Source organism: Rhopilema esculentum, chromosome 7 (assembly GCF_057945365.1).
Source record: "Rhopilema esculentum isolate cy_ngs chromosome 7, ASM5794536v1, whole genome shotgun sequence".
Lineage (NCBI taxonomy): Eukaryota > Metazoa > Cnidaria > Scyphozoa > Rhizostomeae > Rhizostomatidae > Rhopilema > Rhopilema esculentum.
The window spans coordinates 10,057,086-10,345,443 of record NC_142821.1 but is presented as its reverse complement, the minus strand read 5'-3'; the positions used below and the strand labels follow the sequence as shown (position 1 = coordinate 10,345,443).

The 288,358-nt window shown below is 36.7% G+C and overlaps 18 protein-coding genes and 1 pseudogene across 30 annotated transcripts; 12 read left to right on the top strand and 7 right to left on the bottom strand.

The window, feature by feature from the left end:
* The first annotated feature begins 6,724 nt into the window (after positions 1 to 6,724).
* On the top strand, positions 6,725 to 30,253 carry LOC135683024 (serine/threonine-protein kinase TAO1). The gene is made up of 21 exons (XM_065198151.2): positions 6,725 to 7,213; positions 11,906 to 12,070; positions 12,580 to 12,651; positions 13,200 to 13,301; positions 14,608 to 14,653; positions 16,031 to 16,138; positions 17,351 to 17,392; positions 17,791 to 17,851; positions 18,657 to 18,708; positions 19,787 to 19,826; positions 20,694 to 20,787; positions 21,829 to 21,910; positions 22,361 to 22,570; positions 23,034 to 23,201; positions 23,949 to 24,245; positions 24,790 to 24,918; positions 25,390 to 25,587; positions 26,176 to 26,415; positions 26,859 to 27,071; positions 27,764 to 27,946; positions 28,509 to 30,253. Exons 2-21 carry the CDS (start codon positions 11,942 to 11,944, stop codon positions 28,782 to 28,784), a joined length of 2,742 nt encoding a protein of 913 aa, XP_065054223.1. The 5' UTR covers positions 6,725 to 7,213; positions 11,906 to 11,941; the 3' UTR covers positions 28,785 to 30,253.
* An 831-nt stretch (positions 30,254 to 31,084) lies between these two features.
* LOC135683025 (uncharacterized) lies at positions 31,085 to 60,585 on the top strand. Its single transcript, XM_065198152.2, has 5 exons — positions 31,085 to 31,393; positions 32,623 to 32,731; positions 34,030 to 34,353; positions 36,528 to 36,686; positions 46,744 to 60,585. Exons 1-5 carry the CDS (start codon positions 31,262 to 31,264, stop codon positions 47,184 to 47,186), a joined length of 1,167 nt encoding a protein of 388 aa, XP_065054224.2. The 5' UTR covers positions 31,085 to 31,261; the 3' UTR covers positions 47,187 to 60,585.
* A 16,412-nt stretch (positions 60,586 to 76,997) lies between these two features.
* Positions 76,998 to 81,867, top strand: LOC135683617 (uncharacterized). Its single transcript, XM_065198925.2, has 5 exons — positions 76,998 to 77,108; positions 77,782 to 78,389; positions 79,445 to 79,659; positions 80,339 to 80,766; positions 81,602 to 81,867. Exons 2-5 carry the CDS (start codon positions 77,813 to 77,815, stop codon positions 81,690 to 81,692), a joined length of 1,311 nt encoding a protein of 436 aa, XP_065054997.2. The 5' UTR covers positions 76,998 to 77,108; positions 77,782 to 77,812; the 3' UTR covers positions 81,693 to 81,867.
* Positions 81,868 to 82,597: 730 nt separating this feature from the next.
* On the top strand, positions 82,598 to 86,664 carry LOC148959977 (4-galactosyl-N-acetylglucosaminide 3-alpha-L-fucosyltransferase FUT6-like). Its single transcript, XM_089109283.1, has one exon. The coding sequence runs from the start codon at positions 84,658 to 84,660 to the stop codon at positions 85,816 to 85,818; it is 1,161 nt and encodes a 386-aa protein (XP_088965409.1). The 5' UTR covers positions 82,598 to 84,657; the 3' UTR covers positions 85,819 to 86,664.
* A 2,073-nt stretch (positions 86,665 to 88,737) lies between these two features.
* Positions 88,738 to 99,697, bottom strand: LOC135683620 (uncharacterized). 3 transcript variants are annotated; one of them, XM_089109294.1, is made up of 2 exons: positions 99,511 to 99,697; positions 88,738 to 91,498 (listed from the first exon to the last, which is right to left on the bottom strand). In XM_089109294.1, exon 2 carries the CDS (start codon positions 91,405 to 91,407, stop codon positions 91,021 to 91,023), a length of 387 nt encoding a protein of 128 aa, XP_088965420.1. In that variant the 5' UTR covers positions 91,408 to 91,498; positions 99,511 to 99,697; the 3' UTR covers positions 88,738 to 91,020. The 3 variants fall into 3 exon arrangements, with proteins under 3 accessions (XP_088965420.1, XP_088965419.1, XP_088965421.1); XM_089109293.1 differs by having other exon boundaries at positions 88,738 to 91,443; positions 99,511 to 99,689; XM_089109295.1 differs by lacking the exon at positions 99,511 to 99,697 and adding an exon at positions 99,359 to 99,496 and having other exon boundaries at positions 88,738 to 91,443.
* A 4,295-nt stretch (positions 99,698 to 103,992) lies between these two features.
* LOC135683616 (solute carrier family 15 member 4) lies at positions 103,993 to 111,586 on the bottom strand. The gene is made up of 5 exons (XM_065198924.2): positions 110,558 to 111,586; positions 108,961 to 109,144; positions 107,849 to 108,044; positions 106,416 to 106,601; positions 103,993 to 106,156 (listed from the first exon to the last, which is right to left on the bottom strand). The coding sequence occupies exons 1-5, from the start codon at positions 111,340 to 111,342 to the stop codon at positions 105,810 to 105,812; spliced, it is 1,698 nt and encodes a 565-aa protein (XP_065054996.2). The 5' UTR covers positions 111,343 to 111,586; the 3' UTR covers positions 103,993 to 105,809.
* Positions 111,587 to 113,081: 1,495 nt separating this feature from the next.
* On the top strand, positions 113,082 to 147,628 carry LOC135683614 (trafficking protein particle complex subunit 11). The gene is made up of 36 exons (XM_065198921.2): positions 113,082 to 113,305; positions 115,174 to 115,343; positions 116,525 to 116,595; positions 116,925 to 117,039; positions 117,919 to 117,991; positions 118,250 to 118,276; positions 119,089 to 119,162; positions 119,682 to 119,778; positions 121,484 to 121,617; positions 122,244 to 122,304; positions 122,933 to 123,013; positions 123,399 to 123,486; positions 124,348 to 124,427; positions 125,021 to 125,099; positions 125,212 to 125,266; positions 126,006 to 126,086; positions 126,759 to 126,823; positions 127,255 to 127,316; positions 128,086 to 128,209; positions 128,671 to 128,743; positions 129,429 to 129,486; positions 130,924 to 131,070; positions 131,864 to 132,042; positions 133,221 to 133,346; positions 134,097 to 134,140; positions 134,541 to 134,635; positions 135,201 to 135,260; positions 136,351 to 136,416; positions 138,128 to 138,193; positions 138,553 to 138,660; positions 138,938 to 138,989; positions 139,800 to 139,911; positions 141,111 to 141,202; positions 141,793 to 141,926; positions 146,062 to 146,232; positions 147,426 to 147,628. Exons 1-36 carry the CDS (start codon positions 113,090 to 113,092, stop codon positions 147,450 to 147,452), a joined length of 3,363 nt encoding a protein of 1,120 aa, XP_065054993.2. The 5' UTR covers positions 113,082 to 113,089; the 3' UTR covers positions 147,453 to 147,628.
* LOC148959975 (uncharacterized) lies at positions 145,690 to 169,432 on the bottom strand. 7 transcript variants are annotated; one of them, XM_089109287.1, is made up of 4 exons: positions 152,380 to 152,561; positions 151,640 to 151,738; positions 150,066 to 150,641; positions 145,690 to 149,758 (listed from the first exon to the last, which is right to left on the bottom strand). In XM_089109287.1, exons 3-4 carry the CDS (start codon positions 150,069 to 150,071, stop codon positions 148,907 to 148,909), a joined length of 858 nt encoding a protein of 285 aa, XP_088965413.1. In that variant the 5' UTR covers positions 150,072 to 150,641; positions 151,640 to 151,738; positions 152,380 to 152,561; the 3' UTR covers positions 145,690 to 148,906. The 7 variants fall into 7 exon arrangements, with proteins under 7 accessions (XP_088965413.1, XP_088965411.1, XP_088965415.1 ...); XM_089109285.1 differs by having other exon boundaries at positions 145,690 to 149,761; positions 152,380 to 152,560; XM_089109289.1 differs by having other exon boundaries at positions 150,507 to 150,641; positions 152,380 to 152,559.
* On the top strand, positions 152,585 to 180,212 carry LOC135683615 (uncharacterized). Of its 2 annotated transcripts, none has more exons than XM_065198922.2 (2): positions 152,585 to 152,801; positions 176,233 to 180,212. In XM_065198922.2, exons 1-2 carry the CDS (start codon positions 152,723 to 152,725, stop codon positions 178,242 to 178,244), a joined length of 2,091 nt encoding a protein of 696 aa, XP_065054994.2. In that variant the 5' UTR covers positions 152,585 to 152,722; the 3' UTR covers positions 178,245 to 180,212. The 2 variants fall into 2 exon arrangements, with proteins under 2 accessions (XP_065054994.2, XP_088965406.1); XM_089109280.1 differs by lacking the exon at positions 152,585 to 152,801 and adding an exon at positions 165,846 to 165,980.
* On the bottom strand, positions 159,555 to 162,971 carry LOC148959976 (uncharacterized). Its single transcript, XM_089109292.1, has 2 exons — positions 162,855 to 162,971; positions 159,555 to 162,271 (listed from the first exon to the last, which is right to left on the bottom strand). The coding sequence occupies exons 1-2, from the start codon at positions 162,912 to 162,914 to the stop codon at positions 161,894 to 161,896; spliced, it is 438 nt and encodes a 145-aa protein (XP_088965418.1). The 5' UTR covers positions 162,915 to 162,971; the 3' UTR covers positions 159,555 to 161,893.
* Positions 180,213 to 186,769: 6,557 nt separating the features above from the next.
* Positions 186,770 to 219,299, bottom strand: LOC135683619 (uncharacterized; annotated as a pseudogene). Its single transcript, XR_016143875.1, has 3 exons — positions 219,149 to 219,299; positions 195,576 to 200,840; positions 186,770 to 188,018 (listed from the first exon to the last, which is right to left on the bottom strand). The product of XR_016143875.1 is annotated as an uncharacterized LOC135683619 (transcript).
* Positions 204,545 to 207,414, top strand: LOC135694283 (uncharacterized). The gene has a single exon (XM_065212961.2). The coding sequence runs from the start codon at positions 204,565 to 204,567 to the stop codon at positions 207,412 to 207,414; it is 2,850 nt and encodes a 949-aa protein (XP_065069033.2). The 5' UTR covers positions 204,545 to 204,564.
* LOC135694282 (uncharacterized) lies at positions 207,487 to 208,902 on the top strand. The gene has a single exon (XM_065212960.2). It carries the CDS (start codon positions 207,487 to 207,489, stop codon positions 208,900 to 208,902), a length of 1,416 nt encoding a protein of 471 aa, XP_065069032.2.
* Positions 214,563 to 215,414, top strand: LOC135694280 (uncharacterized). Its single transcript, XM_065212957.2, has one exon. It carries the CDS (start codon positions 214,563 to 214,565, stop codon positions 215,412 to 215,414), a length of 852 nt encoding a protein of 283 aa, XP_065069029.2.
* Positions 219,300 to 229,851: 10,552 nt separating the features above from the next.
* Positions 229,852 to 233,530, top strand: LOC148959974 (uncharacterized). Its single transcript, XM_089109291.1, has one exon. The coding sequence runs from the start codon at positions 229,989 to 229,991 to the stop codon at positions 230,865 to 230,867; it is 879 nt and encodes a 292-aa protein (XP_088965417.1). The 5' UTR covers positions 229,852 to 229,988; the 3' UTR covers positions 230,868 to 233,530.
* Positions 233,531 to 233,708: 178 nt separating this feature from the next.
* LOC148959973 (uncharacterized) lies at positions 233,709 to 247,221 on the top strand. Of its 2 annotated transcripts, none has more exons than XM_089109281.1 (2): positions 233,709 to 233,835; positions 244,945 to 247,221. In XM_089109281.1, exon 2 carries the CDS (start codon positions 244,953 to 244,955, stop codon positions 246,192 to 246,194), a length of 1,242 nt encoding a protein of 413 aa, XP_088965407.1. In that variant the 5' UTR covers positions 233,709 to 233,835; positions 244,945 to 244,952; the 3' UTR covers positions 246,195 to 247,221. The 2 variants fall into 2 exon arrangements, with proteins under 2 accessions (XP_088965407.1, XP_088965408.1); XM_089109282.1 differs by having other exon boundaries at positions 233,766 to 235,331.
* On the bottom strand, positions 237,741 to 243,194 carry LOC135687567 (uncharacterized). The gene has a single exon (XM_065204161.2). The coding sequence runs from the start codon at positions 243,192 to 243,194 to the stop codon at positions 237,741 to 237,743; it is 5,454 nt and encodes a 1,817-aa protein (XP_065060233.2).
* Positions 247,222 to 249,018: 1,797 nt separating the features above from the next.
* LOC148959972 (uncharacterized) lies at positions 249,019 to 258,264 on the top strand. 2 transcript variants are annotated; one of them, XM_089109506.1, is made up of 7 exons: positions 249,019 to 252,171; positions 252,983 to 253,051; positions 253,408 to 253,767; positions 254,275 to 254,394; positions 255,421 to 255,597; positions 255,931 to 256,004; positions 256,450 to 258,264. In XM_089109506.1, the coding sequence occupies exons 3-7, from the start codon at positions 253,440 to 253,442 to the stop codon at positions 257,434 to 257,436; spliced, it is 1,686 nt and encodes a 561-aa protein (XP_088965632.1). In that variant the 5' UTR covers positions 249,019 to 252,171; positions 252,983 to 253,051; positions 253,408 to 253,439; the 3' UTR covers positions 257,437 to 258,264. The 2 variants fall into 2 exon arrangements, with proteins under 2 accessions (XP_088965632.1, XP_088965631.1); XM_089109505.1 differs by having other exon boundaries at positions 249,020 to 252,171; positions 252,983 to 253,767.
* A 379-nt stretch (positions 258,265 to 258,643) lies between these two features.
* Positions 258,644 to 265,291, bottom strand: LOC148959971 (uncharacterized). The gene is made up of 11 exons (XM_089109510.1): positions 263,546 to 265,291; positions 262,072 to 262,128; positions 261,350 to 261,524; positions 261,008 to 261,172; positions 260,890 to 260,922; positions 260,678 to 260,707; positions 260,542 to 260,571; positions 259,998 to 260,027; positions 259,726 to 259,755; positions 259,454 to 259,483; positions 258,644 to 258,909 (listed from the first exon to the last, which is right to left on the bottom strand). Exons 1-11 carry the CDS (start codon positions 263,750 to 263,752, stop codon positions 258,848 to 258,850), a joined length of 849 nt encoding a protein of 282 aa, XP_088965636.1. The 5' UTR covers positions 263,753 to 265,291; the 3' UTR covers positions 258,644 to 258,847.
* Between the last annotated feature and the right edge of the window lie 23,067 nt (positions 265,292 to 288,358).

The window sequence follows — 288,358 nt, the reverse complement described above, 5'->3', positions numbered from 1 at the left end:
TCGTGAGGGGAGTGTATTTGCTCTTACTGTGCAAAATAGCAGCAACAACAACTGACAAAGTAGGGACAGAAGTTGGTATAAAATGAAAATAAAATGAAAAATTAATTTCATCAGATTCCATTCTATTGTTTATATTGTTAATATCTATATGCTTCTTTTTATCTGTTTGATCTTCAAGCAATGTGAATTCCTAAGAAAGATGATAAGCTTTTTCTTGTACTTGGGTTTATCGTAGTGAAAAGTTTATTGAGCTTTATAATTAAGAAACCTCATCCTATTCTCGATATTTGAAAGCAAGGAATCTTCAGTTTCGAAAATTCAAATTACCACTAGATACTTGAAAAGACATTCCCATTCTTAATTTCCTAAAACACGCGGTTTTGATAATGCATTGTATGAGTAGACAAATCAAACATTATCAATTTTTTCATCCGATTTTTTTTAGAAAGTAAGCAACTAAACGCAGGCACTGCAGAGTAGAAAGAAATAATTGAACATCTTAGTTGATTTTCGGAAAACATTTTCTGTTGCACATAGTTACTGGTACCAAACAGGGCCCCGGCTGGGCTGGGAGGCCTATAGCCCCCATTACTTTTTTGCTAAGCAAAAAATGACGCAATTAAAAATGAAAAGAGTAATTGTGACGCACCCTACTTAAGCTTTATCTTAAAACATTTATTTATGAATTGAGAAATTGGGTTTATAGAAGAAATACCAGAAATGAAGAATATAACACAAAACACAAATTTGCAGCTGAACACAATACCAATTACTAGCTTGACCACTCAATTCAGTCTAGACAAATGGAATTCTCATAGAATTACTGTATTGAGCAAACAATGAGACGTTACTTTTTATTACTGTGTCTGTGTCAACTTATGAGCATGCAGTAAATCTTCTTCAAGCGAGTTGTGTTACCGTTATAGAAATAGTTTCCATTATCAAAATTCTGGCTGTGCCGTAACACTTCTGGACCATTTTCCTTGTTATTACATTTGAAAGAGAACCAAAATTCTCTTAGACAATTTGCGTTTTTCACAACATTTCACATTTAGTAAAATGGAAATTTCTAGTGAGAATTATTCTCAGAAATCGATTTAGAGGCCATTCTGGAGACTCTGGAAACTTAAATTTTATTCGTCGTCCAACCATGGTGGGCGACAGTCCTAGAAAAGTTATTCTATTTTTAGCCCCCCCCCCAACTTTGAAATCCATGGCGGAGGCCCTGCCAAACCTAATTTCTTTCGATTTAACTGCAGAATTCATTACCAGGTTTTTATCGCTTAGAGCAGCACATTATCAGGGCTGGATAAACCCTTAAGCATCAAAGCACGTGCTTAGGGCATCAGGGTCAAAGGTACAAAGCTGAGAAACGGGTGAAGAATGGAAATTTACGATAAACGATAAAACTAAAACAATTTCTTCCTAAGAGGGAAGCTCTAAAGAAAGGATGAAAGAGCCAGCAATCGAGGACCTCTATCAATTTGCTCTGTTGCTGTATTTCCCTATTCTCGACGTCTTTGTTTTTTGATTAACCCTTGTTTTTGTTGGTAGACTTATTTCTGCTTCTACCTTATCCGGTGAAAACTCTATCAAAGCAGAAGGCTTGAGCTACTCACTACACGTGGTTTCAGGGGCATTTCTCCCATTTTTTTACAAAAATTTTATGCTTTTTTGCAAAATATTTTGTTTTTCATCTTTAATTTGCCCTCCCCAACCCTCCCCCCCACTTCTCAACTTCCCTCTAGATCCTTGCCATATAAAAATTTTATGGTAAATATGTGAGTGATTGAATACATTAGAATCCAGCAAAAATCTATTGGATATTTTTCGAATGGGATTTCGTGTTTTCAATCACATCTGCCAAAATCTGGAAACCAGCCATTTCATTCGCATGTTTTTCATAATTTCAAAAAAACGAAGAAAGCATATTTTACCACATTGAACCAGGGCCTTAAATATGCCTGTATCTGACTCGCTTTGTAGTCTTGTAAATTAATGTTCTGGATCTGTAATTGTAGAAAGTGTGGATTAATACATAGTGCATTTTGTTAAAATTACAGCTTATAACACCAATCGAAGCGTTTAAAATTGAAGCAAAAGAATTAGAAAGCCCTTAGAAAGATTTTTAACGCAAAGGGAATGCCCAATCCCAGCCTTATGTATTGCATTCTTTTTTATAAAAAATTTGCTTTAGGGAGTGATCATAATGTATCTACTATATGGGGCCCAATAGCGAAATCAGGATATATTTCATGACCCCATAAAACACTTTGTTTTGAGAAAACATTACCCGTGAGCATAAGAAACTGATTTTTGAGGCCATTTCAGAGTGGTACCGACAGCTACAACAGAATGTACAACTAGTAGAGTTGTTAAGTATGAAGAATTATATTTTAGAATTTTTTAATTTTGATCATATATCCTAAAAAACGGTATGAAATACTTCTAAACATGAAACTCAGTTAAATATATCAAGAATCTGCTGAGATACAGCCAATGAAAAATTGAAAATTTGCTAACAAATTACTGTTAGTTTGACACTGTTCACTAAGTTTTGAAAAAAAACCAATTACAGAGGTTTGATGGGGAAAAATCCAGAGCTCATCTTACCATATCTTTACCCAGTGGCGGATATTGCTGGGATGTGGGGGGGGGGGGGGGCATTGCCAGGCAAACCCCAGGTTTTGTCAAATTGTCGGTTTCGTCGGCAAAATTATGTCATTTGTCGGCAAATTTGCTTGCTTCTGTGGGCATTGTCCCACTCCCATATGAAAAATGAATTTCAGCCATTGTCTTTGCCAATTCATCTGATTGGTATCCCGCAATCAGAAATGATTCATGGGGCTCTAGAGATTTTTGTCATGTCATGTCATCACTTAAGAACTCTATGGGAGTGGTGGTTGGGCTTTATACCAGGTTCTATCTCTAACGAAGGGGTATTTTGACAAGATCACACTTAGTTTGAAAGGATAGTGAATAAATTCTGAGGGATACATTACTTTTATTATGAATTTGGAGCCACCAATTAAAAGGTTTAAATTCGGAACTTATCTTCATCTGTAAAACTTTTCCTTAATGTTCAAATTAAACTAAATAATACATTTGTCTAAATGAGAGCTTTGTAAATTCCCAGCTCTGAATGTTGCCTGCGAGTCATAATCGTCATAATTTTGCTATTATCTTGATCTCTTAAATTCCTTCGCTTCATCTTTCTTTTCTCTTTTCTATTAAACTTGATTCCAACTTTGGTGTTATAAGAGTACCAATTTTTAGCATCAGTGCGCAGTACTCTTCAATTGCCAGATAACATCATTTTTTATATTCAAATTTAAATGGCCCTACAAATTGGGCACGGCTCATCCCATAGCCCTGGAAAGGTTAGGCAGAAATTTTCATGGCCCATCCAAATATCATCCAGTCCTATGTAACAGATACTCTATGACTGCTCGCTTATAAAAATGAGTAATTGACAGTATGAAGGGACTAAGAAACTTCAGAACTGGAACTGTACACCACGGTGCATGCGGAGGGAAATGAATGGTGCTTAATGTGACTGTCATGCTATTTTGAAGGTAAAATGAACTCCAGACTATATGACTTATTTTTGTGTGCATTTTGAAAGAACGGTTTATAGCATTTGGATTTAATTTTCAATTCAACTACAAAGTTTACTTAAAATTGGCACTGAGCCTAAAGACCCAATTCTTTTTGGAAATCTGCGAGATTGTGATTTCCTGCCCATGATGTTATTTTGGGCTTATGTGACATCTCTGTTCAGTAGATTTCAGAAAAGGTTGCAAGGCGATTTTACACTTAACAGGTTAGAAATTTGCAGTTCTTCTTGCCAGGGGGCCCGTTTTTTATCATTTCGTGGTGTTTCATCTTGTTTAATGATAAGTTGTATTGTATTTCTACAATATTTGAAATCTTCACATAATCGTAGTAATATGGACGGAGATAAGCAAATATTAGGGCGTTTTAAGGGGCGTGGCCTAAAACTATTTTTGGGGTAAGCCCCAGCCCCCGTTTGAGTTTTCCACTTTTGGACTGGTGCACGTTACAAACAAGATGGGGCTAAAGATCGCGCTGTTTCAAACTACGTGAAAAACGAAGAAGAAGAGACCAACCACATTTTGTACATCTGTGAGTGAAGAGATTATTTGTCATCCACAACCAGGCTCTCGCTAATATAAAAACTTTTGGAAGATAAGATTTGATGACAAAATAATTGGTGGGCTGAATGCAATGAAAAACTTCCCATCAGGAAAAGAGACTTAGATTTAACTGATTTAGCATATTTTAATTATTTATGCTTGATCCTCCAAGTTTCGAGCTCCGTTCAGCTGCAAAGATATGGTGCCAGAAGCCAAAAACACCTCAATCGTTCTTCTCCAAAGTCTGGGAAACAAGACTGCTTTGAAGTGTTTTGATGATGGTGCAAGGAAGAAAAAACAGCTTTTGACAGAGATCCGAAAAAACTATGTACTAAGGTTTTCTTCTGATACTATTTTGATTAAAAATCAATACATCGTTGAATGATGCGTATTTTCTTATTAACCCAATCTATTCATATATTTTGCATATAAACTCAGATTTTGGGATAGTTGGAGGGTCATGGTAGCCAACCTTCTGATAGAAGATGGTACCTGATGATGATGATTCATATATTGTAAAAAAATCGGCTTATGTTACTAATACTTCATGTTTAGGATCTTGGCCAATTAGGATATGCTATTGACACTGAGGTGGCGAATATTATCTGTATTTGCCACACCCATTGTATCAATCCCAATAGAAGACCACGCCCAACTTTTATAAGAATACGTGAATCTGCAAAACTTTCTTAGTCTAGGCAGTGCATTGAGCATTATCATACAATGACCGAATACAAACTAGATAGAGCTTGTCCAAATGTTAAAATTGCGGTATATTTTTAACATTAATGGTCACCATCTCATAATAGAAAGGTTTTTCACAGCTGAAACGTATCAAAAGCCCAACAAAATATCAGTTAAGATTCAAGAAAGGCTCTACCCATATTCATCAGTAACGTAGGAAGAATAAAGTGTGGAAAAATGCCTTGTGACTTGAATATTGGAAACATTTAAATGACTTTGATACACTAAGCTTGTATTGTACAAGATGAGATTGTAGTAGATTAGATGCAATTTTGCATTCGTTAATGTTGCCCAAGATTGGCATAGTTTGTACAGTTTATTGCATGGGTGGTGGATAGAATTTGCAATTGGGGGGGGGGGGGCGGTACTGCCATTAAACTTTGTGTTTTATCAATAAAATGAATGTTTATTCAAAAAAGGTTGAGGGTGCTGTAACTTATTCCGCCACCCAACTACTGTGTTTTAGGGTAAAAATACTTTTTGTACTACAGCAACCTACATTGTATATCTGTTTAGCAGGTCAACAACATTAATAGAATGTGTCATTGCTGAAAGGGGGCACCAAGATCGAGATTGGTGAGTGCTTGGGGCACCCAAGACTCTTAATTCGCCCCTGTACACTATTATTGAAGAATATTTCATGTTTTAGCTCAAGAAGTAACATCAACCTTATTCATACAGTAAATGATTTCGTAAGGATTAGTAAACAAATGCATTTATAAATGTACAATTTTTCATGCCAGACTGAACAGACTAGGGGTGCCGTCCTAAAAAGTTAGAAGGGGGGGGGGGGGGCTGTGCTGCAGGCAAATTCAAGAGGCCACGCCCATGACAACACCGTTACCACACCCAATATATTGGCATTTGTGTTGAAGACTCTCTGGTGTGTGTAGGAAACATTCAAACTATTCAATGACATAAAAATCCTGATAAGAAATTGCTCATTCATGAGAAATGTGTAGTAAAATAAAGTATTGCCACTTGCCAACACAGAGGCCGTCTAACCAATTATGAACTCACTTATTACAGAGGGTAGGGGGGTGAGACCCCCCAAAATCTCTCCGAATTTTTGCAAGGATGGCTGAGCCCCCCTGCACGGCACTACTCGAACAGGCTATGTAACGGGCATTGATCGAAATGATGTAATTTTGGTTATTAATGTACTTCCAAGGTTTAAACCATTGTGTGGGTTTTATGTCATTCCAAGGTTTAAACCATTGTTCCATTACGATTCTCATTGAAAGTGACTACAGGTCAAAAGTTGCATATGATCAATGGTGAAGGGCAATTCACTCTTGCAAATAGAGCACGAAATTTCCTCGAAAACACTATAATTTTTACTCATGGTGTATGAGTGACTGGCCCCGTTATAAATGGGTGGGGGGGGGGGGGGTGGGTCATTTCTTGCTTGGTGGTGTGATTGCTTTGAAATACAGATTTGTTCAACTTTTATTGAATTGAAGATAAGGTACTTTCTCAATATACAAGCTTCATCGGTTCTTATTAGAAGGCTTTTTGTGACTCCAAAGTCTCAGCGTATAGGCTCTTGATTAAAATATCAAGTTCTTGTTAGCAGGTGTTAACGGTATGGTGTCTCTTGGGGAGCATCTATGTCACAATAAGCAACAACAATGGACAAACTGAAACAGAGATTTCTAAACTTGTGATTTTTGGTACATTTGCTTTATTGTGTTGAGGTGATATAAATTGTATTACTAAAGGATATACTCAGCTAAAATTTATTTTTCACCAACTTGAAATTACCAGTTATTATTATAATTATGTCGTTGAAAGACCTAAGAATGCAAGCTGTGAGAACGAGACGCATGCGTACTGTCGTTCCAAAGCGCCATCTTTGGGTCGGTTACTTCGAGATCGAATTCACCCAAATTGAAAGGGGTGAAAAAGAAACCTATGCTTATTTCAATTTGCACACTATTGTGATGGAATATTCAAATGATTATTGATTAATGAAGACAGACTGTTTTTTTGGATTAATTCAGCATTTATTGCTTGTTCACAATTGCCAAGCCTACCGTTATAGGCCGTGTTTACATGGTACACGTACATTCCTCACTACCCGGAAAGAAGTGACACATTCGTTTTATGACTTGGATGGAAAGAATGAGTCGGATTTGCATATATAACTGGTTTACTGTGTTTTAAAAGTATTTGTTATTTGAAAGAAATCATCCATTTATTGATTGGAACCCCTGAATTTTGAAAGATAAGTGGATTGCTCTTTGCAGTTATTGCATCGGTGGAGATAGGCCGCGGGTTATTCAAGCAGCCTGATATCATTTCCTCTGCATGTAAGTTCTGGTCTGTCGTTGTATTTTCATTCTGTTCGCGTATTACGATTTGAATCTGGGTAAGTATGTTGATCATTCACTAACGATATTATTTGTTAAAGGCAGATAATAATTGAACTTTACGGGCATAAACTAATACCAGAACTGCAATAAAGCGGCAAGCTTGGAGACACCCTACCCTTGTTTGAAGGGCTTGGTCAGTCTGACAGCTATCCGATAGCCATCTCAACTCGACAGAAGGTTATTTTTCAATTCATTATAATTAAGCGCTTTCAACAGATTCGGTAACTTATGTGGTTTGGCGACGTTTTTTCACACAAAGTTGATATTTTGTTGAAAGCAGCTAAACTGACGGACGTGATCTCTGTCGTGACAGTGGAAAGAGCAAGTCGCTATTCCCTGTTCTTTTCTTTCATCATGCCACGAAAAGTATTAAAGAAGACAATTTTAAGCAAACATTTTTTTGGTTACTGTAAAGTGTCTGCTATTACGTATAGCCTGCCAGAAACTGTGGTCGAAGCAATTTGAATTGCCCTTCGTCCCATCAACCACCCGTTCTTCCTTTCTCTTCTCCTTGTGATTTATGAATGTTTTGCATTCTTTGTTTTTCTTGCTCGCCGATTTTGCTTTATTGTATTAACACTGCCTTTGGTTAGATCCTGCAGTGTTGTGAAAGTATCTTGTTATTTTTTATCAAAATTATTATTTGTGGTAAATATAACTTGATGATTTATGATTGTGTGAAATGGAATGCCTCAATTCGGTATTTGTTTGAAGTTTAATGATGCAGTCAGACAACATAATTAAGCCCATGCTTTATTAAAATACAGCAACATGAGAATCTAGAAGTTAGATATTGAACTGAAACTCCCATTATCAAACTCATTAAAAATAATTCCTGGTTACACCATTTCTAACTGTGTCAGTGTCCTCAGAAGTAATCAATTTTGTTTTGCTTTCATGCAGTGTTATTTGCAGTGCTTTTAAGCATTTTTTTCTGTAAACCTCAGTGGCATTTCTGCACCTTCCACTTCTCATTTCACTTCATCTGAACTCAATTTTTGATAATCTTTAGGCAAAAAACACATAATTTTAATATTTGATAATGCTGTTTTTATTTTGCACTCAAGAGCTATAACCACTTACAGTCTTACTGTCGTTATAAATTACCTGATAGCCTTGTTTTGATCATTTGTTGCAAGAAACCTTCCTGTGCGATCACACACAAGAAGCGTGTACCAACAGAGTAAAAAAACCCATTCAAGAAGAAAAACAACACTTTTGATTTAAGGGAAGCTGTTTCTGTAGCCTGGAACATGCCTGAACACTTTGCAACTGATTGGTTTGACCTATTAAACAGAAGGAAGCCCGAACAAATGTTTAGGCCTAACAAGTATGTCATGTAACTTACCTCTCAGAATCAGACACAGCTTCCCTGCTGGTGTTGTGAATACCATTCTATGTCTTATATTCTGTCAGTTTCTGGCATTCCTTTGACAGACGTGCTTTCGACATTCGCTTTATCTTTGGGCGGGCTCTATCATAATCATTGGCTTGTTGAAAAGCTTCGTCAGAAATGTCTTCAAAAATATCAAGCAAGCGTTTGTAAATTCTCCATTTCTGGCTTGATGGCATCGTGCTCAACAATTAAAATATCACTCTTTCATTTCCTTTGAACAAGCAACATAAGTCTTGCCAAATACGACTCCTCCTTTTTAGGCAGACCAGCCATTACAGTAAAATCGAACTGTTCAGAGATCAAATAACACTGCGCAATTCGAAAACTGGGCGCTTGCGCTTGATTTGTCAAGTGAATTATTGGCAGCCAACAATTCAGTACGGGCGTTATATAGCGACAGTAAGACTTTAATATGCAAAATGGAACTCTCATGTTATTATGATATATATTAAAATTTCTCTTTATATTTCTAAACTCAAATAAATTCAGTTATATGCTTTTAGATATTCTGCATTCATAAAAGCTGCAGCATATTTTATAGAAATGTTTGATAAAAAGTCCTAGAACATGATAAAATAAAAGCGTAAAGAGTTAACCAAATGTTTTTATATACTGTTAAAGCTCTATTAAGCCCCAGGGGGGCTTAGTAATGTTTTTCAGTCCTAGAGGAGGGCTTAAGAGAGAGGGGGGCTTATTAGAGAGAGGAGGCTTATTAAAGATTTGAAGCAAAAAAAGTTTTAAAAATGCCCTTGGCCATTTTTTGTCATGAAAATGCTAAACAAATGTTCTCAAAAAAATTTGCTAGCAGCTTTGAAAGTTTAATCAATCAAATATAATGTCCTCATCTTCTTCATCAACATCATCAGGATAAATTGATAACCCTTGCACATCTTCAAACAAATTTTGACTGACTACTAAGTCACACAAGTTAGTCTTTACATAGGCCGTATTTAATGCACACAATCTTATCATCATCACATCTGTCAAGACACCCACTAAACACTAAATGCGCATGTTTTCTATGTTTGACATCAAAGGCTAAAGAGGCAGGCTTATTAGAGAGGGAGGCTTATTAAAAGTTTGTTCTTAATAAAGGGGGACTTCATAGAGAGGGAGGCTTGATGGAGCTTTTACCGTATATATATAAAATAGACTATTAAATATAAACTCCCAATTCCTCTGCATTACCCTACCCCTAAAACTTTTGAATATCTTGTGATATTTATATTTTAAAATCTAGGGCAAGAAGTAGTCTAAAAAGCTTGAATCGACAATATATATTGATGTACCATAATGTTCCCTTTCTGTATTTCGGTCTTTATATTTATGATAAAATTTGCAAAATTTATATTTTTACCTTTTTAATTAGTATATTTATTGAACTAGTTTTCAACAGTCCTTTTATTCTGCCTACTGCCTTTTTTGTTCCTTTGTTGTAACTTAATAGCATTTTTTAGTTCCAGCATTTGTTTCTATGGATATTTTTGTTGTGTAATTCCAAACAGAAGACACAGATGACTCTTTTTCTTCCTGAAAACATTTCCAGTAGAGACACCTTTCAACAGTCGTCAAAGAATATACATAGTCTTATGAAATAAACCAGTTGGATGTCTTCCTTGTGGATCACAGTTTACCAGCCCTCTTTAAAAAAACCTGCAATATTCTTATTATAAAGGCATTCCTTCATTGAGCTGAAATAAGCAGAGTATGAAAATGGATTTGAAAAAAGCGAACATTTTACAACATACGTTTGCTTTTTTAATACCATGTTCCAGTTCTGTACTGCCAAAAGCTGTTCACCAAGCAGAGTCATAAGCCTTTTATATTTATTTTTTTTGTGTTATGATATTTTATCAAATTTGTAAATGTTTGAATGCAGTTAAAAATTTATATCGGTTTTTTAGTACTGTTAAGTTGGTCAAAATGTTGAAAATTCTCCCTCAATTATAATTGCTTTATTTGCTTCCATCTTGTTTTTCATATTCCAATATTGTTTAAAATTCAATAAATGTATGGATAAAAGAAAGGTTTAACAAAAATTTACAAAGAACAGCATGAAAACAAACAGAATTTATGACCATACAAATTTTATCTGCCACCAAACAAAGAGCATCAAATACAAAGCTTTAAACACAATATCAGTTCACAAGCAGATTCTTTTCAGTTAATTTCTTGTCAAAACTTTTCTTCTTCGATTTAAGATGGCTAGATTAATCCAGTTTAAAAGTATTTCAAGTTAGCCCAATGCAAGATACATTCTTTGCGGTATTCTGAACTGACCTTGCTGTAAAGTAATTTAACAGTGCAAATCAGAGTTGCAAATTATAAGCCTCCTGTTTTATAAACCCTATCATTTTCAATTTACGCATGGACTAAAAATATTCAGTCCAACCTCTAAAATTTCAATCATATCACTTGATTCATTAACAAGGCTTATTTCAGAAATAGAATTTATTGTTTAATACTAGGGTTGCAGTCCTGGTAAGATGAAATTTGTTGGCATGCTTGTAATTGCATACCTTGAAAAGTTAAGATATGTGCTGGCATGCTATCCATACAATAGAGACTAGGAAGAAATTAGCAAATTAGCAAGAAATTATAAGAAACAGAAGAGAAAAACAAACAAGGTCAAAATTTGGTATTTCATGTGGGATAAAAAGCAAATTTTTAGGTTGGTTTTTAGGCATGTGTGATCACCTGGCTTATATTGCCAGGACTAGGGGTTGAAGTTGTCACTGATTTGATATAGAATCACTATTAAATGCTGTAGCTTTTGTGAATGATATAAGCAAGTATCATTAAAGCAGCGATGCTAAATGCCTTTTCATATTTAATTAGAGATTTTTAGCCCTCCATGAACTCTCCTTTTAGTGTATAGCCTTATAGCCTTTTTTATTAACATTTGCATTCTTGTCAGAGTTTTGTATAATTGCTGTATAAGTCAAAACAAAACAATGTTTTGTCTCTGTAATCAAAGATGTATTTAATATGCAAGCCATAAGAATTATTCACAGTTGTTTAGCCAGGTCTAATGAAGCACTCTATAAATAAGTTCTTACATAGAGTCCAATGGTGTTTTGTATTGATTTCCTATTTTGCATATCTGCAAGATCCTTACTTTCATTATCTAATTACTGCTTAATGACGTTTTGTGACTGTTGTTTTATAGTAATATACACTATTTCATACTTATGATCTGTGTCTATGAAATATGAATCTATTTTTCTTGGTAGGTGTGAAATGATACACAAGTCTGCAGAGTGAAAATCATGCCGCCTGTCAAACCAGGATCTTTTAAAAACACAGAATATGCTGGATTATTCTATGATGTCGACCCAGACAAAGTTTTCAATGACCTCAGAGAAATTGGCCATGGAAGTTTTGGGGCTGTCTACTATGTAATTATTGCTTATTTTGGCTTAAAATTTGACAGATATCAAATATATCTTTTGAAGCCTTTGATACAAAACAAACCCTGATTTCAAATCTGATTATAAGCTTTTTTCTTTATCGTTATGCAATTTCAATTGGCAAGTTGCAAAATTTGAGCTATTATTTTGAATGTCATTTTAGATTATTCTCATATTTATATAAAAATTTGAAATTTCAAGCAGTTTATGTACTATTTCACTATCAAATAATGCTCTTATTCATTGGTTGTTAGTATTAAATACACGATTTATCATTCCTGCTTGTATGTTTATAGCATATAATTAAAATTTTTTTAGTTGGTCATGAATCTATGGCTGTGTGCCTAAGGCCTAGTTTCTTTGTCTCTAAGACAAGCAATTTGTCTTCAATGCACTATCAACTTAAAACAATGCAGTAGAATGCAGTGGGATATAATACAATAGAATGCAGTTAACCTCGTTTGCCATTTGCATATCAAAGCTTGTTTTTGTTGTAGGCAAGAAATATTCAAAGCAAGGAAGTTGTTGCTATCAAAAAGATGTCCTTTACTGGCAAGCAATCATCTGAGGTAATATTTAGCTATTAATAGCAGCATGTGATTGTTTATGTGAGATGCTCCAGATGTATGTCTGTTTTTTAAAGTTAATGAAACATGTCTTCTAAGTCACTGGCATGCCATGACAAAAAGTCTTCCTGCCAGTTTACTCATAGGCATGCCCATGAAAGTATGTGGTTCTGTACTGAAAGAATTGAAGAAGCTGTGTATTGATATCCTCTCTCTAAGCAATCAATTTATCATTGGTCTCAATGAAGTTATGTGGTATGATGTCTTCAAAAAAAATAATGGAGGTGTTTTTTAGGAATTTTCTCTATTTTGTTGAAATCAAGATAATGTAATTTTTGATATATCAAAAAGGTATATGGTTGATATAAAAAGACATGTTAAGGTTGCAAATGTTAAGGACACTCATAAGAACAAAGGGTTCTACTTGATCTTGAATGATGTACCTACCTATGTAATTCTCAAGCAGCCTCTTTCATTCTAAATACCAGTTTTCCATGAGGGCTAGATCTATCTGCAGCCCAGTTTTCTAATGTGATGTTATTATTTTGTAGAAATGGCAAGACATTGTCAGAGAAGTTCAATTTCTTCACAAGCTAAGTCATGCCAACTGCATTGCTTACAAAGGATGTTACATCAAAGAGCACACAGCATGGGTATGTGTTTAGATTTTAGTTTTAATGTTAAATTAGTGTGTTTGTTATTCCAACTCCCTATCTACATATTACTCCAATATCACAAAGTTAAATAATTCTTTCTAAGACAAATCCTGAAACATTCTTTCCTCCAGGTCATAGATTTTTGGGTTCAGTGCTTAAAAATCTTGGTATTTGGCCAGCCATTCAAACTTTTGAATTTGTGGATGATAAAGAGATCCTGTGATATGAACACGTTTGTTTTGGGTTTATGGAAGAATGAATTTGCAAAGAATTTAGGCATGAAAAGAATAATGTTCACTACTTATCAGATGACATTGATGATCATCTTCTTGATCTCTAGGCTTATAGTTAATTGCTATTTGTCATGAAGTAATGTCTGTACAGCTTTATGGCTGGCTTGTGGACAGACAGGTTTTCCTAGAAATGGAGCAAAAAGGAACAAAGAATAGACTGACTCCATATACCTGCAGTGTAACAATGATAAATAAATGCTGTGTTTTGAAAATTCGATTAAGTGAATATTTAGGGAAAATACCCTTTCTGTCACTAAACTACATCAGCACATGGCAGTCATTGCTTAAAAATCTAAATCATGCTTGCTAGTTCATCAATTGGCTATAAATTTCACAGTCTATAGAGAATTTAGATACTTTTTTAAAAAATTTAATTCCTGGTTGCTTTGATCTAGGCCACTGACTTTTGGAAAAAAATTGATTTCTATGAGCATTGAGACAAATGTCTTAATATGAAACTTCTACAGGCTCTCTTGTTCCTAGTTCCAGTTTTTGTTTAAATATCCAGAAACAACATGTAAACTTGATACTTGCAATTTGCACAGTCCCTGTATTTGGTCTGTAGGCTCTATATAGATCCTAACCTTAGCATCTTGGTCTTTAAACACACATAATTGGATATTGGAGACATCTTTGAAGGAGATAGGATAAACCATTAGTTCTTGCGGGTATCTGCACAGAATAAAGATAATTTGTTTTGGTACTTTTTTAATTGTATCATTGAATGCTAACTACACTTCCATAGATATTACTTGCCTAATACAGTCATCAAGAAACTGCTCAGTTTGGTTGTCATTGCTGGGTAATGACTGCATAGACTCAAACAACTACAACATAAAATCAACTAATACTTCTAGGCCAGTGAGTAATACTGGTAGTGCCAATATAACAGTCAACACAGTGGTGAATAGAGTTTATAATTAGCTATTATACACTAATAATTAAGTATTACTTCCCTTGTATTGTTTCATGTATGCTGATTTATATGAATAATTTATGTCATTTTTCAGCTTGTTATGGAATACTGTCTTGGCTCGGCTTCAGATATAATAGAAGGTGAGAAATGGTTTATAGATAGATGTTTAGAAGACTTTAAATGTTTTTGGCCAATCAACATTTACAAATCCCACTTGAAGCCATATGTAAGCCAAAATTTACCGTGCTTAAATATCAACCATTTTTTCTATGTTCTATTAAATATCAAACAGCTTTTGTCAAGTGATACTTGTAATCGTGATTTGGTTAAGTTCAAAAACAAAGTAATTTGGTTTAGTATATTGAAATATCAGACTGGAATATTATGAAATATTAGCCATTTATTAAGTTCTTGCTCGTCATTTTAACTGCTTTTGCCTAGGGAGCTGCCCCGTAAATCATTATACTTGAAGAAAACAGAATGCATTTTCGGATGGTAATCCGAATGAAGTCAGATATGACATTGTCATATGTATATATATATGCAAGGAATATTATGCCAATGAGTGAAAGACTTATCTCAGTGAATATTTCGCTCCCGTAGAACATTTTGATTTAGATATAAACATGTGAATTGGCTTTTAAGTTTAGCTATTCAATTATTAACGGCAAGGATTAGTGACTCAAATTTAAATATTCTTTCCGATAAGAGCGTTTAGCTTTGATAGCCAAAGTCAACACATGGCATAATAGACAATATGATTATAGCGTTTTTGTCCTGGTTAAAGTGAATAGTTAATGGTTTTTGCGAATCTCTTGTTTGTCTTTGTAATAACAAAGAAGGTTTTATCGTCTGTTTAATCAAGTATTTTCGTTGAGTCATCATTGTGTCGTCAATGTTGCATATGGCAACTGTTGTTTGGCATTGCTTGTTAATGTTTGATGTTAAAAAGTGTGTTGGCCTCCTGTCTTGTGACATTACGTATGCCGTCTTGTGAGATAAATTGAAGATATTGTGCATACCGACTTTTTATTGAAATTAAACTTCCCGTCGTCAGATATATTAGAAACCTTTAGATATTCAGAAATGCCAGGAAATAAAATGGACGCAAAAGGGGGGCGGGGGGCAATCTTCGGTCTGAAAGTACTCGTATAAAAGCTGTTTTCCCTCAAACCTGTAACATGCAAGTTATAGCAAGTCAACCTTACAAGCGCTGACGGCAGTAATTTCCTTACAAGAATCGATTATTCCATTAAAGCCCATCTATCAGCTCCCTTACAGAAAGGCATGGGTAAATTATCTGATCATCATTAACTGTCATGTATTGTCCAAGCTAACCCTTGTCTGCCAGACGAGTCACCCCCGATCCCCTCAAATATACATTGCTTTGAACAACTTGCTTGCATTGTCTGGGGGGTCGTTTGTATATCAAATATCATTGAATTTTTTGAATGCATTTTATTTCTTATAGTGAACTTTATTCACATTTATGTGATTGTCCTTCCCTTGGTTTGCAGTACACAAAAAGCCTCTTAAAGAAAGCGAGATCGCCGCCATTACCGAGGGTGCGCTAAAAGGCCTCGTTTTCCTTCACTCACACAACCGAATTCACAGGGATATCAAAGGTAAGATTATTGTTGCTACTGTAGGCAGTTGTTGAGGTTTTGTTTGACTGTGGAGAGTGTAAATAATACAGCAATTCTAAGATTGTAATAAATTAAATACGAGACACTTTACTGTGATAGATTTCATCGTCGCTCTTAGCACTTAAGGAAAAGTTAATTTGTTGATCGACAATGAAGCCCCACGACTGAATGCAATAAGGGGTAAAGGGGTAATATAAATAGATAAATCGAGAAAGCTGAGAAAGAGAAGTCGAAAGATCTAAAAAATGTAAAACTGAGGGAAACTATTTTTTGTATTAGCAATAAAATGGGCGAAAATGCTTCTCTTTTATTAGCCCTTTCAGTTGAAATTAAACAGACATCTTCTCCGAAGGTCTTAAAAACAAAACAATGTAAACACTTTACTTAACATTTTTTCGATGCATTGTGAATTAGTTTTGTATATATTTCCTTGATAATGTTATGTATTAACGTTGTTTCTAAAGGCAGTTTGTCCCCTCAATGATTGGCTAATATGAACAATTGGTCTTCACGCCGTAACGAATTACGCTGATCGCTTTGGCTGGCCTAGCTGCGGCAGTTAACGACATTTGACACTGCGAGCCAAAAGCTATCGGAAATGGCAAGAGGATTAAATTACTGGAATTGAATGATGATAATGGAAGCATTTCTTTCGCTGTTGACATATCTGTCGCACAAACCAAACAAGGAAAAAATTTTCTAGCCACAGCTTCACTTCAACGGGAACACATCCATTTGATTCAAAGGCTCTAGAATCAAAATTTTCTCCGATTGGTTAAAATCGTTTAATTATCGATCAAGCTCGACGATACGCTGCAGTGAAAATAAAGTTGAGCACAATAGGGGACAGACTGCCTTTAATCGCTATATTGTAAAAAAATGGAAGGTCTCTTGTAAACCAGCATTCGCTGAAAGGCTACCCTCCTTGAATTATTTGAAAATTAAATGAAAATGAAAAAAGGTATTTTTTTCGCTTGACTTTGAGTTGACTTTTGATAATGATAAATAATTGAAGCGAACTCTACACTTTCATTGCCCAAACCATCCTTAGGGTTTTAGTTGTTTTGAAAACCTTCCTACTAAGCTCGCGTTTTTACGTCATCGTCCTTAATGACGTTGTTGTAACCTGTTGTACTCTTATGCCCCGTTGAAAGGTGTTGCATGTTATGACGTAGTAATTCTTTATCCCAGCTGGAAATATACTACTCACGGAAAATGGAATCGTCAAGTTAGGTAAGACTGGTTTTAATGATTTCATTCTTATTAAGACGCTTCCTTGATATTACCATCCACAAAACCAGTAGCTTTAGTTATTAGATATAAAGTGCCTTATTGTGCTTGGCTGAATTGCATTTCAACCTTTGCATCATTATATAATTTTTGGTTTTGCGGCTTAATGTTATTCAAGGGACTGACCTATTGTGTCTGTTAGCGCTTGTTAGAAGTCTTTTTGAGATATGAAGTTGAACCAAGTACCAGAAAAGCTGAAGATGAATTGAAATAATGAATATTTATTCTCCGAGTGCTATTTTTCTGTTTTATACGCAGCTTTACAGGTGTTTCAAATAGCATATTCTCAATTTTCAAAGTATTCCTTCTTAATTTCATCTTATCACATTCTTTGATTTTAGCGGACTTTGGTTCTGCTTCGATGAAGGCACCTGCCAATTCTTTTGTGGGAACCCCATACTGGTAAAATTTGTCATCATTTTTTGACGTAACTTTGTTGCTCTGAAGATTGCAGGCCCATTCCATACATTCAGTTTATCTATTTAAGTGCCGGATCTCGGGTTTTTACTCTATCTTGCATTCATTTTTGCAAAATATTTGAATTTAATTTTTTGTTGTGCAACGAGGAAAAATCTTTCACTGTTTTGTATAATCGTAAGAGAGCAAGATCATGTTTTGATGTTACAAAGAACAGGAAGGCCGTTTTTTTCTTATTATTAATTTCTTTTTATTAGGGCAAGGGAATTTAACTTGCCTTGTTGAGTATGAATTATGGAAAGTTTGAATTGGTGTGAATTAGAGATTTACGATTTCGTAACAACATTTGCTAGACCGGCTGGAACTCGAACTAAACGAAACAATTTATTTTCCGATTTATTTCAGTTGAAATAAAATATTGTTGAGCACAGTTCTGGGAGTATATAATTAAACATTGTAAAACAGATTGATTTATAGCAATTTTCATTTTGTCAAATATCAAAAGCGCCTTTTTTATATTTCCGATGCTTTTATTTGCACTCGCCGAAGTAATGACATTTTGAATGAAAGATCAATAAACTTGTTATCAATGTGTAAATGTTTTTTTCATATTTAGCAAAATCAGCGTTGAAAAAGAGGGTTGCTAATCTAACCCTCGAGTTTACCTGGCACGGAATCGTTTATCCACCTTTTCATAGCTTACCAAGCACGGAATTCTGAATGATAAGGCTGTATTTAGAATGAATAAGGTTAAAACTGGTTTTGATAACTTGTTCTGTTGTTTCAAAAGGATGGCTCCAGAGGTTATTCTTGCAATGGAAGAAGGCCAATACGATGGAAAGGTTTGTAGATGTTAATGATGACTGTAATGGGCGGTTTGAATTTCCATACATCTTTGTGTCTTATTCGAAAGAAAAATAATTATTACATGTAAAATTGATATAGAATGATTTGATAAAACGATGCCTTACAATCCACACCAGAACAAAATAATGTTTATTTGATTGCACAAAGCAATTTTCTATTAGCCCGGTAAACATTAGGCATTCTTAAATTCCTTTTTGCATCAAGTTTCTTTAAAAAGTCTTTTCCTTGGTATAGCTTAAAAATAAGCAACTAGAGCCGTATTGGCTTTGTTCGGTGTAGTGCTAAAAGCTTTTAGATATGCAAATATTTTCACAATAGTGGAAAAATTCCCTTCTTTCCATGACAACAGTCACGAGTCATTTGACGGGTTTAAAATTTGTAGGGTTTTGTATCAGCTCTTAAATTCAGTGACAAAACTCCGATATCGCCGGCGGACACTTGGGGGGCGAGGGGGGGCGACCGCCCCCCCCCAATACTTTAGAGAACAATGGACTTTTGTTCTAAAACAATGGGAAATGTGACGTCATCTTATTAAAACAATAGGCTTGCCCCCCCAATATTTGACCAAGTGTCCGCCACTGTCCGATATACTTGATAGTTGTGAATGGTAGAACAAGTAACTGACAGCAAATCTTATATTAGTGTAGTAAGACATAATTTGTTTAAGTTTTTTATATTTTTTCTGAGACATGATTTGTTTGTCTCTTCTATACGAATTGTCTCTTCCTTTCATCTCATAATTTATATGGTGCTGGAGAAATTTTCGCTTATCTTTTTTTCGATTCTTTTCGAAACTTGACAGTTTTTAAACTTTTCAAAATTCATAGTCAAAACTTGACGAGTAATGTAACTTAAATTAAGCTGATTTATTTTGACGTTCAATGAATAACAATGAATCAATGAGAATCAATGAAACTGAACGAGTGTAGCTTGCTACATATGTTTATTTAAAACTTGCCTTTTAAAACATCTAATTCTATTACTGATAGAGATCTTTGATTCTTCGTGCTTGTGGTTACTCTAATACGTAATATATAACGTTTTTAATTTCAGGTCGATGTTTGGTCTTTGGGTATTACTTGCATTGAACTTGGTAAGTACACTTACATACATCATCATGGTTTTTAGCATTTTTTATAATTGTCTTTCTTCTGCATTTGGCTTTGTTAAGGGCCTAAAATGAAAATGTCTGACCAATTACCAAGAAAACAAATAATATTTGAAAAATATGAATCCGTACTCAGTCTCCTTCTTTAACTAATAAAGAAGCTATGTTGTGTTTTGCCTATATGTATCTCACGTTGCTGCCTTAAAGGTTAGGCCCAAAATGGCACAAATGGCTATTTAAAAGGTATTTCAAAAGAGGGAGACAATAAATTTGCAATTTTATGAATTTGAATCGAACATTAGCGAATTCTCATAAGAAATTCTTTGATTTCATAGTGGATTGAAATATGAAAAGAAATTTGGCCATCACTATGCAAGTCAAAAGAAACCCTCTTTGCTTCTAAACTGAATTATTATGCACTTAAATGTTCCTTAGTTTTTTTACTTTCTTTTTCGTCTTATTCAAGTTAGAATAGTTTCTAGGACCAATGGTTCCATGGTCCGATACTTTTCCATTTCCGTCCAAGTCCGATAGCATCATATCTGAAAATAATAAATTGTAACAAAAAAGGCGTAGAGATACCATAGAAGAATTCACAGTTTTTTTAAGAATTTTTGGTATATTTGGTCGGTAACCCCGACTTTTGACACTGTCAAAGATTTTACCGTTAAAGACTAAGGGCTACATTCGAAATCTTGAACGGAACGTATTATAAGGGTTTCTTTCCTATTTTTGACGCAAATCACATCTTTTGATCGTGTAAAAAGCTGTTTTAAAGCTGTTTTTACTAGATACATGTCATATTCCTATTGCCTCAAATAAATTCAACATTTCTTGTTCAATCTCCTTTAGGCGAGAGGAAGCCTCCCCTGTTCAACATCAACGCAATGAGTGCCTTGTATCATATTGCACAGAACGAACCTCCTTCTTTGTCATCGGATGGATGGTAAGTTTAAAGAAAAAACACATATTTTAGCAGCTTAAGTCTGCTTTCGCATTTTTAATTATGAGGCATCGAAGTTAAAGAACTATTCGACTCTTCGGCACCTCCATGTGCAAGGGAATGCACAGAATGCAAGGGAATGGCTTGTGCTATTACCGCCAGAAAGGAATTCTGCAATTAAAATGATAATGAAAAGTATTAGAGAAATCTCCCCCGAAGTAAAATTAGTCGAAACTAGTAAGAAGTCTAGTGATGTCCATTTGTCTTACGCGTAATTAATTTTAGTTAATTTTATGTACAGAATTCAAAATCGAGACCTATTAAAAAAAACAGGTCCTTAATCTCGATATTAGCAGAATATTAGAATATAAGCCTCTAGATAACTGCGTAGGCACGAAAGTATGAAAAGGTATCGGGATATTTTGTAGAGTTTTGATAAAGTTGGAACTTTGGAACGTCCGGCAATATTAGACTCTTGATAACGACATAGCCACGAAAATACGATATTCTTTGCTTTTGTGTTATGCCTGTTTGTTTCTCGTTGCTTGACAAAAACCACTGAATATGGCTTTGAATTGCATGTCGATTTACATTGCAGTAGTTTGCTTTAGAAAGTCTGTTTGCCAGGTCAAAGTGGTTAGCACCGCTGTGCCGTTTGAATGGCTCCTCCAGGCGAGCGACCGGCTACGTCATTCCCTGATAGTCGCATTCCGTTACTGAATTTGAATTGAATTAAATTCAAAGAATTTTATGGAGATCTATTCCCTATTTCTAAATAGTTTGATACTTGCCTCTCCATTTTATAGAAATAATGAATTATCCATTGTCTTCTTTCAATCTAGCTGCGGGTGTTTTCTGTGCAGCTCGCAAAGGATTTATGTTGTTCAACACTCTTTGATGCTATTAATGGTGTCTTTCATTTTTAATTTCTGTTAAATACTCTTCATTTAATAGACCAAAACTCTTAATTTGCTACTTTTTTAATATTCACTTTGAAGCATAAGACTTCACTGAATCAATAGTAAAAGCAATTCTACTCCTTAGGTCGCTGGAGTTCAAGGATTTCGTGTCAGCCTGTCTGAAGAAGTCTCCTGCAGAACGACCCACTACAGAGCAACTCATGACAGTAAGTCGTATTTTCTGTGAAAAGTATTCAAGTTGCTGCTGTTGTTGCCTTAATGTTGCTGTTGTTGTTTTTGTTGTTGCTGTAAATTGGCTCTGATAGCAACATAGGTTAAACGGATATTGTTGCTCAAGATGGGAGATTTGTATTAGAATTTCTGTATAAGCAGTGAGAATTAAAAGTGTATCATTAATATTGTGAAAAAAGGTTTTTGGGAGCAAAATGTAGAAATTATGTCTGAAAAATGTCTCGTTTACATAATGTTTTGCAGCTGGGTCAACACAGAGCAAAACGAATGTGAGCTTGGTCTATGCAGCATTAGGGCCTTCCTGTCCCATAATGTAACTAATCTCTCAAGATTTCCTTATTCTCACTCTTTAGTTTGCCTTATATATTAAAACTTATTTGGCTTGCCATTTGGTAGTATAGTTATATCATGTTTCTCTCCTTCAGTCCCCATTTATAAAGAAGCAGCGTCGGCCTAACGTGATCATGGAGTTGATTGCAAGGACCAAGCAAGCCGTGCGGGAATTAGACAATATGAATTATAAAAGAATGAAGAAAATCTTGGTAACAGATGCGACGTCAGAAACATCAGACGATGTGTCGGATCCAGGCGATACCTCCTCGATTGATACAGAATCGAACGGACCTAGGGAAATGGTCAGTGCTTATTTTGTTGTTAACCTTGATTATAAAGGGAATGTTTTAAGTCTTCTGACGTATTTTAATGTTCCTTAACTTTTATTTTTGACGTTTTCAGTTAACTTTAGTCGGTTACACCATCAGTCAACTTTAGTCGGTTATCGTTTACTTGAGCATGCGTATTCGGTAGCACTACTTAAGAATCTTTTTAAAGAAAACAAATTTCAAAGATCAAGATAATGTGTCGATTTGTTTGGCAAATTTATTTTCTGTACGTTAATATTAGGTAGTATTTTCGTCTCTTCCTAAGGTTGAGATGGGGGGTGGTGGTTAAGGCAACGAGGCAAGGAACTGGTATAGCAGTTAAACTCGTCATGCTGTTGGCCAAGGACAAATCTTTCTCTAACTTGCTTTCCCCCCACGTGCGGATTGTATATATGACTTAGTCTTATGTTCCTTTTGTTATGTTATATTTACACAGGACACAGAGGCTATGAGGAAGCTAAGCATTAACAGCAAAGGAAGCAGTGTGAGTGAGCATGACAGCACGCCAAGCAGCCCAAGCAGCAGCACAGAAGACATCCCAGGGGCAGTGCAAGGAAATTCAGAGCCCCGATCTGAGAGTCCGATATCATTCTCCTTGTCAAGGGTAAGGCAAATGTTAAGAATGGGTTATGATTTATGGCTGAATTATATCATTTAAGTGCCTAATGGTATGAACGTTTGCAGTACCGACCAAAGCTCCGTAACGAAAGGAAGCAGGCTTGCACACAGCAACTGCTTTTAATGAAAAAATACTTGTTGTCATTGTTGTTAGCACCTACTTCTTTAAACATGCAATCGCCAATGTTGTTTCTCCTTAGTGACGGTGAATTTTTTTTTCTTGTACAAAATCTTACCATTAGGAGCTACCGTGACAAGGGACTAAATTTCCGTCAGTGCAACATTACGGGTGGGCGTTAGGGATGGGGTTAGTGTGTGCTCAAGTATTGGTCACTCCAAAAAAGTGTGTCTATAGAGTATAAAGACTGACTTAGCTTTTCGTTTTTATAGGCAGTATTTTGTTTCTCAAAGTCGAATAATGGCCCATGTTTGTTTATCAAAGTCGAATTGTGGCCCATAGTTTGTTTATCAAAGTCGAATAATGGCCCATATTTTGTCTATCAAAGTTGAATTATGGCCCATGTTTGTTATTATCAAAGTCGAATTGTGGCCCATAGTTTGTTTATCAAAGTCGAATAATGGCCCATGGTTTTTAGTCAAAGTCAAATTAAGGCTAAAATTTTGTTTCTTTAAGTCTAATTATGGCCCATAATTTGTTTTTCAAAGTCGAATTATGGCCTGTGTTTTGTTTCACCAATACGTTTATATTTTATTGGATTCCTTTGAATTTTAGGTGCCTAATCCCAGCGAAAATCGAGAAGATAGGTTTGCTACTATCCGACCTGCAAATGTTGTTGCCAGGCAACAGCAAGAACACCAAGAATCAGATGCGTATCGGGAACAACTACAGGGATACAAGAGACTAAGACAGCAGCATCAAAAGCAAATTTCGAATCTTGAGCAGAAACAGCAGGGTGAAATGTTGGAGCATAGGCGGTCGTTAGAACGGGAATTCGAAACGCAGATGCATGCTTTTGATAAAGAAATGGAAAGGCTAAAAACGAAACACAGGGCTGAACTGGAGCAAAAGGTGGGGTCCTTAAATACTGTTAGTTCGATAATGTCCCTAAAGAAAAGTAAAAATCTAAAGTTGAGTAAGTGATTTTGAAATTCGTGTTCCTTTTATTTTTTATTGTTTGTTCGTTGGTAAGGCACTGTGAGTAAGATTTGAATAAGGCTTGACTTGAATATATGATTCCACTTTACTTGCTCTGATATGTTTTATATAATATCTTTCTTAAACGTAATCTGTAGGTAAAGTGTTCTTTCTTTCATCGGCCAATGAGGCGATATGGTTACTGAAGTTCTTTGTTTCCAGTGACAGTCCTCGTCGTCGTTGTCAGCTGTGCAACATCCACAATAGTTTAGGCCAAACTAATCTTTAGGAGTTTAGGATTGGCAGTTGAAGTCATTTGACTGGACCACCCTCTCTTCCTGTCCCAGTTTTAGCTTTTTCTAAGAGATTTATTCCTGATTGAAGATTTATTACCTCTATCAATAGAAGAATAATGTAACGTATAGGCGATGTATTTGACTTGTACTGCGTTTATATCGCTGTCTGCTTGGGTTCTTAGGTCAAGCAGGGTATTTCAGAGGAAAAGAAACTTACGAAGACAACCATGCAACAGCAAGATGCAGAGCTTAGGCATGTCGGTGTCACCGTGAAGAACGAATATAAATATGCGAAACAGCAGTTGAAAAAGGTTTGTTTCGTCACAATTCTTTGCTTCATGAAAATGAGGAATTCCCATATCATCATTATCTCACCATTTCTGGCCATGCTTTGAAAGTCACGTGAGCTACATCGCTTTAAGCAGTTGTTTTCCCTATGTTTGCTAGCTATTCGTTGAATATGTTATTCGCAAACCTAAAAGTGTTTGAAATAGTGAAAAGTATAAAGTTCAAACGAAGCTTGCTTGAAAGTCTCTTAAATTGATTTCCGCCAAGAGTTCTTTTGAAAGTATTTTTGGTTCTTGTTCTTGATTATAATCCAAATATTCCTTTTTTGAGAGTTCATATTTTTGTGCGAATTATCAATGAAAATTCGACTGTCAGGTCATGCCAATGGCTTGCTTTGGGTATCTTTTCCCATCATTCAGATGTTTTTCGAAATAACGTTCCCTTGTTTATATTTTGAAATTTGCTGATATTTTGAAACTTAATTCTCTCATTAGGAAATGTCTGAGTCGCCGATCGAACGAAGACCAACGACTTCTCTTGTTGAACTTAAAGAGCAATTCTCGCGACTGCAAAAACAACGGGAGACAGACAAGGCGCGGAAGCAGAGTGAACAATTTGAATCCTCGCTAAGGAGTTTCAGGAGAGAACAGTTAATGCAGAGGCAGACCCTTGAAAAGTCACTGCTAATCGAGGTGAGCATTAGTGTTAGCTTTTACAAATGGCTTTCAAAAGGAATTTTTGAAAGAATTTCCAAGAAGCCCTAACAACATAACATCCGAAAGCAACCTTTTACTTTGGTTAAAAACTTGTTTGCTTAACCCCCCCCCCCCCCATTCCCCTAACTAGTTTCTCAAAGATACTTTCTCAATTCTGGTTTCATTTTCTGAGATTTGGCAGTGATGAAAAAATGAACTAGGAAATGTTAACTAGGAATTAGTTGATAGTTTTAGGAGATAGTTGAGAAAATTATCAGTTTTCTTTTGAGTAACTGCCAATCATGAAGTTAACAGATAAGGAAATCTTCCATTCCGTTAATTTATTTGTTTTTATCTAGTTCTATTTCATCAAGGGTTTTTCAAAATGATAGATTAAGGGCCACCAGCTACTATATGAATGTTTAAATTGTCAAAGTCTAGGCAAAGACGTCTACACAAATTGACCACTCAGATTACGTTAAAACACTCTGGTTTAAAAATGCATCAGTTCCTAGACCATTTATATTGCCTAAATGAGATTCTTTGTTTACAAACATTGTGTAACATTGAATATTTCCGTTCTAGGAAATGAATACATTGCAAGCACAAAAGGACCAGGCTCACGGAATGTTGTTACGTCATCATGAGTGTACGCAGGATCTTGAGTACAAGCAGATTCGTGGGATGCAGAAACTGCGCTGGGATCAACAACAGTATCAGCATCAAACGGAATGGGACAACCAGATGGAGTACAACAAGAAGGCTGAGATGGAACTGCAGAAGAAACACTTGTTGGAACTCAGACAGAGACCAAAAACCCTCAAGGTATCTATACTTGAACTATAGTCAGGCTAAAAACCTGTCGTCTATGATGAATAGAGAAAGTGTACTTATTTATGAATAATTTTGAAAAACTTAAAGATGGCAGGGAATAGCAAAAAAATTTGAAAAAGGCTTAAAGCTATCTTCATCAAATATACATCGGGTTAAAGAACAAAAAAGCTTTTCTTCAATTTTTTGGATCTATTTAGGTAAGGCTAGATCCTATCGTCTGAAGAGGTAGAAGAGGTCTTTTTTGCTAGACCTCCTCAAGTATGTTGGATGCTAGTAGGTTGGCCAAACTAAGTTGATGAATCATGTCTTTTCTCTACTAGCTGACCTTGGTAGAGATTGCCCTATTTTTGTGCAGGCAATTTGCATTTTTATATCAAAAGTTATAGTTGATTGTGTGTAGCAACATGCAGTTGAAATTACTGCACTTTTTTCAGGCTCAAGAAATTCAGGTCCGTAAACAGTTTCACGAAACTCTGAAAATTCAGAATCGACAATACAAAATTCTGCAGAAGCAGAAGCTGGCACAGACGCCTCGAGAACACCATCGCGACATCATCAGGAAGTTCAAAGAAGACAGGATACGCAAGATGGCCGACCTAGCCTCACAATACGACTCTAGTTTGTCAGAGCTTCTTAGGAAACAAAAGGTTTGTGATTTCTTTGTAATTTTGATTCAGGTCAAACTGAATCAGATAAGAACTACCCAAGTTCAAAAGTATTTCTCTTCCTGAGAAGCTGGAATTTACAGTACCTGTCAGTGCAGACCAAAATAAAAACATTGTTTGGTAGTTCTAATAAATATTTTGATGTTAGAATCTTTCATTTGATTGGTTTGGAATGCCAAATTTTAATGAGTTAATTTAACAATTTTAATTGCATTCATTTATGATTGTTTAGTTTATATTTGTCATTGTCTGTGACAGAAAGCAAGTCCTGAAATTTAACACCAATGATATTTACGAAAATGAGTAAGGTCTTATAGCAAAAAGCGCCATAAGTTTTATTGTTGCACTTTTTCAAAATACCCAGGCTATTTTATCTTATTGCTATTATAACTTATCCTTTTCAAAACATATTGAATAGACAATAAGGCACGCTTCTTCTCTGGACCAACCAGCTGTTAACACCGCACAATTCCCCTCAGCCCCAATGTTAGTTAGTACGTTTTTATTCGTGTTTGATTGCCGCACAATTTTGGGACATCATCAGCCATGCTCTTGAAGCACTGACACGAAGATTGCTGGTATTGTTAAGAGAGAGGGGGGTGCAGGGGTTTGGGTGTTTTACTATAATATGTTCCCCCTCGTTTGATGTTTATCGTCCTCTTTTCTATTTCAAGGTGCGTCTAGATGAGGTCCAAGTTCAAGAACAAGGTTCTCTCAGAGCCAAGCTGCAGCAAGAGCAAGATCTGCTAAGCAGATACCAAGAAAGACAGACCGCTTTGTTGAAAAACCACATCGAGAAGGAACTAGAAGATCTTCAAAACCGCGTCACTCGCCGTAGAGCGTTGCTGGAAGAGAGGGTAAGTCGAATTTCATTGCAGGCAGAGGCAACGCATTATCTTGGATCACACAGCGTTTTTTTGCATTTAGTTTGCTTTCGCTGATCACTGTTGGAAGAAAGTTTTTGTTTAGTCTTAGTGCAAACAAAGACAATTGCTGGGTTAGATTAACATGATCTCCATGGTCCTACATAGTCCAAAAGTTGTGTTGATTTATCAAAATATGAGAGTACCCTATTTTTAATCTTGAGAAATCCTTGCTATAAGAGGTAATCTTGAGAAATCCTTGGTATAAGAGATAATCTTGAGAAATCCTTGGTATAGGAGATAATCTTGAGAAATCCTTGCTATAAGAAATAATCTTGAGAAATCCTTGGTATAAGAGATAATCTTGAGAAATCCTTGGTATAAGAGATAATCTTGAGAAATCCTTGGTATAAGAGATAATCTTGAAAATTTCTTGGTATAGGAGGAGATAATCTTTGGAAATCTTGCTTCTATCTTGAGAATTTTTTAGAAGACCTGGTTTCATTCGTTTATCTTGTTTCAGGAGGCAGCTGTATGACTTTTCCTTTTTTCGTAGATGTACGAAGAAAGCACTCGCCTTCAAGATATTAGGCAAGAAAGGCTACGCGACCTACAGGCTCGTCACTTACAGGAACTGGCCGAATTCGATGCCCAGGCAAGCATGTTCTACCGATCATCGGAGAGTCCCCGACAAGTACGCTCGGCAAGTTCTCGCAGCAGCGTGTCTTTGTCCAGTAGTGGCAGCTTCACGTCGGGCTCATTTGTCGTGTCTGGCAATGGAGACGCGCGTGACCAGCAACGAGAACCTATGCTTTCTGGTTTCAAAATTTAATATCAGAAAGATTTGTAATACCAGTAATTTTTACCCATAAGAAAGCGTACGATATCGTCGATGTTTTGAACCCGGCCTTCTACAGGACTCGTCAGAAACTTGAACTCGAAAGGCGCAGGCCGTAAAATGTTAGAATTTTTTAATGAATTTTTGAATACGGAAATTTATGTGAAATTTAACGGAGTAATTCGATGATTTAATTTTAGAAAGTGCCAAAAACGTGAAACTTTTCTTCAGTCGTCATAATAATCAGGAACTGCTCGAGAAAATTCCAACCATTTAACTCAGCCACCAACTGTTTTTATTCTAATCCTCGTGTAATTTTTGTCAGCATGCTGTTTTATCAACAAGGCAAGTGACAACCTTGTTATTCACTCTTCGAGGGTTGTATGAACAATCTCCTTTTATTTTATTGATATTTTTGTATGGTAGAATTTAATTTTACCCAACAGTCAGATGCCCTAGCTAGTCGAGAACCCAATATTGAAGATAGTGTGGTAACCTCCTAATCGAGTTAGTTGGCCTTTCCGATTGTTTGTCCTCTGCTCGAATACGTTGATTTTGAATCCATTGCGAAAAGTATGTAACCCAAAATATTGTCATATTCTTGGGCAGTTCGTGGAGCCAATACGGACTTGAGATGATGTGTCATTCTTTCATATCTTTCGTTTTCTTTTTCTCCCGGCAGTCAGCCGTAGATTCATAGGTTTTCGTAGGCGCAAAGTTTGTGTTTGTTTGTATCTAACAGACGGGAGGCCTTCAAAAACACCAAGTTGAAAGGCAAGGCTTGTCATTTAGAAGCAATATAATACCACCAAATGGAAGTTTTTATACCTTAGACTTAAACATCCTAGCTTTTTAGTAGTTTCTATCAAAATTCTTGCTTTCCTATGACGAATGTTTTTAGCTATTTGGAAGGCACTATATCCCGACACATTTCGATGGCCATCTAAATTCCCCATTGGTTGGACTTAAAAACAGTTTCCAACAATGTTTCCAACAACCCACCCTGCATTTCCAGGTTAGTTTCCCAAAATTTATCCCGTAGGATTTTTTTCGGCAATTGATTCTTCTGCGTTTTGAGGGGGTTATGGGCGCTTTTGATTCCCGCAATACACCCCATTTTTTCCTATTAACCGAACTTGCATTTAAGAACTTGTTGACAAGAATTGCCTCATCAGCAAAATCGTGCTGCTTTAAGTGTTCTCTTAGGTATTTATTCTTAGTGGCACATGCATCGTTGAGTTCAGCCTTCTTCATGGTTGTGTTCGGGAAATCTGTATCATAGTACATATATTGGTAGGAAATAATTAATCTTCATATTTGATGTGAATTAAATTCATGTGCTGGCCTTATCTAAGATGTATTTTAAATTTATTCCCTTCTTTGCGTATTACTCGCCGTTCAATATGTCATTTACTTTATTTGTTAAAACTATATTCTATCTTTTCACAGCGATGCAAGTCAAACATTCCTTTTCTCACGTTTTCTCTTGATTTTGTGTGCCACCTTTTCACATCTATGTATGTTTTTCACCAAATCAAATCATCAGACTTGGATTTTCATTTGCCTTAGTATAGTATCATATCAAAAGGCAAGTTACAAAGAGCGATTTTTATCAAAATTTATCGAGGCGATTTTGAAATTGTTGGTGCTGTGTTTAGGTCATCAGAATCGACAAAATTCAGATTAATCTTGTGCTCTGATGAAGCCCTATCTGCCAGGGCGAAATATTAGCCTTCGCTGATTTACGTGTATTTATTATTGTTCATTCTCATCGCTTTGCGGTGTTTCTTATTTGCTACATTTTCATCGATTTCTCGCCGCAAGAACTCCTTGGAGTCCGTCGAGCAGGCTGCTATCGTGACCTTTCCTTTATTCACACATTTCTCTAAAACTTTTATTTGATGCTAATGAAATTAGATTAAATTTTGTATAGGTGAATAGTTGTATATTTGGCTCACTAACCAATCGAAAGATGAAAAGATTAAAGTGAATGAATTGATGTAAAACTGGCTAACCCACACATCGATTAATAGGCATCCTATCACGATAGCATTCCCTTTTGTAATCAAACAATCCCATAAATGTCCATAAATGTCCTTGAATACAGCGCAATCCGAATTCAAATTGAATGGAATTTGAAATTATTATAAGAGTACTTGGATGTATGTCCGTTGACTCTCTTTTAGTTTGATAATTTCCAGATAATTTAGAAGCTCCAACCTAAAAAAGTTGCTTTGAAATCAGTACAATGCTTTGAGATAATGAGAAGGAGGCTTCGTTAAACAAGAAAGAGGCTTGTTGACTATTTCTTGACGACAGTAAATCAAGGCAAACAAACTAAAAGGATCTTACTCTGAAATATTTTGACGGGTATTTTTCAAAATCATTATGTGCTGAAAGGAATAATTTTTGTATTGCAGCCTACCAATCAAGTTCTACGACAACACATTCGTACATAAAACGCATATTAAATGCCAGTCATGGAAAGATATTGGCTCAAAGTTGCTAGTATGGCCGGGACAATATTTAGGCCAAGTCGCCCACACATTGTGAATGCAGCTCTGGTCATTTTAACTCTTGGTGTTGTAACGAACAACTGCATGGTAATTGGTTTATGTTGTTATTAAAAATGGCTTTTCTGAAGAAGTATGTTAATGCAAGGCTGCTGCTCGTTTGAAAAATGGTGCTGCTAGGGCCAGCGTTGTCAAACTCGATCACGAATCGTAAAATAGGTCGAATATGCTACTCTACAAAACACATAACTAGACAAACATAATTGACAACACAATGCAAGATTCAAAATTTCCATTAACCAGCTGGAGACAAAATATATATCAAAGTCTTATTGAAAAAACCTTTCCATAGCAGGTTTGAGTCACATATACAGGCCAGATAAATTGGTAATTCATTGAAGTTGCCAAAATTGACAATGATTTAAGATGTTACTATAATGCTTTCCACTATCTACAATCAGCTTCAACTTAAAAATTAGAATAAATATAACTAAGTATAGAGGTATTACAATTTGAAATAACACAAATCCAGTAGGTAGTAAAATTCATAAAGGAGGACTCTCTCAGCCAGTCTGAAAAGTTTGGTCTGCGCGGGGAACGCATTCCAATAATTTTTGCCCTTTTTTCCTCCCGCGCATTAGTAAGAATCTGCCATGGATTCCGTGCAAAATATTTGTTTATCTGGTCATGTTCCCCTCGAATATTCCACCACTTAAACTTCTGGCTTCTGATAACAAGAAAAAACAATGGATACAAGGTCTCTTCGAAAGTCTTTGCTTCAAATTCCGCGGACGATTTCACGGGCAGTGTTTGTTTTCCGCAAATTTCAAAATTATTGTTCTGGCATTCCCCGCGCAGAAAAAATACTTTACAGTTTGGTCTCTCAGACGCTAAACTAATTGAGAAGAGAGAGCTCGTTTTCTTAATTGCAATTGGAAATGTTGCAATTAGGTGTGGAGATGCAAAGGCTTTTTTCAGCATATCAAACATACAGGGGATTTTCTGCTACCATCAAAGAGAAACCCATGAGGGAACTGAGCAAATTGCCCCTCCCCCCAGAATACCAGTAGGGGAGCCATTTCCACAAGAGAAATCTCTCATGAAGATGACAGCCCCATCAGCAACCCATAGATGTCCCCCAACCCATCCTAGAAAAGCCCACATACAACAACATCCCCCTAATAATGAGTAGCAAAGAAGTGAACTTTTATTTTAGATCTAAAAGTCTTAGATAGATGAGGGCTTTCTGTTATAAGGGCTGGTACATTGTTCCACAATTTCTATAACATGTTAACAATGACTCAATTAACTTATTGCAGTATGATGATGCTTTTGATGTTGGTGTAAATGTTGGACATCACATAATGAGAAGGTCATTGCCTGAAACTAATGCTGTTCCAAATATTACATACACATGTAACATTTCAAGTAAGTAAGATCACTTACTCCTTGTAATTTATCAATGTTTGTACTTTAAGAATATCTACTTTGAATATCTGATTTGTTAATTTTACTTATAATTTTTTGTGTATATGCCTTTTTGATAAATTTTTGGTAGTGACTCAATTTCTTAAGAGACTACAGGATGCACTGCTAATTTCCCATTGCTTGCTTGCTTTGAAAATATTCTTAATGGTTGATATACTCACAATTAGCTGCCTTATGTTCTTGACTTACAGAATCAGTTGTCTTATATTTTGTACAGAATATTTCTACCTAAAAAACAAAAGTTTTGCATAAGTAGACTGTTATCATGTACACTACCAGGACAAAAGTATTGCAACAGCCAAATGAAAATGGCATCCAGCAACCAAAATAATGAAAGTTTTGCAGACTTATGTCTTTACGCTGAAGTATTCTCCCTAACTGAGAAAATAATCATGCTAAACCAGTAGTCAAATTCTTTGAATTTTATGGCAGATTTTGAAATACTTAGAATTAAAATATTAACATAAGAAATTTTATAGTTTTAAGAAAAAATATCTGCAGTGGTAAAATCAAAAGATCAACAGGATCAGGAGCTAGTAGTTGTGATAAAGCTTTGTGTGACTGGTCTTGTAATTCTAAAGATTTGGACACTTTTTATAGAAAACGATAGCAAAATAGTTAGAGATCAGGAAACAAAAAGTGAAGTCATTATTCCCAAATTCCTTGCCCCTAAATTTTCCAATTCAACTTGGGTGATTTTTTTTGGTACAGTTAGGCCCATATAAATTGGTAAATTGTGTGCATTTATTCAAAAAAAATTTTCCGCACTTATCAGAGCCAGAAGCACCTCCACAAAATGTTTGTTTAATTTATAGTTACTTGAATTGCTGATTTAAAATATTCAAAAATGAAAATGGAATATTCGAATTTACACTTCATTGAATTTGCAGTTTTATTTGCATGACATTGGCTGTTTAAATAATAGCTTAATCAGACAACAACAAAAGTTTTAATGGCCTTCGCAGGTGTTGCAATACTTTTGTCTTGGTAGCGTATATCACAGGATTTGCATAGAGTCTAGATGATTGTCCCCTTTATTGGCCTAAAGCACTTCCCTATTGAATTTCCTATATTAGGTTAGTATCTGCCATCCTTTTTTCACATTTCATCCAAATTTTGCATTCAGTCAACTGGAATGAAACTCAGAAGCCTGCCCTGTAGTATACAATTTGTATTCTTGTATTGCCTTTTGTTATATGAAGAGATATTGTTATACATATTTCACCATTTCTTGCTAGCATTGCCACAACCAACTGAAGACTACCCAGCCATTCTGTTCAAAGATGTCAATTACAATAATTGCTCTAAGGGTGGATTTTATGTGAAGATTAGGGCTGGACACTACCACACATGGTGCAAGAATGACAATCTAGCAAGAAAGCGAGTAATGAGGTTTTCCTCTATACTTGTCTTGCCTGGACACAATGTTACTTTCAAAGCCTGCTGCCCAAGTGGAAATGAGTGGTTTAAGATGGTGGACGATATCAGCAGTACACCTGACTTGAACCACACTGTTTTCTATAACTCTAAGCTGAGTGGAAACAAAGGCATTTGGTATACAAGTATGTGAAAAATAGCATCTTCATTTCACTACAGGATTAGTAAATTTGAAATGTCATATGAGTGTTTACGTTCTATACAAAGAGTGTCTCTGTTTTGGTGGCAAAAGTCCATTATGTATCAGGTTCTTTGTCTGATTACCATTTCAACATTTCATAAAGAATTTGATAGGTAAAACCAAATGTCTTGCCAGGGTATTAACTTTTAAAACATGCCCAGTCATAGCAGGCCTAAAATTATTCTATGTCTAGCTAGCGTTAGTAATGCTGGAATGTATTTTGAAGATTCCCAGCATGGGAATACCCTTGGCATACCAAGTTTGTTGTTGATATCACAGATATTGGGATTAAAATTTCGGTTTACATTGCTACCCATGAAATCAGAGCTTACAGTAAGTCAGAACAATAAGTTCAGTTAATATTTAGGGCATCAGCTGTTTCAAGATGTCAGTTTCAAGATGTTTAGGGCATCATTGGCCTGTTTTATATCTTTATTTTATGCTACTGCGAGTTCGGGATCAAACTTAGGGGAAGGATTGAAATGAATATGGGGGTCATAGCCATGTCAAATATTTATGAAATTTCTCAGCAAAGAGTCTGTTTGAATTTCATGACAGTTTTTGGAATTTTACTTAGAATCAAGGATTTAATTACAAAATGGCCTAAAAACAAATTGTAGTATTTTTTCATCCAAGCTATCATGTTTTTTATATTTATTTTGTGAAATTGGCAAATTATATCTTTTGATGGTAGAAAAAAATCATTTGCTAGAAAACAAAGATATGTGCTCATAAATGATAATTTAGAATTGTGTTGGTTTGGTGATTTACTGCAGATTTTACTAGTTTTGCTTGATCAAGTAGCCTAGTAGTATAAGCATATTGGGCATTCGCTGCAACTTTAAGAAGTAAGAGCTTCCGTTAATTGATACAGACACGTTTTAGAGAACCTATACCCCTATCGATCACACTCATCAATTTTCAGAAACATCCTCCTTCTGTATCAAGCCTCGTCTATTACTGAATACAAGTAATGTAAGCTGCTTTTTGTCTATTTTCCCATGGATGTCTAGGATGCTTTTATTTCGGCCCACATTCTTTGGGCTTTGCACCCTTGTAACCGCAGACAATCTTTTGCATCTGTTCTTGCGAGTTATGGCACGTATACGCGGCTGAATGTTTACGTTGTCATGCCTGCATATGAAGTAGGAGGTAATATTATCCTGTTTTTCATCGCTTATAGTGGCTCCATAAGGATATAAACTGTATTATATTTAGAATATTTATCAAGGACGACTGCTTTTTATTAAAAACAAATTAACACCTGTGGATTACTGCAAGGTATGGCATAACCATATCTCGTATTATGCAACATTGCTGCCGAATGACTACTTTCAATCCGATATTATTTCTGAATTTATCGCCGCACATTTCCTTGGTTAATGTTAGGGCAAAATCTTTAGACACTTGAGTGTAAATACCGTAACTATTGAAAACCATAGAATCGATGTTTTGGGCAGCATTTTGTTGTGCTATAAAACAGTTTTTGTCTCCTCAAAGCCGTAATCATGTCCTGTTTTATTTGTAACGTAAACTTTTTTATGGAAACCCGGTTTAATCTAAATTTGAATTAAACACGGAGAAACATACAACAAATGTTGCAACCTTTGTCCCATTTATTTATTCATACATCGCTGCAATACGTCTTTGCTGGGTATATATTCTGCTCCGAATGATTTAGCAAGTTATCCCCTTAATTTCCCGAAGCAAGTTCAGAAACTTTCAATCTTCAGTCACAAAAGCAAAAATGAATCCAGCGAGATTTCTGTGCGTAAAGCTATGAAGTATTGAGGTCAAATTTAGGCCTTAGCAGAACCAGCTCTAAAGGAACCCCACAGTAAACATTAAGCATTTGCATGTTTTGATCTTCTATTATTTAGTCGCCTTCTATGTATCATCGTTTCATTACATTATGCTTAGCCATGCAACGTTTTATAGCTTTGTCAGCTGAAAACGAAAATCCTATTGAAAATTTCTCAAGAGTATGCGTCTTAGATACTTTGACTTCATGGGAAACCGGACCTTACTTCTTTAGACATAAACGAATAAATTGGAAATCTTGCTGGATCAATGATTGAAAACTGCATTTTACTTTAACAATCTTATTTTCTTTTAAAGGTTGGTTGCATTGGGACACTTCGTTCTTCTTGAAAGTTGAAGACCATTCAAATGGAACAATGCTTAGTGACAGTTGTGGCAACTGTTACTTTGGCTCTTGTGGAGCAACGGGGAAGTGTGAATGTGCTCCAGGTTACAGTGGATCTTCCTGTGGAACACGTAAGAAATTTTATGTCAGGAAGCTATGTATTTTTAAAATAGGCAAAAAATTTGCCTCATTCCTCTACATGATTCCTCTAGGTAAAGAGAACCCGTATATGCAAGGGAAGGTCTTTTAAATTTGGCTGTTGCCTGCTTCTAAGCCAAAAAATCGGCGTTCATTTTTCTGGTTTTTACAGCTTACTGATTACCAATTGAATAATCTTTTCTATCGGATACAAATCTTCCAGGATTGTATCACAGGCTTGTGATCAATGTCACCGAATTGAACCATTTACTCTATGCCAAAAGAGCGTATACCCACACTCGTAACGGCAAGAAGGCCTAATAGCAGAAGATCAAATATCGTGGTTAAGAGGATCTTTTCTCGCGAGCAAGGACGGGCACGTGGTATTCTATAAGAAAACTACTACTGAATCTTTGATTACGTTTTAATGTTAATGATATTTGATAGGTTTTAAAAGAGCTTAGTAGACATATTTAGCTTTTTAGGGCGTCAAAAGCGTCAATCAAAAAAGCTACCGTTTTTTCTCGTGAATTGCATTAAATTGTCCGTTTCTGAAATACCAATGATTTATGTCAATTTTTTACCTTATTTGCAGATTAAAAAACCTTTGAGATTGCTTCATACCTTATGAATTTATCTTTAAATATTAAAAATTCTGGCTCTTACTTTTAAAGAGAACACAGAAGCGTAATTTTAAAGGCAAAAACGGTTTGATTTCGTGATTGTATTGTATTCACCGCGGTTTTCCCAGGGACCCTTTTCTAAAATCCAAATTGAACTGAAAAAGGACTTAATGTCACATTACGTAGTCATCAGGCAAGGGCAGAAACCAAAAATCAAAAGCCATCTTCATTCAGCTGTAAACTCCATTTATTTTTAGATTTTTTACTTTGAATAATCATGATCTATAAAATATTGTAAAAAATGTTTAATTGATATAGACAGGGAATTTTTAACAACAATCGAGCAAAGTGCCTAACCTTAGTTTTTGCTCTTGATTTGGGTACTTTCAGCCTTGCTGAATATTTTAAGCCTTGGATACATTTTTGTAACACAATAGAAATCACGTGATCGATGACGTCATTTCCCCCGGTCATTAAAATTTTTAATTCTTTTTTTTGAAAAATCGCTTCAACCATCTTGTTTGGCATTGTAATAGGAGCAAAAAGTTCTAAAGAATAAACTCTATCAGACCTGCAGATAACGAGTTATTGCTATTTAAAGTTTGCATGACGTCATCAAAATGGCGGTTTTGTAGTTTTCAAGCACGTGGAATTCAAAGGCTCATGGTCATAATTTAGGTTGCTTTACCTCGATTTTGAAGTTTTTTTACCTTCGTGTTATTCGGCAACTCAATAATGTCATTTGAGCTGATATATTTGCACGCCTGGGAAACTAAGTATTGAACAAAATGCATGCAAAAGGAAAATGTTCTAATAAAAATTTTTCTTCAAAAAAGCTATACTGAAGAGAAGCTTTCGTCAGCAATGAAAGACCGTCGATTCGTCAGCATTGTCGCTCGGCAATGAACTCCAACTTTTACAGCAGCTAGAGAGTGCAATATTAAATAGCACTTACATGCCAAGCATGACTTGATACCTCTTGCACTCAATCGTCACAATTACAGGCAATGTTGCAGTTATCAGAATGTCTGTCGAAGTCATTTGAAGGAAACGATGCATCTAGCTTTCTCAGATCGGAAAGTTACGGGAATGAGTGCAAGTATTGCTCGCAAGCCATATTCCAAAATTTCAAAACGAATTGTTCAATAGAGAGACAAATATTACATCAGGACCTTTTCGATACAGCTTCATACATGGAAGTTTATACATGCGTTAACTTGATTCATACGCATTGCATGGTCAGAGTAGCTCTTGGAAAGAAATTACATATCAAGACAGCTTCGAAAATAACGAGTCAACAAAGAAAAAAAGTTTCGATCGTCTAGCTCATTAAAAGTACAAAAAGCTTTTTCACTCTAATAAAGAAGTGAGCTTGAATATAGAAACCGGTGCCGCTTTCTATTGCAACACGTTCGGACTGTTCCGTGCATCATCGAGTAAAAAGTTGATGCTGCCAGGCTTGCATAAATGCCATGAAATGTAAGATGGAGTTACATTCGTCATCACTATGCAAAATTAAAGTAGCCTGTGAAGAGGATTGCAAGGGTTGTGCAAAGCAAGGAAAGGATATTATGCCTTAAGTATTCTTCATTGTCATAGAGGAACAAACATACAGAGTCTAAAGAAATAGATCTTTGTTCTTGCATTCGTGTGTTCTTAAAGACGTAGACATTCGGCTTGTGCTTCATGCAGTAATGCAAGAATCAGATGTAGTCCTTATCTCAAAAAAACACTGATGTTCTTGTGCTTTTAATTTGGGCGTATAAACACACAGGTTTAACAACTATAACCATGAGAGATTCGTCAAAGTTGGAAGCATTTGCAGAAGCCTCGACAAATAACTGTGTTCTTCCCTGCCAGCATTCCATGCTATCACAGGGTGTGATAACACATCCTACTTCTACAGGGCTGGGAAACTTATTAACGACGATTTAAAATACCAGCATATTAAGAACTTGGCTATTTCCTAGAAATTTGCTAATAAAGCCTTAGATGGCGCACGGGAGTTCATTCGAACGGTTGTATACAGTGACAAAAAAGTGAATTCTAAAACAATAAAATTCTATCAACAGATGAAAGAGAAGACATGTCTTTCTCTACTCAAACTGGCTTATCAATTGGCGGAAAGAAACTATGTGGACCTTTAATTAGCCTTTGTTGAAGAAACATAGGAATAGGTTGTTGCCTTGATGGAAGCCTATATTATATTCTGTGACACGCCTCTGCTTACCAGTTGTGATGCATTTTAGTTGTCTGGAGGAAAAGGAATCGATGCCAACGGGGCGAAACTTAGATTTGAGGGCCGATTCGTGCCTTGGGTACAATTTCTTGTCGTTCTTCGTTGACTTGTTTAACTTCAAAGCTGCCTTCATATGTAATTGCTTTCCAAGAACTACACTGATTACGCAATGAGTATGAATCGTGTTAACGCATGTATAAACTTTCATGTATGAAGCTGTATCGAAAAGGTCCTGATGTAATATTTGTCTTTCTATTGAACAATTCGTTTTGAAATTTTGGAATATGGCTTGCGAGCAATACTTGCACTCATTCCCGTAACTTTCCGATCTGAGAAAGCTAGATGCATCGTTTCCTTCAAATGACTTCGACAGACATTCTGATAACTGCAACATTGCCTGTAATTGTGATGATTGAGTGCAAGAGGTATCAAGTCATGCTTGGCATGTAAGTGCTATTTAATATTGCACTCTCTAGCTGCTGTAAAAGTTGGAGTTCATTGCCGAGCGACAATGCTGACGAATCGACGGTCTTTCATTGCTGACGAAAGCTTCTCTTCAGTATAGCTTTTTTGAAGAAAAATTTTTATTAGAACATTTTCCTTTTGCATGCATTTTGTTCAATACTTAGTTTCCCAGGCGTGCAAATATATCAGCTCAAATGATATTATTGAGTTGCCGAATAACACAAAGGTAAAAAAACTTCAAAATCGAGGTAAAGCAACCTAAATTATGACCATGAGCCTTTGAATTCCACGTGCTTGAAAACTACAAAACCGCCATTTTGATGACGTCATGCAAACTTTAAATAGCAATAACTCGTTATCTGCAGGTCTGATAGAGTTTATTCTTTAGAACTTTTTGCTCCTATTACAATGCCAAACAAGATGGTTGGAGCGATTTTTCAAAAAAAAGAATTAAAAATTTTAATGACCGGGGAAAATGACGTCATCGATCACGTGATTTCTATTGTGTTACAAAAATGTATCCAAGGCTTAAAATATTCAGCAAGGCTGAAAGTACCCAAATCAAGAGCAAAAACTAAGGTTAGGCACTTTGCTCGATTGTTGTTAAAAATTCCCTGTCTAATATGTCATATATTATTCTTAAAACTGGGTCGAATGGTATGTCATAAAACATTCTAAAGATTCAATTAGGATATATGGAAGCTGTAACTAATGACAACCACTGGACAGTATGTGGTCAGTTTATAAATGTTTTTGCGTATCAAAAACTGTTATTCTGCACCGCATTCGTACCCCAATATTTCTTCGTTGTGATATGGCAATCCTGTTTACTTTGCCCTGCACCGAAGGCCTAATTTTCCATTAAGAACTTAAAGTATACCTCATTCGCTTTAACTTGGAGCATCGATATATTTTTGGTAATGTATTAGTAAGTTTTTAAGTACACTAGACAGTAGATATCTTCATAATTGCCAATTCAATTACAATGTAATTCAATATATCTATACCTTTAAGGTTAACCACAAATGCAAATATTATCTCAATTTAATGAAATGAGAGTTCATCTTTAAGAATCTAATTATCAAATAACAGGAAATGAAATACAATTAATGGCCACATGACTAACTTTTAGATTTCCTTAACTCTGTCAGATTATATCTATCTTAGATGCGCCGTAGCATTGGTTTAAGGTATTTCAAAAATCAAAGATATGATTTACAAGAAGTGCCCAGGATTGGAAAAACCTAGGAAACGGCTGCATTAGTGGCTTATAAATATTATGAGGTTCACGTGACACATATCAGCCTGGTTTGAAATTTCTTATGTAAAACTCTATAGGAAACAATTTTAAAGCTGTAAGATGTATTCACGTGGTTTTCAGTTCTCCGGTAGCAGGAATTGAAAAACAATTTTGGCAAATCTTCCAACTAAACCTTATTTAATGTCCTTCATCTTTACGATGCTTGAGATGCTTTCCTGACATTTTGCTTAAAATGGAAATATAGTAATCAGACTTTTTATTAACACTTAGAGCATGCACCATCATCACTGTTTCCATAGAATTGCTAATTATTATACGTTCTATAATTTTTATATAAGACGAAATCTTTTTCAAGATAAATAGCTAATTGACAGAGCATTGTTAGTATAATAAAAGGTTTGCTCCTTCCTATCAGACTTGCCAATTCCAACCCCAGTCTAGAAGAATTTATTTTAGTATTTTTCTGGATTTGCTGACAAAAGTATACAATCACTGCAAAATTTATTGGAACAGTAACTAAAATTTTCAAGATCGTTCTCTTTCAAAACAATGTTGGTTTACTGCAAAAGGTTTGCAAACGTAAGAGGCTGGAAAATGCTTTTTATCACTTGTCTGGTATTTAACTTGGTTTTAAACGTTTTCTGGGGACGGGCAAACGTAATTGTATCCTGAAAAATAATTTAAAATACAGAAACATGAATGAAATGGCTACTACAGCTTCAGTTTTAAGAAAAGTTCTATATTCTGCGCCTATTCTGGAAATCTTTTCAATGTAGCATATTTTGTTCCGGCAAGTTGAAGAGGAAATCACAAGTTTGATAGAAATTGGGTTACATAATGCAACAAAGAGTTCCGGCTTCTATTGTTGCATTTTTTTGAAAAAAAATTTTTTTATCGCTTTATCATCAAGTTAAGACAACGAAGATTGACATCACAAGATCGGTATTACATTTGATCACAATTCAATTTTGCAAATTTGTTGCGGTGCTTCGTGATCAGAATTCCTGCCTAATGTTTTTTGTAAAATTTTTATATGATAATCTTGACAGGACATGTTAAAACCAGGTTGATGTAAGACAGCTGAATCAGTCACACTGCCAAATTTCTGTATTTGCCCACGAGATAATTGTTTGTTTTAAAAAATACAAGCATTGTTGAGCTATTTGGCAATGACATTATGCATTGCCTGATATTCACTTTGAACTTTTCGACCAGCTCCATGTTTTCGGATTCTAGTGGCGGATGACAATCTTCGTTTGCTTTTTGTATTGTCATAGATTTCATGTCACGCAACCTGTTTGCCTTGTCACGGATGTATCCAATGTAAACTCAACATCATATGATGCATGATTGTCGGCTGCGTTCGCTCTATATTATCCAGCGCTTCCTCAGGGCGGGGGCTGAATTTCCATTTTCTGTACCAAGATTTTCTTTAGATTTTCTTAAATCTGCTTGTTCGAATTTAAATTTTTCTCAATTTTCATGTATTCTACGGACCCCAAAGACTGGAATCTACCGTAAGTCCCGAATAAACCACCACCTTTGTAAAAGCCCCTTGCCCCAATCGAAAACGCCCCCAATCAAAGTCATTTTTTGAAATAGGCCTATTTGTACATTCCCCAATGAGGATTAAGTCGAATTCAGCAATAAAGTTCAGCAATTGGTATTTAATTGGTTTAGAAATGTATCGATGTTGTCACTCAATTCAACTTCATTTTGAAAAATATGACTGTTCTTGCTATTTTCAAGTCCTGACCAACCCCAAATAAGCAAGTAAAGTAGTCTTGGTAGTATTTTTTCTACTGCTTGCAAAAGGCCTAAATTTTTTTTGCGAAATAAACTCCAGGAAGCATACTCGAGGATTTACTGTACTTGCTTTCTAACCACAACTTTCCAGCACTGTCCTTGTTTATATGGTTTAAATGCAATATTTAGTGGTTTTTGGAAAATAATTTGGAAGCAAATAATTAATATTTTCACATTGATGAATCATTTGTCATCAATAATCATAATGGTTATGATCATAATAATAATCATAATCGTCATCTTTGTAGCCATTATGTATTTTGTATCGCCATCATTGTTTCCATAATCTCTCATACAAAATAAACTGTTTAAGTCCTTATCAACTCTACCAGTTTCTCAGGTATCTGCATGGTTCCAAAAGGCAATTATTCTTGTCATATGACATGCCAGCTGTTGGATTTCAACAAAACTGTCTGACATTTACGTTATTACTAAAAGTGATTAGCTAGAGAAAACGTCAATGGCTATTGAAACCGTCGTTCGTCAGACCTATCATGCTTTGACATCAATTTGATACTAAAGACAAGAAAATGTTCAATGATTTTGTAAACAATATTAGGTTTGTAAACACTGTCAAATGTTGATTAAAAAACCATCCCTTTCGCTGTTATTTATGAGAAGTATACAATGACACCTTCTGATAACAGTGGAAGATTGTAGTTATAATTGCTCTTGTTTGTTACTTATGACGTCATTAAATGAATCATAAGAATTTTTTAATTTTGACCACATAAACTAGAAAAACACAAGAGAATACTTCTAAATATGCAAAGTCAGTTAAATCGAATGAGATACGGCCAATTCAATATACGAAGCTGGATAACAGACTACTGTTGTTTCGGCTCTGTTCATAAAATTACCATAATTACAAGTTAACATAATTACAAATTAACAACAAATCTCAGAAAACAGCAAACAGCTAATACAAAGATAAACAGATGACAAAATGATTAAGAGCTCGAAGGTTTATGTTACGAGGATATGCACGTAGAGAACATCCCAAAAGATTCCCGTGATTCAAAAGCCAGCGATATAAAATTAGCTATTGATATCAGACAATCCGTATATTCTTGACTTAAGAACCAAATAAGCTTATCACAAAGATCAAGAGACGAGATTCTGGGAAATTCTGAAAAAATCGTGTAGATAACATAGAATTCCTAGCAGTCTCGTAAAGAGGACAAACTAATAAAAAATGAATTTCGTCCTCCACAGCAGTTTTATTAGAAGATTGACAATAGGGACATTTTCTATCAATCCTAGGTATAGGATTCTACCCGTATCTACATGTTTCAATCCTGAGATTGTGAGCACTGAGACGTAGTTTTGCAAAGTTGGATCTTTTCTTTTGCTAGGTATCAAGTCTAAGTAATGCTCAAACTTATAAACAGTTTTGAAAGATGCGTATGTACAAATCTTTTTATTGAGACTAATTTGTACTTTTAAATTTTATTCTAAAACTGGATTTGTGATACGTCGTCACTTAAAAACTCTATGAACGTTTCTGATTGTAAGTCTATTCATTTTAAAAAACAAAGGCATGAGGTCAATGCGTAGAACATTTCTTACAGAAAAAGGTAGTCGGTTTATTTTGGATTAAGAATAATGACATCTTCTATGAAAACCTGTACTATTGTCTCCATTTAATTGCAATAGTCAAGCAATTGTCTCTCAAGATTCATAATATCCAACCTTATTGTCTGAAAGATTAAGAAACAGACTACCTGTTAGGCTAGCTAACGTCAATCTTGTTATTTAATTACTTCAACTTGAATTGATTATTAACGACTTAGCTACACAGCCAGTCATACCAATCAGCTAAACCAAATCGCAAATTAGAACGACGGGAAAGTAATGGCATATTACCTTCTAACTAACCAAGTGTTTAATAGCTACTGGTGTTTGTTCAGAGTTCAAAAAGCCAACCTCTAGATGAACAAAATTGCAGCGAAGATAAGATTAAGAGTCTCGTTTGTTTGAAGATAACATCTCCAATTCAGTTTTTACAAATCCTGAAGCCACGTCGAGATTTGGCAGTTTAATTTCATTTCCATGTTAAATTTTCATTATCTTAGTCTATCAAATATTCATCGTTCCTGACCAAATTGTCTTCTCAGATTATTTGCATGTGCTTATCATTCAGTGCTTGCATGGCAATCCATTTTCTGGTGATCAGAGTTGCAGAAGAATTTCTTTGAAAGTCAATCAAATTTTTCTTAACATTAAATATTGAGATTGATATACGGAAATCAGTATAAGGATCTTAGAAACTCTAGTATTTCAAACCACACTTATTAATAACTGCAAGCTTCAAGATATCTTTAAAGAGGGCAGATACACAAGCAGTAAGCAATAAACGCCAACTAACGCTTTAAAACAACTTATTGTTTACTGCCTCAACTTGAATTACGTTTTGTACAATGTGTTTTACGTAACACCGACTGCAATTTGGGCCTTCTGGACTATTCAGGTTCTTTTCAAAGTATTCAGCGTCTCTTTTAATACTAAAGAACAAATTTGCCCTAATTTTGGGTCATGGAATCTGAGAGTCTATGATACCATGCCCAGTTGCCCTTGAACTAAGTAGATTAATTTGTCTAAAAATCATACTGCATATTTCTGGCGACGAATTACTCTTTCAAAAGCTTTGGATTTAGATAATTTTAAATTCTGTGTATGTTGTATCAATCTTGTCAGGTCTCTTTCGGAAGTAACCGTTTTGGTCGCAATCAGTGACACTGGACAGAAGCTGACTGGCATTTGTTGATGATTAAAGGCTTCTCTTTTAAAAAAGGCTTCCTGCTCAATTTCTCTTCCTATTCACCTCTATTAAAGCCGAGAGTAAACTTCATTTGTTGGCTTTTTGAAATTTTTTCCATCTCAACTCATCTCGACCTCACTTAGAACTTCTTTCTGCTTTGATGGTCAGAAAGAATCTTTTCCCAATTACTCTACTCCTCACTCACTAACTCACTCACTCGCTCACGCACTCAGGTACTCACTCACTCACTCACTCACTCACTAACTCACTCACTCACTAACTCACTCACTCACTCACCCACTCACTCACTCACTCATTCACTCACTCACTCACTCACTCACTCACTCGCTCACGCACTCACTCACGCACTCACTCACTTACTCACTCGCTCACGCACTCACGCACTCACTCACTCACTCACTCACTCACTCACTCATTCACTCATTCACTCATTCACTCACTCACTCATTCACTCACTCACTCACTCATTCACTCATTCACTCACACACTCACTCACTCACTCACTCACTCACTCACTCACTCACTCACTCACTCACTCACTCCTTCGCTCACTCATAATACAATTTCATTAAAGTTGGTCACTGTACCCAGTCACTCTTTGTTTCAAAGGGGAGGTTACATTTAGCATGGCCCACGACACTGTAATTGGGTAGGTTGCCGTTCGCAGATTCGACTTCATCTTCTGTAGTTTGTCCACAAACTTGTTCTTTTTGTTTGAACGTTTAAAAGGGTTCCTCGTCATTCACTGGGTTATAGTTAATGTTGTATAAACCTGATATTTCTGTTTCTTTTACTGCAACTTATTCCTCTATAGTCTATGCGATGAGGTGTGGTAATTTGCTACATGCTTACCATACTCTCCTTTTATTTGCAGGTCCATCAAATCTTACATATCCCTCACAGCAACATCCGCTTGTCCTGTATACGGAGACGAATTTTGCTGGAACTGCCACGCACGTGAAGCCTGACGAATTCAAGGTATTTGCCGCCAATCGCAGGTATGCTCGTGAGATTTACTTCAAATCGCTCCGTGTATTATTTAACCGCACGGTTATTTTTGCGCGAAATGTTGTTTTTCCGACGAACTTTTATAACGGCAACGATATCGAGGACATCGAAGAATTCATGAACGCAAACACCGAGACTGCCAATAGACTCTGGTTCAACTATGAAGCAAGCATTGAAGCGGATTTTGCCGTAAAAATAGACGGAAATCCACGTTGTGATAACTGCAGTTCCGTTGGCGGAGTTTGCTACACTGGCTTTTGTAATTGTATGTCTGGCTACACAGGGGCGAACTGTGAAACTTCAGTGTAATCCTTTTTCGAACCTATTTCTTATGCACGGTCATTTGGATACAACGCAGCAGTCTTGTGAAGCGACGCGCGGACAGAGCTCCGCGCATTCCATTGGTGTAAATATTCCTGAAAGCGCATTGCTTCTTCAACATTCATTTCCCTGTCAATGTAATGGAAGCGTTCAGTTTTTGTACAATGTATGTTACTTTTGCAAACACGTTTTTAGCAAGTTCAATACTCTTCAGTAGTGATATAAAAATGGCAGTTCGCATAGTGATTGGATAGACTAACCGTTTTCATTGGGTATCGGATACTGGAAAAGCTTCACGGAGATGGTCACTGCCTGTCGATGGTTTGGTTGCACTAACCCACGGTTGCTTGTGATAGCTAATCAGTTAAGGCTGTTAATTTATTTTTACATTTAACATTGTGAGGACAGTGAATGAAACCAAGTTATTTTGTAGTTTATCTATCGATCAAAGCGCGTGTGTCAGCCAAATTTCTGCAGGACCTCCTTATGACTTTGTCACTGACCCGAGGGTTTGCAAAATTACTTTCACCTAAGATCCTTTACCTCTGCGCTGGCGCAAAAATGCATTTGCACTGAACCACTGTCATTCCTTAGATTTCAAAGACAAATTTAGGCCAACGGTTCAGCCTAGTAACTTTTACTGCTTGGAGAAAATGTGTGACAGCATTTTGTTACACTAATTATGATGTTTATATTGACTACTAACATTCTGAGTGTCTATTTATATGATTTTCTAAGATATTCGTTGATGTGAATAGGTTAACGTGGTTTTGATGTATAATCTGATTTGTGAGATAACCTTGCTCGTTAAATGAACGTTGCTCTTTGCCATTTATTGTGCCTACAAGCCTTTCAGTTTCATTAACTGTAAACTCAATCTCTTTGTTTCGCTGATTGATGAGTACCTGTTTCATTTTTAGCAATAAGAATCTCTATCGGTAATTTAGATCGCTGCCACTCAATTGTTTCATGAAGAACAGATCTCGAACTGCCGACAGTATTGACCCGCGGTTTACACATTATAGAAATAAGTTTATTGTGCGAACAACTCTTTACCCGTTACTTTGTAACGTTAAAAATTGCTGCTTTGAAAGCATTAATGCCTGGGTCACGAGAATTTTAGGTTTGAAGTAAGGTTTGTGAATAAGAATAGATGAACCACCCAAAGGTAAATTTGTTACCTCTGCGGTCGAGCGATCACACAGCAATCGACTGTAGGAAAGGCCAATAAAAAACTATTACCACACCTCAACCCGACATTTTTTCATCGATTTGCTGAGGAATGTTTCCTTAGCTTGAGGGTATTGTCCGAAGGAAAGATAGACACTTTCTGGGCTCTGAATGCCACTTGATTGCAGATTTCTCGATCTCGACAAATTAACAGTCATTCATATAATATGAAAACCAATTTATCATGAACAAGCATCTCATTCATGTTTGAAATACATGTGTGTGCCATGCCTGTTGTGGCCCTTTTTTGAGTTGATCAGGTTACTCCCTTTGATACTGTCACTCAGAAAAGTGAGTAAACAGCTGGGAAACTTATAGCATAATAAATCAAGAGGCTGAGCAACTAAAGGGATAAATATTGTATCCGTTTGTATGCCACTTCGGCTCATCAATGAGCCTAGATTTATTGCATTGGAAGTTACCGCTTCATCATTGTCTGCAAATGACCTGACTCTTGATAAACTTTGTAAAACACACGGGTCATATGTAACTCAATATCTTTTGTTGAATAGCACCATTGTTAAAGCATGAAACGGTAAGATTAAGAACATAAAAACGGATAGATCGACGAAGGAGCCCTGAGCAAACATATCCGCCCAAATTTCAATCTCTCCAATGGCTTATCATCTCCAAAGTCAACTTGAAATATTAATGCTGCAACCAAAATAAACTCATTCGATTGTTCCAAAGGACAACTTTGCCCTCGATCATCTATTGTTGGTAGAAAATATTTACTTTGAGCTTCTAGAAATAAGCTGTGTATCGATCAAATACCTCGAAATGCAATCACTCTGAGATAGTGGGTAGGACACTGCGTAAGACTCTGTTACGGTTCCAGAGATGCTTTTTAGGGATGAAGAATTGTTTTTTAGGGATAAAGAGATGCTTTTTAGGGATGAAAAAAGCATACTTTAATGGTAGAGATATGCAATTGGATATGCAGCTGGGATGTATACCAATTGAAGGAATACCTTGGCGAACATTGTGCCGACTTATAATTTTCCAGCAGTGTTGCTCCAGGTTCAAAATCAAATTGTTTTTGTAGAATAGGATTCACATCGTCTTCAAAATTTTGATGATCAAAATTGGATCTTAACAACGGACAATTAATCGTAACAATAAAGACGTTTTGATAGAGAATCTCAATTACTAAAAAGTACCGTTCTTGATCTGCAGCTTGATCTAAATAGAGATGCCAGGGGTTGCCACGAAAAATCCCGGGAAAGGCTCAAGACCCTAAACCTATCAGCCCCACGTAGTTGGTGCTTATGTTAGATATATTGGATAGATATTTCAAAAAATTATTCAGTAACATTGTCACGACCATCCAATTGGCAAAGTGTAATTTTTTATAAACCTCATGTTAATATTTCTTGCCAAATAGTGAAGATTCGATGGTTTTGAAATTCTCAAACATGCAGTCAAGATTGTATCATTGAGGCAAAGAGCTGAAAACATAAAAATACAAACAGAATTCACGATTAATCAGTGATGCTTATATTTATCAGTATCAACAATACTTTTTCAAATGAAAGGCAAAGATATTATCATTAATATTTTTAATAAAAACTCTCTCTATATAATAAAAACATTTCTCAAACATCATCGATTTGAGCATTTTCATTTAAAGGGAATGTTTGTTCTTGTGAGCATATTTATTCATTCAATATTCAATGATAAAAATTTTTTTCTCCAAGAAAAAATGTTCCCTGTGATTTTCTGTAACCAATGATCACTCGGAAACGCGGATAACAACGCCTGGCCGACTTGGCTTCGTATCTCTACCCTTCCCTTTTGTGATATCCTTGAATTGGGAAATAACAGATGTGTTTGCTCTTTGAAATTATGATACAATATGATGATACAATAACCGTATATGCGGACATATAGCAGGCATATCATTATTAAAGATTCAAGCTGAATAAGGTCATTTAAACAAGGTCATCATTGAAACAGATACAGTTCACTTTTCCTAAATCGGAGTTCAGGCAAAATCATTATCTTTTTTTGTTTACTTTGGTATTCTTATTTGCTCGAACTTTTTTGATATGATAAGAAATCGGTCTTTTTATGCAGGGTTATTAAGTCAATTACACTTAAAAATATTTCCTGATTTTGATATCCCACAATGAAGATCAACGACTGTGCTTTTATGAACTGTCAAATTTAGCAGATGACCCAAAAATTGTTTACTTCAGTCTCAAGGTATTTCTTATCGTATGATGTTGAAAACCTTTTTGGGAAGGAACCTTTTATGTGAAACTCAGTACTATGGCTGTCGGATAGCTTAGAATTTGTCAGTGTTAGCTCTTAAATCTAAGGAACTTTGTATTAGTAAATGTTTACAGTTTGTGTATTAATAAAGTTTAATGAAAATATACTGGGAACATATGTGTAACTGGATCGACTAGGGCAAAGGCTCCACCTTGAGCCAGCTAGTAGCACTGTTTTGAGTTTGTCCTGCACTGGTCGTATCACTCAAAGAACTTATTACATTGAGCATTGAGTTCAGAGAGAAATTGATGCTGTTATCTTGACTTGCTTCCCTGTACAGAAATATTTCATTCGAGTAAACTCCTGCGCTAAGGTTTTATTGGAAAAGTTTTATTCACTTATTAGTAGTCAAGGTTGAAATATTTCTGCACAGTAATTAAATGATTAGTTTTTTTTTAAATTTGTTAATTTTCAGGATCCAGATCTTTTATGAGATCAAATAATTCTTAGTACAGAACGCATAGTTAACAGGAGTTTTTGGAATCCAGCTGAAAAGTTATTTTGAACTGTCAGATGACGTAATGTTTGCTTTTTTAATCGTTGTTGCAAATGAAATCGTGTTGCACATTTTCTGTTTCTACGTCAGAAAAATTCGTCACACCCCAGTGAAATGGCTGACACGTTGCCTCACGGCTGATAGCGTGATTTGAAGAAACTTTGTTTAAACAAGCATACGGTGTAAAACTTTTACTGTCCATTCACATGGTCTCTAAGACCATCAATTATTTAAAAATGGTTTTATTCAAGTGTTTGTCTAGAACAACATCCACCTGCTACTGTGAATTGACGAACGGACTGGATGTCGATTATCACTGAGCGGACTTCCAAGCACTGCAAGGGTTTGTACGACACGTCATAGATGAGGTAATACGCCTTCCTGGCCCATTCAAACCCGTTGACAGATCAGGTCACGCAATTCCCGCCGCGCGGGTTTTGAAAGTGGGGCGTGGAGCTTCATCAGCGTTCATCTACGATCGCTGCTAAAGTGCTGTATACTTAAAATCGTACCCATTTTACTTGTTTCTTGCTTGAATCTGATACACTATAGTAGTAAGAGTAAGAGCACGCTTAAAGCAGTATTGGTTGCATATGAACTTTAGTAACCTATACATTTGCAATAAAAGCGATCTGCCTCTGCTTGTAAACATCCTACAGGTGTCAATGCAGGTCCGTAATTTTCGATTACTGGTGACGGTCCTGCTACACAAATCCGAAAGATCGACATCTTTTGTAATTTTGTAAAATCGTTCTGCAAATTTAACTTCGCATATATATCGCCTTTCTGTCAAAATGTGACTGATGTTTCCAAGAAAGGAACAAGCATTGGACAAGAGCTGCTGAGACAAACACCCTTCGTTTGGCCGGCCCATGTAGAATAACGCCCCCCCCCCCATATGCAATAACGGCGTTAGTTGTGAAATGTTGATATTTAAATGCTCATAGTGGAGATATTAACATTGAACTTGGAGGGGGTAAGTGCGGGGGACAACCCAAATCTCAATGCCGTTTAACCATAATTGCAGACTCTAGCAAAAACAGTTCCTCCTTTCCATTTTTATAGTCTTTAAATATGTCCTTCAAATGAAGACAAAAAGTCTTCAGTAAATTTGAGCACGGAATATTACTGCCACATGACGGGAAGATCCATGCAAAAGCCAGGAAATGTTGCATCATTTAATTGCATGCGTTTGCTGTTGTTTTTACACTTGTTTTTGACCACTAGCAAAACCATAATCATTAATGTTTCATTCAGAGGGTCATTAAAAGCCTAATGAATTAAGTGATCTGCTGTAGTTGCTATTTGGGGTAAAGTTATGTACAATGATTGCCAGAAGTCTTGATACACTAACATCAGCTTTTAAGGGCAATTTAAGCCATTCCCCTTACCTCCTTTTAACAATGTTGGTTCACTAAAATCGACGTATGGGATTAGGAAGTATGCTTTTTCTGCGACTTCTATGTTATTTTTCTAAATTATCAACTTGTTTCGGGGGGAAGGGGGTGCGGAAATAGGAGTATTCGGGAAAGGAACTGAAAAATATCAAATCACAACGCAAATTGCTGGGTGTTCCAAGTACGTTTGGCAATGATTGTAGTCGAAATTCATACTCGTATCATCTGTCGGTGTTTGCTGTTTGGTCACATTCTATGGAAACACAACGTTCTCTTTCCATACCGATATTCGTTCGAAAACTAATGAGTATTAAGAATGTAATACAAAGGAATGAACAAGAACTGAGAAGGATAGATAACATGTTATGTCACAATTTAGTACTGCTTCGCGTATGTTTAAAACTTTGAGACAACATTAGCAACAATGGTTTTTTCAATTTTATTGAAATTTTGATAGTGAAATGTTCTGTTGTTTAAATCCTTAAATTGGCCAATTAGAGAAATAGCTGCAGAAGTGTAAAATCTTATCAAATTATGTGAATAATCACGTAGCAACCCAGAGCTTTTTTAGCATACTATTTAAGGGAGCACTGCCCCGGTAACGATCCTTTTAAAGACAATAGACCACTGTCTCTGTTATGAAAACAACGGCCTACCATCCTCGCCTAAAGGCTCCTGCACAACCATCATGCTTTGCGACTGCTGTTTTTTACGCGAGCAGAAATAGGGCGATATTTTGTTATTTTCATGCAGTACGATTTAAGGCTGGTTTTAAAATATCTTTGCAAAGCATGCCGGTTGCGCAAGAACCTTTAAGTCCTTTTTATAAATGATAGGTAGGAGCTTGTAGTAACATCCTTTGAAAATCATCAATTAACTCTGTGATTTCCCTTTTACCAAACCCCTAAAAGTGTCGGTACGCCCCCTTTTTAACTTGGCTTTAGACCCTCGTCCTACATAGTTTGTACTGGTTTAGACATCATAATGAAACAAAATAGTTCACTTTTTCGGATGCTTACATAATAGTAACATCTCACGTGTGAATGTTTTTTGAAATCCATTCTGTAAACTACGGCTTTTTAACAATGGAGTTTGCTACCCGCAAGAGGAAAGACGAACGGTTTATTATTTTTGGCATCATTTAAAAGGAGATAATCTGACTTGTTCGTAATCATTTATGTACCCGTGGTTTTAATTCAGTTCTCGGAATAAGAACCCACGTTTTCCCAACTGGGAAGTTTGATAACCCAATATACTGTCTCAGCAATACTGTCCTAGGCTTAATACTTCTTGCTATGAACCCGCAATATACTTTAAATGTAAACCCACTCTCCGGCTTTGAAATGTGCTTTCCGACTGTAACTAGTATACTGACTATAAAATGTATTGATCTACAGACTGCAGTCGCCTGCACAAGATATATTCATCACTGACATGGTTACTTTGGTTCTTAAACACTTGTGTAAATTACAAGATTTTATTGCCAGCTACATGATCACCTATAATCCCTTCGGCAAACTTGGGTTTTAAGAAGCATAGAAATGTAATTGGATGTATGTTTTGAAATCGCCTTTTTTTATAAGATGCAGCCGATAATAGTTGATAACCCCTTCATCTGCTATGATTTTTTCTCCGTCTTTTGTTCCTCATGAACCGTTCATAAAGGTCAACTTTTAGTAACGTTTTAGGCTACGCAAGCAAAAAGGGATTAATGAAGATGATAGCTTTAATGAAAACATCTTGTTTTCAATAACTTTAAAGCTTGGTTTAATTTTAATCAAAATAATTTAATAATGATCGTGAAATTTATGTTTGTATCCCTGATCCGTAAAGTTGCCCTCACAATAAACCAAGCTGGATATTTCAGCTACTAATTCACTGACTAAAGTCATACAATTGATTTCCATACGTAAAGCGTATACCAATATCCATGGAACAGCCAAACACGTGCTAGCATTATGGCCCTGGTTTGTTTACAACATTTTAATCTTCAATTTTAATCAAACGGGCTTTTAAACTAAACAATTTTTCTTCACTAAAACAAACAGGGAACAGGTCATTTCTTTGCATTTTAAATAGGTCATGTTCCCTTTTGAAACGCCCCCAACGTCCCAAACTGTATTTTCTTAGCCTTGTTTCGACTGAGAATTATTTCTGGGCCGCGACAGATTTACTTTATCTTTTGTTTGTTTATGTTCACAATCTCACTTAAATAACAGTATTTTATTATCGAGTTTGCAATGACACAATTTCTCCTTCGAAATCAGGCAGAGCAATTTCCTTGTTGCGCATGTTACTTTGTTCCACGTTTAGTTGTTGCTGAACTAAAACTAGTCAAAACAATATTCAAGACCAAGGAAAAATTCTGAATCGCTACTTCGTGCAATTCCAGTTTTAAAGAAAATTTTTAAATAACGTAATTTATTTTTATGACAAATGGCTACGTTTTCAGAATTGACAGCAACGTTATTTCAATGTGTTAATTGAAGCCAAGTCGCATTTGAATAAAACTGGTTATCTGCGGTTTCTTTTGAAGAAATTCTAACCTGCCTTCGTTTTAATCTGAGTCACAAAGTCAGCCAATCGATGATTTCGTTGTCTGAATGCTTGTCTGAGACATAATTGAATACTATTGCCAATCTAGGCATTGTCTGCAGCGATACTGCAGTTTCATATATGAACCACTCGGGTCTGTCAAATCACTGTAGTGTTTTCCATTAGAAAATGCGTAATTAGTTGATATTGGTGGCCACTGTGGTCCACGAATTGTAATGATATCAGAGCATTCAACACAAAGTGAAATCTTTTTATTCGCAATCTCTTGCTTCTGTCTCGCACTTCTGTTATCTCATCATAAAAGATACCAATTATTTGCTCCGTAGATGTTTTTGACATCAAAAGAGTTCTTACTTAAAGACGGTACAGCTGAAAGAAAAATCGCGTATCGTGGAACTGTTTTCTATGATCTTAACGTTGTGCTGACGCCAGTTATATTTCCTTTAAGATTAAAAGTAAAACAGGACTTCTCCTTTCAAGATACAGGCATAATAACTCCATGATACTTAACTACACTTCATTATTATCAAGATATAATAATGAACTCTTGAAGAAGGAGAGTGCCAATTTGTCATCAATCATAAGCAATGAGACCGAACCCTCTCTTCCTCTCTCTGTTTAATTTTTTGCCTTGACAATCGAATCATTCAAAAAGTCAAAAAAGCAAATAATCCTTTAGAATCAATCAAACCAAAGAAAATTTTTAAATATTTCGCATTTTTCTATATTCTTTTTTATAAGTTAATAACGCTAGTTTACATAATGTTTGTTCCTGGTTTTAAACTTTGTTCTCTCTGTTATGAAGATGGTAAATGTATCCAGGAAGATATGCAAAAAAAGAAAATAAAAATACTTTATGAAATGTTATGATAAAATGAAAATAAAATAAAATAAAATGTTATCATTGACTATTGCCTGATGTCATTTATGCATAGATCATTTTTAAAGCAAACATGGAAAGATGAAAATAAGTACTTGGAAAAGTGCTGCTCTGTTTATATTTTAGATTTGTTTCAAATATTGGTTCATGTCAAAATTTATCCACTAGCGAGCGCTGAAAAGAAGAGTTTCTGTCACTGTTATGTAAAAGATTGTTCATTTTGTGTGATCTTGTTGCAACTGCTCGTAAGCGATCTATTATTTTGCCTTAGTTACTAAGCTTCATATTGTTGCATTTCATTTTGCATCCTATCGATAACGGTGTGTTTTATAGGGTGTTCGATAGCCGCAAACCGCGCCTAAATGCCGCATTTCAAGGAACAATGCGCCAAAATGCCGCTAACCGCGCTAAGTGTGCAAAAAAACCGCAAGTCGCATTCATTAAAAGATTCATGAACAAAACTCCAATAAAAGATTTAAAGCTTAGATTTGCCAAGTAGTTCGTGATAATGTTGATGGAGGCTGTCAAAATGAAGGAAAGAAAATGGTTGTCTGTTTGAATGCATCTGATTTTTTGATAAATCGCAAGCGCTTTAATTTACAGGCTTTAGTTAAAGTAATACTGTTGAAACATGTGTTATTTAGTATTCAATATAGTATTGGAAATTCTAATCAGCAAAAGCAATATTGGGAAACGTTTGAAGTAGAAGTGAACGGGGCAAAGATGCAACATTTTCCAGTTTTAGCTAAACTTTATTTGAATGGTTTTATTCTACACTTTACGGAAACAATAAATTTTTCAAAACGCCCTAGGTCTTCAAATTTTTGATTTAAGGCCCGACCTGTATGCCACGCTTGTCCTAGTTTTTCGGACTGAAAAGGCTCGAAAGGGGTAATAGCCCTCATCAACAGGGTATGCTAGCTCCCTGTTAGCGGAAATTGCTATTAAGTTGAAACAGGAGCTCAACATTTAGGTTTGGGGTCTGGCGTACAGGCTTGATAGATCAGTGTTCAACTTTATTGCGAAAAGTTTTTGCCATACTTCCCCTCTTTGTCAGAGCCTTCATTGGGAAACTTCTTGTGTCACCCCTGAACATAAGCTTTGATATAAATTTTTTGTAGATCGAGGGATAAATGATCGCGTGCCGTGCAGAAACGAGTCGTAACTTAACATAAAAAAGAGAGAGTTCTGCAGCTCTCAATGACCTAGCAGAAGAGAGGCTTTTTTGAAAATCGTGAAAACAGGAGTAGATAACATGTTCAGGCATGTAACGCTGACAAGTGTATATTCAGAAGCAAGAACAATACATTTATTGTTGACGGGCTTTTGAATAATGGAGTCGTTACTGCATCACGACAAAATTCTGATTCAATAGTTTCCTGCCAGCTGAATCCTAAAATGGTTGTTTAAGAGTCTAATGTCTTTGTTACACATAAAGATGGTGCCATAATTTAACTACCCGGCAGCCAGCCTGTCTCTTGAGAATTGTTCGGCGCAGCGATATCGTCTTCGAAAAACATTGCGTGAGGAGATTTCACTATTCCATTACCTAATCGTCATGTTTTGACAAAAAGACGGTAGTTTGTAATTGCAATAAATTGACACAATAGAATTCTGGTTTTCACTTCCAAGGTAATTTCTGTCCCAGGAGCGGCGTAAGGCGTAGATATGTTGAAGAGAAAGGTGCAAAGCCCTCTGATCCGCCTTGATCCTTTTAGAAGAGAAATATTGACTCATACGCTTTATCAAATGTGTCGAAATGGCTTCAAGTGTGGGTGATTTATATTTAGTGATCACGCAAATAAAGTTCTAGAAATAGGAAACCCGTTTGTTTCCGTTCCCTCAAACCATGAAATCCTCCCACTACTTTTTAAGTAGACATCCAGCTTTCTCTTATTTTTTTATTATTCTCGTCCTTTGATCTTTGACATATTTACCTTAAAATAAATTAAGTCAAAATAGATTAACCACACCCTTTACCCCTTACCCCTATACCCTTATTCTCCTCTCTTTGTCCTTCTTTTCTTCTCATCGCTAAGTTTAGCATATATGTAATATGTTTCCAGACTCACTTACTCAGGTTTATATGCAATGAAAAATAGCTAATTGGCTTTTTAACAAAGCAGCTTTGACCCAAAACATGCAGTTACGTGGTGTCTGCGCACCTCTTTGTCATAGATTTCAATAGATACCCGCTTACAGTCCAAACTGACTCGAAACAATGTAAAAATGGATGGTTTGTTTTAAGCCTGTAGCTATCAGCACCGCTATTTTCTATTGTACGAAATAAAGTGCGTCTCTCGGTTTTCCAACAATGTCTCACCGTGATATCAACAATACAAATTTCCCGCTAACTTTGGACATGCAATTTATGAAGATACGTAACGAAAACATTACTCAACCGGCTTTAACAAAATAGATCGCGAGCCAATCATAACACCGTTCACGTGACCAAGCTGAATGTGATTGGCTGTTTTCGGCGGTCTTTGCGGCACACGAACCTAGAACTGGCTATAAAAGACGAAATCAGACCGCATGACTGCAAACAAATTTAAGGTCTCAGCTTGGATTGAAGTCAGAATAAGATTTCTTTCCCGGCTGATTATCGCGAAGAATAATCCACCAAATAATAAATACGCTCAGTGTTTAGAATCTAGAAGACATCTTACGAGCTATCATCATTTTGTAACAGAGATTGATATGTGTCAAGACATATTCGTGTCGTGGGAGTTTGACTTTGATGCAAAGCCATTGCAACCCGTTGTGTTATCAAACTGCCAAGACATGAAAAAGCAAAGGATATTCGTCGCGCAAGAATTGAAAAGAATCGGAGATGGTATAAATGCCCATTATGAGTTCGGGGCAGCTTTGTGTGGGATACTGCGAGATTTCAAGATTCAAGATCTGGCAGATTTCTTGCTAATTGGGTTTAAAGGAATTTTCATTATGAAGATGTTCCTCTACTAACGGTTGATTTCCAGTAGCTGAGAAAGCTGTGTTACCTGTATTGGAGTTGCCTCTGCATGTTTTTGAGAATTTTATGCTCCGATCCATCTGCATGATGTCATCTTTTTAAAGACGCACTGTGAAACGCTTGCAAACAAGAGCTGATCACATTATTGCTTTCAAGTGGCCTCATGAACACGACTTTTATTGTCTTGAAATTTATGCAAACAATTGTAATTGTTTTCAGATCATGCCAACTTCAGTACAGACAATTGTTGGTAAGCTTGTTACCAAATGCATAATATGCAGCACCGCATAATTAAGAGGGAATTATTTAATTTGTATGCTGACTCAACTATTGTTTGTTTGGTCTCAAAACACAGTGATAACACTTCAGCAGGTGAATTTCAACATCGGCCACTGTTAACTGGTAAAATTCCTCTTTGGTAGTGCGAATTTTTTTAGCTTTCTTTGCACACGCAAAGTTTACTTAAATAAGTAATCCTGAAAATTTAATCGGCCGGGGCTTCTTTTAATTCTTTGATCAACATCCCAGATCGATTGCGATTTTGCCATCGGATAACCGGCATAGATTATTGCACGTTTTATGTGCTTTGTTAGATATTTTGCTAGACAACGTTTTTCTGTTTAAAAAGTAAAAAAGCGCAGGACAGTTTTTGAATTGTTTGCCATGTGTTTATCTTGCATTGTCTGCACTGTTATAAAAACCTTTGTTGTTTACCTGTGATTCGATTTGAGTTTGTAGGATTTACCGATTCGTAAAACAGATTATGGCATTGCCTGTAATTTTGAATTCGAGAAATATTTTGAACATTATTTAAGTAATCCGAATTTCCCCCACGTCTCCGTTACCACGTCTACGTTGTCTGAAAAGAGATTTCCCATGCTTTTTGGCCTCCTGCGTGAATTTTCCAGTCAAGGATTGCAATCGCCACAGCATATCTTAATCAGTTGTTAAGATTACGAAAGTATTAGGGAAGAGGATGCTGTTTGCAAAGAAGTTTTCACCGTACTTTGCTATGAAGATTGTGATTTTTCTGGAGGTACCGCAATATTAGTTGAAACAATACTTACAAAAGTTTTATGGTGAATGCTCTTTGATATGCATTAATTGAGTTTGGCACTAAAATTAACAGGTAGCTACAGCACCATTAAGTTTTCCACATTTAGTGTTCTTTAACTTTCCATAGAAATATATGCCAAAATAAAACTCTTTTCTTAATTCTAATTTTCGCAAGAAATACTGAATTTCTATCATGATTCAAAATTACTCTAGCAATGCCATTACTGATTCAGATAGCAAAATATTTCGACGACTCTGCGTTTCAGCACCTGATGTGTATAGAAAAGCGTCTCAGCGGTTGAGATAAGAGATATCGATATGTTTAGAAGTTGTGACAATCATAAAATTTAGCAATGTTATTAAAATATTTCGATGATAAACATATAATATTGTGTTTGTATTGACGTAGTTATATAGTTGGTTTTTTCCAATGAGTGTTAAATAATTGGATAGTTAGTAAAAGTTATTGTAAAAGGCATTGTCCTTTACAGCATTATTTGTTGATGAAATAGTTCTGAACTCAATCCTGTTGTGTTAATTTGGTGCTAACAGGATGACGTCTTCAATTCATAAATAATTAATGAATCTCACAGCAAAACGATGAAATTCTGGTTGAAATCGAGCAAAGATTACATGTACATAATCCGAATCTCTTTACCTTTCATTCGCTATCCACACGATCAGCAATTATTTATAAAAGCTCTTATAACTTATTTAGGAAGATTGCCAAATAGGTGACATAAGCATTTTCAGAGAAAAACTAGCTTCTGCTTATATGAACATGAGGTTAATTTGATTCAAGGAGCATTTGGTACCTTTCATTGATACGATTGTACATGGGCTCCGACGCAGGTTGGAAAGTGGAGGGGCCAAGAGAAAGTGTAACAATCATAACAAAAGTTTTTTTAAAAAAGCTCTATTGGTTTGCAAAAAAGTGAGGGGGCCATGGCCCCCCGGCCCCCCCCCCTCTTCGTCGGAGGCCCTGTTGTAAATGTGCATGCTATCAAAGATCTGCGATCGAAATTTCTTTCAAAGACCTCTTGTTAATCTTCATCTATAGGAATTTATATAAAGATCTTTGTACTCAAAAGGTGACTGAAAAATATTATTTTACTCTAAGGCCAAATTCAAATCGACATTGTGATGTGCAGGCTCAGCCTTGAAAAAGATTTCCATTCTGTGAAAGGTCTACTGAAAAGATTTGAAATTCGGTGCAAGGTTTGTAACAAATGCATATTCATTCATGTGTGCTATATATTGTTTATGGAGCTAAAACTGTAAAAAAGTGGGACTTTGAGCAGAGCTTAATTGAAGATTTTTGCTGGAACTGAATATCAAGCAAATGTTCTCGAATGTAGTGAAAATTTAAGCCTTGTAGAATGGGAGCTAAACGCGTTTCAGGAAGGAATGCCTAAGGCGACGTACTGCAATGCTAAAGCCGGTACTCTACAAACAAGAGGAGCCTTCGGATATTTTGGACGCTTTTCCCTTGGCTTTTGAGCTATCCCACGGACGTTCTTAAGGCCCCTGCTGTCAAGAACTGATGCAGCTCTTGAATCTTCTTGAAGAACTCAGAGCCGACCTTTTCTCTGCTTGATCTGCTGTTGCTTTCACGCTAGTGGCCCATAATATTCTCACCTGCACTACCGGAATATTAAGGGAGGGGGTGATCTTTGGTGATAATTTGCCTGGGCTTGTCTTTCTTGGCAAGTCAAATCAATCATGCAGCTCTTGATTCTTCTTGAAGAACTCAGAGCCGACCTTTTCTCTGCTTCATCTGCTGTTGCTTTCACGCTAGTGGTTCATTATATTCTCACCTGCACTACCGGAATATTAAGGGAGGGGGTGATCTTTGGTGATAATTTGCCTGGACTTGTCTTTCTTGGCAAGTCAAATCATCAAATATTAAGAATGGTTATACCAACGCAAGGCACGCATCAATGCTTCAACTGGTCGCTGAAACATGTTTTCTTTGTATATCCAATCTCATTCTTCATATTCCTGTTATAATAAACAGCCAAAATATCAACAAAAGAAACCACTGCCAAATAAACAATGTTTAAGTACCTCAACTCTTTCCTTCGATATGATGCAGAGGTTTCTTTAAACATAAAATATGTTTACGTTTTTCATATGTACTATCTTTCGTTTAATCACTGTCTAAGATACTTTGACATAAGACTTTCTTTGAATTTTTTTGCAAGGTTATTAAATTTGTAGTAGGAGAGAAACTGGCATAGTCTCAATTGAAAAGTGAAATGAGAGTTTTCTTTTTAGCATGAATAACTGATTTTTTATTTTTCGACATGATTGAGCGAAAGCATTTATTAAGAGGATACTAGCCTTCTTAAAAGAACAGTTTACAGTTGAGTCACGATGCTGCTATGTGACATTTTTAACGCCAAGCAGTGAAAAAAGCTCCCTTTGTTTTGATGCATATTTCTAATATCTATAGTATTACGACCAATCCTGTTTTAAAATAGACAAGCTTACGTCATTTGTTTTGTGGACCTTTTCACATTAGAAAGAGGTTGACACAAGATGGCGAAGCACAGGAGCCTAACCAAAGCGAAGTTTATTGAAAAAAGTTTATAGAGCCTTGTAAATATTTGACTTGGTTTATACGCCCAGTTTATTTGCCAACAGTTTAAGTAAACATTATTCTTCAAATTTTGTTACTGTAAGGGAAAACTCGCTTACCTTCAGTTATGTAAATCTAACTTAAAGTGACTTTTAATCCGTAAGCAAATGTTTTTAGCTGGCAATAATGATATACCATATCTCCTCCCAAAGTATTAAAACAGAATCAAACCACATTGTTGTGATTTTTATTTATCAAACGTGTCTAAACATGTTCAGTTTGCCACTCCCCTTATCTTTCTTTACAATTCAAGAACTTTTGTTACACAGGGAAACAAAGTTACGTTGCCACACTGCTTCGTGTGTCATGAATCAATTTCTATTCCCAAAAGAAAAGGCATACAAAAGGATTACCAAGACTAATAACATCTAGCTGTATTAAAACAGATCCCATTTCCGGTCCCAGTAATTGAAATATAATAATTTCAGTTCATTCTTGCCAAGAAAAGACAACAAAAGTTGTTTTTAGTAAAGCAGAAAAACAGCAAAGTACCGAGAAAGGGGCAGCTGTGAGTTAGCTGCCTCCTCTCTCTTTTACTTGAAATGCTCCTTCGTAGCATCCATTCTTGTTCCCCAGTCTGTATAAGACAAGCGAAAAGCTACAGAAGTCCCCAATTTTTTGACTCGTGAGGACAATGGGGCAAGAATTTGCCTTGTAATGGCCCCTTGCACAAATGCGATAGCATAACTAAACTGATTTGATAGTGTCAGAAATTTTTTTTGTTTCTCTGTGCATTTCAGCACTTGCAATTGAAATATGTGGACAAATTCCGTAAGTTTTTTCCTGTTATTCCACGTCCACCCCCTGATGCCCCCGGCTCTCTAATTTCATCAACTTCTTGTTATATTCAAATCTCTCAGCTCTCAAACTATTACACAGAATTGCAAAACAAAGGATTTCAAAGGACAAACCCCCTGCATACCTCCACTTCCACATATCATTTTATTCCATGCTCTCAACCACACCCCCATTCTACTATACCCCTAAAAATTGATCTAACAACCCTCAATCTGAGAGCCAACGATCTGAGAACCCTCCATAGACTTTTGCTGAATTTTTTAATTGGGCGTAGAAGTAATGCAAAGTTTTTGAAAACTGCAGATTTTGGCGGCGATCTCTTCTCGGTTTAGCACGGCCTGCACAGAATGGAAAAATTAACAGATGCTTTGTAGTTGGACCCGGTTTCTTGTTTCGAGGGTCGGTGAATTGATGACAATGGGCAATTTTACCTTTAATGATTATTCTCTGTACTTGCAAACCTTTGTTTAAGTGAAAAGGAAATTACCAATTATTACGGTAACAATCGTAAGATGGTCACAACATACTCAAGAAATTACGTCATTGTGAAAAAGGTTGTAGTGAGTAATTGCTGTTTAATTAAACAGCGAAAAGATGCTACAATTGCATTGAGTCTGTCGAATGGAAAATGTACAATTTGATTTATAGAAAGTGGTTATATCCGCGATATGATGCAGAAAACAATGACTAAGGCAATTTAAAGACAAATATTATGAATTACATCACTTAGACAGTAAATATCCGGGGCCTTTATGTTACTGCTGTTTCTTAAAGACTTCTTTTAGCTTTAGTGACTACACCATGTCCGTGGATGCAAAAAGCACTTTATATAAATGTAAGAACGTTGCTATTCGTACGGGAAAAGGAAACGTCCAGGATCAAGATTTGCTTGTCACGGGACATTTCTCTTCCTGCGTTTATTGCTGTTCTTCAAAGACATGCAAGATGTCTTTTCAGAGCGACGCCAATAACGTTCAAGCTTTCTCTAGCTTTCCTGTTTTTTTCATAATTCCCAACGCCTTAATAGAATTCCGTATGCATTTGATGCATTTTCAAGGTTCTTTCTAAACAAACAACAAACATTTCATTCATTGTTCTGCTGGCTATCCTGAGCAGTCTATTTTTGAGTGAAGCCTGTCGCCTGATGGTAGGACAAAACTCTCAAAAGAATTCTGGTCTCTAGAGTAAAAATTACCCCGACAGCTATCTCTTTCGAATTTTTCTGTAGCAAAGAGGCAAGTCCTGCTTGGTTTAATGGACAGTTTTCGATTATATGTAAGGCCATCGCAATGCCCCCCATCCCATCTCAAAGTCGGTTTGATCGCTTGACTGTTTTCGCTTCACTGATAACTTAGTCCTTAGGCCTCACTCGCAATAAAATTTTTCACACCCATCTTGTCGTTTATCTTACATATGAAATTTTTCCCCGTCTCTTAATTCTGACGTTTCTGAAATGGGTATTGGACACAGCTGTCCCCCTCCCCTCACTCTAAAAATTTTACTTGAAGAGCACACGATTAAAACTTGTATCTGGCTCAAAGTATGGCATCCAACGACTTATTTTGAAGTGAAGGTTTGGGGATGCCTTTGAAAAGCTACAGAAGTCTAGTTAAGTAAACAAAACAGTTTGGTGACATTTCTTCAGCAAATAAAGTTAATAATTATTGCCTTTGTATAATCGTTTCTAGTCAAAAAATGTTTTGTGTTGAAAAAGTCCTGTCTCTAGCAGAAACTTGGCTCGTAGAATTGTATTTTAACGATTGTTTGCCTGCTGCCCAAGCAGAAACCTACGAAGAAACCTATTTGTTTTCATAAAAATTATCAAAGACTATCATGATCTGTTTTTGTGCACTTTTTAAGAGTTTATATTATTCTTCCTTTGGTTAATGCTCCTCCTAAAATGCCATAACAGCGCTCCACCTGTTTTCTTGATGATTTGGCATTAGATCAAGAATTAACTGCATTTTCCATGACTTCTACGCTCTTGAATTGAAGGAGGATCATTTTTTGCAAAGTTTCTCTTAAATAGAACAACACAGTTGCGGATGTAAATGTCCGCAAATACTCATTCAGGATTATTGTCATTGAATTATATATCACGTTTTAAACGCTATAAAGATTAGATTTGACATGTCTCTATCCTATTAGAGATTTTTCTAATAGAGGAAAAGAACAGAGAATTCAAAGAGAGGTACTTTATATCCTTATCCAAAATTTATATGTATAAAAATTTTAGTATGTTTTTAATAGCTGGGTTTATTGGCCGGAGAAAAATTCAACACTCGACACTTTACATGGCCCTGGCTTTAGCTGTTATAAAAACAGCCTCGGAGAATGCATAACTTACAATATCGTGCGAGACAGGGGCGGACTGGCTGGTCGGGCTATTCGGGCGATTGCCCGAAGGGCCGGTCGGTTTAAGGGCCGGTTGATAAAAGTGCAAAAAAAATTAATTAGCTTAAAAAGTGAGGCAAAAAAAGTATACCCACGCGTTGATCTGTTTGCCCTGAATTTTTAGAGACTTTGTGGGAAAGAATAAATATACACGCGAGTACTCCAAAACCATCAAAATTATGAATTCATTATTGTCACCGCAGCCCAAAGCCCAAACACACTTCTTCAGGAAACATTGCCATCTTGTTAAATTTTCTCTTGACGGTATTTCTTTTTTGGCGACATATTATACTGTAATACCCCTTTTTCAATGCGATACATAAAGATTTTAACCTGCCTTGATCTCTTTTTACTTAGCTTTTGCTTGAAGCTGGTCATGTTTTTGCCTAAGCACAAGGTATTGCTTAATGTAATAAATTTAAAAGTCCAAAAATTAGAGTTCACTAAGCGATTTGCTCTGTGATGTGAAGCAATGAAGAGGAGAGGACATACGTAGAACAAGGGAAGAGCAAGAAGACTTCAACCAAAGGTGATGCACAGAAATTTCTAGAGGAAAAGCTGTGAGACTTAAAAAGGATTCAGCTACGATACAAAGCTTTTTTATAAAGCAAAAGCCACAAACGTCACAAAAAACAGCAGGGTCTTGCTCTTGCTCCTTTCAATGAACTTCAATAAACAATAAATTATGGTAAGTTTATTAGGCCTATACTATCATAAGTCAAATACAACCCCGCCCAACAGGGGTATGGTGCTACACAATAAAATTTCAACGGGGGTGCCCATGTTTTCTTTTTTGGGTTTAATATTTTTGGGCTGCTGAAAATCATTGTGGTTTTCCGGAGGATTAGAAAATTATTTGTCACAAGTGGAGTGTGATAGAAGCTTTTCCACTTTAAATGAATAAAGAACAGGTTACGTAGTAATTTTTCGCAGCCAAACCTGGAGTCCGTCATGTTAATGTTCTAAGGAAAACACCTGTTAGATGACATCCAGAAGCCAGAACGATAACATTATCAACATATAAGATCCTGTATTTAGAAACAGAGTCAAAATTTTTGTTTATTCACTGTTTAGTCAGCAAATGACATATTTAACATGTTCTGCTAACCATATTTTCTTAGCCAGCATTCATCCATGCACAAAATTACTGAATTTAAAAACTTGTTTTCCTTACAGACTAACACTTACTAGCATTTTCCGAGGAGTTTTTTATTTGCTATTATTGTGGGCCGGTTTGATCAAAATTTGCCCGGGCCAAAAAAATTAGCCAGTCCGCCCCTGGTGCGAGATGTGATAGAATCGGACCATTGTACATTATCGTTATATTCAAAGCAGCATCCACATTAAGGCAATTCAAAGCCAAATCTTTATGTTCAACCCTTGCTTTCATACTATTCTATTTGATCTTTATCTTTACATGCTATTTGGTGTATAGAACAAGGCGACTCTAAGATGCTATAAACAGCTAAATTGCATAATAGCAACTTATAACCCTCCTTTTCTACACTCCAAATAGCTTGTACACCGTTGCCTATATGGCATTAAACACTTCATGACAGACCGGTAAACGGTAATTTTCATTCTCTATCTGTACATGTACAATTTTCTGATTAGAAATAATCTATTGCAATTTTTTTAACCTTTCTGGTAAATTAGGACACTGTTAGCAAGAACATAACAAACACCTGAGAGTAACCTCATATTTTTACCTTATTGCATTGGTATTGGTTGCCAATTCGTGATAATCATTCCTTTAATACAATGATGACGTCACACACCTGTGACCTCTTAGCCATTCGAAAACACAATAGTTTCTATAATGAAAATACGGAATCAGGTCTGCAAACTTTTGTTACCACTGCTGATAAAAAATGAGGCACTCAGTTGCATAAGATGATTCAGGAGAAAAAACATTTGTGTACTTGAATTTAAAAAGTATACTTTGCACACCCTACTTTTGTTTCAGCGTTAAAATCTCGCGCTCATGTTACAAAACATATTATACTCAGATAAAAGACTATACTAAATGCAAAAATAGCATTCAAAAATCCCTGAAATTTTGCGTGACAATGCGGCAATGCTAAGCAGATCTACTTATGTTAACATTGCATGGTTTATCTCAGTTTTTGGCAAATGTTCTTGTCAGTTCTACGTCGACTAAACAAATAGAAATCTAAGCAGCCGCCAACAGTCAGTGATTCAAAAATATTGTCTTAAATTTTCATTGGTTTTTTTACTTGGATTCATCAAACATTATTGGACACCACCATTATTACATGTTATGCTAGCAGCTTGATAAACTCGGAATGCCATTAATTCTGCTGGAGACAAGGACTGCCGAGCATACGGACTGGGGGGTGGGGGCTAAATGATTAAGGAGGCTAAACATTGAAAAGCTAAAAGCAAGATAATTCTTTGGATTGTTTGAAGTACAATTTTGAAAATTATTCAGGGGACTCAATCTTTCCAAAGCCCACCCCTCTTCGACTGTCCCTGACTTGAGACAGCTTTGATTACCGTTAATGTTGCTTCATATAGACTGCTACAGGAATTGATAATGAGAATTGATATTAATGCTAAGCAGATATGATTAAATAAATGTCAGAAAATATGAGAATTTTTGAAAGCTCTTTACAAAAAATTAGTCGGAGGCCTATTGAGCCACCAAACCTCCTCAAACTCAGACTCCCCGCGACCATCAGTGCACTTGGTCTTACAACAGAATGTTCTTAAATTGGTGATAATCATGGAAAGTGACTTTGTAGATGTAGGCCTTTGAAGATTTTATAAATAATAAAGCACTATGCAGAGTTGTGTCCTTGGGCGAATATGCCTAACACCAACAATGCCAACGCTAGATATTGCTACTACTGCTATTCTCTTGTTACTTTCTTTATCATTATAGACATTTCACTTTTGAATGTGGTGTGATTTACCTTCATTTGCTATAATTGGTGTAGCTTACAAGCACCAGGCTTTACCTAGTGGGACTGGCTGCTGAACAGAAGATATGAGGTCTGGGACTTAGGGCACAGGGAACTCGGCAGAGCATGGGTGAGTTACTCCTAAGATTCCCTATCGCTGACTCTGCCTCCTTCTAAAACAACAATGGGAAATTTCTATATCTCTTCAGGTTAACGAACTTCGTTGTAGAGCTTTCTCTCTTGGTTTGTATCTTTTCCTGATCCCGGGTTTAGGACGTTGTGACCTTCAGGCATTTTCTATTGCAGTTTTCATTCAACCGGTCTTAAGATATGATAGACTATCGCCATTCACGTCGGCATTTAAAAGCAGCTACTGAATTTTTCATTTAACTTTGTTGCCCTTGAGATGACCTGATTCTGAACACGGTGAATGTTACTGACGCAAGTACAACGATGCCGGAACGATATGCTTTTGACGTGACACAAACACAAATCCAGGGTTTATTTTAACGTGCAGTGATATCCAATTTGTGCAATGATAAATCGTAATTGTACAGTGATACATTCAAATTTTGTGTAGCGATAAAGCTAGAATTAAGAGATTTGGCATTGAAAACGCAAAGTTGAAGACACATAAAGCTAATAAAAGAGCATTACAATATTAAAGACGAGAACATAACAGTAAGCGTGAGCATAATCTATGAAATCTCTTTGAAATTTGTTCAGTATCTTAAACCTATCGTGATTTTTCATAATCCAGTTAGTTTGATGGGTGTGGTCATGAACATTTTCAAAAGGTGACACCCAAATATTCAAAAATTTGAAATATGTGCAGTGTTTAAAATTTCTTCAAATAAACTCTGCCCAAATCTGCTCGGTCTTCTAAGGGAGTAACAGCACGCTACGCTGAATTGAATTGAATTGAATTCGTCAGCTCAATTTAAGAGTGTCACCGGAACAAGATTTATTTTAGGATGGCGGTTGCCAGTTCATTTGTTTAGAATACCTATTGGTAATGAAATTTGCCTAGGAGTGGGAAAAAGAAAACACAAAACACGTGTTTCCTGTCCTTCTCATAAAACGACTAACTACTGATCTCGTTTTGAAAGGCCCTTAACTTAACTCAGCCCCCCTCAACTAGTGATTTTTTGTGCCTCAAACAGCATCTTGAGTTGGTGGTTAACACTTTGGTAACGATGGCCGTTTCTTAGTTGTCTGCTTTTAATTAAAATTTACAAGAGTATTGAAAAATGTTGCAAATGCTTTTCCATAATATTTTCTGAGATGGGCTTTCTAAGGACTGTTGACATTGAGAACTGATGTTTCGTCTCCACATTACTGTTATCATCTAACATCATAACAGCATCCTTTGCGTGTGGTACTATAGCAAGTTATTACAAAATATTAAGATAACTATACCATTTTTAAAAGAAGGCTGCAAAAGCAGCATGATTGAATAATAGGATGAAGTTATTCTTACAAATGAAAAGATGTTTTTGCTGAAAACCTTGTCAAGGCAATAGATTATGAAACTCAGTATTGAAATATTTCATTTTTTATTTTGTCATCAATTTCTATATTTATCAAACAAAGATTTGTACGACATTTGCATATAGTAAACAAATCAGTGAACGATCAAACCTAATATGTAGTTACTAAGATTGACTGATGGTTGAAGTGTGTCAATACTTATGCGATAATGTTACGATATATATATTTATATATATATTTATGTATTTAGAAATTTGTCTGTTGATACTTCCGTAGCACAGTGCTCAATACGTTAGCACGTAGAGCGTGATATATCATAGATTGAAGAAAGTAAAACTACATGGTTTATCTCCATATAGAGATAAACCATGTAGTTTTACTTTCTTCGATCTATGATATATTTATGTATTTATATATATGCTTTGTCTATAAATATACGATCGCTTGATCTTTTCAAGGATTCTTTTAAAAAGGCGAACATCGCTCACGATTAGATATGAACAATTAGATCTTTTTTAATGTCTATTTATGATGATAAAAAATACATCGATGGCTATACTGCTTACGCAAGAAATGTCTCAATTTCTCCGACCAATGTTTTAAATTTCGTACTAGAGAAAACCTTTTAAGAGTGGTTACTAATTACTATGGTCAGCCTCTATTGCCTAGTTCATTTATTGCTTTTGTCAAATGTTAATCACTTGATATGTATCATGATATCAAACTTTAAAGCAGAGATTTCCAGCCTAGAGGCATTTATTATGGGTCAAAGCGAAATGGTAATAAATCTACTTGATGCGACTTAGCGAATTGGTTTGATCGGCCAATTTTTCAACTTGTTTCCTTCTTAGCTGTCATCGTAGCTGACATTTGAACAAGAACATAAATTTTGTTTTAAAAGCAACCTCAGGTCAATATGAATAGAATACAAAGACCAAGCTATCTAGCAAAACACTTGCTTGAATATTTTGTAAATAATACCCTATACAGACGTGGATAGAGTAATCTGTGATGCATTTTCTTAATCACATTCTTTTGAATAGACCTTCATTCGCGTACCATTCGCAAGGTGTGTTAATTCGAAATGACCTTGCTTTTTATTACAAGAAGCTTTTAAATCCGTGGTTGCGGCAAATTAGCGCATATAGCATCTCGTAGTTTTCACACGTGTAGAAAACATGACCCATATTCTACAGGTCAACTATTGTTAATGTATCACTCGACGCAAGTTTAGATTAAATAGCATTTTCCAATGTTGTGTCGCTTTTCGTTTCATAGCAGAAAATTTGCCAAAATGATTTGCGGAACTTGTGATGTTAATCCACAAATAATTACGTGGAAAAGACTTTCATATCAGTCTTTTTGTTAAACAGATAATAGTTTTTACAATGAAATTATGCACAGTGGATCGAAATTTTACAGATGTCAATATTCGACTATGTTCTAATTGACGAACCAAAGCCAGCTGTTCCCGCTTATCCTTTCAATATCCTCAAGATGTCCTGTTTCTGTTTCAAGTTACGTATCCTATCCGCAAGATATTCTGTTTCTAAGAAATGGCCCGTGTCACTTTGTGTGTTTGAATTTTGCTTTTGAATAACGTATCTTTTATGTCTATGTGTTCTATATACCTTTGATCACTGCAGTACTGAGAAATTCAATCACAGCCTTCACTGTCTGTTTTATGTAAACACCTGTGTTAAAAATTTCCTATGCTTTTCTTATAGCAAGGCAAGGTTAGATTCTTTCAAATATATTCTTTTTGTAACAGCCATCAGGGACCGCGCACCACTCTAAAAGTAAAGGGGCTTAAATGGGTGTGACCGAAATCTTTTTGAGGCCATGCCCTCTTGAACGCCGGAAAATGCCCCTTTTAGAAAATACTTGCTTATTTCTATTGAATTTTTATTAACAGTCTTGTTCAGAGAAGATATCAATAGCTATAAAAAACAGATAGAATTAGCTCGATGGTAATAAATAACCAAGCTAACAAAGTTAGAAAATACATCATATCAAAAAACAAGATGAAACACCTAGAAAAAGAACAAAAATGGTTCCCAGTCAATGAGAACTACTACCTCATAGGAGTAAACTATCCAAAGTTGCGTTAGAGTAAACCTTCGAAAAAATGTTTCTGAAAAAAGTCGATCTCTGTTTTCTCTTTTTCACGGCCGTTATTCTATTAATTGTGCTTGATAGGCAGAGAATCAACCTGCAGGCTCATAATCTGTAGTTTCTTTTATGCGTGTTTACTGTACAATGATGAGATTGACTTTGGTTAGGTGACCATCTTGGAACACGATAAATAATATTATGATTGGCAGAAAACGATGGCGAAGTTTGTCTTAAAATGTATTGCGTTTGAGAAGAAAGATAAAAGCGAAATATAAAAAATGTTAAAATTGAAAAAATGGCAACATGTCTATACCAATTGATGTCTTCAATGATGAGAATCTCACTGACATGGATTAATTAAAATTATATAGGGAATACAGTTCTATTATTTACGATTTTTGTTGATCAAAACATAATCTAGCTACAGGTGATTTTACAATTAAATTCACTCATCACAGTATTCATTCATTCACTAACATTGGATGATGCATCAAACATAATCATTTTATTATCAATATTTATAAAGAAGTTGCTATGCCTACAACAATAAGATATCTTACAGGAAAAGTGAAGAAAATGTGACAATGATACCATATAGTTACCATGGCAACTAGAAAGTTAATTTTCCCGTCATTCTCTGTTATAACAATGGATTTATCGTTGTTACGAAAAAATGTCATTCATTTCTTTTGCTTTCCTATGTCCATGCTATGTCCTCCAACCGATGCCATGTTAATCATGAATTTGCAGTCATCAAAGCAAACATTTATGCTCCAACTTCGACACCTACAAAATATATGACTGAAGAAAATAACGTGATGGTAAAGAAAGTAAGCAGTGGACGCGCGTGTTATTGAGTGGGGTGTGGGTACTAGGCCCATAGGAAATTTTCGGGACCACATCCTTTCGAAACACGCTCTCTTTCAGTCACTGTGCTCTTTGAGAAACAATAGTAATTTTCATGATAAGAAAGGACCCAGCGCAACGTATGTCGTTTTCCTGACTTTTAACCCTAAATCTAACGATTTGTGTTATTCTCGGTTTCATGATCTTAACTTGACGGAAACAAATGGAGTCTAACCTAACTTCAGGGGGTATCGTCGTGGGTTTAGCTGACTGAGGCCTTATTTAACAATATCATTGCGGTTATGTAGTAGGACCAACCTCACGTGATTATGTAATAATAGCCTCGATTACGTTTGTACATAAAACGGTAACCAGTAACCTCTAATTCAGTCAATTTCTTACTCATACTAAGATTCGTTAGCTTTTTTTCGTTAGTTACTCAAAAGTAGCGGATCTCTGTTACAGTTATGGGGGGTTGGGGGGGGGGGGGTAGGGTGAGGGTCAACATGAATTGTAATGCCATTTCTTACAAAGCAATGTTGTTGTGAAACAAAGATCTATATACTATTCGCATTTAACGCAAATTATACAAAAAATGGAATGCGCTACATTCCATGGAAGAATTCAATCTCACTGGTGAGTTATAAGCCTGTCACGTAAGGATAAAAAACGGAGAAGAGAAACTTGACATTATTGCCCTCCTGTAACCTCAATGACCTTACTTAGCTTCTTCCGTGAGTTAACTTTTAATTGTTTGTTTTCAACTTGATCTTGCATGTTGTGGGTCAGCTAGCTTTCACGACCAGGTCAAGTTGTCTACTCTTTCGTTTTACAGAATTCATCTCTGTTGCTTCACAGTTGGATTTCATTAAAAGAGACAAGGTTGATTATATAGCACTCATTCAGATGACAAATTTCTGATCACGAAGTTAGTGTTTCTGTAAATTTCAATTAAGAAGGATGTGAACTTCCTTATGCTTCTTTGCAGCTTTTAATTGAGACCTAAAGCATATTTTTGTATGCCTCACTTAAATATAAACAAAGTACAACAGTGAAGCTTGAATTACTAATTCTGTCAATGGCTCTTTTTAGCAATCTTTGATTATTTTGGTACCGGTGTTGCAGTTAGATTCATCAGCTGACAACAGTACTTGTTCATTTAAAAGCTATCGAGAAAATTTCGTAGGTTCAAAATTGCACTTATTGATCAAAAATTCTCTTTACGCATCTGAATGGGCCATTAAAAAGCTGAAAATACATCTGCTGTATTTTAGCTTTGCGAAACAAGCTTTGTCCAGGAAAGTCATTTTTCTGGAAGGATTACGCCCTTTTTCAAGAACCGGTTAAATGAAGTTCAGGCTGGCTATTCTTAGATTTTTCTAAAAATCTGAGGCTAGATTGTTCTAAATTTGTTCACAAATCAATAGTGTTTAAGCAGTGAAGTTGCTAGCTATTTAGCTTTTAGGGTGGTGTACAGGCCTCATTTGCCAACAAAGTTAGTGAGACAGCCTTTATTGGCTGACAAGTTTGAAAATTCACCGAAAAAGCATACACATATGGCAAAAATTCTTGTTTTTGAGATAAAACATTGTTCAAAGCTACCATTTCTAGTAGCGCAGTCTTAGCTTGTTCTTGATTTGTTCTCAACTTTCGATCATTTTCGAGGCTTGTGCTCTTATTAAAAATACTTATAAAAAAGACTGTAATCTCTGTAGCTAAAGCTATAGTCAGACGATCTAACATCTTGTGCAAAATTTTCCAGCTTATATGAAAACAAACTGAGATCTAATCACTGGTCAAACAAACTTGGTGTCTTGAGATTTACCATGAAAAGATCTGGTTAAATGAAAGGACGAAGAAGGAAGCTCAAACGAGAATATTTGACAAAAAGATGGCTATTCAAAAAGATTCAACAAATGCTAAAAGACCTGGACCGAGGTTACAGCATTCCAGGGAAGATATAGATACAGCACTTAGGGCATTTTTAGATTCTGCGCAGCATTGTGAATCTGTATAGCATCGCACAACAATACTATGCGTTTAAATGTTTGCTTAGGTTGAAAGCATAAAATATTTAACTGGTGATTCTATCCAACATTGTTTTGAATTTAATATCATTTTTCGATTTGATATCATGTTATTTTGTCAACCATAAAAATGTTGCAAATATACAGATCAAAACTCGACATGCAATTCCGTCCTTTCCGTTTTACCGTTTGGCATTGGCCTGAAATTATTTGATCTGAGGATTTCCGTGTTTGTCAAATCCACATTGGAAATAACAAGCTACAACTTATAGAGTATTTTTTTTCGATCCAATTCTTTTCTGGTTGACCAATGCTTATGTAGACAGATAAAACACTAAAGACCATTAACTGCCTACCCTACCCTCGTGTTTCCGTCCACTAGAGACAGTTTCAAGGTATTTGCAAAATTCATTAAGTGATCTTCTAGACAGTTTCAAACATTGGACTATCCACCGATATGATTTGTCACAATTTGGGAGAAAAAAGGGGCCCTGGATTCCTTCAAGAAAGTGTTCATTTCCTTAGACGTGGAAACTCAATGGAACCAGGGAATAAAACATATGATAGAGCCTTTTAGGACATGGCTTTACATTCCATCTACAAGATCACCTCACCCCTTTGAGTTAATGGCGCTGCTCCTGTAGGTTATTCACTTCTTTTTTTCGAAAAGGATGTTCGCTGAAATAAAGAGTTTCAGCCTTTCAAAGGGTTGCGCTTTTTGAAAGAATTCGCGAGTATAACCAAGGCGCTTTTTTACATCCCTTTTCAATATTAGTTTCCCCTAGCCTATTCTGAATGAGTGCAGCTATATTACCTATGCTTTTACTAAAATGGATCACTGTACAAACAGATAATCAAAGAATATGTCACGGGGACGACAAAATATTTGAATGGCTGCGCCCTCCAAACCCATGATAAAGTTAGAATACACTTATCTTTCAAATGCTGTGAAAGTTTTTAGCTATCTTTCTTAAGCAAGGTCTCAAACACAGGCATCGTGGTTAAATTTGAAGATATATGGTAGAAACTATTTCTGAATTGGTTCAAGTGAAACAGTAAAATATTTTTCGAAAATTTTAAATATATCACTGGAGAGACTTGAGCTTCATCATGCCATAATTATCCTTTATTAATGCACAAATGTAACTCGATTATTCACTTCTTAGAGTGACTAGGAGGGGGATATTCCCTATCTTTCCACGTCCGTTAATTTTAAACGAAGTCATGATATCCAGAAAGCTGAATAAAACATTTATCCATGTATATGTAACATTGTTTTGAGGCTCAATATTTGGAATTTTTCAAGCTGCAGCTGGTGTCTGGGTGTCAGCAAAATATTGCTGACATGGACACACGGAAAGTAGGGAGTCCCCCTTAGGGGAAGCAAATCGTTCAGAGCTACACGGAAGCGAACTGTTGACTGAGATCTGTTAGAGCAGCTGTCACAGATGCGCTGTTTAAAACTGCCGTAAAATAGAGCAAACAATTAAACAAGTAAACATTAAATATTAGTAGCAAATTTATATGTGGGCTTATATCAAACACAAATAAAAATTTCCACTAAAATTTTACTGTTCTATATTTGATCTAGATTAATTTCAGAAAACAGGAGATTCACTTTTTATTAGTAAGAAAAATAGCATAATTATCTCGACATAAAATTTGCTGTTGTGGTGATTTAGAAACAAACCCTGCCAATTCACTGCCTTTGTTTATTTTGCTTGAGTATATAAAACGGTTGCTATAGCTAGTGAGCAAATTTCGCTGAAGATAGAGCTGGAGCAGAAGCAAAGTTCACATCGAAACTTAGAGTAAGTTTATTCACATTGATCTGTTATGAAAAGCTACTATTGTGCTACTAAAATACTAAAAGCTGCGATTTCCATTATGAAAAAACTGACTCTTAACAAATAAACATTCTTTTATCGCAGATCTTGGTTTTAGGGTCATCGACGTACACTTCATTACTAGCAGTTGTAAAACTGGTCTTCAAATGTGGGCCTATGCTACAAAGGTAGTTCACTTTGGGGCTTTGGTCCACATCAAATTGTTTATTTTATTTAGGCTATAAAAGCTATCTAATGAGAAAAATCATTTTTTTCGAAATAAACTCAAACTATCAGGTCCCTAGAAAACAATGTTTTTGCATTTGCCCCCGTCTTGAAATGGCCCTCTAAGCTGCTGCTCATCAGAGCATTTCTCAACATTTTTATGAACAACAAAGCTCTTTCTCATACTTATTTTAAACTTCTTTATAGCTTTCTATTTTTTGTTCACCAATATCATATCACGTTTCCCGTTGAACTTTGTGAATGAATCGTCCCTCCCCTGCTTAAATACGCATTCCTATTACGGTGAAACACGTACAAGGAAGAATTATCGACAAATTTAAGGCAGAGATTAACAAATATTGAAGATGATTCTTGCAATTATTAGCTTTTTCTATAATCTTGGTGGTAATGTTACGGAAATTTTTGTTGTTAGGAAAAGGAGGATAAATTCCCTTGTGGTTGAAATGCAAACCCTCCCAGTCTTAGCTGCAACTGTCTTGCTTTCTCTTCTGGTTCGCAATGGAAGTTCGAGCTCCTTCCATTTGCCAGTCAAAGTAGTCGCGGTAGGCTTGGACAACTACTTGTACACCAAACGCAATTTCTCTACCTCAAACAGTTGGATAAAAATCCCAAAAAGCTGTTGCGTCACAAAAATCCATACCCTTAGGAACGGTGCAATTGTTGGAGTTGGAAAAAACAAGCATCTCTATTTGAAGAGGTCTCTTTTCTCTAATTGGAGGCGCGTTCCCAAGTCATGCTGTGTTTCAGATGTAACAACTATGAAGTACAAAGGTGCCCGTGTCTTCATTGGTTTAGGAGCTGGCGGAAAAAGGCTGTATGTGAAGAAAACCCTTAGATCAAATTGGAAAAGGTCTTTTAAGACTCTTAAATTGATTTCAATTGCTGGTGCCGGGAAGAAACTGTTTGGCTTATCGGATAAGAAAGATGTTTTAATCCGTCGCCGTCTCAAGGGTAGATGGGCACCTGTACCTCGGGCGAGTGGTATTGTCGATATCTTTGTAACCAAGAATAAACTGTATGGTACGTACAAAAGATTGCATTCACATTTGCAAAATAGCTTTCGCGCACTAAGTTAACTCTTTGCAGGTAGTTTTCATCGATACTCCCATCTCTTTTGAGCCAGATTTTTTACCGCTGCACATATTCAATTTTTTTTAATATTTGGGTGTCACCTTTTGAAAATTTTCATGACCACACCTATCAAACTAACTGGATTATGAAAAATCTCGATAGGTTTTTGATACTGAACAATTTTCAAAGATATTTCATAGATTATGAACACTGTTACTGTTATGTTCTCGTTTTTAATATTGTAATGCTCTTTTAAAAGCTTTATGTGTCTACTGGCAGTTGCTTCAATTTTGCTTTTTTAATGCCAAATCTCTTAATTTTAGTTTTATCACTGCACAAAATTTGAGTTTATCACAGCACAATAACGATTTATTACTGTGCAAATTGGTTATCACTGCACGTTAAAATAAACCCTGCTTGTGACAATATCATTGATCAGCTCAATTCTTTCTTTAGTATACTTTATCTGTTATTTTCTTTTCTTCGAAGCAATAGATAGACACGACGCCTACATTTGTCGATGCTGTAATCCAAAATAACCGAATATTACTTTTTCCTAAACGAAGATTAAAAAGGTTGATTAAAAAACTTGGTGGACATGCACTCTTACCAAACTTTACTAAAAACTTTCTTTTTAAAACATTCCAAATTACTCCAGGTATCATTAAAGTTGCATGTTTTAACGATAATTATCAGCTGCCTGCCCACGGCCTTAGTGCCATGAAAGTGGCACAGACGAAAAAAATATTGTAAAATCATACACTTTGGATGTTTTGACTAAGATAAACCTTGCACCAAACGACAAAGAGACAATGACTATCATGTACTTTTTTATCGATATCTAGGCCGAGATGGCCCTTAATTCAATTTTACAAATACGTAGATAAGGTGATCTAACTTCATCATTTAAACAGCAACATAACATGAACACATCTCTCTCCTACGACTTTTATTTTCTGTTAACTGATCGCTAAGTTAAACAGAAATCCAATTTCAACCCACAGGTATCACAGCCGACCATCGTGTAAGAGTAAGGAACCTAAAGAGATGGCACTCTAGATGGAGGAAACTAAAAGGAACTTGCTGTGTGAAAAGTTTTGCTTTGGTTAAGAGACCAGTCAATGCAAGCATAAAGCTGATCGGCGTTGGGAAGAACTATCAACTTTATTTTAAGCGGCACCTAAGCTCCTCATGGGGACAAGTGATCAGCAGCGGATTTGTAAGTATCATAGTTTGACTAGCTAGTTATTGAAATTTTCAAGTAAGAGCAACGTTTCAAAGCATCATCGACAGCTCCAATCTTCAAATTTTGCCCCAACTAGATTTGACATTTGTTGTTATAAATTATAAAATATGAATGATCAGGTTACGAATAATCAGATTGTGGCTGAACATGGGTGGAGATGGGGGTGGAATGACAGGGCCCAAGCCGCGAATTTGAATGTGGGGAGGGGCAACGCAAACAAAAGTAGGGGGCCAAGTCTCTTTTACCTTTTATTGCAGCTTTGAGATTATTTGCTTCACAACAGTATGTGTGGTGGTGGAGGGGGGGGGGGGGGGTTGAGGGGCTAATTTGTTTCATGTGAAAAGCTGTAACATGCTCCATGCTGACATAACGTTTTCGTAAAGTTGAAAATTCGAAAGGTAATCTCAGTTGTGGCATTTTTTCAAAGCTGCCAAAAAGCAGGCTTTTTTAAAGCAACGATAATGTTACGATGTTCTGATTAGTAAAACAACAAATATATCCTTAATTTGACCACGGATAGCAGCAGTCCTGTGAAAGACAAGTCAAAGGAATATTAGTAGAGACAATTCGAAATGCTTAGGCCGAAAAATTGCACTCCTTCGTTTTAGTCACTAACAGTCAATTACAAACTCAAGGCTTTGATCTTTTTCAGATAAAGACTATCACCACTCTACGTGATGGTAGATTGGTTGGCATCGGAATGGATTTGAGTCTTTATTACCGAGACTTTTTAGGGGAAGCCTCATGGAAGAAAATTCCCAACTCTTGCTGTGTTAAATCGGTAACTGAGTTGAAGAACGGCAAACTAGTTGGGGTTGGTACCGACAATCACTTGTGGGAGAGACCCGCCTTGGAAGGCAAGTGGACCAGAAGAGTGAATAATTCTTGCTGTGTAACAGGGATAACGACCATGGGTGATGGATCTCTGGTTGGAATTGGGCTTTTTGGAGGATTGTACCAAAGATTGTCCTTGGAATCAGCCTGGAAAGGGCCCTTGGGAAATTCGTTAGATGTCAAGCTAATTGACATCAAGTATTCGTTTGGCGATGGGTTACTTTACGGAGTCACAAATCTTTACAGGTATGTTCTTTGCTAACTCTTCATACTCAAATGTTTTCCAAGCTAATACCTAAAGTGTCTCAGAAACTAAATGATGAAGGGAATCGCTCACAAAGTAGCAGAGATTCAAAATTATTCTTTTCCTTGTGGAAACCGAAACGAGAGAAAACATTCTGTCGTCTTTCTCAGCACTAAGATTTGATTCAATGTACTAAAAAGGAATTTTTATTTGTTTGGGTTTGCTTCTTAAGGATAATAAAAATTTCAAGAGAGTTTAGTCATTTGCTATGATTGCTCAAAAATTTATATTTTGCCATTTGACTTAAGTTATTTTTTGGTAATGCAGCTATAATTTAGCTTCAGAATAACACCATCCTGGATCTTTTCAAAAGCCCCTTATCATACGGATAGAACAAAACTTTTGATTTGCAATAATGTATTTTACATGTTTCTAGGCACTGGGCAAGGAGGTTATAGTCTATTTAAAAAATATTAGCATTTTATCTTCATTTTTACTCTAAATGTAGTGCAATTTATCTTTCAGTTATTGATTGATATCTATAAAAAAACGAATTAATATTCTTTCCAGTGTAAACATTTTGCTTGAGTTTGAGACTTGCTTGAGCTTAGTGCCATGATTTTACTGGTTTTTCCTTATTTTGGTTAAAATTGGGCCAATATTAACCATTTCTTGGAACCTGCTTCCCTGATTCAGATACTTTATGCAGCCCTGAAAAAAGTCTTATTTAGGCTCATTTAGTGATGTATAGTTGGATTACCGCCACATTATTTCAGGGGTAAAGTCCCCCCTGCCAAGTTGACTTCTCTAGCTTTCTCCTAATCTTCTATCTTACAGAGTTGTGAAGAAGGCATGCCCAAGCGTCGATACCTACTGGGAAAGCATTTCAGCAAATGACTGCTGTGTATTTAGCATTGCAGTCAGATAAGAAGAAAGAGGAACGGAAAGTTATTCAAGTGCTGGACACACTTTGTATCTGTTAGCTGAGCTGCATTGGTATATATAAGTACAAAATGGCAGTTTTGAATATTTTCATTTCTTCTGCTGAAGAAAAGGTGGGGTCTGGCATTGCTTTGTATTTTAACAACCCATTGAGAAATGTCAAAAAGCAGCAAGAAGTTCCAAACACTGTGTTGTTCTCCACTTTCATCGTTCTAAAAGTAACTGCATCGCCAGTTCTGATAATTCCTGCTCGCTGAAAATTGCCAGTGGGGATTGAAGGAGAGATGCACTGTAAAGGAGATTCCTTCAAGTGCCATTTTGCTTTTCTATTTTATGAAATATTCCTTCAAGTGCCATTTAGATGCACTTTTATATTTGTCTTTCTTTGGGAACCGTCTAAAAGATTAAAAATGTCTTATGACAACTTTCTCAAAACTAAGGGTTTTGCGCACTACTTAATGAAATATGTCAATTTAATAGGGCTGAGATAAGAAGGGCATATCCGCATGTGCTAGCTGATAAGTTCAAAAATCATTCACATAATTTTTTCTATGTTTTTAAGCAAATATTGGTTTCTGTTACAGTTGATACAGTATGAATTGCTAAATTTGGAAAATTTTCAGGATTTACGCAACAGTATGGCAGTATTTGATGAGATTTCGCATGTACATAATCATTTCAGGCACTTTTCCGCATGCAAATGTTCCAGTTTTGACTGTAAGGTGTGCAAGCACAAGTTTCGTATAATAATGCTATTAGAAATTCGGTGTGCAATTTAAGATTTTGATGTGCATACCGATACTGATCTCATGCGCACAACAGCCATACTCTGCAGACTGGTTTACGCAATGGTTGTGTTTCCTACGTCTGGTTACGCTAGAATTTCTTAACTGAAATCACGAAACACGTAACTGATGTGGGTGTAGGGGAATGTGACTTACAGGCTTAGTACTGCTTACACAACATAGGCCAATTACGCTGATGCACATTGAATTAACAAAATGGTTCCAGGATATTGCAGAGGATTCACTTTGACCACACGCCAAAAGGAACCACCGTATGTATGTTCAATTTTAGCTATCCAAAAATCGAAATGCGATGGTTTTCTAATAGCCTGAATTTGAAAAAGAGTTTTCTCATCCTGTTCGAATTAATTGCCATGGTTGTGATTACAATGCCTAAACTTGATTTCTTCAAGTTTTGACGACAAGTTTGTAATCTTCTTTTACTTAACACATCGAAATGCCGATACGGCGATCGCCATATTGTCACACGACCCTATTGCTATTGCGTTGCTGTTGCAAGCTCATAACTTTGAAAAGAGCTGACCGATAGACGGACACAGCCATAATTTTGTCTCAATATATCATCATTTTTTATTAGTGTAGATTATATTGTACAATAGTACACAATTTCAGCGACGAAACTGGAACAAGCTTCTTTACTAAGGGCACAATGGGTCTGAAATTGCTCCACATGTATAAACCCCCGTTCACACTTTTGACGCGCAAAACATCTTTGGTTGTATAACAACACCAACAACATCAGACTTATCAGGTCTGTTCCCGCCCCAACATTAATTTTGAATGATTGACCAAATTATTGTTCGAATCATATGTCGATTTAGATATGTTTTTTGGGACATTAAGCCTTTTGATGTGGTTTTTATGGCTTGTTCTTAGGGTGTTCTTGGGGTGTTCAGTATTTTAGAAATCTCTTTGAATATGCTAACAACGGCAACAGCATATGTGCTTTCTGGCACGCCAAATCTCAACCATTTTAAAGTGGAAAATTCACAATGGACGGAGGGCTGTTACAAAAAAGTTTCGCGATTTAATTTCAATTATTTTCATTCATAATAATGCCAATTTGATGTGGATTCGTGAAAGCCTGTGCTCAAAAATTGTTGTAGCAGTGTTAACACTTACTGTATTCGCTTCGTATTTATTTGCAAACGGATCAGTGTAGTGTTAACCGACATCGTTTTCACTAACGAAAACGGAGAATGGAGCAGTATGAGCGTGGCCTCAACCTGTAATACACTTAGCTAATACACCTACTTTTTCGAGTGTTCTGGTTCAAATTCTCAAACTAGATTCTATGACGTCTTCATTATAGAACCCTATAACAGTTTCTTGATGCGATGTCTATAACCATGGTTTGCATTGTTGGTAGCAACTTATTAGCTGAATCGCCACCTGTTCTCGGTCGCGATGTTGGATGAATCGCCAAGGGTTTTAGTTGAGTTCAGACACATGTTTATCTTGTTAGTAGTTCAAAATACATGCTTCAATAAAGGCCCATTTAATTGAACGCTTCAAGATAAATGAACCCTGCAAATAGGTTCATGATAGCAGTCTAGACTATAAAATGTTCGATACAGTTTAATCATGGCTATATGAAACTGCTTCCCGTACCTCAAATAATTGCCAAACAAGGCCCCCTACAACAGACGCAAGAACCGCAAAGCACATTACAGATTGTGTGGGCTAAAACTTTTTAGAGGGGGGTAAACATGCTTAAAACAAAGATCAGGTTGATTTTTATATGGTTTTAAGTTTATTATGAAAGTATTTTGGGGGAGGGGGCTAGAGCCCCCTTAGCCCAACGCTTCCGTGGTCCCTGAATAGATCATTGAAAAAGGGGAATCAGCAATGCATTGCTGTTCGTTCAGCTCTCCCTTGCAGCAATAAGAATTCCATCCAAACAGGGCTTTTGCTAGAAACATGCTGGTAACAGGTGGTTGTATCCTTATGCTCCTTTAAATTGAACATGGTTATAGAATACAGCTACTCCTTCAGCATTATTGAATAAAACTTTCGTTTAACAAACGACAGCAATGACGATAAACTCGCCAGATGTTGTGAAGCTCGAATTTTGGTCAGGAACAGCAGTGCATTGTTTTTTTTCTAGCATGTTATGTCGTCCGTAGGTATGTGAAGGTTTGTAGTATGCTTCGCTCGAACAATTTGTATAAACTCAAAGCCATACTAGCTGGCCTAATATTTTGCATTGTGTACATACTAATACAAAATGGAGCCCTTATCGAGGAGGAAAATCACGTAATTAGGGGACAACAAAGCCGACTGAGAACTGGATTTTCATTGGAAAAGTTGGAAACAAGACCCCCAGAGAAGTATTCTGGGAAAGATCCTCTTATTTTCCTACAGACAAAGAAGATCCATAGCTCTTTGATGTACAATGAGCCATGCGAACTGACCAGAGATCCTGCAAAGTTTACAGAAAGTGATGCAGTAGTATTTCACGGAAAAGATTTGCCATTACCTGAAAATTTCATAAAACTGCGATCAAAGCCGCTACTTGCAGGTCAGCTTTGGGTTTACTTCAATTTAGAAAGCCCTAAGAATACGCGGAAGGTACTTTCAAACGAAATGCTGTTTAACCTGACCGTAACACCACAGCGAAACTCAGACATTGTCCATCCGTACGGGTATCACAGCAAGACTATTGAAAGCCGGCCTAAAAAAGTAGATGTTAAATCAAAAACAGGTTTTGTTGCCTGGTGTGTGAGCAACTGCGCCGTGCGTTTCCGAAACGATTTCGTGCATCTAATGCAAAGATACGCCCGCGTCGATGTTTTTGGAAAGTGCAGTAAGGATTTTGGCCCTGTGAGGATCTGCAATCGTAATACGGAAGAATGCGAGCAATATCTATCACGGTATAAATTTTATCTTGCTTTTGAGAACTCGCTTTGCACAGATTATGTAACAGAGAAGTATTGGGGAGCGCTTCAACGGGGGAACGTTCCAGTTGTTATGACAGCAAACGTGGATACCTTGATACCAGGGTCATTTATCGATGCTACGAAATTCGAAACTGTCCAAAAGCTAGTCATGTACCTCAATTATTTACACAAACACGACGAAGAATATTTGAAGTATTTTGCGTGGCAAGAGAAATACAAAATTGATTATGAACCGGGAGATGCGCGAAGAGCTGATGTATGGCTACCGCAGCTTTGTGACTTTCTATTAGATATGGATTGGTCACAAAAAAGAATTGTAAATCTATCCAAATTTTACAGTGTTGAGGAAAATTGTCCAAAGGAAAAAGAAAATAAGATTATCAGGATAATAAAAAGAGGAGTCTAGATATAAAGATTTGTAACCTACTTATTAGGTATCTGTTGCTGTTGAAAACTGTAAGGAATTATATCCACGAACCCACGTGTTTATGTCGACGACATTGTCACTTTAGCAGCTCAACACAGCTACTCGTGTTAATCTCTGCCAGCGAAGTTCATATTCGTTTACGTGGGGAAACAAACTAAAAAGCGAAAGCCTTTGCTTTGCTACTTTTAAATTTTGCAATAAAGCAAAGATGTTTCAAATGGAAAGCCAACTATAGTAGCAAACGTCATCAGCATCATTTTCAGATGTCGCCATTTTGTGATGCAGAAAGGGTATCCAACTCCTTGGTAAGAGTGTCTCAGGAGGAAAAGTTAGGTTCTAAAATCTAAGCGTTATTAAGGCTCTTCCTTGCAAAACAGTGTCTTGGTTTAAAAGGAGTCATTTTTTGTCGGAGTAATTTGTTCAGTGGCTTCGGAGTCTTCAAGTGACTGGCGGCTCTCCTTTGTTATCTGCGCTCTCTCTGTAAGCCCAACAGGGACCTCTGGGATAAGAAATCTAAAACAGTAAGAATATTTCTGACCTGGAATATCTTTTCCTGTTATTTTGTTCTATGTCTTGCGCCAATTAATAGTCAATGAAAGAACAATTATCTTAACGGCATCACTTTTACAGGAGAAAACGGGAGAAAACCTACTTGATTTCTGAAATGAAAAATTAAGCTTTTGCAAAAATTGCAATAGTCTGTAAAAGTGGAAGTGACAATGGGTACTGTGTCATTGACAAAAGCGAGCTTATTTCAATTATTGTTCATTTTTGTCTTTTGCTATGGCTATCCTATTTCGGTCCCTGATAATGTGTTTTTATGAAGCAATATCTTCATACCTTTCTAATTGATATTAGATAAAAGTGGCTTCAAAAAACAAAAGGTTTTGATATCTTAGGCATAGGCGTACGGAGTGAGCTCATATAGGAGGGGGGAAGGGGGGAGGGGGGCTCAAATTACTAAAGTCCATATTTTTACGTAGTATACCCTTACACATGAAAAGTTCTAATATTAATCGAGCAACGACTGACAAGATCATTAAAATGAGGCTTACTTTTTAGCATTTTTATAAACATGGCACATTACAAAATAGCTTTCTAGTTTTCATTAAAAGAAATACGAATCTCTCCCGCGACGGTGACCAAATATATCGATTATTTTATCGATATTTTTTTCGAGAACATGACTTGAGAATTAACGTTCGATATTAGAGAGGGCGACATTGTCAAGTCTGTTGCTGTGTTATGAAGATATGTGTAACGAAGTTATGGTGTTACGAAGATATGTTCTTATGTGCCTAAGTGAGCTGAATGCCCGTTTCGCTGAACATGATGCTGCTGGAACAGTGGCCAGGATTTGCATCCCTTCAGCAAAATATGGAACATTGTCATCATGCATCATTTTGAACAACCCATACACTTTTTTTGCTTGATTTATTTGATTTGCAGAATCTATTTTGTAGAAGAAGCAGACCTTTCTGTGATTTCTGTTGAATGGCTAGCATTCACGCTTGCATTCCCTAATGCCAGTGGCATAAGGCAGTTTAGGACACCTTAGTTTGATAACTAAAGGCCCCCGAACATAAGGGGCGCAAGATGCTTTTATGTACATATTTAAACAAATTTTGCTCAAGTTCAAATACCTTTCCAAAACTTCTAAAGCTCTTCAACTGAAGCTCTATAACTCAGCTCCCCCTAGCTAACGAGAAAAAATTCTCACTTTTACATTTTGCTATTGTGTTTGATGTGATCCGCGCATTTAGATTGGATCTTCTTGCAGTCTGTAAGTAGAGGTCCCGTTTCAGATTTTTCCTTACGCCCACTCTACTCATCCTAGAAATTTATAAACGTGTTCGAAATGTAGTTTTTTAATATTCTGATACCATTTGTCTTTAGAAAAGGCTCCTGCCCGAATTTTGCAAGAAAAAATCAGCTGCCCCTACGCCTAACGTTGGAACAAAGATAGAAAATCTATCTCATTTGCTTTTTCAAAGACATTTTTGACTTTTGGATATCAAAGTTTTATCTAAAATGTCCAACTTTGTTGATTATGAATTACTTTGTTGTAGAATTTTGAGCAAATATATCGTTACAGTTGTCTTGTTGAGTTGAAATTTTATGATAAAACGTTGAAATTTTGCTTGTAAATAGAAAATAGAAAGTACGGTAATTAGAAAGTGAAATATTTTATAACAGAGCGAAATAATACAACTACTAATATCGCTAGCTCTATGTTTCTCAACTTGCTAAATCAAAGAAAATGCATCTCTTTTAAGGGGGGAGATAGGGAAGTTGAAAACCTAATTGTATTTCCTGTTTTTCAAAAAATGTGGTTTTGTCTAACCCCTGTTAGCTGCTATTAGGGCTCTTTCCTGTGGTTAAGGGGTATAAGGCTTCTATTGGCGGTAAACGTACGAAAATGGCTGTCCCGTGCAAATCTTTTGCTTTTATCAAATATGGGGTTGAGAAATGGTTAACGAATCTGCCTTTGCTTCAGAAAAATTCACCAGCAAACGCACTAATAAGTTACCATTAGTTGAAGTTACAAAACTGCATGGTTACTTTACTTCTCCAAAACCAACTGTTGTTGAGAATTGTTATCGATGTAAAAAGAGACTTGCAATGTAATAAGATAATTTCAGAATGGCAAAAGCCAGTAGGATCCTTTCAGTATCATACTTCCAGCTTCTATTTGCAGGTCTTGAAAAAAAATAGATCTGATTTCAAGTGCCATATTAGAGCATTTCACTACGTCAGAATTATGATGTTTTGTTACTTATTTTTCTTAAAGAGGTACCTGATTGGAAACGAATATTTGTTGAAGTCACGCCTGGAAATATCTCTGTCTCTTCCGACATTGGCGAATCACAAGCAGAAATGAATACAGAAAAAAACACATTTATTTCAAACACAACAATAACAACAAGAAATATACATTTTGAATCCAAAACTACCGTAGTTTTTATTTTCATGGAATCTCTAATGCATCTAAACTTGGCATTGTAAAGTACTCTAATAGCTCACTAAGGTTGGGTAGGTTGTTAGCAGCCATGTTGGTTTTTTATCTGAAGCGTTCCTAGAAATTTGAAGGGGGAGGTGTGGTATGGGGGCAACTGGGGACTGCATCCATTGGTCTTTGAAGGCATACTCGTAGGAAAGAAAGAACTTTCGTAGGGGCCCCTCGAGTCCTCGAAACAAGTAGGGGCCCCTCGAGTCCTCGAGTAAGTCGGTCTCCATTTCCTATGACTTTTTGACTTACAATAAATGAATAGATTCAAGATTTTCAGTAACACAAGGGACGAGAAAAGCAAGAACTAGGCACCCCTTGGGAATATATTTTGACCACAAGATGATTCTGAAATGTTACTCATTTTCAGGCAAATTTGATCTGTTGGAAAAAGAGTTTGCTCAGGCTCATAGGAGGACGTGTTTGAATCACTGCTTCAGAATATCGAATATACATTTTGGGTTTAAGGGATTTCAAGGGGACTTCCAAAACATAGAAGGTAAGCTACCCTGTCTATTTCTTTGTAGAAGGTTAGCTACCCTGTCTATTACTAAAGACCTGCCTAAGTTTTTGGATGGCCTAGTGACTGCAAGAAACGGGGTGGACGATAACGACATACTATTTTCTACTTCTAAAGCCTTTAGTCTCTCTTATAGTAAGAAATAAATTCTCGGTTTTAAGTTCCTCTAATACTGCTTCAATGTTTCTCTGAATATATTTCCACTGCCAAAGGGCATATTCTAACAATGAAAGTAAAACTAATTCAAAATGCGTAGAAGATATCAAACATAAAAGTCATATTGCATTATCGTTTTTATCTTGAAAATAAGAAGTTAATGCACCGTAAATATAGTTCTTTGAACAGTTATTGCCCTGTTGTTATCGAAGTTTCGGGATTTTCCAAGAATAAATTTATACATTTGTAAGATTTGTGCAATGTTTCAGTTTGTTATGAAATTCAACTTATTTTACGTTTTCCAATAATAGGATTGTTTCCAATGACAACAGGGCAATATTTAAAACACAACAAAGCAGTTGATAAATAAATAAAACAGAATTTAAACAATCGCATAAGCAAGTTTTTATCTCTTGAAAATATCAAAGAGCAATCACGTTCAAATAATATTGGAACGTTGAAATTGTAACTTTCTTAGTTAGAAATATCATTCTCAAAAACAAATTGGATTGATGTCATGTGACTTTTGTAATGCCACCATTGGTCATTTTTAAATCTTCTTTGACGCGTGATCACTCTTGGATTCAATAGGAATAAGTAGTTTTCTTACACCGTTTGGCAATATGATATCCTTCTCCTTTCACGATTACAAGCAATATTTACACAGTATATACATCTTGTTTTGAAATGATCTTAGAGACCAAAAGCTAAACTTACAAAAATTTTCCAAACCACAAATTTGCTTAAACCAAATATGCCAATAAACTAAGATTTGTTACTCTAAACTGTAACGCTGTACAAAATACCTATTCAAATATCCACACTTAACAATAGTTTTGATTGTGCACTCCATAGAGTGTGTAGCACTAGGGTGTGCTGATTGCAACGAAATTCTCTGACTTGCAGAGGATTCAATGGAAAAAAGTCTTGCAATAATTTAGTTTTAGTGATTCAACAAAGTTGTGAACTCTAAAGAGCGTACAACTACACATTTGATCGATGTTTGAGTCTACCCTTTTTTAATAGCCTCTCTATTGTGGGTAGAAGTTTGAATAACGAATGCTGGCGTTTCAGTTCGCGTTCCCAACAATCTTCATTTCAACACAAAAATCAACTAACGTTTGACATTTTTTGAACTTTTTGAACTTTTTGCTGCGATAACCCTGATGAAAAGTAAAATTCCTGATGATGGGGAAGATTAATAAAGGGGGAGATTGTACGCTATCTAGCTCACGATTCGCTAAATCTGACCGACCGAGAGACGACCAACCGTGGAAACGAGGCTTGGTTAAAATTCTTGAACATTCTTCTGCGATAGTTTCAGGAAGGAAAGCTGGACCAAATTGGCCCCTAGGCTACTAGGTTGTTATTCCAGAAGCCCTTTGCTCTACTCAAATTCAAATATAATAAGCACTATAATCTTTAAAGCTGCTTTTAACTAAACGTATTGACAATAAACTTCTTCGAACTAGTCTCTTGCTCCTTTCTAGTTTCCAAATTACGTCATCTTATCATCTTTAGCAAAACAGATGAGTGCAACTCCAGCCAAGCTCACAACTGCCAATGACAAAATTATACCACGTTTTTGCTTACTGGTCAGTGCATCCGGGCTCTCTAGCAAACTGTCACCAATGTGGGCCAGTTGACGTCCCACCACCCTCCTCTCTGATCGCAGGTCTGGGGCTGGTTCGATGTGGTTGGAAGTGCTCATCGTGACCTTTTTCTGACCTGTGCCAACTTTCTTCATATTCTCTGGAGTAATACACAGGAGTTTCGTTGCTTTTTTGGCACTTCCGTGGTACATGTAATGGACAGTCCCTGCAATTGGCTTCTTAGACTTGATACTCATCAGGTAGTCGACTGCCTCTACAAAGTTTGTGTACATTTTTGTTGCTTCGAGTCAGCTACAGAACAGTCAACGCTGTGAGGAAGATCGGGATTTTGTGCGATCATCAGTTATAAACACGAAAAGTCATCTGGAAATTAACCAGTGTTAATCTTCAGGCAAAACCTCAAACGCAGAACAAAGGGATAAAATATATTTTAAGAAACAGTGGGAAACACCTGCGTGTCGATGATTTCACGTTTGTTTGACTTACTTCATTATTGTCCACAAAACTGTCACTTGAGAGCACTCCCAGGACAGTGTGTTACCAGGGCTACATAACGAAACGTCCATAATGGAAAACGTTTGCAGGTTCATATGCATTTGGTTCTTATAACAGAAAGTCTCAGGGGATAAACAACTGAAATTCCACAGATGACTTAAAAAATTTGCAGTAAACAACAAGTGAGGGACACTGATCATTTAGAAGATAATAACATCTCTTAATCATATCGTGTAAGTTAATAGAGATACCGGAACAATATCTATTGATGGGAGAAGAACGTAAGAACATTTACTAGGGTTAGAGGATATCTGGGCATTTACCTGTCTAAAAAAGGCCAAACATCACCTCTTTTAGACTGAAAAGAAGGGCCCCTAACAGTGGGATGCCTTGATCTTACAGCTTTAGGTGAGGGATTTCCGTAATTCTAGGATTTACGGTAGCAGTAGGGGCTTATTCGAGGGGGGGGGGATTATTAACAATTTGTCGTTTTAGGATGGGGGCTTTCTCAAAGGGGGCTTCTTTGAGGGGGGCAATTCGAGGATGTACGGTAGCCATAAATGTTTAGTTACGAAAAAAGACTTTAAGAGGCTTAACTTAAAGTTATGTGGAACGGGTTGGAGACATGCATGCGAAGGTGGAAGACACTGACACTGCTGAGAGACATTCCTAAATATGTCGAGATTTTCGATAGAATCGTGTTCTGTTGATGATGGTGATAATGACTTAAAATACATCGCAATATCAGTCTGTAAAAAGTCTTTGTTTGCGCGTCTTAGTCTATAAACTTTAAAAATAGGCCTGTTTTTTGTTAACGGTTTGCATGGATTATACCAGCTAATCATCTACTTAAAAACAAGTGCGAAGGAGGAGTTGACGACAAATGTAAATTTAGTTGGAAAAGCTATCTTTAAGGAAGCTTATAAATTTTTATAAATTGAGTTCGTACTTTAAGAAAAATAATTTTTTTAAGTCAATTTTTCCAACAGGGCTCAGCAGTATTGAGAAAAAGCTAGATTTATATTTTCAAAGTTTAATTCACATATGCCAAACTCAAGGCCCGCGGGCCACATCCCGCCTAGCGTGTAATTAAAATTGGCCCGCGAGATCATATTATCTTATTGTGTATGTAAAGTGTGTTCAAGAAATGTTTATCCTACTCGGCCCGCGACCTAAAGTACGTTTTGCAATTCAGACCCTATGCAATTGAGTTTGACACCCTGGTTTATTGGTACAAAGCCAGCGCAGTGAACTGCAATTTTGTTGACTAAAGGGTTAAGGCTTCATAAATTTTAAAATATGAATCAGATCCACTTTCCGTAAACAGTTGATATTTAACAGAACAGTCCTTAGAACACCGATCTACTTGCAATATTAACAAGGAAGTATCGCATAAAAAAATGAGAGGAGCTGGGTGATAAGATAATCAGAGATGGACAAAGAGACAGAGAACAGAAAGGGGGCTGATATCCGTACCAAACAAGCCTGCTTTGCACAGCAATGGATATACACTGGTCCACTGAGCCGGATAGCGAAACGCTCTCCGAATCTCATTGATACCTGCCTCGCCACATTTGCTGCACGATATCTTAATTTTAACCAAAACTTCTAATTAAGGTTATTAAGTATAAATAACGCACACGCTCACAATATAGCATTGTTCACAGTACGCGGAGGCTGAAAACAGTTATGCGGTTAACAAGTTGGGCAAACAAATTGACAATAAAAGTGGGCGATTTCCTTGTGAAACAATAAGCAACTGTTTATAAGGTAAATGACATTAAAAGCTTAGGAATAATCTTGGATCTTCCAAGCTATCGTATAGCCTCGAGGCAAAATATTGTTTTCGCAGATGGTATTTATTAGGGATTTCTTAAAACAGGGCGGCCTCAAATAAGTGGACAGAGCGAGCAGACAGACATATGGTCATATCTTAGGCGTGTGTTTTGGAAAAAGGTAACAGACAACTAGAGAAGCGAAAAAATGTGAGATCCTACGACAATTCAAGTTGGTTTAGGGAAAGTGGTTGGAGTGGAGGGGGCAGGAGTGAAAAATGGTCGTGTCCCATCATTCATCCAAATTTGATAAAGGGCTATGACCGAAGCCAATGTTCGTGGAATCTGAAAGGCAGGGATGATAGAAAGTTACAAAATTGGAAAGGCAACAGCTAAATGAATGGTTGCCAAAGGTCAATAGGATCCCCTTCTTCCCCATAAAATAATGTTAAATAACAACAGTTTCAAAGCTTCAACTATTCAACTAATGTAACCCTATAAGCTAGTGTAAATAGAGGCTTTTCAACCAACATTGTTTTTTGGGGGAGGGAGATATTTCTGTATCATATAGACAGAAACTTTTATTTCATCAAAACGTTTCATTGACTGCAGGGTGTTCCAGGGACTTTTGGCAAGGATTGCACATTCATAAAAACTGTCCTTAAACGGGCTTTAAACCTAGATAAAAACACATAAATTAATTCAGAAAAAATTATTCTTAAAAAACTGACTTGGTGAATTAAGAAACGCATACAGAAAAAACCATATAAAACTGCAAATTTATGAGTCTTTAGATTAATTTCCCGCTAACCAGGCACTAAACCACAACGTAACCAGGCACCTTCTTTTATCTTTTATATGGGTTTTACTGTATTTACCTTTGGATCCCTTTGCTTAATCCAACATTAGTTTCCCAAAGACCAGAAAAGCCTTGGTCTAAATTTTATTATAAACGACGCCTAGTACCTTTGCCAGTTCGAATATTGCAAATGTCTGCATCTACCAATGACTTTGAATAACATTAGAATTGGATAAAGCACTTGAAGAAGCTAGAGCATTGGAATTCCCTTTGGTTAACTATATACAGGTAATTTCTTCCAAAATCAGTTAAGGCATCAACACGTCCCCTTTCTGAACACCATAGCGAAATTTTATGCAACAGCTGTTTAAACTAGATCGATTTACAATGACGGAGGCACCTGGAATAGAACATTACGTAAGGACGATGTAAACAGCGATTACTTCTCTTGCTAAATTTTGCAGTAACCGCAAAACAGAAATAGTTAGTTGATAGAAGAGCAGAGATGTGCTCTAAAAAGAAACACCCTACACACCAAAATGTGAAAAGAAGCCTTTTATTGTCAGGGTTATTATTCGCTTAATCGCTTCATTGTGTTATAACAGACGCAATGGTTTAATTCTTTATTAAAACGAAGCTGCAGCTGGCTACTGGAAAGGCCTGTTCAGACATGTACTACCTTATCCCTGCTACAAAATGACTTTCTATCGTTTTCTATTGACCTAATGCAATATCATATTTCTCTCGGTAAAAAACTGTCTGCCAAGAGGAGCCAATATAATCCTCCAAATCATATTTACATTTACTTTATGTATCTTGCTTTTATTGCAAATAAATTTTATCACTGAATCCCGTATAAAAATAATTGTCTGTGGTGCCAAATTCAGACTTGAGAGGAGGGGAAGTTGGGCTGAGAGAAAAATGAGAAGTCTGATTCGCATAAAGAGCTTTTTGAATAAGAAAGATAGCATGGTTTGGTAATTGTTGGTGGGATGAGAAGAGGGATAGGAGGAGAAAGGATGTAGTTGCAATGAAAAAAGAATAGTTAACAACGAATATTTAAAGTTTCTTGGTTTGTTGTTTTACATGTTGATTAACAGTAGTCTATAGCCTGGGGCAAAAGTTAGGGGTTGGGATGGGGTGTAGATCCCCAGACTTGCCGACAAAACGGCGTTCCTGTCGGCATGAACACAACGTGGCCAAACTGCTTCTACTGAAGTCTTGAGCCATTTGAGAATACACAGACAATTTTGGGCAGGAATTGAGCACATTAAATGGATGAATTTGTTTATCGCTATCAGTACATTTTCGAAGTTTTATACTTTGGAGAAATAGGTAACAAAAAGAATCTAACAATTTGCACAGGCAACACCTCTGCTAACAGACTAATCAAAACCAACTAAAAAATAAAATATCAAACACACAGAAATCGTCCAGATAGGTCAATTTGCAAGCCAAAATCTGAGATTAAATTGAAGCAACACAATGAATTCTAGGCGATAGGTGGTAGGCAGCTAAGTTCATGTAATTTACGTGCTGAATGCAAGGACTGCACAGTCTGTAGCTGCAGCCTGTCATTGTTATGTTCTCTATCTTGCTTTTGAACGAGCCTATGTTCATTAATGATTTTGATTCTTGTAGAATGCTAACTTTTTAGAGAAACTGATAACAACTTCGACATTTTAAAGAAAACAAGTCAAAATTTATGTATTCACATCTATTAGCAGAGTCCAATCCAGTTTTTTGCCTATTATAGTAATGCTTTCCTTATGAATGCGTCCTTTCTTAAAGAATGCGCCTGATTTGTGAAAAACAAGGTAAAGAGTGGCATACGGGGAGTTAGCAATGAAATGAGGCAATGGGAGCTTGTGCATATGCAAAACAGCCCCATTTAGCAAAGATAGAACTCAACTTGATGTTGAAAATATATAATCAATAAGAAAACAATGCTTTTCATTTCGTCCTCACAATGTTTGAAGATAAACCTTCCTTTCCCGGAAGACAAAAGAAGCATCATGGGGCAGACATATTTTTGTTAGAATGATATCTATGAACGCTTTCCTACCATTTTCTACAACTGAGAAACAGCAAGATAACTATTCTTTTTGTGAATGTGAATTTACGGCCTCCGTCATGTCATATTGCTAGATTACCCAGAATGCATTGCGCATCAATGATAAAAATGAAAAAGATCTAGCTCTGTCAAATTCATATTAGTGAACATGTTAAGAACGATATTGCTACCCCTAGGCATGCCTTTCATGAAGTGGCACTCTCAAAAATCATAAATTTGCAATTGTTTTTTTTCTCTCTTTTTCTTTTTTTCTACCTAGCATCCGAAGGTAGTTTTTAGGAAACTGAGAAGCTTATGCTTATCGAGCAGTGTCCTGGTCCTTCCTCTTGATGTGACCACACCTCGTAATTTCTCTGCTTGGAATTACAGAGAGCTGGCGATTCTCCTCACTCTGGGTGAAAGTTTGGTCATGCCAGGGGCTCGAACCACGGACCCTTGGGTCTGTAGTCAGCGCCTCTAACAACAGAATGATCTTAGTACGATTTAGTGTTTTTCCTAACCAGAGTGATTTATTTTATATCTCTGATTGTTATCAAGATCCGCTTCGAAAGAAGTTCTGCATGAAATGAAAATGAAAATATGACTAACTACAAATGAACCTTTGTTATTGTAATATGTTTACGTATAGGCTCAAAAATCTTTAATCCATGCTATATAAATAACCGGAATTAATTTTTTGTAAACAAATGCTGGAAAAGACCTTCATCCACACGCTAAGATTATAAGCATTTTTCCTTTTTTGTTGTAAACTTCCCTGTATATTCTAAGCTTGCCTGTGTTAATTTCCTTAGTTTGTATTTACGTATCATGATGCTTGACCGTGTAAATTTTGGTGTACCAAGTACAAATGCGAGGAGAATGAGAGGTCTTTGTCAAAATATTCTAATATCTTCGGCTTGACTGCCAATCAATATTTGCAACTTTTGTTCAAAACTTTGGAAAGACGTTTTCGTATTCCCCTTGCTAGTACTGTAGGAATATTATCTCACTCACTTTCCCAGGCACAGCGGAGCGTTGAGAAAAATGGGGGTCTAAAAAAGTAGGGGGGGGGGGGGTAAACCGTATAAAAAGAGGCTTTGCTGGCAGTTTGTTGCTTAATATTTGGCATTTTTTGCAAAAAGTGGGGACTTGAGTGGCTAAAGCCCCCCCCCCCCCCTGCTCCGCGGCGCCTGCTTCCATGTTTCGAACGGACTATCATGTCGAGTATAAACAAGAATGTCGAGCAGTAATTTATTTGAGTGAATTTCCTATTTTTTATGAAAAAGTTATTCATGTTAGCACCTTTACTATCTTTTCCCGTAAAAAAAGTACGGTAACTGCATCTGTAAAACAGTAGGGTTGAAGCAAGCGTGCAAGAACAGATCCAAGGTACAAAACTAAGAAGGGTTTAGATTCAAGATGTTTCTTTGGCTGAAGGAAAGTAGGAAAGGGTCAAAATTTGCTGCGGGAAATCCCCAGATTGAACCAGTAGATACTTCAACGTTATCATATGAAATTTTCGGGTAACAATTACTTGGAACAAAAAATAAGAATTATTTTCAACTCTCAGTAAAAGAACCTTGGCTCATGATACTCAAAATTGGTGGGAAGCGAATCTGTCACTGTCAAAATAGTAATATATACAATTACGTAACTATTTTTCCCAGCTGAAATTTTCTCATGAGGCTGGCAAACTTTGAATGCGATCATTGTCGTGGCAACGATAGCATGCCGGTACAAAGTCGGTGCTTGTTTTGGCATTGATAACAAGATTGGGCCCAGTCCCCATTCTGCTATTCACGTGATCCTGTGATTACGCGATTTGTAAAATTAGAAATCATGAGTCACACCATTTATCTACGTTTAGTATGTCTGTAGTCATTTGTACAATGAAGGGCAAGTAAGGCAGCCAGGGGTGTTTACTGTACATCGCTATCTCACCCTTGCAAAAATGAATGTAGCTATATGACCTTTCCCATTTAAGCGTCACACGATGAACCATTTGAGGTGCATGCAAACAAATTTGGCCCAAATCAAAAGCAAGTTTTTGATTTGGAAATCCGGTTTAAAGCATTTACGGAATAATATGGAGAACTGCAATTTGCCAGAAACCAGAAACGTATCACATTAACAGGCAATAAACATACTAGCTTATCGAGCTCAACGCACAACTTTCACATTTGAAAAGCAGCTTTCGATTTTGCGACATGATTTCGTGAATAGCTTTAATAGGCAAAGTTTTTTCTCATAGCAACGTATATTGTTTATTTTGATCTTCCAGATAGAGGCATTTGTTCACATTATTGTAGGTTTTCCTGAAGGCAGTCGGGAAAAAAGCCAAACTGGCCTAAAAAGCTTTTTTCTGATCTATTGCGATTTCATGATCATCTAATCGAAAATCAAATAAAAGATTCAAATAATCTTTAGAAGAAGATGAAGAGTTCTTATTTTAGATTTTCTTTGGAATTTGATAGTAGAGAAAGTTCCATTTGACGATTTGAAACGATTTGACTTCGTTATAACGCCCTGGGTAAGGAATAAAAACGTCACGCAAAAAGAACACGAAGTGATCCAGAAACAATGATGTTGCGCAGTTCAAACATTTTGGACGTTACGCTCAATTGTCCTTTAGATCTATATTGTAAGCAAAACAATGGCCCAGTTGCAAATATATAGCGGATTTTAACCAGATAGCTCTTTTTAAATAAAAAGGCTGCAAATAAAAGATCTTGAATCCATAAACACAAAGGCAGTTTCAAAGAGTTTCACCGATGATTCACTCAGAATTGAAAACAATACAGTACATCTACAGCGAACAATATTTAAATGACGCAAATGACATCCCTTGCAAAAAATCTTGTAAACAGCATTCTAGAATCCGACCTCGTATGTTCTAGAAACATTTGTTTGCTTCAAATGCCTCGTTCGGAAGAAAAGCATTTTAACGAGGCAGAGAAATGGAACTGCGTCATGATAAACTGGCAAAAAATTTTGATTTATCACGCAATCGTGTAAATAAACAATGACTAATACGTCGTAAAAAACTAAAAGTGAAAATCCCACAGGCACTTAACGATGGAACGAAAATTGATGCTACGAACCTTTCGAGCTAATTGCATATCCGTTAGCGATGCCGGACAATTGTGAATATATTTTAATCACAAATCTTGCAGCAGCGAACAATACATAGAAGCCTTGAAAATCGCAAAAGCTGATGCAATGTGCATTAGAAGAACTTGCAAAAAAAATTTACCTTGGAATAATTGACGCTGAAATCTGACCCAGCCTTTGAAGCAGGTTTCGTGATCTCTTCTCGCTCTCGGGCGAAGATTATTTTTGAAGGTCTTTAAACCGGTGATTCCTGCAAGCGATTGCGAAGCTTTCTGTTGTCATAAAGGAAAACGCGGCTTTAAACAATGGTTCAACGGAACGTGTTCTAACAAGTCTCGTATTCATCTGTTATAGGGGTATTCCCAGGCCCCGGTTTACTAATGAAAAACAACAAGTACCAGGACTGAAACCACAACTGCAGAAAGCGTGCTTTACGAAAAAAGCGACCAATCACAGCACATATCCTCGGGGCATGTCTTGACATGATTAGGTCTAGTCTCGTTCTCAAGTGGATCATATGATCAAAAGACGAGAGTTGCCAATTTCAAAATGGCTACGTTGAGCAACCAGTGGGAGCAACCAGCGATTGGTGCATTTCAGGAAAGGGCAACGATAAACGAAATTGGGAAATTCCTTTAAACTAATTTCTTGGAAACGTTGCAAAAATACCCCTAAGTAAAAGGTTGGGAAATTCGGGATCATTTAACAAACATTTTGAAAGAATTCTCGGCATATTCAGATTATCAACCTAAAAGGTCTCCAACAACATTACACTGGTCTTTTTTATGAAAAGGAGAGTTATTAGGTTAAATGAAAACTTCTAATTTAAATTCCAGATAAACCAAGGTAGCTGATCTTTCTATTATACTTTAAAATTAACTAAAAACTGGCTAGCCTATTTTCTATTGAAAACTCTATCTAAAACTCTGTTTAATTTGTCATGGCAAAGAAATGATGAAAAGTAAGAAATTTTGGGCTCACCTTCTTCAAAATAAAACAATTCCTTTGCTGTAGCCTCTACGGTATTTTCCCAATCTATAATTATACTGTAACTGACAATGCTTGTCTTTCGTAGACTGTAGCATTGTTTTTTCGCTGCTTTCTAAGGAATGCGAATGAATTGAAAAGCTCCCGGTTGCCAGGGAAAACCAGATTTAATGATCCTGTGCTATGTTGGGTGTCCTAATTTTGTTATATGATAACGATTATGATGATGAAAGTGAGGTGAAAAAGATAATTGGTCGATCTTGTTCTTAACCCTATCCAGACTGGGGGGGGGGGGGGGGGCTCATTCAACCCCACCCCCTTCAACTTACTTAATCGAGCAGTGCTCCACATTGGTAGACTCAACTGGCTCGATGCTTTTTTACTTCTAGTTTCTATTTTATGAAGTGTGAATTTGTTTAAAAAAATAAAAAAAAGAATTAAATTGGGGGAAATTTGGCTGTTTTTTCACAGTGGTCAAGGTCAACAATTAAGAAATCTTTTGATGCACTTAACTCAGGTTCATCCCATAATCATTTTATGGAATCCTTGCTACCTCTTATATTCATAATAAATATAGTAAATATGAACAAAAGTTCAGCCGTGTTTTACGTGACTTTAACTATGACGTCATTTTTGTGTACTTTTCTTGAACAATTATGACGTCATTTTTCTTTTTGGACATCCATTTTTAAAAAATGATACGTCATAACCTCTGCTATGTCTATGGTGATTTTTGTCAACATAGACCAAGGAACAACGATTTTAGAGTGGGGGGGGGGGCTGAATGAGCCCCTCCTTAGTCCTCTAGCAGCTCAAATAGCCCGGTCTGGATAGGGTTGAAGCACCATATACTACCTACTTTGTGGTTTAAATGTTGTGACTTAAGCGGGATATAGCAGGACACCGAGAGAGACATTATTGTAGAAAATGTAGAATGAAATTTTGATATGTATTTGTTTACGAATACAGTCGGTTTAAAGGACGTAGTGTAAAGGTGCCGGAAATTGAAAATATGAAGAGAAGTATGGACGTGTTTAATGGCGTGATTTATCATTTAAGATTAGCACAAAGATAGCAGCAATAAACTAATTAAAGCAAACCACATTTAATGATACAAATTGTTTGTTTCGTGGAGATTATATTTTCCTGGTATCATCAATTGGTTTGGCAATAATATAGCGATGATAATACAGCGGTCAGCGTTTACTTAAACGTCGTTTTCAATTCAAAATTGGCTAAAATGAATCAAAATTATCTATTTTGCCTGTACTTCTACTCAATTTCGCGTTGTACAAAAAGATGCACTTAAGCATAGAAGTCTTTTAGATAATTTCATTTGCCTGGTTGTACATTCTTAATATTTTAAATATATGTAGACGATTAAAGGCACCGAGTCATGATAAAAGGAGACGGTATACCCAAATATGTCGACCGACTAATGATTTTCGTGCTGCTTTCCAATTGGTGGGCCCGAGACTGATCACATGTAGGTGCCTCAAACTGGTTTTGAAAACATAGGGGCCCAAGGCTATGTGCGAAGAAGGTGTCTGGTACGTAATATGAGCTCAGTAAAGAGCAGTAGCAAGAAGGATTGGGCTTTGCTATGAAGATGTTTATAAAGAAAAAATATCAGAATACAGGGTCTCGGCGAGAATTTACTTCCGTTGACATTGTCATTGACGGTGGAGTACGATCTTTCGGGCTTATTTGTTTTGATTTACCGTTAAAGCTCTATTAAGACCCGAGGGGGCTTATTTACTTTTTCATTCCTAAAGGAGGGCTCATTTGAAAGGGGAGCTTATTTGCGAGGAGGGCTTATTAATTATTCAAAATAAAACATATATATAATGAAAATGCCACAATGCCATGGAATTTCTTTGAAATAATCAACATTAGTATCCTCTTGATTCTAAGGCGCACAATAAAACCTTTGCATGGGCTGTATTTAATGCACGTGGTCTTATCATCATACAGAACCACTAGATGGTGCATGTTTTCTTTGTTTGACATCAGAGGCTAAAGCGGGGGTCTTAGCAGAGAGGGGGGCTTATTTTAAATTTTGGCGTGGTAATTTGGCTTCACAGAGAGAGGGCTCAATAGAGAGGGGGACGCTTAATAGAGCTTTTACGGTATGCCGATTTATAATGATTTACAGAGATTCGTGATCGTTTGAGCTGATCCACGATGACCTTCGCAGATTTATTATGACTCATGATGATTCTCGATCACTTACAATGATTCACGATTATTAACACTGCTTCATGGTGAATAATAGTGGTTCACAACCAATTGCATTCAATTACATGATAGTTCATGATAATGCAGAGATGTCGCAAACTTTATTGTTTCTTTAGAGTTTATTGTTTCATTTGAAGTTTTATAGTTAGAAAAAGTGGCTTGTAATCACTGTAGTAAGATTTTGAAGGTGAACATTTTAACTGCGTCACAGATTTTGAAAGCTTCTTTATGACATATATCCATCTAGGCACTGTTCTATTGACAAAACAACTAATTGCAATTCAACCAATTATTTGAGAATATTTTCATGGAGATTGTTTCAGCGTTATCAAATAGCTTAATAATTGAAAATTTTATCGAATAGGAAACCCTAATTTCCACAAAAGCCATTTCTTCCATTGTACGAGTGCACAATAGCCGAATTGCGTGCTGCAGCTTCCTTTGAAACTGTGCCTTCCTCTTCTGGCACAGTTTCAAAGGAAGCTGCAGCACGCAATTCAGCTATTGTGCACTCGTACAATGGAAGTCATCATCATCAGGTACCATCTTCTATCAGAAGGTTGGCTACCATGACCCTCCAACTATCCCAAAATTTGAGGGTTGATTGTCATGGTCACAGATCAAACTAAAGGGCTAATAGTAGAGATGGGCCCCCAGAACCACCTCTACAGTGTATTTTAAGGGGCACCATCCCTCTTTCCAGGAGTTCTTCCGCCCGAAGCCGTTGGCCCTTGGAGTCATGGCTCTCTTATAGGCCCCACGAGCCATTTTTAAAACTAAAAACACATCATATCACATCATAAACTAAAAAACATCACCCAAAAGTAAGCAAAAGTAACACCGAGAGAAAGTACAGGGCAGTGACTTCTCTCGTACCTCACTTCCTTCAAATCTAAATTTCTATCATGTTGTGAGTATTCAGCTCATGTTTGAAGCTATCAGAAAAAAGAAGCTCACAGGAACTGTATTTTGCTCATAATCATAATGTAAATAGAATACATCTGAAGGTAGTTAGCAGGCATAAGAAATCAAAGGGTTAGGAATATAAAACACTCTATGAATTGATTTAGCTCGACGAGTTACCAATCTGAAGAGCTTTTTGAATTGGAAACAATGTTGTTATAGAAAATCCATTGGGTTGAAATAAGAACAGTAAGAACACACCAGCCTCAAGTTATTCAAAAAATAAATACATTGGGCTGCGACAAACATTACCTAGTTCTTATAGAGTATTGCCGACTTGTCACATAATTTCAGCAAAGGATGGTAGAAATAAGTTATTAAAGTGGTATATAAAAAGCTTTGGAAAAAGTTCAGACCAAAGCTAAGGATAATTTTGTTCCATAGAAAAATTGTCTAAGGCCTGGCAGTGGTGTACTCAAAGGCAAAACAAACGGGGTGCCTGCAGCACTTTGCTTTACATATAAGAAAGTAACGCGGAACTTAATTTGTTAAGCTTTGCTTTTTAATATAAATTTTGTGATTTAATCAACAATTTTTCAGCATTTACAATAAACGCAACTCGACGCAAAAAAATAAAGATACGTTATCACAAGCGACCATAATACAAAAAGGGGGGATTCATGTCAAATACATGTCAAAAAGGGGGGGTATAGTGCGGTGAAACCCTTTTCCAAATCCCAAAATATGAACATATATCCACCCCTGGCACTAATCAAGAATCAATTAGATATACAATGTACAAAACTTATTGGGTAATCATTGAGTATGTACGCTAAGTTTGGATTCTTGGAACTCTTTCCTCGTGATTCCAATAAAGGAGTAAATGGAGAACATGGGTTGTGCTTGAGGCTGCTCCTATCTAAGCATCTCTGCAATGTCATTACATTTAAAGGCCTTAGAGATTGATTTTTCAGCTGAAAAATTTTTTTCATCCAAAAATGGAAACTACCAAATAACGGGCAAATAATACTATCCCATTTTCATCGCGGTCCTTGCTCTTAAGCAACTGACACCTTCCAAAAAAAGCCCTGGCGTATCCGTTTATATAAAATTGACATTGTTATTAAGGGTACAGAAGGAGCAGGTTCGTGCAATCTGCATTCAGTTGTAGTTCAGTCTTAAAGAATTTTGCAATCATAACTTATCTAAAAGCTTGAAAGAAAGGATTAACCGCAGGTTTCCTTTTCAAAATTTTCATCAAAGTTTATCTGTCAAAGGGTAGTGCAAACTTTCAAATTTCTCTTGCTATGATACAAATGTACGTGGATGCTGTGGATTTACAATCACCCGTTGGCTTGCAGAAAGCAAAGATTTAACTAGAATTTAAAGCGCCTTACACTATAAAATGAATTTAGAGTGCAAGTGAAGAATCAATGAAATGGCACTCTAAGAGCTTTGAAGTATTTGTGCAAAGATAAGTTCGAGGATCTAAAAATAACGAGACATTGAGGCATTATAACATTTTTGCCTTAGGGTTCTCTTATCTCTTGTTAGGTGCAATAAGGGGCTTAGTCTGATTGCATTGTTCGTTTACGTCAATGGGTAGATTGGATTTAGAGTATCATACTGCAATCCTATTGGATGATACGCTTGAATTGTAAATAGAGTTTTTTGCTCATTGTACACGCACATTTTTATCCTTGCACAAACCCTTCCTACTTCCTACTGCTCTTCAAACTTTTCATTTCCATTTTCAAGTTTCTAAAGATTCATGTTTAGAATTTGTATCAGGGTAATGTAACGTAGGAAATCAGCTGTGGGTGATGCATAATTTTGAATTTGTATTCTCTAATAAAACAATCTCATAAAAAATATATTCTTTGAAGGCAAACGATTATTCCTTTTATATACAATGTATATTACCTCAGTATATGACTTATTTCATTTATACGTGCGTATCATTCCACAGGTAACGTTACTCAAATCATTCATGTGAAGAACATTAAAGGAAATCGACAGTACTTAAGTGGCTTGTCATTTGTCAATCAACCATTGGCTATCAATTAATAACCACGTGGGATGTATCACTCTTATTGATTGGCAAACTTTCTCTTGACAATTGCTTTACCCACTTCAGTATATGTCGATTGCCTTTAATCAAGAGCCTCATTTTTAAATATTATCAAAAATACATTGACAAAATAAACTAACAAAATCATGTTGCATGGACTACTTTAACTATAAGTTTCACTGCAAAAAAGCCTGTGACCAAAACGAAACAGAACAGCAAGTCCATTGGCACACTGTTCCAAGTCAAGTTTTTTGAGGAGTCCTAAGCAAATTGGACCTTAAAAATTCATTAACGGATTGTGACGATTTCTTCTCCTTTATGTCGAGCTTCTTAGTGTATCTTGCAAAACAGAGCAAGTTTACAAAGTTCAAAGCCGCCAATCCATAGAAGAAATAGTCTAGCCGACCTTTCAAATCCCCAATTTTTTTATGTTCAGACATATCTACGTCCAAATGACCTGGCATTCCCACAGCATAAAGCTCAAACAGTAAAGAGCCCAATAAGCTGCCAATACCATTTGCAATGAAAAACAATCCGGTAACTAAAGCTTGCAGTCTCTTAGGTGCCTGGCAATATGCAAATTCTAAACCTGCAACGAGAAGAGTTTATTGAATATTTGAGTTAAATAAAACACAAGGTCAAAAGCAGGGGATTCGTGACCTTAACATTAGGAAGACCAAGTGTAGGTGCTTCAATGGTACAGAGCGGAGGTGTTACAAAATTTTTTCAAATAAATTATAATCAACTAAATAACTAGGAAAAAGAAATTGCAAGATAAATTACTTTTCTTTGGTCATGAAATTTCTTCATGAATATTTATTTTCTTGAAAAATCGTGAGTATAATCACCTGTTATCATTACAAATATTTCACTGATTCCCATAAGGCCAAACTGTGCTACTTGAGCAAAGATTGTGACTTTTCTTCCAGTGACATTGTACCTGCTAATTTTATTAAACACCATGGTGGACTCGGAGCATCGTTCCTTATCCAAGATTGCAGCAGAGAGCATTGCTAATGATGCAATAAACATACCTACAAAAAGTGAAGCAAAGATAAAATGAGTTACATATATGATCTATGCATAAAGAAAGTGCCTGATGACAGCAGGATGTCCATTGATAACAACAGGATGTAGGAAGGTGGCAAGTTACCTATCTGGCGATGGCTTAAGCCTCGTGCATTAACCAGCCTGCTTGTCATTGCTACTAGTTAAACATTCTTTTCCAACCCTCCCATCCAGACAATTATGCAATCCGCTATTATTAGAAGGAAAATATCTTGGGCAACATGGTGTAGATTGAAACGATCCACTAAATTGCTTTTTAAAACAACTTTGAGAGGACACTTGCTTCAGCTCAGCTACTCTAGCCTTGAGAATAAAACGAATTTTGACAATTTGAAGATTCGTTAGGGAAGGTAGACTGAGATTTTCTAATCTATATCAAGACTTGATGAGGAGCATGGTGAAATTTTTGTGAAAAAGCTATTTATAGTCGAGAATTTTCCAACAGGGTAATTTTCATTCTTCAACTTGCTTCTTTTCCAAGTTAGAAAATCAACATAATGGTTATGTTGTTGTTGTGTTGTGTGCTTGAGTATGAGTTACGATGGTGGCTGGATGAAAAGAGGTGTGTTTCGAGATGACTGATTTAAACTTACATATGGCGACAAGATTGGCATTAACTGAAAAATTTTTTGGACACTATTGTATTTTCTTATTCCGAGGGGGATGTTATGTTGTTGTTGTGTTGTGTGCTTGAGTACGAGTTACAATGGATGTTGGATAAAAAGAGTTGTGTTTCAAGATGACTGATTTATGCTTACATATCTAACAATAATAATCATCATCTTCTTTGTTCATATCAAAAAGCATATCAAGTTTCAGATGTGCTAAAAGTGGTAGGGTAGAAGAAAGAAGACAATTAAATCTTTTTCATGGTACAAACTGAGCTAAACTCAGTATTTTCTCTCCAGTTCATCATGTTAGAGACAGAATCACCAGATTTCAAAGTTGCCAAGCAAAGTATACTAGAAGATACCTCAAACCAAGAAAAAGGAGGGCTTGTGGTTTTTCTTCTAAGATAACCAGTAAATGAGCACAAAAATTTTTTTGACTCTAACTGAAAGTTACACACTATGAAAAGATTTATTCACACATATATACATAAAAACGCACCAAAATAAAAAAATGTTTACATGAACACAAACAAAATCACTATCAAATGCACTTCAAGACATCATTTGATATGATCAATAGATATATGAACAGCTCAACTCACCAATCATAATCTTTGTGAAGTAAGATGGCTCTAAATTGAATTTTTTCAGGCATGGGAAAAGTCCTTTGCTAATAATTGGCAAGAACACAAGCACAAAAATAATGTTTGTGATTGCCAGCCAAGCGACTGGAACTGGAAAATTCTTGACAATGGAAACATCCAAGTGCATTCCTTGCATAATAAAGGTGCTATTGGTCTACAAAAAAGAATGAAAAAAAAACATTCAATTACAGTCAGGTCTTCTAGTTCAGTATCTGGAGTGTCATTCCAGATCTAGGTAAGTAATAACTGTTCTTTGGTAAAATTTTGATTTATGGCTTAATGCTTGACTTAGATATGCCTTGCATAATATAAGACAACATACAATTATTTAATGAAAATTACTGTTCATTTAACATACAGGGCTTGAAATTATGGGGTGCCATATAGTGTTGGTAGTGTCAGGGGCATGGTGGTTATTTTGATGGGCCAAGAAAGTCAAGATTTTAGGGGCTCACCATTATGTTGCTGATTTTGTTGTTGTTGTCATCACTTATAATATGTTGGAATGAAGTGTCATGGAGGCAGCTTGGGGCCTTACTTTACTTAATTTTTCTCACAAATCTGATGCTACATTAATATAAAAGCTTAAAAGTAAGAAAAATCCAAGGGGCCCTCCTGAAAAGTTTCAAGGGGCCTACTTGGAAATTTCCCGAGTCCCGGTGGGCCACCATGCTCCTGGGTAGTGTACTGGCTGAGCTGTATGCACTTTGGTGTATAAAGAGGAAGGGTTTAAGTTGCTGATCTGGGTTTTATTATTGCATTAAACTATAAGTTGCAACTAAGAACTGTCCTGTTCAATACACCAAACAATATAGATGCATATTTAACAATATATATTGCATTAGGCAGGTTTCCCTTATGTTTCTATTGTTTACATTGTAATTAAGGTTGAAAAGTAGGCTCCTCTGATTTCGCAAAGTTATTACTGATGAATCAAAAGTTACAGCTCTTATAAAAGTGTTTTCTTTGAATTTATATACTGTCATTTAAACATTTTATAGAACAAACTAATAAACAAATGAATAAATATATTCATGTACTGAACAAATCAATGGAAAAATTCAGTCTACCTGATAGTATAAGATACAGTAGATGATCAAGAACCCAAATATAGGAAGCATTCGAAGAAAAACCTTGACTTCATCAACATCTGCTTCTAGATATGAACCACCATACTTTGCCTTTGCTCTGTCTAGCCAATGTTTAATTGGAACATAATCTTCATAGCATCCACTACCAGTGTACTCTGATGGGCTACAATATAGAAAATGTTTACCTCAGAGAATAACTTACTTGGGTATATCTTTAGATTTCCTTCAAAAGTTGCATAGTAGGAAGAAAATATTCACCACCCCTGGAACTGATTGCTTGGCTGTTCATGCCATGCCAACTAGCCCAGACCCCTTAAACCAATAAAATTGAGTCAAAAGGTTTTCCCAACATCAAAGAGGTTTGGCTTTTTGAATAAGCAATGATGACAAGAAATATGTTTACACAAGTACATCTTGTCAAATTTAAATTTGAATTTTTTTCTTCTATCTGAGAAAAATATCCTTCTAACTTTTTGCCTTCAGCAAGAATAAAAAATGTTGGTAAGTAGATCAAACTCCAAAATGCTTGAATAAATGACCAGTATCTGCAACATGGCCTTCACAGGAAATGTTAGACCATATATGCATCCAAACAAAATCTTTGGTGCAATTAATTGACCCATGCACATTTCCTTCATGTATCTAATCTATATGCATCTGACTATATCTCGAATTGAATTATTCAAACATACCATCATTCAAACATATCATTTCTGGCTAGTTCTCTTGTGAACAACACAATATCAACAATACCAAGAATGCGAGGTGCGAGGATGGCTCCGTTGTTAGAGGCGCTGACTACAGACCCAAGGGTTCGTGGTTCGAGTCCCTGGCATGACCAAACTTTCACCCAGAGGGAGGAGAGTCGCAAGCTCTCTGAAATTCTAGGTGTAGGAATCACGAGGTGTGGTCACATCGAGAGGAAGGACCAGGACACTGCTCAATAAGCATAGCTTCTGAGTGTCCTAAAATCTACCTTCGGATGCTAGGTAGCAACAAATACAAAAAAAAAACAATTTAAAAACCCATGCAAAACCCACATAGATTTCAGGCAGAATCTGCCCAGTTCTCTCCATGTAGCTGGAAATTCCTTGCCTGCATCAGAGGCAAACTTTGCATTTTGGATTATCAATAGGGAGTTTTGGCACTCTTTTCTTCCTTATCAGAAAAATTCTCCCTGCATCAGCAGTAGCACTACCCCTGATTATGTCTGTATAACATTTATTGTCACATCTAATTTCTCTCAGCCCTCATTTGACGTTGCAAGCAGGCAATGAAAGTTGAATATCACAAGGCTGATGCACAATCAGAACTTGAGATCCACATGCATGTTTACAAAAGACATGTTAAGATAATATGTGTACCATACTTATATCATTATACGTTTATGGCACATATTTTATAATGGTTACTGAGTTACTACTACAATGTGCATTTTCACCAGCAGAAAATGAACTCTGTAAGTGGTGGGGCTAACAATGTGAATTTTCCTTGTCCTTCTACCAAATATACAAAAAACATCCGATGCTCCCTAAACCCCATAATTTTTCTCTATTGCTATAAGCCAGAGTGTTACCTTTGAGCTGGTGTCTTCTTTCTGTTTCTTCTCGCTTCCCTTATGATTTGGAAAATCTTCTTTATTATGTTTGGAGCAGGTGGGTTGCTAATGTAGCCTACTGATCTTGGTAACATGAAGAAAGTCAATGCCAGAAGTAGACATCCAGCAGGCAAGGCATGCCCATATATGAAATTCTTTTTCTCTTGCAGATACACAACAGGTCCAAATCCAAGGAATGATCCTATGTTAATTGCCCAATAATAAAAGTTGAAAAATTTGTTTTTATTTTCGTTGTCAACTTGATCTGCCCCAAAAGGGGACATATTTGACTTAAAGCATCCTTCACCGATCGAGATTAAAATTAAGGCAGCAAAAAGCCAAAGAACAATAAACGGAGACGACCCATCACTACCGGGCTTTACAACAAATGTGATAAAAGGGAGGCACAGATATCCTATGAAGTAGAGAACAAGGCCTAAACATATTGTGTTCATTCGACCATACACTACATCGCCTGACATTCCACCAATGAAACAAGATATCCACGTAAAGCCAGTAAAGAGGAGGGTCGTTGCGAGTGTTGAAGCTGAATTCCAGTTCAAAACAGTAGTCAAATAAACTACCAAATTTCCAAGAAGGCTGTAGTATGCCAGACGCTCCAATACGACTGAGACCAAAATGCAAAACCCTGGAAACTTCCTTCTCTTTTTCCCTCGGATATATGCTTGTTGACTTAATGGCTGGCCACTGCCTCCAAGCATTGGAGTTGTCAAAGATTCTGTGGATTCTGCAGCAACAATCATGGTTGATTTCTGATTTTTGAGTTTGATTTTGCTCTTCCAGTTTTCAAAATTGTAACAAACAAACAAATTATGCAGTCAGTTGGAGATGTCACAAACGATTGATTTCCTGAAAAGTCTACCAATAACCAACAGCTTCCATACTTCCTCTGAATAAAGCGACCATTTGTATTTTAAGAATGAAACTTCCTTTTTAGGCCACAGTCCTTAGTTCCAATTCGTCACGAGACCAAATGTTAGGGAAATTAGCCAGGGAAACAGCGAAGGAGAATACGTCACTGGTTTCTGACGTCAATATTATTTATTCGCACATCCATATAAATATAAATTATGGTTACGCCATGGTTTTAGATACAATAACTTGGTAATGCAAATGTCGGGCATCGCTGAGTAGGAAGTGGGGGGGGGGGGGGCATGGCGGGCTTTAGCCACTTTCTACAAGAAATGCAGGGTATCAAGCAGACCTGTCAAGTTTCAATATGATAATCAAGTTAAGTAAACCACCAGTAAAGCCTCTTTTTATTCCAGTTTTAGCCCCTACATTTTAGACCCCCCACACTTTTCTCAACACTCAGCAGTGCCTGAAAATACATTCCTGTGAAACACCTCATCAGCCTATTCATGCCAACCCTTATTGTATGTCGTACGGGCCTCTTACACCCTTGGTAATACCTTCCTATATAAAGTCGGTGCAGCTTTTCAACCAAAATTCGCCCAAATTCTCTTTTCTTGCGTGTCAAAAGAAGATTATATTTGGTTCTGCCTGTTTTTACATTTTTCTACATCAAAATTTCCTTTGTTTTCTTGACTTGTCTCCAGACAAGTTTGACTCTTGCTTGTATCAACAACCCCAGGGCCCACGCCACAAGTTTCAAGGTGGAGGGACCTATATATCGAGCTTGAATTTAGTGCTTCAAAACAGGGCCTCTATGGAAATAATTTGTTTACCAAAAAGGTCTGGGGCCATGGCACCTTCGGTTCCTTGGTGTCGTGGGCCTTGCAACCAACAAATCTTCCAACCCGTTTTGCATTTGGGTAGAACTAGTGCAACGGCTGTGTTGTATTTATAGGATTGAGCAAATAAAAAAGACATGTTTTTCTTTTGAACTATAAAGATAAAAATAACTAAACAACTGCGCGATTCAATCTTCTTCTACGAATGCTTCCTCCTTGCCGGTGTAATATGCTTTTTTGTCTTTGGTTAATCTCTATATCGGGACGAGCAAAGGATATAGTACCCTGGGCTACAGGATATTGTAATTTAGGTTTATTCAGGACAGGCAGTGAATTTTCCATATTGCACTTTATGTCCTACCATTCAATTAAATAGCAAAAGTTACGGCTCAGGTAATAAGTCTTGTCATGTTATATAAAATAAAGGTGAATTAGCCACATCAGCTGATCGGTACAGTTTTAATCATCAGTACAGTTGAACGATTTCATTTGGACGAAATTTGTTGAGAAAATGAGTAAGAAAATAAGCATTTCTTTACTGCTTTGTTTGATTTTTTCCGCTCTACAAAAAATCCATATCCAGCTCCACATTTCGAATTCCAGCTTCAAGAAAACGACCCGAATCCAGCTTGGAGTAAGCTCTGGGGGCACTTGCCAATACCCCCGCGATTTCCGTAACTGTTATGATTTCGAACCAGTCAAGCGTTCTTTTCCTGGAAGGGCCCCGCTGGCTCGCTGGCTGGAGCACCTTGTTGGGACCGTGACCTTGAAAATCGGGATTGAAAACGAGGCCACAATGAGAGTGATAACAAGTATGGCGACGGCAGGAGATGTCCCAGGTGAACTTCTCGTAAAACCTTTAGGATTCGTAGCCGTGACTGGTCTTGATATTGTAAATAATGCAGTACATTGTGCAATATGGGATGCTTTTAATGCAAGTAGAAGACAGGAGAAGGCCCTGAATATCAAACCAGTTGCTGCAGATTATGAATGTCCTCGTCGAAGACCAAAGGTAACTATTAGGCCTATTAATAGACATCCTTTCTTTCTTGCATAAAGTCATCTTGATAATCACTGGTTTCAAGAAAGGTTTTACGAAGTTTTTAATAAGGCATCCAATTCCTTGAAAAAAGATTGCAGTCCTCTTTTCCTTGTAAAGAAAGTATAAACAAAGTTTGGTTGGCACATCTTTAGAAAAGTTCTCAACATAAAGTAACGCAGATTCTTGCAGAATATTGATTGATGTTGTCATAGTTGCATGTTGATGATCCGTTACTATATTTACCAATCCTTTTCTAATTTTAGTGCCTTCCCAATTCTATTGCTCTTGCTGCTATTCTTTCTCTTCTATCTGCTATCACGACAGTGTCTTACCAAAATTCTAGTATTATTGGTCATGCTTAACAGCTTTTACATACATGCCAGACTGGAAACTTTGCTTCTTGCGCGGGCAAGTTTATTTTGAAAATTTGAGACTGCGCGCCTGAAATCATGCACTCTTAGTTATTTTTATTGTTAAAAATGTTAAATCCTATTGTCAAGGGATCTAGGGGATTTTGCTCGGCCAATATGCAAAAGCGCGCAAAGGTGTGCACGGGCAATATATTGCGGGCGCGCAGCAAAGTTTCCAGTCTGGCATACATGCATATTTTGAGACTTTGTCATTTAGAATGCCAAATAATGCCCCTTCTTGAAAACACTTGCTTCCTTAAGTGTCCTTATTTATATACCATCTGTATTGGTTTGCATTTTTGTATCTGATATCACCTAGTTTCTGAAGGTTTGTCTAAGGACACTGGGAAGCTGTGTTGAAAATAAGCAACCTGAGAAGTCTTTCCTCTCAAGGTGACTACACCTTGTGATGCCTATGTCAAGCATCACAGAAATGGCAGTGACTTTGCTTGCTCTGAGTAAAGATTGGTCATATCAGTAACTCTAACCACTGAGCCATCTTGGCACCATAAGGTTCACAGAAAAATTCATTTGTTATGAAATGTTTGTTAGAAATTATAGAAAGTATTTAGTGACAACTAATTTAACTGAAACTTAATTGAAAAGATGAAAAGCCAATAAGGTAAAAGGTTTTCAACAAAGCAGAGCTGAATTACTACTTAAGACTCTATAGAGTAGACTTTCAAAGTTGTCATGCCTGTTTTAATTTTGTATGAAATTATTAGCAATTTCTGTGACAGGGATCATGTCTGCTCATTTGTTTGGAAGCTCAATATTGCCAGGTTATTGAATCTTTCTTAATTCCAATTTGGATGAAGCACTGCCAGAGCCTAAGAGACAAACTCAGAATTTTGTAAAAGTAAACAGCTTCGTTCTCCTTGAGGAGCAATCTAAAGCTGAGCAGTGAGTGATAATATATTGATATTGTATAATTTTGTTCTAAAAATCTTGCTCTAACTTTGCTGGTAATCTGTACCTATGTGTGTGTGATGAATGAAGAAAAGGCCACTGTAGCAGGCTGCTCGAAGGGCTCCAAGGAGTACACAATGTTTTGTTTGCAAAGTTCAGGCCTATTTTTGACAAAGTTCAGGCTTAATCACACAAGCCTTAGATCACTCAGGCGAAATGGTACATTGTCCAGAATACTGCTCTGTTGTTTTTTGAAAAAATCGTAGAAGTTGTGGTCAGATTGTGTGAATATTTCATCAACAAAAAATTTCCTGTAATTTTGTTGATTCACACAATCAACACAAAACAAAACCATGGCATGCTTCCATAAATCAGTTGTTTTTTCTTGCTGCTGATAAATCATTATAGCAAGTCAAATTAGAAATTCCAATTTTGTATAAACATGACAGACTGTGTAACTATGGTTTATCCCTATTTTAAGAATTTGTGCTAAGGTTTTTTTGTTTAATTCTTTAACAGAGGACATCCTATGAATTCTATGTACCAAAAGGAATACTGAAGAAAGACTGGATGAGCAAGCACCTTCATATTATTCCCTCTTTGATGGTAATTTTCTTTGATCTTGATTGGGATCATATTCAGTGGAAAGAGAAAGAAACTGAATGTGCCTCAAGAGTAGCTGCTTTAAGGTGTGGTAAATGCAATTTATCCTAGAGGTTGCTATAAACTGGGAAAGATTAAGATATTTTGACCAAATTTGGTAACTGATTATACTATGTTTGTCCATTCTTTTGTTCGAAATAACCAAAGCAAGAAGAAAACATGGTCAAAGCTATGCATCAGGGTAGATGGGATTTTTATTGTAATTCTGCATTCCTATTGGATATTGGGCATGGTAAATATTTAGATTTTTTCGCTAATTGCAATAGCAGGCTTTTATCCCTGCATAGACCACTTAAGGATATGTTTTTATGTTATAGATTTAATTTGAGGTTTTACCAAATAGATTCTGTTGTAGTTCAAGGTTTCCCATAGATGTAGAGAAAGGTTAATAAACATTAAACCTGAAGATGATAACATAATGATAATCACCATTGTATCTCCTATGCTTATTTCCTCTGATTGTTTACAAAACAACACTTTTGAAGCATCCATACATTTAATCTGTACAGTTATTAATATCCTTTGGAAAAGTTAAGGATCATCAGAGTTACATATAAATATTAAATCCTAATGGTTTGGCACAGTGCGTCTAAGAAAAGAATTTTGTTTATAAATGAAGATAACATGTTCCAAGACTGATACCTTACCATCTAAATTGTTGTTTTTAGCCATATATCTTCAAAAACTTTCTCACACACATAAGGCAGACTTGGGTGGCAGGGGGGCATTAGGGGTGGGAGTGGCATTGGGCTTGTGCCCGAAAAAGTATGGGGTATGATATAGTTAAAAGCAGCAGGTATTTTGTCATACTTGCATAGTGAATTCAATCACTAAGTTCAATCAAAGATCAAGTAGCAGCAGTTATTGAAAAAGGCATATATTCTTATTGATGTAAGACCTGCAGCTGTACTCTTTTCTACTCTCCACTCTTGGCAGCTTAATTCAGTTTCAGTTGTCCTTAATTATTGAGCATCCTCCCCCCCCCCCCACCAAAAAAACCTATGTCTATGCTGGTCCAAAAAAGTAAACAAAGAGGATAGCCAAAGCGCTTATTTCACATGCCATATCATCAGTTGTCTTATACTCTCAATACATAGCAAGTTTACTTTGAAAAAGTGCTATTTAATTTCACAGTTGAGTTGAGAAACAAAGCATAATGATCTATTTTGCTAAATTCGTGCTTGTTTTACTTACACTTCTTTTCTAGGTCAAGTTTGCAAGGACGGAATACAAGATTGGCTGTTGTACTTATTCAGAGAAATATCCCATTGCCACCAGGTATTAGCATTTGATACCTTTAACACATAGAATGTTACATATATAAAAGACATGACAATCTTTAATAGGCTTCCAGCAGTAGTATTCTTCTTTATCATAAATATTTTTGCATTTAAATGATACAGTAATTTTTTAGTGTTTGCTTTCAAGTTATTTATTTTATAAATCCCAAACATATTTTAAACAACTAAAATATTAGTTGTTTTGAAATATCTGATATTTGCTATAAAGTAAAATCGAGATTTTTGTTTTTTCCTTTACTTGCACATTTTGTAATATTTTTTGCGTTTCCATCGTTGGATTTTAAATTCCTTTTGTTTTTTTCCAAGGGGAGGATCCGCAGGCCATTGAAAGAGCAGAGTCACTATGCACCTCTTGTGAGCTTTCTGCCAAATCTTTGTTCGTACTACCATTTAGTGATCATCTCCATGGCTATGTTACAAGGTAAGAAACCCCCATTTTAAAACTGCAATGTAATTTAATAACAGGGATCAGGAAATATTGATGTATACTGAGAGAAAATGTGAGCTAGAAACGTGACCAAGCTAGGTCTCGAACCCGCGACCACCAACTCTGTACCTCGTTTGCAGGACTCAAATTTGCACCGTCCAGTTTCTCTTGTTGCAATTTGAGTCCTGCCCTGGTCGTTATACTCGCTCACATTTTCTCGCAGTATATTTTCCAAATTCTGTTCTCCTGTCACTCAAATCTTTATGTCTTTGTCGTTTATGTGACAACTCTAGCGAGTTATTGTTTGGTTTTGAATAAACTACAAAATAGTGAGTTATCTAGTTATTCAACTTGTCCAGTTATCAAAGTATCCACAGGCAAAGGTGCTTTCAATTTTTCCATTTGTCCAGATCGCTACATTTGCTATCAGAAGTTTTTCTACTTCTAAGCGCTTGACTGACTGGGAATTTTAGAATCTGCATTTAAGGGGATGGATATTTTGCTGGAAGGATTAAAATGGATGTGAAGGAAGAATGGTCGTGAAAGGAAATATAGTCTGCACCTTTCTTCATTTTTCCTGGTCTTTTTCAAGCTACAATCCATGCCAAAACCTAGAGAACCGCATGAAAGATCTCTTTCTACCCCTCTAGATAACCAAACTCTTAACACCCCATCCCCCAAAGCAATGCTGGTTAGCAAATTTTGATTTGCATTCGATTGCACCAGAACTTTGCACATCAAAAACCATAACCTTCAAGCATTGACTTAAAAATATTCAACATTCTTTGAGGGGGCCAAGGGGTGCTGCGTTTAAATGTTTAGGGAAGGTTTAAGCATTGTAGTAAGATCTGACGCCACTCAATTTAATTCCAGACTTGAAAACGCATTCTACGAAATATCACAAAATTATTACACGAATGAAATACGAAGAGTAAAGGCACACCGGGTATGTACCTTCAATCCTCATTGTTCACACAGCATCATTAGATTAAATGGTTAGCGGTTAGTGGCACGAGTATAAGTGTAATTTTTAGAAGCTGTGTTCTATGTTTCTAATTAATGCGATCACACGAATTTTATATCCCCGTGCTATGTCAGATCTCAAAGACTCATCTTTAGATGTTGAGCTAATGCATGCCAATGGTCGTTTTAAATCATTAGATACTTGTTGTTTTAACTGTTAAACATTTCCCTTTTCTTTTAGGAATACTTGAATAAATCTCAACATCAGGTAATGTTTATTCAAATTCAATCTGTTTATCTTTCTATAATAGTTGCAATTATAAGTGAACTTGGATTTGAAATTTTAAAGTTAGAACAAATAGCCCTCTGTTAAGATTGCACTAGTGAAATTTTTGCTAAATTTTGCTTAATTCTATAAAATATTGATTGCAACTTTTCGTGATACACCCCATTACCGTACCTTATTGAACTGTTGGCCCCGACAGGTGCCTTCTCTAATAGAGTTCTAACGTGATGACATCGCAAAAATATTTTTTTTTAAATTTTTGAATTTGGATCCCATAACCTGAAAAAGCATCATTGAATTCCTCTAAAAGTTTAAAATCAGTCAATTGTGTTACGAAATGGCAGAAATATGGCCACACATGTATTGGCTCTTTCCCCATCAAACATCGGTATTTTGGTCTCTGTTCATAACTTTAATAATAACAGTGATTCGTTAGCAAACTCCAAATCCTTCATTGGCCACATCTCAACCGATTTTAGACATATTTGACCAATTTTGCATACATTAAAGTATTTCATGGTGATCTTTTATGCTAAGTGGTTTGAATTAAAAAATTCTAAAAATAGGTTTTTGGTGACGTCACATTTTAGAACGCTATAGCCATTTCTATTGTGTTATGATTCTATACGGAACTCGTATTTACTGTTTTGTCGCGAAGAATCCTATTTTTAAAATGTTTACTGCGTTGGGTATATCGTTTTTAACATTAAGAATTATCATACACCAGTCCCCAGTAACCATAATTTTTAGAACATAATTGTTTTAAAGAGTATTCTAATTCTTTTTCTACACAGCTGTTGTATGTTCGGCATCAATTTAAAATTGCTATGTTTTCGGAGCAAAAACAAGATGTACACACAGCTTTAAAGTAAGTGGTCATTTTAGAAGCTGAAATTAGACTTTATCAACATGTCTGCTTGTAGTTTGTCTTTATCTTGTCTTGTTTGTGGCTGTCCTTTTGAAATATCGAAGTTTTTTTCTCAATTTGCTTAGAAGACAACTTATTTGTCAAATGGGCTTATAGGTCAAAAATTTAGCAGTGTCTGGAAATTAATCAAGCCTCTTGTTAGTTTTCTGTGGTTTATCGTGTGATTTTGTTTCTTCCTTTGAAGATCTAATTGTTTTTGCTAAAGACTCGCTGTTCCTTAAATTGTTTAACGTTGTTGTATATTCTTTGATGACTTTCGTCCGAATTGGTTATAACACGACCTGCAGGGAAGTATAGAAATAAAGAGGTCATTATGGCTTTAAGGCGATTAACGTTGTGAAATTATCATTAAAAACACATAAAAATCATTTGGTTTGTTCAGGTTCTAAAAAGTTTACCTATCTTTAATGACATTAAAGAAAGCTCATTTTGAAAAAAGGCCAAATATTTTCTCTCTAGACACTACAAGCAGGCCTACAACCACTTGCTTGAAATCAAGTTGACAGATGTGAATAACCTGGAAGTTAAGACTGTGGCAGGTTTTATAAATTACAAGGTAAATCAATTATGTAACCATGGTATTTTGTTGCATTAGCTGCACATTGATGAAAAAGACATGTTTCAGTGTAGATGTCGTAGCCTTTATTTATGAAAAAAAATTGTCCATACCTACCTAGAGCCCACCCAAATTTATTTAAGAGAGTTTTCTACTTAGGTTTTGAATGAGATAAGAATTTTTTGGAGAACCAAAATAGCTTTGATGTACTCATCTGGTATTTTTCTGCTTTTGTTTCCATAAAATAACCCTCTTCGCATCGTTGGTAAGCCGAGTTTAATGAGCCTTCTGCGACAATCTTACAGCATCTGATAGAAAGGGTTCCGTCGTGCACTAAGGCTGTTCGGTTTGTCCAGGGTCAAGTCTGGTTTTCAGCTAGAAATGAACAAAGCCTAACAAATAGATATCGTCCTCAATTTATGTTCATTAGGATTTCTTAATAAAAATTCATCACCACGCTCTTTTCAAAGCCAACAGATTTTTAACTTCAAATTCAAAAAAATTTATTGGGATTTCGCGAAAGGAAAAGCCAAATATCATAATTATCTTAGCTTCTAAAAGCGCTACTAACCGTTTTTCGATAATCTAAGAAAAATTTGAGTGGACCTTGCAACTTTAAACTCCTTGTCTGCTACGTCACAGACTTCTTTTTTTCAATCGCCTTCGTACTGCAAAGCAACCTCCATACGAGCTTGGTTATTTCTGACGTCATCCAGAGCGTATTCAGATGCCTTGATATTGACCGTGACGACAATATTTATCTGCGCACAAGCAGAGTTTCATCGACGGAGATGTATTTTTCAGTGATAATTGTTTACAAGATCGAAATAGCTCCTGTGCAATATCAGAATTCTACGTGCAAGTGCAAGTCTCTTCGTGTTTCTAACGGACAGTTTGTGATAGTCAGCAGGGGACAAATGTTTGGATTGCAATATCAAACAGGGCTGGTAGGTTACTGTGCATACATGCACGAAGCAAAAAAATAGGCCAGAAAAATCCAAAAAACGCCAAAGACGTTCTCCATCTAATATCCAAAAAGCCAAATTATGTCAGCTCATATTTCAAAGCGCTAATATGCCAAGTTAATGTCATAAAGGTTTCGGAAAATAGCAAAATTTTGTATATATCACCGCAATTGGTGATTTCTACATTCGCCATTTAAAATGTTCCTATCAGATCGGATTTCTATCTGCAAATTTTTTTTTTGATCTGGTTATTTTTAACTTCTAAATTGCTGGCTATATTATAATGCTAGTTTATAGCTTGAAATGTTAGTATTTTACAGTTTTTACATTGGATCTGATGATTACAGTTTTTTTCCTCTGATGAAGCCCCGTTTGCCGGGGCGAAATATTAGCCTTTACTGATTTACGTGTATTTATTGTTGTGTATTCTCGGCGTATTGCGGTGTTTCTTATTCGCTACATTTTTATCGACTTTTCGCCGCAAGAACTCCTTGGAGCCCGTCGAGCAGCCTGCTACAGTGGCCTTTTCTTCATTCACACATTTACATTAAATGCCTGCTTAAATCCACTGTAAGATTCTTGTGTCTGACAACAGGCAATTTACCAAAACTTAGTTCATGCAACACCCTAGTACTAATTAAGCCTTTATCTTCGACATGGTGTTACATCGTAATCTTAGTATAATCTTTTCCCATTTTCACCATGTCATTCAAGATATATCATTAAAATTTCTTTTATAGATTTGTAGGCTTAACTTTAAAGTTAGTGCACCCTTGGATGCTATATCTCAACTGAGAAAGCACATCGACTGCTTCAAAACCAAAGTTGGTATAGCAGATTTGGCATTTGAGCATTTGGCATGGATGGGAAAGCAGTGAGTTGATTCTTGTAATTGTTTCTACCATATATGATTTGTATGGTTATTTCTTAAAATGAAGATCGTCATGAAATTTTACTATATTGGATTTTGGTGTAGGATTTATTATAAAAACCACGATGGAGACAGTTTGATTATTTTGGATACGAAGGATTTTTCAATTTTCAGTCACAGATGCTGGAAGTACATTTTCTTGAAGTTGCACGTAAGGAAGATTCGTGTTAGCCGATTTTTTTAGAGTCTTTGATGCCATTATAGACAGAGCTGTACTATTGTTTGTGTGTAAGGCAAAATGGTTCTAAGCTACCGGTTGTCAATAGTTGGCTAATCATCAAGCGTAAAACACCGAGTTGCAACTTAGAGCCTTCCTGTTCTTCTCGCAAAAGCACGACCGAGACCTTATACGACCTTACACGAAACCACTTCGAAAAAGATCTGTAGCCATTTGAGTTCACTTGGGCATTTTGTTTACACGAAACCTGTCAGGACCACAGTTCTGAAATTTTGTCAGTCCAAGCATGATAATAACCTTCCTATAATGAATCTCACGATTGGAGTTACTGCAGGGCAGTGTAACTGCTCTTTATTTCAGTTTTCATTTTTTCTAAAACTGCTTTTCTTAGGTTCAGTCTTTTCGGCGATCTTTTTCAAGAAGCTGTCAAAGATGGTCTGCAGGCGATACAGGTACCTAAACCTTTTCTTGTGATTTCGTAATGATAGGCTCGTTACAAACGTAAGTGAAATTATTGATATACCTCTTTTATGTCCATTGGCTTGAACTAATTTTCTTGAAATTCAAAGAGAAATCTATCGTTGGCCTGTTTGTAGAAGATTTTCAGGACTCAATTCACGATCCACATCGATTACAACCTTCTCAGTTTGTTTCTAAAAGGATTTAACTTAAAAGACTCTATTTTCGTTTTTTATTGTTATAGTAAGTTGAAGTAACAGAGATTTTCTTCATATAACTGTAACTTTATGCAATTGATATTTCAAAATTGCATCTGTTTCTCATTATTTGACCTGGTCCGTAACATTTTCGTTTGCGATTATCTTATAAACGCTGCTGCTATCCGAGCTCCATGTATTGCTGTTTGACTCATCAAGTTGTCACCCCAACGGAATGAAACAGATTCTGGTTAATAATGATAATTCATAGACTTACTACAGGAGCCTCTGTTTGGCTACTGCCTCACTTGACGGACGCTACAAAAGTTGTTTGTCTAGGTATTTCTTAAGACATCTATAAATCACAATTTCGTTTGCAACCAACCCTATGTTTTGTTTTATTCCTATCTCAATATTCCTTTAGACACAGCATCCTGGATTTTATTATCAACAAGCAGCTGTTTATTCTGTTGCAAGAAGAAAAGAATGCAGTCGAATTTGTAAGGTAAAAATACTGTTTAAAACTTTTACATTGATTTGGTATAAACTACACGCAATTTCAACATCACAATGAAGGTGTCTTTCACAGTCTTTCTTTAGTAATCTACCCCTGCGCTATTTATTTTCTGAATTGTTAAGAATTAAGACCGTGAATGCCCGGTTTTACAGACATAAGATATCATTTCGATGATTTTCGAATCATAATTTTGCTCTATCTATTTACAGTAAGGTGTTTTATACAACCATTTTTAAAATGTTGTTAAACGTGTGCAACGATTTCATAAGTACAATATACAACAAAATGATGTAACTACATAACCCTTTTGCATTCTTCTCCATTTTTTTTTCGTAAATTGCTACTGGCATTCTTCATCTGTCCTTTTTTTCAGTATTCGCAACCTATTACACCCGATCCTCTTGAAAAAGCCGACTACCTCGAATATTTTGGTCAGCGGCCGTGGAGGCAAGGCTGCCAAGGTAATAAAAAGGAATACTCGAAATTAGTTTTCAGACTTTCTTCTTTTAATCTATATAATGAAATTCTATGTGAAAGTACGAGGATGGCTCAGTGGCTAGGGCCGCAGAATACAGAAACAAGGGATTGGGGTTCGAGTCCCTGACATGACCAAACTTTCTCCAAGGGGGAGAGAAGACCCCAGTCCTCTTCAGTTCCAGGCGTAGGAGTCACGGGGTGTGCTCACATCAAAAGTAAAAGTCAGGAAACTGTTCGATAAGCAAAGCTTCTCAGACACCCTTTTACACTGTCCTGTGCATGTTTGCAAACTACACTTACACTAATTTGCAAACTCCCGCGGCTCGCCCTCCGTTTATACTAGAGCTATGGAACCGAGATGATTTCACTCTTGGAACCGAGCTATCTTGAACAGATTTGTCCCTGCTTTGAAAGCGAAAGAATTTTGTACCGTCACGGTTCTGTTTTTGAACAGGACCAGAGTTTTAGTATCTCAGTGTCCAAAAAATGCCTTCGGATGCTAGGTAGAAGCAAATGTAAATTGTGTGTAAGTTAATCAAGTCAAGAAAGTAAATATTGTCAATGAATTGTTTACGCTTCCTGAAAACAAAATCTGTAAAATGAACCTGGAAGTAAATCAAATGAAAAAAACGATAATCGGCAAATATATAGAGTTAACAAATATATCTGTGCGTCTTTCCGTATGGAAAACCTTTTCAAAAATCTGCAACTGCAAAGGCTATTACGTATATTTATTTTTTGTAGCAAATCTTTAATGCTACTACTAGGATATCAATATTATATTATATCATATGTTGTTGTTGACATGAAAATCATTAGACTAAAGCGATGATTGTTACATCCAGCAAACGAGCCCCCAGATTCGGCCATGGAGCAAGCTGGAATAATGTCATTGCAAGCTCAAGAATTAACAGTCGATCATTCAGTGAGTGTAAATCTTTCTTTTTATACGTGTCTGCAAAAGCTACCTAAAAATTCTATTTTATCATTTGTGTAAAAAACAAGGGCAAATTCCAAACCTATAGATTTATTTACCTGTTCAAGTCAAACTTTAAACGAGATTTATGTACTGTAGACAAATCAACTATGACCAAATGGGATTGTGATATTTGGAGAGCAATCTCATTTTCATCCACATATCTTGTTATTTTTTTTTCACCCTAATATTCGATATTCATGTTTTTTCTGATTCATTCAATGTTTTTCCCTAAATGCTCTTCCGTTCAGTTAGATTGTAATTCGTCTTGAATTTACTTAAAAATGTTCTTTGAAAATTTCATGTTTATAGGACCCAGTGCTTATCGAACCTCCCCCCTCTAGTTTGCCTTTTAAACAAACGATAATCCAAACTGTCTTTTCTGATAGTCCAAAGAATTTCTATTTTTCCATCCAAAATGCAACACAAGTTGCTTCAAAATCTGTTTTTGATCCGCCTTGGTGATGCTTGTAAAAGAGGTCCTCTTTGGTACCGTAATATAGAACGAGACAATACTTAAACCAGTTTTTATTTCTTGACAGGGAATAATCACACCTCTTCTCAGCAGTGCCGTTGCACAGTTCAGAGAATACAAATCAGTCAGACTAACGTTGTCTTTGAGTACGTATAATCCAGTTTGTTTTGTATTGCGTAGAATGGAAGATTGAGGTCTATCTTTTTGCTTATTTTATTGATACGGGTTTATTGATGAAATATGCCAACTTTTTCGCAGGGGTCCAGATGGGGGAAGAATATTACCTGTCGAAAGATTACACAAAAGCCTTGACGTAAGTTAGTCTACATTCCCCCTGTTTTGTCAAAAATGTACCTGATCGGTGAAATGCATGTTATCTGGAAAGTGTCCTTAATACAATTTCCATATTTGTAAACAATAATTTTTGTTGCAGCTATAATTAGCCAGAAGACTCGTATTTTTTAAAGATTTGTTCTATTCTGATTGTTTTAGTGAAGACTGTTTTGTGAATGCATTAAATTGCAGTTAGTTACAAGATTCACAAGACATATACAAACTGTTTGGTTTTGTATCTTGAGCATTTATCATAGTCCATGTAAACGTATTGCTTAAAGCAAATAGTGGATGATGTTATTTTTATCGTGAAAGCATATGTATCTATTTAAGCAAGATTTTAGAAGGGATTCAATTTCAAGCATCGTTTTTAGGTATTCCTTTTAGGCATTTAGCCGGAGCTGTTTCATAAAGGATTACTTTATTGAAGAAAACATTTTTCTTCTCCTTCTTTTCTTATTTATAATTTTTATGATTTTTTGATGATATGTTTAGTAACTTTAATTATATGTGACATCATTGAATATATGCTCCATCTGAAGAAATTATCAAGTAGTGAGATGTGCATCTGGGAAAAAAACAGATGAACTTGGTTTATTGTCGTACTTCTTTATATTTTTCTATCTGCTGTGAAAGGTTATGATACTAAATTTTCACTGTTGACGTCATCTAGACCCATGTATTCCAAACCCCCTGATGACTTTTTATTTTATCTCAAGGCTTCTGAGTCGTGTAACTATGTATTACCGAAGTGAAAGATGGTGGGCTTTGCTGACATTCATTTTGGTCACAGGCTTCAGGTATGGCTTTTTGATAGAAATTTGGAGCAGAATTTTCTTCAAATTGAGGGTAGAAGTAAAATGTTTATAGGAGAAGAAGACTCATAAAAAATGCAACAAGTACCATTTAGTGTATAGTAGACTCAAGTTACATAAAATATTGCTTGAAAAGCTGTGATAGTAAGCGAAGTGTGGCTGTAAATGGAGCTAAGTTGAATAGTTTTGCATATTTGGGCCTAAAATTTACGTGACTGTAATAGGTGATTTTAAGCGCAGTGACTCTAATAAGCAAAGTTGATTGCACTTCTTTGCTGCAAATATTGTAAGCATGTTTTCTTCATACTTCTTCATATCAACAACATCTTTCTCAAAATTTTTGCAAATGTAGTTAAGTGCACACTTTCAAAAAGCAGCGGATTGTTCAAACAGTTGTAAGTGACATTTTTCACGATTGCATATTATTTTATCAGGTTGCCGAAATATCAGCTCTTTCAAATTCCAAAAACTCCTTTGTTCACAATTTCGTTGTAATTGTTTGAAAAGCTTTGCAGTTTCTTGTTATGTTTGTTTTGTGCAACCACCCCACCTCCGCCTCTCTTGAAAATGACGTCAACACGTTCGGTTTTTGATAGGGCAATTTAATGTGCTGTATCAGTTAGAAATGCTGTGAATATTTTAAATTTAATTTTCCAGATGTGCATTCGCCATTGGGAATGTTCAAGACTACGTCACATTTGCTTTGGAACTTTGTAGTGAGCGTATCTTTGATCAATGCCTTTAAATGCGTTAATTTTTTTACATACTTACATTTTGATATTGAAGAATTTCCTGAAGGGTTTTGTGTAGAAACATCAAATTAAGCTAGAACCATGCATATTTGTGAGTTTATTTTATGTTTGACATGGTATTCAAATTACATTTGAAATCAGAAATTTTAGAAGTCAGAAGTTTTAGTTCCTTTAAACACACATTAACCAAATTACCCCTCACCAATAACTTCCTCCATAACGTTGGCTTGTCGATAAAAGAGAAGAAAATGAAATATCTTGAAGTACCGTAGAATAGTGTCTCTGTTTACTTCCAGTCGTGATACGTTTTCTGTATTGCCTCAGTTGGCCGTCCTTGCGTTTCATTTTTAACAACGTTTGACAACAAAAAAACTTAAAAATGTACCTTAACAAGCATTTAGATGCTGAGATCGAAAGTGACGAGAAGAAACGAATAATGAAGAATTTGCTTAAAGTTGTGGAGGTAAGTAAATTTCTCTTTTCAACTTTGTAGCTGTTTCTTTTCAAGTAATCGGAATGTTGATTTATGTTCACTATTTCGTCAACTGTTTTACTTGCTTATCGGTGAAATGCCTGATCTCTCTCATCAACTTAATCATATTGTAAACAACATCTTTTGTTGTTTTATAGATTGTAAAAATAACGTCCTTAATTAATAGTTAAGTTACCCTATTTCGATAAAGCCATTTTAACAATTCATTATACGCAAGTCTTATTTTTCATAACGTTAGGGGAAATTGAACTGAGTTAGCACATGTGTCCGAACCGGCGATGAAAGAGCGTCATTTGCACATGCGCATTAGGGTGAAGGCTCACAGAATAAAACAATGCTCACGAAAACAAGCAAATTTGTCGAAACATAATTTTCCCACAAAAGCATGTTTTAATCGTAAATTTAGCAAAACCTTAGGGCATTGCCCCCACACTTCCGCAGTTTCTCCCACTGCAAGATACACCTGAACTTTCTTCGTCTTCGAATTTTCCCGCATCTGTTTTGTCATTGGTTTTGACTGCGCACGTGCATCAAATGAAAAACATTTTAAAGCCAACGTACCTTCGAACAAATGGTGGCTCGTCTCCCCAACAAATTTGTTCATAACTTGAAAAGAAGGTGATCTAACTAGCTTCCATTTTTGATGTTTCCTATAAATAGCACATATGCAATTTTATAGCTTTTAAGCCAGCTTAGTATATTACGAAAGAGGATTATTTTCTCGTTCTTCCCCTTCCAGGGCACGTATCCTGACCCGGAGTTAAATGATGAAAAGGTGAGCACAGAAGACATCAGTGGATGGAATGAAGCTATTGCTAGTGACAATTTGATAACAGTGCAGATGGAAACTCTCGCCAGCTTCAGTATGTTATCAGTGTAAAATTTAGTCGATTTTCGTAGCCGTTCTTTTTTGGTGCATTCTAATATCAATGGCTCCTATATTTCGCAGTCTTCTTTCTACCTTCTCCCTGACACATCCTTCTTTTCAAGCTGGGCACTAAAAGTTCTGTATTCCTACTACACTTTTGAAGCCTGTGCGTATTTGGTGACAATATTTGATGCACTGTACGCATACAACTCCATCTACTCTCACTCCCACTCACAGCATACGAATGGCCATCTTCCTTTTTCATTTCAAGCTTTGACAATATTCCCAAGCAATATTTGATCTGTACCATTTGAGAGTATAATTTTGTTTGGGAATAACGTTGCCTATTTTATCTTATTTTTATGCTATTGTAACACATGCATTTTTGGAAGTAAGTTTGTTATATAATTTTTATCCATTATTGTTATCTTAATTGAAACTATGTTCCTTAAACAGTTGAATGTCGATCTGCCTTTGACCAAGACGTATTTCATGCTGATGAGCAAGTGACTCTCAAGATTTATTTACGGTAGGTAAAACTTTATTAGTACCATTAAACCTTTTTTAAAAGTAGCTCTTAGTACCGGATAAAGGACTACGAAGGTACTAAGTTATTGCAATTGCTGTAAATTTTTCATTTTTTTATATAATATCTTTTTACGTTAATCAGGACACACATTGATAACAGCTGTAACGTTGAAGTGTTAATCCTGTTTAAAGATTCGTGTTATTATTATTATTATTATTATTTATTATATATTATGAGGCATGAAAGAAGAGCAATCTTGGACAGAATTGTATTGTTTTGGCCGGGATGTATTGACCCTGCTGTCACAAAATGAATTAATAGGGCCTGGCAAACGAATTTCATATTGTTGAGATATTTTAGTGCATTAATAAGTGTGAAGAATCTTTCTTGAAGACTGAATAGTGTCTCTCAAGCATCACTTTTGAAGCCCCAACTGTTTAATGCTCATGTTAAAATTCTTTGCGTTAGTCTTGACTTATATCCAATTTCTGATTATATAGATTGATCAAAAATGCCTTTTATGATCGTGTCTGAGTAGTTCCTTGATATTTTGATTATTCTATGAGTGATTATTTTTGTTTATTTGTATCAGTATATTATTTTTATCATCACAATATTATCCATGATAATATTTCTGAATGGTATACCGAGTTATCCTCGACCTTTCTATCACCTTAAAATTCAGATCAACTGCTGTCATGCCGATTAAGATTTCAAACTTGTCTGTTATTTTCAACAATCAGGTATGTTACTCGTGTTAATTTGATATGTGAAATAAAAGCAAATACGCATTGATATATGTTTACAAGAAATTATACTGAGCCAAACGGCTACACAAAAAAATTATTTTCTTCTTAGAACGTATTAAACATTTGCTGTTCGATTAAGATATTGAAGAAAATGATTCCGAAAAATTTGTTGACAACACAGTTGGAACAGAAGTTCTCATTTAGAATTGTTGTCAATATCAAATAATGTATAATTGAAAGAGTTATATATTCCTTGCTGTAATAACGACAATAAAATAAGCAGAGAAATCAAGTACCAAAGATGAAATAGACTGAATTTTTTCTTTCGGTGCAAAATTTGCTGATTATATTGTCGTTATTTTGGTAAAGTTCCACACGCAACTCACATATTTTATTGGATCTTGCTGTAATTAATCAATAGCTGCAATGCCAGGTCTCAATAGTTTTCTACAGCACCATCACAAGTAGACCCTGCTTTCTAACATAGACTTTAATTATGTGGGCTAAGATCAACATTCGATATTATTAAGCTTGTGTTATAGAAATTTTGAAATAGCTCGACCATCTTGTTTAGTCTGTTTTTTAGAATCATCCTTTTTTATTAGGTGTTTAGGAATGAAACATTTTATTATATATCTCAATAGTTTGATGGCACAGAATTTAAGATGTCAGAATAATGATCGAAAATGCGAAGTTTGACAACTTATCCCTAATGTTTGACCGAAATAGGCTAATCAGAAACGCGAACAGATTTTTGATAATATTCCCTAAAAGTGTAATTCGGTCATTGGTGAACATTTATTTGCTCGAGAATCAAAGCTGCAGAAAAACTTATGGAAACGCTCATAAAATCATTGGGCAAAAGAGGCCGTCTTGTATTTTAGGTATCTTGGAATCTTCTACATTAGGCAAAAGATCCTGAATTGTGTAGGCAGAATGGGTTCGTTTTCTCTCTTGAACTTTATTAGTTGTCGGCACTTGCTGATTGGTCAAAACTATAAACCAATCAAATGAACCATCCCTCCTCTCACGTCGCTTTTAATGTCACGTCACGAATTCTGAGAAATGTCGGACGAAAAGTACTCCATAAAAAGACTAACACTTATTTCGTATTTCATCGTTCTATTTACCCTTCTACCACCAATTGTACAAATTGTCACAGTTTTAGATGATTAAAAACATATAACATATCAGAATTGCTTTGCCGTTTTGATATTTCTAAAACTTCCCGAATAAAGTCTATCTATATAAACCCCTTATTCATCGAAGGAAGCATGGAAAGGAACCAAGCTAAGGCAAACACCCAGTAAACAAAAAAGCTAAAAACTGTATATTTCTGTATGGATGTCCTTGGTTGTAAAGACATCTTGGATGTCCTGCTTACCACCATAAAATACCATCTCTGTTGAAATCAGTATTATTCTACCGCAGGTTTATAACCAAGTTTCACTAGATGCTCATGACGAAGATCCTGCAAGTGAAAATAAACATTCATCTTTAGTGCTACATCCAGGAAAAGTCAAATTTGTCAGCTTCAGTTTCATTCCACTGCTTTCTGATATTGGCACAAAATTAGAGGTGATTATGGCTTTTTTGATAATTTTTACCTCCTGGAAGAAGTTTCATGTGACTGATGCTTTTAGAAAATCACCCAATGTTTACTTCCTGGTGTTTGCTTACTAGAATGGTGTCTTGTAACTGTCCCTTTCGAGAAATGCACCCAAATTCTACTTCTTAATGTCAACTTCCTGGTATTAGCTTTCTGGTGTCAACTTCCTGGAAGTAATGTCCCGTGTTCTTTGTAAATGAGCCTAAAATCGACTTTCCGTATCGTTTTGAAATGAATTTCGAAATGTTTCAAATGTCACACTAAAAGCTTAATTCATTTTGAATTACCTTTACGCTTCAATCATTTAAAATTTGCTTCAGACACTAGAAAATGAAATATTTTTGTCTTTAAATCATTATCCACATTAAATTCTTTGCATAAAGATTCGCTTCGCAACAAACGCTTCAATCATTTTATGCTATTTCAAAGAAGCAGATGAACGAGAAAGCTCTGTTTTCTGTCATCAAAAAAGGTTAAAAGAAATTTTGAAAGTGGTTCAATGTCCTTTCATTGAAGCCATGTATGCCCAAACCAAAAAGGAGAATTGCTGACATATTTCCGAAATAACTATAATTAAATAATAATTCCTTAAGAGTTGAGATTGATGGTTCAAAATTCACCTAAATGTATCACTGAACTAACCGTTCTTCAATACACAGGGCCTATAAGATACATAGATACTGCTATTTTATGAATTGTTCCCTAAAATATTTTAGTCTATCTGCCCTAATGCTATAACTTGAATTTTATATTACTCTTCAGGTAAAGCAAATCCTATTGAATCTTGGGAAGAAAGTTATCTTGAAATGGGATAGTGCGGGAGATGACGCAAACTTCCAAGGTGCCGAATATCAAAATATGACGTCTGGCAGGGTACCAGTTTCCCGTAACCGAGCTGGTGATATTCGTTGGGACTCTGTACAGATCCACCCCGTAGCTGAGTGAGTCACAGCTCTCTCGTTTACTTTGCCTGGTAACACCAGGACAGTCTGTCTCTTTTGAGTTTGTTGTGGCCTAAGCACTTTGGGATTGGTCGCCCTCTTTTGAATTTGCATGCCAGCTCGATTGTGTTTTAATTTAGGTCTTTCCTTGTCAGTTGGTACGTCCTGAGTATCATTGGTACCGTCACTAATCATTGATTGCTATGTATATTTCTAATTAAAACCAAACAGCTAATTCAGTACACAATCAAAAGGCTTTGGTTTAGGTTGTTGTTGTCTTTATTGATTAAAAATGGCATTTTGCAGCAATTGAGCAAATGCCGCGAAAACCCTTCGGATCTTCTACTAAAAACGTTCCCTACAAGCACAGTGCAGTGGTATTTGTTCGGAGAAGGAAGGGGGGAGGGGGGAGTTACCTTAATAGGTTTTGAGAGACAGGACATGCCATTATTTAGGGGTACCTTTTCTGAAAAGGGCGGAATTATGGGTATCAGTTTTCTAAATATATGCGGAATTATGGGTACCATTTGATGTAATGTGTAGAATTATCGGCACCATATTGGGAAAATATTGCAAAGTTGTTTGGGAAATTCAGCATTAACAAAATAAATGTCCAGTTTGAAATGAAGGTATGAGGGTAATATTGAGATTTTTGGGCAAAGAACATACAAAATTTGTCTGATGATTTTGTTGTTGATTATGGGTTTAGTTTTCATCATGTTTGCGGAATTAGGGGTCACATTTTTCCGTCATGTGCGGAATTCTGGGTTAAAATTTTGAACCAAAATGGCACGCCCCCTTCCAAAACTAGGTTAAGTTACCCAACCGGGAGTATTTGTTCATGAATTCTAAACAGAAGTTTCATTGAAATCTTTGAAATCGTATGTACTGTAGTGAGTTTTGTATATATTTATTTTTTCATGGCTAACTATGAAATTTTCTTCCTGTTTGTTTGCTAGGCGATTCAATGAAATACTTGAAACTGAGAACTTTCAGATTTGTTTTCCTGAAATTGAATTCCGCTATATAATTCAAAAGCTGTCCTCAGACAATGTATTCCCTTGGTCATTCAACTAAATTTACTGACCAGACTTTAGATATTTGCATGCATTCATATTTTAACTATTTATATTATATTAATGTATATAATTATAATTATAATTATGATCTCTGTTTAGGCTGGTTCCACGAAAATGTGATATTTCGTTGGATTTTGTCCACGATCCACCCTTGTATGTTGGCGAATTCTATCAAGTTGTTGTCGACGTCACAAATAATGAAAAGTTTGAAATATCCAATGTTTGGTAAGTTTTATCTTTCAACGAGAGATTTGTATAAGTTAAAACTAAGTCCTGGTTACTATCTTATGTTTGTTGCTTTTTGTTTGTTTGTAACACTAGATCTTAGAAATATTAGAAAACATTGTTTTATATGGCATTGGACATTTACCTCAGTGTTACAAATTGAAACTAAGATTTACAATCTAAACTTTGAGTTACAATTTGAAGTTAAGAATAGAGTTGTGTAAGTCATAATTTGAATCTAAGTGCTCCAATTTAAAACCTTATTGGTAAGGCGTGTGGCTCCACTGTCCACTTTAGAATCTTTGCTTCAGACAGAATTGAAGTTTTGGAGAGACGTTTGGCTAGCCCTCTATTATCTTGGTTGAGGAGATTTGTTAGGGTTGTTCAGTGCGGTAGTCATGTGGAAAAAACAAAGGAAAGTTTAATAAGCAAAGTACTGTTTCTTTGTTGATTAAACAAAACTCGTTAAAGCAATTAATGGACAATAGACCTAAAAGCAGAAGTGGCTGTTGGTAAGGCATAAGATTTCATTTTCAGTACTGTATATACAGTAGAAAAAAGCTCCTGTTAACCAATGCCAGTGACGAAAAACAAATTTAATTAAAATATTTTCCTCATCATTGTGTTGTTTTGAAAAATTAATAACCGCTCAATTTTATTTTGGTGTACTAAACTCATCTCTAACTAGAAATTACGATGCGTTTAGCCTTTAATTTGGTTTTGGCTTAATGTGTCTCTCTATATTTTCAGTGTCAATATGAATCTGAAAGTGGATGGTGAGGAAAAAACTTCAAGTAAGGCCTAGATCATGTTCTTTCTTCTAAAGCTCTTTTTATGACTTCAGCCCTTGAATTTGATCTCTTGACACTTGATTTTACTTGTCTAGACTAAATTTGCAGATAGTAAACCCGGGTACCATTGATTCTCGATAATTTATGATTGATTATTTCATTGATTTTATGGGTATTCCTATGAGACTTGGTCCCCTCATTGCCTTGTTTGAAGTGCCACTGAAATGATTTGGGGCTCATAAATCGGGATTTTCAGGGGTCTGTGACGATTGACGTATTAGGCTTTGCAGAGTCGACTCAGTCACAGTAAAACAATCTCGATTTTTTCATTTCATCGCTTTCATCCATAGATGAATCTATACTGACAACAAAGGGTGTTCGTGACTTTCAAATTTTGTTCTAGGCCGCCTGCTGAAATCCCTTACCAGTACAGAAAGTCCCCAGGACGAGGAATCAGAAGTCTCTTTTGATATAAACAATCTTGCACCAGGAGAAAAGGTTTGTGAATGCTTCACGAAGAAGTCATTGAAATAGAATGTACTGTTCGAACATTGTCTTATTTTGAATGTTCTTTGAATTTATTGAACCTATGAAACATCAGTTAAGATAAGAATGTAGCGAATGACTTTTTCGAGAAATTTTGTTAGATCATCCAAGTTCATATTTTTCAATCAAAGTGACCGTCTTAAGCATTTTATGCGGATATAAGTATTTATCTGTCATTTTTACGGAAGCTTACCTTGTTTAATGAAATCTTGTACTCTTGCTTCTGATGATATCACCATGGAGATATATTTTGCGTCTGTTTGTATTTGATTTTGTTTCTACCTAGCATCAGAAGGTAGTTTTCAGTACAAAAAGAAGCTATTCTTATCGAGCTATCCTGGTCCTTCCTCTCGATGTGACCAAAGCTACCTTAACGATGGTTAAGTGAAAGGAACTTTTGTTGCATTTTCTCTAACAAATGTTTTTAGGATATTTCAATCATTTGGATCAGTACTCACAGGTGTTTTGTCAAAAACAATTTCAAAAATGCAGATTCTCTTTATCTTCTATTTTGCAGGCCTCGTCTTGCGTATATGTCAATGGTCTGCAAGAAGGAGAAGAACATATTACTGCTAAGGTACAGCATGTTAAAATTGTAGATTGTTTTGCCAGGTAACGTATATTTCTTCATGATCAAATGAAATGGCTTAACTGCATATCCAGTTGTGATCTGTAGTACTTTGTTCACGTTGATTTCATGTCAAATTCTTACAATTTACCAGAGGTATCCATTTGAAGGGAAGAGTTTTTGCCCCAATTAATAAGAAATTCGATGCAAAAAATATTCTAGATCAAATTGCTTAATTTCGACAACATCGACAAGAATCCTTCATGAAATTGATTTCTTGCTCTCTCATTCCCACTCTGAATTTTTCATTAAAATAAAATATCCCTGAGAGTCTGCCTTTAATTCGTCCATTTATATTTAAAGGATAATATCGATGGTATAAATAAAGTCTCTTTCATGGGTGCGGCTATCGCTTGTCAGCTGCATGCTTGTGTTATGCTACCGTATCGTTCTTGGAAAGGCCAAGATTTTATCAGTACTGTTCGTGTTTGAGTAGCTTACTTAAGTTGAATGTTTTGTTGTATTTTGGTTGTCAGCTTTTTATGCAATGATTAGAGAGTATCTGTAGCTGTTTCTCCTAATCATCTTTCCATTTTTGTAAGGTATTTTACCTTGGCTTGGCGTCGCCAAAGGGGCTATAGGGGGCGCTGTACCCCCAACACGTTGTCCATCGGCGCATAAAGGATTTTTGCCGGGCAAAAGAAAAACTTTTTTCTCACCCGGCAGTATAATTGTAACATTTTCGAAACAGTTGCAACGTATCATATTTTCTGTAGCAGTTGAACTTTCAAAGTATGGCACTGAAGTATTAATTTCGAAATAGAAACGCATAGAAGCAGCATGTCAGATAATTAATCCTATGACCACGCCATTTTTGTCGGCAAATATCATTTCTTTATACATCCGTCCTTGAATGGGGGTAGTCATAAGTGCTTTTTTAACAATAATTTGAATAAATCTTGAATTGTTAGTGTCTTAAAATTTTCCACTACAATGAAGAGAAACAACCCTCATAGCAAAGAAACTTTTCTAAAATTTTATTTATAGATGACAAAAATTTTTTCCAGTTTGTAGTAAATTTGACGCTATTTAATTTCAGGTCACATACGAGATTGTTGTCCCTTGTGGAGATTCTGACCAAGATGTCACCTGTCAGTGTGCTGAGGTAAAAGATGTTTGATTATTGCCATGAAGATTAAATTTTACACTTTAAGGAGCAAATGTTTTCCTAAATATCACTGTGTATTCCAACTGCTATAGAATGCCGCTGCCATCGTTTGTCTTATCGACCGTGCCAAGATCACAGAGCCAAAGAGAGAGACAAGTACTTTGACGATAAACATGATAACAAACTGTACTGAACTTAGCATGCAGAAAAACATATTTGTGTACAAATTGAGTCTCTAAGATACACATGAACTATCGGAAGGGCAATTTAAAGTGCTGAGTTAAGTTTATTACGCAGCTAAGGGAGAGTAAACAATAGGATATAAAGTGTGACGTCACCAAAGTCTATTGTTAGAATTTCTTAATTTTGACCACATAATCTAAAAGAACAGCAAAAAATACGTCTCATTATGCAAAACTAGCAAATGTTCCAAATTGGGCGAGAAATGGCTTATGAAAGAGTTCAAGTTTGCCAACAGAGAAATAAATACAAAATTTTTCAGCGGATAGAATTTCAGACATTAAACTACGGTGAAAATATTTTCGGACATATTTTTGGCATTTAGGACAAAAAAATTTTTAGGACAATTGTTAACCAGTTTTTTGGATGTTTAAAACGAAACCACGTCATTTTATCGACTCAAACTCTTGAGAAATTTGCAAATTTGATAATGTTAAAAAAGTTTCAGCGCCGTATTGGCCAAAATGTTTGGTTTTAAAAAAAAGTATTTTAGAACTAACACCCCTCTCAACGAAGTTCTCTTCTGAGCTCATAGTTTCTTAAACAGAATACTGAGGAAGGAACACTTTTGATGTTATGATCATTCAGTTCTCAATGGCACTGTTATTGATGAGTCGGAAGAAACAGAGATAGGAAACGAAACAAACGACTGTGACAATGAAAACGACGATGTTGTTTGTTTTGACTGATTTTTTCTATTTGCTTGGATAACCATCTGTTTTCAAACGTTTTGCAGACCTACTCATGTTTAAAGATTTAACCTTAATCCTTTAATGAAAGTATAGTATAAAGTATAGTGTAAGTATAAGGATCGAAATGTATAAGACCATTTTTAGTACCAAAGGGTGGTCTAGAAATTTGCTGTCTAGACAGGGATTTATTTCCAATAAACTGGCGGAGAGGACTGCCGGAATTTATACTTGTTTCCACTTCCAATACCTTAAAATTTTGAAGGGGTGTCCAAAAAAATTCTCCCCAGATGTCACGTGACCGATGACGTAAATAGTAACGGTCAGAAAAAAATGAAAGTCATCAAATTTAGAAACAAACCAAATTCATCGAAAGAGTATGCAAAGCTGTGAAAAATGCTTAGAAACTTATATTCTAAAATCATTGAGTTGAAAACTGTCACGTGTCAAAGTTATGTTGACGTTATCATATGCGCAAGTCACAAGTACGGGAAACTGGTAATTACTGCCATTTTTGACTTCGATTATTTATATTATTAGAGGAATTATTGTGATTTTACATTATTTTAGATTATCGATAGCTATTTATAAGCCCTTAGTTCAATTGGCGTTCGAGTCTCAATCATGAAAGAAGACTTCATTTATTGTAGCTTCATTTTTTGCTAAATGTCCTTGCTAACACTATCATAAGACTGGCAAGTCGCTAGTTTGTGATGCATAGTAAATGTTCTGTTCGATTCTAATAGTCTCTGATAGTCAGTTATAATTCCTCTAAACAGGAAGAATCTCTTGCTGTTAAAGTCATGTCTCCTTTGTCTGTCAGCTACCAGTTTTACAACATGCAGGTAAGTTCTGTTCTAAGAATTGTTCCATTTTTAGGAACACCGGTGTTTTTTAAGGACCGTCCTGTTTCTATGACTGTCCTGTTCTTAGGCCCGTCCAGTTCTTAGGAAGATCCTGTAGGGTCGTTCTGTCCCTTCCTGTTCATAGGACCGTCCTTTTTGTGAAGCCGTCCTGCTCTACGCACCAAAGCTATTGCATCGTAATCAGTTACTTAAAACTCTTCTGCATCAGAAGCAGCCAATCCCTGAATTCTTTCTCCATCAAGAGCAGCTATCTGCCAGCTTGAAAAATTTCCGATTTGTTTGAAAATGATTTGTTTATAAGTGTAATAACTATGTTGTTAAATTTTTCTTATTTCAAGTTTGAGGTGATCGACAAAGTCAACGCCAAAGAACCATTTTTGTTATTCTGTAAGCTTGGTAGTGCACCTAGATGGCCTATTTTGATCCAATCAACGTACTTCGACCTGGTATGACGTTTTATGGATCTTTTATCAGGATCTATTTACTATTTTGATGTGTGATATATTTTCTTTCCGACTTTATTGATAATTGCATTCAGAAGTTTTATTAGTATGTTGTAATCAAAAGCCGAGGGGCAATTCACTCTTGCAAATAGCGTACGAGATTTTCCCTAAAACAAAAGGATTTCTGGGAATTTTCATTTAAAACAATAGGATTTTCACGAAGGGTGTACGAGATTTTCTTGGAGCAATCGCTCGTTTTATCATTATTGTCTTTTTTTAGAATGGAAAAGTTTTGCGTAAAAATGGCGATGTTGATGGTCATTTGAATGATAGTAAGTTTCACAAAAGATTGGTTGCAACCTTTGTTGTATTTCGTATTTTAGATTCATCCAAACATTGATTGAGTTGTTTTGTTTTCTTAATCATTTGTTTACTGAAAACACATACAACAATAAGATTCATTGATTTCTTCCCAAATATAACGTTTGCGGTCATCATTCACATTGTAGGTGTAGCTTCGAGCATTGTCAATAGAAAAGTTTTTTCTATTGAGTATGTTTCGAGGATATCATGAAGTGTAAATCTTAGCACCGATAAAATGAATGCTAAAATCGTGATTGGTTGATTAACGATTGAATGATTGATTGATTGTTTCGGTGACTTGTGATTTGAGCCGATGATTTGACGAGATCCCGTGTGTTATACGGCAAATCATATGTCCCGTGTGTTATGGGACCAAAGGCAATGGCCCTAGAAAATTATACACACTCATATTCGAGTCAAAATCACCTGGAAAAAGTATTTTTCGACTAACTGGGTTACCATATTTATTTGCATTAAATTGTTTCATTTTCATGAACATGTATGTGTCAAAAATACTTTAATGCGAATAGGAATACTAAAATACTAATGTTGCAATAAAGTTAGAACTAATAGATGTGGAAATTTCACTTAATTTTCTTTAGAATAGGCAATTAATTTAAATGTTTCATAAAAGTCTGTCTTCGCATAATAGCCATGCTGATAGCGAAGATACGAATAATCTCGGAAACGACACACAGTTTTCGTCGTTTTCTGATCACATCTGTTCTGCTGTTGATTTCTGATTTCCTCGTTGATCATTCACGTCAATTCAATTTCAGTTGAGATCTCTGAAGGCAACGAAGCCACTGAATGTCATTGCCTTGTCACTTCCGCGGATTCTTGCCAGGATGAAGTGGTTTCGTTTGGTGACTTTGTCATTGAATGGAAAAGGTACCATTTTTTGTTTAAGAAACAGTAGGAGATTGAAGTTAATGCTGGTAATTCTTATTTTTGCCAGAACTTTGAGGCTGGGTTGTTCTTAATTTGTTCTTGAATTATTATTGTGTAAGCAGTGCATTTGCTAAATATTGTGCTCAAAGGGGATGTTTGTGCTCAAGCCATCTCTTGTTTTTCCAAGGGATTTCACAGTTTTATTCCAAGCTATATCTTACAGTATCACAGCCTAAGCTTGTTCAAATTTGTTCTTAATTTTTGACCAATTTTGAGGCTCTTATGCTTACCTATTTGTTTTTATAAAAATGTGTACAGGATTTTTATGCAATTCTCCAGAGCTTGGCTTTGATACTGAAAAGAAATAGTTTATTGTTGTTTAATGTGAAAGCGCAAAGAAAAGATTGAAATTTTACTTATAGAAAAATGATGATTCTTTTTGGTATATTTTTTTAAACGTCGTTGCTCCTTGTGATTGCCATTTAATATAGCGAAGGCTTAATATAAGCTAGTCAGTTTTTCCTTGTTCGAACTAACCCATGTAAACCCTAAACCTTAAATATAATTTGATGGCCTAGAGTTACAAAGGAAATTAAAATAGACAAGAAAAGTTGTTTTTTCCCCACCCGAGAGCCGATGCACCAGTCTTACCTTTAATACCTAGGGTGTTAGAGGGGCAGAGAAGCACAACTTACTTAAGGTGTCTTTACTAAACAGTAACATAAAGAACTCTAAAAAGATAACTCCAATCCCTAAAAATTATCAACGATTCGAAGAATCATACTTTGCTTTATACCAAAAAAAAGGAGGGACGTGCTAACTAAACGGCTTGGAAAGAGCATTTCAAACAGGAAAGATAAGCCACTTGAATTCACCCAGTTGAGCCAATCGACAAGACTTTTGTGCTAAAACCCAAATACTTACTTCGTTATTATTTCCGATTACCACGTGATATTAATTCCGGTAAGATTTAGTTTTATTACCATATAAAGTTTGCTTTTAATTTTGTTGATGGCAGTTGTGTATAACACTTTTGGTAAAGCCATTGAACCCTGTTGGAAGAGTCCCCAATGGTTTAGCAATCACCGCCTCGCCACTTTCCTAATATCTAATTTTTTTCAAAAGCAGTTGATTTTCAAGTAATTGGAAATTTTTTTGGCTGCCTATGTCACCTTTCTACGTGAAACCATATTTTCTAGAACGGACTCCAGTATTAATATGCCATGGGTGACAACCAAGGTTCCACTCCCAGATGTCGTTGTAGCCGAAGTGCCTATTTACATTGATACTCGTAAGGATTGAACTTCTTATTGCCGCAACTGTGTTGATTTATGTTGTTGTAATGGGCATAACACTTCTTTTCTTGATTTTCAAATGAATAAAGGGACTGCAATCTTGACTCTGTTTACCATTTTTTCCACCGCTGTTGCGCTTAAGAAAGGAGATTGAACCTTTCCTGTTTTTTTTAAATAACTTTTGCATTTGATATACTTTGGTACTCTGCAAGCAATAACTGCGATTCCATCTATATAAACATATATTTATCAATACAGAACACATGCTGCTTGTATGTCCTTTACATAACTTCTAATAAAGTTTTTGATGTATAGATCAGGACGGTTCCAAGTTGCTACTCCAAGTTTGATGCTTAATGCGATCATTAGGCACAGCTCTGCCTAAACTACATCGAACACTTTATGACAGACCAGGAAACGGTGATTTCCATAAATTTCTGATCAAATACAAATTCAAGAGGCAAAATTCTGCTGTCATTAATAGCTCAGGAAAGTAATAGGCTTTTTTATGCGACACCCAAGAAGGCTTTGAAATTTTTGGTGTTGTCTTGTCGTATTTATAGGCTTACTTTACACGATTTTACAGGAATACCTTCATGTGGGTGTGTGCAAGAAGCTCTTCCAGTGACCTACAAAATTTACAATCGAACAGACATGGTGCAGGAAGTTGAAGTGGAAATCGAGCCGAGTGAGGCTTTTATGTTTTCTGGTAACAGACAGGTAAGATTTTGTGCCCATATAGACTTGTCTTCGTATATAAAATTGATTAAAAAAAGGTAACGAATAAAGGTAGTTGTTTGTGCTGTGTAAAGCGATTCATAATCTACACCTATTTTTAGCTTTCATTTTTATAAAAACCAAATAACAGCTGCTCCTCTTAATACAATGATATGACACCTTTCTCGAAAGAGCATGGTACTAGGTGGTTATCTGACTCAGCGCTGAAAATTGGCCATTTACGGTAAGCTTAGTGTAAGTTATTTTGCTACCTGTTGATGTGCATCAGTTAAAGGCAATGCGTCGCTCCGTTCGTTGGTAATTGTTTGTTGAATTTTGAGGTTCCTCGAAATTAGAGAAACGTGACAGATAAGTACAACTGATCAATAGCAAATGTTCCAAACCGATATGACACCAGGATCATATCGTTCCAGGAAGGGTCATATTGGTTTGGGCAAGAAAAAATAACTCGAGGCTTTTGTAGCGGTTATCATGGCCCCGAAGGCGCTCATCGTGGTTTTGCGGGCAATGTGAATGAATGTTTTCTGATTACTCAACGAAATGAATCGAAAGCCGCGTTAATCATGACGAAGGAAGATCAGAAAGAAGAGTATGCCCCGCCATATGGGACAAAAGTCTATTATACAAAATATATGGTGTGATTGTAAATATATTGTTTAAATCTAATATAAATTTGTTGTTCAATTCATATCGACGTTACTTCATGTAACTTAAAGCGTGTCCACTTGACATTTATAAATTGTTTTCGGAAATTTCAGAAATATAAGGTCTGAATTTGTTTGCAAATATATAGGGTCTAAGCGCAAACTATATGTGCAATGACAGTTCCCGCCAAAACATATTGTGCCTCCAACTTGTGAATTTGCTAATTTCCAACTTGTGACCTTACTCTCTAAAATCGGATCTGGTTTGCTCGCACAACTTGGTCTGCCTTTGAGTCGGCCAACAAAATGGCTTCTTTCACACGGAATTTGTTTCCACCGTTGCCATTGTGGTGGAAGCTTGAGCAACGACTTCCCCGAGAAAATGGGCTAGTTTATGGTATTGTGGGCACAAAGCTAAGCCATTTCATGCTTGTATTGGAAGCATTCGCAGCCATTTTGTGCAACGTGCAATGTGTAAATCGAGTCAGATTTGGCGGGAAATGTCACTACGAATATCGTTCACGCTTAGACCTTATATATTTGCAAACAAATTCAGACCTTATATATTTGCAAACAAATTCAGACCTTATATATTTGCAAACAAATTCAGACCTTATATATTCGCAAACAAATTCAGACCTTATATATTTGCAAACAAATTCAGACCTTATATATTTGCAAACAAATTCAGACCTTATATTTTTGCAAACAAATTCAGACCTTATATATTTGCAAACAAATTCAGACCTTAAATATCTGAAATTTCCTACTACAATTTATAAATGTCAAGTTGACACGCTTTAAGTTAGGAGAAATAATATGCCCCGCCATATGGGACAAAAGTCTATTATACAAATTATATGATGTCATTGTAAATATATTGTTTAAATCTATTATAAATCTGTTGTACAATTCATATCGACGTTATTTCCTCTAACTTAATGCGTGTCCACTTGACATTTATAAATTGTTGTCGGAAATTTCAGATATATAAGGTCTGAATTTGTTTGCAAATATATAAGGTCTGAATTTGTTTGCAAATATATAAGGTCTGAATTTGTTTGCAAATATATAAGGTCTAAGCGCGAACAATGTGCGCAGTGACATTTCCCGCCAAATCCGTCTCGCTTTACAGTTAACACATTTTACATTGCACAAAATGGCTGCGAGGAACATTGACGAGTTGGTTGGGAATATTATTTCCCATCCTTCTTTTCAGAAAACTTTAAATAATGTATTTAGGGCTTTGCCTTCCACTGCTGACGTAGCAACGGCTCGTGCTGGAGCTCAACAGCTCCGACGAGACCCATATTGAATGACCGGCAGCAATTTAATAACGCGCAAGAAGAATTTTCCTCGATTTTTCGACGAGGAAACTCTTTAGACAGCCGCCAAAGATTTCCCCGTGGGAGAAATTTTGGGCGCAATGCTTATAGTACTAGCATCAGACGGCCTAGTTCTGTGCCCGCAACCCCATACACTCGCCCAACTTCTCGGGGAAGTCGTCGCGCAAGCTCCCAGAATGGCAACGGTAGAAGTAAATTCCGTGTGAAGGAAGTCACAAGTTTCCAATAGTTGAGCTACAGTATGCCATGAATTGTGTATCTCAAACAGGTTCGCAATTTCTTCCTTCTCTAATAATTTTCTAGGTCTGCCACAGGCACCTTCATTGTGCTCTTCAGGGCACCTAACAGAGTGTGCAGTCATTTTTGGTATGTAGCTTTCATCAGTAAAGATGTTACTGTCAACTAAATTGTGTAGATTACAAATTTCTACAAAAAGCTCTCTTAGATACACACACAAACTTTCAGGTGTTTCTGTCGCAAATTCACACCTCCTTATGAAAACGCTTAAAAACATGTAAAAATTCTTGCAAACGTCTATTCCAAAATTCGAGCATATTCAAATAACTACTGAAAGCTTGTCGTCGAGTCTGAGATAGTTGTCCAGGAAGATCAACCAGAAACTGTTGAAAGTCAACTTCGAACGACATAATTAATATTCGTTGGTATTGCGTAGGCCAGTCTTTTGCCTGTGGTGCTCATAATTGGCGGGAAATGTCACTGCGCACATTGTTCGCGCTTAGACCTTACATATTTGCAAGCAAATTCAGACCTTATATATTTGCACAGTAGGCACTTGAATAGTAAGATTAATAGAATACACGAAAGAGCTCTGAGAATTGCATACAAAGACTATGATTCTAGCTTCAACACTCTGCTAGAAAATGATGGCTCGGTAAATATTCATGTAAAACACCTGCGAAATCTTATGATTGAAATGTTTAAAACAAAGGGAAATATCAACCCTCCTTTTATGAGGGAGATTTTCTGCGAGCGTCATGCTGTTTATAATTTGAGAAATAATAATGAATTTATGGCACCAAGAGTAAGAACAACCATTTATGGAACCGAAACTATCAAATATAGAGGGCAGCGTCTTTGGCTCTCTTTACCTCAGCACATAAGGAATGCTCAATCTATTAATGAGTTTAAGAAAGAAATTAAAAGCTGGAATGGCACAGACTGTACATGCAAACTATGTAGGACGTTCGTGCCACAGCTTGGTTTTTTGTAATTCTATCTTTTAAATAGCTCAGGTTTTTATAGTTTTTTAATGGATCATTTTGTATTTAAAATTTTATGTATTTAATCTCGTATGTATTTAGTTGATGTAGTAGTTTTAACAGTTGGCTTTGATTAGCTCATTTCTTTGTAAATAGCTATGTAGCGCCAACTTTAAATAAATTGATTATTATTATTATTATTATTATATTATTTGCAAACAAATTCAGACCTTATATATTTGCAAACAAATTCAGACCTTATATATCTGAAATTTCCGACAACAATTTATAAATGTCAAGTGGACACGCATTAAGTTAGAGGAAATAACGTCGATATGAATTGTACAACAGATTTATAATAGATTTAAACAATATATTTACAATGACATCATATATTTTGTATAATAGACTTTTTTCCCATATGGCGGGGCATAAAATAACGTCGATATGAATTGTACAACAGATTTATATTAGATTTAAACAATACATTTACAATTTACAATACAATCACATCATATATTTTTTTACAATAGACTTTGGTCCCATATGGCGAGGCATAGTAGAGCACAAAAAAAGCTTCAACAAGTGGTTGTCTATGTTTTAGGCCGTCGTGCCAATTTACGCAGCTTTTACCCCAGTTATGTTATGGGGTTGCGAACTCCGAAGTCGTCTAGTATAGGCAGGAACAACGCCAGACCTCAAGGAGCAATCCAAATATATTTGATAAACCAAACTAAACAAAACGATATGACCCTGGGGTCATATTGGTCTGAAGTGTCATCTTGGTCTGGAACACAAGTAAGAAACGTCCTTTGTTACGAAATGATAAACCAATGTTCTTTGTTTTGATAAACCAAGGAACGGCGCAACGTTCTGCCTTTAAAAAGTTAACAATTTTGTTTTCTAGATCCAATTCCGCATCCTACCACATGGTTCTCACGTTCTAAATTACAATATGTACCCAACCACGCCAGGCAACGTAGACATACCTAAACTGCACATCAGCTTGCCGCGATACCTAAACAAAAGCGTCGACACGATAGCTCAAAAAATGCTACCGTCATCAATTTTCGTCACGGTAAGTGCCTTCACTGCTTTGGTTTTATTGTTTCTCGCTCTTTCGGAAATACACTCTTTTTAATAAGAACAATTTTTTAAGAACACGAGCCTCAAAATAAGTTAAAAGTTAAGAACAAATTAAGAACGAGCGGAGGTTGAGCTACTGAAAAATGCAATTTTGAACAACGTTTTATCTCAAAAAACGAGGATTTTTAGCCATGTTTGGGTGCTTTTTCGGTGAATATTCAAACGACACATGGAGGTTCTCTCGCTCACTTTGTCGACAAATGAGGCCTGAGCACCTCCCTAGTGCGAAAAAACTAGCAATCGCACTGCTTACACCCTATTAATTTGAGAACAAATTAAGAACAAGCCAGCCTCAGATTTGTAAACAAATTAAGAACAGTCAGCCTGAACTTAAATTCGTGGGTTCTTATAAAAAAGAGTGTAAGGTATAATATCCTGCGTAAACAGCTTGATTAAATGAATTTTAATCGCATTTAATATGAGACAGGGTACGCCTTGGGCTTTTGTTTTTGGTACAGGTAGCACGATTGTGAAGTTTTGTGCGAACTATAGCAGTGCTCGAGTGAGCATTTCGTTGTTGCCACTGGTAGAATCAGTACTTTTGACTTTAATTTCAACACTATATTGTGGCAATGTGCCCTGCTCAAATAGCTTAGAATGCCTAGATATGTTATATAATATACAGTTTTAGTGTTCCCTTTTTAGATAAACCGTTTTAGCTTTCCTTTTTGCTGCTTTTCTGTTCGCCATTTAAATCTGTATATATATATATATATTATCAGCGAGATCCTTGCTTGCTTCCGTAGCCAGGTGTGGTACACATTCCCATTGCCAAAATTTTCTGGAAGCATACATTGGTTTCTATGTAGTTCAGACAATTTGCTGGATACTTATTTTATTACGTCTTCGTTCATAGTCATAGTTACCCATGTAGATTCAGTTTTGCCCGTTCTTTCCTGCAGAAAGACGTTATTTTGGTTTTTTGTGGAGTAAACCACAGAAACGGTAGGACTTTATATAATCAAGGGCGTCACTTGAAGGTTTGCACACCCCTTCAAGTGACGCCCTTGATTATATAAAGTCCTTCCGTTTCTGTGTTGTGTCATTTATGTTCAATATCGATCACACGGCAATCAGATTCACCAGCTGTTGTATTTTATAATTATATTTCCTATTTCATCGCAGCCTATGAAGGTGAAGACAGTAGAATGAGCATGGGACCTGAAAAATTTGACCAGCGAAAGAATGATCGCATCTGCTAAGTATTTTGATAAACAATGTTTTTGGAATTATTCCTTATTGACTATAAAGTATAATTTATACCAATTAATTTTCGTAAATTATGCAGATTTGATTTGGGTGGAATTGTAAAGCTTTTTTTGCTTTGAGAGAGTTGTCCTTTTTCGTAAAAGTTTTATTCGAACTCTATGAGAGACCGGTACAACGTTGAGTTTCATCAGCACACATATATATACCTACACATGAAGTTGTTAAAAAATTGTCTGTAAAGGCTTTGTGGCAGATCTAGGCTATAGTTCCAAATAGGTCGCTCTCCTGGAAAAGCCACCGCGAGACTCAACACTCTACCATCGGCTGAAATCGTAACGAGAACCGTTATTTGAGATTTCTTATTTAAAGAGATTTGATAGGCATGTGACACCCCACGCTCAACTACTACCTTCCTGATTGTACCGGCTTGCAAAGGGAAACCACTTTTGTCACAATTGAATACTTGATCCGCGGAAGTAATGTCAAATTCCTTCGGTGCGTTTAGGGCCTATGTCTTTAACAGAGAGATTACTCATTGGGCGGATCACAAACCACTTGTCTCAAATGTCAGCAAGCCATTTGCATCTGCTTTGAAGAGACTGCAAAGGTTGTTACTAATATTGCAATCATATGATGTTAAATCTGCTATAAAGCTGGCAAAGACATTGTCCTACCAGATACACTCTCTCGTGCATACTTGCCGACAAGTGAGAGACAAAAGTCCGCAACTGAAGAAGAAGTAGAAACTATCTGACAAAACTTTTGATAGTTTACTTTAACAGATCCTAAGTAGTAGCACTTCTTTTTGACTAGGAACCTTGAAGAATGAAAGCTGAAATCAAATTTATATTTAACAGCAATAAAAATTAATTCGCACTAAATGTAGCTACTGTCCTTTTAGCAACATGGAGTAGGCTAGCAAAGGTGTCACTGCTGCTGGCAGAACAAATGGTTCAAGAATGCATGGTGCTAGCTGATCATAACAAATTCAAATCTTTAGCATTTTCTTACTTTTTAATTAAAAGAAGAGATGGAAGTCTAAAAGTGCCGCAGCTTCTGCTAAGAAGTATTTTTGCAAGCTTCGACAAGCTGAAGAACATCAGAGTTTTAGGATTTTATCGGGAGACAAAAAGGTCTTTCAACAGTTGAAGGCATATGTAGAAAAAGCCAACACTTCTCCATGCCTTAATGTAGTTACAGGTGTGAGCGTCGATCAGTTTTCCCCTTTACGCAGAGCAGCTAACGGACAGTATAAACCCCGTTTTTCCAGAAAAACGAAAAAAGATATTCAGCTGATTTTTGTTGTAAATAGTAGCTACAAGTATGGTGATATCTGTAATAGGAATTAGATCCTGTTTCCATTTATATTTGAGGCGACTGGGCCCTTTTTCTTATCTTCAACCTTCTCGCGAACGCGAATCTGAATCTGATTCTGCAGACACGAAAGTCATTTTCAACAGCTTCTTCAAAAACTGGTGTACTGTTTCAAGGTGCTCTGAGAAACATTTCTTAGTTGCACTGGAAATTGTGTTTGGGTGAGCCGCAATTCCCATATTTCTTAATGTTTCTACTCCCCTACTTGAAATCACTAGACCCTTAAGTGTTCTTGCAGTAGCAACTTGGAACCAATTTGCCTGTTGGGACTGACCATACATAAGGGTGTATATGATTGAAACAGTCCTTCTTTCATTAAGTAGTTTTCTTTTCTTTGATTGCCTTTCAGTTGTCATAACATCCATTATTGCTTGGAATATTTTTGTTGCCCCTGCTTTCATGCACAACTCTCTAAATTCTGTGGGCTCGGATATTGGGTTACCACTACTACCAAATTTATCTTTGCATGGTTCCCTGACCTTTCTATTTTCTTCATTTATGTTGCAGTAGTTTTTAGCCTTCTCTATCAAATTTCCAAACCGTAACTTAGTTAGAATCACATTGTCATTGTTATCAAAAGTAACCTCTCCAACTTCTTCATAATACATTTTCGTGTAATTTTCATTTTCTTCTGTTTCTTGTGAACTAAGCAACAATTGCTGGCTAGGGCAGCTTAATGTCTCAGTTCTTTCTGATTCAGTCTCCATCAATTCATCACAGTCATCTTTATTATGTTGTCTTTGAGCTGTCTTATTTTCTCCCTCTTTCTTCTCTTCTTCTGCCTTTGCTTCTTCTATCATCTCTTCTTCTGTCTCCACCTCTTTTATCCTCTTTTCGTTCTCTTCATCACTTTGTGGCTCCTCATCAATGAGTTGCTGCTGTAAAAATGTGTTAAATATAAAACTTAGTTCCATGTAAAGCCTTATTGGCTACAAGTAAAAATTTAAAACATGTAGGATAAATTTGTTGTCATTCTTTTTGTCGCCTTTCTTGCCTAAAATTATCTGTTGTTGGGGAATTTTCTTTGCCGTAGGTTGATAGTTACATAAAGTATTATCTTGAAAGGTCAAGAGAAATTGCAGTTGAGGTGCATATGACTAAACGACTAGATACATAATTTGTGTAAAGTTATGAGCAGTCAAATATGTAAAACAGACATAAGTATGTTAAAAACAAACATACAGACATGCTGTAGGAATTTCCTTTTTATTTCATGTCGTAGATGCTTTGTAAAATCTCGTTTCAATGGTGCAAGCTCTATACATTTCGTGCAAACACGGAAAACTTTGTGGGCTTTATCACCTCTCTCAAGAGCCAATTTCCTGAACGCTTGAAGATAACGATAAGATGGGATTTTATTATTAATAATTTCGTTTTTCTTGGTCCTACACCATTTAAAATGGTCAGAATTATAACAGAATTTGCTTACTTTCACCATCTCGTTCTCTCTTATCTAGTAAGTTTAGGCAACCGCGCCAAAAATCCCCAAGTTTCCTGCTAAAAAGCTCCCCGTATCCCAGGCCCCATACAAGACTGTTTTGTTGAGAAGTTTAGAAATGCAAAAAATTCTGGCGAGAATGATGTTTTGTTCAAGCACTATTACATAAGATAAAAATCAATTACTTTCGACTTTCCTTTGCTTTACTGCCTGAATTGACGGGGATTTGAAACTTTTGCTTCGAAATCCTTTTTCTGGCTGGCAGGGGCGGATCCAGACTGACTGACCCGACTCACGGAAGTCAGCCAACAATTTTCAATCTGTAGAAACGAAATGAAAAAAATTAGCTCTCAAACACATTTTTCTTAAGTCCCACAACAGCACACCGTAATTAATCTAATACACTGTTGCTAACATTGAATGATAATCGAACTTTGATAAAAGAAATGGTAGTGTCACGTCGCGTGCTGCTTTCGGCTGCCAGAATCGATGGATTCCTAAAAAAGACTTGCTTCCCGGTCAAACAAACATATCGTTCCACAAGTAAGTAGGCCCGTTGTGTGTACTGTGTTTCTCGTTATTCTTGATAGGAATTTGAATAGAAAAAAATATCTTCCAAAAATTCTATGATACTTTTATTAAGTATTCGAAATGATTTTCATTAATGATATTTCTACTATGTTTACAAACAGACAGTAGGTACATAAAATCGGGAGGGCAGTGAACCAAATTAAAAGTCATCTTATGGTTCGTGGCATTAATTCTTCAAAGAGGGTGCAATCGGGTGAATTTACTCGGCTGCCGAAGATAAATTCTCCTACAATTTCTTATATTGTAGCAAAATTTCCTAACAAACTTTGGTGGAAGGGGGACATATAACGTATTCTTATGTATTTCAGTAAATACATACTCAAATATGTGGAACCATACATCTCTTTATTTAATGAGTTAATGAGGAAATGCATAGATGGGTTAAAATTTCCATTCCTATTCTGTTTTTTTATACTGGATTATAATAAGCAGGGGTGGGGGGGGGGGGGGGTGGTTGCGAAAAACTACTGACCTGAAGAAATACCATGGTATGTCCCTATTGGGTACTTTTTAACAAATAACCTAATGCAAAAATATTGAAACAGCTCATAAGTGAAGGAATTAACCTCCTTGCTGAGAGAGAAGCTAAAGTTCATGCAGTCATCTTTGATGGTGCTCTTAAGAATGTTAGCATGGCTGAGAAACTTGGATGTGATATAAAAAACCTTTGCACATTATTTCCATATCCATCAAACCCCAGTGAAAATATCTTTGTAATTCTTGATACCTGCCACATGCTGAAGCTTGCAAGAAATGCCTTTTCCACCATCAAGATCTTTTGTACCCCAGGTGGACAAAGAATATCTTGGGAGTATGTTCTTGCACTCTATAGAACACAAAAAAATGACATACTATCAGTGTTGCAGCACAGACTTGCAATAACTTTTTTGAGAAATCTGGGGTTGCAAGAATTTAAGGACAGCAAAGCAAGCAGCGACTTCGTCCTTCTGATGAACAATATCTTTGATATGCTTAACTCGAAAAGCAAATTTGGACAGCATACAAAGAGACCTGAAAACAACAACGCTGTTTACATATATTAATTTGAACTGGAAAAAGTTGATTCAAAACTTCGGAATTTTGTCACAGACCTAACGGCTGGGATTTGATTTCAAGGTAATTTAAGCTAGTTTTGTTATTAGTCTCGAATGCATCAAGTTTCAACAAGACTTTCTAGACACTGAATCACGCTGTTGCTGACAATTTTGTTAACCAGTAACTTCCGCGTTTCTGCTGGCCAAAAACTTGAGGAATTTATTTAGTACTACTCAAAAATAATATCGCATACCCATTTATAATGGTTGAAGGTTGTCTAATGATAATGAACTTTAACTGAATAAAGCCATGATTAATTACTAAGCTGCCCTAGGAAAGGAAATTTGGTAAAGAAAGGAGTCCAAACAAAATACGAAGAAAAACCGTAAAACGACTCGCTGTGGCGTATGGAAAAAGTAAAAACGCCCGTACCTTCTTCTATTTTGGCGCTGGAAAGGTTTCATGAAATTTTTCTCCTCATATCACCACGCAGAATCGGTAAGTCCATAACTTCTTATTTGTGTACAACGTACGCCACAAAAACTTTTTGCCAACATGTTGCTACCATCTTTGCTGCCCATTGGCATTACGCAGAAAACAATAGGCGAACAATAGAGCGCGCATTCTAGCTCTACTATTTCTATGCTCACCACTAAGATTGCAGCTAAGACAATACCCTCCTGCACAGCAATTTTACCTCTCAGTCTCAGAGTCTCAGGTAAACAAATGCCTGGCAAAGGATAACGAGTAGAGGGTCTGATAAACCAGGTTCCGGATGCAGTATGGATATTTTGAAGTCAATCAAGTTACTTATTGGCTCGAATGCTTTTTGACACAAGTTGGAAGGTGGTTGGGTAAGGTTTAAAAATTAATCAAGAACAAATTAATTTGTAGAAAAGCTCGTTTTCAGGTTTTGAGCTATAGACCAGAGGGTGGAAGGGGACCACCACCACCCGAGCGGAGAATTTATGAGATCAATCTATTCTGGATCAGTTTTTCGTGTAGATTCCGAATTTGGGTGTTGATTCCCCGTTTTAGGGGGCTTTTCAGAGATATAGGGGGTCTAAAGTCTGATTTTAGGGCTAATATAAATGTCAATAAAATATAGACAGGTCAGTTCTTTGATGATATCTATGCTTGTTGACTCTCATTTGGAAGTGAGGGGGCCATAGAAAACGAAACAGGAGTACAAAATACTGTAAATTCCACGAAAAACTGATTTTTCGCAACTGAATGGAGTACTGTAGCATGATCACATAGGAAAATGGCTGTTTGTACTCACCAGGAATGTGGCTTTCTCAGACATGTGTAATGACTGATATGGATATTTCCATATAACTACAGCTTTATTGCTATGGATCAGAAAGGAAATGAGGCCCAAAAGCAAATCTTTATGAGAAGTACTTTAACACATGGTTTTGTGTCATAACCTAGGAATGTAACTTGTATGTACTTCACAGCCTTAAACGATGATTACCTGTTAACATTGAAGACCATTGAGGGTGTAAAAGTGTAGAGGTTTGGATTTTCTTTCAACCTGAACTAACCTAAAAACCTAGACCTAAAAACTGCAATTTCATTGCTTACAAATTCATTATCATTTTCAATGTTCTGTGATTAAAGCAAGAGTAAACTATGAAAGGTAGTTAGAATATATGGCAAACAGAAAAAGAAGATGAGCTGTTCATTACACTCATTTAGTCATTGAAGATCAGATCCTTTGCCCTTTAACGATATCGCCAGTGTTACCTGAAATTTACGAAGGCCGTATCTGTCTTTGCAAACAAAACGCAAAAAGGGGAAGAAAGTAAGCAAGAAGGCATCTTCTTAAAAAAGAAAACAGTGACGAAAGCAAGCGCCTAATAACAAGGGCCAATCAATGTTAATAATGGGGAAGAAGCAACTATTGAAACTTATATAAACTTTCATCATGCCGAACTCTGCAAAAAGCTCCAGCATTAAGAGAGGGTAAAGCTTTCCTGGTATAATAAGTACACAGTATTTTGTAGTAAGAAGTCGACTACCCTTACTTCTACAGCTGTCCACGATCCCACTAGGCATGTCGCCCGTGCCGCACAAATATGCAGGGCTCTTTGTTATGCAAATATTTTACCAAATCTCACCAATCAAAATTCAAGTTTTCACATATTTGTGCGGCACGAAAAGTCTGTAAGCACTATGTTAGATTACTGTGCGGCACAACTGCTGGCAAGGGAAGAAAGTGGATGAGGTTGAAAGTTGTAAAGGAGAAAAATCCCAATTTTCTTTATTTATGCGAAAGCGGTGCACAGGAAGTGTACACTTCTGAATCTCAAGATATTTTGTCTCAACTGCGTGTTTGGATTTGCTGGAAAATTTGGAAAACCTTTTAAAAGGGAAAATTTTTTAGACTGAACAATTTGAACGTTTCAGGGCCCCAGTCCCCTCAAAACTACTACAATGCCTGCAAACCTCGTTGGTGAGGCAACTCCTAAAGATAAGGGCGTCCATTAAGGCGTTTCATCAATCAAAGTGTATCAGTCTTGCTTAGCGGGACAAATCGCAGTTAGAAAGTTGACGCTTACAAGGCATGAAAATAATTTTCTAGACCAAAAATCAAGATGACTTTCTTGAAAAAAAGTGAAATTATTCCTTTTATTTATAGTGGTTGCAATAATCGACATTGTGAGCTTTAGGGTTTTTGCCCTTGAAATTAAACCTAGTTGCTCTGGTTCCGGGGGGAGGGGGGCTGGGTCCCTATCATGGCACTACCCTTGACCATGAGGGAGGCCCTCTAGACAGCCTGCTGGGTACTGTTTATGTGCGACCGTCAACTTTTATACTGTATCCGCCCCTGTTAAGTAGGTAGGTAGAAAGGGAGATAGGGAGGTAGGTAGGTAAGTAGATAGGGAGGAAGGTAGAAAGGGAGGTAGGTAGGTAGGTATTTTTTAGAAAAAGTTGGAAGCTTATGCAAGGCACAAAAGCATTCGTCACAACTGTCGCAAAGCTAGGGGCATCAAGTAATCCTATAAATTATGTAATTGGGGGGATTGAAAGGTTTACTTGTGCGTTGTTTGGAGAAAAGAGATTATCGTCTGTTCATGATATTAAACGGAAAAATTTTTGGAGCTTCTCTTTGCAACCACCATGCAAAAACAGCCTTTTAAGATACATCAAGCGTTCAAATTACATTTCAAGTACACCACGGGTGGAAAGGTGACTTTTCTAATACTGTTTAATGAATTTTTTTTGCAAAATCCAGAGGATGTTCGAAACTACTAGTGGAGGTTGACGATCTTGTAGAAGTGGAAGACTTAAGAAGAGGCATTGATATGTCTGAGGATAAGGATGAAGATGAAAAATTTTTTGGGTAGACTTGATAGTATTCAAATATATTGTAACAGTAATGTTTTCTTTTGGAAAAAATTTAATTTTTCACACCTCCCTTAATCCCCTAAATTCTAAATATAGAAAAACACTTTCAAATATCAGCCAACAATCATAGATATAGTCAGAGAACATATCAATCTTTATCTTATTGAAATTTATTGAGGAAACCAAACTTGTAGCAATTGACCCTAAAATTTGTCTTTAGACCCCCCATATCTCGGGAAAGCCCCCTTAAACCGTTGATCAACACCCAAATTCGAAATCTACCCAAAAAACTGAACCAGAATAGATTGGTCTCATAAATTCTCCGTTCGGGTGGTGGTGCTCCCCTTCCACCCTCTGGTCTACTATACCTCAAAAGCCATTTTGTTATTTTTAACTTTGAAGAAATATCTGAATGGTCAAAATATTTTTAGGTTTCTATCCTTTTCTTTATCAAGGCTCAAACAACATTAAAGATTTATTCAATTGACAGGAAATATTTAATCAATAAACTGCAATCCTCAACTCTATATGCATAAGTCTACATTTACTCATCATCTCAAAAGCTATTCCTGCCAGAAAACTATGTAGTCATAACTTTACTCTAGACAACATAGCAAACACTTATGGAAGTCTGCAACTGATATCTTTAGTGCCACAACTTAAATAAGATACGTCATGATATAAGGGGCTACAGCAGCCCCAGGCTTCAGCATGCCTATGTAGAATGTAAAATATATATTGTTGGTTAGGTTCAGGGAAAATGAAAACTGCCTGTACAATGATTCTCTGTCATTAGAAAAGATGTGTCATCTACTGAGAGCATTAATATCTGCTGAATTTTATCTTCACTCTGAGTTTTATGCCTTCCACTCCCATCTTTCTTGCAGCATTTCTTGCCTTGCTTATGAGAGATCTTTTGCTCTGTTGGAAACTTTCTTTTCTCATTCAGTTTCTAATGAAGCTAGTGATATACTTACAGGTTCTTTCAAAAATGGTGCATTGGTTGTGTTGAACATGGTTAATCAAAAATTTTCAGGTTAGGAAGAGGAGCCCAATCTATGTGTATCATAGAGTTATTAAATGTTCATGGTTTGCTTTTATCCAGAAACTGGGGTTTAAAAAGGCATGTTATAAATCTAAGCAGTGCAAAAAGTAATCTAAGCAAAGCAATCCAAAAATTGAACCTATAGTCTAAGGCAGGTGGTTGTGACCTTAACCCATCATTCAATGCAAACCATATTGTTCCTCTTCCTGGCAAAAAAGTTGTTTGCAACAACCATGTTTTCAAGAAAGAACCAAAATGAAAAAAGGAAGCAACCAGAAAAGCAAGCCAAGATTTCCTCTATTAAAAATGTTTCCATTAAAATGACTTTAGAATCAGTGGAGAAAACAAATCTGATGAGCCAAATGCTTTATCAAAACCAAATCTTCCAGTTCTTATGGTCAATTTGACAAACATTGGAACTTTTAGCTAAAAGCTACCGGCATGACAGATATGCAGAATTATGAAATCATGCAAAATATCTGGAAGCCAGATACAAAACTTTATCATAAAAAAATCATTGAAAAAGTAAGGAAATTTGTATACTCTTGGCTCATTTATTATTTTTTGTGTAATGAGCCAAAAATTGATGCTGAATAAGACTTTTAACAGATATTTAGCTTTCCCATAATCATACACAAAGTGCATAAATCACCACGTGTATTAAGTGGAAAAGAAACTAGATATGCTTTTGCATAAATTTGAATACTGCTGTTCAAAAGGAACAACAATTTAATTGCACACTTAGAGCAACTAGATGACACTGTTTGTCTACTTTGTGCTCTGTTTGGAAGAAAACTGGTCAGAATGCATTTTGAAAGTCTTTTGAAGAAAGTCTTTTGCAAGTATTGGAATTGATTAATACCAAAATGGATCAAAGATTCATGAATGAAACAACACTTACACAGGTTTAGCAATAAGCAGGTTTAATTATGCCATTGAAAAAAGATATACATGCAAAGGTCAAAGGATTCCTTCCTTGCAAAGTGTGTTCTTTTATCTGTATAACTTAATTTGTATACCAAGTACCTACAAATTCATGGTTAAGGTTTTGCTTTACGAGACGGTTAAATCTTTGATTCAAACATTCTTATATACTTATGCCATTTTGATATACATTTTACAAAAAGACCTTTTTGTGACCACAACCCTCTCCTAAGTTTCCACAAAATACCACCAAGTTCAACCAAATGTCAAAAGAAAAAGGCTTGGAGAACTCAGCTTATTAAAGTAGTCAACAGATGTGACCCCAGTTTCAATTCCGAAGCAGCCTTCATATGCTCTCGACATTTCAAGCCGGAGTGTTTTAAAACAGGTACGTTTTCAAAAGCTATTTATTTCTTTAGTCGTAAGTCCTAGGCCATCAAACACGTTCAGTTTTCTTGCTTCTTTCCTCTCCCTCAAACTGCTTTGATATATTTTGAAAATGGTTGCATAAAGTTGTCTCATTTTATCAAATAATAATTATTTTGCGTAAAATGTTTTTATGTAATCAAATGAGTCATATAATAGGTTTTGGGGCCGCATTACTCGGAAAAGTGGGTGTTGCTATGGAAGGATAGGACAAATGAAATTTTTTATATGTGAGGAAAAACCTTAAAATTTTCACAATGGAAGTCTTCCCTTGCTAAACTGATTTGCTAGACAGAGGTGGGCTTCCAGCAGTACCCCTCCCCCCTCCCCCAATATGAATTTCTTTCCGGCGGCACTGATTTGGTGCTAAAAAGTCAAGGTAACCATTGTCACCCTGCCCCCACTCCCCCAGTAAAGATTTGCAGTCAGTTCATTGATGGCATGAACTCTAAAATTCTTAAATCGTCTAATAGGAAAAACAGGAAGAAAGGGCCTGATTGTTGGGTCTATACCAACATAATTCTTGGCTGAAAAGAGTATTGTTACGCCAAAACCAAAACCAAGACGTCATATTCAAAGGAGTTCTTTAGATGAAAAACAGTTGCCATACAAGTATTTAAACTTCAGTGACCTGAAGAGGATCTGAAAAAGATAAAGGCACCCTGGGTGACAATAGTGGAAACAGAAAACTACATAAAGGTTGCTTTGATAAATCACGGTCAAATAGATCTTAATTTCTCTGTCGATGAATCTTTAGAAATCCTTGTTGAAACAAATTTCAATGAGCTGCCAGTGGATCACCTTCTGTACAAAAATTACAAGCACAGCATTTGCAGACAAAGAATTCACTGGTTATTAAGCGAAATACAAGAGTGACACATTTGCCTAGGCATAACTGACAGAATAATAAAAGGTGGCCAAAAAAAGTCTGAGCAGCTTATCTTTATCAAAGCCAAGGTCAGTGGCAAAATAGTTGACAAAGTATACAGCAAACATTGCAACACCTTGGTCAAGTCTTCTGAATCTTGCACTGAATGCAGAAAGATAGCCTTAAAGATACAAAGACAATTGGATTTTGAAAAACAATCTGTTAGAAAACCAATAAGCCTAAAGTCTCCATTAACAAGGGTTGCTAAAAGGCGACTAGTTGTGGCAGTTCAGATTTCATGTCAAAAAGAGAAAAAGCTAGAGGTCACCATACAGCAACTGGAAAGAGAAATTAGATCCAAGGGCATATTTCTAGACAATGAAGTGCATGCAGACCTGACCAAAATTATTGATAATGTTTCTAGCCAATTTCCAGATAATTCTTTTGAGAAACTTTTCTGGAAGGAACAGTGCAAGTCTTTTCAGTCATCCGATAAAGGTTTAAGATGGCACCCTATGATGATCAGGTTTGCTTTGCATTTGCACATGCGCTCACCTTCCACTTACAGAGCACTAAACCAAAGTTTAGTTTTGAAGTTGCCATCTGAACGCACACTCAGGGACTATTCGAACATTGTCCACCCTTCTGTTAGTTTCAGGAAAGAAGTCCTTGATGATTTGAAGGATCAAACAGAGAAGCTCCATGGAATTGCAAAGTATGTTATTCTTATGTTTGACGAAGTATCCGTAAGCGATGACTTGGTTTTCGATAAACATTCAGGAGAACTTGTAGGATTTATTGATCTTGGAGCAGATTTGAATGACATTTTCAGGAAGAGCAGTGGCTTTGATGGCAAGGTACCATCAGTTGCTTCACATGCATTGGTTTTCATGATATGCTGTATAGCATCATCACTGAAATTTTCTTTAGGTTACTTTGCAACTCGTACTGCCACCTGTGGAATGCTATATCCCTTAATGTGGCAAGCAGTTGGATTTTGTGAGACCTATGTTGGTTTAAAGGTTATTGCTGTTGTTTGTGATAAGGCAACTAGTAATCAAAAGCTGTTTAAAATCCATGGGCAAAACAAGGAAATAACTCACAAGACAATAAATGTCTTCAGTGGGGCTGAAAAGCGCCCTTTGTTCTTTTTTTCAGACCCCCCACATCTGCTGAAAACTGCAAGAAATAACTTAGCAAATTCAGGGTTTGGTAAGAAGCGTCTCATGTGGAATGAGAAGGACATTGTTTGGAGTCATGTGGTAGATGTATATGAATCAGACAGGAAGTGTATGGTTCGGAAGCTGCCAAAGTTAACAAATGAGCACATCTATCTTAACCCATACAGCAAGATGAGTGTTAATTTAGCAGCACAAGTTATGAGTGAGACAGTTGGCAAGGTAATGGTGGAGTATGGTCCCACTCAAGCAGGTGCAACAGCAAATTATATCCTCATGATTGACAAGTTTTTTGATTTGTGCCATGTGAGGTCACTTACAGAGGGAGACCATAAAATGAAACCATTCCTCAAGCCATACAAAGATATAAATGATGAGAGGTTTAGATTTATTCAAGATGAGTTTTTTGTGTATCTTAACAGATGGAAAGATGCAGTTAAAAACAGAAAAGGTAACTTCTCAGATGAGGACAGAAGAAAGATGTTTTTGAGTGAGGCAACATATGAGGGGCTGCAGACTACTGCTCTTTCACTTGTAGAATGTGTGAGATATCTCCTTCAGAATGGCTTCAAATACGTTCTGACAAACAGGTTTTGCCAAGACCCTTTGGAAGACCATTTTGGAAGACACAGAAGCTTAGGGCGGAGGTCAACTAACCCCAACATTAGTTCCTTTGGGTTTCAAGAAAACAAATTTCGTATTCAAAGGAGCATTGCAACAAGCATTACACCAAAGGGGAATACAAAAGGGATAAAGCGGCCAGCAGCAGGAATAACAATCACAACAAGCCCATTGAAAAGGAGAACGAAATGACCAGGGTCTCTTTCAAACTCATTTTTCGTTATTTTTCAAGACTTACTTTAGCATCAATTAAAAGTAAAATCTGATTTGTTTCCAAGTAAAATTTATAGTTAGAATACTTAATCAATCCTTGGTTTAGAAAACTGATTTTCCTTGCATAATTTTGGCATCAGGAAATTTGGGTTGTGACCTGAAATCTTCATTTATTCTTAGATTTTTTAGGTATACATGGGAGATGGCTGGTTTTATGAGACCATTTCTACCTTTTGACTCCATATTGCAAACTGTCAGCAGCATACACCTGTCATTTCATAAATCAAGAAACCATTTTCCAATTAAGATGAATGATTTATTCTCAAAGCACAGGATCTTGTATTGTATTAATTTCAATTTTAACATACTTGTGCCCCTGTACATTAAGAGCCATGCATATTTGGCCATTACAAAACAAAAACTTGTTTGAAATCATGTCCAAAAGATGCTCAAGGAAAGAATATTATTTTTATTTTTACCCTTCCCCAGCCTTCCCCCGCATCACTTTGGCAGAGATTTTTCAAACAAACTGAAAGAGTTAAAGTTGCCTTTAAAAAAAAAAGCTATTTTGTTTTCTGGAAATTTTTTTCAATATATATGAAGTACAACATTGCATAGTTAATTATACATAGTGTAACAGCTTTTCAGAAACTTGATAATAAACCAATTTATAATAAAAATTGCAATGAAAACGATTAATGTTTTGTTTACTATAATGCTGTTTTATGAATCATATCACAATAACAATCACTGCTTCTTTTGTTCATGTGAATGAGCCCTGATTTTTATGTACATTAAGATGCAGTCTTTTAGTGTTGCCTATTTTACAGGTTCTGAGGCCAAACAATTTTGGCATACTCTACTCAAATTACTCAAAATTGCATCTTCTTGTAGACAGTTGCCCAGAATTTCTTGCACATTTATCCTTGTTTTCTGGGTGGAGATGTGGTCTCGGAAAACAAGCTCTGTTTTTTCTAGTATTTTTGCAAAAGATTCCTTTGGGTATGTCAAACCTCCCCTAGTTAGAGTGTTTATAAGTCTGGTTGAGCCTTCTTGCCTCCCCTCTTCTCCCTTACAAGCATTTAAGACCTCCAATCGTTCTTTTAACAAAAAATATCCAGTTTTATTTTCCTCAACTTTACGCATGTTGTCATAGGTTTTTTTTGTGAGCTTATTAAGGATTGCACCACAAATATATGTCACTACTTCTTTTTCATTGCCAGATAAAATTTGTTTCTCTACCTCCTTGTCTTCTGTTATTGCATAGTTTTTCTTTGCAATTACTTCTTGACATTCAAAAATAAGCCAGGAGGAGAATCATTGTTCAATTTCAAGACAATCTTGTAGTTGAGTAACAATTTCATTGTCTGTCCATATTTGATGGAACTTTTGCCACATTTTGTCAAGGGAAACTGCCTTTCCTGCTACCGTATCCTCAAGGCGTTTGTTAAGAAAGTCTAAATTTGGAGAAGGTGCATCAAGAAGGCGTTTGATTGTGGCACTGTATAGTTGTTGAAGCATCTCTTTTTCAGACATAGCCTTCAATGCCTCTTTATAAACTGAACTGATGTTGATATTTGGAAGAAGACCTGCGTTTGGTTTGGGCTCTGTCTGTCTTTTTCTTTTCTTTTTCATTTGAGTTTTTCCAAGAATCAATTGCGTGTTTTTGTCACTGCAAAATGCCACAGTTACTTCCTGTAATCAAAGCAAATAATTATAGTGTCTACTTATGTAACATCAACTAGTTAGTATGATAAAATATATATCAATGGTATTTATAATGGGCTGGGGAAAAAGAGCAAATACTTCCTTGATGGAATTTATTATAGGAGGCAAGTTAAAATAAAATTCGAGAGATGATGCCATTGTTATTTTGGAGACAAAATGAAGCTATGCTCAAGCACTAGCATATCAATATGTAAATGCTTACTACTTGAAATAACAGAATCACTTTTTTGCGAAAAAACCCTCTTCATCACAACTACCGGTCCCGTTCCATGTTATATATTTGTTGTATCCTTTTCCATATTTTTGCTTCAGAGGGAGAAACTAATAATTAGTTCTTTTTTTAATCAGGTATTGCTTAATATCGTATGTTACCTTGCTATCTTGCAGCTTTATACGATCGACGATATACGGGTAGTTCTGCGGCAACGAAAAAGTTTTGGATAAAGTTTTGGAAGCCGGTTAGGCCATCATATGAGACGGCTTGCCGATCCATTCTACGCATTGAGATTGGTTTACTGAAAATTAAATTGTGGAAATAAACATAATTTACCTCTGCCGCCATCTCTAAGTCTTCTAAGTTGATGTCGTCTGAAAAATATTCAAATTCCATCTTTTTGAAGTTCAACGTCGAGAGATCTTCCCACTAAAAAGCGCAACCGGAAATGACCGCGCGCATCATTTTGATAAGAACCTATTGTTTTGTTCTCCAGCTTAGTTTCCTATCCAGTCATATTTCCAACCATATTTCTTTTTTTTTTATATAAGGCTTGTAGGCCGAAATGGCCCATCGCCAACACAATTACCATACATACAAGTTGACATAATTACAAATTAATAATAAATCTCAGAACATAAGTACAAATTAACAATAAATCTCAGAAAACAGCAAACAGCTAATACAAAGATAAACAGATAAAAAAAATGATGACGAGCTGGAAAGTTTACGTTACGAGGATATGCACGTAGAGGACTTCCCAAAAGATTCCCGTGACTCAAAAGCCATCGCTATCGATATCAGACAATCCGTATCTTCTTGACTCATCAACCAAATAAACTTATCACAAAGGTCAAGGGATGATATTCTGGGAAATTTTGAATAAATCATAGATAACATAGAATTCCTAGCAGTCTCGTAAAGGGGACAAACTAATAAAAAATGAATTTCGTCCTCCACAGCAGTTTTATTAAAAGATTGACAATACGGACATTTTCTATCAATCCTAGGAATAGGATTCTTCCCGTATCTACCTGTTTCAATCCTGAGGTTGTGGGCACTGAGACGTAGTTTTGCAAAGTTGGATCTTTCTTTTTGCTAGGTATCAAGTCTAAGTAATGCTCAAACTTATAAACAGTTTTGAAAGATGCGTATGTACAAAGCTTTTTATTGAGAATAGTTTGTTCTTTTAAATTTTCCATAATTTTTGACCTAAAATGGGAAGACACTTTTGATTTCACGATAATGGAGTTATCGGTTGTATGTATTCTGTAAAGGGTTATCAGGGAACGGGCAATACTGACCCAATTAGAAACACCGGAATCTGCATCATTAATTAACATTTGAAGAGCTCTGTATGCATATCTGGAGGAATCGAGATTTATTAAACGAATATAAAATTTTAAGATATTAATATGTCTATGTTCAAGCAACGGACAACGTCCCAACTCCGCATAAACCCCAAGAGACGTTGTAGATCCTTTAACACCTAGGGTTGACTTGCAAGCCATAAGATGAATTTTTTCCAGGCATTCCCATGTACCAAATCCCCATACGTCAGTGGCATAATTTAGAATAGGAAGTATTGTACTGTCAAATAAAACTGACGATTTACTGGAAGATGACATTGAAAGATTTTTCCAAAACTGCTTTGGACATTCATTTTTAAGCAGCCAAAGCTCTTCTTTCGCATTTGTAAGGTAGGAAGCGCGTTTTCTTTTCAAAAGAGCTTTGTGTCTCTTTTTCTATAATTTGTAAACCTCATGTAAAGTATTATAACGTATTGGGTCAGGTTTATTGAGTCTCAGGGCTGCTTGTAAGGCCTTACGTGAAGTACTTAGCAGTTTTTTGCTGGATTTACACTCGTTATCAAACCAAACAAAATGTTTTTTCTTCGGTACGTTACTAGAAAAAATTTTCTTAGTTCTAAGACAACCTTCCGCAATTTGAGTTAAATGTTTGCGCATTAATGCAACAGTATGACCAACAGGAATGGACTTGTCATCAAGATCAGTTTCCAAATTTTCCAGAAAACCCAGGGTATTATCATTTTCGATAAAAAGTTTAATTTTCTGATGGGAATCAACACTGGGGATGTATTGTTTTGTGTAATTGCTCATAAGAACATCAACCGCCGAGGAAGATACATTGTCGGGCTTGCTAGAGCTAACTGTTGAATTATTACAATTAACACTTCGCTTAATTGAGATCTCAATAGGAGAATGACCGGACAAGCTACTCATGTTCCTAACTTTAAGGCCACTAATCAGACCAAATGTTTTCTCATTTGCAAGAGCGTAATCTACTGTGCTGTTACCATTGGACGTGAAACAAGAAAAATGTGATGAGCGGTTTTTATCAGTACGGCCATTAAGGATCCGAAGGCCTGCAGTTTTACAGAATTCAATTAGCAATCGACCGCTATGATTAATTGTATTATCACTAGATTGCCTAGTAATTAGGGCAGTGTCTGGCGAGTAATCATTAGCGACCGGTAGAAAATCGTCTACTGAATCATTTACGATAAAATCTGGCAATGTCCCAGTTCTACCATTGAAATCACCAAGAATTAAAATAGATCCTTTTGCGTCATAATTAGCACATTCGTCTTGTAAGATATTAAAATTTAGGCTTCTGCCAGATTTAAACCAAATTGAGTCACTCGGTGGAATATAAACAAAGCAAACAAAGAGATCATCGGCAAGGCCAAAAGCAATTTTATCAAATCGACACCAACAATGATATGCATCCGATTGTAAAATATGGCACCATGATGCCAGAGAGTTACGAACGAAAAGAGGCATCCCGCCAGAAGACCTCCCATAGCGAGAAGTTCTGCACCCCAACTGATGGAAGACAGAAAAGTTTTCGTTAAGATCACAAAATTCGGGATCACCTTGATCTCGCCATGTTTCAGATAGACAAACAAACAATATCATTATTTTCCAGAGCTTGAGAAAGATCATTGTCACGATCACCAAATGCCTCGGCTGCTTTTAACTTTTTTAAACCGTTGATATTCCAAGCGCAAAGCCGTAATGTGCTAGGAACAGAGTGACTGACCTTTTTTGGCATAGAATATAGATTACGAAATGCACGATAACTATTTGATTGTGTATGTAAATGAAAATTAGAAAAACGATGGTGAGTTTTTATAAAAGGATCAATTCGGCCACCCCCCTATGCACTGTTTGTAAGACGGACAAAATCGTTGTATGAACGTACCTCGTGAATGAACGAGTCGTTGAAATGCTTTTATATGGTATTACAATAGGCGAACAATAGTGCGCGCATTCTAGCATGTCATCTTTTCGCCGGCATTTTCACTGGCATGGTTCGGCCACAGAATAAGAGTAACTGTGCCTCTGTGGTATTGGCTTCGGCCACTTCTAAGCTCTGGTTACCCTGGTTGCGCTCAAGTTTTATTATCCGATGCTCCATGCTACGAAGTATTGACTTCAGGTAATTATCTTCATAATCATCAGAGTACATTTGTCAAAAGCTAAGCGCTTTTCTAGAATTTGTGTTGGGAAGGCCTAAAATTTGACACCCCGAGCTGTTCGTCTTGTAATGGATTATAACCATTGTGGGGTGATGGGGCTTTCACATCCCCAATAGTATTTCAGAGAATAAGGCTTTAGGTATTTCAGAGACCTTCATGTCAGGGCCTATTTTAAGAAATTTTTAATACTGCACATTTATGATTATATTTTTTGTAGGAAATTTTGTTGTTGCAATTTTTGGAAATTTCTGGGCACATTTCGTTCAAAGTTATTTAGGAGATACTTTCCGACGGTCATACGGGGTTTACAATACATGACCTCTATATCGAACTGACGGGGAAAATTCAAATTTTGTGAACAAAGCGAGAATCTGGGATAGCGGCAATTAGACATTTTAACAAATCCCAAAATTGAATACTGCACATTTTCGAAATCAATACTGCACGTTTTTAAATTAATACTGCACAAAGTGTGTAATACAGCACACTAAAATAGGTCCTGCTTCATGTCATAAAATCAAATATTAGAAAGATGTTGACACCAGCACAAAAACGCAAAGGATAAAAAGTTTGTCCATGACAAGGTCAGCCACAAGAGGGAGAGCGACAAAGATACTAGATGATTAACAAACCATCTGTTCCCTCAGAAGTACTCTCAGGAACCTAAGGAGGATAAATAAAAAAACTTAGCAGGCAATCTAAATTTTACAACCAGCCCATTTATAACAGCCATGATTTTTTACAAAACCAAATATTGGGAACAGTAACAAGGCCATTTAATATCTATTTTTATGTATGGATAATTTTCTCAACATTTTCTCTATGTTTAGAATCTTTGATGGTGTAACAGAGCTAAATTTATCAATTTCACTTGGTTTTTTGTATACATAGGTATTTTGTATATTACGTAGATTATTAGGATATCCCCCTTGTGCATGTGGGAGATGATCCGAAGACTGAAACCTCAAAGAATGACGGTTTCTTGTGAGCGGCTATACTTTTCCTTTCCATTCCCATCTTATAACATCCCAAGGCTAAACTTTAATCTAAACAGCTAACATAACCAAAAACGGTTCTCAGCGAACTCTAATACTTATAACAATCCAATGAAATGTATAACGAGACACAGTCTTTCTCAAGCACTGCCTGTCCTAAATGCAAACTGGGTTGCAAGAGCTTGGGCAAAACAGTTAGCTTCCTTCTGATGTTTAGCCTTTCATGTCTATACCTTCTGAATTTCTCTCTAAATCTCCTTGAATCTAACTAACTACGTATATTTATATGTACAAGGAAAATACCAGAAAAGCAAAACTATGCATAAAATGTTACCCAATATAACCAATGACTACGTAACATGACGTAATTCTAATGAGGGGTAATCCTACGGAAAGGAAAAGTATTGTCGCTCGCAAGAAACCGTCATTCTTTAAAGTATCAGTCTTTGGATCATCTCTTGCGATTTTAGACCTCCATTTTACAATGGTAAAAAGCTGTATGTGTGGCACTGTATTCAAGTTAATACTTTATTATGTTACTCCATCCTCGTCCCCCTCCCACCTAGGAATACTTGATTATGTTAGTAGAAAAATTCCATGATTTGCCCTCGGCACCAACACTGCCCCTCCTGCCCTTATCTTTCTTGAGGGTAAACAAACTTATGTTTTGAAGACTTGAAGATTGCTTTTCTCCGTAGTTTCTCAGTAGAAGTGTCAACTGCAATTCACTATGAGCTCCAAATTTTTTGAACATTCAAAAGGCATGCTAAGATGAAAAGAGGGATCAAAATTGACAACCAGTGCTGCTTCTTATCTAGCATTAGAAGTAACTGACAACCTGGTATTTTACAAGACCATATGGTGAAATTGTTGTTTCTATCTGCTGTTAAATTTTTTTGCACTAAATAATTTTCAATAGGATTAGGAGGATTGCTTTAGTGAAATTTTCTTAAAAGAGTGCATTTTCCAGGGAACTAGAAGCATCAAAATTCGAAAATTTCCTCCCTCAGCGGCAACCATGGTGCCACCTCAGGTAGTAACTATATCCTTTGCTTGCCATGATATAGAGATTTGACAGAACTATTAGGAAACGCACTAACACACCATTTGCTAAGGAGGGGGATGGTTTTTAATGTGACATGTACATCCGGGGGAGCAAACACGACTCAGTGTGAGATACTGTAAGAATGGTTAGAGTGTACCATCGTATGATTATATGGGTGCTCTGAATGCATGAATTTCATTCCCATGAAAATAAAATTGAGAACAATAGGGGACAGACTGCCTTTAAATTCTAGAAACTGTGTTTGCAGGTTTGGACATCCCAAGCTGTTCTATGAAAATGGATCTGCGTGCATACAGGTGTGGTCTTATCATGGATTATAACAACTGAAGTGATTGTAATACGTTAGGAAGCTTCACAATTCAATTCTGTTTCGTGAATAAGGCTTTGCTTTTTTGCTGCCTAAATGGTAATCATAGTGGTCTCGTTCCCTGCCATGCTCAATTTTTTTTTCAATGTTGCCCAAAATGTTTCTTCTTCAATCTTTCTAGAGAATTTATTATTTTCTTTGCATGATCGGCTTTGAAAATTTGCTAACTTTTGGCATAAGAAATTTCTAAACATGTTTTGAGAAATGTTGACTTGAATAAGAGAGTACAGTGAAAATTTGATATGAATGTCTTGGTAAAAGCAAACGCCAAATTTTGAAGCCAGCAGGTCAACCCTACGGACCAAATGCAATCATGCTTGTCTTGCAACTTTTCAATTTGACCCTTATCTCTTAAATTGGATGAATATAACAATTTCTTTTACGGCCTTTTTTCTGAAAATTTTGGAAAATAGTGGCCCTTTTTACAGGAATTCTTTGATGCATCTATAAGATGGGATCAAGTAGAATGAAAAGTCCTAGCATGGTGAGCATATATCAAGGCCAAAATAATACCATTTACAATACAGATTTTGCACAGATTAACATGATTTTCCTAACACACATTAACATGCATGTTTAGAAAACTTAGCCAGCTTGTAAACAAATTATCGCGTGTTCTTGTGTAAACTTGTAAATGTATGAGATTTCAGTAAAAGGTCACTGGAATAGCAGTCTTAATTATCAATTAAAAATGTCTTTTGCTGCTATAAACAACAACAGAACAATTTATTACAAAACTTTTAATATAAAACAATTAGCATGACTATGACTGTATACTTGCAGTGACATTGAATCGTGATAAAACTAGTTAAACATAGATTCAAAGTATTGAATATTATCCAGGAAAACCACAATTATACCTGCTATATATGTTCTCCTTTCAAAGTCCGAAGATGATCCAGACCTGTCAACTCTCCCGGTTCAGCCGGGAGACTCCTGGTTTTGACTGCTTTCTCTCAGTCTCCCGGTTTTTATAACTTTTCTCTTGGTTTCAAAGATCTCTAGCAGAATAGAATGTCTAGGAAGATTCTTCACCGAATGTCCGATTGAAGTTCAATCATTGAACCATAGTCATAGAAAAAACAAATCTGGAACAGTCTTTAGATCTGTCTGGAACCAAACAATAGAAGTATTGTTATCTCATTATCGATGTTAGGGGAACAACGACAACAACCTCTAGGCGCATATCGACGAAGCAAGCACTTGCTTACGGAATGGATGACATCGGCTTTTTGAATTGTGTTGATCTCGACGTTTTTCCGGATTTCTGCGATGAAGACATTCTAAACGAAAGTATTGGAGTTAACTAAAAAATAGAAGAGCTTAAGATAGAGGTAACTCATTCTTTTTTGTCAATGTTTATCTTGACTGCGGACTGTGATGGTCCGAGAAACAGGCCCACATAGACTCTAAGAAAGCCCGGAGTTCCTTTCTTGGCTACAAACTGAATATTTTTCTTGGTACTACAGCCCTTCGCAGTGTGATGATTATCAGAAGATAATTTATTTATCTTTGAATTTTCCGGACGTGACATAACATTTTGGGCTCTTGACAACCGATGTCTGCACAACTGTAAACAAACACATTTTTACACTGTAGCTGCCAAAAACAAAACGATTATGCATAAAGTTTATATGATTTTCTATACAGTAATGTTTATTGTACCATTTCATATTTGTAGGCTGCATGTGAGACAGAAAACTTTGACTGATCCGAGTGTGAAAAGAAATACAAAACGAAACGAGGATTAGCGCGCCACATTAGGGGAAAACATCCCATACCCGGACAGGTGGACGTATTCCTCAGAGAAACCTGAAATTCATCCATTGGAACTTCGAACTTACATCAGGAAAGCTGCCAAGAAACTTTCATTGGATGATTGTTTTCCGGAAGTCATTCGCCACAGTTATAAAGATTTTGAAGTATCTTTAGAAGAATGCATTGAACTCAACAAGGTCTTTCTCCCTATATTTCAAGAGTTTAAAGGAAATGCTGAAAAATACTATACAAACTTCTATAAGTTGTTATTGCCAAGTCAAAATTTGTCGGTAACAGGACTAAACACTGATGAAACAAAGTTTTTGCTGACAGAATTAGCAAATATATGTTTAGCACATCTGTCTGGAAACTCAATTGTTGGAGAAATCTTGGCCGAAGCATCAAGTACTGATATGATAATTCTCAAGGACAGGGAAATAAATGCATTGCAATACTTGTCTGGGTACTGCTTCAGAAAAAATATATTTTAAGGTTAGAAGCAGCTCAAATGCAACAACGGAGATTGGAATGCAAACATTAGCCATTTTGAAAAGTGCAAAAACAGATGAGGCACAAACATTAATCGATATGAAAGACAGAGGGGATCTCTGGAAGGTTAACCAACATGATGTCAATGTTTTTAGACAGGCAGAAATTCATTTTCACAAGGAAATACATGGTTCTTGCAAAGGTGTGAATGCAAATAAACTTGTTCAAATTTGTTTACAAGATACCACTTTGAAGGCACATATTTCATGTATCATTGCCGGAGTAGACTTTAATGTTGACAAAGAAGTAGCAACAAATACTTTTGAAAGTTTTATCCATTTATATTGAAGAGTAAGATCACATTCTTATGTCACAGACATAGAAGAGAAACATAAGAAAAGTAAAATGTTATCAAAAAAAAGATCATTGCGAACAGAAATGAAGCAAAAAAGCTCGTCTAGAGTGCCTAGTGACTCAAACAGAAACAAATTTAGTTTTTTCCCTGTGTATTTTGGCTTTATATGTATATCAAGTAACATTTTGTATACCTTTAATGATTGACTTTTTTCACTGAACTTTGTGTTTTCAAAAGAAGCTTTGAGAGCCATTCAAAATTTACCTTATAAAAGGCTTATTAAGGGATTGTTAGCCTTAATTAGAGCAATAATACAACTGAATAAATAAAAGCTAAAGTGTGTTAACAACAAAATCATTAGTAGGTAATAGTTTAACTTTTGCAGGCAAATATGCTTTGTCAAGGACAATTTTCAATATTTTCCAGGGACCAGAAGAATTTGATGTAAACTTCTCAAATTTGAGATGATACAGTCATTGTTTGGGAAAATTATTTGTTGGGTAATTTGAATAATTATGAAGGTTGTATGAAAAGGTACTCTCATGTGCTTAATCCATTGGGGTCTTAAGAGTTTGGGGGATGGAAAATTTGTTTAAAAATTTAAAAGTGGGGGCCATGATAGATAAGAAAATTTCATACCGAGAGGTGAGATCGGGCAAGCTGAGAGCAGGATCTCAGTTGAACATTCTCATACAAACACAGAATGGAATTCGCAAAGATTGCAAATATACGAAACCATAATAATAAATATAAGAGGCACGAATGTTCTTATCACGTCACAGAATCAGTTATGCGATGTGACAATAATATCAAAAACTTAACGCATGTGCATATGATGCCAAAGCAAACAGACCTTTAAACAACTGCTGGTTCGTCCACCCAATAATTACAGACTAAAATAACTGCCCAATCTCTTCAATTTCTATCTGTCTGAACATAAGCTATTACTTTCCCTGAGGAATAGTTCTTTAATTTTTTCCAGCTTCTACATGCAGGTTCCTGATAAAGTGGTTCCTTCTAAAAAGCGTTTATTTCAGGTCAAAATTTCTTTAAAGACATACCTTTAGAAGATAAAAACGTTAAGATTAAAAGAGGTAAATAAAGTATCTTAGTAGGTACTATTGGTTGGAATCGTGATACGAGAATCAGAATTTGAAAACTTAAACCTTCGTTTACGGAGAAAAAACCAACCCATAAACTTGAAAAAATCTGCGTTTTTTATGTCAGAGTTATTTTTTAAAGATAAACCTTGAGATTGAAGACGTTCAAAAAAATGTGAGAATACTTTTCAGCAGGTTGAAATGATAAAATGATGACGAAAATTTGAAAAATGCAACACTTGTTTTTTAACAAGAAAGCAAGCCTATATCCTATAGGAAAATAAGAGTTTTTGAGGTGTTTGTTCCAAAATAGATATTGAATATCCTATACCTAAAAAAGGTGAGTTATTTATTTCACTAGTTTGGAATGATAGAATCATCATCTCACTATTAGTTCTTGAAAAATTAAACAATTTTTTTGTCAAAAAACCAAGCCTATAGGCTTAGGAAAATCCGCGCTTTTGTGGTAAAAGTCTTTGTCTGAAAACTTATCATTAACTTAGAAAAAGAGGTAAATGATGTACTTTTGTTGGCTGGAATAATAGAATCATCAGTTCATTGTCAGTCGTGACGCTTAAGGAAATTACGCTATTGTGGTTCTTCATTCTGATTGTTTATTTGTGCTTTGAATCAACGATGCATGAATATCGTGGCCATGAAAAGAGGTTCTGAGAACAATGTGGACATACTGCCTAGCAAAGGAAATTCACATGCATATTTTATTGAAGACGTTGATTGCTTTAGTGAAAAGGCTAAATGCTTTGATTGTGGCTTCCACTATCGTTAGCGCTGAGAAAAAGTTTGAAAATTTGAAATTCTAGAATGACTGCAAATTGGTTCTAGCGTGATAACAACAATTATTTCGAACCGTTTATAGAAGTCGCCTTAAAAAAATCCCACGCAATATTCATGAACTTGCTATTATACAATTTTGGCTTGAATTTGAAATGAAATTTGAAAGGCCTAAACTTATATGTGCAAGAAGTTGAAAAGAGTTTAACAATGAGATCTATATATAAAATAGATGGAGGCTTGTAAAATTGAATTATTACTTTACAACATCAAAAAATAAAAGGATTTCATAATTCAACTTTTTCAAAGTCAACCTAGTCAGCTCACTCAATCTTTCTCTTCTACAATCATATCGAATCCTATTCACTCCGACCCTAACTAGCTACAGTCCCGGACAAAAATGGTTGAGATTTTTCAAGGAAAGCTTATATTTTCACTTTCCTTTCAAAAGTAACTCCCCCCCCTACCCCACTTCAATGTTGAACGCATGATTCTGAAGAGAAAATGATAGAACTACAAATCCAACATTGCTTCGGGGGGAATAGGGGGATTCGAATTTACAGGGGCAAGGTAAAGAGAAAATTACAAAAATTGCATTTTGTCCCAACATTTTTGTCTGGGATTGTAGATCCCCTCATATATTATTTAGAGACACTGCACCTCTCCCTTCTCTCAACTCCTTCGGCTCATCCCTTCCAAAGCGACGCCCTACCCTGTTCATCCCGTTTCTACAATCTTTATGGTCATTTTAAATAATTACGCTGCAATGAGCACCCTATGTCAATGGCATTATTTTGTAAAATAATTCATTTTAATATTTCTCTCTTTTTGTTAGCAACTGTAATCATTGAAGAAGGATTACGAAAGGTGCCCATGAGAAACGGCCATACCAAATAAATAGGCACCACGCAGCCATTTGGCTAGTAGAGGCTATGGACTCCCCCATTTTTTTGCAAAAATAGGTTAGAAAATATTTAAAAAATTTACTCAAGCGTAACTTTGGAAAGATAACTCCAACGGATCCTAAGAAGTTGCAGGTTTTCTTGACTGGCAACCCATTTTTTGTTCATTTTCTAACTTGGCTAGCTCGGTGTTTAATTATCTTTCATTTTCTAACTTGGCTAGCTCGGTGTTTAATTATCTTTCATTTTCTAACTTGGCTAGCTCGGTGTTTAATTATCTTTCATTTTCTAACTTGGCTAGCTCGGTGTTTAATTATCTTCAAGGTATTTATATCTATTTCTATAGTAGTTTTCTTTTCTGAATCAGAATGTTTACAAACAATAAGTGAAGAGAAGCATCTTTCCTTTGATTTTTGTTTCGTTTGTACATTCTACGCCTTGATATGTATCTGTTCGACTCGATTATTTAGAGGCTTTGGTACAAAGAGAACAGGGTCTTTTACTTTTGAACTTCAACATATTGGTCTTAAAAACCCTTGCGATTGATTTTCACTTTGCATGAAGGGCCACATCTATTATGAAGACAATAATAAAGTATTCTTTTGACAGGGGCCCACTGGTAAATTTCCTGGTATCCCATTGTGCCAGTCCGCCACTGGCCCAATTTGTAACATGTTGAACTGATTTCTTATTTTTAGATGTGATTCGCGGTGTTCTGTTAGGATAGGTGGTCCACGTTAAGAACTCTTTTGTTGCTACCCGCCAATCCTGAATGTTTCTTAAATTTTGAAAATTATGAAACAAAACAAGGGAAAAGTCTCAAAACCGGCAAGAGATAATAAGTTTTAAGGATTTTTTCGGGAATTTTGTTGAACAAAAGTGGAAGCACTGGAGGTTGTTGTCCGCACTTTCTGCGTATCAAGTGACTTTTTGGGTGCACAGGCTCTATGTTTATGTTGCCAAAAGAAGAACTAGGAATTTCGAAAATATGTGCGATAAGATATAATGCCGGGTAAAATGGTTTGATAAAAATGGGCTTTTCAATTCACTATGCTTGGCAATGTGACAGGCTATGTTCTGGAAGAAAGTCTTCGTTATACATAGGTTATGGTAACAGCAGAGTTCCAAAAGCCTCTGTTGTAGCCTGTAATGTTGGGGCATATATACATATGATTGCAGAAATACGATTTAAAATTGAACATTTAGAAGAAAACGAATTATCGGCACTCACAGCGAAGAAATTATCCTTTGCTTCTGTTGTAGCCTGTAATGTTGGGGCATACGTTACATATGATGTTGACTAAGCCGTCGGTCGTTGAGAGACGCATCTTGAGGATTCTCTCGGTGCCATCTGTTGGATGTTAAATCATCTGGAGCAACGTGTTTTTCACGGCAAAGCCAATTCCATGTTCTCTCGGTTCCTCGGCATTTTAACCTTGTCAATGTTCCTCCATGTAAGATCCATTGTCTTGGAGTCCCTGCAGGGCCATAATGTCGATATTCAATCTGTGCAATTCACGATCTGCTGTTTTGCGAGCCTCGTCAATTGCTTGAAATACTTGACGCGGCATCAGGGTAAAAAATCTGTCGTTGTAATGGTTGGTCTTCGTCATTGTGTGACAACGACATCTGGAGTTGAGCATCGTAGAAACCTACCACCACATTTTCTAGAAATCGTCGTAGCTGAATACGACGGCTAACTCTAGAGTTCGGCACCGCAAATACCATCATTAAACATTTGGGGAGTTCGTCGTCACATCCTCGTTTTCATTTGCACGCCACATTTAGCAAGATCTTCGTCGCATGCGAGCTCCCAAGGCTTAAGTTTCCTATGTAATTAAAAAAATTGACAATGCTTAACTGACAGGACTTTCCTGGCTGACCGCTTAGTACGATATGTTCAGTCTTTTTCTACCACTACTTTGTTAGCCTGTCTGGAGCACAGGCTACTACTTAGTCCACAAGGCGCTGTAACTTTTCTTCTGCTTGGGCTATTAACACAGTATCGTCTTCATAACGTAAGTTTCTTAAGTTATATCCACCCACGATGAATTCTTCCATGCCCTATAGCCCCCTCAAATCATCGCGCCATAAAAATTGACGAGATCTGAAAGACGGATTTCAAAGAAGACGGATGTCTTTCCCAAATAAATCAAAACATTCTAGCAATTTTACAAGTTCTTCATGATTCACTTACAAACCTTTACAAACTAAGAGTCATTTGCACAAAGTGTCATATGAAAGCAAATTTTCTGTTTTTTCTCTAACAGTTTCTGTCTTTTCTGTAAAATGATATCTATATCAAATGGATTGGTCGTGTGAACAAGGTTTTAAAATCATCAACACAAAATGTCATATGATAACAAATGTTTTGATTTTCTTTAACAGATGCAAACATGCAGTTCTATCACGTCATCACTTTGGTATTAGCAACCACTACCCTTGCCACCATTTTTCTTTGTTCATGGAAAATGAATACGACGAGAACTCAACGGAACTTTAAAGATATCGCTCTGTCAAGAAATCCTTGGGATGGCGTCCCTGAGTTTGTGCTATACTTGAGATTAACCTCTAGTCCGCGTTGGGAGCAAGAATATAGAAATAATTTGGTTCCCTCTATGATGCTCTTCTTCCCGCACGAACGAGCGAAACTTCTAGTTGCATTGGACAACGAGAAGAAAGAAGACCAGTTGTTTGGAGACAAGATAAAAACGGAATGGCCATATCCACAAATATGCTACAGAGATTCAAGTTTCATTGATGCATACCGCGGATGGGGCAAGGCCAGAATGTTTTGGGACATGATGTACCCCGATAAATGTACCAATGTATCTTATGTCGGGTATGTCGATACTGATACATTTTTTAGCACCTTAGTAACACCACAGTTGTTATTTGACAATGGAAAACCAATTATTATTGCAAAAATTGGCCACGTTGAACATAAATGTTGGGCTAAAACAACAGAGTTGTTTCTCGGCAAAAAAGAAGTTATGCAATGCATGTCAACTTTCCCTGTTATGATAAAAACGGAGCATATGATAAAAATGAGAGAGTTCATTGCAAGAAAACATGGTGCGGACTTTGATTCAGTGTTTAAAAACCCTCCACCTAGCAATCAAATGGATTGTCTTTGCCAGTTTAGTATCATGTGCAATTATCTTTGGTACTTTCACAGAAATGACTACTCATGGCGTTTGCAGAATGTCTCAAATTTTCTTTGTTCAAAGCAAATAAAAAGGTCGAAAACTCAACCGAGCTTTAGAAGAATCTTTCCATTAAGAAACCCTTGGGATGGCGTTCCTGAGTTTGTGCTATACTTGAGATTAACCTCTAGTCCGCGTTTTGAGCAAGAGTATAAAAATAATTTGGTTCGCACTATGAAGCTTTTCTTTCCACCCGAACGAGCAAAACTTTTAGTTGTATTGGACAACGAGAAGAAAGAAGACCAGTTGTTTGGAGACAGAATAAAATCAGAATGGCCATATCCACAAATATGTTACAGAGATCCAAGTTCCATCGATGCATACCGCGGATGGGGCAAGGCCAGAATGTTTTGGGACATGATGTATCCCGATAAATGTACCAATGTACCTTATGTCGGGTATGTCGATACTGATGCATTTTTTAGCACCTTAGTAACACCACAGTTGTTATTTGACAATGGAAAACCAATTATTATTGCAAAAATTGGCCAAGTTCTGTACGAATGTTGGGCTGAAACAACTGAATTGTTTCTCGGCAAAAAAGAAGTTATGCAGTGCATGTCAACTTTCCCTGTTATGATAAAAACGGAGCATATGTTGAAAATGAGAGAGGTCATTGCAAGAAATCATAGTATGGATTTTGATTCAGTGTTTAAAAACACTCCAGGCAAAATGGAATGTCTTTGTCAGTTTAGTATCATGTGTAATTATGTTTGGTACTATCACAGAAATGAGTACTCATGGCGCTTGCAGATGGTCCCAAATGGTGACTGGAGAGGAGAAAATTTGTTTGCCAGTCAAGTGTCGCCAGATTATTATCGGACTAACGTACCCCCAGAGATGACGATACCAATGCCGCGCTCATCAATTCACCTGAGGTACACAATAACAAATGGTCAGTATTACAATTCAAAAACCCCTCCGAAGAAAAATATCGAATATTTTATTAAGGTGGGACTCTGTTACTCTGCTGGCTTTGATGTCTGTCCGGAAAATTGTAAAAGATTGATCCAGGCAAAGATACATTTCAATCTTTATTCATTTGAATTCTATCAATGGTTTTGGGACAAAAGGTGCAAGAAAGAACAAGACAAGCATTACAAAAACGTTAGAGAATTAGTTCGCTACTATGTGTTTTCAAAAATGGAAGTTTTTGGACTTTCCTCTCTAGATAAACTGTGTAGTTTAATCTGAAATAATTTAGTCACGTTACCATTTGACGGTGACAAGATTTGTATTTTTACCTCTAGTTCGTTGTTGAGATCTCTTCAATTGTCTATAAATTTTTGTCATAGATGAAATGTGTTGTAGAGGTGTGTGCTGCAATGATACAGCACAATGACATGATCGAAACTGTAGGGGATGTAATAATCATGAATAAATGTTTTTTTGTAAATTTATACTTTCCAGCATACATCATACATTTGAGAGTTTTTCTCAACAGGTCCGTTCAGAACTGTGCATGTTTCCTGCTTAATGAGCCGACATCTACCTAAGCTTGAATTCTAACGGTGAAACACCTTAACAGTAGCTACAATCCCAGACAAAAATGGTTGAGACTTTTCAAGGAATATCTATATTTCCACTTTCCTTAAAAGAATAACGTACCCCCTCCCCCATTCAATGTTGGATGCATGATTTTGAAGGAGAAATGATAGAACTACAAATCCAACATTGCTTTGGGGGAGAGGGGGATTTAAAATAACAGAGACACAGTCATGTAGAAATTGCAAAAATTGAATTTTGTCTCAACATTTTTGTCCGGAATTTTAGATACATACCACCACTCAAAAGTTGTTTGATGACCAAAAAAGGTTGTGAGCATCACTTTGTAGCAAGATTCTTTTAATGTGCAGCTCTACACAAAATGTACAGTGCTAAAAGTTTTTTGTGCCGTTCTAGAGAAAAATTTGTGCATTTTACTTTAATGGGCAAAATATTCAGGAAAACTTTTGCAGAGAAAAGCAAAGAAAAGTTTAAATGATGAAACACGCACAAAAAAGATGAAGCTCAAAATAAACAAACACCTCTTGGGATATAGAAATTATAGACAGATATAGAAAGACATTCGATGCTGAGGTGATATTATTCTTACAAAACTTCAATATCGTTTTGACTCGCACATAAACGAAGCACAAAATTGATAATGTCAAAGCAGGAGCCTGTTTAAAATCTTAATCTCTTTGTTATATCAATCAAAAGTTATATTGATATAAAGTTATATTTATATCAATCAAAAATGATAATATTGATCTTACCAACGTAAGTAGCAAGTGATTGCTTTTGAAACAAGCCTTGAAATAATTTTTTGATCCTACACGGGACGTCATTATAATATAGTTTCAAACTTTCACGATCACAGTTCACAGGTAAATTACTATGGAGAGAAATTTGAATCCTTCAACAAGAAGTACGTTTGACAAAAAAGAACATGCCAAAAAGCTATATTATATTACATTATATTATATTACATTACATTATATTATATTACATTATATTATATTACATTATATTATATTATAGTACATTATATTATATTATAATATATCATATTATATTGTATTGTATTATATCATATTATATTATATCCTATTATATTTTATTACATTATATTATTTTATATCATATTATATCATATTATATTATATTTCATTATACTTTATTGATATACAATATGCATCCCCTAGGAATTTTTATCGCTACACAGTTGGATGTTGCCTTTAAAAGTTTTATGACCACAACAATCGAACTAACTGTATGTAAAGTTTTTGAATTACACTGTATTTCACCCTAGCTTAACAAGAGATTTCAACGAGGAAAAATGGTCTAGATTTAAAAGAATTTTTAAGAACAAAGATCACAAAGAAGAAGATGATAAACAGAACAAACTAGATAGCGTCTAGATACTGAATTCGATAAAATTTTAAAGAGATTTTATAGATTATGATCATTACTACTGTTATGTTCGTGTTTGTATTATTGTAAAGGTCTTTTTTAAGCTTTATATGTTGTCTACTGGTAGTTGCTGCAATTCTACTTTTCCACTACTAATTCTCTTTTGTTTTAGTTTTATCACTGCAAAAAAATTGACCAACGAGTGTATCACCGTACATTTATGATTTATCATTGCAAATGGCTTTGAAAAAAGCAAACATTTTACAACATACTTAAAGCTTTTTCGTCTGACACTCCTCAGAGCATAAAACGTCAGAATAGGTTCCGAAAAAACACGATGGAAAAATATATACCCAGTTTTGGGCCCAGAGCCAGTAACAGAAGCTTGACGAGACGTGTAGGCCTGTTTTGGTTATCGTGAACAGTCTTGAATTAGAATTGGTTGTTGTGATATCGCAAGTGGCTGGATACTTCATTCTTCAGAAGGATTGAATATGTGCAATTCTTGCAAAGGCAACAATGGCATCAGAAGTAAAGACTGTAACAGTTATTCCGTTGAACTGTAAAAATTATCACCGCGTACCATTCAGCACCAGATTCATCCCCAGATTCATCCCCAGATTCATTCCCAGATTCATCCCCAGATTCATCCCCAGATTCATCCCCAGATTCATCCCCAGATTCATTCCCAGATTCATCCCCAGATTCATCCCCAGATTCATCCCCAGATTCATCCCCAGATTCGAGATTCATCCCATGTGTCGAGATGACAATGATTAGTATGAAAATATGTTATTTCCAGCGTTTCCTTTCAATTTCCACTCGATAAAATCTTTTCCTTGCCAATTTATTTTTTGATGTTTTTAGCGGGCCTAGGCATGCGTATTTTCCATCCCCAGATTCATCCCCAGATTCGCGTTTTGTATAATATGGGCCTAAAAACAGCTTGAAATGTGTCAAAATGACAATAGCTCGAAAGAATGTGTAGTAATATGCGGTTCTCCGTCAATTTCTACTAGATAAATGTCACGTTTCTACCACTTTGTCTCCAATGTTGCTAGTTGGCCTAGGCAGAACTTTTCATCCCCATATTCGCGGTCATAGATATATGAACTTCAAAAGAAAACAGAAGATACAGCTTACAAGGGAAGGCGTTCGAAACAGAAGGCATATAGCACATTCGAGAGACAAAGACGTGATTCGAGCAGCTCAGACAGCAATACTGTTGGATTGCTGGCAAATCAGGAATTTTCAGCAAGCACTACCGAATATCAGAGTGACTGGATCATAGATTCTGGCGCAACATGTCACATGTGTAATGATTTAAATCTGTTTACGGAGTATTCGGAATTAGGTGAGCCTCAAGAGATCACACTTGGAGATGGACGTCCGGTTCAGGCTTCAGGTAAAGGCATAATACTGTTGGGTATAAAACTATCTGACAAGAAGGTACAAAGATGCAAATTGAATGATGTATTATATGTTCCAGAACTCGCTTACAACCCACTGAGTGTCTCAAAAGTTACCAATACTGGAAAAATGCTAAAGTTTGTATCATCTGGTTGTGAAATTTTGGATGAAAAGCAAAACATCGTTGCTACTGCTACAAAAATTGGAAGCCTGTTTTACCTAAACTCTGTTGCTGCTAATGTACATGCTCGTGCAGTCATGAAGCATTCAAGCGGCGAAACAAAGGAAACAATTTGGCATCGAAGATATGAACACCCTGGTCTAAAGAACTTGGAAAAGCTTGCATCTAGTCATTTGGTGGATGGATTTGATTACCAGAAATCAAACGAGTCACATTTCTGTGAGCCCTGCACGGATGGGAAGCATCATCGAAGCAAGTTTCCAATTGCTGGTGGAAAAAGAGCCATAGAAGTACTAGGAATAGTTCATAGTGTTGTTTGTGGTAAGCTTGAAGCAAAGTCACTCAGTGGTGCTCAATGTTTTCTTACGTTCATTGATGACAAGTCAAGATATCTTTGGGTCTATATGTTCAAGTACAAAAGTGAAGTCCTTGAAAAGTTCTTGCAATGGAAAGCCATGGTGGAGAAATCAAGTGGAAAAAGGGTGAAAACTTTACGCTCAGACAATGGTGGCGAATACGTCTCAAAAGAGTTTAAAGATTATCTCAAAAATGTAGGGATTCGTCACGAATGCCCCGTCCGGAAAACACCCGATCAGAATGGCGTCGCTGAAAGGATGAACAGAACACTTGTTGAGACTGTACGATCCATGTTGTCCGACTCTGGTCCGACTAAGACATTTTGGGCAGAAGGAATGTCAACTGCAGCATATCTACGAGACCGAAGTCCAGCGAAAGCTGTAGAGGGTATGACACCATATGAAGCGTGGACTGGCGAGAAACCTAGTGTTCAGCATCTCAAGGTTTTGGGGGTGAAGCATATGCCCACGTGCCAAAGGATGAGAGGAGTAAGCTTGATTCGAAAGCGAGAAAATGTATATTCCTTGGATATGGCGCAGAAACAAAGGGATATGGCTTATACAATGAGAAGAACTCAAAAGTATTTTATAGCAGAGATGTATTATTCAAAGAATCAAAGTCAACAAAAGAGAAGGAGAGCATTGAAACAACAGCAAGTAGAGAAGGTCAACCAACTGTTGAGTTAGAATGCATCAAAGAAGAAGACAGAAATATGGACGAGAAAACTGAAGTAGAAGTGCTAAAATCAGCCAGAACAAGAAAACCACCGGATTACCACGTGTAAGAGCCTACATTGCTGATAGCGAGTTGGGTGAGCCTATGTCGGCAGCCGAAGCCCGGTCAAGTCCTGAGAAAAAGGCATGAGAAAAGGCAATGGAAAGTGAAATGAAATCATTAAAACAAAACGAAGTCTGGGATCTTGTTGAATTACCTCATGGAAAAAATGCCATTGGCAGTAAATGGGTGTTTAAACGAAAATTTGACGCTGATGGAAGAATCGAACGATACAAAGCGCGACTCGTTGCACAAGGGTTTACTCAAAAGTATGGAGTTGATTATGATATTCAGTCCAGTAGTAAGATTCGAGTCAGTTCGCACTATTATTGCTTTAGCTGCAAAGCATGGATCAAAGCTCCAACAAATGGACATAACAACTGCTTTCTTACAATGCCTGCTAAAAGTCTTGGAACACTGACATCAATTTCCAAGGTCAAAATCAATCATCCTCCTCTCCCCTACAGAACAATGTTGGTTTACTATCAAACGGGTTAGGATTTTAGGAAGCACTTTCTTTTGCGCTTCTTTTATGATATTTCTCTAAATCATCAACATTGTTTTAAAGGGAAGGGGGCGGAAGCAGCAATTTTTTTCATGAAAGGAATGAAAGATATAAGATGCAGTGTAAATTGCTGGGTGTTCCAAGTACTTTTGGCAGGCATTGTCTGAATTTTATTTTGAAGCTTATTAGATATTCCACCAAAACCAATATCTACCTATAGGTTTTCGATGGTGCTGATTCCATTTCTGCCATTTTCAACGTCGTACGTGTTATCGATAAGGAGATATGGGGGTATTGTCTTTTTCGGGGGTGGGGGTAAGCTACCCCCATGAAACTAAATGCCATATTTCAACTAAGTAAAAATTGCTAAAATCAAAATCGATTTCCAATAAATAGGATCAAGATTGTATTTTGAATCTTTTCAAAAGCTCGTAGCCAGATGGCTGTCTAAGAAATAATGGGATAGATGAAGGAGACAAATATGATTGGCAGCTAGAAAATAGTCTAAAAATGGAAATGGTGCAATTTTATAAAAGCGACATCGATTCCTCTGTTTCATGTTTATGATTATAGATAAGGTCGTATTTGAGAATTATGTCGGGTAGCTGCTCTCCTTTTATCACGGATTTACAAGTTGTCATTCATATAGCCCCTTGTTGTGCAATTCAGTGCTCAAATGACAAATTTCAGAGAGTATACCTAACTTGTAGAAAGGAACTCCGTGTTTCCCACATCAGTGCTCCCAACTGATTGATCTACTATTCCATGTTGGTTGATAAGGGAACTAAAATACAACTGACATCCACTCGCCTTCCTGCGCTCCTAAATGCTTGGTCCAGAAGCACTACAAAGAAAACCTTCTTCGCTACTGTTTCTGCTTTGTCAAAATGGCCTTGTAAGTTAGACTCTACCTGCTACTTTTGTTTTCATAAAGCGCAAGGCAGATTATTTCATCGTTAATTGATTGCTGTATTTGTTTGCGTGATATTTGCCACAACAAAATATCTTATTTCATCGAATGTAGCGAGCGTCGATGTGAAGGACAAGGCCACGCAAGGCAACTCTCACCCTCGGAAATGAACGCTTGTAGACCGTTGTGTAGACCGTGACTGTTTCTTCGCAATTTTCTGACTTGTCAGGGGGAGGTTTGTCCCCAAATTCACCCAAAAGGTGTATAATAATATCCCTAAAAGACAAAATTAACCTTTGTATGAATTCCATGAAGAAAACGGCGAAAATCCCACGGTCTACAATCAAAAGGAGAGTAAGATCTAGAGTACTTCAAATTCAATTCTCAGAAAGTGTAGACCGTTGACACGTTGACACTTTCCTGAATTTCTTCAGTTTTACAAATTGAATCGATCTGAAAACCTACAATATTTTTTATACTCACCATGCACACCTACTGACAAAGGTTTGTCTACTTTTTTAAAAAAAACGATTTTTATGAACATTTAAAATCTGTAGACCGTGGCTGTAGACCGTTGGTAACCATTGGCAATAGGCATTTTCGTACTACGCCATATGCCCATTAGGAAAGGAACGTTCTTTCAATTCCTAGCTTACTTTAACAATGGAAAACAAACAATCATAATTGGCACAAACCATTTTCCAATTACTGGGACAAGGGAAGATAGAAAATAATAGGGAATGGGGTGTCTATGAGCGCTACCATATTGCCACATGTGAATGCGAAGGAGCATAGCCTAAGCAAATCTATTAAATTCGTAGTTTTGGGAGGGTTGTGGTGGATAAAATTGAGCCATTTGAACAGTTTCTCACCTGCATGTTTTTCGCAATTATCTATATCATGCATGGTTTGTAGACATTCACATGATTTTTTTTGTTTTTTTCATCAACAATTAAACCATAGATAAGGGGACTTTTCAGCAAAAAAACACTTTTTCAAAAGCACTAAACTGTACTGTTTTTCTTTTGAAAATTATAGTTTTCTTAAACCGATGATCGACTTCTGCACAAAATACTTGTAAATGGTCAGCTGAAGGAAGAGATCTACATGAAGCAACCGGAAGGATACGCTGTTAAAGGAAAATAACATCTTTTCTGCAAGCTGAAACGAAGTCTATACGGACTGAAGCAGTCACCTAGATGTTGGAATGAAGAACTCGACAGGCACCTGAAGACAATGGAATTCAAGCAAGCTACAAGTGATCCGTGTATCTATACAGCTTCAGGAGAAGAAGTCTTCTTAGTAGCTGTTTACGTCGATGACATCATTTTGGCTGGAAAGACTGACAAACGCATAAAAGAAGTCAGAAAACTAATTGCAGAGAAGTTTAATGTTAAAGACATGGGTGAGCTACATCATTTTCTTGGCGTAAAGATTGCTCAGGAGAAAGAAACTGGTGAGATATCGATTAGTCAAGAATCGTACTCAAAGGATCTACTGAAGAATTTTCAGATGAAAGAATCGAAGCCTGTTGCTACACCAGTTGAAATTGGGTTGAAGTTGGAAGTTGAAATTGGGTAAAAGCTACTGAAGGAAGTGACCTATTCAACCAAGAGATGTATCAATCTGCAATTGGAAGCTCATTATATCTTTTAGCAAGAACACGCCTTGATATTGGGTATGCTAACGTTGCAAGATTCTGTGCTAAACCAACGAAGCAGCATTGGACAGCGGTTAAACGAATCCTAAGGTATTGGAATGGTACGCTTAATTTTGGATTACTCTACTGCCCAAGAAAATGAAGACAAGAGCACAAGTTATTCAGATGCAGATTGGGCCGGAGATTTAGATGACCGCAAATCAACCTCGGGATATATCTTCAAAATTAATGGAGCAGCAGTCAGTTGGAGAAGCAAAAAGCAGACCTGCGTTGCACTTTCAACTGCTGAAGCTGAGTTTATAGCTCTAGCAAGTGCAGTTCAAGAAGCTATATGGCTGCAACAATATCTTTCCAACTTGAAGAAAACTGGAGTTAAACCAACAGTGATATATGAAGACAACCAATCCGCTATATGTTTGGCGAAAAACGCACAGTTCAATGGACGTGCAAAACACATCGACATCAAGTATCACTTTATTCGAGAGCAAGTGGCATCTGGTAACATAGAATTACAGTACTGTAAATCCGAAGACATGATAGCTGATGTACTGACAAAAGGTTTGAGCAGTCATCAATTTATGAAACTACGAGGGATGATTGGAGTCAAAGAAACGATTGAACAGTCCGGCAGCGAGTGAGGAGGAGTGTTGGAAATATACACTGTCAAGATACTGTAGAACATTCTAGTTTAATCTTTCACATCATTCTAGTATATTCGTAGTATTAGCTCATTTCTATTTTCTGCAATAATAATTACTTCCGCTTTCTCAAACAATCTGGAACAATACTTTTCTAGACACTTCTAGAACATTACAATAAACATATAAAAGAGCATTGCTGTATTAGGTTAGTTAGTTGTTCATATTATTACCTCTGTGTTAATCAAATTGCGTTAGTCTGTGAATTCCTTCAACATACTGCACATTTTATCAATGATAAATTTAAAGCAAATTTAAGAGATCTCAACAGCGAATAAGAAGAAGAAATGCAAAATTTGTCGCCGTCAAATGATAAATAATAAATATTTTCATAATATGGTACATAATTGATCTAGAGACGAAAATCCAAAAACTTCCATCTTTAAAGAAGCATAGTAACGAACTAGCTCTTTGACGTTTCTGTAATGCTTGTCTTGCTCTTCCTTGCACCTTTTGTCCCAAAACCATTGATAGAATTCAAACGAATAAAGATGGTAATGTATCTTTGCCTGGTTCCATTTTTTGCAACTTTCCGGACAGACATCAAATCCAGCTGAGTAACAAGGTCCTTCTTTAATAAAATCTTCGATATATTCCTTTGGAGGAACGTCTGAAAGATAGGACTGACCATTTGTTATTGTGTACCTCAGGTGAATTGATGAGCGCGGCATTGGTATCGTCATCTCTGGGGGCACGTTAGTCCGATAATAATCTAGTGACACTTGACTAGCAAGCAAATTTTCTCCTCTCCAGTCACCATTGGGGACCATCTGCAAGCGCCATGAGTACTCATTTCTGTGATAGTACCAAACATAATTGCACATGATACTAAACTGACAAAGACAATGCATTTGACGTGGAGTGTTTTTAAAAACTGAATCAAAATCCATGCTGTGATTTCTTGCAAGGACCTCTCTCATTTCTATCATATGCTCCGTTTTTATCATAACAGGGAAAGTTGACATGCATTGCATAACTTCTTTTTTGCCGAGAAACAACTCTGTTGTTTCAGCCCAACATTGGTACGGAACTTGGCCAATTTTTGCAATAATAATTGGTTTCCATTGTCAAATAACAACTGTGGTGTTACTAAGGTGCTAAAAAATGTATCAGTATCGACATACCCCACATAAGATACATTGGTACATTTATCGGGATACATCATGTCCCAAAACATTCTGGCCTTGCCCCATCCGCGGTATGCATCAATGGAACTTGGATCTCTGTAGCATATTTGTGGATATGGCCATTCCGTTTTTATTTTGTCTCCAAACAAATGGTCTTCTTTCTTCTCGTTGTCCAATACAACTACAAGTTTCGCTCGTTCAGGTGGAAAGAAAAGCTTCATAGTGCGAACCAAATTATTTCTATATTCTTGCTCCCAACGCGGACTAGAGGTTAATCTCAAGTATAGCACAAACTCAGGGACGCCATTCCAAGGGTTTCTTGACGGAAAAATTCCTCTAAAGATCGGTTGACTTTTCATCTGCATTTTCTTTGAATTTTGTAAAATGATCTCAAGTGCAATGAAAACTGTTGCTATTAGCAATACGACGTGTAACAACTGCATGTTAGCATCTGTTAGAGAAAATAAAGACAAAATTTGTTAAAATGTGAAATTTTGCTCAAAGGATTTTAAGATATATTTGTAGATATCATCAAAATATAATTATATGATTTGATATAATTTTGGCAGCTTTCCAATATTATTTAATGATATGCCTATGAAGTAGGAATCAATTTCCCTTTACTTATACAAGACAATCCGTCTTTTGGATTAGACGAAGTGGAAATACATAGCATTTATAAGGACACTGAGAATTGCCTATTGGACACTTAATGTAAACACTAGGTATATGCTTGGGTCCTTCAGGTGTTTGGGACAAGAGTTTTCTGTATCATTCTAAAATTTATGGTTTTATAAAAGCCTTTAGTACATTGATTATTAGGACCAGTGAACTTCAAGAAAATAAATATCAAAGTTGAAGAAAGATATTAAGAATATAGACTTTAAGCGAATACGAATAAAGGATAAAGAAGACACGATATTTTTGTTTTTGTTATATAGTAAGGTCAAAGTTGACAGAAAAGGGATTTTTTTAGGATTATTGAGTAATAACCTTTAATTTGCATCGTTTGTTGTTCTGATTTTAATGCTTTAAAGGCAAAATATTTTTCATCTTCTACATTCTTACGGTTGATAGAGCTGAGCTAATGCTTTTGGTATTGTCGATTGTCCTTTTTGAAGAAGTTACATAACACTTATGTATAGTTGCTTATTAATGTCAAATATAGATTACATTATTTCTTTTTGCAACATTCGTCGAAGCTATGAAAAAAGGGACCTGCATTAGCTTTAAAATCTTTGAACCAAGCCAATTTAACAGTTTTCTAGTTATCAAACTTCAAATGGCCGTATCGCATAAAATATGCAAAAGATTTAACTTGTTTTCCACATTTAGAGACATTTTAACGTGTTGTTTCTGCCTGTGCAATAGTACAATAGTTTATTCGTTCAAAATTGAAAATTCAGAAAAAACAATTTTGTTATAATGTCATCCTTTTGCGCCTCTGTTGCTCAAGTCTGGTTCTATCGTTAAGGTTACGGTAGACGTTTTGAACACGAAAATTGGTTTTCCTTCCCAAAGGCCAAACGGCTCAAGGAATCTGGATAAACTATATATCATTCGATGCACAAGATTATGGCGTATCTAGCCAGATAAAAATTATTGGCAAATAATGTTAAATGCTATTTTCCATGCGAATTTGCTGGTCAAAAAGTGTACCACCTTCAAAAGCTATTATGTACCCTTGCGTTTAAGGTAACAAAATCTGACTTAGACCAGCAGGAAGTGCAGGTCCTAATCTACCAAAAGATGTCTCAGATTTTTTAAATTCCTCCTCTTCTTGAAACTATACCCTGTCAAAAATTGGCAAATAATTTTTCCACCCTCCCGCAGCGGTATTTGGGTATAAAAGACGGACCAGAGAAAATAAAAAAATTTTGAGACACGCTTTGTTTGCCCAACGTCTGCCCTGGCCGTGTGCAAATTTTCGAGCTATTCGATTGGTTCCTTGGGTACATAATAGCTTTTTCGTACCTGCATGTAGAGGAATTTCGAGTCTGGAGAAAACGGGATTTTACTGATCGCACTTGCAAGATACACTCGTAAACCACAGTGTAATCCGGGTCAAGTCACTTGAAGATTTAAGATCAATAAGCCTGTTTAAATAGACACGGCCGTACATTGGATATATAGATGTGCCATGCGATATTGTAAATGAGAAATGCGACCACAACCGCAAAGCAACGATAATCGGCTTAACAGGTCAAGAGATTTTCAGGCCTCAACTAAAAGTTTTGATAAAGAAATTATGGAAACCTTCGCTTACATGGGATTTTTTCCACTTTCAAAATTTCTGTTTGTTTCAAATTTGGTATCATTGTGTGCCTTGAAAGTTCGGCTACTTGAATGTGAAAAAATCGAAAAAATGATGTTTTCATCCAGAAAACGTTACATTAACAGAAACATATAAAACAACTTGTCAAGGCCAATATTAGAAAAAAGAATGTATCAAAAAACTAAACTTTTGCACAAATTACACTTTTTATAAATACATATTCCGCGAACACCAAGTTTCTAAACTAGTGCTAAAGACATCACTTCTTCCTTCTATTCCAGTGATGTTGTCACTATGGATCACGGATCAAAACCTCTTGGGCATTGGTAAACGTCGCCAAAGGTGACCTTTGGAGTTGCTCAGCGATTCATATTCGAATTAAACAGAAAAAAGCGTTCGAAAATACCGAGGAAAATGGCTCATGAAGCAAATTTACTTATAATATCTACACTTAGTGAGCAGAAGTATTGCACAGGCTGAGACAGAAAGTAAGAAAGAAGGTGCTCGTAGAAAACGACAACATAATAAATGACGACAAGAAGATTTGTGAAATTTTCAATTCTTATTTTGTAAACATAATCGACACACTACCAATCACATCACAGCCAGAGTCTGACGTTGTAATCAATTCGTCAACTGATCATGTGCTGTATTCGATTCAGAAATACAGGAGCCCCCCTAGTATTATCAGAATTAAGGAGAATGTTGGTATTATTGACGAATTTGAATTTGATTTTGTTGCACCTTTTGATGTTTGGAATGAAATCAACCAGCTTAGTAGTTCAAAAAATCTAGTGGGGAGATTCCTACGGACATTTGATATTACTCTCAGATTTGTGTATTGATCAAACTATATCGTATGTAAATTATATGTTCGATTATAGCGAATTTCCTGACCAACAAGAACTGGCTGATGTATCACCTATCTTCAAAGCGAACGATTCTACATTGAAACTTAACTTTAGGCCTACAAGTGTCCTTCCGGCTCTTTCTTTGTCTAAAAGTCTTTGAACGCATCATGGTGAAACAAATGGTGAAACAAATGAAACCGTTTGCAAATACCAGATTTTCTAGTTTACTATGTGGCTTCCGTGACGGCTACAGAACACAACATGCATTGTTCCGTCTTTTTTGAGCTTGTGGCAGTACATTGGATAAAAAGGGTTATGTGGGAATGGTACTAATGGATTTATCAAAAGCTTACGACTGCCTTCCACACGATCTCTTGATAGCTAAGCTAGCTGCCTATGGTTTCGGTCTGAGAAAAACTATTTTGAAGTTACCTTTCAAACAGGAAGCAACCAGTCAAATATGGCAACCCATTTAGTGAATGGCTAAACATAGAATCTGGGGTTCCCCAGGGTTCAGTGTTAGGTCCATTTCTGTTTAACTTTTTCATGAACAATTTCACAAATGTCCTTACTAAGTCAGAATACTGTAATTTTGCAGATGACAATACTATATATGCATGCAGACAAACCCTAGAACAGGCTGTATCTAATCTTAGGGATGATACCCATAATGCGCTGTGTTGTTTTCGGGACAATGGAATGGTTGCGAATCCTTCCAAATTTCAAGTCATGTATCTTGGTCTGAAGCCAGAACAGGAGTACGTGTTTGAAATTGCTAACAAACCCATTCCTGCAACTAGCACAGTCAAACTCTTAGGTATTACTATAGACTCTAGGCTAAAATTTGTCGACCATGTAAACGCACTTTGCACGAAAGCAAACAACATGACCAGCGCATTTTCGCGAACAGCAAAATATTTAAATCAGGACAAGAGACATATTCTTTACAATACATATATCATATCAAACTTCAATTATTGTCCTTTAATCTGGATGTTCTGTGGGAAATATGCCAATGCAGCAATAAACAGAGTTCACAAAAGGGCACTGAGAATTATGTGGGGGGACTTCGCAGCCCCCTTTGCTGAACTTTTAGCTAGGGGTAGCGAAAGAACAATTCACACAAAAAATTTGCAAAAATTGATGATGGAAATATATAAATGCCTCAATTCGGAAAATTTATTTTTTATGCGGCAAATATTCCGGGCAAAAGATGTAGCCTATAACCTAAGGACTAAATATTATCTACAGTTACCAAGCACAAACACAATGACATATGGAAATGATTCACTATCCTTCAAGGGTGCCATCCTTCAGGGGAACACTTTATCTGATTCAATAAAAAGCCTGACAGCCAGTGCTAGCTTTTAGAGATCAATTAAAGAGTGGAAAGGTGATAGTTGCTCATGTAAAATATGTAGATAAAAGGTCCGTGGGAATCTCATCATAAGCATATATTTATTGTATTTATGGTAATTAGAATTTATTTTTATGTAAATGGTTGGTCTTAATTAGTTCAAGTTAGAACTAACAGTATTTTAACCAACTGTAAATAATGTTACAATAATAATAACAATAATATTGCATCGGAACTCAATCAATATAAGGTGTCTCAAATTGTTGGTCAGGGAAAAAAGATGCTGCAAATTGCTTGAAACAACAGTATTATGTTTTCTCATTGAATGAAAAGACCAAAATTCCGGCGATAAACATGTACATTCAAGTTTATACGGATTTGTCAAACCTTTTGCTGACTGTTGGGGGCCGGCGAAACGTATTTGAAAGTGGAGGGGCCAAAATATTAAAGTCTTGAGAGGGCTTAGGAAAGGCCGCCACCATGGTTGGCGGCAAGAAAATTTTTTAGAATTATGGTGTCTTAGTGATGGCCAGTGTTGGATGGGCTAGACCTAGACTGCTTCCTACGCGAGATTTTTTATTCGATCATTCTTATGTTAATTAGCTTGGGTTGTGGTAGTTCGGAGTTACTCGTGTAAATAGGAGTTTTTCGTTATGTTTTGGTAAAGAGGAGTCATAAACTTAGATCTTGTCGTCTCTCTATATCTTGCACTCTCCACATTCTAACAGCCAGAAACTGTATCTAAAATGAATTTTGACTGAAGGTGTCGCATAGTCGCGTCTATTGTGATGTTGATTTGAAATAGAAAAGTTTTGCAAAGCTTGAGAATAACCACTATCCTATAGCTCGTGATGAAACCATTTTTAGATTTTAAAATTACCCAAAATAAGATGAGGGAAAAAATAAATGTGTATTATCGATACTTATTCACTCTAGGTAATTCTCGTGTTCATGTCTGTATTTGTTTATGCTTCTCTTAGTTAGGAAATATTAGCTTGTCGCGCTTTAGTTTTTCATGTTTTCCGGTAACATAATATTTTACATGCCCTTTACCCTACAAAGTTCCCCCGCGTATTTTAATAAATCTAACACCTCCTACTAGTTCATTTACGTATTTCACGATAGATACCGACAATGACACCGACAATTATTGATGTTAGTTTGCTATATTGTAATGCTTATATAAATTAGAGTAAGGAGAAGCAGAGTTAGTTAGAGAGAAGCATGGTGCTTGCGATAGGCCACTGCTATCAAACTTTTAAAAGTTAACGTTGTTATGAATTGTATTCGTGAGAAGCAATTCTTGTGTTTTATTTAGCATTCTCTACCGCTCGGAAAAATCAATCTAGCCAAATATACGAAGCCCCTCACAAATGAAACACGGATTAATAAAAAACATTAACGTTGAAATATCAACAGGAGAACTTTCAACTAAAAATAAAAAGTTAAGCAATTTCATACAGCTAAGATAAAACTTTGTAATATCTGATCTTAACTTTTAGGAAATTAAGTGCTTTAACAAAAATTTGAAAAACCTTCAGACTGGGCTTGTCAAAATGAGTTTAAATAGAATCTATAATTTGTGTCGATATTTTCTTTTTCTTAGTAGGAATGGATTTCCAAACGATCAAACTCTGAAGTTTTCTCGATGATGGTACTTTTTAAAAACAAATCTGCCCATACTCTATTTCTCATATTCTCAAAAAAGTTCTTTCCAGCTGTTTTGTTTCCTTCAACAGCTGATTTTTCTCTTTTTGTAATGTTTCTGAGAAAGTTTTCGTTGGTAAATAGACCCTATGTGCCAAGTTTACGCAATGGAAAAGACGAAACTTCAATTTACGCTGGCACCAAGTTATTCAGGACAAGATTTATCGATCTATTTGCTAAGCCAAGCTGCCACTCGTTGCAAAACTTAGACAATAACCGATTTCTTCGATCTAATTCCCATATTCAATTTTATTTATGTCCTCTATGGTAAAGACATAGCAACCAAGGTAAAGCTAAGGACACATTTAAGAGAAAACAAGGCAAAGTTGCTTACAGAATCATATACAACATTTACTTTTTCTGATCTTATGTAAAGTTACGGATACAGTTGTGGCACACTTGACAACTGAACGAAATTTAAATAAAAACTTCTGACAATCATAGACAAAAGGGATTAAGCTTGCTAGCAAAGCCCTGTCCACACTGCACAAACTAACCCAGGTTCGCCCCAGGTTTTTGCTAACCCAGGTTAGATTTTGCAGTGTGAACACAATTAACCTGGGTTCGCCCTGGTTGAACTTCGAGAATTTCTAGTGTGGACACCAACCTGGGGTGAACCTGAGTTAGTTTTAGTAACGCATGCCAATCATATGCCTCAAAACGATGTAAGAAAATTGAGTCCCACCAGTTTTTACTTCGGGTTTTACATCAATATTTTCTTTCCACGTCTACTAGTTGAATGCACTCTAAAGTGATACTTTGTTTAAGACATGTTTCAAATTTCTTCCTCCTCTGTGATCTGGATCTCTTATACTGTCGAATCCGTTTGCGACACGCAGCCAATATTTTGTTTAATTTTGATTGCCGTGCCAATGGATATTTATTCTGAACAAACTGCATTGCAAGGAAAAACATTTTAAACAAAATACAATAAACTGCGACTTCGGCAACTTCCATCTTGATCGTGTTTGTAGATTATTTGTTTTGTTGTCCTTGTTTTGTTGCTGTAGTCTGACTACGCATGCGTAGCATTGACTAACCAGGGTTCGCCCCGACGTTGTGTCCACATTACAAAATATGAAAATCAAGTGTGGACAAAACAGGGTTCACCCTAGGTTGAATTTAACCAGGGGCGAACCTGGGTTAGTTTGTGTACTGTGGACATGGCTTTTAACAAATGCTGATTTCCCAATGTACACACCAAAATTGCCAATAAAATAAGTTCACTAATCCCTCAAATCTGAAATCTTGTTCAGTTCGCCCAGGGCCTTGGAAAAGTTGTCTTGATTTTCCACTTTGACAAAGGTAACAAGTTTTATGTAAGAAACTAGTAAACCCAGGGTCTTAGCTTCCATAATCGAGCGCCAAAAGTAATTAACTCTAAACAACTTCATACAAATGGTCAACAATGTTTCACTGCGTGGACAGAGCCTTCAATAGGCCTAAACATTCCATTTCAAACGTATAAGGGTGTTAAGAATAAATCTATGATCGTGTAGACGGGCCTAATCAGCAATATTGCTCATTAGAGTGATCAGCGACAAATTTAGCGAACGTGCCTGGAGGATGCACGTTGTCAATGCTATTTTGCTCTCAAGCGAGTGATTGCATCCTGATTTTTCAAACTATGGCAAGAGGGAAATCTCTTTTTATGGAAGCTAATTTTGTATATGATCAAAACTTTTGATAGCTTGACTATAAAGCATTGCTTGAGGTATGTATTTCGTGAAACTGTTGCCATTTGTTCTAGGTTTTGCTAACTTTGAGTTATACTTGTAAAGATCGGAGCAATATGCCAAAATTAAAAAAAACACTTACCTGATCTCAGATTGGATTTAGAACTGATTTTGAACCCTCCAATTTCTAATAAAATCAGGTAAGGCAGAAAAACATGAATCCGCCTCAACCCAGATGAAGCAATGCCTGCCACACACGGTCAAATCAGGTAAAGATTTGTATATAAATAGTTATTCACGCTCGATAATATCAGGTAGAGCTTTGTATAGAAATGTGGTTGAAACCATAGGAACAAAATGGACGCTTCAATGGCAATTTTTTAGTTATACTAATTCTCTCACTGGGCCCACGCCAACGATTCTAAAGTGAAGCAAAACACAGGGTTTCAATAACACACCATTCTAGAATGTGTAAAATAAAAGGTATATGTCCCAGACTTTTGATAGTTTGACTATAAAGCGTTGCTTGAGGTATGTATTTCGTAAGAAAACTGTTGCCATTTGTTCTAGGTTTTGCTAATAATAAGTTATACCAGTAAAGATCGGAACAAAATTGTTATTATACTACTGCCGTTCCCCGTCTTGGTCCGTAGGTTCCGTAAGGTCCGTAGGGTCCGCAGGGTCCGTAGGGTCCGTAGTCATGATCATTCTGAAGAGCATGTCCTGCCATAGGGTACGCAGAGAGACCAACTCGATCCTTAAATACCCCTTTTCGATATCCGCGCGCTTATTTTGCTTGAAGAGACTGGGGAGAGAATTTGGGTGAAAAAAATTTCATGGGCCTTTGTTTACATACAGATGTGGCGTTTACTAGCGACTAATCACAGCACGAATTTACATCAAAAGTATTCGAAATTTTGTGGATTTGATTCCTAAACATCTCCCGTAGTCATTAGTCTCGAAAATAGCTTTTTTAAAAGCTTCTGTACGGTGTCGTGCTCTCAGAGGCTACGCAGGGTTAGGCCGGTTTCAAATATGGTCTTTGTGAAATTGCGTCGTCATTTCTTGCAAAAATAGAAACTGCCTGCAAAAACTTTGGAGAAAAAAAGATTTGCGACATTCATGAAGTGTTTACAAAAAATGATTTCCAATGCAACGTCCATTTCACCTCTTAACCTCTCCGACTTTAAAGTTAAATTCTGATAAGAGACGTGAATGGATTAGATGTTTTAACAGGTACAAGATGGATTTGAAAGTTCCATCCTTATGACTGCCTCAATGCGAAAAAGACCAGCTGCAATATTATTGCTGATTTGGGACATGCTTGCTATACATGATTGCATATTTGGAACATGCTGAAACAATTTTCCCTGATTTTTTCTCATTGCATATCCAGCGCATATACGGCATATCACAGATTTTTGAGATGATCTGCATGGAGATTTTAGAAGGCAGTACTTGCTGCTGTTTTCACAACTAGGGCCTTGTTTTCATAAGAAACTAATGCTGTTGCAGCTAACTCGTGTTTACCACCCATAAGTTTGAGTTCTTTTAGGCTGAGAAAATTTTTGAGGTCTTTCTTTTGCGAAAATTTGTCGAGATTCATCGTGCGCTGCTTTTTCGATCAGCGACTTTCCTAGCCTGTCAGAACACCATAATTGACAGAACCTTTTAAAAAACCTGCTTTCGAGAGAAAAGGCTAAAAAAGATGTTTAATAACAAAATCAACAAAATTCCGAATACTTTTATTGATGCCAATTCGGGCAATATTTTGTCGCCTGTAAACGCCATATCCATACATAAACATAGACCTGTGGCAACTTTTCCACCCAATTTCTCGCCCCAGTCTCTTCATGCAAATCAAGCGCGCAATATCAAAAAGTTGTATACAAGTCGACTGAGCTTCAATGACCTTTCAGTTGGTGTCCCTGTGGTAAGTCATGCTCATTTGGAATAGCATGACCTCGTCATTATCATCATAAGCCTGGCCCTGATTTGATTGGCTGAATTCTATCTTGCGCATGCTATTTTGGCCCGTTTTGGACCCCAATTCGTGCTCTTTTTTGCAGCATGACTGATCTGAATCTCCCATACATGAAGTACCTACGTTCTGCCTTGCAGTGTTACCACTTTCAAGGAAATTTCCTTAAATTAAGGAAATTGAGCATGTTTTAAGGAAGTTTTTAGGACACGAAATATTTTAGGAAATCTAAGAAAATTTCGATCTTTTACAAAATGAAAAATAATTGCAATAGAAACTACTGTTTGGCAATAATGATTTTATTTTAGCTGTCTTATAACAGTTTACTTCAAGCTAATTTTTATTGGTCCACAGTAAGTATCTTTTGTGGCATCAGAACAATCGTTGGGGAAATTTTAGAGTTAGCAACGCAGATCGATTGTCGCCTTTTATGCCACAGATCTTGTAAAGAATTTCTTGCAAAAATTTTGGCAGAATTGTTTTGTACATTTTGGTGGAAAATGCTTTGCAGATATTTTCAGATAATGCTTACTGGCAAATATTACAAAAAATTACGCCAAGTTAGTTGGCAATGTTCCTCTAAGGGAAGATAGAAACTATTTGTTTGCAAATTATTTTCTTAAACTGCTAAATATCGTATTTAAACCATATAAAGAAGGACAGTGCTGGAAAGTTGTGGATAAAAAGCAAGTCGCTAGGCTCTCGAATATGCTTACTTTGGCCTATTTGCTAAAATATCTTTCAAGGTTTGACACTTTTTGAAAGTAGGCTTATTTAGCAGCAGCAGCACAAAATACTACCAAGTCTACTTTATTTGCTTATTTGAGGTTGGACAGGACTTGAAAATAGCAAGAACAGCCATATTTTTCGAAATTACGCTGAAATGAGTGACAACTTCGATACATCTGAGAAAAATACGAAATAAAAGTCTATTACTAAATTCGCCTTAATCCTCATTTGAGATTCTTCAAGGGAGGACAATTTTAAAAAAATGTTTTGGTTGGGTGCTTATTCAGTTGGGAAAAAGGGCTCTTTCAAAGGTGGTGGTCAATACGTTAGATTCCAGCCTTTGGGGTCTGTAGAATACATGCAAAATAAGTGTAGGAGATTCTGAGGAAATTTTGAATTTCGTCCAATCAGATTTATGAAATATATGGGAATTCTTAATCAGGAAAAAATAAATTCAGTTTCTACTTTGTTGAGGCACTGCTGCCTGGTAAGCTGTGAAACATTGCTGCAAGGGAGTGGGAAAAATCAATTGAAGCTATTTCCGAGAGATATATTGTTTATTAACTGTTACAGGGATCACATGCGTGTGGCTGAGCAATTGTAAACCAAAATTGTGATTGAAAACCAAAGACCGACCCTTATCGATGGAGAATCCTACTATTATGATGCTGATCATACTATAACTTGTTGCTGATGGAAGAACTTGTACCCTGAAACTTGCCTGTTGATTCAGTATTTCACCAAAATCCCTTGTTGATGGAATTTCACTCTTGAAAATTTCCTGTTTTGTCAAAATCACACAAAAACCTGTTGCTGATGGTTGGAACTTTACAATAAAAATTGCCTGTTCATTCTGGTTTATTCAATATTGCAACCTTACTTGTTGCTGAGAGAAAAGCTTGCACTTGAAAACTTGCTTGTTTATTCAATATTTCACAAAATCCTGTTGTTGATAGGAAAAATTGTGCTCTTGTTTTGTCAATATTACAACAAAACTTGTTCCTTATAAAAGAACTTCAAATTTTACCCTGCAAATTGCCTGTTATTTGATACAACACCCCCGGCGTGGTATATCACACTATCAAATGTAAGCACCGGTGTCTGAGGGTCCAGAAAATTGACACTTCTATCTGATATTTGATTCCAATTTGATTCCCCTTTTCTTTGAAATTTATACTCGTTTTCCTGAAATCAATTAGTTGAAAAAAGGCGATGATAAATTTATATCCAAACAAGGAACAAGCGGAACAGCCTAGGAACAAGCGAAAAAACCCAGTAACAAAGCAGGAACAAGCGGAATAACCCAATAGCAAGCCGTCTGTGAATACCTTCAACATACTAACATTTCATCTATGATTGATTTATAGCAAGCTGAAGAAATATCAACAGCGAATAAGAAGAAGAAGTGCAAAATTTGTCGCCGTCAAATGGTAAATAATAAATATTTTCATAATATGGTACATAGTTGATCTAGAGACGAAAGTCCAAAAACTTCCATCTTTGAAGAAGCATAGTAGCGAACAAGCTCTTTGACGTTTTTGTAATGCTTGTCTTGCTCTTCCTTGCACCTTTTGTCCCAAAACCATTGATATAATTCAAATGAATAAAGATGGTAATGTATCTTTGCCTGGTTCCATTTTTTGCAACTTTCCGGACAGACATCAAATCCAGCTGAGTAACAAAGTCCTTCTTTAATAAAATCTTCGATATATTCCTTTGGAGGAACGTCTGAAAGATAGGACTGACCATTTGTTATTGTGTACCTCAGGTGAATTGATGAGCGCGGCATTGGTATCGTCATTTCTGGGGGTACGTTAGTCCGATAATAATCTGGCGACACTTGACTGGCAAACAAATTTTCTCCTCTCCAGTCACCATTTGGGACCATCTGCAAGCGCCATGAGTACTCATTTCTGTGATAGTACCAAACATAATTGCACATTATACTAAACTGACAAAGACAAGCCATTGTGCCTGGAGTGTTTTTAAAAACTGAATCAAAATCCATGCTATGATTTCTTCCAAGGACTTCTCTCATTTTTGACATATGCTCCGTTCTTATCATAACAGGGAAAGTTGACATGCACTGCATAACTTCTTTTTTGCCGAAAAACAGTTCAGTTGTCTCAGCCCAACATTTGAACGGAACTTGGCCAATTTTTGCAATAATAATTGGTTTTTCATTGTCAAATAACAACTGTGGTGTTACTAAGGTGCTAAAAAATGTATCAGTATCGACATACCCCACATAAGATACATTGGTACATTTATCGGGATACATCATGTCCCAAAACATTCTGGCCTTGCCCCATCCGCGGTATGCATCGATGGAACTTGGATCTCTGTAGCATATTTGTGGATATGGCCATTCTGTTTTTATTTTGTCCCCAAGCAAATGGTCTTCTTTCTTTTCGTTGTCCAATACAACTAAAAGTTTTGCTCGTTCGGGTGGAAAGAAAAGCTTCATAGTGCGAACCAAATAATTTTTATACTCTTGCTCAAAACGCGGACTAGAGGTTAATCTCAAGTATAGCACAAACTCAGGAACGCCATCCCAAGGGCTTCTTAATGAAAAGGTTCTTCTAAAGATCGGTTGACTTTTCATCTGCATTTCCATTGATTTCATCAAAAAGGTCACAATTGCGATGAACACCATTGCTATTAGCAATTTGACGTGTAACAACTGCATGTTATCACCTGTTAGAGAAATTAAAGACAAAATTTGTCAAAATGTGGGACATGAGTTTTCTGTATCATTCTAAAATTTATGGTTTTATAAAAGCCTTTAGTACATTGATTATTAGGACCAGTGAACTGCAAGAAAATAAATATCAAAGTTGAAGAAAGATATAAAGAATATAGACTTTAAGCGAATAAGAATAAAGGAAAAAGACACGATATTTTTGTTTTTGTTATATAGTAAGGTCATAGTTGACAGGAAGGGGATTTTTTATTAGGATTATTGAGTAATAACCTTTAATTTGCATCGTTTGTTGTTCTGATTTTAATGCTTTAAAGGCAAAATAATTTTCTTGTTCTACATTCTTACGGTTGATAGAGCTGAGCTAATGCTTTTGGTAGTGTCGATTTTCCTTTTTGAAGAAGTTACATAACACTTATGTATAGTTGCTTATTAATGTCAAATATAGATTACATTATTACTTTTTTGCGACAGTCGTCGAAGCTAAAATAAAGAGACCTAAAATTTTAGAACCAAGCCAATTTAACAGTTTTTTAGTTATCAAACTTCAAATGGCCGTATCGCATAAAATATGCAACAGATTTAACATGTTTCCCACATTTAGAGACATTTGAACGTGTTGTTTCTGCCTGTGCAATAGTACATTAGTTTATTCGTTCAAAATTGAAAATTCAGAAAAAACAATTTTGTTATAATGTCATCTCTGTTTCTTTCGTTAACAGAAACATATAACACAGCTTGTCAAGGCCATTAGTAGGAAGGAGAATGTTTCAAAATATTAAACGTTTGCACAAATTACACATTATATAAATACATATTCCACGAACACCAAGTTTCTAAACTAGTGCTAAAGATACCACTTCTTCGTTCTATTCGTGGTGATAAGTCTCTTGTGTGGTGGCGTTATATCGACGACATTTTTATGATTTGGACACACGGACAAGACAAACTCACCGACTTCATCGATACACTCAACAACACCCATCCAACCATCAAATTCACCACAGAACAATCCAAAAAATCCATACATTTTCTTGATGTCACTATTTCCATCAATAATGATAATACCCTTTCTACAGATCTCTATGTTAAACCCACGGATACACACCAATATCTCCTCAGCACCTCCGCACACCCCAAACACACCAAACAATCCATTCCATACAGTCTTTCCCTACGACTATGACGGGCCTGCTCCGAAACGAAACGTTCAAATATCGCACGAGACAACTACTGGAATACTTGACAAAATAGGGTTACAAACCCAAACAGACAAACAAACAAATACAGAAGGCTGCTAAAAAAACCAGACAAGACTGCCTCAAGACCACCAAACCGCGCACTAATCATCGCACGCCATTTGTTGTTACCTACCACCCAGCTTTGCCACAGCTATCCACCATACTCAAACAAACCTTGACATACTAAAAAACTTTAACACATGTAAAGAAGCCTTCCCCGACCCACCCATACTTAGTTGATTTACTGGCTCGTGCCAAAATTAATGCCACACCCAGCGATCCACTAGGTTCATACAATTGCCACTCGCGACGTAACTGCATAACATGCCAACATATCACAGACGGGACTACAACATTTAATTTTTCTAACACTGACAAAAACTACGACATAAAACAACGACTGGACTGCAACTCCACCAACGTCATATACGCATTAAGCCTTGTTCAAACGCTCTCGATTTTCACTCGACTACTCTCGATTTTTGTTGAGCGTTGTCGAGCAGTGTTGAGTGTAGTCGAACGGGGGGTGTTCGAACGCTCTCGATTTTTCACTCGATTTCTGTTTGATTATAAAATCCCTCCTGCGAAGTGGGAAGATGCTGTGAAAGCATACTGACAACTTGGCGCTTCGTTGAGTCCATTTCTTCGTGAGTCCATTTTTCCCTTTCGACTCAGTCTTTGGTGATTTCTTCCGGATTTCGCAAGAGGCTTTCGTTTTTCTTTTTGATTTGTACAACAGCTGGAGGAGGACAGTTTTTGCGCTCTCGTCAAGATCCTCCAGCCTGTCATCGCCATTTTCACTGTCACTTTCTCCTAAACCGAATTCTTGAGAAGGCAGAAAGACAATGCTGTAAACTGTGATTCGTCAGACAATGATTCGTCCTCTATTTCGATTGCAACAATACGAACTTCACTGTTTTGTGTTTTGGCGGGTAAAATCAGAAAATCAGAAGAACGCATGCGCACGCTCGACTTTCTTGAGCAAGGTGTTCAGACGCTCCCGACAACGCTGAACAACACCTTGAACAATAGGAATGTTGTGTGACTCCGCTCGACTTTTTCAAACGTGTTCAAACTTCGCTCGACTGTGTACTGAATTATAGCTTAGACCCCCTGACTCCATTTTGTTATAGCCTCGTTTTGATTAGAGACCACGTTTTTTTTGTAAAAGTTGATAGTTTTGTTGATCGATATAGCTTGCACTCGCACAAATGTTTTTCTCTATCGTAAAGATATTCTCCGAATGTGTTGATTAGGATATTTTACGACACAGTGGCACCTCCAACGGGACATTGGATGTCCGTGTTATGATTTTGAGAAGTGGAGTGCTAAAAGCAATGGGATCAACCGGCGATAAAGAAGAAGAAACTGGCGCTGGTGTAGGAGGCGATGAATCGTCACAAGAAATGGATAGTTATGGTATTGATAGACCAGAAGATAGTTTAAAGAATCAATTAGAAGTTCTTATTGGAGATCGGGAACTGATAATGGTGGCAATGAAAGATTTTGTTATGGAGTTAAAGGATATCTCGGAAATTGATGGTGGTATTGATGAACAATTCGAGTCAAGAATAATGGAGTTAAAGCTGATTGTAGAGCCAATGTTGATGGATATAAAATCAGTGTCGAAGGATATTCAAGAGATAATGAAGAAATTGAATTTTAAGTCAGAATTGGTAAGAGAGTACACTACAAGTCGTTCATATGATGCAAAAATAGGTATGTTACTTAACAAATGTTCAAAGAAGAAACAGAATGATTCTTCTCGACAAGCAGCTGGTAAGCCTACTACTACTAGTTCACTTTTCTCAATGAATTCACCCCATGAAGGAAGATTTGGAAATGAACAAGGACACAGCCAGTATCCTGTTGGGGGGTTTGAAAGACAATATTCTATGTACCAACCTTTAGGGCAACCTTTTAACCCCTATATGCAAAATTATTTCCCACAACCTCCCTGGCAACCTCAGTATTCACCAAGTATGGGAAGAAAAAATACTGGGGAAAATTTGAGCAGTAAATTAAGGTTGCCAAAACTTGAATTGAAGTCATTTGATGGGAATATGATGAATTGGATGGAATTTTGGGACTCTTTTGAAAGGAATATTCATTTGAATTCTTCACTGTGTGATGTTGACAAGATGTCTTACCTAAAGGCTTCTCTTAAGGGTACTGCTTGTCATGCGATTGCGGATTTACGAAGTACTGGGGACAATTATGCGCCTGCAGTTGACATTTTAAAAGAGAAATATGGTAAAGCTAATGTATTGAAGGGATCTCACATGTCTGCATTAAAGGCTGTTGTTGCTGTAACTTATTCTAAAAATTTAGAAGGCTTAAAAAAGTTGTATGAACTTGTTGATATGCATGTAAAAGCATTATCTGTATTAGGTACCTCTGAAGAACAGTATTCTTTAGTTATTGTACCAGATTTAATGAAAAGATACCAAGAGATGTTGAACTTTCCATCAGAAGAACAATGTCTGTAGACCATGAGTGGACCATGAGTGAATTTTTGAACAAGCTCAGAGAGGAACTTCTGTTCAGGGGTATGGATGAAGCAACACCAAGAGTGCAGAATTCAAGAGAAGAGAGGAATCCTAACAAAGGGAAAGCATTTGCTATTTCACCAAATGCAACCTGTGCTTTTTGTCTTGGAGAGCACAGTAGTGCTGACTGTTCTGTTGTCACTGAAGTGAAGAAGAGGAAGTCAATATTGATGAGGTATAAGAGATGTTTTTGCTGCTTGAAGAAAGGTCACCGTGTCAAAGATTGCTACAACAAGAAGCCTTGCAGCAAGTGCAATGAAGGGGAGCATCACCCTGTGATATGTGAAAAAGAAGAGAGTGTTCCAAATATGCATGTTGTCACACCTGGTGGAATAGCATATCAAACTGTGTTAGCCAAAGTGAATGTCAAGGGAAAGCCAAGTATTATTTGCAGATGTCTGTTGGATACAGGGTGTGACAAGACATACATGTTGCAGAAAACTGCTAATTTGCTGAAATCCAAGCCATTAAGACAGGAAAGAAAAGTTCTGGACACTGTGCATGGAGAAAGGCAACATATCTGCTCAGTGTACAAGATAGAAGTAAAAGACATGACAGAAAAGCTGAAATTTGAAACTGAGGTGTCCACACTCAGCAAGCTGACATCTGTCAAGAATGTGAAGCCCCAGATTTTAAAGAAGAAATTCAACCATTTGAAGAACCTGGAATTTTCAGATATTTCAAGTGAAAGAGAACTTGAAATTGATGTCATCATTGGATTGGAAGACCTTTGCAAGCTGAAAACAGGAAACATGAAATGGGGAAATGCTGGTGATCCTGTTGCAGAAGAAACAACACTGGGTTGGACTCTAATGGGACCAACAAACTCAGCAGAGGATCAAAGTTGTTCAAGTTCACTGCTGTTGACAACTGATAAGGAAAATCTGAGCAATCAGATAGCCAAACTGTGGGATTTGGAGACAGTAGGGATCAGGGAAAAAAACTCAGTGGAAGAGAAATTTGAAGATACAGTAACTTTCAATGGAGAGAGATACAGTGTGCAGTTGCCATGGAAATCAGATAGAGTCAATTTGCAAACAAACAGAAATCTTTGTGAAAGGCGGCTAAATGCGCAACTCAGAAGATTAAAGAAGGAACCGGAAATATTAAAGAAATATGATGATATCATTAAAGATCAGATAGAACAGGGTATAATTGAGGAAGTACCAGATCATCCTACAGGAGAAAGAATCCATTTCCTACCACACCATCCAGTAATACGTGAGAATGCGGAGAGCACAAATGTCCGAGTTGTGTACGACGGGTCAGCAAAAGAAAGAAAAGGAGACAAGAGTTTGAATGAGTGTTTATACACAGGACCATCATTGCTACCTATGCTACATGATGTGCTGTTGAGGTTCCGGATGTTTCCAGTGGCGCTTGTTGGTGACATCAAGAGTGCATTCCATCAGATCTTAGTTGATGAGAAGGACAGAGACAGTATGAGATTCCTGTGGGTGGAAGATGTCACAAATGAGAAACCTGTGGTTAAAGAATACAGGTTTACTAGAGTCATTTTTGGAAGTGGACCAAGTCCATATTTGTTAAATGCAACATTGCAAAGGCACCTCAAGAAGTACGAAGAAGAAGAACCAGCAGTTGTCCAAAATGTCTTACCAAACATGTATTGTGATGACCTTGTGAGTGGAGCTGCTGACAGTACGCAAGCCATAGAGTTGAAAGACAAAATTACAGAGATTATGAGAAAAGGAGGTTTTCAACTCCATAAGTGGAAGACCGACCATGTGGAGGTCAGAAAGCACATAGAGGAGAAAAGTGATCAAAAAGATTCAACTACAGTGACGTATGCAAAGGAAAGCCTAGGTACCAAAGATTCACAAAGTAAAATTTTAGGATTAAAATGGAATCCAGAAGAGGACACACTAGGAATTAGTATGGAAGCAGTGCTAGATGTGAAGAATGGTAAAGTGACGAAGAGAGAAGTCCTAAGCAGACTGTCAAAGGTATATGACCCACTGGGTATTGTGGGCCCAGTTGCAGTTACTGCAAAGCTGATATTCCAAGATATCTGCAAGGAAAACAAGGATTGGAATGAGCCAGTAAGCCCAGAGATTGAAATGAGATGGAAGAAATGGATGCAAGCTGTTTCAAGGTTGACTGAACTCAAGATTCCCCGATGCATTATGCCAGCAATCGGTGGACCAAGGAAGATTTCAATTCATGTTTTCGGTGATGCAAGCAAGGCTGCATATTGCACTGCTGTAAACCTTGTATGGCACCATGAAAACGAGTCAGGTGCACACCTTGTTACTGCAAAGACAAGGTTACCTCCAATAAGGAAAGAGATGACAATACCCAGGTTGGAACTAACAGCAGCAAGGATCGCAGCACGTTTGTTGAAAACAGTCAGAGAAACTCTAAAGAACTGGGAGCCAGAAGAGTCAGTTTTGTGGTCTGACAGCAGCACAGTTCTACATTGGCTAGAGAATCGAGGTCAATACAGACAGTTTGTCCAGCGAAGAGTAGATGAGCAACAAGCATTAACAACGGATGTAAATTTAAAATATGTGCCCACAGCTGAGAATCCTGCAGATTTGGGCACAAGAGGATTGTCTCCCCAGCAATTAGAGCAAAGCAAGATTTGGTTGAATGGACCAGAGTTCATAGTGGATGGAAATTATCCCCACCAGCCTCACCTGATCGAAACAGTTGAAAGCAAGGCTGAAGAAAGACAGTGTACACTTCCAATTGCTGAAGAAGAACCAAGTCTGTCAATCAACAATTTAGTGCCTGCGGAAAACTATGGCTCATATGGCTAACTGTTGAGAGTTACAGCTCTTGTGCTTAGGTTTATAAGTTGCCTCAAGGAGAAGAAAAGGCCAGATACTCAAATGTTGCGTGTAGAAGAGATCCAAGAGGCAGAAGAATTGTGGATAAAAGATACACAAGTGATGGTGAAAGGAAGAAATAGTTACTCACAAATAAAGACACAGCTTGCAGTGATAGAAATCAATGGAATCTTACACTGCCAAGGACGTCTTCAAAACACAACACTACCAGTTGAAAGCAAGTTTCCAATACTGTTACCCCAGGATAGCAGATTTACAAGTTTGCTAATTTCAGAGTGTCACAAGCGTACACGACACGGGGGAGTAAATACAACATTAGCGGAAGTCAGAAGCAAGTTTTGGGTCTTAAAGGGACGCCAGGCTGTGAAGCAACAATTACGTCAATGTATGGTTTGCAATAAGCGAAATGCAAAGCCATGTGCACCACCTCAATCTGGACAGCTACCAGCAGAGAGGGTGGTTCGAGACAACCCGTTTAGTACAACTGGAGTTGACTTTGCAGGACCTATATATTTGAAGAATGAAGAGAAGGCATATGTTGCACTATTCACATGCGGCATAACCCGTGCAGTACACTTAGAGCTCACAGAAGATATGACAGCCAATGAATTTAGAGGAATGTTTCGAAGATTCATCAGCAGACGTGGAGCACCTGCTACAGTAATAAGTGACAATGCAAAAACATTCCTTGCCACTGCAAAGCACTTGAAGAAGATATGTGTAGAGCAAGAATTGCAGGATTTTTTGTTGGCCAACCGCATTGATTGGCATTTCAATGTAGCTAAGGCACCGTGGCAAGGCGGCTTCTTTGAAAGATTAGTTGGAATAACCAAGACAGCATTATTCAAGACCATGGGAAAGGCAAAACTAACCTTTAGAGAGCTGGAAAACATCTTGATAGAAGTTGAAGGAATGATAAATAATCGACCACTTACCTATCAAACATCAGATTTAGAGGAAGAGCCCCTCACTCCAAATCATATGATTCATGGTCATCGACTAGCAATGATAGGAGATGTCAAGCATGACAACGATGCAGATTTTGATGACAAGAACGTGAACAAGAGAATGAAGTTCTTGAGAGCTAAGCTAGAGCATGTATGGAATAGATGGTCAAAGGAGTATCTTTTAGGTCTTCGTGAATATCATCGCACGACTAAAGGAGGAGAAGTATTACCAGAGCTTGGAACTTTGGTATTGATCATAGATACTACCATTGAACGACGTTTCTGGAAGTTAGCCAAAATCTCCAGTTACATAAAAGGAAGAGATGATGTAGTTCGAGCAGTAAGATTAGATGCGGTATCTCAAGGGCGGAAGATTGTAATGGAAGGAAAGACCACTTCAAGGAATATGCCCCTTAGAGATAAAAGCACAAGTAGAAGAGCAATATACTCAGGAAAAGCAAGTTCAGGCAAAAGAAGTCAAGCCAAGAAGAGTAGCAGCTTTTGCAGCTGACGAATTATTGAAAGTACATGCACAGTCATTAAATCAAGAGTAAAGACACTTGATTTGGGGGAGTGTACTGAATTATAGCTTAGACCCCCTGACTCCATTTTGTTATAGCCTCGTTTTGATTAGAGACCACGTTTTTTTTGTGAAAGTTGATAGTTTTGTTGATCGATATAGCTTGCACTCGCACAAATGTTTTTCTGTATCGTAAAGATATTCTCCGAATGTGTTGATTAGGATATTTTACGACAACTGCTCTCGACTGCTCTCGACTTCGCTCGACTGCTCTCAACAAGGTGTTCAAACGCTCTCGACTTTTACTCTCGACAAAAATCTAGAGTAGTCGAGTGAAAAGTCGAGAGCGTTTGAACGGCGCTTTACAATGCAAACGCTGTCTACATAACGGAAACAAAAACTGCCAATACATCGGACAAACTAGCAGACGACTTAAAGACAGATTTAACGAACACCGACGAGACATTATCAACAAAAAAGAAGACAAGTCTGGTGTTGCAGAACATTTCTGCAGCCCAGCACACACCATCAACGACCTTGCCATCACACCACTACTTAGACTTAATGACAAACGAGAGAGTGTTCGTCGAGCTAAGGAGCAATATCTCATTGGCCTGGCGAACACCCTCACCCCCAACGGCATGAAGAGAACCACCGACCGTTAACTTTACAAAACAACCTATCACCTATCACACCGCCCTCACAACCCACACCATATTTTCCCTACCACTATAATCATCATCACCACCATTACCATCATCAACATTCCATTATCCTCAGTTCCATCACAATTATTATTATTATTATTATTATTATTATTATTATTATTACTATTTTTTTTATTCATATTTATAGTCATCATTATCATCCCATTGCATCAATCTCCATAGCACCACCCACATCCCTATATCACCCACCACCTTTCCCTCCCCTACTTCCATCATCCCATTTTTTCTCCACTGCGCTGCATTCACACCATTCAACATCCACCAATCCGGCACCACCTTATCACATTTCAAATCCATTCACTCGTTCGTTTCATTTACTCTGATGAAGCCCTGTCTGCCGGGGCGAAATAATAGTATACTCTTTAAATTTAATTTATTTTGAAAATTTTTTTCGTGACATTGGATTCTCGTCGTCGTATTAGTTTGTTCCTGTATATCTAACATAATAAATGACGACAAGAAGATTTGTGAAATTTTCAATTCTTATTTTGTAAACATAACCGACACACTACCTATCACAGCACCACCAGAGTCTGACGTTGTAATCAATTCGTCAACTGATCATGTGCTGTATTCGATTCAGAAATACAGGAGCCACCCTAGTATTATCAGAATTAAGGAGAATGTTGGTATTATTGACGAATTTGAATTTGATTTTGTTGCACCTTTTGATGTTTGGAATGAAATCAACCAGCTTAGTAGTTCAAAAAATCTAGTGGGGAGATTCCTACGGACATTTTGATATTACTCTCAGATTTGTGTATTGATCAAATTACATCGTATGTAAATTATATGTTCGATTATAGCGAATTTCCTGACCAACTAGAACTTGCTGATGTATCACCTATCTTCAAAGCGAACGATTCTACGTTGAAACTTAACTTTAGGCCTACAAGTGTCCTTCCGGCCCTTTCAAAAGTCTTTAAACGCATCATGGTCAAACAAATGAAACCGTTTGCAAATACCAGATTTTCTAGTTTACTGCGTGGCTTCCGTGACGGCTACAGCACAGAACATGCATTGTTCCGTCTCATTTAAAGGGCCTCTCTAGACAAATATTGTACTTGCATTTTATTGGCTAATCTAAAGAAGTTGAACCTGCTGATCATGAATTCGTCATTTGTTTTTCGATATTTTTTACAGTTTGTGAGATAAAAGCTCTTGCACTTCGATAATTGAATTGAATTAACCGACAAAAATTGTACGGTTTGGTCACACTGTGACGCAATTTTGACGTCAACAACATTGATAACAATCGTAAGGTTAAAGGAAAAAACTGAGAAAAAAAAATTAAAGAACGAAAGTTAAAAAGGATGTAATTCCGGATTTGTCCATGGCTTATTTTTGCAACAAAATATGTAGTACGTAGTACGGATGGCAATGTTGGAAAGTTTAGAAATGAGATACCGTTTTTGTTGCTGATCGATGGAGAGAGAGTCACACATTTTGAAGAATGGAATTGCCGAAGATGCCAAGAGAGCTCATAGAAAGATTAACAAAGGAGACACATTTGAACTGCCGCTGTAAACCAGATGAGAGAGGAGCATACTTGCTGTGTTTTCTTGTTGCATTAGTGTCAAGATTGGATTCGAAGCCAACAGTTAGCTCTAAAATGTAGAGGTAATTGTTGTTAGTCCTCAAGAGAAGATTAGGGCGAAGGTTTTCTCCAGTTATGATTGATGGTGAAAGAAAGCCAGGTATATCAGCGTAGATGGTAGATTCATTAACAGCTTTTAGTGACGTAGCTAGAAAGTTTAGGATAGAGTTATGTCTCCAGGTGTATCGGCCTTGTTCCAGATACGTTTTGCAGCCAGCAACAACGTGAAGGAGGGTTTCTGGCAGAAAACAGAAAGAGCATTCAGAGGTCTGGCTCAAGTTCCATTTTTTCAGGTTTTTCTGTGTGGCAAGGGTATTGTTCAGTCAGGTACCTTATGGTGAAATTGAAAATATTCTGAGGCATGCTACTTTGCACCTTGGACCAAAGTTTGTTTATTTGTGGAAGATTCTGGTTAAAGAGATGTGATAATAAAGATCCTTGGGAGGTTAGGATGTTTTGCAGACGATCTTTATGCTCATGCTGGACAGCCTTTAATGCTTCTTTGGTGTTCCTATATATATCATATTGTATATTTGTGCCAATGCTGGTATTTTTCCATAAAGAGCGAATGTTATCGTTTGGTGAAGATTTCAATGCGTTTCGTAAAACTGTTTGAAACTGTAGGAATTTGGTGGATGGCAAAGTTAGGCTGGTTTTTAGAAAGAATAATGCTACTCAAGGTAGCACTTATTGGGAGGTCGAGCCACTGGCGGATGTATTTGGATACAAGGTTGTCAAGATTCTCGACAACCCACGTCTTTGAAAGATCTGCTACAGTAAGGTTCCAGGAAATTTTAGAAAGAACAAAGTTGTGATAAAGACGCAGCTTATTTTTTGCATGAAGAGGCTCGGAATCGTTTGAGCATGTTGGACAGTGTTGATAAAAGGTCCGATTTATGTTCTTGGTTTGTCATAATAATAATAATAATAATGGAAACTTTTCATTTTCAATTCAATTAAAACTACAATTACAAATTTCACTATTACAAGGTAATTTGCAATTGGCTAGCCTGGTTTTACAAGAAAAAACTATAACACTCGTAAGGTAAAAGGAAAAACTGAGAAAAATAAAATAAAATAAAACAACTAAAGTTAAAAAGGATGTAATTCCGGATTTGTCCATGGCTTATTTTTGCAACAAAATATGTAGTACGTAGTAATAATAATAATAATAGTGGAAACTTTTCATAAAAATAATAATAATAATAATAATAATAATAATAATAATAATAATAATCTCCCCGAGACCATGATTGGCGTCCGGCGGGGGCTAGTCTGTCTCATGGGTAGGAGGGACTCTTTAGTCTTGGTTGGCAACTCTTCTAGTGATGGTGTCACGATAAAAATACTGGTGGTTGTGCAACCTTAAATTCACTAATCCTCTTATGAGTGTGAAATGTCGGATCAAACAATCGAAAATAACGGCGTGAATGGTACTGGAACTGATCGTGAAGGCACCTCGCCCGGCAGGTGTTCTCCGGCACAGCAGCGGAGACCCGGTCGTCATCAAGTGACTGCAAAAAGAAAGTGGACGAAGGAGTTGAATGTGGTTGTTATGGAGTGTTACTTCCTAAGTAATCCTTTAGATGTAAACGGTAAACCTATCAGGGGATATAGGCAAAGGATGTATAGAGCATGGAAAGAAAAGGGTTTGTTTGAGATAAGTGAACAGAATTTGTGTGACCAAGCATGAATGGTAAGGAAAAATGGATGGCTTACTGATGTCGAGATTGAAATGGTTAAGAGATATGTACTCAATGAAGATGCTGAAGAAAGCACAAATGAAGGTGAAGGAGTCATGGAGATTGGGCAGCGAGTGAATGAAAACGCTGAGGTAGAAAACGATGAGAATAGAAAGAATTTTAAAGCTGAGATTACGACTAGCGAGATTACAGTAGCAAACAATGATATAAGATCGGAAGAAGATCGTGAAATTATACAGAATATTATAGATATCATGAGGAGCGAGGAAAAAGAGTTCATCTCTGGATCCAAAAAAGTAGAGAGGTGGAAGCTAGTAAATTTATGTAATAAGGTGAACGAGATTGTGAGTGATATTCGAACCGAAACAATCACTGAAACCAACAATTTGTTAAATTCCATTTCGATCTACTGTGCTAGGAAAGTAGGGTTTAAGAAACCCTCAAGTAGTAAAACGAAGAATAAAGATCCATGGTGGAAAGGAAGATTGAATGCATGTATTGATGAAATCCGTAACCATATAAATAAACTTGAAAGAAAGCAAAGAGGAGAGAAAGTGTCGAAGAGAAATTGCGTAGGGGTTGAAAGGAAATACAAGGTCAGGACCAAAGGATTGCGTTGTGTCTTAGAAGAGCTAAAACAAAGATTAAAAGCAAAAGCATTTAAACTTAAGAGATATGAGCAGAGAATAGACCAGTTCAGAATTAATAAACTTTTTCAACAAGATCAGAAAAAGGTGTATCAGGAGCTGAATGGTAAAGCGAAAACCGGAAATGCGGTGCCAGACTCGGAAGAAAGTAGAGAGTTCTGGTCAAATATTTGTTCAAAACAGGAAACTCACAGAGACAACGCAGAATGGCTAACAGAGCTGAGAAATAACAAGGTAGAATGTCAGCAAGAAAAATTTGAAATTACAGTAGAGATGGTTACACAACAATGCAAAAAGCTCCCTAATTGGAAAGCACCAGGACCTGATGGGGTCCAAGGATTCTGGCTCAAAAAGATGCATAGTCTACATAACCGGATAGCAACTCAGATGAACGATATCATTAACAACAACATAAGTATACCTGAATGGATGACGAAAGGTAGAACTGTACTATGCCAGAAAGACACAGCAAAGGGTAACGAAGTAGGAAACTTTCGCCCAATCTCATGTCTACCACTGATGTGGAAACTCATGGCTGGGATTGTGTCGGAGAAGATATACAGTTACCTTGAAGTAAACAATATTCTCCCTAACGAAAAAAGGGATGTAGAAAGAAAAGCAAAGGAACAAAAGATCAGCTTTTGATTGATAAAAAAGAAGCATAAGAACCTTGCTATGGCTTGGGTCGATTACAAAAAGGCCTACGACATGGTGCCGCATTCCTGGATTTTAGAAAGTATGAAGCTGATAAACATTTCGGAAAGTGTTATTAAGTTCATCCAATGGTCCATGTCAAAGTGGAAGACAGAGTTGACAGCTTGTGGTGAGTCTTTAGGGGAGGTTGATATAAAGAGATGGATTTTCCAAGGAGATAGCTTGTCACCACTGTTGTTTGTTATTTGTATGATGCCATTATCTGATGTATTGAGAAAAATGACACCAGGAATTAAAAAATACCACGGAGGAAATGTTACAAATGGTAAGAATCCACGGCCATTTGAATACTGAGGAATGTAAAGATCCAAAAGTCTTCAGGAAAGAAGGTAAGGAGAAAACTATGAGAGAGTGGAAGGAAAAGAAATTGCACGGACAATACTTAAATAAAAACGAAGCAGTTGATTGTGATAGAACTTGGGGATGGTTGAGCAAAGGCGACCTTAAATGCACAACTGAAGCATTGATATGTAGTGCACAGGAGCAATCACTGAGAACAAACTATTTGATATACCATATTGAAAAATCAGTGGAATCTCCGTTGTGTAGGATGTGCCATGAAAAAGGAGAAAGTGTCAATCATATTGTTAGTGAATGTTCCAAGTTGGCGCAAAGAGAGTACAAAAGAAGACACGACAATGTGGCAAGGTATGTGCATTGGGCAATGTGTAAAAAGGCAAATATAGAAAGAGCGAATGAGTGGTATAACCAGCAGCCAAATAGCTGTGCTGAAAATGAAGAGTACAAGTTGTTATGGGATATGATGATACAATGCGACCAACACATACAAGCTAGAAAACCAGACATTGTATTGCTGGACAAAAGAACTAAAGAGGCTACAATAATAGACATCGCCATTCCGGGTGACAAAAGGGTACAAGAAAAAGAAGTAGAGAAAATTGAAAAATGCCAGCCTTTAAAGGACGAAATGGCAAGACTTTGGGATCTGAAAAAGGTCAAAGTGGTTCCCGTGGTGATTGGTGCTCTGGGAATGATTACTAAGAAGTTTGAGGGATACATCAAGGAATGTGATGACAATATCAGGATTGAAGTAATACAAAAAACGACTTTGTTAGGTTCTGCTCGAATCTTAAGGAGAGTACTGTCTATGTAGGACACGAAGAATGAAGCCTTGAAACCGTTGATAGCTTGGTGCTACCTGCTTTCAAGGAATTTACCGAATTCAACAACTAATTCGAGAAATATGGAATTGAACATAATAATAATAATAATAATAATAATAACAATAATATTGCATCGGAACTCAATCAATATAAGGTGTCTCAAATTGTTGGTCAGGAAAAAAGATGCTGCAAATTGCTTGAAACAACATTATTATGTTTTCTTATTAAATGAAATGACCGGTGATAAACATCTTAATTAAGTCTTATATCTTATGTTAATTAGCTTAGGTTGTGGTAGTTCGGAGTTACTCGTGTAAATAGGAGTTTTTCGTTACGTTTTGGTAAAAAGGAGTCATAAACTTAGATCTTGTCGTCTCTCTATATCTTGCATTCTCCACATTCTAACCGCCAGAAACTGTATCTAAAATGAATTTTGACTGAAGGTGTCGCATAGTCGCGTCTATTGTGATGTTGACATGAAATAGATATGTTTTGCAAAGCTTTAAAAAAACCACTATCATATAGCTCGTGATGAAACCATTTTTAAATTTTAAAATTACCCGAAATAACATGAGGGAAACAAATAAATGTGTATAAAGTAGAGTAAGGTGAAACAGAGTTAGTTAGAGAAAAGCGTGGTGCTTGCCAAAGGCAACTGCTATTAAACTTTTAAAAGTTAACGTTTATATGATTTGTATTCGTGAGAAGCAATTCTTGTGTTTTATTTAGCATTTTCTACCGCTCGGAAAAATCATTCTAGCCAAATATACGAAGCCCCTCACAAAAAAAATAAGAATTAATATAAAACAATAACGTTGAAATATCAACAGAAGAACTATCAACTAAAAATAAGAAGCAATAATTGCAATTTTGTACAGATGAGATAAATTTTTGTAACATCTGATCTTAACTTTTCGGAAATTAAGTGCTTTAACAAAAATTTGAGAAACCTTCAAACTGGGCTTGTCAAAATGAGTTTAAATAGAGTCCACCATTTTGTGTCGATATTTTCTCTTTCTTAGTAGGAATGGATTTCCAAACGATCAAACTCTGAAGTTTTCTTGAATCTTGAAAATACTTTTTAAAAACAAATCTGCCCATACTTTATTTCTCATATCCTCAAAAAAGTTCTTTCCAGCTGTTTTATTTCCTTCAACAGCTGATTTTTCTCTTTTTGTAATGTTTCTGAGAAAGTTTTCGTTGACAAATAGACCCTGTGTGCCAAGTTTAGGCAATGGAAAAAGCGAAACTCCGTCAATTTATGCTGGCGCCAAGTTATTAAGGACAAGATTTCTCGATCTATTTCCTAAGCCAAGCTGTCACTAGTGGCAAAACTTAGACAATGACCGATTTCTTCGATCTAATTCCCATATTCAATTTTTTTTATGTCTTCTACAGTAGCGGATCCAGCCAAAAATCTGACTACCGCCGAAATGAGATAGAGGGTCGACCACACCCTTTAGACCACACCCAATTCCTGGTCACACCCGGTTTTCTAAAATGATTATTGCTTTCTATAATTTCTTATGTAGAACATTTTCAAGAGACAAGTGGTGCTTTACTGAAATTATGTATCCTTACAACAAGCTTGAAAAGAAATAAATAATCTTACTCAAAATGGATGGATATTCTGAAAAAATTTACGGCATTTAGCCGAGGAACACCATAGATTTAGAAAAAAAGATACATTTGGCAGAATTTTGAAGTGTTGCCTAAAACTCGCATTTAGTCGCACAATTACTTATGAAAATCAGACCTGTTGGTAATTATAAGTTTAAAAAGCCAGATAAAATTTGCAGTTATTGAGTGCAACTTTTGTTAAACAAAGAATCATACTTTTGGCGAACATTGTGGGCCTAACTTTTAATCCTGATGCCTTCTTAAATTTTAGAATATTCGAGTCTTAATATTCTTATGAAATATAATCCTACGAATAGTTGTGTATTGTACAAAATAATGGGTCACATCGGCTTTGAAGTTACAGTTTGCCCACTTGCAGAATATGTAGGCATCCCCCCATCTTTCTGTAACGTTTGAGTCGTGTTGAGCGGCAGTACTACTCAATCCCCCATCTGAGCGGTAGTCAATTCGGTTGTTCATAGGTTGTCAACAAAATTTGTATGCATCCCCCCAGGTTGGCTGTGATTTCGTTTGATTCGATTGGTTTAGGCAGGCTGACTACCGCTCAGTGCAGCTCAAATCCGCTCTACACCGACTCAACTCCCCTAGCTAGCAAGCCATGATTTCACCATCCCCCCATGCTAGCCTTTTATTTGCAAACATGTGGCTCGGTCAATTGGCCGCAAATCTCCAAAGCGATAAGGATTAAAAAGTATTTCTGTCTTTGTGGAAATTTCAGGCATGTTTTTAGGAAGAAATTCTTGGTTTGCAGCACGATCAAAAAATTTTCAATTTTTAACTATGGTTTAACTAAAGTAGTAGGATAAACATGAAATTGATCCTCGTTTCTATAATTTTTTGAATAATCCGACTACCGCTCGAGCGGTAGTGGCGGTAGTCTGGATCCGCCACTGTTCTATGCTAAAGACATAGCAACCAAGTTAAAGCTAAGGAGGCATATAAGAGAATACAAGGCAAAGTTACTTACAGAATCATATATTTGTTAACTCGGTTTCGCCGGTTTCGCCGGCCCTGTGTGTATATTCGAACAACAACATTGGATTTTAAATGTAATCACTCGTAAAGCCTCCAGGTTCAATTTCCTAAAATTATTTTTTTTACTCTTCTTTGCTGGAGATCTTACGTAAAGCTACGAATACAGTTGTGGCACACTTGACAACTGAACGAAATTTAAAAGAAAACTTCTGACAAACATAATCCCTTATGTTCATAGACAAAATGAATTAAGCTTGCTGGCAAAGCCCTGTCCACACTAAACAAACTAACCCAGGTTCGCCCCAGGTTTTCTTTAACCCAGAATAGATTTTGCAGTGTGAACTCAACTAACCTGGGTCGCCCTGGTTGAACCCAGGTTAGTGTTATGAATTTCTAGTGTGGACACCAGCCTGAGGTGAACCTGAGTTAGTTTTTGTAACGCATGCCAATCATATGCCTCAAAACGATGTAAGAAAATTGAGTCCCACCAGTTTTTACTTCGTATTTTACAACAATATTTTCTTTCCACGTCTACTCGTTGAATGCACTCTAAAGTGATAATTTGTTTAGGACATGTTTCAAATTTTTTCCTCCTCTGTGATCTGGATCTCTTATACTGTCGAATCCGTTTGCGACATGCAGCCAATATTTTGTTTAATCTTGATTGCCGTGCCATTGGATATCTATTTTGAATAAACTGCATTGCAAGGAAAAACATTTTAAATAAAATACAATAAACTGCGACTTCGGCAACTTCCATCTTGATCGTGTTTGTAGATTATTTGTTTTGTTGTCCTTGTTTTGTTGTTATAGTTTAACTACGCATGCGTAGCATTGACTAACCAGGGTTCGCCCCAACGTTGTGTCTACATTACAAAGCATGAAAATCAAGTGTGGACAAAACAGGGTTCACCCTAGGTTGAATTTAAACCGGGGCAAGCCTGGGTTAGTTTGTGTACTGTGGACAGGGCTTTAAACAAATGCTGATTTCATAATGTGCACACCAGAATTGCAACTAAAACAAGTTCACTAAACACTCAAATCTGAAATCTTGTTCAGTTCGCCCAGGGCCTTGGAAAAGTAGTCTTGATTTAAAGAAAACACTTACCTGATCTCAGATTGGATTTAGAACCGATTTTGAACTCTCCAATTTCTAATAAAGTCAGGTATGGCAGAAAAACGTGAATCCGCCTCAACCCAGATGAAGCAATACCTGCCACGCACGATCAAATCAGGCTTTGTATAGAAATGTTGTTGAAACCATAGGAACAAAATGAACGTTTCAATGACAATTTGTTAGTCTTATTGATTCTCTCACAGGGCCCACGCCAACGATTCTAAAGTGGGGGCGGGGTGCAAAAATGGAGGTTACCTATTCAATACTTAAAAGGGGGATTTAATAACTATAGTTAGCAAGAAAAGTGGCGCCTCCTGTGGAGCGGGCCTTGTCTCAAAACCCAAATGCCCACTCGACCCAGTGAAGTTGATTCTAAAAATCCGGTTGCTCAGGCATTTTAAAAACACAAGGTTTTAATAACACACCATTTTAATATGTGAAGAAAAAAAGGTATATGTCCCAGACTTTTGATAGTTTGACTGGTGCATGAATTTCTATCCCGTGAAAATAAAGTTGAGCTGCTTGAGCACAACAGGGGACAGACTGCCTTCAATACCTTTGCCTGTTTATAAATATTATTGGTGAGAGGAATGTCGCCTCAAATAATAACAAATTCGCTTAGATTTATTGCTTGGCAACTGTCTTAATATCTTGTTCATGTTTTGTAATCTTTTCTTTTAATCCGCTTTAAAAGAATTAAATAAATCGGATATTGACGTAACAAAGGCGTTTTCATTCACCCATTAAAAATTTGACATGATTCTAAAGCGGAGAAGGGGGGGGGGGGCAAAAATGGAGGTTAACTATTCCATATCTAGAATTTAGTATTCAATATTTAAGAAATGGTTAGCTTTTTTCGAGACTAATGACTACGGGAGATGTTTAGGAATCAAATCCACAAAATTTCGAATACTTTTGATGTAAATTCGTGCTGTGATTAGTTGCTAGTAAACGCCACATCTGTATGTAAACAAAGGCCCATGAAATATTTTTCACCCAAATTCTCTCCCCAGTCTCTTCAAGCAAAATAAGCGCGCGGATATCGAAAAGGGGTATTTCAGGAGCGGTTGGTCTCTCTGCGTACCCTATGGCAGGTCATGCTCTTCAGAATGAGCATGACTGGCCTCTAAGGACCAAGATCGGGAACGGCAGTAGTATAATGACAATATTGTTCCGATCTTTACAAGAATAACTCAAAGTTAGCAAAACCTAGAACAAATGGCAACAGTTTTTTCACGAAATACATACCTCAAGCAATGCTTTATAGTCAAACTATCAAAAGTCTGGGACATATACCTTTTGTTTTTCACATACTAGAATGGTGTGTTATTAAAACCTTGTGTTTTTCAAATGCCTGAGCAACCGTTATTTAGAATCAACTTCACTGGATCGAGTGGGCATTTCGGTGTTTAGACAAGGCCCGCTCCTCAAGAGGTGCCATATTTCTTGCTAATTTTAGGTATTAAATCCCCCTTTAAAATATTGAATAGGTTACCTCTATTTTTGCTCCCCCCCCCCACTTTAGAATCGTTTGTTTGTGCCCTGTGATTGCGTCAGTTAAAGACATTGAAGCGTTCATTAAAATTGCTATTGAAGCGGCCATTTTGTTCCTATGGTTTCAGCCCTATTTCTATACAAAGCTTTACTCGATTTTAACGTGCGTGGATAACTATTTCTATACAAAGCTTTACCTGATTTTATCGTGCGTGGATCAATATTTCTATACAAAGCTTTACCTGATTTTAACATGCGTGGATCAATATTTCTATACAAAGCTTTACCTGATTTTAACGTGCGTGGATAACTTTTTCTATACAAAGCTTTACCTGATTTTATCGTGCGTGGATCAATATTTCTATACAAAGCTTTACCTGATTTTATCGTGCGTGGATCAATATTTCTATACAAAGCTTTACTCGATTTTAACGTGCTTGGATAACTATTTCTATACAAAGCTTTACCTGATTTTATCGTGCGTGGATCAATATTTCTATACAAAGCTTTACCTGATTTTAACATGCGTGGATCAATATTTCTATACAAAGCTTTATCTGATTTTAACGTGCGTGGATAACTTTTTCTATACAAAGCTTTACCTGATTTTATCGTGCGTGGATCAATATTTCTATACAAAGCTTTACCCGATTTGATCGTGCGTGGCAGGCATTCCTTCATCTGGGTTGAGGCGGATTCACGTTTTTCTGCCATACCTGACTTTATTAGAAATTGGAGAGTTCAAAATCGGTTCTAAATCCAATCTGAGATCAGGTAAGTGTTTTCTTTGAATCAAGACTACTTTTCCAAGGCCCTGGGCGAACTGAACAAAATTTCAGATTTCAGGGATCAGTGAACTTGTTTTAGTGGCAATTCTGGTGTGCACATTGGGAAATCAGCATTTCTCAAATCTCTGTATCACGTTTGTAATGTACTGCTGTCACTATGCTTTGTACTCTGTTGTTGTTGATTGATTGTAACCAGATTCGTGTATTATAAGTAATTGTCATTAACACTGTAAGTTAGTCGTGATTCAGAATATGATGAATACAGGCGTATAAACCAGTGTCTTTCATTAGCGTTAACGCTACATTTTGGTGACAGGAATGGCGACCAACATCATTCCGGAACGATTCAGCTCTGGCGATTTCCTTTCGTGGTTTCGCCATTTTGAGCACTGTGATCAAGCCAACTCGTGGAATGAGGAAACCCGCTTGTGCAAGCTGTCCGCTTTTCTACAAGGACCGGCCGCATCCTATTTCGAGTCACTGGACGCTCGTGATCGCACCACGTACCAAGATTTGGTCGACGGCCTGAAGAACTGTTTTGCCCCTGTAGTAAACCGGGAACAGTATTATCGAGAGTTTGAGGAACACCGTTTACGACCAACAGAGGACCCCACCCTTTACTTTTGGCGACTTAAAGATGCCCTCCACCTCGCTGAACCGGATTTATCCGAAGATGCCTTTGATGCCCTTTTGCGACGCCAGTTCTTCAAAGGCCTACCTAATGTTGTCCAGCTGAAGCTCTTGGAATCCCATCCTACTTCAGGATTGGACGAAATGTTGGCGTTTTCGAAACGGTTTCGATCGCTTCAAGTTTTGCCCTCCGGCAATCCTGCATGTGCTACTACCAACCACACCGTGCCTCCGCAGTTTCCTTGCGATGAGCCGCAATGCAAGTCATGCGATGACCTACAAATGTTGTTGACCCAAGTTGTGGAAGGCCAGAACAGAACCAATTGATCGCAGCTATCGGTGAATCAAGGAGTAGCAGTCGGCCAGAAATTCTTTGTTTCGAGTGCCATGAAGTGGGCCACATGAGACGGCACTGTCCACGCCGAAGACGTTCTGGAAAGGGAAATCGACAATGCTCACTTTGTTCTGGATGGGGACACAACGAAAGTATCTGTGCAAATAACAAGGGCCGATTCACCCAGGAAAATAACGGGCCTAGGCCCTCTCCATTTCCGGACAATCAACAATTTGTTAATTCAGCTAGGCCTCATTATATAAATGGTAGTAAGGCGTCTTTAAACTTCCAGGGGGTGCCTCGTTAAGGGGCTGGGACGACGAGCACCCCTCTGTTTTTGCTGTTGGTTCTGCTTCGGACTTTCGTTTGAAACCCTTAGCCCCTCGCCAACCCCTGCTATTTTGTGAGCTTGAAGGTGTGCAGGTTCCAGTTTTAATTGATACTGGTTCCATGAAATCCCTGCTTAGTTCAAGTGTCTTTCAGCGTATTTCTGCACGCTGTGCACACCAAAACAAAGCCCCTCCTCCACTTCGAAGCATATCCAAAAGTTGTGTTTCTATTAGAGGACAGCCGCTAAATTCTTCAGGTTCAGCAGATATTTCTTTGTCTTTTCCGGGAAGCCAATTTTTATATGTAGGAGAGTTCTTGGTATGTGATAATGTGCTTGCCCCTCTGCGATGTGTACTTGGTTGGGATTTTTTAACCTTTTATTCTTTGTAGTTGACTGTTGTAGGGGATTCCTATTGCCTTGTTGGGCCCCATGGCAGCACACCTTTGACCCCTTTGTCTCTTCCTGTCCAACCTCCACCCCCAGGTCTTTCTGCCCCTGTCAATTCATCTTGTAAGGAAGATATAACTGTTTTTGTCCAATCATCAGACTATGGGCCTGTCTTTGTGACCTTAAGCACTGATATATCCATCCCAGGTAGAACAGAAAGTGTTATTCAAGCTCAAATCCCCAAGAGTTGTGAAGAACAAATATGTATGGTCTGTAGCCTCAGTGAAGATTCTGAATTATCTTATATTACTGCATACAGTATTAGTCAAGCCTCTGGGCGGATGATACCTGTGAGAATTCTCAATCCGTCCAAATGTTCTGTTGAACTTCATGCAGGACAAAAAATAGCTAAGTTTTGGTCAGTTATACCCTCAGCCTCACCTAGTCCACCTATATACAACATGTGTGCTAGTGTTCAAAACAATAAGTTTGATTCAGTTACCTTGTCTGAGTTACATGCAGCTATTAGTCCTAATCTTAGTAAGTCAGATCAGAAACAGATTCTCGAGACATTGCTTTCTTTTCCAGATGTTTTTAATGATGGTTTAGGCCATACCTCGGTATTATCTCATAGTATAAATACTGGTGACTCTTTGCCAATAAAGCAGCATCCACGACGGTTGCCTTATCATTATAGAGGAGAAATTCATAAACAGGTTAATGAAATGTTAGAAAAAGGGGTTATACAACCAAGCACTAGCCCTTGGGCGTCTCCGGTTGTCCTTGTTAAAAAGAAGGATGGGTCCTATAGATTTTGTGTTGACTACCGCAAGCTAAACCTTGTCACCAAGCAAGATGCTCACCCTTGCCTAGAGTAGATGACCTTCTTGATTCTTTAAATAACAACAAGCTCTTTAGTACTCTTGATCTCCGCAGCGGTTACTGGCATGTAAGTATGACCTCAGAAGATAGAGAAAAAACAGCTTTTATTACCCCTGGTGGCCTATTTGAATTCCTTCTTATGCCATATGGATTATCAACAGCTCCAGCAACATTTTCTTGGGCAGTTAGCATTATATTATCAGGTTTAACCTATGATATATGCCTTTGTTATTTTGATGACGTAATCATTTTTTCTGATTCCATGGAACAACACTGTGAACGTTTAACATATGTTTTGCAACGCTTTCGTGAAAATGGGCTGCGTGTCAAGGCTTCTAAATGCTCTTTTGATGCCGATCAGATCATTTATTTAGGTCACTGTGTCTCAAGTAAAGGGGTTCATACTGATCCATCTAAAATTAAGGCTGTGCAGGATTTACCCCCACCAACTGACCTGGACAAGCCTAGATCATTCTTAGGACTAGCAGGGTATTATAGGCGTTTCATCCCTCAATTTGCAATCATGGCAGCCCCTTTGACTGAACTTACCAAGAAAGGTATCCCGTTTAAGTGGACAGAACAGCACCAGACTGCTTTTGAAACACTAAGAGCACTCTTATGTTCTGCTCCCATCTTGGCGTACCCTCAGTTTGATCGACCTTTTATTTTGCAAACTGATGCATCCAATGTTGGCCTTGGTGCTGTCTTAGCGCAATTAGATGATAATGGCCATGAAAGGGTTGTATCTTATGCCAGTCGGACCCTGTCCCCTCTTGAGCAAAATTATTCCACCATGGAAAAGGAAGCCCTGGCTATTGTCTTTGCCACTCAACACTTTCGTGTTTATCTTGTAGGCCATGCATTCCAGATTATCACTGACAATCAGGCCCTTAAATGGTTGCATACTGTAGAACCTAAGGGTCGTATCGCCAGATGGCTCATGGATCTCCAAGAATTTGATTTTACAATAAACCACAGACCTGGTAGCTCCAACCAAAATGCAGATGCTCTCTTTCGTTTCAATCATTACCAAAATAGTCAAACCAATCCTGCTGTAAGTTGTTTAGTGAATTTATTACCAGATGCAAAGCTGCATCAAGCTCAGCGTGCTGACCCGCGTATATTGAAGGTTATTGAAATTAAGGAACAAGGTTTTCCAAAACCCCCTTTATTTGTGTGGAAAAAAAAACATCCTTTCATCGTTTTGGAGTTGCTGGGATCAACTGTATGTCAGTAATGGGCTGCTGGTAAGGGCCTTGGTATCTAAGCATGGGTTTTCTAGGGAACTTGTGGTCATACCTGATAGTTTAATCCCTAATATTCTCCAAAGTCTTCATTGTGGCCCATCTGGTTGACATATGGGCATTAGGCGCACTATAATGCGGTGTAAGGAACGATTTTTCTGGCCTAAAATGATTGATTCTATTACCAACTTTGTTCAAAATTGTCCAGCTTGAAGCCAAGGAAAACATGATTCCAAACAGACACGAGCTCCTTTGCAACCAATTCAAGTCAGTGAGCCATTTGTTTTTTGGGCAATAGATTATATGGGATCTATCTCTGAAACTGCTAGGGGTAACAAACATATTCTTGTCATGATGGACCACTTCACCAAATGGTGTGAGGCATTCCCAACAAAGGATCAAAAAGCCGCCACTGTAGCCAATGCACTTGTCTCTCGCGTTTTCTCCAGGTTTGGTCCACCGACGGTCATCCACTCAGACCAAGGACGAAAGTTTGTCAGTACATTAATGCATGAAATTTGTAACATCATGGGGGTTAAGAAGTCACGAACAACAGCCTATCATCCGCAGGGTGATGGGTTGGTTGAAAGGCAAATTTGGACCCTGCAGGACATACTTAGTAATTTTGTATCAGACCATAGTGGTGACTGGGACCAATGGTTAGACCAGGCCGTCTTTGTCTATAACACAAGTATACATGAATCAACAGGTTTCTCTCCTTATGAGTTAGTTTTTGGGCACCCAGCACGCATGCCCATTGAAATTGAGTTAAGTGTACCTCTGCAGAATCCATCAAGCCAATCTGATTATAGTCAGTCCTTACGCAAGGCTATTCAGAATGCGAATCAGATAGCTCAGAAAAACTTAGAAATAGCTAGATCTAGACAGAGTATGCATTATAACAACAAGACCCTCAAAGAATGGCAACCTTTTGATATTGGACAAACGATTTGGTTATGGCGCCCCAAAAGCTGGAAGTTTGGTAGGAAATGGGTTGGGCCATACCAAATCTGCACTCGACGTGGAGTTAACTATAACATCAGGTCAAGCAATGGCAAATTTCTTGTAGCCCATCACAATCAACTCAAGGATTGCCCTTTGCCCCTGGGCCAGGGTCAACCATTCCATCCAGTCCCTGAAACTCCAGGGATAATTCCTGGGGAGGGTTTTCCAGTTGTCCAGCATGAAGAGATGCAAGGAGTTGTTCGAAGAGGTACTGCCAGACCACCTCACCTTCGTCAGGAAATTAATCCCCCCCCCTCAACGTTATGGAGAGGTTGTTGCACATTAACACAGACCAACCTTTGCTACACTCAACATTGTAAGGGAGGGGAAGGTGTAATGTATCTAGCCTGTAATCAATCTAGATGTCATCATCTCTGTATCATGTTTGTAATGTACTGCTGTCACTATGCTTTGTACTCTGTTGTTTTTGATTGATTGTAACCAGATTCGTGTATTATAAGTAATTGTCATTAACACTGTAAGTTAGTCGTGATTCAGAATATGATGAATACAGGCGTATAAACCAGTGTCTTTTATTAGCGTTAACGCTACACGTTTAAACTATTAAATTTACAGTTGCTCAGCTTTGAAAAATCTGTGAGACTTGCTAAAACTTCATCAAAATGTTTTGTAACAGGTTCTGTTAAACGCAACACAATAGATTCAGAAAAACATTTGCAAGAACAGATCTAGTCGTTGGAGTGCCTAGTTGGACAATATTAGCCCTGTATTTGGTTGAAAGTGGCATATTCTAAGTCATTTTATCATGCTAATAAATTCACAGCTATTGAAGTACTTGAGTGTACATGTTTAATGGGAATTAATTTCTTAATTCGAGTTAATGCCCGCGGGGAAAGCGTAATTAAGGGTCGTGTTATCTTGCACGTACATCCCTGCTAGGCTGTCAAGCATAATTTGTCATCCATTATTATGCTAATTGCCTCGTGGTGCGTTTACAAGGCAGTGCTCTAACCTGCATGTAGTTTGCGACCTGGCATCTCGAGGGTTATGCCACATTGTATGCGTTTATTCCGTCTTGAAGCAACTGGCCCAAGCTAGCACTGCGGATATCTATCGGATACTTGGATATCGGTGCACGACAGGTCAAGTTCCTTGTTCAGGACAGTTTGCTGTGTTGATTTCCAGCTTCAGTTGATTGGCCTAGGCGGGCCTCTGACAGAACGCGCTGTTCACCGCTGGTCGACGTCTCAAATTGGGTGAGATTCACCCTTATCTTCTATATTAAGTAGTTTATAGACTGTGATTACTTGGCGAGCTGCTAGTGGCAGTACTGGTTATGGCTAGATCACCGTCCACACCAGCTAACTACGCCGATTCCGAAACATTCTCCCCTCAGGAACTTTCTGATCGTTATAGAAGGCTTGACGATACAGTAAGGGAACTGGTTTCCCTCATTAGAGACCAATCTAATGCGGTGGGCGGGTCGAATTCCACCACATCTAGCTCTCAAACAGGAAATGATGGCTATCGTGCAGGTATGCCCTGGGATGTCCTGGGAGGGTGGGTCGAATGCCCATCCTGCCTCAGCACCCACTTTTCTCCATGGTTCACAGGCTCCCTCCTTGTCTCAAACACCAGTCGGCCCTCAGCGGCTTGCCATGAACCTTGGCTCAACGATTTTCACCAGTCAATTGTTGACACCGTTCCATGCCAATTCAGCTCAGGCCGTCCTCATTTCAAGTGCTGTCCCCCCTGTTCCAGGCTACATCGTTTCAAAAATATTTGCAAGGGATTTTGTGAATTTTATCTTATTAAGACCTTCCAATTTAAAGAAACTCCCGCCATCCGAACCTACACAAGGTCAGCTTAGACGCCTGATGCGGGTGGATTTGCTTCCCATTTACTCTTTCCAAGACTGGGCAGATGCCTGGGCTGTTTATACAGGGGTTTTTCTGTCTAAGTACCCCGACCAAGCCAAGGAGATGTTGGCGCATTTCCTGCTCATCTCCTCAGCAGCACGGGATTTCAAAGGTTTTGGCTGGCGAGACTTTTATGCTGCCTTTAGAAAATTTTTGCTGCCAAAAACCCTCAGGCGCAGTGGGGTGACATCCTCCCCACATTGTGGATCACAACTATGTTGCCGACAGGTGTCGCTAGCCAACAAAAGGCCACCAAGCCCGCATGCCACTTTTGGAATCGCGGCAACTGCTCGTTACCTAGTTGTAAATACAACCATGTTTGTTTTAAGTGTGGAGGGGGACATAGGCTTCGTTTTTGTCCCTCTTCTACACAAGAGTTTTCCTCTACAAAGCCAGCTCTGGCCGTGAAACAAAGGTTACCCTCACCGCCACCCAGGAAAAGGTCCAGAAAATGACTCTCACTTGACTCTGGTGTAGCTGTAAATAATCAGTTAATCGGTCTTAATAGTGTAACTTGTATTAATATCCCCATATGGGAGGTTTTTAGCTCAAATATTGTCCACCCTGACTCTGTTTGGTCCTGTGACGGTCTCAATTTCGGTTTTTTACTGGGCATAAATGAGGGTTCTTTAAAATCAGCATCATGGAATTGTGTTACTGCCTACCAGCAACCAACTATTGTCTCTGGGTACTCAGTGGAGGAGCTTCGTTTTAAGTCTATTGCAGGTCTATTACTAAGCCCTCCAATTTCTGGGCTTCATCTCAACCGACTTGGGGTTATTCCAAAATCCACCCCGGTGAAGATTTGTCTTTCCCCCCTGGGAGTAGTGTCAATGACCTACACTGGAATATCAGAAGCTATTGCAACTATTGTTAAAATGGGCCGGGGTGCTTTGCTAGCAAAATTTGATATTTCTAGGGCATATCGTCTTTTACCCGTGCACCCAGACCACCGTCACTATTTGGGTATGTTTTAGAAAACAGATCAAACAGAAGGTCCCTCTACCTCTCTTACCTATTTGGGTTTTCTGTTCGATACAGTTAAGATGGAATTGCAATTACCTCCCTCTAAGCTTGAAAATGTGCGCTCCGCTCTCTCCCTCTGGTCAAACCGTAAGCGTGGGCCGAAGCGTTGCTTTCTTTAGTGGATCTCTTGCAACACGCCTGTCAAGCTATTCTCCATTGTCGCCCCTTCTTACGTCGGCTAATAGACCGCACCTATTCGGTTAAGGAACTACAACACTTTGTGCGTTTGTCCCTATGGGAATGCGATGATGTCAATTTTTGTTTCTCCCTGTTGCAAGATTGGAACGGCAAATGCCTGTTTTTGCTGTCTGCGCAGGACCCGACCCCCACCATTCCCATTTCCTCGTATGCTGCTGGGGGTTAGGCTTTGCAGCAATTTTTAAGGGTGCATGGTTTGCAGGTCCATGGCCCCCTTCCCCCTCTTCCCTTAACATTGCAACTAAGGAGTTAATTCCCATCGTGTTGGCTGCTTATGTATGGGGTTCCCAATGGTCGCGTAAGAGAATCTTATTCAAGTGTGATAATATGGCAGTGGTTGACACTTTGCGTAAGGGTGCTTGCAGGGATAGGCATTTGGCTTACCTTCTCCGCAAACTTACTCTTCTAGCTATTAGACATTCGTTTTCCTTTATTGCGAGTCTTATTCTCGCTTTAATCTGCAGGTCTTCAAGGCAGCTATTCCAGATGCGGATTCCAAACCTACCGTAATTTCTCAAACATTCTTTCTTCGCCTTTTGTTCCCTCCTTGGACGCACAGTGGAAAGCATTAGTGGAAAATTCCTTAGCTCCCTCAACTAGGAGAACTAAATGCCTCGGCGGAATCCTTATTTATGCGTATTTGTATCACAAATGGATGGTTAGCGAATAATGGTACTCCGTTCCCAGCATCTGAATTAACATTGTTACGTTTCATCAGGGAAATTCAGGATCGACAAGCTTCAACTGTCAAAGTTTACCTTGCTGCCGTTCGGTCTCTACATATCATGCTGGGCCACCAAGATCCCTTCATCAATTGCCCCAGGATCCCATTAGCTGACAGGGGTCTTCAACATGCTCAAGCATCATCTGCCCAACGTTCTAAGCTCCCGATCACTGCTCGCATCCTGCATACCCAGAGACTTCAGTTGGATTTGTCCCTGTACAATGATGTTATGATCTTGGCTGCTTTTTGTACCGCATTTTTTGGCTTCTTGAGAGCTCCAGAATTTACAATTCCTCCAGCTGGCTTCAATGAGAAGTTTCATTTGTCATCTTCGTCCGTGTCAATTGATCGTTTTCCTATTCCAAACACAGTATTCCTGTTCCTAAAATTCTCTAAAACTGACCAGCTCGGCAAAGGATGTTATGTTATCCTAGCAAGATCTGACTCTCCCCTTTGCCCTGTAGCAGCACTGATGTCATACTTGCGTCTAAGGGGCTCTGCGCCAGGCCCCCTATTTCGCTTTGCTGATTCGTCCCCGTTAACTAAATGTCGCCTATTTAACAGACTACGTAATCTTCTCCAGTCAATTGGCTGGAAAGGAAATTACACCTTGCATAGCTTTAGAGTAGATGCAGCTACTACTGCAGCCTCATTAGGATTCCCAGATCACTTAATTAAAGCATTGGGCCGATGGTCCAGTGATGCCTACAGAGTTTATATTAAATTACTAGTATCACGCCTGCGTCAGGCATGTGTTTCTCTAGCAATTTGTCAATCGTTTGTTTAAGGACTCTGTAGTCCCTTTTACCTCGTGTGTATTTGCATCGTTTTTGTTTATGACTTCTAGCCATATAACCTCTCATTGTCGTTGTTAAAAAAAAGAAACCGTTTTGTTTTTTTGCCCTATTCACCTGGTTTACCCAGAGATATGTATTCGTATCTAGTTTTTTTGTTCTTGTTCGTTGAATATATTTTTATAACTGGCATGATTTTTCATTTTTCTGTTTCACTGGTGCCGATTATTGATGTTAGCAGTTGTAAAGTAGTTTACCAGGGTCTGGACAATTTTGGGCAAGTGAATTAATATGGTATGCCCATCGACATGGTAAACAAAAGTTATCTATTGTGCCGCCAACTTGCTTGGTAAATGCAAAGTAATTTGCTGTGTTCATGCACAGTCGTAATGTATCTGGTATACATCGAGTAGCTTGCTCTATAAACTTACTCTATAAATGTAATGTAGCTTGCCAGGGCTATGCTAACTGGGTAAATGCAAATATCCTGTTGTATACATGTTCACATGATTGATTCAAAATATCTAGCATTGACGTGACAAATAGCCACTTAATTGCAGGTGATTTGCTGCATTTAGGCAAATCCACATGGTAAATGCAAGCATTTAGCTGTGGCTTTGCAAGCCCACATACTATTTGCAAGGATTGCCCCTTTGGTTCTGCCAATTGACAATCTTGGTAACTGCAAGTGACCTGCTGTGGTTACACAAATTCACATTAATTATGCAAATCCTTGGCTTTAATCAGGCAAAATTGGTTAACAAATGCAGGTGATTGGCTTCGGTAATGCAAATTCACAAGCCATATGCAAAGTAGGTTTGCTGTGTTATGTAACCTTGTCCAATGAATGGGAGTAATCTTGCTTTGCTTTTTCAATTCACATATCTAACTAGAAACAGCTCTTGCTAGTACTGCCCGCAAACAATTAGTTCTTTGATAATGGTTGTTTTTGAAGATTTAGGTCAGGACATTCGAAGAAGACACCATCTTGGGTTTTTGCGATTTTATAAAAAGAGCTGCTCTAGTCGATGCTAAAATTTTCTTTTTATGAAGAATTTTTGGTGTTCAGTTTCCTAAGTTCAACGCCCTTTTGAAAATCACGAAGTTTTTTGTTGGAGGGTTTGACATTCATTTTTTCGTTTTCGTGGAGTAAACAAAGATGTATGAAAATAGACACGTTATAGAACGGGTACAGCTAAAATCGAGCATAATAACCATGAGCGCCTAGTTCAATTAATGAGATCGCTTTCTTAGTACTTATAACGGTCAAGATTTCTACCAATCAGGGTCGAGCCAGAGCTCAAACACAAAGGATTCGTACAGCGGTGTACAGGCGATAATCATTACAATCATAACTTTTGCTCGTACTGTCTCGAGTTTTTGGGAGAAAGGGTGGCATTCAATTGGTTTTGATTTCCAAAACTTCGAATCAAAATTCCATCCATTGCGGAGAACCGAGCTGTGATGCAGCACCGTTTTAGTGCCAAAAAAATCGAAGGCCTTTAGCAGAGCCTTGGCAGAGCAACGCTCCGGAGATAATTGCCTTCCGCACAAAGAGGTGGCTGTTAACGACCTCCTCGACAAAGCCGAACACGCTTAACGACCTCTCGAAATCTTTTCACTCGAGAGGGCAATTAGGTCCCCAAGCAAGGCAACTTCCGACGAAAAAAAGGATTTTACAGCCGGAAAGAGACTCTTAGCAAGCGGTGACGGCCTTTTGCACGCTTTTGGCTCACAAGGCATTGGATATCACTTGATTGATTAGCGAGCAATTGTTTTACAGTGCAATTGATTGATTGTTGGCATAGCAGCAGCAAAATTGTTTGACAATAAAATTGATTGACAGTTGTCATGGCAGCAGAAAAGTGACAAAATCTGCTGACAATGTGCTGACAACATGTACTGAAGCTTCCATATGCTACTTATACGCGGGGAATGACGGGCCATTCTCGAAGAAAACTTGCGAAACCCGAACCTCTTTTTATCTAAAAATAGTCCCCTGCCCGTTTAAACTACCTTCCCCGACTATTTTAGTTCTCAGAGCATGAATCCAATTATTTCTTCACGTGAGTAGTTAGTAAAAAGTCTCGAAATTCTCTCCCCGAGGGTGACATGACGTCAGAATTTGTCGGCCCCTTTGAAAAAAATGATGGTAGAGATTTCATTTTGACCCTGAGTTTTCATTATCGCCAATTAAGCGGATTAAAAATGACAGATAGCATCAAAATATTTTCAGCAATTAAGCCTTTTACACGATCGCTGTCATTCATCGCGGTCCAATATCGAAAAAAAATTAAGGAAAAACGATCGTGTAAACCCGCCTTTATACCGGTGCGAATTTATCAACGCTAACTTTGTTTCTACGATTAACCCACTTCTATCGATGCCTATTCTTACGCATTTTCCAATTCCTTTACAATTAGAAAAGCGATTACTGCTTCTGCACAATGCAGCCTTCATCTTAGTCAAATGTATATGCGGAGAAGGCGTTTTTCGAAAAATTTTCCCCAGAAGGGATAAAAGAAAGGCAACATATATTTCACAGCCAAAACGCTACGAGTAAGTGACAATGACGCAAAATTTATAATCGATAAAAGGCATCTTAAATGGACTAAACAAAAGGCATTTAGTTGACTAGCAATTAAATGCCTATTGTATTCCAGCCTTAAGACATTGAAGCGTCCATTTTGTTGCGTCAATTAAAGACATTGTAGCGTTCATTAAAATTGCCATTGAAGCGGCCATTTTGTCCCTATGGTTTCAACCCTATTTCTATACAAAGCTGTAACCCGATTCTATCGTGCGTGGATAACTATTTCTATACAAAGCTTTACCCGATTTGATCGTGCGTGGCAGGTATTGCTTCATCTGGGTTGAGGCGGATTCATGTTTTTCTGACTTACCTGATTTTATTAGAAATTGGAGAGTTCAAAATCGGTTCTAAATCCAATCTGAGATCGGGTAAGTGTTTTTTTTTAGTTTTGGCATATTGTTCCGATCTTTACAAGCATAACTCAAAGTTAGCAAAACCTAGAACAAATGGCAACAGTTTTTTTTCACGAAATTTATACCTCAAGCAATGCTCTATAGTAAAGCTATCAAAAGTCTTGATCATATACAATAATAGCCTCTATAAAAAGAGATTTTTCTCTTGCCATAGTTGACTCGCTTGAAAGCAAAATAGTATTGACTACGTGCATCCTCCAGGCACGTTTGCTATATTTGTCGCTGATCACTTTAATGAGCAATATTGCTGATTAGGCTCGTCTACACGATCATAGATTTATTCTTAACACCCTAATACGTTTGAAATGGAATGTTTAGGCTTATTGAAGGCTCAGTCCACACATTGCAACATTGTTGACCATTTGTATAAAGTTGTTTAGAGTTAATTACTTTTGGCGCTCGATTATTGAAGCTAAGAGCCTGGGTGCACTAGTTTCTGACATAAAACTCGTTACCTTTGTCAAAGTGGAAAATCATTACTACTTTTGCAAGGTTCTAGGCGAACTGAACAATATTTCAGATTTGAGGGATTAGTGAACTTGTTTTAGTGGCAATTTTGGTGTGCACACTGCGAAATCAGCATTTGTTTAAAGCCCTGTCAACAGTACACAAACTAACCGAGGTTCGTCCCGGGTAAAATTCAACCTAGGGTGAACCCTGTTTTGTCCACACTTGATTTTCATGTTTTGTAATGTGGACACAACGTCGGGGCGAACCCTGGTTAGTCAATGCTACGCATGCGTAGTTAAATTATAACAACAAAACAAGGACAACAAAACAAGTAATCTACAAACACGATCAAGATGGAAGTTGCCGAAGTCGCAGTTTATTGTGTTTTGTCTAAAATGTTTTTCCTTGCAATGCAGATTATTCAGAATAAATATTCAATGGCACGGCAATCAAGATTAAACAAAATATTGGCTGCATGTCGCAAACGGATTCGACAGTATAAGAGGAGGAGGAAAAAATGTGTAACATGTCTTAAACAAAGTATCACTTTAGAGTGCATTCAGCCAGTAGACGTGGAAAAAAAATATTGGTGTAAAACCCGAAGTTAAAACTGGTGGGACTCAATTTTCTTACATCGTTTTGAGGCATATGATTGGCATGCGTTACAAAAACTAACTCAGGTTCACCTCAGGCTGGTGTCCACACTAGAAATTGATAACACTAACCTGGGTTCAACCAGGGCGACCCAGGTTAGTTCTGTCCACACTGCAAAATCTATTCTGGGTTTAAGAAAACCTGGGGCGAGCCTGGGATAGTTTGTTTAGTGTGGACAGGGCTTTGCTAGCAAGCTTAATCCCTTTTGTCTATGGACAATAGGGATTATGTTTGTTCAGAAGTTTTTCTTTAAACTTCGTTCAGTTGTCAAGTGTGCCACAACTGTATCCGTAGCTTTACGTAAGATCTCCAGCAAAGAACAGTCGAATTGCAAAAAAAGAAGAAAGGTAAATGTGTTAAAAAAATGATTTCAGAAAATTGAACCTGGAGGTTTTACGGGTGATTACGTTTAAAATCCAATGTTGTTGTTCGAATATAGACAGTCAGCAAAAGGTTTGAAAAATCCGTAAACACTTGAATGTACATGTTTATCGCCAGAATTTTGGTCTTTTCATTCAATGAGAAAACATAATTATGTTGTTTCAAGCAATTTGCAGCATCTTTTTTCCCTGACCAACAATTTGAGACACCTTATATTGATTGAGTTCCGATGCAATATTATTGTTATTATTATTATTATTGTAACATTATTTACAGTTGGTTAAAATACTGTAAGTTCTAACTTGAACTAATTAAGACCAACTATTTACATAAAGAGAAATTCTATTTACCATAAATACAATAAATATATGCTTCTGATGAGATTCCCACGAACCTTTTATCTAGATATTTTACATGAGCAACTATCACCTTTCCACTCTTTAATTTATCTCTTAAAGCTAGCACTGGCTGTCAGGTTTTTTATTGAGTCAGATAAAGTGTTCCAAAGGATGGCACCCCTGAAGGATAGTGAATCATTTCCATTTGAAATTGTGTTTGTGCTCGGTAACTGTAGAAAATTTTTAGTCCTTAGGTTATAGACTACTTGCAAAAATCTTTTGCCCGGTAGATTTGCCGCATAAAAGATGGTTTTTCCGAATTGAGGCATTTATATCTTTCCAGCATCGATTTTTGCAAATTTTTTGTGGGAATAGTTTTTTCGCTACCCCTTGCTAAAAGTTCAGCAAAGGGGGCTGCGAATTCCCCCCACATAATTCTCAGTGCCCTTTTGTAAACTCTGTTCATTGCTGTATTGGCATCTTTCTCACAGATCATCCAGATTAAAGGACAATAATTGATGTTTGATATGATATATGTATTGTAAAGAATATGTCTCTTGTCCTGATTTAAATATTTTGCTACTCGCGAAAATGCGCTGGTCATGTTGTTTGCTTTCGTGCAAAGTGCGTTTACATGGTCGACAAATTTTAGCCTAGAGTCTATAGTAATACCTAAGAGTTTGACTGTGCTAGTTGCAGGTATGGATTGTTTATCAATTTCAAACACGTACTCCTGTTCTGGCTTCAGACCAAGATACATGACTTGAGATTTGGAAGGATTGGCAACCATTCCATTGTCCCGAAACCAACACAGCGCATTATGGGTATCATCCCTAAGATAAGATACAGCCTGTTTTAGGGTTTGACTGCATGCATATATAGTATTGTCATCTGAAAAATTACAGTATTCTGACTTAGTAATGACATATGTGAAATCGTTCATGAAAAATTTAAACAGAAATGCACCTAAAACTAACAATGCATGTTGTGTACTGTAGCCGTCACGGAAGCCATACACGAAACACAAAGCCACACAGTTTCATTTGTTTGACCATCTTGCGTTCAAAGACTTTGAAAGGGACGGAAGGTCACTTGTTGGCCTAAAGATAAGCTTCAATGTAGAATCGTTCGCTTTGAAGATAGGTGATACATCAGCCAGTTCTTGTTGGTCAGGAAATTCGCTATAATTTAAAATGTAATTTATATTATATAAAATCGATAATATATAAATATAAAATCGCTATATTCGAAAATATTATTAATATACAATGTAGTTTGATCAATACACAAATCTGAGAGTAATATCAAATGTCCGTAGAAATTTCCCCACTAGATTTTTTAAACTACTAAGCTGGTTGATTTCATTCCAAACATCAAAAGGTGCAACAAAATCAAATTCAAATTCGTCAATAATACCAACATTCTCCTTAAGTCTGATAATACTAGGGTGGCTCCTGTATTTCTGAATCGAATACAGCACATGATCATTTGACGAATTGATTTCAACGTCAGACTCTGGCTGTGATGTGATTGGTAGTGTGTCGGTTATGTTTACAAAATAAGAATTGAAAATTTCACAAATCTTCTTGTCGTCATTTATTATGTTGTCGTTTTCTATGAGAACTGTCTGTTGGGTAGTTGGCTGAGCATCCTTGTAAGGATACACGGAAGGTCCTGCGTCCTTAGTTTCCAACACTTACGACAATTGTAAATATTAAGTCCAGCTATAATGACTAAAAGATTGCCAGAAGACGATGATAATAAAACAAACAGTTACATTTTAGACTGTGATGATTTGTGAATGAATAAATGAAATACAGCGTTTCGTTGTGATAATGCGTTCGTTCGCGATGATTTCAGGCGACAACTCTCTTTAACAACTTTAAAGATAACACCTTATACAGAAAAAATAAGAAGGCCCTTACGTAGGCGCTTGTACATAGGGTGACCAACTAAACAAATTCAACACACTCCCCCCGATTGACGAAGTCAATCTTGGAATAATCTATTTACAAAAAAATGTACGTTAGTTGTTATTTAAATAATGTTTGCTATGTGTTCTCGAATGTCTTCATCCCGTACCATAGTAATCGATGGTTCATGTTCTTTTTGACCATTAAGGTGTTCAATTTCAGTTGAGTTTTCTTCGTTAGCATTAACTTCAAGTGGGTATAAACGTTGTATCGGTCTTTTGATATAGATGACTCGTCGCGACTTATCTAAGGTTTTGATTTCTGCAGCTCTAACTAGTCCGTCTCTTCCAGTTAGAAGTTTAACGACTTTTCCCATCGCCCATGTATGTTTGGGAACCTTATCTCTGAAAATGTGTACGATGTCTCCGACTTGTATTACGCGTTTCGGGTTTTTCAAACAACGATGTCGTTCGTGTAACGATGGAATATATTCCTTTTTGAACCTTTGGCGAAAATGTTCAATGATTAATTCTAAATAACGAGCGCGTTTTGTTAATGAAGTTTTATCCGAGGACAACGATAGTGATTCCGACTGATCGAGGATTCGTCTTCCGATGACAAGACACGACGGCGTTAATGGTGGTTCCGATATCTCTTCACCAACGTATGTTAAGGGGATTCCTTCAGTTTCGATCAATGCTGTTTCCAGTTCTTCGTACGAAAGCTTTGCGTTTCCCAGCGTTTTTCTGAGACATTTTTTCGTTAATTTTACGCATATCTCCCACCAGCCACCCCACCAGCTGGCAGTAGGAACGTTGAATTTCCATCGAATGTTCATATTTTGCGCATACATTTGAACGTTTTTATCCAGAAATGTTTTTCCATTGTCTGAAACGATAAGTTTACTTAGTCCTCTCCGAGCTGTAAAACGTTTAAGCGCGCGAATGAATGTTTCTGCGAAAAGATCTGGAACTAACTCAAGGTGTATTGCTCGCGTATTTGCACAACTGAATAATGCAATGTAGCATTTATTCATACGATCAGTTTTGGTGTAGATATCCTTTACATATAAAGGACCTGCAAAATCGACTGCAACGTTGGTAAATGCTGCATCTTCTGATACGCGATATGCAGGTAACGGTGGCGCATTTGGTGTTTCGTATGGTTTTCCACGTATAGCTTTACATCTGGAACATTTCGCAATTAAGGATTTTACAATCTGACGACCTTTCGTAATCCAGTAATTGGATCGTACTTGCGCGAGTGTTTCATTGACTCCATTGTGTTTGACTGTTAAATGGCTATGCCAGATAACCAATTTTGTAAAATGATGCTGACGTGGCAATAATACGGGGTGTTTACTGTTATACGAAATCGATGCATTTTGAAGTCTACCCCCTACTCTGATTATTCCTTCTTTGTCGACAAAACATCCGAGGTTATTTCTAATTTCTTTATCATTTCCAGATAGATCAAAGACCTTTTGCACTTCTAAGTGCCACATGATTTTCGCTTCGTTGACTTTGGACAAAAAGTCGTCACTTATGTCTGTTTGTAAATTTTTAACCTTTCCTTTTAAAATTGCCACGAATTTCAATACGAGCGCAGTTACCCGTATTAAGCGAATGAAGCTACTGTAATTTACGCATGGAATGATTTTGTTCAGATTTAGCTGATCGTTATTTTCAGTTACGACAACGTTTGTATTAATTTCGATTTGCTGCGAGGGCGCGATTTCATTTACAGGCCAAAATTCCGAGTCGTTTTCCAAAAACTGTGGCCCGTTCCACCAAAACTCGTTTGATTGCATTTTAGAACAATCAATGCCTCTTGAAGCGATATCAGCTGGATTGTTAGACGTTGGACAATATCGCCAATTTTTCTTTTCGGTTAAATCGCAAATTTCATGCACTCGATTTCTTACAAATACTTGTTTGTGTTCTTTGTTACCTAAAACCCAGTGAAGGACAACCTGTGAATCTGTCCAACAAAAGATTGATTCTAAGTTAATTGTGCTAATCAAGGCATTGTGGACTGACTTTATAAGACGCGAAAGTGTTACTGCGGCCATTAGTTCAAGTCGCGGTATTGTTTCACCTTTCATAGGTGCTACTTTGGTTTTCGCACAAATTAATCGGCTTATTACTAGTTTAGATGATGATTCGACGCGAAGGTATACACAAGCCCCATATGCATATTGACTTGCATCAGAAAAGCCGTGTAGTTGAATCGAAATAGCGTCATTACTGATAATATCTCCCATTAGGCTTCGTGGAAATTCAATTAGTGTTGTGTTTGCAATGTTGTTTACGATTTTGAGCCAATTATTGCAAATGTCGTCAGGGAGTTTTTCATCCCAGGCTGTTTTCAATTTGCACAATTGCTGAAATATCATTTTAAGCGGAAGAATTACCGGCGAAAGTACTCCGAGCGGATCAAAGAACCGCGCGGTAGTTCTTAAAATATTGCGCTTGGTTACTTCAACATTACTGCTAGCGGCTTCGATAAACTCCGAAAAGTCAAACACAAATTTGTCGTTATTTCTGTTCCAAGGCATTCCTAGGATTTTAGATTCGGTACCATTGCATACTGTATTAGAGATCGATTTTGTGAAGGTTTCATCATCGTCGAAAATGACATTACTTTCCTTCGAATTTGCGGTTTTACTATGCATATTTTCAGCTAGTTCAATGCGTTCAATAAGCGAATCACTGTTAGAGGCCCATTTCCTCATATTAAACCCTCCAGAAGCAAAACAAAGTTTGAGTTTACGATAAAGTTCGAAACTTTCCTCCTCAGTATCTAATGAAAACGCAAAATCGTCGATATATAGAGATTTTTCGACGGTTTGCACAAATTCGTTATCTGACTGTCGATAGTTTTCAAGGTGGTGACGTACAGTAGCATTAAGAACATACGGCGAACTCGTAAGTCCAAAAACTAAACGTGAAAACCTCAATGTTGCAAGCTCAGGATCTTTTTCAAAAACGTTATCGTACCACAAGAATCGGAGAAAATTCCTGTCGTTTTCTTGTATAATGATATTCAGAAATGCCTTTTCTAAGTCACCAATTAACGCTATTCGTTTAGCTCTGAGTCTCAAAAGTACATCAAAAATGAGAGGTACCAGATTTGGGCCTGGTTCTAAGCAATCGTTTAAACTTACTTCGCCGTTTTGTTTAGAGCTTGCGTCGTAAACGACTCGAAGTTTTGTAGTTTGCCGCTCTTCTCGAACTACTTCCCTGTGAGGATTATAATACACAGATCCAACAGGAGCCGAGCATAACTCCGTATCCTCTACCTTTTCTACAACACCGGAATTTAGTTGTTCAGAAATTACTTCGTTGTATTGATGCAAAACATCGGGTTTTGAATTTAAGCGTTTTAACAGGCTTTCGAGACGTTTACGTGCTACTTGATAATTGTCTGCAATTACAGGATGATCTTCCTTGAATGGGAGCGAAATCTCATACTTTCCGAGTTTTTGATTAAAATGAATTTTTCCCTCTAATGGATTTTCGCTACAAGTTAGTTCTTGCTCATTAGACTTGATACCCATAGATTCGATATCCCAGAATTTGTGAAGTTCGTTTATCAAATGTTTATCGCTATCAACGACAATATTGTCAGTTTTAAGGACATGTGAAATGATAATGTTCGATGAGTGTTCATTTGTTGACGGTATTTCTACGGGACCGTTAAGTACATACCCGAATCTGGTAAGTGTAGCTACGGGGCCATAACCATGCTCCCCCCGTACTACGTGATCTAACATGAACTGCCAAATGTAGTCCGCCCCAATCAATATGTCAACTTCAAATTCATCCATGCCGCTACCTTTATCAGCTAAAGGCAAATCTTTTATGTGGGGATATTTCAGTTTGGCTACGTCTATGGCTTGATTAGCAACCGGGCTACAAATATTGTCTACCACAAAAGCATTAATAAACACAGTTAGGTTATCTGCTCCTTCGATAGCAATTTGGATTGAATCACACGTTTTTAATGTCCCACTAACGTTACCGAATTCTTTAATGATTACCTTTTCTGTGCTTATGGTGGGCAACTGTAACTTATCCCTTAGCCTGCGTGAAATATACGATTTCTGGGAGCAAGAGTCTAAAATAAGTCTTACAACGCATTCTTCTGTGTTACTGTCTACTCTTCTTACTTTAGCTCTTGCAGTTTGTAATAAGACAGCGGTATTTGTGGTGTTATTGCGAGACGCTAGCAAAGTACTTACCGATGGTTGTGTGGGCGGTGACTGAGGCGCGGCGACGGTTTCCTTGTACGCTGTTTCTCTTGCTTTTGCAAAACTTGCGGACCTATCAGCTTTTGAGCCACAAATTGCAACATGGTGCTTTCCTTGGCATTTGAAACATCTAGTATTGCTTCTGCAAAATCTGCTAACATGTCCACCACGTAAACAAACAAAGCATCTCCGTTTCTCGCGTAATGTCTGCTTCCGCGCGTCAGGATTCGAAACCGTTGTGCAGCTCGAAGAAAAATGTTTCTGCCCGCAAAATAAACAAGATGGTATTCCATCGTTTGCACTCCTTTCTCGTTTCTGGTTGTTGATTAGCAGTGTAGCTGCTGTGGATTGCTGAAAGGATGGTTTTGATCCAACTGTTTTTGTATTGGTAGCACTACCAATAGGTGCATAAGCGCACTTTTCTCGAAGTGAAATTTCTTCACCGAACGCTAATAATAGTCCTTCTAAATCCCATTCATCCGATAGTTTCCTCGAGATAAGAAGTCTTAACTCTACCGGTATTTTTGACATTATGATAGGCGTCAAGATAGTTCCGTAGCTTTCTGCAGATACACCAATTCCATTTAAGCTGCGAACAGTGCTTTCAACTTTGTCGTACATTTGACGCAATTTCTTTAAATCCGCTCCGTTTTCAGTCCTTTGTAAATCCATTAAGGCTTCAATATGTTTTGAAATAATTATTTGACGATTTCCATATCGTTTTCGCAATAAGTCTAGAGCTATTTGATAATTTTCACTTGTGAGTGGAAGACCTGATATCGTTTTAGCGGCTTCGCCAAGCAGCGATTTCTGTAAATATTTGAATTTGTCGATAGGAGCCAAGCCTTGAGATTTATCAATTGTTGAGGAAAAACTATCCCAAAATGATGGCCATTCTGTCGGGTCTCCATTAAACACCGTTAAAGGTAATTTTGGTAGCTTCACTTTTCCTGCTGTGGCAAAACCTTGTGATTCGAAGCTGCGATTAAGTTCATGTTGCGGGGCGATCGTGTCCTTTTTGCTAACTAGATCTATTTGACATATTATATCTTCCGTTTCTTCTTCCAAATCGCTACGATCTACTATTTCTTTCTCGATATCGACTTCTTCCAAAAGATCCTCAATTTCTGTATCTAGTGTCGTGATAATCAATCGTTTTCGTTCCAGTGTGTTTTTGATTGATTCGAGTTTCGATTGTTGTTCCGGTGGAAGATTTTGACCGCGCGGAGGCAACAGCTCTCGGGCCTTCGCGACATTTTTGCGAACAACCAGGCGATGACCGTTTCGTGCCTGAATTTTCTTCTTTAATGTTTCTTTTTCAGACATTACAGCTCCCGAGTCACGGCACCAAAATGTTGGGTAGTTGGCTGAGCATCCTTGTAAGGATACACGGAAGGTCCTGCGTCCTTAGTTTCCAACACTTACGACAATTGTAAATATTAAGTCCAGCTATAATGACTAAAAGATTGCCAGAAGACGATGATAATAAAACAAACAGTTACATTTTAGACTGTGATGATTTGTGAATGAATAAATGAAATACAGCGTTTCGTTAGGATAATGCGTTCGTTCGCGATGATTTCAGGCGACAACTCTCTTTAACAACTTTAAAGATAACACCTTATACAGAAAAAATAAGAAGGCCCTTACGTAGGCGCTTGTACATAGGGTGACCAACTAAACAAATTCAACACTGTCTTTCTTACTTTCCGACTCAGCCTGTGCAATACTTTTGCTCACTGAGTGTAGATATTATAAGTAAATTTGCTTCATGTGCCATTTTCCTCGGTATTTTTGAACGCTTTTTTCTGTTTAATTCGAATATGAATATGAATACGAATATGAGCGTCTCCAAATGCAAGTCACCTTTGGCGACGTTTACCAATGCCCAAGAAGTTTTGATCCGTGATCCATAGTGACAACATCACTGGAATAGAAGGAAGAAGTGATGTCTTTAGCACTAGTTTAGAAACTTGGTGTTCGCGGAATATGTATTTATATAAAGTATTTGTGCAAAAGTTTAGTTTTTTGAAACATTCTTCTTTCTACTATTGGCCTTGACAAGCTGTGTTATATGTTTCTGTTAACGATAGAACCAGACTTGAGCAAGAGGGGCGCGAAAAGATGACATTATAACAAAATTGCTTTTTTTGAATTTTCAATTTTGAACTAATGAACTATTGTATTATTGCACAGGCAGAAACAACACGTTAAAAGGTCTCTAAATGTAGAAACATGTTAAATCTGTTGCATATTTTATGCGATAAGGCCATTTGAACTTTGATATTAGAAAACTGTTGAATTGGCTTGTTTCAAAGATTTCAAAGCTGATGCAGGTCCCTTTTTTCATAGCTTCGACGAATGTTGCAAAAAGAAATAATGTAATCAATCTGTCTACATCAGTGTAACTTCTTCAAAAAGAACAAGCGACACTACCAAAAGCATTAGCTCAGCTCTATCATTCGTAAGAATGTAGAAGATGAAAAATATTTTGCCTTTAAAGCATTAAAATCAGAACAACATACGATGCAAATTAAAGGCTATTACTCAATAATGCTAATACAAAAATCCTTTTCCTGTCAACTAGGACATTACTATATACAGAAACAAAAATATCGTGTCTTCTTTATCCTTTATTCTTTTTCGCTAAAAGTCTATATTCTTAATATCAATTTTGATATTTATTTTCTTGCAGTTCACTGGTCCTAATAATCAATGTACTAAAGGCTTTTATAAAACCATAAATTTTAGATTGATACAGAAAACTCTTATCCCAAACACCTGAAGGACCCAAGCAGATACCTAGTGTTTACATTAAGTGTGCAATAGGCAATTCTCAGTGTCCTTACAAATGCTATGAACTTCCACTTCGTCTAATCCACTAGACGGATTGTCTTGTATTAGTAAAAGGAAACTAATTCCTACTTCATAGGCATACCATTAAATTGTATTGGAAAGCTGCCAAAATTATATCAAATCATATAATTATATTTTGATGATATCTACAAATATATCTTAAAATCATTCCAGCAAAATTTCACATTTTGACAAATTTTGTCTTTATTTTCTTCAACAGATGCTAACATGCAGTTGTCACACGTCGCATTGCTAATAGCAACCGTTTTCATTGCACTTGTGACCATTTTACTAAATTCAATGAAAATGCACATGAAAAATCAACCGAGCTTTAGAAGAATCTTTCCATTAAGAAACCCTTGGGATGGCGTTCCTGAGTTTGTGCTATACTTGAGATTAACCTCTAGTCCGCGTTTTGAGCAAGAGTATAAAAATTATTTGGTTCGCACTATGAAGCTTTTCTTTCCATCCGAACGAGCAAAACTTTTAGTTGTATTGGACAACGAGAAGAAAGAAGACCATTTGCTTGGGGACAAAATAAAAACAGAATGGCCATATCCACAAATATGCTACAGAGATCCAAGTTCCATCAATGCATACCGCGGATGGGGCAAGGCCAGAATGTTTTGGGACATGATGTATCCCGATAAATGTACCAATGTATCTTATGTGGGGTATGTCGATACTGATACATTTTTTAGCACCTTAGTAACACCACAGTTGTTATTTGACAATGGAAAACCAATTATTATTGCAAAAATTGGTCAAGTTCCGTACCAATGTTGGGCTAAAACAACAGAGTTGTTTCTCGGCAAAAAAGAAGTTATGCAATGCATGTCAACTTTCCCTGTTATGATAAAAACAGAGCATATGTTAAAAATGAGAGAGGTCCTTGCAAGAAATCATAGCGTGGATTTTGATTCAGTTTTTAAAAACACTCCAGGCACAATGGCTTGTCTTTGTCAGTTTAGTATCATGTGCAATTATGTTTGGTACTATCACAGAAATGAGTACTCTTGGCGCTTGCAGATGGTCCCAAATGGTGACTGGAGAGGAGAAAATTTGCTTGCTAGTCAAGTGTCGCCAGATTATTATCGGATTAACGTACCCCCAGAGATGACGATACCGATGCCGCGCTCATCAATTCACCTGAGGTACACAATAACAAATGGTCAGTCCTATGACTCAAAAGTCCCTCCAAAGGAATATATCGAAGATTTTATTAAAGAAGGACTTTGTTACTCAGCTGGATTTGATGTCTGTCCGGAAAGTTGCAGAAAATGGAACCAGGCAAAGATACATTACAATCTTTATTCATTTGAATTCTATCAATGGTTTTGGGACAAAAGGTGCAAGGAAGAGCAAGACAAGCATTACAGAAACGTCAAAGAGCTAGTTCGTTACTATGCTTCTTTAAAGATGGAAGTCTTTGGATTTTCGTCTCTAGATCAATTATGTACCATATTATAAAATATTTAGTTATTTACCATTTGACGGCGACAAATTTTGCATTTCTTCTTCTTAGTCGCTGTTGAGATCTCTTAAGTTTGCTATAAATTTATCATAGATGAAATGTGCAGTAGATGTGTATTTTGCAATGATTCAGCACAATAAAATTATAGAAACTGTAGCGGGGTTCATTTTAACGTGCAGTGGTAGCCAATTTGGGCATTGATAAATCGTAAATGTACATTGATACACAATCGTAATTTTTTTGCAGTGAAAACCATAAACAAAAGACATTTAGTAGTATTTAGTTATTAAAAGGTAAAATTGCAGCAACTACCAGTAAAGAACACATGAAGATTATAATAGGGCATCACAATAATAAAAATGAGAACATAACAGTAACAATGATCTATGAAATCTCTGTAAAATTTTATCGAATTCAGTATCTAGAAGCTAGTTTGTTTTTTTCCATCTTCTTCTTTGTGATGTTTTTTTTTGAAATTCTTTTAACTCTAGACGACTTTTGCTCGTTGAAATCTCTTGTGAAGCTAGGTTGAAAGGCGGTGTAGTTCGAGAACTTTACATATAGTTGGTTCGATAGGTGCGGTCATAAAAATTTTCAAAGACAACACCAAAATTTTCAAAAATTTTGAAAATGTGAAGCGATAAAAATTCCTTAAAATTCCTTAAAACTTCTTTCCAAATAGATTGATAATATAATGTCAATTTGTCGGAAAAGCAAGTAGATTCTAGCTCAACTTTGGAAGCAAAATTATAAAGTACATTATTGTAGAAAACCAAATTTTCAATGTGTGACAACCATTGCGAGTTCTTGGTTATATAGAATCACAAAAAACCAAACTCAACTATATTGAATTTTACGAATTAAAATTGTGTTTGGGGAGTGACATTTACTAGCAATGTAATATATATTGTTTATCAAACTTTAATATCGTCTGACTTTTCGAAGTATGTCAATTAGACGGACAAAACTGATGACGATAAAGAAATGTAAAAATAGCAATTGCACAACAATAATAATAATAACAATAATAATAATAACAATAATAATAATAATAATAATAATAATAATAATAATAATAATAATAATAATAATATCTTTATTTACAGTTGGTTTGAGCGATAGTTAATATACAAAGATATATATGTAAAACTAATTAATACCAACTATTTATATACAAAAATGAAATAGTTCAATATTAATCTACCTATTTACATATTTTACAGCTACATTTGTCTTTATTCTAGGCATATATGCCTCTTTTAAATTTGGCTTCGTTTTCCACATTTTTTATCGTATCAGGCAAGGTGTCCCAGAAAATGCTCCCCCGGAATGCCAATGAATTTATCCCAAATGATAACGTTTGGTAGGCGAAAGTTGCAGCGTATTTTTCATTGCCAAATTATAAATCAATTCTCTCTGTACGTAAAACTCTCTCATGAATGAGAGACTCTCATAATTTAATGATTTGTATATCTCTGTCATTCAAAGGTGGATTTATAATCACAAAACAGCTCGCGTACTGCACGTTTATTAGCTCGATTTATCTCCTTATTACATTGCTTTCCACATAAAATCCAAATGAGAGGATAATAGTTGAAATTTGATAACAGAAAGGAATTGTATAGTAATTTTGCCTTGCCTATATCTAGGGAGTTAGCCGCCCTAGAAAATGCTTTCCAATTTGATTCATTTTATGACATAGGGTTTTGATTTGTTGGTCAAATTTAATGCCAGCATCGATTGTGACGCATAGAAGTTTAACGCTGTCTGATGAGTATAAGGTATTTCCATTTATTTCAATAAAAATTTTTTTTAATCAGTTTTGGTTCCAAGGACCATCATCTGGAACCTAGGTTGATTAGCTACCATGCTGTTCGATTCAAACCATTTTAGAGCTTGACATAGATCTTCTTCTATGCCAACAATAATTCCATCCAAATCACTACCACAAGAGTAAATGTTAATTGTTAAACAACTCGAGAAGTTAATGTCAAATTGTCTTCAATTTAGTTTCTGGGCCCTCTTGTTTGACCATACAATTGTATGATTCAAATTCAAAACTGGTGAAATGATTTTGAAGATTTTTTCGCTCTGAATTTTTAATGTGCTCTGATATAAGGTTTTAAACAGGCTCCTTCTTTGACACTATCAATTTCGTGCTTCGTTTATGTGTGAGTCAAAAACGATATTGAAGTTTAGTAAGAATAATATGACCTCAGCATCGAATGTCTTTCTATATCTGTCTATAATTTCTATATCCCAATAGGTGCTTGTTTATTATGAGCGTCATCTTTTTTGTGGTGTGTTTCATCATTTACACTTTTCTTTGCTTTTCTCTGCAAAAGTTTTCCTGAATTTTTGGTCCATTAGAGTAAAATGTTAGAAATGCACAAATTTTTCTGCACTAATGTTAAAATCCTGCTACAAAGTGATGCTCACAACCTTTTTTGGTCATCAAACAACTTTTGAGTGGTGGTATAGATCTTCGTACAATCCCTGACAAAATTGTTGGGACAAAATTGTTTGTAATTTTTTACTTTACCTTGCCCCTGTAAATTCGAATCCCCCTCATTACCCCGAAGCAATGTTGGATTTGTAGTTCTATCATTTCTTCTTCAAAATCACGCATTCAACATTGACTTGGGGGAAAGGGAGGGAGTTTTTTTTAAAGGAAACTGAAAATATAAACTTTCCTTGAAATGTTTTTTTACGATGCTTCTTGTAAAGATAAAAATACAGGAACCTCCTTAAATGACTGCTTGCATGTGGTTCCATCATTGACACCATTAATTTTTGATATTCTTTCGCGGTTCAGAGATGCAAGAGTAGCTCTTGTTGGCGACATTGCAAAAGCATTTCTCAACCTTGAGGTAAATGCTAAAGATCGCGATTGTTTGAAATTTCTCTGGTTAGATGACATCAGTGAAGAAAAACCAAAGATCATTGTGCTCAAGTTTAATTCTGTTGTCCTTGGAGCTCACCATTCATTTTGAATGCTGTTTTGCGTCATAATCTTTCTTCCTTTCAGGATTCTGACCCAGACTTTGTCACGCAAATGTCACAGTCTTTCTTTGTTGATGACCTTGTAACCGGTTGCCCTAATGCAGCAGAAGCATATTCCCTTTTTTTGTAAGGCAAGAGAGAGAATGATGAAAGGGGGATTTTCGCTACGAAAATGGAAAACAAACAATGCTGAGCTTAGGAAGCAGATTCTGCAAAAAGAGAAAGGAAGTGAAAGTGTAGATTCCCAAGAAGAGCAATCCTTTGCCAAAGAATCATTAGGACCTCTGCAGGAAACAGGGGGGAAGACCAAAGTCTTAGGTATAATCTGGGACAACGAGAAAGACACACTTGAATTTGACCTGACAAAAATGGCTAAAAATATTCAGGTAGAAAGGCCCACAAAGAGAGGCATTTTGAGCACCTTAGCTATGTCATTTGACCCTTTAGGTCTAACAAGCCCCATAGGGGTGCAAGCTAACATTCTTTTTCAGGATTTTTGCAAAGAGAAGCTTGAGTGAGATGACCCAATCCCTGAGAGCAAGGTTGCAAAGTGGGAGGAATGGATACATGGGCTAAATGAGGTGAAAACATTAACAATTTCAAGATGTGTGTATGATGAAAATGAAGGTAAGTTATTGAGCTGTCAACTGCATAGATTTGGAGATGCTAGCAAAAGGGCATACTGTGCAGTAGTGTTTCTTGTTTGGGTAACAACAAAAGACAGGTATACAAAGCTTCTGTGCTTTAAGGCAAGGGTAGCTCCACTCAAAGATCTTACCATTCCACGTCTTCAGTTAATGTCTGCCAGAATTTTAGCTGTCCTCATGGATAATGTTTACAAAGCACTGTGTTCACAAGTCACCATTGACAAGGTAAAGTACTGGCTTGACAGCAAAACCGCTCTTCACTGGATATATGATCAGGGAGAGTGGAAGCAATGGGTGCAGTTTCGTGTGTCAGAAATCTTGAGATTTACAGAAAAGACAGAAACTGTTAGAGAAAAAACAGAAAATTTGGTTTCATATGACACTTTGTGCAAATGACTCTAAGTTTGTAAGGGTTTGTAAGTGAATCATGAAGAACTTTTAAAATTACTAAAATGTTTTGATCTATTTGGGAAAGACATCCGTCTTCTTTGAAATTCGTCTTCCTTATCTCTTCAATATTTATAGCGAGATGATTTTTAGGGGGCTAAAGGGTGTAGTAACCTAATAGACTATGCGCAGGAGCATTACTTCATGTGACCCATGTTATATAGAGTTTCAGATTACAGTATTACAGTTATATGTGTAGGCCGTTGAAGTTAATATAAAGTTATCTTACTGTTCTGTTCTACCCATGCACTGTTCTATCTCCTTCACATCTTAACATTAGCGACGAAAATGTCTGTACAACTCAATCCATTACCATCGTTCAAACCGAATGCAGAACTTGGAGCGAGTGTTGCTGCCAGATGGAAACTTTGGCTATGTGACTTTGACACATTTCTTGACGCTTAGCGGAATTCGAGACGCTAAGCCCCAGAAGGCCTTGTTACTTTATCAAGCTGGACCCAAAGTTCGTGAAATTTTTAATCAGTTGAGTGATATCGACGGAGAAGGGGATGAAGACAACTTTGCGACAACAAAAGCCAAGCTCATTGAGTACTTCGAGCCGCAGAAAAATCGGCGTTATGAAGTTTATCGTTTTCGTGAAACTCGTCAGGGAGATCAAGAATCGCTCGATACCTTTCATACACGACTCAGGCAGATACCCAGTACATGCGAATTCGAAGATGTAGACTTTGAAATGGAGGAGCAAATAATAATAGGGGATCGATCTTCCCGTATAAGACGCCGAACTCTGCGTGACCCTACATATACCCTTAAAGACATTCCAATCGATGGAACACAGGATGAAACCAGTTCGTATCAAGCCTGAGATTTAGAAAAAATCCACGTATACACGGAAAAAACGCACCGTTTGCAATCAAAGTCTTTTAAAAAGACTTGCAACAATTGTGAAAGAGAATGGCCGCACAAAAATCAATGCCTTTGTTACTTATCGCAAGTGCAATAAACACAAACCTGTCCCAAGTGCAAAAAAACCGAACCACTTTCCATCAGTTTGTAGGGGCTCAAAATTCTCGAAGCAGAAACAAAGACGTCCTGCACATTCCCGCAAAACACACGCAGCGGTGAGACCTTTACAGCATTAAGAATTATTCTAGTAACGAGGAGTATTTGTATACGGTCTCAAATGACAACGACAAATCATCAAAATGCAGCCCTGTATTAAATGTTGTGATCGAAGGTCAGAAATTCAACATGATATTGAATACCGGATCCACAATCAACGTTATCGATAGAAATACTTTCGAAAAGATGCACGGAATCAAGTTACAACAAATCAAAGTAAAAGCTTTTTTAATTTAATGCTTCAAAACCAGTTTGTTTCATGGGGAAATTTGAATCTACGATCTCAACAAAATCTCTCTATGGAGTTGCAACATTCTATGTCCTAAAAGATCGTAATGCTGGTTGTTTGTGGAGTTGGTGGGTGCCAATTAATTTTGTATGGCGGTTTTTCATGGGCGCGGATGGTTGCAGAAAAAGCAGGTTGTCCTCGTCCCTAAAACGAACACATTCTTCGTTTCTGTTTTCCCTTAAAACCAACAATCTATGCGTTTTTAATGTGTCATCGATACCAGTGGTTGTGGTTGTCTGTAGTATTGGAATGGCGGACGGAGAGGACCGAAGCTTTGGCAGTAAGAGTCGAGCCGAGAAAGTTTTTGAGAAGCTTAAAAATTGCTCAAAGAAGCATTTTAAGAAAAAGAAAAAATATCATGTTATCTGTGACTTAACAAAAAACATTCAGATATCAGACGCGGGCGGAACCGTAAAGAGAGAGAGGCCTACGCTACAAGAAAACAGAGAGGGTACAACACGAACGCAGACAGACCCTACGAATCAGACTGGTTTGAGACAGAAGGTGATGTTGCAGTTTTATTGTATTTATCTTTTTTAAACGACCTGCTGAGAGCACTCTCAAGGTCATAAAAATTGTGATACCAAACATGGGTTCTAATGGACGTGCTGTAAGTTCCAAAAGACGTCTCGTCAAAATTATTCTCATAAATAAAATGCAGTAGCAAACCATTTCATGATATATCTTCGACAATAAGAGTAAATCAATGCCTGAGCCTCAAGCCAGTTTGCAGAGCAAAGCAATTTCAACTCAAGATGCAGACATGCTAGTGCTTAGAGCACATCTAAAAATGTATTGAATTATATTGGTGCACCTGGAATTTCAGGGTGATTTTTGCGGAATTTCAGCTGTTTGTGTAGCCAAAAATGTATCAAAATCAGCCACACTCTGCAAACGAGGGCCTGTGAGTCTCATGCCAGATATACACCGATAAACTATAGTAAAATCCTAACCTAACATTAGTTAAATGTGGATGTGTTTGAAGTTGAGCAAGCAAACCCAGTATACAGCAATTCTTATTAATCCTTCAACCAGTACCTTGAACTGTGTTTTCAAGTTAGACAGCATAATATTAAAGACATTTTATTTGAAAAGGGAGAGAAGGGGGTTTATTCAGAACCTGATGCTAAAGAAGTAGTGACGAGGGGGCCTTGACTGACCTCAATATGAAAACCATTTTAATTGCTGTTCATTAGATGATTTGTCCTCTTTTCTCAGCTTTCTAATATGTTTCCATGGCAATTATAAGTCAATTGAAGATAGAAAGTTTGTGCTTAGCTTTAAGTTATTTTGTGTTTCACTTTTTATCAAACAGATGACAATGGACCATCTGCAGCCCAGAATTTCAGGTCTGAAAGTAACCAGGAAGTTATCCCTGATAAAGGTTTGGAATAAGTGAAATTTTCTCCAAATCTTTACTGTAGAATCGATGCCTGAGAAAACAAATTTATTGTGTTTTGGTTCTTTTATCCATCTTTGCATACTTCAATTTGCACATAACCTTCAACTGTTGTATTGAAGCTTTTGAAATTTTCTCTATCAGAATCTAGATTAGGGTGTCAAAAGTTAAGTTTTCTTTATGTATATCATATCCATTCCCAATTTGAACATAAAAATCCTTGCTTTTTTTCTTTAATGATTATAACTGTGCAATGATTATAGTGTATCTAGGAGATATCTTACTCATTCTTACATTTTTCTTCCTACACATTAATTCTTATATTATTTGCAATATTTTAGCATTAAGTGAAGTCCTTGAAAAATGCAGATCTATGTTTTCAAAAAATATTGGAAAGCCCAGTCAGTCATGGTCGTCAAGAGTTGCTTCAGAAAATGAAAACTGGGACTCAAAAAGGAGCACTCTTTTTCAAAATGTTGTAAAACATTTTGATGCAAATCTCGGTGTTTGCCAGATATGCCACGTCAATGCAGCAGTTATATGTTGTACAGATTGCTCTCCTGTTGCCTGCTGTTGTTCAGATTGCGATGAAACTGTTCACTGCAATCAGCCACTCCATGATCGACTTGCTGCAACAAATGGTTTTTTGCAGCCAGTAGCTCCTTATGTAACAATAAAGGAAAACCAGTTGAAAGAAATACGTATGAATCAGCTATTACATATTCCAGGGATCTGTTAATTTTTTAAAAAGTTGTTTTATAAGCCATTGTGTGATTGACCTATTTATCAGCCACCTTGTAACTGGTGTATCTTTGTAATCAACTTGCTGATACTGCAGCTGTGCAATTTTTCAGCTGATAATGATTGGAATCAACCTTGGAGAGAATCAATGTTTTACAAGTTCTGAATAACACATCATTCTTTTTTTGAAGAACAGATAAAACATGCAACTGGATAGGATCTACAGAACCTTTGAGTAGTTTCCTGTTCCTTTAAGATGTTAGGCCAGGTTCATTCCTAGCTTCACCTTTGTCGCACCAAAATATCTATAAATTTCTTTGTCCTTTATTGATGAAAGCCACTCAGTGTTTAGAATGCTTATGCGAATATTTTCTTTTTAAAAAAAGCTTATTGTATTCAGTAGATACAGTGCATTTTGTATTTCTAGTCTACTAAATATTGTTGTACTCATTTTTTATAAATTTTAGGGTGCAAATATTTACCTCTGCGCCATTTCTCGTGTGTTTCATGCGAAGATACTTACAGCAGTGATGAAGACTACTTCACACATAATGATGGGTTTCCTGTTACTGTCATTACTCACAAAGGTTTTCTCCCCTGGACTTCTTTTCAAAAGAAGAATATTTTGTATAGCTTATAATAGATTATATGAAATCACAAAATGAAAATTTATAGTGTTTGTTGCCTTTTGGCTGCATTTAAACCATACTTGCAATATTTCAATATCTCTAATACTACAGATATGTTACTCATCTTTACAGCATCATTAACTCTTACACTCCTATTGTTTCTCAAGCCCCTAAATCAGTTCATTTTACAATTTGATGCTCAAACAATTATTCTACAACGATTCCAGAAAGCTTGGATATATCATGTTTATAAATGTTATTTGACTCATCGATTCCCTGAAATTGTGTGTAAATTACTTAGGAGTTACCTGGTTGAACATTTATGCTCAATGGGACCTCTGTTGTCAGTTACTCCTTCTCTTCTGTAAAAATTCTACAAAACGGTAGCAGAATCTTGCTCTGACAAATTTTTAACTTTTCTTCGTATATCTTCCGACGGGTGGACTAAGCAGCTCCGACGGGGGACTCTGGCCCCCTTGCCCCCCCTTTGGCTCCACCACTGCAAGAGAGTCGTAGATTTCCTTCCCGTGAAGGTTTGGGATTGCCCTTCGTGTCTAACGCATGTCTCGTTGCTCATGTTTTACTTCATCGGGTCTAAAAATTTGCACCTTGGGTTGCAGCCTTATTGTCGCAGATAATTTTGGTGGTGAACAAACGAAAATGGATAAGAGGGGGGAAAATATCAACTTTGGGCTATTTGGGATAAATATTCGATAGCCAGCCAAATTTAGGATCAGCAAAATCTGCAAACAATAAATATTTTTGCGTACCTGATTCAGTGCTTTCAAATAACTGATCCTTGACTGAATATAATCTTATTTAAACACCCATAAGCCAAACCCAAAAATTAAACTGTTAATTCAAGTTAGGTTTTTTAATTTATCACATTTTTCCGTGCAGGAATGTGTTTCCTTTTTTATATGAAATGCTTGTTTCTTGCCATATTCTTAATATGTAAATTCTGAACAACTTCCGTTGTAACAGTTTCGATTGCCACTAAGAGACATGTTGTCGAGCGCATGATGTTTGACGAAAGATGCAAGGAAGAACTGGACCATTTAGCTTTGGAGATGGCAAACTATCTCAAGTTCTATGCCGACAAAGTGATTCCATCACTCGAAGAGAGAAAAGCGGCTTTTCTTGAAACTTTGACAAACAAGGGTGGGCATTACATCTTTTGATATTGCATCTTCTTATCAGTGGTAATATCTAGAGGGAGGGGGCACATTAAAATTTCTTTGACTTCGGGGTACTCAGCTCGCTCCAAAATTATTCTGCATTGATCTAGCTTTGCAAAATCTCCCCGGTATCATAGAAGGGTCTAGATAAGATTTATTTGGAATTTATTTGCAAATTTTGATGCTACCATTTGCCGTTAGATTTCAAAAATAAATTGGAATTTCTTAATGCATATTAGTTGTAGAAAATGGAGTGGGTGCATGATAATTTAACACTCAGTATCTTGAAATAATATCTTTGTCAACTTTTAAACAGACCCGAAAGTAACAATTGAAGGCGAAGCTGAGGTTGGCTGTCAAGATAACGGAGAAGTAGCTCAGGGAAGAAGAGTAAGTCATCTGAAACTGTTAGACCATAGTTAAAATGCTGACTATATTATTTTTATAGTACAAAGCTGAAATAGAAACTTGGTCACATTCTCAATAGAATGTCAGAACAATTCAGTTTTGCACTTTATGCTGAAAGCACCCTATTGATCCAAGTCCATTTGGAATCCGCTTTGGCAGGGCGCATGTTCCCTTCGAATACCATTCAGCTCTGTCCTGTCCACAAGATCGCTTTGATTTTACTAAAGGCATTGTACGCAGCTTAAATTTAAACGTTGTAGGTTCACACTCCTAAACCAACAAAACCTACACAACTGGCTTAAATCCCTAAGTTCTATCTATGTTTTCTAAAAGAAAATCTGTAAGTTATAAGTATAGCTATATCCAAGGACCGAGATGCAACTTTTTGTGAATTTAATGGTTGAATTCTTGCTTTTTATATTACAAGGATTGTTCGAAAAGATATAGTGTTTCTGCTAGTGAAGGAGGTGGTGGTCTTTTGTCGATTCTAAACAAAGGCATCGATTTTGCGAAAAGCCAGCTGCGAAAGGGGTACGAGACCTTTTCCCATGTCAGTGGAGGCACAGAGGATACAGGTTTTACGTTTCTTAAACCAGAACCTGAAGGGCAAGAGCCATCGGAAATTCAACCGGCCGATTTGCAAAGTAGCGAAAACGTTGAGTGTGATGATAGTATTGATGGTGACGATAGCAACGATGGTGACGATGAAGACACGGAATGTAGTTTCCGCGCAATCGAGATCAAACGCAGAAGCCTCTCATTTGCCCCTAAAATCGTGCGTGGGGGATTTTTCGGAAAGGGTGAAGACTGCATTCTTCTGATGTACGAAGATAGTTTTTCCCAAAATACTATCAATGGTCGCAATGGCAGTAATGCCTGCTCCTTCATTGCAGTCATCTTTGCTTTCTTGTTTTTGAAGGAAAAAATTGAAGTTGGGCCTTTTGAAGAACAAATACAAAAAAAGTTCAACGAAATTCTTTACGAAGCGATGGCTAAAGGAAATGAAATTTACGACAAGTGTCGCAGAAGCCTACCTCATCGATATTGCTCCATAACTGAAGTCTCGGAAAGTATGACTGAATTGTTACCATTTACTGTGAAGGAGGAAAAGCCTGTTTCGGTAAAAAACGAGCATTTCATGTCGACATTGCGAGGGCAGTTGGAGTTTTTGATGTTTTTCAAGAAGCCCTTTGCAATAGTATTCGTTTGCAATGAGAAATCGTCTGTATTCTGCAGTGACGGAAAGAAGATTGCTTTTGTAGACACACATTCACATTTTTACGGTGGTACAGCTGGAGGAGCTATTCATATCTGTGCCGAAAAAGAATTGGACACATTTATTTATTGGGTGGCAGAGGTAATGGAGCTTCCGGATAATGTGTATGGAAACTTGACATTTTTACGATTTCATTAAATATAAGGAAATGTTATTGTATTAACAAAGATATCTTCTGCTATTGTACGAATCCTTTCTGGTTCCCAACGACCAACTACTTCTGCTTCTAAGTAAAGTTTCTCAAACCCCACATCTTGACAAAAATACACATCACACCCTTAGAACGTACAGGCTGACGAAGACCTACGCTTCAATTTGATTTTCCATATCTTGTGCGTTTACTTAAAGAACAGGTCACTTAGCTCTACACCTAAAACCGAGGTATCAAATTTGGTTGATTTTTCCTTCCTTCCATGAAGTTGATTTTTACCACTTTCAAGAGCAAAAATTCAAGAAAGACAATAAACACTCTTCGTTAGTTTGATCATCTTATGTAAATCAATAGGAATACACCGGACATGGTGTGTGCTTTATATAAATTACACTTTCCATTGATTTACATCGTAAAGTGGCCCTAACCAATTGCATTTTGTTGCTATTGTTGTAGAATAATTACGTAGAAATTTTATTTGCAGTAAAAATTATTGTTTCATTATTAAAAAATAGACTACATTCCAAGTAAAGCCTAGATTAATTAGATAAAACCATTATACATCTCTGCTCTGTGTTAATGTGTTTTTTAGTTTATCTGTATTCGTTCGATTTCAGTATATATTATCTTTGCGGTCACTGATTAAATATGTAAAGGATTATAATTTAATAATGGAGTTTTCTTCAAAATGTAATTTCTATGATGTGAGTGAGTAAGTTAAAGGCTGTAAGCATTTATAAGTCAAAGCGCTCTATAATGTCTAAAACGCTCTGTAATCTCAAGAATATAATGTTAAAAATAAACTGTCAGAATTTGTTTGGTTTAGTTTCTAATCATTCAGTATAAACAAACTGTTAAGAAGAAGGAACGTATGCAGTGTTAAAAATCGTTATCAGTTATCCAATTTTCTGGGGAATTAATACGCGAGTCTTTCAGTAAATTTCAATATCTACAAAAAAAGCTTTCATTTTACCCTAAAGAGCGTTTACTTCAAACATAAAAAACTATATACTACAGCCCAATACACTTCAAAAAAATATAAAAATAAGCAACAAAGAGATATCAGGTGTTTAATGCTTTAAATGCCAATTTTCCATCACGAACAACGTTACAAAAAATAAATGTTTTTGGAAGAGCATAGCAAACGCCTGGGGTCAGGAACTTCTTTTCTTCGGAAGAGGTATCGAAACAAATTGGCGCAGCAATCTTCTTTGTTACAGCCAAAATCATCACGCAAACGTGATCTGGGGGAATAACTGCACCATCACTCTGCTTCATATTTGGCAAAACTTTCCCAACAGCAACAGGATTACCATCAACGAAATACGAAACTCCTTAACAATATAATTAATAACAAATATATAAATTCGGTAAAAAAAATATAGGCTTGAATCATTTTTACTGATAGGAAGAAAAATAAAAAATGAAAGAATTGTCTACAGTTATTCCAATAATCAAACCTCTTGAGACTGATGATGTTGCAGAAGATGCTAAAAGGAAATTAAGGAGCATTGACTTGACAATATTTCCATCAACATTCTCATAAGATCTAACAAAATACATGGATGAAAACGACAATGATTGAAATGTTCAAACCTCTTGAGATTGATGATGTTGCAGAAGATGCTAAAAGGAAATTAAGGAGCATTGACTTGACAATATTTCCATCAACATTCTCATAAGATCTAACAAAATACATGGATGAAAACGACAATGATTGAAATGTTCAAACCTGGCGATATTGATGATGTTGCAGAAGATGCTAAAAGGAAATTAAGGAGCATTGACTTGACAATATTTCCATCAACATTCTCATAAGATCTAACAAAATACATGGATGAAAACGACAATGATTGAAATGTTCAAACCTGGCGATATTGATGATGTTGCAGAAGATGCTAAAAGGAAATTAAGGAGCATTGACTTGACAATATTTCCATCAACATTCTCATAAGATCTAACAAAATACATGGATGAAAACGACAATGATTGAAATGTTCAAACCTCTTGAGATTGATGATGTTGCAGAAGATGCTAAAAGGAAATTAAGGAGCATTGACTTGACAATATTTCCATCAACATTCTCATAAGATCTAACAAAATACATGGATGAAAACGACAATGATTGAAATGTTCAAACCTGGCGATATTGATGATGTTGCAGAAGATGCTAAAAGGAAATTAAGGAGCATTGAATTGACAATATTTCCATCAACATTCTCATAAGATCTAACAAAATACATGGATGAAAACGACAATGATTGAAATGTTCAAACCTGGCGATATTGATGATGTTGCAGAAGTTGCTAAAAGGAAATTAAGGAGCATTGACTTGACAATATTTCCATCAACATTCTCATAAGATCTAACAAAATACATGGATGAAAACGACAATGATTGAAATGTTCAAACCTGGCGATATTGATGATGTTGCAGAAGATGCTAAAAGGAAATTAAGGAGCATTGACTTGACAATATTTCCATCAACATTCTCATAAGATCTAACAAAATACATGGATGAAAACGACAATGATTGAAATGTTCAAACCTCTTGAGATTGATGATGTTGCAGAAGATGCTAAAAGGAAATTAAGGAGCATTGACTTGACAATATTTCCATCAACATTCTCATAAGATCTAACAAAATACATGGATGAAAACGACAATGATTGAAATGTTCAAACCTGGCGATATTGATGATGTTGCAGAAGATGCTAAAAGGAAATTAAGGAGCATTGAATTGACAATATTTCCATCAACATTCTCATAAGATCTAACAAAATACATGGATGAAAACGACAATGATTGAAATGTTCAAACCTCTTGAGATTGATGATGTTGCAGAAGATGCTAAAAGGAAATTAAGGAGCATTGACTTGACAATATTTCCATCAACATTCTCATAAGATCTAACAAAATACATGGATGAAAACGACAATGATTGAAATGTTCAAACCTCTTGAGATTGATGATGTTGCAGAAGATGCTAAAAGGAAATTAAGGAGCATTGACTTGACAATATTTCCATCAACATTCTCATAAGATCTAACAAAATACATGGATGAAAACGACAATGATTGAAATGTTCAAACCTCTTGAGATTGATGATGTTGCAGAAGATGCTAAAAGGAAATTAAGGAGCATTGACTTGACAATATTTCCATCAACATTCTCATAAGATCGAACAAAATACATGGATGAAAACGACAATGATTGAAATGTTCAAACCTGGCGATATTGATGATGTTGCAGAAGATGCTAAAAGGAAATTAAGGAGCATTGAATTGACAATATTTCCATCAACATTTTCATAAAATCTTACAAAAAGCATGGAAATAAACGATTTTGGTTAACATTTTAAAAAAATTGATATGATGTGAAATGTAGGATTAAAAAAACAAATATTTTACAGGTAGAAAAATTAATATATAAACACAAACCTCTTTCTGAATAGTCAGTATCATTGGCTTTGTCTAGAAGGAAAGCTGAGTCTTTTAGTTATAATTGTATAGTTTAAAGAGATTTAGTAATGAAAATGAAAGTGAATTTGTGATTTACCTTTCAAATACTCAGCAAACAGTTTAACGACATATTCCCCAAACTCATGCTCCAAAAATTTTTCACCAATACTGTCTTTTGGGCTATAAGACCAGAGATTGCTCCTCTGCTTATTACGGTGGTAGCCAATTACTATTACCTCACAATCTTTTGCATGAAGAGCATCTACCTACAGAAATCAAAACTGTGTAAAAGCATATGCTCAATTTCTGAAAGGTGGGCCCATGTGCAAAGAAAATTCAGAAATAATTTTCAATATGTTTACAAAAGGAAAGATGTGTCAACATCAAAAACAGAATATATTTGTCAATGCATGTATGTATGTATACATATACATATAACATGCCTTTTTTTTCATTGCTCCTTTCAAATAGTGGAATGCTGTTTTTTTGTATCGTTCAGCCAGCAAAGTTTTCTTGTCCAAACTCTCGCGTTTTCTAAGGTTTTGTTGGCAGTTTCCACACAATTTTTTGCTAATAGGCTGCTCAATGCCGCAGTTTGAGCAGAATCTAAATACCTGGAAGGATAAAGAACTCTACTTGATTAAAAATTGCTTAAATTGCCCTGTTTAATATGTAAGTTTGCTTGTTAAAAGAAATGATAAATTTGTTCAACTATGTCAACAACTGGCCTTAGCTTACAGCAAATAGCACCATTTGATTTATCTTTTAAATGTTCAAACATCTAGTTGTGCCATGTTTATATATGATCAATAGCTTAATGTTTCTTTAAATATGATTAGAATAGATTACAAGTGCAGTTTTCTTAAAACAAAACAGGAATTCTAGTACTCACACCCATCATTTTATTAGACATCCAGAAATTTGAAATTAACTAGCATTTACAAAGCTAATAGGAGACAAAATAGTTTGGAGTGATGATGGAGAGAAAAATATTTCATGGTATTCAGGCAATAAGTATAACAGGTAAAAACAAAATTGATCCTATAATGATTAGCTCATTATATTTCATGAAACTCAAAACATAATTAATGGCAACATACCATTATGAAATGAGCAGTCCATAATTCCAAAACTTAGATTATTATGAAAAAGATTTCTTACCCCAGCCATTTTAGTGACAATCAAGCATAAAAATGAAGCATCAGGAGGTAAAAATAGCTGCAAATAAACATCTAAATCAGATATGTGTTAAAAACAAGACAGTGTTGGGTATAAAGTGAATTCCTATTCCAAACAAAATAATTACAATACTTTCAGTTACAAACAAAAACCTCAGATACTACCCTTGTGAAATTGACCTTATATGGCAGAAAGATGCTAAACCCAAACAGACATATTACTGAGAAGGACCAAGGTACAGGGGGCTGGAGGGGCCTTGGCCCCCCTCAAAAACTTACATTGCATAAGTAACATACTTTTATTTTGTAAAATATGGCTGTTGATTCACTGATTTATAAGGGCTGTCCCCCCTCCCAAACAAAAAGTTGTATCGCTGTCTTTGTATGCTGATAAGCTTAGAAGACTTTGGATCATACCCTGACTCACTCTGACTAATACAGGTATGAGGAACTAAGGCCTTATTGACTTAAAGACAGTATTGCCAATAGGCATGTGACTTAAGCAACCAACATTCACCCTATACCCAATACACTCTGATTTAGACTTTTTGTGATCATAAACTTTGTGTGCATGAAACATAGCTTTTCAAAAATAATAATGTGAAACCTTCCCTTCCTAAACCTTCCAGGATATTTGTGATGCCTCAAACTTCGGTGTGCTCAGTTAATTTCAACCTAAAAGTGCATAGGCTTGAATTTTTTTGCTTTAGCTATTTTACTTTTACGCATTGTTTGGTCAACCAAGATGAAATTCTGGTTTAAAATATTGTTTGTGAATCTTTACCACATCAATAGGTAAAATTTGCAGTTACTAATAAACATCTGCAATATATCAAACACAGATTTTGCATAACTGATACTTCCAGTTTATTAAAAGTTGGCTGTTTCAAAATAATAAGCTGATTAGGGTTACCTGAGAAGCAAAATAAATAAGTGTTACAATATTGGAGGGCTTTGCCTTTTTACTTATATCACAGAACAGCAATGGTCAATTGGCTCAAAATTTTTCATGAGCTAAGTGTGTGTACATTTTTGTGTGTGTTGTGGGGGGGGGGGTGGGGGTGAGTAAAGGGTCGTCTAGTCACTTTTATACTACTTAAAGCTTTGCATTTTCCACAAAATCTCCTTTTTGACCTGGATTTTGAAGTAGGCCTACATGCTAGTCTGCACCTGGGCAAATTCTCAATAATTCATAACCACAGATTTGAAGTACAACAGGCAAGCACAATAGCTGCAATCCTACTCTTGTGTGGCCACTAGCTCTCCGGCCGTGTCACTCCACCTAACTCTTGACATGCTTTAAGCTGTTTAACTAATTTTTCAATGTAAGTTTTAGCTCTCTCGGCTCAATTTTTTTTATCAATATGAAGTTCAGGAAAGCAGAGCGGTGTTTAAGAGAGGGAGGGAGGGGGCATTCTTAAAATTTTCGACAAAGTAGCGAAATTTCAGAAATTTACCGACAAATTTTGTCCGCTTAGAAGACTATTGCTCCCACTCCCCAGCTTGGTGCATTTTCTTGTTAAATCAATAGCTTTTTCGTGAAAACGAAAACAGAATTGCCAGTTACCTTCGATAACGTAGGACGCAAAAGCGAACATCCTCGTGCCTGAGAATGTATAGCTAAGTTTCCCTGTGCTCATATGGTTGGTGACCCTAAAACGCATAGATTGTTGGTTTTAAGGGAAAACAGAAACGAAGACTGTGTTCGTTTTAGGAGCGAGGATAGACTGAGAAAAAGGCAAAAAGGCAAAGATCTGTAAAGTCTATTTGCGGGGACATTCTTTTATTGTTTACAGGGACCATAAACCATTGTCATTTCTGAAAGATTTCAAAGATGTGGTGAACAAGAGATTTTGATGGATAAATTACTTGGAAGAAATGGGAGCTGTTGTTAAATATTTGCCAGGTAAAGCCAATGTGATTGCAGATTTTCTGAGCCGTAATATACAGAACATGCAGCAAGTTAAGAAAAGTGCCAGTATGAATGCATTCACCCTTGAATCCTTGCATTACTATGTTTCTGATTAGGTTTAAATGCAGCGGGAAGATTAAGACATGCAGCAAATGATAAATTACAAGTCCAGTACTGGTGCAGAGAAGGATGTGCCTCCAGCAGCGTATAAAACACATGTTCAGAGATTGTTTGTAGCTGAAGAGGAAAATTTGTTGAAACTTTGTTATCATGGAGGTCAGTGTTTTGTGATATCATTTTGGCATTTATAAAACACATGATAGAGTCCTTGAGAATTTTTGGTGGCCTGGCCTTTTTAGAGATGTGTAAGAAGGAAGAACCGCAGGTTAGGCTGACCGCCCGATTCTGTGAATCTTGCAATGAGTAATAATACGAAAGATATCCAGGAACAAAGCAATGCGACGACGAGAATCCAATGTAAAGAGATAAAATTTTCAAAATAGATTAAATTTAAGAAATACTAATATTTCACCCCGGCATACAGGGCTTTATAGAGATGTTTGTGATTTTGTGAGTAATTGTAATATTTGTATCAGGGTGAAGCGTTTAGGTAAGAGACATGGGCGTATGGGGCAACGAGAATGGCCAAAGAGACCCTTGGACTTGATATCAATCGATTACTTGGTTGAACTACCTATCGCAGCAAGAAGGAACATATATTTGTTGATAATCAATGACCATTTCTCAAAGTTTTTTTAAGCGTACCCAGTTAAAAAATTGCACAGCCTCAACAGCAGCTACAAGTGTCTTTGATTATTGTCTGAAATTCGAATACCTCTGGCATCTTTTCTCTGACCACGACCCTGCATTTGAATCTGAGTTACTCCAGACTTGGATGAAAGAGCTAGCAGTGAGCAAGGTCTGCACCACTGGTTACAACCCTCGTAGCAATGGATTGACGGAGCAGTCAAATGCTATCGTGGAAGATTACTTCACAGCATTAAAGAATTTGAAGGTAATAACAGACGAGATTGGGACACATGGACATGAGAACTTGGATTTGCTTATAGTACATATGTTCATTCTTTAACTGGCTTTAGTTCTGTTGAGCTGATGTTTGCCAGAAAATGTAGAGTTCCAATTGACATGCTGTTTGGGACATTTTCACAGGGTAAGAAATTCCCATTGTCCATAGAGCCATTCATTTAACAGTTGTCTTCAATGTATGAGCTTACAAGACAGATAATGAACACAAGACTCAGAGATTTCAGGGCATGCCTGCTAAGTAATATTCCGACACCACCGATAGTGCTATCACATGAGTTTTTCTACGCTGATGCAGAATCAAGTGTCCAGCCTTTCCTTACGTCGTGGCACTTGAGTTCCAGATCCTCATGGAAGAGTCCATACTTTTGTATGCATATAATATCAACATTGTAATAGTCAACATTAAGCAAGTTCATGTATTTGCCGGATTGACTGTAAAATTCGAACATTGAAAGTTGATATATTGGTAACTTGTTTGCATTTAAGTAGGTTCGGTTTGGTCTCTGTAGTTGATTTTCAAAGGTTTTCAAGGCCCCAGTTTACCTACCAGTTTTGCCTTGTCGTTGTTTGATTCGAGGGAAAAACAACAACGACAGGTTTTCTGCAGGGGTGTATTGATGAGGAGGCTCAGGAGGCTTCAGGGCGCTGAACCACTAACCACTATTGTCTATGCCGATAATTTGCAAATTTGTATCTTTGCAATTTTTTTTGCAACATTTTGTACAAGAGCCCTATTGCTATTTTGATAGCACTACACCACTGGTTTTCTGATACACGAAATACGGTTATGTTAAAAGGAGGGAAATGTTAGCCAGCTACCAAAAAGAAATGTATGGAAAAAAGTGTTTGACGGCCTCTTGATAGTCTCTTGCAGATTTGTTGTTCGAACTGCATCCCAGTTTGACATATTTACTAAACAATTAATTAACATTCCCGCTTGCTACTGGGTTTTATCGCTTGTTACTGGGCTGTTACTGGGTTTTTTCGCTTGTTACTAGGCTGTTCCGCATGTTCCTCGTTTGGGTATAAATTTATCAGCGCCTTATTTCAACTAATTGATTTCAGGAAAACGAGTATAAATTTTCTTTGATTTCAAAGAAAAGGGGAATCAAATTGGAATCAAATATCAGAGATTAGGGTCAATTTTCTGGACCCTCAGACACCGGTGCTTACATTTGATAGTGTGAGATGCCCCGCCGGGGGTGTAATATCATATAACAGGCAATTTGCAGGATAAAATTTGAATTTCATTTATAAGGAACAAGTTTTGTTGTAATATAGACTAAACAAGAAATTTACAAGAGCACAATTCTTCCTATCAACAACAGGTTTTTGTGAAATATTGAATAAACAAGCAAGTTTTCAAGTACAAGCTTGTCCCTTAGCAACAAGTAAGGTTGCAATATTGAATAAACCAGAATAGACAGGCAATTTTTATTGTAAAGTTCCAACCATCAGCAACAGGTTTTTGTGTGATTTTGACAAAACAGGAAATTTTCAAGAGTGAAATTCCATCAGCAAGGGATTTTGGTGAAATACTGAATCAACAGGCAAGTTTCAGGGTACAAGTTCTTCCATCAGCAACAAGTTATAGTATGATCAGCATCATAATAGTAGGATTCTCCATCGATAAGGGTCGGTCTTTGGTTTTCAATCACAATTTTGGTTTACAATTGCTCAGCCACACGCATGTGATCCCTGTAACAGTTAATAAACAATATATCTCTCGGAAATAGCTTCAATTGATTTTTCTCACTCCCTTGCAGCAATGTTTCACAGCTTACCAGGCAGCAGTGCTTCAACATAGTAGGAACTGATTTTATTTTTTCCTGATTAAGAATTTCCTTATATTTCCTTAAATCTGATTGGGCGAAATTCAAAATTTCTTCAGAATATCCTACACTCATTTTGCATGTATTCTATAGACCCCAAAGACTGGAATCTACCGTATTGACACCACCTTTGCACAAGCCCTTTTTCCCAACTGAATAAGCACCCAACCAAAACATTTTTTTAAAATTGTCCTCCCTTGAATAATCTCAAATGAGGATTAAGGCGAATGCAGCTATTCTCGAGATTAATGACTACGGAAGATGTTTAGGAATCAAATCCACAAAATTTTAAATACTTTTGATGTAAATTCGTGCTGTGATTAGTTGCTAGTAAACGCCATATCTGTATGTAAACAAAGGACCATGAAATTTTTTTCACCCAAATTCTGCGTACCCTATGGAAGGTCATGCTCTTCAGAATGAGCATGACTGACCCATAGGGACCAAGATCGGGAACGGCAGTAGTATAATGACAATGATGTTCCGATCTATACAAGTCTAACTCAAAGTTAGCAAAACCTAGAACAGATGGCAACAGTTTTTTTCAAGAAACACATACCTCAAGCAATGCTTTATAACCAAACTATCAAAAGTCTGGGACATATTCCTTTTATTTTTCACATACTAGAATGGTGTGTTATTAAAACCTTGTGTTTTTCAGAGATACACTGAGCAACCGGACTTTTAGAATCAAGTTCACTGGATCGAGTGGGCATTTCGGTGTTGAGACAAGGCCCGCTCCGCAGGAGGCGCCACTTTTCTTGCTAACTATAGATGTTAAATCCCCTTTTAAAATATTGAATAGGTAACTTCAATTTTTGCCCCCCCCCCCCCGACTTTAGAATCTTTAGAATTGAAGCGTCCATTTTGTTCCTATTGTTTCAACCCTATTTCTATACAAAGCTTTACCTGACCGTGAATAACTATTTCTAAAAAAGCTTTTGTAATAGGGTTATTTGCCAAATGAATGAATCCACCCTATCGTTATCGTCGAGACTAAATGGTTCTTCCATCCATGAGAAAAGAAACAAATAGACAAAATGATAATCTTCATTTTGTCTATCTTCACAGAAGCGTCTATCTTCAGATCAAACGATCTTTCCGCGATAAAAGGTTCTATAAATATAATGTTTCTCTACGGTTGTCCCGTAACGTCGATTCGTTCTCTTAATGTCAGGCACAGTCTTTCTCAAGCCCTCTCAAACATATCAAATAATCCACAATAATCCACAAAAATCGCCAGGCGCGATGCCATAAATAACAATACCTAGTGGCGAAGCTAGCCAAAAATTGTTGGTCCTGCTATATGGACAGGGCCACGCCCTTATTCAATTGGAAAAGCCTATGGACAAAAATTCTATTTTGCAGATGACTTTGCAGATGATATTATGCTTTAGGGTGCTTACTTTTCAAACAAATCTATGTTAAATTGTAGTAAGCCTCTACAGCTGAAGTAAAAGTTCAAATTGGTGATAACTAAATTTGACGATAAAAGGGGGTAGGGGTGGCATTTGAAGTTGCATATCATTTATTTGTGGTATTCCAGATTTTGGTCTTTTAAACCTGACCAATCTAGATATTCTATTAAAATAATTTTAATAAACAACAGAGTTTAAAGTCTGTAGCGGCAAGTTCACATATTCTGCAGAACAATTATTCTGCAGCTGATAAAGAGAGGTACAATCCAATAATGTGTCGCATTATCAATGAAAACAACTTTATTAGATAAACCATTAGACGAGAAAACAATTCAGGTAGAAAAATGCAAAATCCGCTGAAATTGGTTTATTCTCCAACTCAAAACTTTCAATCACACAACAGTAAATTCAATTATGCTTTCATCGTCCTTGTCCAAGTCTAAGAAAATTTTATTTAGGCCACCATGATATACCGTGCCTCAAACGATCGTACAAATAGACCAGGCGAGGAAGGGGGGTATCGTCACCCATCGAGGGAATTTGCAAGACCAACTCTATTTGGTCAATTTCGATACGCTGATTACGAAAATCGATGTTATACGGAGAAATTCGGTACCAGGAAGCCTCTATTTCACGTTCAAACCTCGTTTTCGTCCAAATTTGAACGTTGAACGAAAGTTTGTAAATGAATCGATTTTTATCAATTTCGATGTGCTGATTTCAAAAAATTATTTTATAAATGTAAATTCAGTACCAGGAGGCCTCTATTTCATGTTCAAACCTCATTTTCATCAAAATTTGAACGTTGAAAAAAAGTTTGTAAATATTTTATTCTCATCAATTTCGATATACTGATTTCGAAGGTTGATATCATACGGCGGAATTCTGAATGCACTGGTCCCTTTTCATGCTGAAATCGTTTATTTATCGTTTTCAATATTTCTAGAGTAAAATCTGCTGCGCACATAGATTTGCTTTAAAAGCTTGAAAAAGATTATGTCAAAAGGCAATATAATACGGCTTATGAACATTTAAAGTTGTAAACAATCTTTTGGTGGTACAAAACTTGAAAATGGCTTTGAAAAAAGCAAACATTTAGTAAACTAAAGCTTTTCATCTGACACTCTTCAGACTTTAAAACGTCAGAACATAGATCGAAAACTCTACGCTAGGAAATATATATACCCAGTTGAGGATCGAAATAGGCCAATCAGAAACAGGAGCACATGACTGTATAGGTTGACCAATCAGTGCCGCTTGCCGATTGAGAATGTTACCAATGGAGTCCTAAGGTGAAAACGAACTCCTTTTCTCTACACAGAAGCGGTTTTTCGTGCTTATATAGATAGATTCCAAATTTGCTAGGTAGAACGACGAACGGGCTTTACCAATAATCTGAAACATGTCGCCATTATAGTTTTTGCACAATCTGGGTTTTCTAGTATATGCTATGCTGCCTGATAGCAGAATCGCAGGTTTTAGTTGTAATTTTAGATTTGCAAGACCGAGATGGCTGTTCTCTTTGGGGATGGGTTTTGTTTCTAATATTAGACGGAACATGTTGTTTTATTCTATCCTCCAATCTTTGGGTAGTGCGTCCTACGTAGCCAGAATCACACTGGCACGTAAATTCATATACAACGGAACTTTTTTGTGTGGCAGGAACGCAGTCCTTTTGAATGGACGGAAGGGCCTTTTTCGTACTATAAAGAACACGTGGGTTGACTGTAAAGAAACAATTTGCAATGGCCTCTTCTATTTGGCTTTCAAAACGTAGGGAACTGTCACCGATCCATGGTAGTTTTAGATAGACCGGGCCCTTTTGAGGACCAAATTTTACGTCAGCCGAGAAATTTCCTATCTTCTCCTTAATGTAAACTGAAATAACATCCTCTGGACAGCCGTTCTCCAGAAAGATCTCAGTTAAATTTTTCACTGCGCTACTTAAATTGTCATACAGAAAATATATTCAGTGGTCTTGCTTCATGCTGTCTATCATATCAACATTGTCTTCAATGAAAAGGCGAGCAATAGTTGGTCTTCACGCATTCTCCGGCAACGATTATGTGTCCATGATTTCCAAAAAAAGGGAAAAAGTCATTCTGAGAAGCAATGTTAAAGCGCAACGAATTCGTAAGCACTTTTGCAAGACTTGGAACAGATGTCCAGCCCATCCAAATGCTATCGAGGTCCTGGAGAAGTTTACATGCTTTCTTTACGGTTTTTCAACAACTATCACCAAGGCCAATGATGCCCGCTCAAAGAGTTTATGGAAGATTTTTGAAACTTTAGGAAAAGTTTTTGAACTTAGTTTAATGCCATCGTGTGTTGCCAATCTCATTTGCACAAAGCTACATTAGCTTATGTTGCGAACATTTACAGAAATGCAGACCAGTTGGAGTTAAGCATTGGCAGCCCAGTTGATCATGGTTGGGATGCAGCCGGTAACGCATCGTGGAGTAAAGACATATACCTAGATAATAATGCCGAGCTGCTTCTAAATATCAATCAAGATGCTGAAGAAGACAATATTGACCCAATGAATGACAATTGCTTTGAGGATGAGTATAGCAATGACTCTGATCAGGGGTGGCGCTAGAGACAAACCTTCAAGGTGCCGAAGTTTATATTCTCCGTAACTGCCGACGCTGGATGTGTCAAATTGCCGACAGAAAAAAAATTCGATTTGCCCCATACAGCAGGCAGGGCCGTCGCGAGGCAAGCCTCGTTTGGGGGGGGGGGTGTGGAATGCAAATTTACCTGATTAAAAAATTATTGCCTGAAACTTTTTAGCTGGTGTCACAAACCTCTGCAATACATTTTGTCAATCTAACTCTGTATGATAATAACCGACTTTCCTAATAGTCTTGTCAAATCTCTATATCGGGACGGGCAAAATATATAGTTACTACCTGAGGCGGCACCATGGTTGCCGCGGAAGGGGCAGGAAATTTTCGAATTGTGATGCTTCTAGTTCCCTGGAAAATGCACTCTTTGAAGCAGATTTCACTAAAGCAATCCTCCTAATCCTATTGAAAATTATTGTCTTTTTGCAAAACTTTTTTACAGCAGATAAAAACAACAATTTCGCCGTGGTCTTGAAAAATACCAGGTTGTCAATTACTTTTAAATTTAGATCTCTCTCTCCATCTTAGCATGCCTTATGAATGTTAAGAAAAATCTGGAGCTCATAGTGAATTGCAGTTGACGCTTCTACTGAGAAACTTTAGGAGAAATGGACACGAGGCACAATTTTACCTGAGATTGCTTGATCCTTTATTGATTTTATGACAGGAAGGTCTCTGAAATACCTAAAGCGTTTCTTCCACCGAGCGGATTTTACCTGAAATTCCCTATTGAGATACTATTGGGGTGGGTGTGACAACCCCCAGTCGCGACGCCCCTGAGCAGCACCTCCAATGAAGGAGCACCGATTAAGAGCATTTTTCCAAAAGCAAGCAAGCATATAGAGCAAGCAATAAAGCATTTTTACAAAATCGTTTGTTGTGGGTGCAAAATTCTCCCTCCCCGCTCCCACTTTCCAACCTGTGTCGGAGTCCACGAGATTTTCTCGGCAATTTGTGCCTTGTAAGAAACTTAATGCGCAAATATTGCCTATTGTTGAATTTTTCTTCCTATCTATGTTGGAAGAAGTTAATCGACGGTTTTCTCTAAACCATTTGTTTGTTGCGAGCTATGCGGTGAACAATGCTATTGAAAAATAGTTGACGAAAAAGGACAAAAAATGCTTTTTGAAAAAGTTATTAGGCAAAATGTGCTCATGATCGAAATGTTTTCATTGGCAATAATAATGTCTTGAAACGAAAAGAGAATCCCTTAAGAAGAAAATTCATTAAAGACTTTATTTATGACAGCGTGATTTTGCTGTTGTTAGGGTAAATTTCCTTGAAACGGTCCAAAACATGATCCAAATCAAGCATCTCTGCACGTTTCGCATGAATTCCAAGCAGCAACAGGGATTTCAACCGAGAGGAGCACGATGGTATTGTGGGTCATGCGAAGGAGCACCATGAAATTAAGTCACAGCTTTCACGGAAGCGACAGGATATAATGTCACTATGACAGTAGTATTGCCGAAGAAAAGCCATTGAGAAAACCATAAACCAGCCAGTGCAGTTTTCTCCTCGATTATTTATGTCATTCAAACAACATGTAAACCGGGTGACATCCATCAAGTGCCGACGGTATTGAGAAAGCAAAAATTGATTGGCTGCCGACGGGGGGGGGCTAACAAAAATCTAGGGGGGGCTAAAGCCCCCCCTTGCCCCCCATGCCGCCAATCCTGACTCTGATGACAACGGATACTAGAATGTTTATTCAAAAAAACTTTAAATGTTTATCAGCCGTATTATATTGCCTTTTGACATAATCTTTTTTAAGCTTTTAAAGCAAATCTATGTGTGCAGCAGATTTTACTCTAAAAATATTGAAAACGATAAATACACGATTTCAGCATGAAAAAGGGACCAGTGCATTCAGAATTCCGCCGTATGATATCAACCTTCGAAATCAGTATATCGAAATTGATGAGAATAAAATATTTACAAACTTTTTTTCAACGTTCAAATTTTGATGAAAACGAGGTTTGGACGTGAAATAGAGGCTTCCTGGTACTGAATTTACATTTATAAAATAATTTTTTGAAATCAGCACATCGAAATTGATAAAAATTGATTCATTTACAGACTTTCGTTCAACGTTCAAATTTGGACGAAAACAAGGTTTGAACGTGAAATAGAGGCTTCCTGGTACCGAATTTCTTCGTATAACATCGATTTTCGTATCAGCGTATCGAAATTGACCAAATAGAGTTGGTCTTGCAAATTCCCTCGATGGGTGACGATACCCCCCTTCCTCGCCTGGTCTAAAAGGCCGAAATCAGAGTGCCTCATACAGCCAATTCTTGTTGTTTACATTTCTTTCTTGCGAACTTTGGACTCTGTCTTGTTACAAATAAAATTTATGCAGCTCAACTGAGGCAAGTTTTGCTGTCAATAATAATATCATTGGTATTGCCAAAGCAAGCAGAAAATCCGCATTCACATCGCCTCGCCATAATACTTGAACTGGCCTCCTTGCTAGTATCTCATAGCAGAACGAGAATGCACAGGGCAATTCTTGCAGTCCTGCTCTCAGAAATAGCAAGACCAAAGGTTTTCAAAACAATGCTCTTTGACCTACGTAGGTGAACCCTCGACCAATCAAATCACAACTGCTTACGAAATGTTATGATGGTCATTTCGACGAGGTTCTGCTCCCGAGATTGAGCAGGACTGCTCTTTGTTCTAGACTATTGTGAAGCAGGACTAAATTCACAAAATCCCATTGTGAAGCAGGACCAAACATAGGGTATCATAGTTATGAGCAGGACCGAAATACAGGGCTGCCGTAGAAGAGAACAGGACCTTAAGATTAGCACGGGATGCCTGTATCAGCTGGCGGAACTGGGGACTGTTTATCAAAAAGAATTTGAAACTTCCTTTTTGCAAAGAAGAAATTGTTTATTGTTCACAGTAAATCTTATCTTTGGAAATTCTTGGTCCTGCTCAGCAGGACCAGCAGGACCTTTGGCTTCGCCACTGACAATACCTATCCTTTAAATCCATAGTTTATGCCGACAAGATCTGTTTCAAGCATCTTGCCACATTTATAAAACGTAGATAACCTAAATATACAAAATATCAAAACTTAACCTTATCGCTCTTAACCGTAATTCCATCTCCAACTTAAACTCCAACTCCAACGAACTCAAAACTAACACTGTAAAGACAACACGCCCAAAATATAACTAAACAAGAAATAATTGTAATGCTACATAGATACGTAAATTTAAATAATAATAATGAATACAAAATATATTACTCCCAAGATTAATTACATAGACTGAAAAATGATACTAAAAATCCCAAAAGACATAGTCAATGAATCTAAAGGTGCAATTAGAAAACAAAAGGAATTATAAACAATCGAATGTGCAAATGGTGATAAAATTACTAAGGTTACAGGATGAAAAACAAACGAAAACCAAACTAGCACTATTAGACTTTACCTGATTTTACCTGATTTGATTGTGCGTGGCAGGCACTCCTTCATCTGGATTGAGGCGGATTCACGTTTATCTGCCCCTGCGAAAACCCAACCATGGTTCATGGCCCAACCATAGTTTGCAATGGTCATACCATGGTTGAGCCGTGATCCTGACAAATCCTGACCATGGTTAGTGACCATGGTTGAGCAATGAAAGAATATTTTGCCTGCAATGATTTTAATTTGTTTGTTCTTGGAAAATATGAATCCTCAACTATCTAAAAAGTTATCCTCAATAGAAATATAAGAAAAAGTAACAGTTTTCTGTATTTTATATCATTTTCCATGCAACCATGTCTGACCATGTCAAGACCATGGTCCATGTCTAAAGACACAACTCAGTCAATAAGAGGGTTTTATGTGCTGGTATTCTGATACCTTCAAATTGAAAGATTATATTTTCCTTGTCTCACTATGAATTTCCTTCATTTTTTCTGAATGGCAAGAGTTTTACATAAACATGGTCTAACCATTGCTAAACCATGGTCCATTTATCGACTGATATTCATAAAATGGCAATAAACTACTAAATTAAACAGCTTGATATCCACTAGTTTTGTTTTGTGGACACATTTCCTTGTTTTTAAGCTATTAAAACTTTTAATTTCTTTGAATTTGAAATGTTTTGTGAAAATTTGGCCCGACCATTGCTGACCCATTGCTGAACCATGGTCCATTTATTAATTGACATTTCTTAAAATGACAAAGAATTTTTAAATTAAATTGTTTGATTTCTACTATATTTGTTTTGTGGACATATTTTATTGTTTTTAAGCTATAAAAACTTTTAATTTCTTCGAATTTGAGATGTTTTATGAAAATTTGGCCTGACCATTGCTGACCCATTGCTGAACCATGGTCCATTTATTAATTGACATTTCTTAAAATGACAAAGAATTTTTAAATTAAATTGTTTGATTTCTACTATATTTGTTTTGTGGACACATTTCCTTGTTTTTAAGCCATAGAAAAATTATGTTCTTCGAATTTGAGATGTTTTATGAAAATTTGGCCTGACCATTGCTGACCCATTGCTGAACCATGGTCCATTTATTAATTGACATTTCTTAAAATGGCAAAGAATTTTTAAATTAAATTGTTTGATTTCTACTATATTTGTTTTGTGGATATATTTCCTTGTTTTTAAGCCATAGAAAAATTATGTTCTTCGAATTTGAGATGTTTTATGAAAATTTGGCCTGACCATTGCTGACCCATTGCTGAACCATGGTCAATTTATTAATTTACATTTCTTAAAATGGCAAAGAATTTTTAAATTAAATTGTTTGATTTCTACTATATTTGTTTTGTGGACACATTTCCTTGTTTTTAAGCCATAGAAAAATTATGTTCTTCGAATTTGAGATGTTTTATGAAAATTTGGCCTGACCATTGCTGACCCATTGCTGAACCATGGTCCATTTATTAATTGACATTTCTTAAAATGACAAAGAATTTTTAAATTAAATTGTTTGATTTCTACTATATTTGTTTTGTGGATATATTTCCTTGTTTTTTAAGCCATATAAAAATCATTTTCTTTGAATTTGAGATGTTTTATGAAAATTTGGCCTGACCATTGCTGACCCATTGCTGAACCATGGTCCATTTATTAATTGACATTTCTTAAAATGGCAAAGAATTTTTAAATTAAATAGTTTGATTCTACTTTATTTGTTTTGTGGATATATTTCCTTGTTTTTAAGCCATATAAAAATTATTTTCTTTGAATTTGAGATGTTTTATGAAAATTTGGCCTGACCATTCATGATGCATCGCTGAACCCACTTTTATTTTACAATTATTTGTTTTACACTGTAATGTCGATGGGTTTAGGATCAAGGGTGAATCCTGAAAATATAACAACATGGCCCCAGGGGCAATTTTATAAGAAAGGGTGTGGTTGCCCATATTTTCCCCTCCAAAGTCAAGAAAATTTCTAACAAGAAAGCTCCACCCCCTATAACCCTACAAGAAATCTCCACTGTTTAAGATCCTGGTATTTTCTTCGTTTCCTACTAAGAAATTTTTTGCCTATAAGTAATTTTTTGCATGGTTATATGTTTCATTATTAAGCAGGCACCGCGGAGCTTTGAGCAGTTGGGGTTTTAAAGAAGTGGGGGCAAAACCCTTTAAAAAGAGGCTTTCCTGGTAGTTTATTACTTAATATTTGCCCCCTGCCCCCTGCCCCCTGCTCCGCGGTGCCTGTTGAGTTGGGTTTTCCAAGATTAGCTTTGTTTTGTAAACACAGTTCCTTGTTTTTAAATCAGAAAACATTTATGTCCTTTGGATTTAAATTTCCTTATGCAATCATGGTTTGACCATCGCTAAACCATGGCTCAACCAACAAGCAACTGCCATTTTTGAGCGCGCTTTTTCAAACACAAGATGGCCGTTTGGATTGCAGTTCGATCATCTATCAATGAGTTTATACCATTGCGATTTATGTATGCATCAAAAACAAGATAATTTTTAAAGGTTTGTTCAGTCGGGAAATTTGTTGATTATGTCGAAAGTTTCATCGTAAAGAACTGCTAGGAACATAAGCGTATTTAATATGGTAGGCCCGACAAATTTAAGAGGACTTGGACCCAAAATATTATTTACCAAAGTACGCTAGGTACTGACATTCATAGGTGTCTACGGATACTTTATCAAAACCAAAAACAAAAGAAATACGAATCACTTGTTAATTTCAACATATGACTGAAAGGATGATAAATACAAGCTTGTTGCAGGGCCTAAGTCTTGTTTTTTGAGGGGGCTTTGATTTATGTAGTTTGTGCGTTATGAATTTCTGCAGGTCACCTCATTCGTTATTACGTGCAAATCAAAGTTCTCAGTACAGAAAATTGCTTATTTTGTAAATTCAGTTTGCACCTGCAATTTTTATGCTATTTGAGTAAAAATTTAAAAGAATTACATGGACGGGGATTGACCTCTTTTCGGACGGAAAGTATTGTTGCACGTTTTTTGTGTGGAACGTTTTATATAGTAGTCTTCAAAAATGAGACCAGTTCAGTGTGTATGAGGCTTGATGAGAAGCAAAACAGAAAGAAATTGGAGAGTTCAAAATCGGTTCTAAATCCAATCTGAGATCAGGTGAGTGTTTTCTTTTAATTTTCGCATATTTTTCCGATCTTTAAAAGTATAACTCAAAGTTAGCAAAACCTAGAACAAATGGCAACAGTTTTTTTTCACGAAATACATACCTCAAGCAATGCTTTATAGGCAAGCTATCAGAAGTCTTGATCATATACAAAATTAGCCTCCATAAAAAGAGATTTTCCTTTTGCCATAGTTTGAAAAATCAGGATGCAATGACTCGCTTGAGAGCAAAATAGCATTGACTACGTGCATCCTCCAAGCACGTTTGCTAATTTTTTTTTGCTGATCACTTTAATGAGCAATTTTGCTGATTAGGCCCGTCTACACGATCATAGATTTATTCTGAACACCCTTATACGTTTGAAATGGAATGTTTAGGCATATTGAAGGCTCTGTCCACACATTGCAACATTGTTGACCATTTGTATAAACTTGTTTAGAGTTAATTACTTTTGGCGCTCGATTATGGAAGCTAAGACCCTGGGTGCTCTGGTTTCTGACATAAAACTTGTTATCTTTGTAAAAGTGGAAAATCAAGACTATTTTTCCAAGGCCCTGGGCGAACTGAACAAGATTTCAGATTTGAGGGATTAGTGAACTTGTTTTGGTGGTAATTTTGGTGTGCACACTGGGAAATCAGCATTATGTTTGTCAAAAGTTTTTCTTTAAATTTCGTTCAGTTGTCAAGTGTGCCACAACTGTACCCGTAACTTTACGTAAAATCTCCAGCAAAGAACAGTCGAATTGCAAAAAAAAGAAGAAACGTAAATGTGTAAAATACACATACATACACGGGGTACATCGGACTAACCATATATCCACAAATTAACTCTGCCGGGGTTAAAGGGTAAGATACACCTTCTAAATCATCAAAAATGTAAGTAATTGGACGAGCATTAATACAACTTTCTACTTCGACAATAAGTGCTAACAATTCTTCAAAATGTAAAGTAGACCTACCAATAACCTTCTTCAAACAACGCTTTACCGATCGCACCACACGTTCCCATGTACCTCCTTGCCAAGCTGCCAGTGGGATGTTAAAATACCACGACGTTCCCTGTTTTGATAAAAAAGACTTGACCTCCTTTGATAATTTTATAGTTCTTATCTCCTTTACTGCAGATTTAAAAGTCTTTGCATTATCGGAAAAAATATTCCTCGGCAATCCTCTACGACCTGCAAAACGTCTAAATGCATATAGAAAGGAAGAAGCAGTTAAATCTTTAACCAGTTCTAAATGTATGGCGCGGGTCGACATACATGTAAAAAGACATATGTAAGTTTTAGATGTCTCCTTCGTCTTAGGATCTGTAACATACAATGGTCCAGCAAAGTCTACCCCTGTATTTATGAATGGAGGCCCATTGTCTACGTGAATCTCTGGAAGTGTATGAGCTGGAACGGTCTTAAAGAATACCCCTTCAATTTTCTTATATGTTACACATCTTCGTACAAGTTTCTTAACTGTTTCACGGCCCCTTAGAATCCAATATTTTTGACGAATTGCGTTAAGAGTATCACGAGTCCCGTTATGAAAGATAAGATCGTAATATTTTTTGATGATAAGTTCTGAGAACAACGACTTGGATGGCAATAGTATAGGTTCTCGGCTTTCAATAGACACTGAGGCATTATTAATGTGTGTTCTAGTTCTGAGAAGACCATCCTTGTCAATCATTAGATTGAACTGTGAGACAAGTAAAGGTGGCTTTCTGTCCTTGTTTTTGCTTTTGTTGGATAAATAAGAAATTTCCCTTGCAAAATTTTTTCTAATCGCGGAATACTGTGTTGTTTAAGTGGAGCAACATGAGTCTTAGACGATATAAATCTAGATTATATTTCACCATCCTGTTATTCAACTCGAATGAAGATAACCGATGCATATACCAGTTCACTGGCATCAGATAAAACCATGTAATTGAACGTTGACCACTTCCTTACCCTGTCGAAAATAATACCTGGGGAAAGACACCGATGATAACAAATTTAGTTGTGATACGAGCTATGAATACCGCGCTCGAAATTCTACTTGTAATTCTTGATCCCATGGTACCCTTTGAACTGTTGTTTCCCGAAAAAGGCATTTAAATTTGATGATAAACGGATTGAGTGCATCTAGAGGATCAAATCTCTTAGCAGTAAATTTAAAAGAGCGTATGTTATAAAAGTTAAAATCACCTGATACGACCTGAAATCATCTGAAATCACCTGCAAATCACCTGCAAATCACCTGCAAATCACCTGAAACCACCTGCAAATCACCTGCAAATCACCTGAAACTACCTGTAAATCACCTGAAACCACCTGCAAATCACCTGCAAATCACCTGAAACTACCTGTAAATCACCTACATTGTTTTCGTGAATGGGACTAAATCTATTGTCTCGCATAAAGGACTGACAATTCCACTGGTGTGATAATTCCACTCTATCGTGCCCTTTTTTTCCATTTAAATACTTCGATTATTTCCCACTAGGGTGATTTTCGAGTTTTACCAAAAATAAAAGTATGCTGGTTCCTTAGAATGATCATACTTTGAATACCGAGCTTCTTTTGGTTACAATGAGTCAAAATAATCTTCATCAAAACGAGGCTAACGAAAAGCCATGACTGGGATCACTCAAAAAGCGAAACTGCTCTAAATACCATTGGTCACTTGGAACTTTTCAATGAATGATACAGTAAGCAAATATCAGCCCTAGGGATCGGATTCTTTCCAAATCCACTGGTTTCAATCCTGAGGTTGTGAGAACTGAGAGGTATTTTTGCAAAAGTTGGATCTCTTCTTCTTGCAAGTTAGAAAATCGGGTGTCCTAGCTTAAAGCGAGGTTAATCGACTGCAAGAAGGGGGTGGGGCTACCTCTGTTTGAACAGGGGGTCTAAGGAAAATTTGTATTCATGTATAATACTGATTTGTATATGGTTATTTAGGATTACGATTTACATTTTCGAAGTGGTGTCTACTTGTGTATTGTATGGGAACAATTGGAATAATTGCTGCACAACTAAGGTGTGATTGGGGAAATCAGGAATTCCGGCTAACTGTCAGGAGATTTTCAGGTGGTTTCAGGTAATTTGCAGATGGTTTAAGGTGATTTCAGGTGATTTCAGGTTGTTTCAGGTGATTTCAGGTTGTTTCAGGTGATTTCAGGTTGTTTCAGGTGATTTCAACTTTTATAACATACGTTTAAAAGAGATCTTCTGGTAATTGGTAATGCGAGAGCGTAATTATTTACCTATGGCTAATCAAAAACAATTTCATCACTCTCTGTATTCCATTCTACCCCCAGGATTTTCAATACGCATGGAAAATCATTTGATTTCTCCCGATTACCTGGGGAACCCCAAGCCCTTTTTATCCAGTGTACTGCGACAAGCTTCAATAAGACGGAACAATGCATGTTGTGTACTGTAGCCGTCACGGAAGCCATACAGGAAACACGAAGCCACACAGACTGTAGGGAATTCTACCGACAGTAGGAATTTTTTGCCTTTTGTAGGTTGCAGGGATAAACCTACGGGATAAAATGCAAAATGTAGGTAAAAAACGCTCAAGTTGTAGGTATAATCAAGATTGAAGAATTTTCTTTGAGTAAATTTTTATTTGCACAAGAAACATTGAACTCAATGAAATTCCCCGTCCCTGGTATGCATCTCGCGTTCAAATTTGATCTGACACATTCTCCAAAATGAATTGTAACAAAACAAAATTGAGAAACAGATTGGCAGTCCGCACGATTGAGGCAGTAATCCGAGTTGGTGAAGGGTTCCCTGGATGTTTTGAAGTTAGTGCTAGGCTATCGTCTCTCTATTCCAGTGCCAGAGGATCATATATGGAAAGATACAATAATAATGACCGGGAAGACGTTGAGAGCATTGAACAGTTTGATTGACTATTTACTTGCAAAAATCGGCCAAGTTTCGATCAAATGTTGGGCTGAGACAACTGAATTGTTTTTCGGCAAAAAAGAAGTTATGCAGTGCATGTCAACTTTCCCTGTTATGATAAAAACGGAGCATAAGTTAAAAATGAGAGAGGTCCTTGCAAGAAATCACAGCATGGATTTTGATTCAGTGTTTAAAAACACTCCACGTCAAATGTTTTGCCTTTGTCAGTTTAGTATCATGTGCAATTATGTTTGGTACTATCACAGAAATGAGTACTCTTGGCGCTTGCAGATGGTACCAAATGGTGACTGGAGAGGAGAAAATTTGCTTGCCAGTCAAGTGTCGCCAGATTATTATCGGATTAACGTACCCCCAGAGATGACGATACCAATGCCGCGCTCGTCAATTCACCTGAGGTACACAATAACAAATGGTCAGTCCTATGACTCAAAAGTCCCCCCAAAGGAATATATCGAAGATTTTATCAAAGAAGGACTTTGTTACTCAGCTGGATTTGATGTCTGTCCGGAAAGTTGCAAAAGATGGAACCAGGCAAAGATACATTACAATCTTTATTCATTTGAATTCTATCAATGGTTTTGGGACAAAAGGTGCAAGGAAGGGCAAGACAAGCATTACAGAAACGTCAAAGACCTTGTTCGCTACTATGCTTCTTCAAAGATGGAAGTTTTTGGACTTTCGTCTCTAGATCAACTTTGTACCATATTATGAAAATATTTATTATTTACCATTTGACGGCGACAAATTTTGCATTTCTTCTTCTTAGTCGCTGTTGAGATCTCTTAAGTTTGCTATAAATTTATCATAGATGAAATGTGCAGTAGATGTGTATTTTGCAATGATTCAGCACAATGAAATTATAGAAACTGTAGCTGGGTTTATTTTAACATGCAGTGGTAGCCAATTTGTGCATTGATAAATCGTAAATGTACAGTGATACACTCAAATTTTTTGCAGTGAAAAACCAAAAACAAAAGAGATTTAGTTGTGAAAAAGTAAAATTGCAGCAACTTTAAGTAAACAACACATAAAGATTATAATAGGGCATCACAATATTAAAAACGAGAAGATAACAGTAACAATGATCTATGAAATCTCTGTAAAATTTTATCGAATTCAGTATCTAGAAGCTATCTAGTTTGTTTTTTTTTCATCTTCTTCTTTGTGATGTTTGTTTTCGATAATTCTTTTCAATCTAGGCCACTTTTCCTCGTTGAAATCTCTTGTGAAGCTAGGTTGAAAGGCGGTGTAGTTCGAGAACTTTTCATAAATTTGGCTCGATAGATGCGGTCATAAAAATTTTCAAAGACAACACCAAAATTTTCAAAAATTTTGAAAGTGTGCAAGGATACAAATTCTTTAAAATTCCTTAAAACTTCTTTCCAAATAGATTTAAAATATAATTTCAATTTGTCGGAAAAGCAAGTAGATTCTAGCTCAACCTTGGAAGCAAAATTATGAAGTACATTATTGTAGAAAATCAAATTTTCATGTGTGACAACCATTGCGAATTCTTGGTTATATGGAATCACAAAAAACCAAACTCAACTATATGGAATTTTACGAAAGAAAATTGTATTTGTGGAGTGACATTTACTAGCAATGTAATATATATTGTTTATCAAACTTTATTATCGTCTGACTTTTCGAAGTATGCCGTTTAGACGGAAAAAACTGGTCACCAAACAACTTTTGAGTGGTGGTATAGATCTTAGTACAATCCCTGACATTAAACTCCACAGGACATTCTAAAGTTGACGTAGGTGAAGCTGGGTTTGATATTTCTTCTTTGCTTTCATCTGGTTTTGTTGAGGGAAAAAATGTTGCTATTATGGCCGTGTATTGGAATGAGTAGCTTCGATTGTTCGTTTCTTAACTGCTCTTTTGAAAGCTCCAGAATTATATTTTCGTCTTGAAGACATTTTAGCCAAATGATTTATAAAAGATTGTGAAGTTTGAAACAGCCGTTATATACTGGTGGACCTCACGCAGTAAACTTTAATATTTTCTTTAGACGGAAACTGCTGGTCTTTGATTTCTCTAATATTATTTGATAATCTTGCCAGGTCAAGAAGATTGTAGGCAGGGACGCTGGAGACAAAGGCTCAGAGATCAATCACCCCTGTTGTTTTTTGGATAGATAGAGCAAGGAGGACAATGTGCCCTCTTCATAGAAAACAGACGTCAGCTGTTTGCTGTTATCAAAAGATTCATATCAAATTCTGAATGTACTTTCTTAGTCAAGCCAACATTTCTCAAAACATGTAAAGAAATTTCTTATGCCAAAAGCTAGCCGATTTTCAACTTACTTACGGCATATCGAAACAAAACGACAGTTACGAAAGAATTGTTAGTAGCTTGGAATTATGTTTCAAATTGCCCTTTTAATCAAGCCTGCCTCTTTGCCTCTTGGTCGTTCCAGCGTCCCTGATTGTGGGATGTACACGGAAGAGGCATGTGTGATTCAAACTGAATCGCAACGTATATACTCAAAGTGTGTAATAAAAGAATAATGGCGAAACTTGATTCCATGACGCTCAACACGAGGAAACAATTTAACTATAAATTTGAGATTCAATTGTACGTAGAAAAAATGAACAGATGTAAATTAGCATAATAATAGGGCCTCGAGATCCAGGGCCACATAAAGTAGTGAATTCTATTTCAAGAATTGAATTAATCAAACGTAAAAAGTGTATCATAAATAAACTTTGATGCGTTTAATAAGAAATTGGGAAACAAAATTTATTTGAATTTAAAATGAAATTGTACCCGTAGTCTTAAGACAATTTCGAAAACCGACAGTTATGACAGAAAAAGTTGGTCTTGCTATAGGGTTTTCCATGGTGCTGAATTCATTGCTGCTAATAAAAATTTTTACTCGCGATGAATTTTTGGAGGGTGTGGGGGTGAGTGATGCCTGAATAGAGGGCTTCTACGGTTGGGGTTCTTTTTCTAAAAAGGAATGATATGCTTTAATTTTTTGTAAATATCATCGCAACTATCATTATTTAACAAACCTCAGCACAGATTGATTGGATAGAATGAAAATTACGATGTAAAAAAACTAGACTGCAACTCTACTAACGTTCTTTACTCATTACAGTGCAAAGGCTGTGTAACTAACGGACACAAGAACTGCCAATACATCGGACAAACAAGCAGACGACTGAAAGACAGATTTAACGAATACAGACGAGACATTATCAACAAAAAAGTAGACAAAACTGGTGTTGCAGAACACTTCTGTAGCCCAGAACATACCACCAATGACCTTACTGTAACACAGTTACTGAAACTCAACGACAAACGAGACAGTGTACGACGAGCCAAAGAGCAATACCTCGTTGGCCTGGCAAACATTCTCACACCGAACGGCATGAACAGAACTACTGACCGTTAACCTTATAGCAACAATATCATTATTTCATTTTATAGTACTTCATCCCCATTACGTCTTCATTCCACCACCACCACCCACCCTCTCCCATTCGCCACCCTTCCCTTCTCTACCACTGCGCTGCATTCACACCATTCCACATCAGCCAATCCGACAACACCATCGCCTTTTTTAAATACGTAAATTTTTAGCCCGTTAACTTTTGCTCTGATGAAGCCCCGTATGCCGGGGCGAAATATTAGCCTTTACTGATTTACGTGTTTTTATTGTTGTGTATTCTCGGCGTATTGCGGTGTTTCATATTTGCTACATTTTTATCGACTTTTCGCAGCAAGAACCCCTTGGAGCCCGTCGAGCAGCCTGCTACAGTGGCCTTTTCTTCATTCACACAAGCTATTGTTTCTTTGTTCTAGATTTGTGCACGCAAACATCAAAGGTGCCGACATAGAGTTCACCATAGAAATAGTAGAGCTAGAATGCGCGCTCTATTGTTCGCCTATTGTTTTCTGCGTAATGCCAATGGGCAGCAAAGATGGTAGCAACATGTTGGCAAAAAGCTGTTGTGGCGTACATTGTACACCAATAAAAAGCTACGGACTTACCGCTTCTGCGTGGTGATACGAGAAGACAAATTTCATGGAACCTTTTCAGCGCCTAAATAGAAGAAGGTAAGGCACTTATTTACTTTTTCCTTACGCCACAGCGAGTCGTTTTACGGTTTTTCTTCGTATTTTGTTTGGACTCCTTTCTCTGCCAAATTTCCTTTCGTAGGCCAGCTTAGTAATTAATTATGTCTAAATCCAATTTCAAGTTCATTATAATTAGACAACCTTTAACTATTACAAATGAGTATGCGATATTATTTTTGAGCAGTACTTAATAAATTCCTCAGGTTTTTGGCCTAGAAGAAACGCGGAAGTTACTGGTAAACAAAAGTGTCAACAACAGCGTGATTCAGTGTCTGGAAAGTCTTGTTGAAACTTGATGCATTCGAGGCTTAAATTTGCTTAAATTACCTTGAAATCAAATCCCAGCCACTAGGTTTGGGCAATTTCCAAGTTTTGAATCAACATGTTCCAATTCAAATGAATATATGTGAACAGCGTTGTTGTTTTCAGCTGAAATGATGTGCAGTAGAACGAGACTCCAAGTGACTAAGAATCCCTCCCCCAAACCTTAAGCAAAAGCAGATATGAATCTAAAATCCAGTCGCTAGAATTATTTTATCCTTGAATATGGTATCTTAGAACTAAATATTTACATTTTTTTACAGATTGAAGATAAAGATGGCATTTCCTCCATCTATAATAAAAAGCCCACCAGGTTACTTAACCGCCGCCTGGCACTCGGCGTTACCTCATGGTACAAGTTTTATAATATTTTTTGAAATTATTTCTTATTGTGTAATATTCTTGAAATCATATTATATTATTCATTGTAAAACAAAATTTGCTTTGTAAGTTTATGCCTTCTTGAAGACTGATTTCCTTTTATTATACGTTCTGTATAGACCCTTCCAAATTGGTGGTAAAACAACACAAGGTAATTCTTAATGATCTGTTTAATCAAAATTGTGATATGGTCATCTCTAAGGTGTTCATCAAGGACATGACAGTGTTGTGAGTGCTCTTGTAGAGATCTGAAGGTATTGTTTTTCATTTTGTGCAAGACTGCTGATGTTATTTTAGCATTGATTTCCTTTGAAATACATTGCCACCTGCATAATTCTGTTCTAGCAAGTTTGTCTGTACACTCAACTATCTTGTACACTGACCATGATGGAACCAACAAATTTCCATACCGTTTGCAAGAAAGAAGAGAGAGGTGGCTCTGGTATCCATGGTCACCTGAACTGTCAGAACTTTGATAAAGGGAAACTGCACAGTCTGGACAATCTAATGATTCCAAAATTTTCTTAACAATGTAGCCTGAAATGTAGTGGAGGACATCAGATCTCCAAACATTGTTTGTAAGTAGCATATTTGAGATGTTCGAGTCAATCTTATTATCTGGAATGTTTTTAGAATTTTCAAAATCAATACAGTTTGCTGTTGATGGAGATTCAATCTTATTTTTTAGAAGTAACTGTCTCAAAGCATATTTGAACTGGAGTGCAGTTGGATTATTGTTCCAACCTAGTCTACTTCGAATTTTGGAAAAGTACATCTCCAGTTGGTCTTGAGAGAAACGATAAGTCAGAACATACTCAAATGGTGCTTCTGATCGTTCTAACAAGCCTCTGCTGATTTTCAAGATTGAAATTGATGAGATAGCAAAACCGAGAATAAAAGCCTTCCTTGGACCATTTACAATAGGCCGGCCTGCTGTATCTTTAAGGGATTTAAGGGTCTCAATTCCATTCAGTAAATAGGCTTCTATATCATAGAAATTTTCTAAGCTTATAGGCTTCTTTGTATGCTTTCCAAATTTACTTTTCGAGTTAAGCATATCAAAGATATTGTTCATCAGAAGAATGAAGTCGCTGGTTGCTTTGCTGTCCTTAAATTCTTGCAACCCCAGATTTCTCAAAAAAGTTATTGCAGATGCCACAGAATGGCTTAAAGTCTGCGCTGCAACACTGACCTTCATTTTATGATTCTGCCACTGAATATGCTTTGTCTTGAGTTTATTTGCAAGATTAAGTATGTCATTTTTTTGTGTTCTATAGAGTGCAAGAACATACTCCCAAGATATTCTTTGTCCACCTGGGGTACAAAAGATCTTGATGGTGGAAAAGGCATTTCTTGCAAGCTTCAGCATGTGGCAGATATCAAGAATTACAAAGATCTTTTCATTGGGGTTTGATGGATGTGGAAATGATGTACCAAGGTGTTTTATATCACATCCAAGTTTCTCAGCCATGCTTACATTTTTAAGAGCACCATCAAAGATGACTGCATGAACTTTAGCTCCTCTCTCAGTAAGGAGATTAATTGCTTCACTTATGAGCTGTTTCAATATATTTGCATTTAGGTTGTTCGTTAAAAAGTACCCAATAGGGACATACCATGGCTTTTGTAGCCCTGAAGCCATTAAAACAAGAGCATTTGTTGCCATAGTGTCTGGGGTTTCTGCCTTAAAGTTGCCATAGTCAACATTGCCAACAAATTTGGAATTCTTTTTATCCCATTCCATTTGTTTTCTTATAGCCATTTCATCAAGCATTAGTACACAGTCCTTCTGCCCTTCTTGAACCTTGCCTGCTACATATTCAAAGGTTTTTTTCAAAAAACCTGGTTCACAGTCAATGTTTATAGACCAAGACCTTATTGTTGCTGGGTGTGGCAAATTAAGTGACTTTCTGATGAACTTATAGGCTCTTGGGCTATAGAAGTGCAGAGAAATGGCAAACTCTTTCATTTCTTCAGAATACCTGGAACCAGACCCTTTTCTAAAATTCTGTGCTTCGTTTCTGAAGAGCTCTGTTGTCATATGCCCAAAGTTATCTGCCAACGACTTCTGATTTTCTTCAGAAAGCAATCTATACTTATGAAGCTGTGTCATGAGACCCTCAATAGTTTTTGCTTTCCTAA

Bases quoted from the DNA above. Each gene is read 5' to 3' on its own strand.
- LOC148959977 (XM_089109283.1), top strand. From the start codon at position 84,658: ATGCTTCGCTCGAACAATTTGTATAAACTCAAAGCCATACTAGCTGGC.
- LOC135683615 (XM_065198922.2), top strand. From the start codon at position 152,723: ATGCAGTATGGATATTTTGAAGTCAATCAAGTTACTTATTGGCTCGAA. The intron at 152,802-176,232 runs GTAAGGTTTAAA...TTTCTTTAACAG, and splicing joins ACAAGTTGGAAGGTGGTTGG to ATGCAAACATGCAGTTCTAT.
- LOC148959974 (XM_089109291.1), top strand. From the start codon at position 229,989: ATGCGTATTTGTATCACAAATGGATGGTTAGCGAATAATGGTACTCCG.
- LOC148959971 (XM_089109510.1), bottom strand. From the start codon at position 263,752: ATGCGTTTTAGGGTCACCAACCATATGAGCACAGGGAAACTTAGCTAT. The intron at 261,173-261,349 runs GTTATATGTATA...TTCTGTAGGTAG, and splicing joins AGCAATGAAAAAAAAGGCAT to ATGCTCTTCATGCAAAAGAT. The intron at 260,923-261,007 runs GTAAATCACAAA...CTTTCCTTCTAG, and splicing joins GTTTGCTGAGTATTTGAAAG to ACAAAGCCAATGATACTGAC.
- LOC135694283 (XM_065212961.2), top strand. From the start codon at position 204,565: ATGTCTGTAGACCATGAGTGGACCATGAGTGAATTTTTGAACAAGCTC.
- LOC135683025 (XM_065198152.2), top strand. From the start codon at position 31,262: ATGCCAGTCATGGAAAGATATTGGCTCAAAGTTGCTAGTATGGCCGGG. The intron at 32,732-34,029 runs GTAAGTAAGATC...ATTTCTTGCTAG, and splicing joins ATACACATGTAACATTTCAA to CATTGCCACAACCAACTGAA. The intron at 36,687-46,743 runs GTAAGAAATTTT...TTTTATTTGCAG, and splicing joins TGGATCTTCCTGTGGAACAC to GTCCATCAAATCTTACATAT.
- LOC135683024 (XM_065198151.2), top strand. From the start codon at position 11,942: ATGCCGCCTGTCAAACCAGGATCTTTTAAAAACACAGAATATGCTGGA. The intron at 14,654-16,030 runs GTGAGAAATGGT...CTTGGTTTGCAG, and splicing joins GGCTTCAGATATAATAGAAG to TACACAAAAAGCCTCTTAAA. The intron at 20,788-21,828 runs GTAAGTTTAAAG...TCTACTCCTTAG, and splicing joins TCTTTGTCATCGGATGGATG to GTCGCTGGAGTTCAAGGATT.
- LOC135694280 (XM_065212957.2), top strand. From the start codon at position 214,563: ATGGTAAGAATCCACGGCCATTTGAATACTGAGGAATGTAAAGATCCA.
- LOC148959973 (XM_089109281.1), top strand. From the start codon at position 244,953: ATGCAGTTGTCACACGTCGCATTGCTAATAGCAACCGTTTTCATTGCA.
- LOC148959976 (XM_089109292.1), bottom strand. From the start codon at position 162,914: ATGGAATTTGAATATTTTTCAGACGACATCAACTTAGAAGACTTAGAG. The intron at 162,272-162,854 runs GTAAATTATGTT...CTTTGATTACAG, and splicing joins ACTTAGAGATGGCGGCAGAG to GAAGTAACTGTGGCATTTTG.
- LOC135687567 (XM_065204161.2), bottom strand. From the start codon at position 243,194: ATGTCTGAAAAAGAAACATTAAAGAAGAAAATTCAGGCACGAAACGGT.
- LOC135683616 (XM_065198924.2), bottom strand. From the start codon at position 111,342: ATGATTGTTGCTGCAGAATCCACAGAATCTTTGACAACTCCAATGCTT. The intron at 108,045-108,960 runs GTAGACTGAATT...TCTTTTTTGTAG, and splicing joins ACTGTATCTTATACTATCAG to ACCAATAGCACCTTTATTAT. The intron at 106,602-107,848 runs GTGAGTTGAGCT...CACTTTTTGTAG, and splicing joins CTTCACAAAGATTATGATTG to GTATGTTTATTGCATCATTA.
- LOC148959975 (XM_089109284.1), bottom strand. From the start codon at position 151,681: ATGGTGGAAAAGGCATTTCTTGCAAGCTTCAGCATGTGGCAG. The intron at 149,762-151,639 runs GTATCAAGAATT...ACATTTTTACAG, and splicing joins CAAGCTTCAGCATGTGGCAG to CAGCAACTCATTGATGAGGA.
- LOC135683620 (XM_089109294.1), bottom strand. From the start codon at position 91,407: ATGTACACAAACTTTGTAGAGGCAGTCGACTACCTGATGAGTATCAAG.
- LOC135694282 (XM_065212960.2), top strand. From the start codon at position 207,487: ATGTTGCGTGTAGAAGAGATCCAAGAGGCAGAAGAATTGTGGATAAAA.
- LOC148959972 (XM_089109505.1), top strand. From the start codon at position 253,320: ATGATTATAGTGTATCTAGGAGATATCTTACTCATTCTTACATTTTTC. The intron at 253,768-254,274 runs GTATGAATCAGC...TATAAATTTTAG, and splicing joins AAACCAGTTGAAAGAAATAC to GGTGCAAATATTTACCTCTG. The intron at 256,005-256,449 runs GTAAGTCATCTG...TTATATTACAAG, and splicing joins AAGTAGCTCAGGGAAGAAGA to GATTGTTCGAAAAGATATAG.
- LOC135683614 (XM_065198921.2), top strand. From the start codon at position 113,090: ATGAGAGTGATAACAAGTATGGCGACGGCAGGAGATGTCCCAGGTGAA. The intron at 138,661-138,937 runs GTATGACGTTTT...GTCTTTTTTTAG, and splicing joins AATCAACGTACTTCGACCTG to AATGGAAAAGTTTTGCGTAA. The intron at 146,233-147,425 runs GTAAGTGCCTTC...ATTTCATCGCAG, and splicing joins CGTCATCAATTTTCGTCACG to CCTATGAAGGTGAAGACAGT.
- LOC135683617 (XM_065198925.2), top strand. From the start codon at position 77,813: ATGCAAACCCTCCCAGTCTTAGCTGCAACTGTCTTGCTTTCTCTTCTG. The intron at 78,390-79,444 runs GTACGTACAAAA...TTCAACCCACAG, and splicing joins AACCAAGAATAAACTGTATG to GTATCACAGCCGACCATCGT. The intron at 79,660-80,338 runs GTAAGTATCATA...GATCTTTTTCAG, and splicing joins AAGTGATCAGCAGCGGATTT to ATAAAGACTATCACCACTCT.